At 40.6% G+C, this 219,585-nt stretch overlaps 2 protein-coding genes across 2 annotated transcripts; both read right to left on the bottom strand.

The window, feature by feature from the left end:
* Positions 1-18,828: 18,828 nt before the first annotated feature.
* MAP1LC3C (microtubule associated protein 1 light chain 3 gamma) lies at positions 18,829-24,677 on the bottom strand. The gene is made up of 4 exons (XM_063125640.1): positions 24,620-24,677; positions 23,949-24,004; positions 23,602-23,708; positions 18,829-19,039 (listed from the first exon to the last, which is right to left on the bottom strand). Exons 1-4 carry the CDS (start codon positions 24,675-24,677, stop codon positions 18,829-18,831), a joined length of 432 nt encoding a protein of 143 aa, XP_062981710.1.
* A 58,062-nt stretch (positions 24,678-82,739) lies between these two features.
* Positions 82,740-209,759, bottom strand: PLD5 (phospholipase D family member 5). Its single transcript, XM_063125639.1, has 10 exons — positions 209,476-209,759; positions 148,623-148,759; positions 132,752-132,920; positions 126,304-126,418; positions 105,032-105,159; positions 95,816-96,013; positions 90,466-90,605; positions 88,387-88,552; positions 85,249-85,363; positions 82,740-82,972 (listed from the first exon to the last, which is right to left on the bottom strand). Exons 1-10 carry the CDS (start codon positions 209,662-209,664, stop codon positions 82,740-82,742), a joined length of 1,590 nt encoding a protein of 529 aa, XP_062981709.1. The 5' UTR covers positions 209,665-209,759.
* Between the last annotated feature and the right edge of the window lie 9,826 nt (positions 209,760-219,585).

Here is a 219,585-nt window from a genome sequence, read left to right as displayed (position 1 = left end):
CTGAGTCTCCTTTCAACCTCCCAAAAGCCCCATGGCAACTTACATTTAAAACTTTAAAGGCACAATCCTATCTAGGCTTAGACAGAAGAAAGTCCTACAACTCCCAGCATTCCCCAGCCAACAGGGGTAGTTGTAGTTTTCTGTCTAAGCCTCCATAAGATTACACCTTAAAACAATTTAGAAATGTCCACTCCCATCCCCCTTTTTAAAGGAGCATTCGTTTTACTGGGTTAAAACAATTAGGTATGGGGGATGTGCTTCCGGGTGAACGGGTAGCAGCGGAATCTGTAAGCTCCGGTCTCAAATAAACTTTGGAAAGCTATTAATCTCACCCAAAGCAAGATAAAGTGAGTACAAAGAGGGATTCTTGTATCGGAAAGCCTACAGCAGCTGAAAGTTGAGAAAAAACTGACTACTGATAAACAATTCAGTTATAATAAGTTACTTTCACTTTCCGAGCTCCGGGAGTTGTTGGGTAAATGCCAGGGAAGGGTGGAAAAAAACAACAAACTCCCTGCTTGGATAAGAGGCAAACACCAAGATAAACCCTCTGATTGTACAGTAGCCAGACTTGGCAGGATTGACTCAGAGATGAAAAGTGGAAATGCTAAAAATAATAATACCAAGGACTCACAAACAACTGGAAAGGGAAAAGAAGGTGGGGCTAGCCTGCCTGGAACAGCAAATAGATCTAAAAAGCAAGAGGAGGGAATGCAGATGGAGCAGATGCTGGTGAGCATCAAGGAAATGATGCAAGATAATAATGAGATTCTTAAAAAACAAATTATGTCTGAGATATCGATTGAAATGAAAAGAACCATCTCTGAACTTCAAAAACAGTTGAAAGAAGTGAGTGGTAAAGTGGGAGAGATGGAAAAAAGTATATCAGCAAATGAAAAATCTATTCAGGATCAAAATCTTGTTCCAGCAATGGGAACTAAAGCTGATTGATTTGGAAGACCGAGGTAGACGATCAAATGTACGATTTCGTGCCTTTGCAGAAACCTCTGGCGAGAATCCTAAAATATTGAGACCAAATTATGCAATGGATTGCAGTTATAGCACCAGATGCCACATGGGAGGATTCGGATATAGAGAAAGACTGCATAGGATTGGCCCTAAAAGAGGAGTGATGCCCAGAGACATTTTTATTAAATTTGCAAATTACTATAAAAAAGAACTCTTGATGAAGGCAGCTAGACAAATTTCGGGTCAACGGATCTACCAATCCAACCCAGTACAAATATATAATGATTTTTGCCCTGAGACAATTAACTGGAGGAAAAGTGTGAAACCGTGTGTGGTGGTTTTGATGAAGAATGAAGTGAAATATACTTGGGGATACCCAGTTTTTCTAAAATTTCAGTGGAAGAGTCAACAAACACAGAATTACATCACTGGAACAAGGAATACAACTATTACGAAAGCTGAGATTACTGGAACCGGAGGAAGAAGTACAGGGAGCAGACGGAGGAAATAAGGAGTAGAAGACATATTAAAGACAATAATTTTAGGGGATGAGAGATATATTGACCGGGAGAAGAAGATCGGCTGCTGCTGGGGATTCCGGAGGAGCTTCTCTCCCCCCCCCCCCCCCCCCGTGTGGATCTGACTGATCTATGAGCGAGGCTAACCACCTCGGGGAGGAGAGAGGGGGAGAGGAGTACGGATTGTATGGGGGGGAGGTGGGGGAAGGGGGACAGGAAGAGGGAGGAGGGGATATAGGACACTATTTGGGACCAACAAATACTATTAAGTTTTATCAACAAAAATATGGAGAGTAGATTAAGAGTTACATCATTGAATGTTAAAGGGCTAGGGACAACAATTAAACGGCAAAGAATAGAAACACTACTGAATAGAGATAAGGCTGATATTGTATTCCTGCAAGAAGCACATCAAATTAGAGAAGGGGTTAATGAGCTTAAGTTAAGGTGGGCGAATGTTTATGAGAAAGCATACGGAATGTCAAAGTCTAGAGGGGTAGCTGTTATAATATCAAAGAAATGTGGTCTTAATGTTATAGAGATAAAAAAAGATGAAAAGGGAAGATTTATAATTATACGGGGGAAGATAGCAGATGAATATTATACATTGGTGAATGTTTATGCCCCAAATGAAAACCAAGTAACCTTTTATTATAGAGTGTTTAAAGAAATGGAGAATATACAAAAGGGTCATATAATAATGGCGGGGGATTTTAACATGGTAATGGATAAAAATAAGGATAAATCGAACCCCACCATAGAAGAAAGGGGTAAAAATATAACAAATTTGAATAAATGGATGAAAAGAAAAGAAATGGTGGATGTTTGGAGAGAGATCAAGGGGGAGGAAAGAAGATACACATTTTACTCATCGGTACGTAAGACCTACTCTAGGATAGACTACCTTTTTATATCAAAGAGCTTATTATCAAAAGTAATAGATACAGAGATAGGGGTCATTAAAGTGACGGATCATGCATTGATTAATATGGATATAAAAATTTTAAAAAGAGTATAAAGTAGTTAAAAGATGGAGATTAGATACTAGGATTTTTAAATCTAAGCAAACAATAGGGAAAATTGAGAAAGAAATGCAAGACATATGGGAAATTAATATTAAAGGGCAATCGACCCATGCAATAGTTTGGGACACTATGAAGGCGGTGATGAGAGCGATCGGTATCAGGGAGTCATCTAAATTAAAAAGACAACAGGAAGAGGCTAGGAAAATTTTAGAGGTGAATATTATAGAGTTAGAAGGAAAATATATAAAAAAAGGATAAATATATTGGAGCACAGTTACAGGCAAAAAAGAAGGAATTGGAGAGTATAGAAATAGGGAAAGTGCAGAGGAATCTGATTTATTTAAAAAGAGAATATTTTGAATACAGTAATAATTCTAAAATGTTGGCCAGATCCACACAATCAAAAAAAATTAAGACCCAAATTGGGGCAATAAAAGACAATACAGGTAAAATGCATAATTTAATGAGAGAGAAATTACAAGTCTTCCAAAATTTTTATCAAAAGTTATATTTTATCAAAAGTTCTTCTCTCTGGCCTTCCTTCTTCTCACATCAGTCCGTTGGTTTCTGTTCACCACTCTGCCGCAAAGATCATCTTCTTGGCTTGCCGCTCTGACCATGTTACTCCGCTTCTGAAATCTGTTCATTGGCTTCCAATTCACTTCAGAATCCAATATAAACTTCTCCTGTTGACCTTCAAAGCTTTTCACGGTCTAGCTCCTTCCTATCTCTCCTCTCTCATCTCACACTATTGCCCCGCTCGTGCTCTTCGCTCCTCTGATGCCATGCTTCTTGCCTGCCCAAGGGCCTCTACTTCCCTTGCTCGGCTTCGTCCATTTTCGTCTGCTGCCCCTTACGCCTGGAACGCTCTTCCAGAACATTTGAGAACTACAAGTTCAACCGCAGCTTTTAAAGCTCAACTAAAAACTTTTCTTTTTCCTAAAGCTTTTAAAACTTGATGTTGTGCAGACTTCTACTGTTACTTTCTACTGTTAGTTTTACCCTACCCTGTGCCTGCTTACCCTACCCTGTACCTGTTGGCATTCTCTTCCCCTCCTTATTGTTTTACTATGGTTTTTATTAGATTGTAAGCCTATGCGGCAGGGTCTTGCTATTTACTGTTTTACTCTGTACAGCACCATGTACATTGATGGTGCTATATAAATAAATAAATAAATAAATAAATAATAATAATAATATACATCAAATAAGAGACCTTTAAAGGAGATCAAAGATTATATTGAGAAAAACTGGAAAATAAAGGTACAGGATACAGATAGAGAGGTTATGGAACAGCCAGTTACAGAAAATGAAATAGAGGGAATAATTGATGATTTAAAAGTGGTTACTAACACCAGTTAAACTAAATCAAATCGAGAAGAAATATTCAATAGAATGTTGGAGAGGATGTCAGGAGGTGGGCATATGTGGTGGGCATGTAAATGTGTACAAAAATCCTGGCAATCGGTGTATAAAGAGATAAAAGAGATAACTGGAATAAGTTATCCCAAGCGTAGCACTACCCAGTGCCTGTTTACACTTCCCTGTGCCTGTTTGCATTCTCTTTCCCTCCTTATTGTTTACTACAACTTTATTAGATTGTAAGCCTATGCGGCAGGGTCTTGCTATTCACTGTGTAATCTGTACAGCACCATGTACATTGATGGTACTATATAAATAAATAATAATAATAATAATAATAATAATAATATACAATGGGGTGAACTGCATACAACCTATTAAGGATTTGATTACGAACTTATTAGCAGCAGCAAGATTAATAATAGCTAGGAAATGGAAGATACAAAGTGAATATCAGATTGAGGAATGGTATAAAGAATTATGGGATATAGCTATCAATGATAAATTAACATGTAATATTAAAATAGAAAAAGGAAGGTGCAATTATAATAATTTGAGATTATAAGAAACCATTTTTGAAATTTGTTTTGTTAAGAGGGAAAGGATGTTCACCTGTACAAGAAATATTACAATTTTGGGGAAAAGAATGAAGGTGTAGTTGGTCCTGGTGATGGGTGCACTGTTGTTTTATTTAATGTAATGTAACTAATAATAATAATAATAATAATAATAATAATAAATGTTAAAAAAACAATTAGGTATGTTTACTCAGAAGTAAATTGTGTTCAATAGGGCTTACTCTCAGAGAAGTGTACATGAGACTACAGCCTTAAGTCAGCAAAATTAACATTTTGGCATTGAATATAAAAACCTTTAATAGCTTATTGATGGTTTGCACAGGAAGCATCCTGCATTTTCCTATAAAATTGAGAGCTAATGGTCTAATCCTTGTGTAGGGTAAAGTGCAGTAAATTAGAGATTAATGTCACATGATTTTCAGATACATCAGTCTGGCTAGTCCTTTTTCTACGCAGAAGTTATCTCCATGGGAAGGTTTGGATATAATCGTAAACTATAGCTTAGTGCTAGACGAATAAGTGTTGAGCTTTCTCCTCCTTTGCCACAGCTGCTAGGGGATGGAAAGCCTCCCATTTTAAACTAAGCACAGTTTACCATTTCATACAAACTTGAACAAACTATGATTACTTTAAACTATGATTAGAACAAGTCAAAATTAAACCGGAGTTTCTGATTCTGCTTTGTTTGCAAAAACCATGGTTAATGCGTTATGCCCAAATCAGGTGCATATCGGAATAATGGCCTATATAAGGTGACCATATGAAAAGGAGGACATGCATGCAGCACTTGGTGAAACTCCCTCTTCATAACAACAGTTAAAGCTTCAGGAGCTATATTAGAGTGACCAGATACAAAAAAGGGCAAGGCTCCTGCAGCTTTAACTGTTGAGATGAGTGAATTTCAGGTGCTGCATGCATATAGGAGCCCTGTCCTTTTCATATGGTCACCTTATATAGGACATCATTCTACACCTGGTCATACAAATGATACCTGCTGAAATTCCCTTTTCTATTCAATTGTTAAAGACACAGGAACCCTGTCCTTTCCACATGTTCCCCCTAGTCCTATGAAACAGCTATCTCATGAAATTTGCTTTTCATAGTTTTTGTGAAAACATTTCCTGAACATTTATATAAAGTTGTATTACTATCTTAAGCATCAGCATGCTAATCCATGAATAGCCATATTATAAGACCTGATTCACATGTTATCTTTATCAGTGAAAGTATTATTTATTTATTTAAAACATTTATATCCCACCCTATATCAATAAGATCTCAGGGCGGCGTACAGATATGGAATGAAGCTCACTACAGCTTTTGGCTGCTGGAAGTAAGAGTAGTCTTGGTTTTTCCAGCAGAAAAAGAATAGGAAGCATTCATTAGGGGAATTCATGCCAGGTCCCCCCTTATCCAGGTGGCTAGGATATATTCGCTCTTTGCCAGGGGCATTGCTAGGCATTTAAAGAATCGGAGGCCTACACTCGGGGGAAAATACAAAAATTTGCATATGCTAATTTATTTATGCATATGCTAATTTAGAAATAACTAGTATTATTTATATAAAATTCACAGAAAGCAAAGCCAGCCAATTAATTTCTCATGCAAATCACTTTAAATAATATAAATTCTTCAATTAATTTGCACCTTGCCCCGGATCATCCCAAATCAATAGTTCCTCTTCAATTACAGTTCATTTGCAATGGTGTGAATAAGAGTGGTTGTTTTTATGAGCAATTCACACATACACACCTAAAAATGGCAACATCTGCACCGACATGGAATTTCAAAATCCAAAACACTCTCTGTGGGGGTGGGGTGCAGCACATGAGCAGGGCTAAAACCCAGCAGCTGCAATCCCTCTTGAAAATCACCGCCAGATGGCAATGAAGCTAAGAAAAATACATTGGCACCAATAAACACTCAGCACTAGGGAATATATCTGGGGCCCCGCCTAGCAACTCCTGCTGTTTGCATAAAGAGGCTTTCTCCACTGGCCAATGCAGGAAGCACCCACTCATTTCAAGGTAATAACGTTTTGCTCTTAGTATTCACATGAGTGGGACCTGCAACCGAAAGTTGCAGTGTATCTTCACTTTCTAACAAGAATGCTCCTGTTCAAAACCCCAGGCAGCCAGTCATGCTCTGCAATAAGATACTCCACTCCCTTCAACCTCTCTCTTTTTCAAGTTTTTCTTTTCCAGCTGACATGCCATGCCATGGCTACTAAGAGTGCTCAATCCTTGTTCAGCTGTTTATTTGGGACATTGCCCCTTAAATTGTTTTTAACATCTGCAAACCTTGAAGTTCCCTCAAGCATGTGGATACTTCCCTCTCATTTCTAAGAGGGCTTTGGTTCCAATCCAATCCAATTTGGTATTAGAGCGAGTGATGTTGTGGAGACTCAAAACTTAGTTTTAAACTATCATTATGTTCCCTACTTATTCTTCCTATTCAGAACCGTTTGAGTATTCTAATTATGCCTTCATGCAAAGGGTGATAGAAGTCTTGTAATGGTTAACAGTTTGGATTGAAGCCCATCTTGTTTCTGGTCCAACCTATTCAGGAGCCAGACGTTTTATTCTCATCCTCCCTGTCTGGATTGCATGATTTTACTACTGTTTTTTCCTCTATGTGCAAAGCATCGCTCTGCACAACTTCATGTTTATACAGCTGGAGACAAGACAGACCCTTTGCATTTCTACAAGTGTTTTGCTGAATGCAGTTATTTACAGGAAACATTGCTATATAGGCAAAAAATGAAGTGTGCATTTGAATTGCCAATTTCCCCCTACTCCATCAGATGAGTGTTTTATTGCACGTTCATTACTGGACAGTCATGGATTTCCAGGGGTCCCTCTCACAATGTCATCTGCCTCACGCAAGCCTCCTACCCCTTCTAGCCTTCTTCGTGCCACAAAAAAAAAAAAAACCCACTAAGTCCAACTTATTTTAAAAGACAGAAGTTGCCACTATCTCCTGCTATGTGCAGTAGAAGTAGTGTGATCAAAACAGCCCACTGAATGGGCCACGTGAAGGTTGTTTACTTCCCCTTTCAAAAGAAGTAATGAGGGACAAACGCACGGGCAGAGAAGCAAACCCGATTTTCCCCTGTGTGATGACGCTCATAGAAGGACCAAAGAAAAAAGAAAAAAAGCCCTTAGTTCCAATGGCAGCTATTCTTTCTCAGTACACAGAAGTTTGGGGAGGGGAAAATTTTCTTCAGGATCACAGAGAGTGCCCCAGACCCAATCCTTATCAGCCCTCCTCCCCTATGCCTGCTCTGTCTTTAAAAATAACAATGAAAGACCGGTGAAAAGCAATTGTGTGTTTCTTGCACCATCTAGTTTGTCCCTGAAAGCGAGTTTACTTGTGTTTTTATTGATCTTGTGTCCAAGGTGGAAGATGTAGCTAGAAACATTTATTAAAGTGTGCTGTGCTCTGGTGTACGGCTAGAACTGAAAAGGGCAACTACTCTGGAGAGTAGTCAGTCAAGGAAACCTCCTAATTGGAAGTGCTCAGCTTCATTCTTCTCTGCAGTCCCCTTGCCCCTTGTTTGTACACATGCCCACAGCTTTCTATGTTCCAGGAACTGGATTGTCTCATTTATTGCTAGGCTGAAGCTCTGACTGGAACAGGCATAGCCAACTGGCACCACATGGGACAAATTTGCCCCCAGAGCAGTTGCATCCATCTACTAGGTACCCTACCAGATCATAAAGATAGCATGGTGTAATCTTTCAAGGGGAAGAAATCAGATTATGTGTGTGTGTTTCATATAAACGTTATTCAGGGCTGGCCCAAGGCATTTTTGCTGCTTGAGACAAAGGACAAGACGACTCTCCCTCCCGTTCCATGCACAAAAGCCAACTGGACTAGCAGTTGAATCTTTCTTCAACACTGGTGATGGGACAGTGCCTTCCACTACACCTGAAGGCAGAAGTCTAGTTTACGGGTCACAAAGCAGGCTGCATGACACACAGCTCTCCTCTCCACCAGCTGCCTGCTGCCTGAGGAGGTGACTGCCTCACTGCCTAATTATTGTTATTGTGTTTTGATATCTCAGGGACATTCTGAAAAGCAAATGATGGAGCACTTCTCCTCTGCCTCTTGCGATTATCAAGGCTTAACTGGCCTTAGTTCTGGAATGCCAAAGTTCAAGCCTTGGCTTAAATATACAAAGGTACATTCAAAGTAAGTTAGAGGGCACCTGACCATATGCAGAGTGCATTCCTTTCCTTACTGAAGAGCACTAAAGAATCTTCACACAATGGGAATTGGAGGGAAGGGGCTTCTAGAGTAGAGGGTGACCATTCTAGATTGACTGGAGCCCGACCAGCTCTTTTTCTGGGGAAAAAGCACGTTGGCAAAAATATGTCAGGAAGCACTTTTGTTCCTTCCTCCTTATATGATGGTATAATACCATCCAAATACTACCAGTGAAGTACTTGGGTAGTAATGACTTTCCTGGCCTGTAGAGTAGCCTCTAGGGAGCAGGACGGCCCTGAGAATCCAAGCATTTGCCACTCCACCCCAGAGAGTATTTGCACTGCAGTTTGGGTTACTTTCAGTAAGATTATATATATTACAAGTGGGATCTGAAATGAAATATTGCAGTGTGGAGTGCTCCTGTTCAGCATTCCAGCCAGCCATGCCCCTTTGAGCATACTCCATTTCATTCCATCTCCCCCAGTTTTCAGTTTTCTTCCTTTAACAGGCACTCAACATTTTGTTGCTGCTGAACCTGCTCAGTCCTCATTGGGCTGCTTGTGGGGTGGGTGGCCCCTTTTAGTTTTAATCACACCCCTGAACTAACTTTTTTTAAAAAAAAACCACCACCACCATGGGATTCCCTGGATTATTCCAATACCTCCTCTTGTTTCTTAGTGGCCCAATTTTGGCTACAGTCTTGTTGGCACTCAGTCTAAGCTACCTCACAGAGTTGTTATGAGGATAAGAAGCTAGGAGTGGGTGGGGTGGGAACAATATAATCTACATTGAGCTCCCTGGAGAAAGGGCAGGATAAAAAATGCAAAACAACTACTACTACTACTACTACTTCTTTCCGGGAACTGTTATTTCTTCTTCACAGATGAGGATAATTTTATTTGGTGTTGCCTTTTCAAAATATCTAATTAGTGTTGCATGATATGCTTCTGCTTGCATTTATGAACTCTTTAACCTGCCAGCTTTACGCAAAACAAAAATAAAGTTCCCTCAGCATGGGCAGATTTCCTACAATTTCTATAGTCAAAACGACAAAGTCTGAGGTAAATTTACAGCAAACCTGGCACCCTTTCAGAATGACCACTTTCAAAAGATTGTTGAGGTTGCTAGGCAACCTACATATTGGGTAATGGGCCCAAACCTTAATCACATCTCAGCTGGAGTGTGTTGTGTCTAGTACCATGTGGGATGTTCAAGACTTCAAAATACAAAATTAATATTTGTGTTGGATTAGAAAGCCAGTTCCGAGAGGTCAGCTGCAACGAACACATCCATCTTTCCATGTAACTATGTTCATAATATAATTTCAAGGGATGCTGTGGTTCATTGCTGAATTGCTGTTGGTTTCCTGTGTCTGACATATGGTTTACCAATAATATGCTTCTTCCAATAGAGGGATGACACAGAACTACATTATTGTCTGAGGAATGGAGGAAAATGTGTACAGAAGGTAAGAATTGGCCTTAATTGCTGCCTTCGTTCATTGGAGAATTAAAATTATTTCTTACGAATTGGGAACATTTTAACAACAAGCATGGGTGAAATACCCATTTTGATGACACTAGTAAAGAAAATGGGCATAGCTGTTGAGCACATGTTAAGACTTCAGTTGGAGAGCTAAGTCATATGTGTACACATATCTACTGTTGGTTTCATTTCAAGATCTCGGTGTTCAAGGGAGATACAGCATTATGGAAGGCTTAACATTTCTGTGGCACCCTTGAAAATGGCTGTGGGTATTGAACTGCAATTTGAAATTGCAATGTAAAATTACATCATAGATGGTCACCAGCTTTCATTCTAATATTTTGAGGCAGCTATCACATTACAACACATTTTCTTCCCTATGGAAAAAAGTACATATGTGTGAAGCTGATATTTGAACTTGCAACTTAGAATTGTGTCCTAAACATGTGTATCAAATTCATTTCTGATCGTGCAATATTCAGTTGAGATAATGGGCTCATCTACACCTGCAGCCCTTTCGCAATGGAAGAGGTGTGCTCCCAAAGGTTCCCTGCTTCTGCTATCACCCCTCACAGGGCACACGTGACCGATCTGTACTGCAATTAGAGGAATGTTGTTGCGGGAGCATGTGTGTATCAGTACAAGTGGGCAGGACTAGGCAGATGGCTACGGAGCACAGTATATTACTCGTGAGGGATGCGCAGGTATGCAAACACTTAGCAACACATGGGGGGATAGGAACTCCATCAAATATGTGCTCATGCGCAGAGATAAGTTTGTATTAAAAAAACACCACTCAGTGGTAAAACACGCCGATACCCATGCACACGGCCCTCATAGCTAATTGGCTGTTCAATGAGACTGGAACTCATGGCGAACAGCAACAACCTAGCAAACGGGGTGGGGTGGGGGCACACTGCAAGCGTTTTTCGCAACAGAAGCGAGAGAGCCCCCCCCCCTCAAAAAAGTGACAAAAGCAGTCAGGGATATTCCGGTAAAAGTGAGAGGTGGACCCAAGATCACTGCAGGAGCAGCTGTGCGTTATGTACCCTGTTAGTGACGACTATGATACAATCCTGCAATAAATGCCTGGTGTACACAACATGTTACAAACCCACATAGAATGCTGAACAGATGAATGAAACAGGTATATATTGTTCCATGCAGCAATGACCTATCCAATTTTAAAGACTTCCCTACCTTACACCAGTGCAAATTTCCCTCTCCACCCCACCGGCCACAAAAAAGGCCTCGTGAGCTTGCAGTGTTAAGAGCTTCATCTCTTGCCTCATGGCAAGGTGAAGCCTCTTAACCAGCTGTAATATGAACAGCGGCAACCACCATTTAAAGCAGCCTTTATGTACCCTCTTGTTTGTCTGCATTGGCCCTCCTTTCCTATGTACATAAGAAGCTGCCTTAGACCAAGTCAGACTACTGGTCTATCTAGCTCAGTATTTTCTACTGTGACTGGAAATGGTCCTCACGGTATCCAACTGGGTCACTCCACTAGCACAAATTGACGTGGTGCTCGGAGAAACAAACTAGTTCAAAATTATGTGCAAGAGAAGAATCCAACTAAAGTTACATTCTGCAAACAAATGGTTTTACATCGAGAAGTAAAGAAATTATGTCATGTTATCTGTTTGCTGAATACTACACTGTTAATAACACGCCATTAAAGCAATTTTTTAAAATTTAGATTTTATAGAAAAGACTTTGAAAAAAAATTAAAATGTAGAGGCACTTTTAAAAGAGATATCAGATAAGTGTTGATGGGTTTGTGCTAATACTTAAAACATGTTGCCAAGTTGTTCAGATGGTATTACAAATATCAGTCCAATACACTTTAAACAGTGGAATAGTACTGGACAAGTTTTTAAATAGTTAGTTAAGAAGAGATTAGATATCTGTATGTGTTGCTCATAAACCTGCTATATAAGCAGTTGCCATGTAAAATATTAACTGCTTCATCTAACGCAGCAAGATTACCTTGCTCCTTGCTTTGTATATATATAGTTCTTTTTAATCAATTTCATTGAATTTATGCAATTGTTAAGGTCAATGAGATGGACTAGGTGAAGAACTCTGCAATAAGAAATTCAATAAGTATCAGAGCAGAAACTTTGATGCAAATCAAAATGGAATCTCCATGTCTAATTGCAAAAGCTAACTCTTTCTGCAGTGACAGACAAAATTGGCTTAGGAGGAACTTCCTCCAAAATCAGTAAGATTTACTTTGAGTAAATGGGTTGGATCTAGAGTTTTTATTCCACTAGCAAGAACATTCCTTACCGGAGTATCACGCAGAACACTCCCACAGGAGGTTGGCAGGAATAAGTCCTCATAGAGATGTTGGTTTTTAAGTAGTTGTGGTAACTGCAACATATAGAACAGACCTTCTGTGAGAATAGACCTTCTGTAAAACCCCTACAAACAGCCTAATATTTACCGTATTTGTATGGAATAGGACTATGAGGAATGCAGTGGATTGAGGTGAAGACTTTCCCAAAACTAATTCAAAACTCCAAGGCTGAAAGTCCAGGAAATCCAATACCACTTCTGTTATAGGGGGAATCTACACAGCGTACTGAAGGCGCACACAAGTGCGCCCCGAAAACGCCTGGGTAGATCCTGCCTTCCGAGGCGCAGGAAGAGGCGGAGGAGGTGGCGGCTGGGGAACCGGCCGCGTCCTTGCCGCTGCCACCGCCTCCCCGCTGGCCTCCTGCTGCCGGGGTAAAAGCCACCCGGGTTGGAGAGCTCCGCTTCCGCTGAGCTCTCCGACCTGGGTGGCTCTTACCCCCCGGCAGCAGGAGGCTGGCGGGGAGGCGGCGGTGGCGGCGGCAAGGACGCGGCCGGTTCCCCAGCCTCCTCCTCCTCCGCCTCTTCCTGCGCCTCGGAAGGCAGGATCTACCCAGGCGTTTTCGGGGCGCACTGAAGGCGCTTGCGTGCGCCTTCAGTACGTTGTGTAGATTCCTTCCAGGTGTTGCTTTAAGGCTTAAAGATACTGAACTAACAAATGGCCTGTTCAGACAACACACTAAGCCATGGTTAGGTTGCTAACCCTTTTGCAGCAAATGATTAGTGAGCATGTTTAAAACATGGTTACATAGCCCCATGGGTAGGAATGGGTTACACAACATGCTAAGTCATGGTTCACACTACATGCTAAGCAGTGGTGGCACCAGAAAAAAAATTTGGGGGGGGCACAGAAGGGGCAAAGCATATTTCTAGGTGCGTGGGCTATGTCCCACAGAAAGGCAAAGCTCAGCTGCTCACTGCCAGAGCCTCAACCTGTAAGAGGAACCACCCCTAATGCTGAAGGCTGCTGCAGTGCCCAATCAGGCTTGGCTGGGACTAAACTCACTCCCTGGGAAGGGGAGCAGGCAAGGGAAAGCAAGTGCTAAAAGGCGCAGCTTGAAGATGTGTCAGCAACAGCATGTCCCGGTTCGCTATGCCCTTCCTCTCCAGCCCTCCTAACCCAGGCCTGAAATCCTTGAGAAGGAGCACTTTCTTTTTTCCTTCCCTCCCCTCCCCTTTTCAGGCAACAGTTCCATCCTATATTATTTAAGGGTGTCTGGTTAGCTGGCTAACCTGCCTCTTTCCAGGCTCCTCCATCCCTGCCCAGAGGAACTGGGCTCCACGGGCTTGACAAAGCTGAGAGGGGATGGGCCCCACAAGGCTGAAGCCGCTTGGAGCGCTGTCCTCCCCAAAGCAGCAGACTTTCCTGGCCCATGTGGCTTGACTCAGGCCCACACGCTGGCTCCTCCAGCTTGGAGGGAGAGAACGGCAAGACTGACTGTAACCCTTGTTGTGCCGAAGTGAACCCTCCCTCCTTGCCAAGCTGAGGCTGCCTTGTCAGGCAGGCCCTCCTGTCACAGAGGTGCGAGGGAGGAGTGGCACGATTCTGCTCTTCCCACTCCACCGCCTCATGTGAGAGCTTCTTCCGGCTTCAAAATAAAGCCCACTCTGGGGGCATGCATGCTCTGCTAGCAACTGGGGTGGCAAGCTCTTGTTGGGGGGGGGCACTTGCCTCCCCCCTGCCCTCCCTTGGTGCCGGCACTGATGCTAAGCCATAATGTTTAAGTCAAAATGCATAACCACTGTAGCTTAGCATGTCATTTGAACAGGCTCAAAGAGAAGTTTGGAAACCAAAAGCAATAACAAAAATATTCTAGGGAGCATCATGTCCTTTGCTGAGACATTCACAATGAAGAGGTTGTTCATCATGCGGAATTCTTGGGTTTTGTACTTTAGTTTCCCTTTATTTATTGGCTGAATATACCAATGATGTGCGAACTAACACCTAGTACAGAGTAAAAGGGATTAGAGCAAAGCCTCTGCATTTTGTGTGTTAAACTCAGAAAAAGCAGAGTTGTTTAACTAGAGATTAGCTAGAGATTTTGGGTGTCATCGGATGAGTATTTCTCCTTTGCAAACCCTGTTGAACTGCACAGGGGCAGTATTGAGTGGCGTATGTGTGTGATGTGATTTAAATGACAATGAGAAAGACCATCTTCTGGAAACAATATCAGGAGACATAAAAGAAATTTCACACTGACCAATCTTATGTAAAATTTCATGTGTCTGGAGATTATAATGTTTTCAGAATCCCCCCATCCCCTTTTAAAAACCTGTTAGGAAGATCTCTTGTTATTGCGCCATATATAAATATTGAAAATAAACAAAATTGAAAATATACGGTCTTTTTTGACTTCTTACACATTAACCCTCCTCCTTGTGCAGACTTCCCCAACACATCAGTTTGGAAAGGCTGTTCTAGTGAGAAAGAAGGTTCTGGGATGATGCAATACAGTGATGTAATCAAAGTTCAGGAGAAATGTTCCTTGCTTAATTGGGTAGAACCATGAACTGGATTTGTAGACCCATAAAATATTCTAGCTAGACACTTGAAGGGGGAGGCTTTAAAATATGGCTGAATCACTTCAGTCAGGGAGCAGAGCACTTAGGGCAGTGGGTGGGGAAATCTATGTTTAATTTCATCTCTGCCTCTCTGACTAATCCTTATTATTGTTTGGGAACAAACTATACTATTTCCTGAAATTACTCAGGACAGGCTGTAAATAATTTTAAGCCAAATCAGTAATATTTATAAAATGGTGGTAGAGCAGGAATTCTGTGCAGAAAGAATTGGTAGATGGTGACAGCATTGTGCATTCCCATTCCCACTTTGAATGTCGCCTCTACTATGTACTCATTTGACAGACTACGCTCTCTCTCTCTCTCTCCCAGCCTTAGTTCCCCCGACTTTAATCATCCCCCCAACTGTAATAATCTGCCTATGGGGGATTCCCCCCTCCCGTCACCGCTGTTGTATCAAAAGGGTGATCAGAAAGGATTTTTGACACCTTTAGAATTAGCATCATAGAGGTATGGCATGACTCCCCTATAGTATATTAGTTACCACCATTTCATCAAGATGGCTAATAAAAGTGACAAAAAAGGTTTGATTCAATGATTTTGAAAAATGGCATTATAGACCCTATAATGCTAATTAATGATCTGTCTAGTCACTTACTAAAATGATGGCTGGATGAGGAATTCTGGGAGTTGTAGACTTTTTTTCTGTCTAAACATGCATAGGATTGTACCGTTAAAAGAACTAGACACTGCATATGAATAAAGAGTTAGGCTGCTTTTAGACAATTTTATTGTGGAATTGCCATGGCTCATTCACTCATATTTTATTGGATGTCCACACAATATCATGGCTGGATTAGGAATGCTCGGAGTTGTAGATCATTTTTCTGTATGAACATGCATAGGTTTTCACCCTAATGAGTTTTTACTTTGTTTTTTTAGTACCTCCAGTTGAAGCTGACCGTTTTCCCAACATTAACAATACAAGGCAATCACCAGTTTGGCTCTATAGAGCAGTGGATGTCAGCTTCCTATCCTCAACAATACAATTGTCCCAAGGAACTTTTGTTTATTGCAAATTATACCAAAAAAGATACTTTAGGGTGAACTCAGAGTTTATACAGAGCCTTTATTGAAGTCATCAGATTTTGCTGTTGCTGCAAAATCTGAGAGTGAGAACATACTAACCCTCTCCTGTGACCATGCATTGCAGAGGAAAGACTGGTGGAGCTGTCTTTAAAGAAGCCCATTCACTATTGCTAATTTTCTAATTGATGAACCCAAGTTTCCTTAGCACAGTGGCTTTCATACTGTTCTGGTGCCTAGCATGAAAAGAGCAATGCAGTTATTCCTGTGCTGGTTATTTGCTTGGCACACATTGGGTTGGATCCAGATTTAGTCATGCTTAAAGTAGACCTATTGAAATCAAACGACAAGTTAGTCAGGACTAACTGAAGTTTCATGGATTTCAACAGATCTACTCCAAGCATGACTAAGTCTGGATCCAACCTATTGACTTGCAATAATATACCAAAAGCTGTTCATCATTTATAGAAAACCAGAAACTTAATAGATTAGAGACTAGAGACATATGATTATATTACTTTAATTTTCCTTCAGTCCATCCTTTCCATAGAGACACCCCAATGTAGATAAGCAAGGGTGAACACTTGAGAAACCTGAGTCTCTCATACAGAAAACAGAGAAAAACAAAAAGCAGACAGCTGCAAGTGAGACATCCCTTGTAGGGGGACGACTATATTTCAGCTACTCTGAGTTGTTATCTTCTGCACACATTCTTATGGCTCTTCCAATGTCCTGCATATTACTCTTGCCAAACAGGTGTCCTCTTAGGCTCCACGATGGCTAAAACTCACTTAAATAGAAACTTTCTCCCAACTCAACAAAAAGGCATTCAATAAAATTCATATGACAGAAGCATACACACGCACCAGCTGCAGGCAGTCATTAATGTAGACTAGACAGCGTTAACACTTGCCAAGGTTTTCTTTTTAAGCAAGAATGCATGTCAGTTTGTAGGACAGCACAAAGGCTTCTTAAAATATGGAGAAAGCACATGTTGCACATTACAAAAAAAAATGATTTAAGATGGGTTGTGGTTCTAGTTCTCTTCAACAAATGTTCACTATATTCACTTTGCAAAAAAAAAAAAGCCTCAGATACGCTACAATAGGATCCTTACCTTAGTTACATCAGATCAGCCTTCCCCAATCTGGGTTGCTCCAGATTTTTTAACTTCCAATTCCATCACCCCCAGCTGATGGCCAGGGAGGATAGGTGTTGCTTTCCAAACTACATGTAGGGACTAAGGTTAGGAAAAGCTGCATTAGATTGGCCATGGTAATTCAATATTACTTAACATAGGGTCAAATTTCCACAAGTGTTCTGCCTTGTACTGTTTTTTGAAGTTAGCAGTCCATTAAGTCAAGCTCTATTTCATACCAAGGTGAAGCTTGTCTCCACATCACAGTGGTGACTATTGAAAATACTCTTTCAGCTATGAAGCTCTACTTCCAAAGCAACCTCCCACCTCAGTAATCTGAGGAGAAGTTGAGAACAGTCAAATCAGAGACCCATTGAGGCTGTAATCCTATACCCAATTACCTGAGAGCAACCCCTGAAACCAATTACTTTTGAGTAGACCTGTACAAGACTGCACTGTAAGTCAGCTACATTCCACTGAAATATAGCCATCTTAAGCGCTGCATTGGTACAAGGGTTTCACAAGGTTAATTTTATCAGCAGAGTTTAGGCTAAGTGACTTCTAATCCCCTTGCACTTTGTGAGCTACAACAGGGAGAAATAGGGGGCTTATTTTTGGGACAAGCTTCGTCCCTATACAGTCATCTTATCTTCTACTGAAATTCAGTCAAAGCTCAGAACAGAGTTCAGAAGGCAGGGACACAGCCGCACGATAAAAGTACTGTCAGAGCTTCGAGAATTGCTGCCTCAGCACTAAGGTTAGTTAACTCTCCTCCTTCTGCCCATCCCCAATTCAAACAGTTGCAAGATGTCATATAAGTATTTGCATTCTTGACCAAATCTCCGTGTAAGGAGCTAGGCTCCTGAACTCCCTACCTGACCTCCACTCCATATACCAATTTTTATACGCACCATGCAGTGGAATCCATGTGCAACAGCATAGTCAGCCCCCTTCATTAAAAACTAACTTCCATGTGGGTTTCACCATTTGAGGGAGGTAAGCAACATCCTGTTTGTTAAAAGTTATCCTTTAACGTTTACAGTGTAACCCTGCTCTTAGACAGTATTCCTCTTGGAGGCTTTAACAAAAGCAGGTACATAGAAAAGCCAACAATGGCTCTATTTTGCAGTGTTCAACAAAGCAATTTAGAAACAAGGAGTGCTATAGTAACTACGAAAGAGTATGTTAAGTCTCTAGTGCATACATAATTCTTAGCTGCTAAATGGACAATTCCTGCCCAGGTTGTTTCACCTGGCCTTAAAATCTCTTACTTGCTTTTCACTGGTTTCTAGTTTTGATAACATCTTTAAAAGCAGTTACATAATTTAAATTTGTTTTTAACACTGACACATGTTCCTATTACATTTCTTTTGGCAGACAAGCACCAAATACAAAATATGCGTCCATGTAATTTCTCTGGGATAGTTTATTCCACCACTTGGTTCTTTGGTTGGGTCCTGCCAACACCTGGGCCATTAATCCTTCAGTAGAGCCCACATTGGACAGAGCACCTTCTATCTTCAAGTAACTTTGTAAATCACAGCTAAACTATCCAGCCACAGCTGTCACTGAGAAAACACTTATGTTTTTAGGAGACATTCCTTATATTGTGCTTTGACAATGGATAAGAAGCCTCCAAACATCTCCTGGGAAGCATAAGTCATGTATACAAAGCCATCTTCATCTTTGTAATCCCGGTATACTTCGGCCAGGGTGAGAGACATACTGGCTAAACTCTTGTTGTTTACCAGCAGGTAGAAGGCTTGAGTAGCACTCAGTGCCATTCTGCTTCTGGATAACATAGAAAACACAGTTAAAATGTGCAGGTTCTTTTATCATATACCCCAAAATATTCCAGTCCAAGACTTTGCTCCTTGCTCATAGCAAGTTAGGCAGACTTATTTACTATGGGCAGACATGTTTGCCACTCCTAAACTACAGAGTCATTTAATGTAAGGGGTTTTTTTTTGGACTTGGAAAGAAGAAATACTCAAGTTTTAAGTGGTAAAATTCACACCTGCTGCCATTAATTGTAAATGGTTCATGCACCCTTAACTGGGTCTGTTGCGGTACAGGGTGGTTGGTAAGGTCACATGCATTGCTGATCTCAGTTATAAAAACTGGTAGCCAATTGCTTTTTTATAAGCAGCCACAAAATACTGAATGATAGAACAAAGTAAGTCCATTTCTTAAAGGAGATTTTCTCTCTCATAACATATTGTAGTTTGGAAAACTTTTATCCAACATCTGGAGTTGGATCCAGATTTAGACACATGCAACTGAGCTGGTGGAAGCAGACTTCACTGTGCCCTTCTCCCCTTGGTAGCTCCTCCAGCCCTCTAAAATGCTACACACAGGGTCACGGGACCCTGTTGAATGAGTTGCAGAGGGATCACCAAATATCAGACAGAGCCACCTTCCACAAGCAGAGCTCTTCCAGCCACAGAAGGCAGATCATGAATCTAACCCCATGTCTTTACAGTTCTGTGCAGCAGGTTAGCCTGAGCGTTTTCTTCCACATAGTGTTAGTGCAAGGTACAACACATGATTAAATACATCTGCGACCCATCCTTCCTCCAAGAAGGTCAGAGTGGTGCTTTAGGCTGTAACCCTAAGTACATGTACCTCTGAGTATGCTCCATTGAACAACACAGCAAGACTTTCTTCTGAGTAAACAATAGATCACTCTATTAGCTCCACATGTTAGGCTGAGAAATGGCAGCTCATGCAAGGTCAATATGTCTTCATATATGATTTAGATGTTAAGTGTGAATGCATCAAATATGTATTGCATTTGCACAGATTTATGTGAATGCATTTGCCAGAGACTATGACCTTCAGTAGCTCTCGAGAGTCCACTTTATGGCAACTTTCCCCAACCTGGTGCCCTCCAGATAATTTGGACTACAATTCCTTCCATGACCCTGGGAGTTACAGTCCAACACATCTGGAAGGTACTATGTTGGGGGAGGCTGCTCTATGCCAAACTCTGGTTAGCCCCTATTTGATGGCCCAGTCAAAACCATAACTATCTCAGTCTGATGTTGTGCATATGTGTTCTCTCATCCTCCTTTCTCTCTTGCACCAGAGTTATAAGATTTCTTGTTTGGTTAAATTCTGTTTTCATATGTATATCCAAACTGGATCAGACTACAAATCAGGTTATGATCCTGGTTTGTAGCCTAAAATTAAGTCTCAGTTTCCCAGTTTGAATGTAATTGGAAACCATGGTTTAACAAACCACAGAAGTCTTTAATTGAAATGCAGGAGGAGAAGGAGAGGAGGATGTTGTACAGGCACAAAGCTGGTCTAATAAGCCATGGTTTATTAGAGCAAGATAATTACATTCTATTTGCAAACTGGCTCCAAGACTCATAATTTAGCAATAATCTAAACCTGGATGTTCCTGGCCTTTTTGGGGTCAGGACACTTAAGAGGCTCCCTACCCAAAAACCTATACAGATCAGATCCCATGTCCTACATTCACATAGCTAGAACAACAATGGAAAGTTTTAGGGAGCAATGGAAAATCTAACCAGCAGGAGAAGTTGTGACCATCCCTATTTTCTCCCCAGAGGGAAACATACAGAATGTCATCACATGAGGGAAAATCGCATTTCCTTACCGGTGCTTCTCCGCTTCCGCATTTGTTGCTCATTACTTTCTCTTTCAAAAGAGGAAGTAAACAATGTGCACATGGCTCATTCAGTGGGCCAGTTCGATCGCACTGCTTCTCCTGCACACAGCAGGAGATAATAGCAAGTTCCATCTCAAAAAATAAGTTGAACTTAATGGGGTGGGTTTTTTGTCACCTGAAGAAGGCTAGAAGGAGTGGGAGGCACGCGGGATGCAGATGACATCATGAGAGGGACCCACGAAAATCCGTAAGTGCCCAGCAATGAGAGTGCAATAAAATGCTTGTCCGATGACGCCCACAAAAGTGAGAGATAAGAAAAGTTTCTGGGGATAGCAGAACAGTGCAAGGCTACCCTTTCTTCCTTATCCTAGTGAAGGAAACAAGTGGCTATTGCTGCAAATACACACATTCTGCCTTTGGAAAAACATGTGTTGTTGTTTTTAAAGTAGAAGAACAACAGCAAATGACTGCCAGAATGTGTACCATTGTTTTGTTGACAGAGACAAAAGAATAGCACTGTTGGAAAGGTCAATGTAATTCTCCAAACTTTCTCAAAGAATCCTGGCAGGTGGAGTGTTTACTGGAGCAAGACAGTGGATATGGGCAGAGCTAGGGCAAAAAAAAAAACTAGAAATCTGTCCTGTGTTTCCCTCCTCCATGAAAAGGCTATGAACTGAAAAGGCAAACAGTGTATGAGTCAGAGAGAGAGAGAGATCGTTTGCTAAGGATCAAGGGCAGATGGCTGAAGCACAGCACATTTTCTGCGTCCAACTCAGGGTCACTGTGACACTACTTTTCTCTACTTGCATTCTGAATGTACATGTTGATGAGAGGTGGCCAGAAAATGACTATACCTTTGTCAGTTCGTGCAGGTGGCCAGAAACCATGGCATAACCTTGTATCACAAAGAAAAAATCCTTAAGAAAAATGCCAAAATACATATTAGTGAAAAGCTAGCATGGCGTAGTGGTTAGAGATTCAGGTTTTAATCCCCACTTGGCCATGAACCTCATTGGGTAACTTTGGGCCAGTCACTGACTCTCAGCCTAACCTCCCTCACAGGGTTGTTGTGGGATAAAAAGAAGAGTAGAGGACCATGTAATCCATCTTGGAGGGGAAAAAAGGCAGGATACTAATGCAATAATAAATAATACCTTTACTGGGCCAACCAAAATATCACAAAAATGTGCAAACTTACAAGATCTCCAGATCACTTCATTAGGCAAGTTATTACAAAAACAGGTTTTGGAAGGGATAAAGGGAGGAGAAAGGTGACCTGATGGTGAAGTTACAGTGTCTGCATATTCAAGAGTCCCAAAGTGAAGGGGGGAGAAGATGTCTGCAGGTCATATGATGGTTACAGGCTGGACCTGCAGCTGCCCCCAGGATTGCTGGAAACCAGAAATTTTATATTTGGAAATATAAAATCCTACTGTTATTCAGATATGTTCCCACTAATATGAATTTTGCAATAATTTTATATGTTTCTCTTCCTTAAAAATGTACACACCTCTTTCTAGCTGAAGCTCTTAAAGAACCTCTAAAACCTCAAGGGGTCATCACACATTTCACACTCTTGTAAGGCAGAGGGTGCTTCTAACAAAGTTTTTATTGCACCACTGCCTTGCCTTATTAACAGAATTTTATGGGGTAGATGGGTCCAAACATCATCATCTTCCACATGTAACCCTCCCATACTTTCCCATCACTACTTCTGTCTTTTTTCTTACTGCGGAAAATCGGCTAAGAAAAGATGGAATACCTGTACAATGCCTTCTGATTGCTAACATTTGGACGTTGCCATTTGGAAACATCCTGTATAAAAGCATCGGATGTGAAATGTTCTGGGGTCAAACCATAGCATCTCCAGTGAAATTATCTTGCCTGGCAAGAATTGGGTTGGAGTACTATTGTCAATCAGAATTAAATAATTCTGGACTTTGACTTCATAATATAAGTCCGTATATCTCCTGGATATTAGGTGAGTTACATCCACCAGTTGGTCGCAGGACCCTAGTGAAATATTTGGAACAGTAGTGCTGGGATTTTTTAAAAAAAAAAACTGTTCCAGGGGTCTTTGGATCTATGCTTCTTGAGTAGCCTCCCACCCCTATTCACGGCCAGAAGTTTTTGAACCTGAGGGGAAGATTTAAAAGCCGCTTGCAATATAGCACGAGGAATCAATTTTTGCAAATAAAATAAAGCCTAGCAGAAACAAATCTGTAACTTACTAAAAACACACACACCAAAAACACACAACAACACATTTTTCCTTCCAGGTCTGAGTTTAGAATACAGGTGGATCCAAAGTCTTTCTAAGATTTTCCTTACTTTAAACACCACTTGTTTATATGTTTTGCAAAAGGCTGTTAAGGCTAATGTATCCTTGAAACTAGGCTTAAGAAAAGACTTCTTTAAATCGAGGTGGTGGGAATGGGTGGGAATATATTAATCTAGCATAGATTTCTCACCACAACCTTGTGCAAATAAGGAGGAATAATTTGCAAGAAGACTCAAAATGATTGAGACTCATCAAAGCGTCAGCGAGAGAAGGAGGAAAGAGTAACAGAAAGGTGCTGGGTAACATCGTCCACATTATCACATGGTTCCCAAGTTTTTCAGAAGTCCTGAAGCAAAAATAGACTACAGGCAAGAGCGTGCACAGAAGCACGAAGACTCAACAAACTGAACAGGCTATCAAGGGCTTGAATCTTACCTAATGATGGTTATAAACTGCGTCATGGTCAGCTCTTGAGGTACAAGAAACTTTGTTTTGTCTAGCAGAGGAAGATATTTTTCTTTCTGATATCTTTCAACAATTACCTGTTTTATCAAACAAGAAAACAAACAGGTTTTAGAACAAAGTAATAAGAAAAGTGGACGTCATTCAGGAACTAAGACAGCAATCCTAAGCACACTTATGTAGCACGAACCAATAATATCAGTGGTACTTGCTACTGAGTAAACATGCATATAATCAGCTAGAGTTAAAGAAATACATAATGCAAGTATCAGGAAACAGAATAGAGAGAGAGAGAGAGTGTGTGTGAGAGAGATACTTACTGGAACTTTTGTTGGAAATTTCCCTCGAATGCCTGCAACTTCTTCCACTCTGGTTGCTGTGCAAAAGAAAGGCAAGAATCAATTACCTGCGTACCTGACAGTGCAATCCCATACATGTCAGCTTGGAGTAAAACCCAGCAAATGATGGGACTTACTTCTGAGTAGACATAGACTCCTTGGTAAGCATATTTGGGATTGCAGGGTTGGGCATCAAGGCTGAAGTCCTACGCACACTTACCTGGCAGTAAATCCCAGCAAACAGTGGGATTTACTTCTGAGTAAAGTGTGCATAGGATTTCAGCCTTGATGCTCAGCCCTATAATCCCAAAAATGCTTATTGAAGAGCCTATTCCATTGAAATCAGTGGGGCTTCTTTCTCCCCATCTGCAGCTTCATCCAAAACAGTGACTGAAGTACCATTGGCTTGAATAGATCTAGACTGCACCTTAAAATGAAACCTCTGGCTTTATCTCCACTCTCACCCCCCCCCCCCCAAAATTACTTTAAGGAACTGTGCTATACATATTTACTCGGAAGTAACTCCATCGAGTTCAACGGGACCATGTCTCTATACTATAGTGTATACGACTACAACCTTATTGCCAAACAAACCCACAAACCGATTGGAGTAAGGTTTTTAAATAAAACGCTCCACTTCTCCAATAACTTACCAAAACTCTTTCTTTGTTTAAACGGCCTGACATGCTGGCAGCTATGTAAAGGCTGCATTTTCCCCCTTTCCAAAGGCAGGCTGTTGCCTGCAATAAATAATCACCACTCCTGCACCGCAGGTAGCTGCCGTCAAACTGCAGCCTTGCTAAAAAGCGTCCCCTTTATAAAGACCCTGCCGCTGACATCAGCGTGGCCCCTCGCCCTCCCTCCTCGGTCGAGCCCTCGCTTCTCTCCTGCCCAAGCCCCAGGGGGTGGGGCCAGGCCGGCTGAAGCAAGGCTGCGAAAGGCAGTCGCGCTGCTCCTCGCAGCAGCGCTAATGCACCCCCTGTCCCGTGCGCATTTCACAACTTATATTACGCGCGGTGGCCCGGGAAATCTTCGGAGATACTGTCTGGCAACAGAACACACGGAGGGGATCACTTTTAATTCTAATTTTCTTTAGGATGGTGGCAGCCTGCATAATTCATAATTCCTCTACCTCACAGGGTTGTTGTGAGGATGGAGAGGAGGAGAACCGTGCGAGCCTGCTCATGTGTTTCATAGGGTGCATTCCTATGCATATTTAGAAAGAAAAAGCCCTACAAATCCTAGTTGGCATGAATGGCGGGGAAATGGATTGTGCCCCTAAAGCCCTAAGAGATTGAGGCTGCAGTCGACTGCCACCTTATTCAGGAGGAAATATCCTCCTAGTGGGGCATACTCCGAGGCACACATGGAGAGATCAGGCTGCATGACTGATAGATCTCCCTGTCCACTACTATGCTGAACATGATTTAACAGCAGCTATTTAAACCAGATGGTGTAAAAGCCTGAAAGGCCCCTTTATTGTAAGAAACGTACCTAACGCTATGGCATGTTTTAGAGCCACCCAAGAACAAAAATTTAAGGCAGAAAACCTTGGAAAAAATATACTGTTAACCCCACACCCAGAACAGAATGGAATGAACGGTCACTTCCAAATGAGCCAAATCAACCAAACCCACCAGTCACATATAACTACATAGGATGGATACAATACTCCACAAAACGTCCACAGAAACCACAATCATGTACCTGCAAGAGTCCATATTCTTGAAAACTGGCACAGAACAGCCATTTCCAAAAGAGAAATCCACCAAATTCAACAGTCAAACTGCATGGATGAATGCAATAAGCCTAAAAATATTCGGAGAAACCACATTTGGATACTTGTTCTTGGCAGAAGACTGTATTATAGAAAATGGCCCAGAATGGCCACTTCCAAGTGAGCTGAATCAATCAAATTCACTTTCTCCATATAACTGAATGGGAGGGACACAATGAGCTGCAGAACTACCACAAAACCCACGTTCTGATATCTGTTCCGAGCATTAGTTGACATTCTTGAAAAGTGGCCCAATACAGCAACTTCACATGAGCCAAATCAACTAAATTCACCAGTGAGACATTCTATTATTATTATTATTATTATTATTATTATTATTATTATTATTATTACATTTATATCCCACCTTTTTTCCTCCAAGGAACCCAAGGTGGCGTACGTAATCCTCCTCCCCTCCATTTTATCCTCACAACAACAACCCTGTGAGGTAGGTTGGGCTGAGAGTCTGTGACTGGCCCAAAGTCACCCAGTGGGTTTCCATGGCTGAGTGGGGACTAGAACCTGGATCTCCTGACTCCCAGTCCAACACTTTAGCCACCATACCACACTGGTTCTCATGGAATGAATGCAATAAGCCACAAAACTTCCAGAGAAACCATGTTCTAGGCAATAGTCCATATTCTGGGAAATGGCCCAGAGTCAAATCAACCAAATCCACCAGTCATACCTGATTATATGGGAGTGATGTAATAAGCTATAAAATGTCACAAAGCCATGTACTTGTGCCTGTTTCAGGTAATAGTCCGTATTTTATTATGTGGCCCGGAACGTCAAAGTGAGACAAATCAAACAAAATCTCCTGTCACACGTACATTGGATGGATGCAATAAACTACAGATCTTCCACAGAAACCATGTTCCAGTATACACTTTAGGTAATAGTCCATATTCTGAAAAATGGCCCAGAAGGACAACTTCAAACCAAATCAACCCAATTCACCTGCCACTGATAACTGGATAGGAGTGATGCAGTAAGCCACAAAACTTCTGCAAAAACTTTTTAAAAAGTGTACAATGTTCCAATACCAGACGTCCAGTCTAGTTTTTGTTTGTTTGTTTTACTTTTGAGGGGGATTTGTGCAGATGTGGACTTGTACAAGTGTGCATGCATGCAAGTGTACCTAATGTGCTTTTGTAAACAAATTAAATTATTGTTAAAAAGGTCCAATTCTGGTAATTAGTGAATAACAAAACAAAGGATGCCTGACAATCCACAAAACATATAGAATGGATTTAAGAAATTCATATATTCCTACCCATGCCTTCCATTTACATTGTCAATAAGGCATGCAGTTGCAATGTAAATTGCAGGCATAGGGCATGTCTACACCATGCCTTATCCTGGGGATCATCCCAGGATCATGATGCACAGGGGATCCCGGGGGCAGGGAGGGATGATCCCTCCATTTTCCTGGGATAATCGGGATGGCTTTTAGCCTGATTTTCCCTGCAGTCTTGCGATCGTCCCGAGACCGGGGGAGGTGTGAGCGGCTGTCCCACACCTCCTCGCAAATAAATGTGAGGAGGCGGGAACTGGCATGGGACACGGAGCTCTTCAGGCGCTCCGTGCCCATCTGGGGTGGGAGGGAGGGAAGCCAGTGTGGTATAGTGGCTAAAGTGTTGGACTGGGAGTCAGGAGACCTGGGTTCTAGTCCCCACTCAGCCATGGAAACCCACTGGGTGACTTTGGGTGAGTCACACACTCTCACCCCAACCTACCTCACAGGGTTGTTGCTGTGAGGATAAAATGGAGAGGAGGATTATGTACGCCACCTTGGGTTCCTTGAAGGGAAAAAGGCAAGATATAAATGCAATTATATATCAATCAATCAATCTTTCAGGAAATTGAAGACAGATTTTGGCACAGTGTTAGCTCCACCCTTTCCCTGGAGATGAATGCAACACCACCCTTCTCCTCACACCTGCTACAGGTCTTCCAGAGGAGTGGTGTTGTCAGCAACTGCATTAGAGGCAAGATGTATCCACAATCACACACACCTCATTAATGTAGTATTTGTAGTATTTGGAAGACCCTAGAAAAGGTGCTGAACCCTGTAAACTGCCCAGAGAGCTTTCGCTGTGGGGCGCTATAGAAATGTAAATACTGATAACACAACAACAGAAGTGTACCAAAATTCCTTAGAATACATGTTTCTCAGAAAATTGAGATTTTCCTTTTCTTACCCCCTTAGAAATGAAAGGACAATTTGCAGAATTTTCTCCAAGTTTTCTTCATCATTTTCTCTTCCCCACCACTGCCAGGCCCTAGAACGATGCTAGATATATGGGATATTGTGGAGGATGAAAATAGGGGCCAGGCTGCCAACACAGTTGATGCTGTTGCCGCTTGCAGTGGCAGTGCAGAAAAACCAAAAACCCATAGGGAAAAAAGAAAGAAGCTGTTCTACAACTGTGACTGCCAATGGGGATACATAGTAAACCCCCCACACACACACACCCTATTTCTCTGCCCTCAAATATGGTGAAGAATTTCAAGAGTCCATTTGTGCACAGCTCTAGTTGGGTCACCTCGAAGTTTCTGTCCCAGGCCATGTTTTTTACTATTGCCTGGTATCCAAATGAGGTTTCTGTGGAAATTTTGTGGCTTGTATGGCATCCCTCCCATGCAATGATGTATAATTGGTGAATTTGGTTTATTTGGCTCACCTGGAAGTGGCCAGTCTGGGGCATTTTATAACAACAATCCTGTGAGATAGTTAGTGACTGGCCCAATGTCACCCAGTGAGCTTCATGCCCGAGTGGGATCTTCTGAGACCAGAACCAGAATCTTCCAAGACCCAGTTCGTCCAACGCTCTAATCACTGCACCACACCAGTTCTTGTTTTTGTTTTGTATACTCATAGTGGAACCAAGTCTCGGGAAATGCATATAGTAAGGGAAGGCAGAAACAAGTCCCAAGTCACCTTATTTGCCCCAACCATCACTTGTTTGTCACCTTCATTTATCCAGCAGACAGCAGGCTCATGGAAGCCTCTTCAGGCAAACACAAAATGTTACTGAAGCTGCAGTCCTATACATGTTTAGCTGGAAGGAAGCTCCATTGAACTCAGTAGGACTTCTGAGATTTCACTGTAAAGGTGGAATCCTATGCATGTTTAGACAGAGGAAAGTCTTACAATTTCCAGCATTACCCAGCCAGCCATGTCAGCTTGGCAATGCTGGGAGTTGTAGGACTTTTCTATGTCTAAACATGCGTAGGAATGGACCCTAAGTGCAATCCTATTGCAATCCTACTTAGTAACCCTGTTTATAATGTATAAGTTTTTCTCCACAGTCACTATGGCTGGAAACTTTCATTTTGATCAAATAAGAAATGCTGATTTCCCGTGACCTAAAGCACTCTAAGGAAACAACAGCAAATTGCTTCTCTGCTATTTGTTTTTAATAACGGTGGCTTCATTCGCTCTGTAAGGTTAGTGTGGGATTTCCAGAATTGATGCAGAGTGAATGGAGGCTGAAGTTGGTTCCTGTTCCATGTTAAATTTATTGGGATTGACATAACATGACCTAATACTGGGGGAACTTTCCATGATATAGCCATTTCCTGGGTTAAATCCACTGTAAAGTGCCCTTGAAAATGCAGCCGTTCTAATAGTGGCAGGTGCTATTCTTTGTGGGGATTTTTTTTTTCGCAGGCTCAGTCAGGCAGCTTTACAATGAATTAAGTTGAGGTGTTAACTGTGTCTTAAACTATGAAAAATATTTTATTGAGCTGTATCTGGCAAAGGTTCATAATAATCTGTACTCCATGTCAGAATTTACAGAGCGTTTGCCCAAGAGCCGTTACACTGTACAATATTAAACAATGGCAAAGGGAAGAAACCCTCTTTTGCAACTGGAGAAAATCTGACTCAAATATACACTTCTTAATATAATTTTAAGACAAACCATTAGTTGCCCTGCATTCAAACCCTAAAAAAAACTTGACACACATACTATATGGGGATCTCAGGATTATTTGGTTTTCAAACTCATTAAGGGCACAATCCTATGCTTAAGCAGAAAAAATCCCACAACTCTCAACATTCCCCAGTGAGCCATGCTGGCTGAAGAATGCTGTGGATTGTAGAATTTTATTTATATAAAATAAAAGAGCCTATTATTTTATTTATTTATTTATTTATTTATTTATATATTTATTTATTTATAAAGCCCCATAAATTTTCATGGCACTGTACAGAACAAAACAAGACAATCTGCCATATGGCTTACAATCTAAAAGCACAGTAACAGACAGGGGAGGGAAGTGAAAAACCAACCAGGGTAGGGGGCATTAAAACTAAAATATAGACTACCAGTGTGGTGTAGTGGCTAAGGTGTTGGACTGGGAGTCGGGAGATCCAGGTTCTAGTCCCCACTCGGCCATTGAAACCCACTGGGTGACTTTGGGCCAGTCACAGAGAAAAGGCCCAACCTACCTCACAGGGTTGTTGTTGTGAGGATAACATTGGGGGGGGGGAGGATTATGTATGCTGCCTTGGGTTCCTTGGAGGAAAAAAGTATCTAAATAAATAATTGCAATATATTGGATATAAATGTAATAAATAAATAATTATATATACATACATACAAAGGATTGCACGCTAATTAATTTAAAATAATTTAGATGTGTCTGACTGTATTTGAAGCCTGCAGTTCCATCTTCAGTCACTAGGTGGTAGACTTCCCTAGCTTTGCAGTCCAGACTGTTTGAAGCCAGGAGGGAGTAAGTAGTCTGAGGGACAGTTATATGGCTGCTCACTCCCTCAGGAAATGGACTAGGCAGGCCCCTCCCTCAGGTGGCTATTGGGATGCACTATGGCATGGTCCGTGCCCAGAGGTGCCAGGTAACATGGCTGTACTCAGACAGGACAGGTGCAATGTGCTCAATTGTGACAGGTGGGTAGCATTGATTGAAGGCTTTGTTGTCTAAAACTAGGGGCTATTACAATCTGTGAGAAGCTGGGTCCATTTATAGTCTCGGGCAAAGATAAATCATAAATAGATTTAATCATAAATAAAAATCTGATCTTTTATGTCCCTGGCTATACAGATATTAATTGGTAGCATTATAAATCCAGAAATTAATTCTATTACCCACCCACACAAACTCATATGCATGTTTACTCTATTCAATAGGACTTATTCCCTGATAAGTAAACCCTTTTGAGCATAGTGGGACTTAAATCTGAGTAAATATGCAGAGGATTGCATAGTTAAGTGCTTATAACATTCAAGGCACAATCTTACGCATGTTTAGAAGGGGGGGGAGTCCTACAATCCCAGCATATTTTCCTTCACGGATAGAATTGCCCCCTTAATTATTTTATTGAATGCCTATGTAAATGGTATTACCAACTGAAGATCAATATTACTACACATAATTTAAAAAAGATCTATCTTTCAGCATGTAATGTATGGAATGTTAGTTTTCTTTCTTTTTGGGGGTACCTATGTAGACATTTGCTAAATGCACACAAATTGTACCCTTATATTCACCTGCATTGGTCATCACTTTTCTGCATGCAAAAGACAGCAATGGGGTGACACCTTTTCAGGGACATGTGGTTTGCCCTCATTTTACTTATCAGGGCTTGGTTTGGTCTTGAATTACATGCTCTAATAACTTCGCAATGTGCCTATTGCATGGACATGGACTGCTGAACAAAATGTTCCAAGGATATATCATGGAAATCTGAATTTCAGTTATGTTTCAGTTAAGAGTATTGTGAGGTTATTCCTTGTATGACTAACATGGGGAATTGCCTTATACCAGGTCAGACCATTGGTCCAGATATGTTATTTGCCAACTAAGGATTTCAGAGGAATCCATTTGCGGGGGTGGAGCTTGATAACTTTTTTTTGCCTTGGTTCCCCAGATTCTGTTCCAAGATCCACCAGCTGGCTCAACTTGGTCCTCAAGGAGTTGGGTAGATGCTAAAAAGAGAAATCAACTCTGGTGCTTGATAAAGTATTAAAAACTATTTTATGCTCAAAATCCAAAAATGCTCTATTTTAAGAATAAAATAGTTTTTAATACGTTTATCAAGCACCAGAGTTGATTTCTCTTTTTAGCATCTACACTTATTGGTGCGTTTCCTTCCCCTACATTGGCATACCTCAAGGAGTTGGGCTAGCTGGCAGATTTTCCATCTGTGTGGCAGCGAATATGGTAACATGGTGGGAGGGTTGTGCCATGGCGGCGTGTGCACGCAATAGTGCTGCTGTCCCTTCCCCACAGCAGTACTCCACCTGCCGTGTCATCCAATTGTGGAACTGTTCTTAAGAAGTGTGTCTATTTCAGTAAAAGCTGAGCACTCTCAGCTCATTCAAAATTGGGTGTGTGCAGTGGAGGCTGGTGGCTCCTATTTCAGTGTGGCTCTGAATCCACTCTGGGTTTCAGTAAGAACTGAACCCAATTCCAAGTAGGTGCCAGTGATAGACACAGAAGTGCACGTACACAGCTCTGTCAAAATCTTACATCACACCATGCACTGGTAGCTTGTAGCACTATAATTTTGGTCAGAAGTCACACTTACAAATGTTGTTAAAGGGCTTTGCTCTTGTCTTGATTATTACCCAGGATGATCTATAGAAAACCACCTTAATGTAGAGCAATGTATTGTTTTGAATTTGGCCCTCTGATTGATTAGTAGGGATGATGGGCTTATCAATATGGCTTTGTCTAAAGTGTCAACTGATGGGTGTCAAGGATCTGACAAATGACTCCTAATATTCTTTTAATGGCTGTGAATGTTTCTTAAATGAGCAATTCAGATGCAGGGGTAGGATTTCCAACGTGTGTGTGTGTGTGTGTGTGTGTGTGTGTGTGTGTGTGTGTGTGAGAGAGAGAGAGAGAGAGAGAGAGAGAGAGAGAGAGAGAGAGAGATTTTGCAGCTGAAAGAACAGAGACCAGTGGAGAACATGTGGCCCTCCAGATGTTATTGGACTGCAACTCCCATCAGGCCTAAAAATGACCAGAAGGTAGTAAATCATAGCATTCAACTTGTGAGGTTGGATTCAGAAAAAAGAATTACTATGCAAAAATGTGTGAGTGGGAAAGTGAGAAGTCACACTGCAATGATGGCTAAAGTCAATGCATTTACCAAAAATGTAAAAAATGAACAAGAGTTTATTGGCCTTTGAATAAGCACTTGTGTCATCAAGCTGCTATCTAAAGCATTTAGCTATCAGATTCAGGGGATTTCCCAAGAGTTAAATTAGGCTGAGGCCATAAACTAAAGAATTGCCAACTTTATTTGAGATGGAACCTACAGTTATTTGTTAAGTCTTGAACTCAGGTTTAATTTTTAACTCCTCCAGGCTTTCTGCCCAGAAGCCTCCTAGCTTCCATCCTTATTTCTATACAGTCTTTTTATTTTCTAAGCTTTCATTTCTCCTTCTTTGAGATAAAATGTTACCATTCTCTTTGATTGGCCAATGCCATAGCTTGTACAACACATGTCTTTAAATCATGTTCAGACCAATCTGTGCTGTGAGCTAGAAGCAAATATTTCTGACGTGTTGCTTCTATGACATAGAAGCCAATGGAAAAACAAACATGTCTCGGCTAAACAGTTATGCACACTGCCTGTATTTGAACAGAAAAGTTACGAGTCAGTAATTGGAATCCGGCTGTGGCACCATTTGGGGATGGTGAGGCAGGAGGAACCATGGTTCTCTCTTTATGTTCTGCACATCATCCCAATTCAGAAAACCTTCTAACTGTGATCTGCAGGATCAGAAACAAGCCACAGCTAACACTCTCTCTCCACCCAGACAGCCACTTCTCTCTTCTGCACAGCTTTTCTTTCAGTTTTCTTTTTAGTGCTAACTGTAATTTGCTGTAATGTCCAGGTCAGCAAACTATGGTTAGTGCTTGCCCTTCAAATCAGAATCAGAAACCTGCTTCAAACCGTGTTTTGTGATCCTGGTTCGGAGGGCAAGCACTAATTATAATTATAAAGAGAAGATGGAAAGGGAATCTGCAGGCAAGGAGGTGAGAAGTGCCTGTGGCCTGTTTCTGATTCTTCAAACCATTGTTTGACGATTGCGAGGTGTGTATGCCAATGACAAATCCCTTTGCTTTAAGAAAAAGAAAAGGCCCCGATCTGTGAAAATGTTATTGGTTTGTGGTAATGTGATAGTAAATATTTGCTATCATGAAATATATAAAAAATAAATAATGTTAACAAGTACTCTTAGCAAGCCTGCCTGCCTGCCTGCCTGCCTGCCTGCCTGCCTTTCTTTCTTTCTTTCTTTCTTTCTTTCTTTCTTTCTTTCTTTCTTTCTTTCTTTCTTCCTTCCTTCCTTCCTTCCTTCCTTCCTTCCTTCCTTCCTTCTTTTCAATTTAATCTCAAATATATCTGACAGCTGGTCTTTAAATCTTTCTGAGAAGCTCGGCATTTGAGCTCCCCTCACTGCCCCCCACCACTTATGCAGTTTTGCCTCTGAGTCAGGAGTTGGCAGGTTCAGAGGGTTGGGGAATGGCATTGTACTCCCTGGAGCCTTCTCAAGGACTGAATACCTCCCGTGCAACTGCTACAACCAGAAGTGGCCACAAAACAACCGGAAGCTGCTGTGTGTGTGTGACTCCATTCCTGTGGGCTAAGGAGAGTAAAATTTGGTGGGCTGGTGCAGCAAAATTCTGCTTGGAAACAAGCATGCTCCTTGCACATCTTCTTTCTTAGCAGGATTGTCAGGAATCCAGTGGTGCGGCTGTGCCATGGAGGTGGGGTTTGGGGTGTCAAAGTCCTCCTGGGGACCACATGTGGCCCGCATGTTGCCCACACCTACTCTGTTCACTGATCGTCGACTACAGAATTCACTGTCTCAGGCTGAACATGAAGTGACAACTTAAACAGCAGCTAAAATAGTGTTTGCAAGTAACTTCTGTGTCAAAGAAAAGCTGCCGATATTGAGAACATGAATAGATGCCTGCTCTGATCAAAACACTTCCATTTCCTGTTTCCCACAGTGGCCAACTATAACCTTCTCCTGCTGTTGTTTCCCAGCAACCATGCAGCACAACCCCAAGGTCCCTTTTCCAGCTCAGAACCCATCAGTAGATATGCAAAGGGATTTTTTCCCTGCATTGTTCATCACTTTACGCTTACTTACACTGAACCGGGTTTGCTATTTTATTGCCCATTTTCCCATTTTGGAGAGCTCCTTTTCAAGCTCTTTGCAATCTGTTTTTTTGTTTTGTTTTTATTACCCTAAATAATTGAGCACCTAGGAGTAAATAAAGCTCCAGCACTCTTGGAGAATAATTCTTCTAGATTTGTTTCTGTTGCTTTCTTACCTGTGTATGTATACACATATAGTTCTAAAGCTTATTGAAAAAAAATATGAGTGTAATAGTTCAGTGAATGAAGAGCTGCAGGAGACTTGGATTCTAATCCTGCTTTATCTGTAGGCTCCAGTAATCTCAGCAAGTCACTGACCCGATTGGCACATCATGGGCAATTGTGTGAGAAGGGAGTTCCAGGGGTATTCCTGGGAAACTCATGGGGCGTTCCTGGATTGTTGATTGAAGGCAGAAGCAGGTGAGTGAGCAGCAACCAGTATGCTTGCTTGCTCTTGTGTGCTCACAATCCATAGAATGTTTGATCATGCAAACCAGGTCACTGTCTTTAACTCTCAGCTAGAATAACTGTCCGCTACAAATAATAACGACATGCTATATAAGTAGGATTGCCATCTTTTCAGCTAGCCACTGTAGCTATCCCTTTAACAGCAAATCAATGTTAGCAGATGATCATATTCATCTCCATGCCATGAAAAGTTTTTGCAGCCAATTTCTGCACATTAAGTTACTGTTAAAGGCACAAGAACATACCAGGCAGTTTTCTTCCTGATCAAATGGTAATCCCATTCATATGATGACTATGAGAACATATGAAAATGTTAAAACTTCAAAACAATATGCTATAAGCAAATTAAAAGAGCAGGATAACCCTCGTTCACACAAAGAGCAGAGTTAATTAATTTAAAAACATGCAGAGGTTGAGCAGAACAGGGAAGTTTTAATGGTGTGCCTAAAAGTAAAAGGTGGGCCCAAGCAAAGATCAATCTAAATCAAGTGTGGCCCTTATTGTACTTGAACTGGTGGCCCTTATTGTAATTACCATAGCCAATAGTGAGGGCTGATGGGAACTGCAGTCCAACAACACTTGGAGGGCCACACATTCCCCATCCCTGATCTAAACAAAGATCTAACCTCCCTAGCGAAGAGGGATTCCATTGCTGTGGGGCTGCCATACTATGAGCTTCATCAGACGGGGGGAAATTACGCTTTCCTACCGTTGCTTCTCCGCCCCTGCCTTTGTTGCTTGCTACTTCCTCTTTCAAAAGAGTAAGTAAACAACATGCACATGGCCCATTCAGTGGGCTGTTCTGATTGCGCTGCTTCTCCTGCGCACAGCAGGAGATAGCAGCAACTTCTGTTTTAAAAAATATATCAGACTTTCTGGGTGTTTTTTTGTGGCACAAGGAAGCCCAGAAAGGGCAAGAGGCACGAAGGAGGCAGGCAATGTTGTGAGAGGGACCCATGAAAATCTGTGAGTGCCCAGCAATGAGCATGCAATCAAATGCTTGTCTGATGGAGCTCTCTGGCTCCTCAGAAGGTTCTTATTCCATGATTTAACAAGCACATAGGCTATATGGGATTCTGGGCTATATATATGAGCAGTTTAGAGGGAAGTGCCAAGCATCTCCTATTGTACACTCTGTCCTACCACACAAAAGGTGGCTGCATTCCTGTACATGGATAGGGAAGGCATATAATGCATCACATAGACTTTTGGTTTAGACCAGAGGAGTACTTTGAATTTCAACTTCCCTTATCAACTCCAGTATTATTGCTGTATTTATGGGCTTTTCTAAAGTCCTAGGTTTGTTCTTGCGTAACTGAGTTCCGATAGCTCTATGTGCCCACGTAAGCAGTTGAAGCCCCAATCCCCAACTGTGATTGCACGATATAGATGAGCTTTTTGGCAGACTTAATATGCTGTTGCCTCAAAGCAGCATTTTCTTGTCTCATTCTACTCCCCCATGAGATACAGATTGTTCTCATCTTAACTGCTGAGTGACAGAAGTGGGAAAAGCTCGACTAGCTCAGGGGGAACTTTGGTAGAGCTAATATTTCAACCTGGTATCCCAGTTCCAGCCCCAAGACTCTCTCCATTACGCCACTCATTATATGTCATCAAATGTGGAGTTACCTTAGTCAATAGGAGTTACCTTAGTCATGATACTAGTCCCTGTTTTCAATGGGGCTTCATGACAATTAACATTTTCCTAGTCTCTTCCCGTTGTGCTCATTTACTACTTGCAAGGAGTAAGTAGTAGTTAAAAACAAACACCCATGGGAAAATATGCAATATGTGATCCCCTATTGTAGCCTGACGTGGCTCCAGCTCTGCCATTTTTTTTAATGCCCACCTGACATTCTTATTTAACTTGCTGCAGCTGAGAGGCTGAACTGTGCCTGTTAAAATCTGTGATGGGAAAAGGTGGGTGGAAGAAACATATTTTAAGGACTAAGAACATTTGTCACCTAGAATTTGAAAGATGTAACTAACCTGGGGTTCCAGGATCCACAAGAGTCAATTAGTCCTGGACTGTACCTTTCAGTGTCTCTTGGTGCAAACCTCTCAGAAATCTGCAATTAAAGTACTGTATTTGGGCAAAGGGTCTCTCAAGTCAGTTTTGCACTATTATAGAAGCACGGTTGGACACTTACCTTGGCATGCTTGAGGAGCTATGAAAAAATGCAGCCTGAATCCTTAATATGAATCCCACCTTTTGTAAACCTACAGCCCTCTCCCAAATGATATCCTGTGCAATGCAAAAAAGGATGAAGTGATCTGCTGTAGTGTACCATCAGGGTGTTGCATCAGTGGAGAAAAACTCTGTGGTGACTACAGCACCATTAGCTCAGGATAGTGCAATTTCTCTATATGAGTCAGATGTCAGATATGGTCTGAAGCAATATGAAGCAACAACCTTGTTGAAGTTAAACAGATCTGGTCAATGGGTGCATAGGTGACCACTTGGGAACCCCATGTAAGCCATCTTGAGTTTCATCATGGAAGAAAGGGTTAGAAATAATAAACTTGTGAGCAGAGTAGGATGAGGAATGCCATAATTATTAAGGATAATCTTAGCTATCAGCCCACTGCTTCCTCCACCCTCATCCCCATCAATGTCATATTAAGACTGCAAATCATGAGTATTAACTATTTATTTTTAAATTCAAAAGCTCTTAGCCAAAACAGATCACATGATGCTGACTGTCTTAAACCATTGCAACCTCATTTCAGTTAAAGCTCCTGTGCCTTTAACAGTTTCCAGGCAAAACATTTCCAAGAGTGATGGCTAGGTGGGACAGTTTCAACTGCTGCCTTTTTGGTTATTCCGCAACTGTAGAAGACATGACAGCCCTACCAGACAGTGAACACATATGGTTGTAAATTAGGATAGTACTGAAATGCCCACCAGTCCTTACATGACACTTTCACACAATGCACTAATTCCTCATTACTATCTTTTGCACTTTGCATTTGTCATCTTTAACTGGAAGGTGGTTAGTACCACTTTTAAATAAGGGTTGTAGTGATTACAGTAGTAGCTAGGGGGTTGCAGAGATGAAATGATAGAGGCAGGTTGATCTGCAGTCCTCTGTTATCCCCCTTCTCTCCATTTCCCCATCGCTACAAAACACTTTAAATTAGTGTAGAACCTAGTAATAATCTTGCTTTCCAGTCATATTTACTTCACCAAATGTGTTTGAAAAATTTCACAACATCTCAACAGTTCTTGCTGCATTCTATTTGTGCAAAAATAGGCGTAAACTGAACAACACCATTGTTTGGTGATAGCAGGATCTCTGCAAATTATAAGAGAATCTGATTAGTGCAGCTAAATATTTAACTGGGTCTTTGTTTTCAGGTGGACATCAGCCAGAGTTAACGCCAACGCACGATAACCAAAAACGTTCTTTTTCTGCCTGATTACATTGTTGTTTGAAGGCATAAGATTATCCAGTTGTGAATCCAAGGTGGCAATCTTGAAATTATTTGTTTTAAGGTTATGTGAGCTAAAACGGTTTCTTTTATGTGCAATGATTCATTAGTATTAATTGGCCAAGGCTGTATAAAATCTGATGCTTCAAATTGCCTTGTAATGCTTCTTACATGATAGCAGGTTATGAACCAGCTATTTATTAATCATTACCAATCCTTTCAAGGTGGAATCTTAACATGTGATCTTGATCCAGATCTGGATTCCATACTTAGTCAGTTTCATGATGTTCAAACGATTAATATTGGAGGTGTTCAGTTAGTTGTCCATCAACATGAAACGTGCCCTCACATTGTCTAAACAACCTTTGGGTACCTACAGATCCATTAGGGCTCTGAATGATCTAACTGCACCACGGGTTTCTGACAATTTTAAAACTGCTCCCTAACACCATGATTTTGGAGGAAGTCTATCAGACACCCGGATTTTCAGTACGGAGCGCACAACCCTAGTGAGCAGCATCAGCCACAGTGGTCCCCACATGCTCATGGTGGTAGCCCATGTGCTGACACTGGGCCTGTTTGCTGCAGCCCCATCATCAGGGCATCCAGAGGCTTGCATTCCGGGTGACTCTATGGGCCCTTTGGGGGGGATGGATGGGGGGCCCAGGGCTCCAGGCCCTGAGGTCCGAGTTGCACCATTGCTTTCAGCTGCAACTGCTCCTACAGTCCGTATCTTCTATTTCCACTCCACTTTGCTCTTGGCTAATTGTTGCTGTCTTTAATAGCGATCACCATCAATGGTTAGAAGCAAGTTGTGGCCTGGTGGTTCAAAATTCATGTGCACTTTAGACACAGCAGCAGCAGCAGCCTCAACAACAATAATATCCATTTGTAGTAACTGCTCCTTTACAATCAGCAAACACAGTGGGTTTAATCTGGATGAGAAAGCTTTGAGTTAGCTTTTTAAAAAGCCATATTTCATTAAATCCATTTCTATTTTAAAGGCTTGGGGGTAAATTGATCAGAAAACATGCTTCTAGAATACTCATAAGCAAAACACAGATAAAACATTCATATTAAAATCCTAAAGATTATGCCGATTGCCATAAATGCTGCGATTCTCCAGTTTCTGCATTAATAAAATCCTCAGTTCAGCCAGGTGAAGGTGATACAGAATAGTAGCAACAGCATATGCTTGATGTTGGGTACTTGTCAAGTAGTTGTTCTCAATATCAGCCCTGTCATCATTTTGAATAGAGATGTGTGCAAATGCCCCTTGAAATTCTCCACCCGGGTTTTGGTGTAGTTCCCCCTCCCACATTGTAAAAGGCTGAAATGAAATCAAGATGAAGTGCTTCTCCTAGATCCTGGCAGTAGGAGCTTTAGGCTACAATACACAATATGTATTTTGGCCCACCTCTTTTATCTACTGCTCTGCCCAGCACTGCAATGCATCTCCCCAAGTGCTTCTCGGAACTTGAATTTGGTGCATGGGCTGAAGGAGGTTCCTCGCCTCTGTTTCAGAGTTTTTGAGCCTATGAGAAGAAGGCACTCAGGTGATTTTAGCCCCCTTGTGGTTGCTATTGGAAGTGCTCAGGACCTCCAGCTGGCTCACTTCTAGGTTGGGATGACATGAAAGCTTCAATTGCAGCCCCTATTTTAAGCCACTGCTATAGCACAAGGCACAGTAGCATCCATGGGCCTGTCTGCCAGGGTCTCAGCCAGGGTCTGTCTGTGATCTTGGCTGAGCAAGGTGCTTGGCAGTGGCTTCAGCCCAGATATGTGACACCCACATTAACTAAAGAAGACTGTTATCTAACCTGAACACTTACTTTTAGCATTTTGTACATTGATTGAAATATTTCCTTTTTGTATAATTTTGTTCCAACTTATAAATAACATTTCAGCACATATTCAGATTTTCTTCTCATAGAATTGTGAACGCCCTTGATTGGCCATCTATCAGATTTAACCAAATATTATGTTGAAAAAAGTCTAAAATATTCTTTTAAAAAGGCTTTAAACTTCCATATATTTCTAAATGAAGTTACAATTATTTTTTACATTAGCCAGCATACCTTTATGCTATAGTTTGTCAGACATAATAACATGCACAACTTCCTAATTAGTTATTAAACACCCTTTAAAATTATTTACTGGTTATGATTGAAGTGATTATATTTTAGCTTCAGGATTAGAGTGTATACCTTTCCATATACTTCTCACTTTATTGTAATCACCAATTCATTGTGAATAGAACTGCTGAGGACTTAACAGGCTCACACAAAATGTACATTTCTCAAGTGGCCTAGAATCCAATCTATATATACTAGTAAGCTATATCCATGCAAGATTTATGTCATGTTATTACACTGTTAAATGCTCAGTAAAGAGAGGTGAGAAAATGCTGAGGGCTGTACTAAAAATATAATTTAGCTTCTTGTTTTCAGAATGGGTGTTTACTTCTGTTTGGATTTCATAAATCTCTATAATTTGTGTTATTTACTTGCATAGCAGAGATTGCAATCAAGGGCACTTCTTTAAAGCACAGAATGCAGAAACCTTGCAAGGGAAGAGCATAGGTTGTTTCCTTCTTATTCCTAGTAAGAATTTGGTGATTATATCCATTGGTGCTCTATTCTAAATTAATTTACAGGGAAACAGAGGAATGTTCTCTGCAAAAGTGGACCACCCTACCAAAATGTCTCAGAATCACAGGGCAGCTAGGTCTACGCTACTGCTTTATAACAGTTTTGAAGTGCACTAATAACTGTTGAGGCACAATCCACATTTCATATACCACTTTCATAGTGTTATTTCCTGCTTTTTATTCTACATTCGTAATCATTTGACAAAAGGTGTAGTTTTGGCCCTAGTGTGAGCCAAAGTATAAACATACATTTGTGTACGGAGCCTGTCTTTGCCTTGCCATGTTTGCCACCATAAGGAATGGTCCTAAGTGGGATGCTCATACTGGCTATGGGTGGATCTTCCAATCCACACTAAACATTCTATGTGCAGTAAATGGGAAAGGGAATGATCTCGAGGCTCATTTCCTCAGGGTAGCCCATGTGCCCTCCTTTACAGAGAACAGGGCTTCCAGAAGACAGCCCTCTGTTTGAAGGCATCCTCTATTCATGTGAATGGCTATCCGGTCCAAGTCTGGTTTAAAGTTCAAGAACCCTAAGAAAGGAGACCAGGGGCTTTGAAGTTGCCCATCAGCTGTTAGTACCTGGACAGCAGACTTAGCAGGCACATGAGACACCTAGGGTGCTTCCAGATGAGGCTTTTCTTGTACCATGACCCTGCATCATTCACAGAATTTTGCAGGGGTTCCAGACAACATCACCTTCCTCTTGTACCCCTCTTGGGTTTTCCCACTGCCTCTTTCATCGTTTTTCTTACTGTGGAAAATCCATTGAAGAAACAAGATGGAATAGTTGCACAATGCCTTCTGACTCTTACTGCTTGCACCCCTCCATCTGGAGGGGTCTTCCTCATGCTAGTAAGTTGCATTGTATTTCTATTTAAATTATAGAAAGAGAATTACATTTGTGTTGAAATTGCATCTCTCTCTCTCTCTCTCTCTCTCTCTCTCTCTCTCTCTCATGCCCTCTTTTATCTTGTTCTTTAGTGATGTTCTCCCTCTTGGCAATGTTCCAAGAACAATGTTCCAATGTTCTTGCCATTTTCCCCATTGTGGCACTGTGAGTAGAACAGGCCACAATGGGGAAAAGACCACTTTTCCCCATCCTCATGTGTTGGGAAGAGGCACCAGGGCTTTCCCATACTCCTCACTGCCACCATGTGGTGACTCACCTGTAATGTGCTCTTCCTGAGGGAAAATATGGGGGGAACTTTCCAGGTGGAAAATGTTGGTGGAATGAAAATGGCCTCCCCTATGGACCCCCAGCATACTTCCACAATAATATTGTTTATTTACAAACTAGAGCTCATACCTGATCCAAAACATTCTAAAATCAATGGATGACTTCCCCTGACACTTACAAATAGTATCCTTATCACTAACAAGACACAATATCCATTAAAATATAAAATGTTATGTTCCAAAGTGAATTATCAACATAACAGAGCTGTGTCCAATCAGACCAAATGCCCAACTAGTCTGGCACTAAAAACAAAACAAAACCCTTTATCTGCTTAAATCCATCCATTAATAGTCAGATAAAATAAGAAGGCCTTTCTAGAAGGTTTCCAGAAAATGTTCAGGCTTGGGCTTCACCAATTCTTCAGAGGAAGAATCAGTGGTTATAGGATGGTGGGGTAGGGCAGGTGTGTGTGGTTCCAACTCATGTCAGCACTAGACAACATACGCAATTATGAGCATCATGGGAGTTGCAGTCCAGCAATGTCTGGAGGACTACATGTTCTGTTGAGGATTTTGCCTCCATTAAGGGCACAGTCCTATGCATGTTTAGAGAGAGTGAAAAGTCCTACAGCTCTCAGCATTCTCCAGCCAGCCATGCTGCCTGGGGCATGCTGGGAGTTGTAGGACCTTTTCTGGCTAAACATGCAAAGGATTGCACCCTAAGAGCTACGGAGTGATAGTCCTGTATATAGGAAGCCCTTTGCTGCTAGTTAACTATGTACAGTATACTAAGTTAAACACTTTAGACACAGAGTACACCACAAATTGCTGAACGTTGGGTTCAATCTTGATATTGTACTAACAAAATCAGTAAGGGAAAAAATCTTTAAATCCTCCCCCCAATGCTTATTAATTAACATATATTCTCAATAAAACGTGATATCAAAAAACAGTAGTTTTAAGAAATGCAGAAGGTTCCAAGATCTTACTAGTTTAAGATTTTAAGAAAAGATCTCTCTAAGGCCCTCTTACCAAGCTTTGAATAGGCTGTCCAGCCAAAAGATAGATACACATGCTTGGTGATTTTTTGGATGCTAAGAAGCTGATATGCCGAAAACATCAGAGCCTATTTATACACTTCCTACAACATTATTTCATTGTTTACTATCTCATGTATTTGAGCTAAGTTGCATCTCCTCATATATATTTTTTTATAAGATTAAAACATAAAAAAGGCTTAAGGTTAACATATATCTTTCAGGCTAGACAAGATGGATTCTAAATCCTAAGTTTGAAAAAAAACCACCAATTCCCACCTTAGCATTTACTATTTAAAAACTTAGTCTCCCCTTCCAATTCCACCTGTCCAAACAGCTGATCGGCCTGCTTTTTGGTTGTATAAAGGGACTACCTGCATACAGCCTTGGCTTCTTGGTGCACATGCATTTGGATCCACACCAAGAGATAAATGTAAAAGATTGTACCAGCACTAGCTTCCTCATGATATGAGTCAATGTACCATAGGAATGCGATTCATAATCTTCAGCACTAGATGGCACAACAAAGCTTTGTTTTAGCAATTAACATCCAGAATATATGTGTCTTCCCACCCCTCCCCCAGAGTTCTGGTGTCTAGGGAAAGGTTGTGCTCTTTTTTTAAAAAAAACCCAAAACATTTCCCCCTTTGCAAACATTGACAGGAGGTGTGTTGCACGAGTAGGCAAGGTAGCTCTTGCCTATACAGCTGTATGCTGTCCCCATGGGACAGCACACCCACCAGCTGGCTGTTGGAAAAATATTTTCCAGAGGAAAATGCACATGTACAGATGCTACCTACCCATTTTTATATACTGACTCATTTTCATTAGTGGGAGGGGGGATTTTGTTTGGAGAGGTTGGGGACAACTGTTTACTTGGAAAAAGGAGATGAAGTAATTGGCCTGTGCCACAGCAGACTAAATTTAGACGGAGCTATAAGGGTGGTGGTAGCCACCACCCCCCAACGTCCCTAACAGTATGATTATCTGAGCAATAAGAACACTTTATCCTGGACCATCTCTGCCACTGAAGGTTTCTGCAACATCAGGCAAAGAGACTTCAGCAGCATCAGCCAGGAATTCTTTAGCTTCAGGACTTGTTGCCTCAGTTGCCAGGGAGTGTGAGTGTGTGTGTGTGTGTGTGTGTGTGTGTGTGTGTGTGTGTGTGATGATACCTGACAGAAGCCCGAGACATTTTTTGGGGGCTGATCAATGCAGGCATATCTGTCCCTTAATTTCTCAGCATTTGAGTACTGAAGTGGCCAGTTGGCCTCTGAACTGTCTCTGTTGAAGCACCTTGCCTTTTAAGCGATGCAAAGTGATACAACACAGCTATCCATGTTTGATTTATGTTCAGACAATAGATGCAAGGCACACATGATGCTGAAGTCATCGTGTGATGAATGAGCTGTGAACCAGCTTTACAGTACAATCCAATACGCCCTTACCTTGGAGCAAACACCATTGAACTCAGGGGGACTTACTTTTGAATAAGCACATATAGGATTCTGCTCTTAGTCATTCCTTCTGTTTATGATGTTCAGGTGCAAGTGCTGTTGGTTTTATTGTTGAGCACCACCACCCATGCACCAGAACAAGCTTGCAGAAATCCCAAGGATTGCCAAACTACAAAAATGTTTTTGGGGAGAACCTAAGGGCAGGGAACACCCAAAAACAGTCCTGTGGCCCAGAATACTGACTGGCAGGCAAATAATTGGAAAACCCATTCCCCACTGCAGCTCCCATATGTAGCTTGAGTTCCTCAATGCTCCATCTCTTACTATGCCATTATGCCACATCCACAATGTTTTGCAAATTAGAAACCAAGCAAGAGATTATTCAAAATGTAAGTACAAAAGCTACATCTGCACCCAGTATGTAATTAAGAACATAAGAAGAGTCATGCTGGATCAGACCAAGGGTCCATCTAGTCCAGCATTCTGTTCACACAGTGGCCAACTATGGAAAACCCACAAGCAAGATATGAATGCAACAGCACACTCCAGTCATGTTCCCCAGTAACTGGTGTACATGGGCATACTGCCTCTGATACTGAAGGTAGCATATAGCCATCAGGACTAGTAGCCATTGATAGCCTTATCCTTCAAGAATTTGTCCAATATCCTTTTAAAGCCATCCAAACTGCTGGCCAACACTACATCTTGTGGAAGAGGATTTCATAGTTTAACTGTGCGCTGTGTGAAGAGGTACTTATTTGTCCTGAATTAATATATAGAACTCACCAGCTCAAGATGTGATGATGACCACTAGCTAGTGTATGGACATTCCCAGTTCAGAGGCAGCATGCATTTTAATACCAGTTGCTCAGGGCCAACTGAGAGGACTCTTCTCTTCACGGCCTGCTCAAGGGCTTCCCAGAGACATCTGGTTAGCCAGTGTGGGAACACGATGCTGGACTCAATAGGGCCTTTGGTGTGATCCCCCAGAACTGCTCTAAACATAATATAAAAAAGAATATATCACTGAGCATGAAGAGAACTGAAATACAAGTCTACTTTGCTTAACTAAAATGCTGATATACCTTCCAAACAAATGGAGGTATGGCACAGGATGATAACAGCTTCTTCAGTCAAACTGGCCCACAGGATGCTGATAATGCAATCAAAGTAGGGATTTTTGTGGGGGTGGGGGTGGGGGAATATAAAGTAAGTAGCAGCCATTTTATATCATTGTCCAATTTGCACAGTGCTCAAGGTAAGTTCCTCGTTGTACAATTCGGTCTCCCATGGGCATCATTTATAGAGTGTGAAACAGCTGATATTACACGCAGCATGCTCTAGCGATTGCCCTTGGCTGAAATCTGGTTTGTTTGGCTTGGTGCCACCTTGCAGTCACTGTGGGAATTCCTGGAAGCCGCTTCTTCATCAACAACATTTTATTCCTGGATTGCCCCAGGAAAAGGCAGCTGGGCAGACAGAGTATAAATGGACACTGGTTTACATTTCCTTTGGCATACTGCCCTCTGATGGGAGAAAAGAATAACCCGAGGAAGCAAATGAAAAGTCAAAATGCCTCTTACTCTTTCTAAAAATGATATTAAAACTCAGTGAGAGAAATGTTTCCTACCGTAAAATGTTTGAAGAGAAGAGTCACGTTTGATTGGTCATCTGGCACTTGCAAGTGTGTACTGAAATAATGTGTACTGAAGCATTAATTGTTTAAGTGCATTTAATAAATGAGCCACAACTTGGTGAAACACGAAATGTGGCAGGCTTGGTATTGAAAATCACTCTTTGCCTGAAAATAGATTCAGTAGAAGAATGATTTCCACAGAAGTAGCCATGTTAGTCTGTTGCAGCAAAAGCAACAAAGAGTCTGGGATAAGTCCATTAGTAACTGACATAATGTGATGATTTATAAGTAGGAGTAAACCCCATAGAAAGGAAGGGAACACATTTGCAGTTGTCATTGCATTTTGTCTGCTTTGTTCTAAGGGAGAAACACGGGGGACAAAGACACCCATGTTTTCATGATTTCATTCCCCCACCCCAAGGGGGATCCCCTTAGAACTTTGCCCAGGCTTTGGCAGTGGCCAGGGGGGTGTTTACACAGCTGAGGTTAGTGCAACAACTGCACCTGTTCCTGAAGATGTCTGATGTGACCACGTGCCTTAGGCCTTTGCTAGACCTAAGTGAAAATCCGGGGAAGAGGAGGGGAGACCTCGTGTTATAAATAACGCAAGATCTCACTCTCGTTTACACGCGAGGCGCAACGAGCTCAAGAAGAGAGCCGTCGCACCCACCATTTTTTTTATTCTTAAAGAGGCAGGAGCGGTCCATCGATCCTGCGCAAAGGTAAGGTTTTTTAAATTTTTTTACCAACTTTCCCTGCTCCCCCCCTAGCCCCGATGGGCGCAGCGCTCTTCCCAGCTCCACGCGAGAAAAGCTGCAGAAACGGGCCACATGCTCATGGTCTTGGACCCAGCCTGAGACTGCAAGAAAAAGTGGGCCCAAAGTGCAGGGCTTTATCCCAGGGCCAGGGAGGGATGATCCCTCCCCGAGCCCGGGATGCCCTGTGAGGCACAGAGGCGATCCCGGGTATCAGCCCGGGATGACCCCTGGTCTAGCAAAGACCATAGTTACATCCTGTTTAGACTACTGTGGTGTGCTCTACAGAACTTTCAGAAACTCCAGCTGATCCAGAATGCTGTGGCCAGACTGGTTGAGTGGCCCTGGCTGCAGGAAGCACATGACTCCCTCAATACAACGGCTTCACTGGTCTGTTTCCAGGCACGATTCAAAATGTTGGCTATGACCTATAAAACCCTGTTTGACTTGGGACCAGACCAGCTGAAAGACTGCTTTCTCCCATACGAGGCTGCCTGGGTTTTAAGAACTTCCGGGGAGTCCCTTCTGTCAGTCCTGCCACCATCGGAGGCACATTTGGTGGGGATGCAAGAAAGGACCTTCTTGGTAGCCACACCCAGGCTCTGGAACTCCCTGCTGAGGGAGGCTGGGTTGGTCTGCTCTCTGTTCTCCTTCCACCAGCAGGCAAAGATGTTTCTATTGAGACTGGCCTTTGGCATATAAACCACTCTGTTGCTGAAGGGTTTTTTTAATTGGTTGGGTGATCTCTCTTCTTCCATTATGTTTTTATGTCACAATGGTTCTGTTTTTATGTTATGTTATAATTAAGATTTTGTTTTTAATCCTTATTTTATTATTAGCCACCTTGAGCTCCATTTTTGGCCATACAGGCAGGATATAAATAAAGTAAAATAAATAATAGTCGCCAGAACACCATCAGGCGGTGTTGTTGTGGATGCTTTCCCGCTTGTATAGCCTGAAGATATTGACAAGCTGCTTGGAGGATTGAGACCAACCTCCTCCTCTTTGGATTCTTGCCTTTCTTGGCTAATAATATGTGCCAGGGCTGAGCTGCATATTTGGCCTTCAGAGGTGATAAATGTTTCTCTGAGAAGCAATGTAGTTCCAGCCACTCCGAAGAAGGCAAAGGTTAAGCCAGTATCAAAGAAGCCAAATTTAGATCTATTGGCTCTGGAAAATTATTAATTTGCTATTCTTGAGCAAGGTCCTAGATTGAATGGTGGCTGCCAGTTCCAAACATTTAGAGCTTTATCACACCAGCGTTATACTGTGCAATCCCTGCGAATTGTGTGCAAAGGACTCTGAAGTTTTCCAGCTTATAATCTGCTTTGACTGTGAAGTACTCCCATGCATCCTGCTTTAATTGTGCTTCAAAGGCAAAAGACCTGACCTATTTTGGTACAACTTTTGGAGCAAGTCATTTGTTGTTTTCCAAGTGGCCACTGGGGGCGCAGGAGCAGGATTCGATAGGTTTAAAGATAAATTAAACAAATGCATAAGTTTTAAAGATAAAGACATCAAAATTGGCACAGTAATAGATATTAAAGAGAGCTTTAAGCATACCAAATTTGAATCAGATTGGGTCATCCGTTGAGTTTTTATGATTTTTTTACATTTTCCCCCTTAAACCCATTTCCTCGTATGCAAAGGATCTTAGGAGTGCTGCCTCCCGGGGTGTGATTCTAGCAACGACAACAACAACAGCAAAACGCTGTAGGGGATAATTCGAGGGAAACAGGTATGTGGGATGAAGCCATTAGATAGGACACCGACATTTAGATAGTGTCTTGCAAGACACTGATGATTTAGATCCTTATTTGATTTTTTTGTTTAGCCTGGGTTCAGTATGAAAATATCCTTGGTCACTCTGGTCGATGACTTATGCCAGGGAGTGGATGCGACTGGAGTGCAAACCTGTTATTTCTCCCAGACCTCCCAGCAGTTTTGAATACAGTGGCATTCTTCTGGATCAGCTCTTTGACATGGGATTTGGAGGCAAAATGTTACAGTGGTTCTGATCCTTCTTAGTGGGATGGATCCAGAAGGTGGTGATGGGGCTTTTGGGGAGCATCAAGGTTCTGTTTTGTCCCCCATGTAAGACAGTAAACATACATAAAATGGAGCATAGTAACCCACTTATGCCCCCTTTAATCTGGCAATTGCCAAGATGTTAGCTTGCTAGAGCACTACCATAACTTGTGGTCAGCTCACTGTGGCTTATTTATTCATTTGCGGTGTTTATATTCCACTGTATATAATATTGAAGACTATTGCAATAACTAGGACTAGCTGAAGTACTTTCCCCCAAATTCACCATTGTTCATGTGAGTGTATCCAACTCTGACTCAAAGTGCAGTAATCATATTAGTGCTGCTCGTGTGGCGCAGAGCGGTAAAGCAGCAGTTTCTGAAGCTGAAACTCTCCCCACGGCCTGAGTTCGATCCCAGCGGAAGCTGGTTTCAGGCAGCCGGCTCAGGTCGACTCAGCCTTCCATCCTCCCGAGGTCGGTAAAATGAGTACCCAGTTAGCTGGGGGAAAGGTAATAATGGCCGGGGAAGGCAACGGCAAATCACCCCGCTATAAGGCCTGCCAAGAAAACGTCAGCGAAAGCTGGCGTCCCTCCAAGAGTCAGTAATGACTCAGTGCTTGCATGAGAGGTTCCTTTCCTTTCCTTGTATTAAATTCCCTCAATAACCACCTGTTGAAGAATTTAATGAGGAGTGTCTCTGAAAGTCAATACAGATAGGATAGGAAACAGCCATTTGACATGCAAATTATTGTCTCTGCCTTACTGGCAGTGATCTAGAGGTGTGTGTCTTCGTTCCAATGAATGAATCTGGTACCATTGCCAATGCAGCACATAAACCACCTAGATTCTAGGCTCTCCTCTGGGGGCATGAGCTTTGTCATAGTAAGAGATATCAGGTTGGGAAGAAGGGGTGGGAGTCATTATCAGGCAGTAGAGTGGGAGGAGTGGATAACTGCACACTCCCCACCCCACCCCAACCTACCTGGAGGACTTGCTGCCAATGGAGGTAGGGTAGGAGGGAGACAGATGCAGAGGACAGGGTGGGAGAGGAGGAAGAGAGATGTGGGAGAGAAGGAGGGAGTAAGAGAGCGGCTGGCAGTGGCACATGTGCTTTCCTGCATCAGTCCAGGTGGCAGCAGAGCTTGCACCATGGCTGGTCCTTGTGAGACACACACACATCCTTGTAGAAACACACAACATTCAAACAGCAGTTCTGTCCTCTTCTACAGTCCAATTCAGCATAGATAATCTGTGCTCTTTGCTGGCTGCCCACGTGCACAGTCAATAAGTGGGTGAGATCTGAATATCTATCCTATCCAAGATGCATCTCATTGGTAGGTATGTGCACGTGCAAGGAACCCTTTGTGCTGTGTGAACCCTTCTGGACCATAATCTGTACATAAAAAAGCAGTCAGGAGGAAATGTACTATAAATGTAAATCAAGTAAACCTGAGGTTAACTGATTCTGTTGAAATGCAAGTCAAAAGCTATGTAAAATCATCTGCCTTCTACATCTGCTGTCCACCTGAAGAAGCTGCAATCTTCTCTGGTTCTATGCCTTCCATTTTCCATTAGCGGCAGGTTTTCCTTTTATGATTCTTCTGTGTTGAACTGTAGAATATAATATTTCCTTTTGGAACAATTGGAGGCTGGGAAAATATGCTGTCTTTGGTTTGAATTTTCTGTGGGCTTCTTTTGAGAGTCTTGTATATCTACTCATCAAAATCTTCTGAGACTTTTATAAAGTGAATGTGCAGAAAAACTATACAAGGTGTAGCAATAACACAATAGTCTGAGAAACACACAAAGCTGGTTTTATATTAATACAAAGCTGCCAAGCTTTGAAGTCCTGATTAATTTGGTTCACATTGATCTTGAGAACATTCAAATCTGAGGCTTGTGGAGCATGAAAGGGAAGGTGTTTTATATGTAATTCCATTTTGTTGCTGCAGAGCATTATGGGAGACGTTTGGTGAAGCAGATTTCTACACTCAAGTGATATTTTTCTATATTGGAAAAATACACAATAGGACTGTAATGTAATAGATTTCCAAATGAACTTTGAAGCTTTTTTTGCCTTTATTATTGAGTTTCTTTGTGCATTTGTTTGCTTTCAGATGAAGGCTACAAGTTAACACAGAGTTAATTGCACTTAGGCTGATTGATTTTTAATTAATCCTAATCGATAAATTACTGGCAGCAGCAGCAGTGTCATTCATATGATGGAGGAATGTATTGGCCCCTTTCCCTCCACCATATGCTTCAGGGAACTGCCAGGTAAACCAACGCCGTCCATATCAATGCTTAATTCTCAACAGCACCTTGGCATGACTGAGCACTGGCATGGAGGCCCAAGCTTGCATGTTCTCTGAAGTACCTGGTGAAGGAGAGGGATGCCTGCCCAATATTCCATCATGTGTTAAGCGTGTTCAGTAGCATAGGAGCCAGCGCTTTGTTCCAGATGGTGGCCACAAGCTTCTATGCAGATTGTTAAAGGGTTGGATCCAACCCCCTTTCCATGGGTGGGAGTGTTCCCTGAGCAGAGTTCCACTCAGAATGAGCCTGCTGATGGGAACCCCCTCCCCCTTCCTCTCTACCCCTCAGTGCCACTTCTCCCAGTGTCCCAGAAGGTCTCCCAACCCGGAGATCCAGTGGGAGGATGGGACCAATGAAGATATCCCACCCCCATTCTGCTTGTGGGAATCTTCCAAGGGATCAGGTGCTTCTTATGGATGAAAGGAGTCCTGGAAAGATCCAATCCACAGAAAGAGTAAATTCTTGATCCTTCATGATGACTTCAAAACAAAGGAAAAGATATTTTTCCCACTGTGGAAAATCACCATTTCCCCACAGTGGGGAAAATATTTTTTTTCTTTGTTTTCAAGTCATCACAAAGGAACAAGAATTAACTTTTTCTGTGGATTGGATCTTTCCAGGATTGGATCTTTTCTTTTGATTGGATCTTTTCTTTGCTGGGACAAGAGTGAGATTAATCTCTTCCTCCTGCCAGCAATCCAGATGCAGAGATTGCAGGGGAGGGAAGCTTTAGCCTTACCCTCCTCCCAGTGATCTTCGTGCTGAAATAACACAGGGGAAAATCGCATTTGCTTACCATCGCTTCTCTGCCTGCTTCCACTTTTGAAAGAGGAAGTAAACAACATGCACATGGCCCATTCAGTGGGCTGTTTTGATCACGCTGCTGCTCCTGCACACAGCAGGAGAGAGCCGCAAAATAAGTCAGACTTACTGGGGTGTTTTTTGTGGCACGAAGAAGGCTAGAAGGGGTGAGAGGGACCCGCAAAAATCCATGAGTGCCCAGTAACAAGCATGCAATAAAACGCTCATCTGATGGAGCTCATTGTGATATGAAACACATATAACCCATCCCCTGATCTCAGCTGGCAGGAATGGAAGGTTTAAACCTCCCATCTTTGTGTGCTGAGCACTCTCTCTCTCTCTCTCTCTCTCTCTCTCTGGACATGTAGGTATGTGACTCCCACTTCACCAACCAACATTACATGCAGCCCTCAATGGGTAACATTTGTGATAACAAGAAGGGAAAGGCACAGAGTGCAGCAAATGAGCGAGGAATAAACATTTCTTAGAAATGCATACATTTATTAAGGTCCAGTAATTCGTTATACTAATACACCTAGGCACTTCTGGAAAATCTTTCTCTCCTGCTCATTTATAATATTTGTGATGGTTATTTGTCTTGCTCTACACACACAAATTATTGGGCCCAGGATGCTCAGTCTGGTTTCTTATTAACCAGGTTCGCATCATGAGTGCAGTCATCGTGGACTGTGGTGTGTGCTGCTGGCCACTTTGAATATTCAGCTTCCAATGGGGGATCACCTTGATTTGCTGTGTCACCCAAACCTGGGCAGCATGGCTTGTTGGAGGGGGAAACAGCCCTCCAATAACCCATGGCCTTGTTGCAGGCTACTGCGTGAATCAGCCCATTGTCTCCCACCAGACATAATTTTACACAGCCATTTTTCATAGTCAAGATGGAGGTTGAATGAATTTGTCCCCCCAAATGTTCCTCGGAATTCTCCTTTGCATATGTTGTTGATGAATATTTGCTGGTATTCTCTTAATATTCAAATATTTGCCATATACTCACTGAATATTTGATATCTATATTTGAGATATTTATGATGTTTGAATTTGAGATATATGACCATTGATATTTGACAGCATTTGGGAGGGGGGATTAGCTCAGTAGTACAGTAGCTGTTGTGCATGCAAAAGATTCCAGGTTCAATACTGGAATATGCAATTAAAAAGGGATCTCGGCAAAGCTGGAAGAGATCCTGGAAACTGGTGCCAGTCAAAGTATCTTAGATAGCAATGGACTTGTTAGGAAAATGCTCTGACTCAGAGCAATCTAAAATCAAAGTGACCAAGGAGTCCCAACAAATCAAAAGCACTTGCATGTCAAATTTTGTAGCAAAACTTAAAATTTAAATCCAAAATTTGATTTTTTGCTTATTTTTAAATATATGCAAACTTTCAGGTCTAGTTTGGGCCAAGGGAGAACAGCCTGTAGTGAACAATATTCAGTTCAACAAGTGATATCATGAAGTGTTTGCAGAGATGGGGGCCATTTCTACACCAGCCTGGTGTAGGGGGAGGAAGGGAGGGGGAGGATCTTGAGATATCCTGATCGTGAGATCCTCCCCTTAGTCCACATGTGGGCACGGCAACCTGGTAGGAAGGAGGGTGTCACATCCGCCATTTTTTTTTAAAAAAAGGAACTGAGTGCACGTGCGCTCCAACAAACAGTGAGTTAAAAATAGAAGCCCCAACCCCTCTCTCTCCCACCCCCGGTTCCTCCTGGCCCAGCTCCTTCATCTACTGCTCTCCACTACTCGTGGGGAGGAGGGAAGAAGCTGGGATGGGTGGCCACACCTCCTGTGGTCTCCGGATGATCCCAAGACCACAGGAAGAATCAGATTTTTCCAGGGATTTATCCCTGGGAAAACCCGCGCTCGTCCCCCCTGCCCTTGGGAGTCCCTGTGCGTCATTTGGATGCACAGGGACTCAGTTGTGACCAGCCCCTACTGTGTAGAAACAGTTGGGGACAGAATAAACATTGGACACTTTTCCTATGTAAGATAAGCAAATGCTGAACATCTTCAGAGCTCAGTAATTTCAGTGTACACACCAGTGTACATTCTTCAGAATGTAGCTATTTGTGCTCCCTAATCTCTCTTGAAGAGGAAATTACTTTCAGAAGAATGTGACAAACACATCTGCAGGATCTCAGTTATAAGGTTCAAGAATTTCATGCTTCCCCCACGTACACTGTCTGAGTCAAGGGCTTTCTCCCTTCATTCCCGCATTACTCTATTATCCGAAACAATACTAATGAGACAATGGCGTGCTAGCTTTTCTCAACAACATTCCATTTCTTTGTCCGAGTGAGAGTCATGTACAGGGTAAGCATGGTGAAATAACCTTCACCATGCACTTTCCCTAATGTAACAAACAAGCACATTTACATAACAAAGCCTTCCCAACTGTAATTGGTGGCTTTGCAGTCAGTGTTGTTGACTGAGTAAAACTAGAGTTCTGGGTAGAGTGGGATGGGGAGCACTTCCTGGTGGAACTATGAGTTGTTGTTTCTTTATTATAAGCCCTTCGGAGAAATAGCACTCAAATATACAAACTTTGCTAGCCACTCAGAAGAACAAAGTCCTTCCAAAAGCCACGTATTGTATCCACTCTAATTTTCCTGAGCTTCCCATGGTTTTGTTTCCCTTCAAATCCCAAATCTTCAGAAGTGCTCAGTTTTAGATTGAGTCTGCTTCATAGGAGCCCCTCCTGAATTCAGACATCTGCCCAATTCAGTTCAGGCTCAGCCGAATTTGAAGCATCTCCCACAGGAAAACTCTGGTCATAATCAGGTAATTCAGAAATTGGAGACATTGCAGAGTAACAAGATCATTTTGGAATTAATAGCATTTTTGAAAGCAATACAACGTGCTGTTTTGCCTTTGAAAAACTGTGTGAAGATACTTTATGTACATAATTTGCTAATGGTTTTGTAATAAATTGACTTGAAACTAGGGGTGTGATCCGCTTCTCCTCAGATCGGAGAAGCAGTAGCAGATCGGGATGATCCGCCTCCGCTACAGGTGGAGGAGAAGCGGATCAGGGGGATGGAGAAGCATGGCGAAGAGAAGCAACCATAAGTGGATCTCTCCTCTTTTCGCGGAGCGCTCTGCCTGCCATTTTGGATTTTTTCGCCCATAGGATTGCATTGTGGAAAAGATTAGTGGATAACCTTTTTGTTTTTCAAGCTATCTATTTGAAACTCGCTGTGCTTAGAGAGTCATGGGTGGGGGTCATTTTGAGCCTATTTTCAGCACTTTGCGTGCTGCGGTTTGCTTGCTATTTTTTTTAAAAAAATAGGGTAAAAAAAGCGGGAGAGGTACCTTTTTGAAGTGCTGAGAGGCAGATTCAACTCCCAGTCATGATCACCTGATGAAGCATCCTCCAATCCCAAAGTTGGAGGGGGAGGATAAGCAAAATGGGATACTTAGTAAATCGGGATACTGGGAAACTTTTCTTTCTTAGTCTCTGAACGGACTTTTCCCAGTGTATTTTTAAACAGTAGCCCCACCAAACGCACAAACACAACCTGAAATCATATACTAAGCAAATAAATAACAGATACGAAACACAGCACTGCTACCCACCCTAACCTTGGTGAACAACTGAATAGATGTGGTGCAAGGGGATGAGATACCCTAGGGCATGTGGACATACCCAGTGCACACACTCCTGTCCTTGGAGGGTCATCAGAACCCTCCAAAGATTAACCAGTGGAGAAGCTATGCCTGTCATGAGTTGAAGTGTCAGGTAGCTTCTTAAAGACTGGTACTTAGGGCCAGTCAAATTGGCACAGTTCCCCTTCCCCTGGTCACATCCACTTTTCTCTTACTGGTAAAAGACAGACATAGCCTTTAAAAAAAAATCTTCCTGTTGTTTATTCAGCAACACTGCTGCTTTTAATTCCACCCCTCCTTTGTTTATTTATTTATTTATTACACTTTATACACCCCATAGCCCAAGCTTTCTTGGCTTTTCCTCTTCAGTGAAGTAAGGCAGGCTTTCATTGTGGTTCAACTCCTTGTTGTTGTTGTTGTTGTTGTTATTGCTATTAATATTAATTAGTACTGCTATTATTAACGTTATTATTTTGTTGTTGTTTAATAATGGCTTTGATCACAATGCAGTCAATCAACTCTGAAGCAAGGATCACAAAGCTTTACTCTTATCCTCCTAGCCTCCTAGTTATGGGATGCAAAAGAAAAGGCATCTCTCTGTGCTGCTCCCGCCTCACAGGGATGGTTTGCATTACTAGCTTTGAAACAATCCTTGGCTCACTTCGTTGTACCCCCAGAAATGTCTGCTCCATGCCTGCCTTCCTGCCTCCGCCTGGGTGCTGTTGTTTTGGGGTATCTGCTGGGACTGACTTCCCCATAGATCTATGGCATATCTCTGCCTGCCTCTCTGCCCACCTGGTGCCTGGGAGCTGTACTACATGATGGGCTTTGTGGTTCAACCCCACAAGCCTCTGGCACGCTTGCTCCCAGTGCTGCCTGTCCTCCTCTGTGCCCGCCTTGCAGGGATGGTTTGTGTGTGTGTTGCTTTGACCCAGGGGATAAGTCTTTGCTGCGCTCACTTAGACTTTTTGAAGTTCCAAATAATTTTTTCAAAATGTGGAAGAAGATTCATATTTAGGTTTATCTACTCCCCAATTCATGGCATGTAGGGATTTCCTTTGAAAAGGCCATAAATAAAGAAAGCCCATTGAGCTGTCTGCAGCTTTAAAAATCCCTGAGATACTGGGGTGTCAGATTTTCAAAATTCCCCCCAAAATCAGGGGATATTTGGATTTACTTGAGGCTTGGCATGCATGTGTATACATGGATCAGCTGTCATGGTGCCTAATTTCTAATGTGAAAATTGACAGATATTGAAAGGGGTGTGAATTGGGGTTAGGGGTGATGCTTTAAAGGTTAAAACCCCTGCCAAAATCAGGGGATGATGGAATTTGCTTGAAACTTGCCATGAATGTGGTTCTAGATGGCCTCTGTGAGGGTGCCTGCTTCAAAGTTTTTATCTGTAAAAATGTCAGAGTAAATCCCATTTTTGAAAATGGGATGTCAGATTTTCAAAAATCCCCCCAAAATCAGGGGATGCTTGGATTTGCTTGAGGCTTGGCATGCATGTGTATACATGGATCAGCTGTCATGTTGCCTAACTTGAGGTTTCTAACATGAAAATTGATGGAGATATCGAAAGGGGTGTGAATTGGGGTTAGGGGTGATGCTTTAAAGGTTAAACCCCCCGCCAAAAATCAGGGGATGATGGGATTTGCTTGAAACTTGCCATGAATGTGGATCTAGATGGCATCTGTAAGGGTGCCTGCTTCAAAGTTTTTATCTTTAAAAATGTCGGAGTAAATCCCATTTCTGAAAATGGGGTGTCGGATTTTCAAAAATCCCCCCAAAATCAGGGGATGTTTGGATTTGCTTGAGGCTTGGCATGCATGTGTATACATGAATAAGCTATCATGGTGCCAAGTTTGAGGTTTCTAACATTAACAGAAAAAAAGTTGTAGGCGTTTTTGGATTTCAATGCAAGTCCATGGGGGGAAAAGTGGAGCTCTGATCCGGATCCGGAGCTCTGCAGCGAAGCAGAGTGGAGCAGACCATGGGCGGATTGGATCAGAGCAGAGTGGACCCAATCCAGAAGTTGCGAATCTGGAAGAGAAGCGGATTGGGGGGGCGGCGGTCTGTGCACAGCCCTACTTGAAACTGCATTGGTTTAACAGCTCAAACCTCTGTGAGAAAGGGACATAGGGCAATTGCTTTCTTGATGTGGTATCTATTTTTCTCCTATGTAAAGTTAAAATGTATTAATTAATTAATGTATTAAATTGCATCTGAGTCAACCTTTAGCTCAGAAATGCCCCTCTAGGCAACTAACAATTTAAGAGCACAACCTGATGCCTGTTTAGATCATGTCAATGCATAGTGCTGCTTTTCTGTTTCAAACCAATTTAAGATATCAGGGATCTTGAACCAGTAACTTTGGCATCAGGACGCAGGTGCTTTGCTCCTTGCATCCCTGTGGCGCTTTGCACGTCCAGGAAGCTGCTGGCCTGATCTTGGATTTGTTAAAGCACTAGCCTAGCAAATGGCTGGAGAGTTGTACTGCAGTCTTTAAATCAATAGAGATCGGGTGAGAAAAAGGTTCCATCCGGCCCTATCAAGCTGCTGATTCTGGCCTGATATGTGCCTGTGTATGTATGTTTATAAGGAAGAGTATGGAATAATAACAGGGATTTCTTACTGCATTAAAGAAAACAACAACCCTATAGTGCACTTAACCCCAAATTAGTAGTTAAAGGTACAGGTGGGCCCCAACCCATCTACATGCACATGTAGCAGTTTTGGAATGCCTGCACATATCCCAGATCAGATAATCTGTGACAGCACCACTCAGCTATTTGTGGAAGGAGGGAGCAGAAATAACTAAACCAAGGCCATTTCCCCTGGGGTTGTCCCGGGATCATCCCTGTGCATCCAAATGATACACAGGGGATCCCTGGAGCAGGCAGGGACGATCCCTCCATTTTCCTGGGGTAATTCTTAGGTGTAGAAAGGGCCCAAGACTCCCCTTCCTGGACAGCTACAATTGTGTTTCCCCCCCCCTTTGCTTTTTTAATTTTAATGTTGGAGGCTATGGGTATGTAACTGGCAATTGTATTAGGGGAGGAACCCCATGGGCCATGGGGTTCCTAAGCAAGTTAAAGAAGATGCCCACACAAGCTTGCTTCTATGCACATGAAGCCTGGCTGGATCTACGGTTGGAGGACTGGACAGACTTTAATATTACACCAAGGGTGCAATCCCTGGTATTCTCTAGGAACAAGCCCAATTGATTCAATGGGACTTACTTTTGAGTAGACAAAGTCAGTATTGTGCTGTAAATTGTGCATTTATTTATTTATAAATAAATTGTGCATTTAGGGTCCACTGATGCCAATAGACGTTAGCATCCCCCTATTTTTTCTGCAGTGTGCCCACTGAGTAAGGAGATCACTAAAACCACCAGTGGATGATAGAATATTTGACAGGAGCTGAAGCCTCTTGATTTATGTGCATCACTTCAGACATAGACACTACTAGCTCCATCAATGGCAACCCTACTGAAATACAAATAATCACAACTGGGAAACAATTCTTCAGGCAAGGCTGAGCTCCCTGCAAACCTGAGCTTTCAAGATTTGTAACACTCTGGAAAGGATCCCAGTAGCAATGCAGATGAGCAACACTTCCTGCGATCATTAATCTTTGCCAGCTAAGGTCTATCAGACTGATCTGTGAAAGACTGAAGTAATGGCTAATGAGCTCTTGTGCTTTTTTTTTTTTTTTTAAAAAAGAAAAAGCTCATTAAAATGCTGAAGCTGTTGTTTTTAACACCTTCTGCAAGTGAATGCCAGGAGTAACAGATACTGGAATTAAGAGCAGCTGAATAATTTCTGTTGCTTTTATGGCAATTTACATAGCATACACCTACCATATCTTCTAATGAGAAAAAAAATCTCTTGGCATTTTATGGACCTATATTCTAATTAGGGAGAGCAACAGCTAGTTTCAGATCTTTGCAGTTGCTGTGAGAGTGGCAGCACTATCTGGAGAAGACATATTATATTTTAATTGCAGAATTTTGTTCAAAGAGAACCAATTTGCGAAATGCATGGAACCCCTGTATTAAATACTAATGTGTGATGTTTGCACGAATATATTTCATTGCACGATTCACCCTACTAGCCATGGCTTCCCAACATGTGTGCAAAATATCCAAATATATTTAGAAGTTTAGTGTTTTTAATAGAACTTTAGTATTTTTCTGATATGTGCTCAAGGGTCCACAAATGCACTCCCCACTGGCAAGTACGCTTTTTGCTCTGGTGGGACCATGGCATTGGGAAAGACTCCTCTCCATCTTTTGAGCCTGGAGAAGTATGAGAAGCATGAAGACATTCCCTGATGCCAAACTGAGTTCAGAAGCACAGGACAATGGCAGGGGCTTCTCCCTGATGCTGCCCTGAAGTTTGGAGACCACTGGAAAACTTTGAGGCTTCATCTTGTGCTTTCTGAGAATCAGAGGCTTAGCACAATGGAAACAAGCCTCCATCTTTCCTCCTCTGAAGTTGAGCTGGGTTTTGAGCTCAGCAAAATGTTAGAAGACCCTGTCCTCCTCCTGGAAGGGACAAACTCATCATGAGAACAAATTTTGGCTGACTACCAAGACCAGTTAAGATTTGTTTTCCCCCTATGCTAAGCATCATACCGATGCTGGTTGTACGCACACATTATGCTTTTAAAGATACATTATATTACATATATTTAGGATTGGCATCGATTAGTGTGTAGGTACAAATCTGTGGTTTGTTTCAGACTACAAAAGAAAGCATTTACAATAATAAGGGCAGGGCAAGGCAAGGGATGAACGAATGGAATGGTTCAGGTCAGAGAGTGGGTTGATCGCTTGAATTTTAAAGAGACACTAGATTTGGACTCTGTTGACCTGCAGAATGTAGACAATAAGTGCCTTGTTTGGGCAATTCATAGCAAACATCCTCTCCCCCACCTCCGTCTTCTAGGATGTTCATTATGTGCCAGAGTCAGCATTGGCCATCTCCAGCATGGCAGCTAGTTTGCTTGAGGCTGTTTTTGTTTTTTGCAAGGGATTGGACATCACCCGGAAATAGGGAAAATTAAAACCCTCATTTCAACATGAAGGGGGTGGGGGTGATATCCCTCAAACAGATCTACAATGATGAGCAAAATTGCACAGCCCTGGAGTATATGTATTATTTGCTGGGGAAAACAAGCTACATTATGGTGTTTCCCTTTTAATTATTATTTTGTTTTCTCCTAAACATGCAGCTCACTGACTAGGCTCATTTGCTACTAGTGGTGGTGGTCAACAGGTTGAATTTCCCCTTAAAGGATCAGGTTTGCAGTCTGGAGGTTCTGGTGGATCTGAGCCTGTCTTTGGAGGATCAGGCAGCTTCCATTGAATGAAGCAACTTTAATGTGTTTTTGCAGCACGGTACTCACATGACATCAGCCCTGTCCTGTGCTCATCTCACCTCTTCCTCTCTGTTTTCTATCTTATTTTGGAGCGGGAAAAGTCTGGGTTTTCCCCCTCTATGCGTAATCAAGCAGTTCTTCTGCCTCTTGTATTGCTGTCCTTGTGCTATATCAGACCATCCTGTTTTTTGTTGGGGAGTGTGTGTCGAAGGGTGTTCTCACTGACAAAAGAGGAGGGTGGGATGGTTCTCTGCTCAACTGCTCAACCGTGAAGGGGGAATGAGAGAGGGTGCCTGAAAACCCCACGGAGAAGGCAAATGAGGCCACCACCGCACGTGCCCAGGACTCGGTCCCATTCAATTCTATAGTTCTTACTCCTGAGTAGGCATGTCTAGGTTTCCTGACCAGAACAATGTCAGCTTTGTGTTGCCATGCCAACATTGACCACAAACTTCTCCAAAAACTAATTGTAATACTTTCTCTTCACTTATATTGTTTAATATGGTTTTAGGGGAAAGCATAGTGTGTTGTTTTACCATAATTGTGCAGTTTCAGGCTTCCGTACTATTGTATTTACACGGAAATTACACAAGCTGAAATAGCGCAACAACTCACAGACATGAAAGTGCCCAGCACTAGACTTGCTAAGGAAATGGAGGGGGAAACCGGGGGGAAAAGTAGGTGCGATGGAGCTCATAGACACTGGAATTAAACATATGAACACAAATGTAAGTAAACTTGCTCACAGCAGCCTCATATTTCCTTGGTACTTTTCTGTGAATAATGCTCTTGAAATTGGCAACTGGGGAAATTTTCTTCTTTCCACAAAGACACCCCCCCCCCCCCCCGGTAGCAGTTCAGAAAGAAAATACACTACGGATACTCAAGCGTGCACACCCACTCAGGTAAAAATAATAGAAGCGTTGGGGCTTAAAATGGTGGCTTGTGCTTCAGTCTACTATTCACACTAATGCACATGCCAGAAACAACTAATTTCACACCCATGTGAATCTCTAATCATTAACAGCTATTACTTGAGTGAGTTTCATTAGCAAACAGCTTCTGTTTGAGCATTCCCCCCACAAGCTACATTCAGCATTCACAAGCAGACTTTTTCTTGAACTTCAGGTACTCTTGACATCTTCTGTTATACAAGCATGGCTGAAAAAGAGTTTAAGTGAAAATGTAGGATATCACCTTCCAGACTGCTGAAATATTATGCATAATTATGCTTCCAGATAGTGGATTTTTGAGTTTAACTAGCAGATGTGCTACTGACTATAGAATGGGGAATGTAGTATGATTTTACATAGTACGAGTTCACAAGAAAATAAATGACTAGGGCATGGATTCAGTATCTTTTTTGTATTGGTTTTATTGTGTTATTGCTCTTTTGATTTATTTTAAACTTAATATTGCACACTGCTTTAGGTTCGTATGTGGACAGGTAGGCTAACATGTTTTAAACAAAACATACATTATACAGAAATTGATTGACTGTAGTTTCAAGGCAAGTGATTTAGGCAGTGCTTCCTCACACAATGCATAATTAACTTCCAGAATGGATGGTGATGGACACCAGCTTTGCTAGTTTCAAAAAGAGTTAGCTAAATTGGTGAACAGAGATGAATACACACCCCTCTGCCCCGCCCAATGCCTTTCGCTAAGTGCTACACTTTGGGAGTCTGCTAAAAAATAAAAATGGATAGATGCAGAGCTCACCAAAACTCGATGCTTGTATCGTAATCTACCAGGATGTTTGTGTTCTAATCTAGTCATGAGTTAGGGATATTGTGTGTATGTCACAAACAATGAATCAAATGCTGGATTAAATTGTTGTTGTTGTTGTTGTTGTTGTTATTATTATTATTAATTTGCATTTGTATACGGCCCCATAGCAGAAGCTCTCTGGGCGGTTCACATAAGATACTTCAGCTGTGAGTTGCTCATCTGTTCATCTGATGTTCTTCAACTCACAGCAAATGGATACTGTTGTTTTATACTGTTGTTTTTATATTTTGATGGTTTTAAATTTTGTATACTTTTTAACGTTCACTGTTTTTAACTTTTGTAAGCCACCCAGAGAGCTTCAGCTATGGGGCGGTATATAAGTTTAATAAAATAAATAAATAAAGCATTAAAAACTGTACACTGTAACAAAATAGAATGGCATATTATCTCTCTCCCTTTCTCTCTCTCTCTCTTTTTCCTGGTCAGCTTTTCCTCACACTTTCTGTATCTGCCTGGAAATGTTTCAAATGCTTCCCCCCACACCCCCGCGAGTCAGCTTGTTGCTAAAAGTTCAGGAGTTGGATAGAAGAAAAAGCAGAAAGTTGGCAACTGTAGTCTGACAATGTGTTATGGTAACATCCAATATTAAAAGAATTAAGACTGCTATCCTGTGCACACTTACCTGACAGTAAGGCCCTTTCTACACCTAAGGGTTATCCCAGGCAAATGGAGGAATCGTCCCTGCCTGCTCCCGGGATCCCCCTGTGTGGCATTTGGATGCACAGGAACAATCCTGAGATGATCCCGGGATACAGGGCTGGTGTAGACATGCCCCAAGTCTCATTAACTTACTTCTGAATAGGGATGCCTAGGTTTGCAATATAAGAATGCAAACTCTGAGGTCCTGTTCTCCTGACTACTTCCTTACTAATGGATTGTCTTGGGATATTTGATTTGTTCCATTCCTCAGTGCAACAGGCCACTTGTACACATGGTTTTTAAAGGTCAAGCATATTACTTAAGGCTGATGTTCATGATGCAATTTTTAATGGGCTGCCCTTTTAATAAGCAAAAAGAAAGAAAAGCCTGTTGCATTAATTCTGGCTTTTTGTTGCCGATAGCATTAAGAATAAATGTTGAGGAAGTCAAGAAATGTGCGTTCTATCAACATGTAGGTGGGATTAATTAAAATTTAATCGTATGGAATGCATTGGCTACATTAAAGTAATTAATTTCTCTCCATTGTCTTTTTTGGGGAGAATGGGCTGTAAAGGGAAAATGTCCAGCGGATAATCTTGCAAAAGGTCAAAAAGAATGTTTTGTTGTGTTTTGCAGGAAATGTCCCACACTGTTTAAATTTAGGTTATGTTCGAAAGGTGCTTGTAACAGCAGCCTTTTAAATCTTCTCTCAATTGACAGCTCTACTAAGACCCTTCCCTTGTCTTCTTCTACCTTTCAGAATGCAAAAGTGGGGCTGAAGTTAGGCTAAAAGCTGCATATGGGTCTAGGTCTGCAGGTTGTGCATGCTCCTTTTTTGACTTGGTTTATGATGCTGATGAAAAAAAAAAGAGACACAGAACTTGTATGTTCATGGCAAATGCCTCCCTCCTTCAAGTTTTGTAAACAGGGGATTAAACTCACTCTTGTATTTACATGATTTATCAGGTAGAGTAGGTTATGCTCCTGTCATCTACGGTTAACCTTACTACAGACAGAAACGTCTGGTTGAAGCCAGTCTTCAATTTACCAAGTAAAACACTGAATTCTGAGTCAAGGTCACTCCATAAGAAATATGTAGCAAGCTTCTTCATCTTCAGCATAGTGTTTTCAGCCTCAATAGAGAGTTGTTGATTTCTGGACTGCAAAGTACAGAAGCACTTTTATCATGATATGTTATTTGTTTCAGCTCTATTAATAATTCTCTGAAAATGTTGACTTCCACCAATCCACTCACAATGCTAGCAACTTTATGTTGTAATTTAAAGAAATAGAGTATGTATGTTCATGAAAGAGAAAAAAAATATTTTTATGTGTGATAATCACCCAAAATAACTTGTAGTAAGTGAAATGTAATCACTTACAATTCTCTGACACAAGATGCTTTCTTCCTAAGTAGACATTACATGACAGACACATGTTAACAGTGACGTGAATTTTGTAAAAAACTTGAATTGTGAATGAAGCTCTATGTAGAGTCCAACTTAAGTTCTGGTTGCTTTGGCGGGAACCCAGCTTCACTTCAAGAAGCATTAGAAATAGGGCTGTGCTCCGCTCCAATTTGGATCCCTGATGCCATTTACACTGTAAATGTACAGTTTACAGTGTACATTTACACTCCGGACGCCATTTTGAGCATTTTCCCCCATTGATTTGTATTGGGAGAAAAAATACCTACAACTTCCTTATTTTTAAAGATAGAGCCCTGAAAATTACTGAGCTTAGAGATTGCTCATTGGGGGGTCATTTGTATAGATTTTTAGAAATATCCGTTCAGCGCTTGGGTTGCTATGAATTTTTTTAAAAGGGTAAGCGGGACAGGGAAATAAGCCTTTTTCAGCATTGATAGACAGCTTCATCTCCCAATCGTGCTTATAAGTTATCACCCCAAGTGAAGCATCCTCCAATCCCAATGTTGGAGGGGGGATTAAGCCAGAGGCATACAGACACTTTTCTTTCTCTGTCTTTGTGGGGTAGGGCTTCGGTCAGTGAGGAGTGAAATTTTCTGGAGCTGTGTTTGGAGGAGTTAGTTGGAAATATTTTAATTTTTTTCTCCCAAATCAGGGCATGATCTGATTTTCTTCAAAGTGGCCATGCCTAAGGTCCTATGTGGACGATATCATGGTGTCCAGTTACATGTGTGTATCTTGAAAAACGATGGAGATAACTGCATTTCTGTAAATGGGGGGGATCTTTTAAAAATTCCCTCAAAATCAGGGGATGATCCCATTTCCTTCAAAGTGGCCATGACTAAGGATCTATTTAGAAGCTATCATGGTGCCCATTTTCATGCTTCTAACTTGAAAACTAAAAAAGTTAAAGGCATTTTACATTTGCAATGCAAGTCTATGGGGGAAAACAGCGCTCCGGATCCAGATCCGCAGCGGAGCGGAGGCACATCAACCTGAAGCAGAGCGGACCTGATCCAAAAGGTGCAGATCGGGATCCAGAGTGGATCAGGGGTCCGTGCACAGCCCTAATTAGAAATAGCCCATAATGGCCCAATTCAGCTCAGACTTTGGCCGAATTTAATTTACCTCCCTATTTTAAACTGTTGGGTCTCAAACTCCCTCCCCACAAACACTTGAAAATTGCTTAGGGCCTTGACAGACTATTTAAAACCTTTTTTGATCTACAGATCAAAGCATATACATAACTTACTATTATTATTATTATTATTATTATTATTATTATTATTATTATTATTAATTGCATTTATAGACAGGCTTTTTTCCTCCAAAAAACCCAAGGCAGTGTACATAATCCTTCTTCTCCCCATTTTATCCTCACAACAACACTGTGAAGTGGTTGGGCTGGGAACCTGTGGCTGGCCCAAAGTCACCCAGTGAGCTTCCATGATTAAGTGGATTGTCTGACACCAGTCCAACCCTCTAACCACTACACTGCACTGGCTCTTGTGACTGTACATAGCTTGCATTTTGTCATGACTGTAAGCTTGCCTTTCTGTGGATAACCTGAATGAAGTTTATGGACCACAGTTTGGAAACCTCTGATTGAAACCACTTAGCACCAGATGTGTTTATAATATCAGGTAGCATTTTCTGAAGTGAGTCCATCAGACTACCAGGGGCTTTGTTCTTGTCCCTTCGGTTGCCTGGGACATGTGACAAAGTTAGCAGTATTATGATCAAGAGTCAATTGATAGTCAAATTGCGTTACAAAGGCTTAAAAACAATACATTATGCAGAGTTCCTTGATTCTTTCCTCCAAATTTTCTTAACCAAAAGCAGCTTAAGCTATGACTGAGTGAAGAAGGTAGGTGAAGAGAGAGTGCCTCCCTGCCCCTGGTAATTTTTAGCTTATCTTTACTCCTGGAAGAGAAAAAGAAGCTTCAGGAAGATGATTTTAAACAGAAACAAAGATCATATGTAAAATATTATCTAGTTTATTGTAGTAATGCTTGTGCTGCCCTTCAAGAAAAATCCCAAGGGTGGTTTACATAAAATGGAAAGGGTTGAGGAGTGTCTGTTCTCCCTCTGTTCAGACTTGCATACTGCTCAAATAATTTGGGTTAAAAAAGAAAGAAAATTAAACTTTGCTCACTGTGTAGTTTGAGCATCAGAATGTGGCTTTAGAGCAGGCTTCTTGAAGCTGCTCCATTTGTTTTGGGTTACAACTCCAAGCATTCCTGACCATTGGCCATGCTGACTAGGACTGATGGGAGCTGAAGTCCAAAACATCTGGATGGAGGTCACCAAGTTGGGAGAGGCTGCTTTAGAGGTTCTGTGAAGAGTTCAGCAAATACTAAACCAGAGCTCCAAATGGCAACTCAACTCGTATTTATTATTAGGGCCATTTTTGCCAAGTTTTATGGTGGCACAGTAAATGGGATTAAAGTGCAAGTTGGGCATTTGGTGAAATTACTTATTGATTTGCTTGTGAGTTAAAGAAATAGATTCATTAGAGGATTCATACCAAGTGATCCAAGGAAAGGAACTACATGACCCTCTCGGATTTACTGCTCATGTAAAATCAGATGCAAGACTGTTGGCATGGGAATAATCCCCCACATTCTTGACACTTTTAAGTAAACTTACTCTGGTGAGAATGTTTTGGTGAAACAAGATGTGGAAAAATTGGATACAGTCTGGAAGATAGTTTACTAGGCTGACTCAACATTTTTTAGTTAACTGTGTAAGCAGCGATTTGAGGTTAGTACATTTGGATTTGGGAAGCTCAGATCAGAAGAGAACAAGACAAAGGTTTATCCAGGAAGGGTACAACTTCTTTATCAGACTGTATGGGAGCCTTCCATCTGTAGAAAGTTACAGGAGCATATAATCCCTCTGATGTAAGAAGATACTTCTAAACAGTGGGTGAAGATAGAAGGAACAAGGTGGGAGGGAGTTCCTATCAGCATTTGGCCATATTTGAAACAGGTTTAGAGGAACTGAGCAAGCATAGAACCCATTGACATTAACTACATTGAACGTTTGGAAAGCTAGGATGGAAACATTATTACCAGGGCTTTCACCATTATTTCCAATGGTTCATCACCCAGCGTTTGAAGGTAGATTAACAACAAAGGAAATTGGTTAGGTGACAATCCGAAGGATTCTACCACCTTATGGATTTCCTTAAAAATGGGCAATTGATTAAGCAGGAACAATTGGCATAAAAATTAGATCAGGAGAGGGGACAGAGGATAAAAATCGCACAAGCACATGCCTTTCTCTCTCAGACAGAAATACAATCAGTGGCTACCAGGAACTTAATGGAGTTTGAATGAAAGGTTGTGGGATATGAATTGGCCTCCAATTTAAATAAGTGGATAACGGCTCAGGAAGCCGATATAAATGACTCACTTAGGATGGTTTGGGAAACGGCCCTGGGAATCTGAATTGAGGAAGAAGACTAGAATACTTTGTGGGACAGATGTCCATTTAAAACAATATCAAGTAAAACTAAGGAATTAATGTTAAAACTGACCCACAGATTGTATTTGACGCCTAGAAGAATATCAATGAAAGGCACATCCCCAGAATGTTGGAGGGGATGTACCGGAGTAGGGATGTATATACATATGCGGTGGTCATGCCCTAAGGCAAGTAGTTATTAGAAGAAAGCGTTCCAGGAGATTAGTTCAATAACTGGACATTGGGTTCAGCCATCCTCTCACCTAGCTCTGTTAAATTTATACATGGGATTGGATAGCAAGCTGTTAAATAAGGAATTAATAAGCCATTTACTATTGCCGGCTAGGTGGTTGATAGCCAAGCATTTGAAAGATGGCAAAGGACTCCATATTGATAATTGGTACCAAAGGCAGATTGCCCTTTTAGAAAAACTGACCCCCAAACTGAGGAAAGCGCAAGGACAAATAAGTGAAGACAAATTTGAGGGGGTATGGAAGAAATTTATTGACTCTGTGAACAAAGAAGAAGTATATCCATTGGTATATGCAGAGCTATGGAGAGCATAGGTGGATGAGTAGAGAGTCTAGTTTCCAGGGTACCCTAAATTAGTAAATGTTAAATAATATTAACCCAGGCGGGAACATGTATTTGTATTGACACTGAATGTACATATCTGATGTAATACTTCACCTATGTAACCAGAACCACAAATTATAAAAAGAAATAAAAGAAAGAAAGAAAGAAAGAAAGAAAGTTAGTTACAGGAGGAACTGTGGATCATAGACAGGCTGGAACATAGCTCTTTTGGGGCACAAAAATAACATCACAGACATACAAGTGAAAACCTCCGTCAGGCAAGCAAAAACAGCACCTCTGATTCCTTTAAGCCTGTGGGAGGTTCTTTAGAAGAGTAGTGAGAAAGCCAAAGTAGCAGCCCATAGCAGTTTCTAGTTTCTTCTAAGCATTTTCATTGGGATTTTATTTAAAGACAATTTAATGCACTTCTATTCCTTGCAGCATTAGTAAACATATATTAACTGTAAAATCTCATAAATAGGGCTCACGCCACACATCAATTCAATGGGACATACTTCTGAGTAAACACGCAGAGGATTGCACTGTTAACCTGTTGTCATATATTTATTATTACTAATTTTGAGAGTAAGAACAGGAAGGTCTTAGCTATCAAACCATTCAGTCTTATGACTTGGAAGTAAGGCTAATGAAAGGAATAATTTTGGACGATGTATGTTCAGATGTAAGCACTTGGTTCTGAAGAGATTTTGTCTTGTGTTGTTGTTGTTGTTTTTGTTCCCTTCCAGTTTTTCTAACAAAGGCCTTAAAATGACACCATATTTATAAGTGAAACGAAAGAACACTGTATACAAATTTACCATGTGGCGTTAAGTTATCAGCTACCACAAGCCTTATACTGCTGGCATTGGATCTGGGATCCAACTCATTGTCAATGTGGACAACCAAATAATACATTTTACAACTTGACAACTATGATCCAGTAGCAGAGGCAGTAAGCCTATGTACACCAGTTGCTGGGGAACATAGGTGAGAGGCTGCTATTTCACTTGTGTCCTGCTTGTGGGTTTCCAGTTCACAGCTGGTTGGCCACTATGTGAACAAAATGATGGACTAGATGGACTCTTGGCCTGATCCATTTCGTCTGGTGGATGGTACCATTCCTCTACCATGCAGATATCAAGAGTGAACTAGGCACTTAACTGAAACATAAGAGCATAAGAAGAGCCAGCCATGCTGGATCATACCGAGGTCTATTGAGCCCAGCATTTTGTTCACACCATGGCCAACCAGCTGCCTGTGGGAAACCCGTAAGTAACATATGAGTGCAATGGCACCCTCCTGGTTGTTTTCCTAGCAACTGGTGCACATAGGTATACTGGCTCTAACACTGGAGGTAGTCAAGAGCCATCAGGAGTAGTAGCCATTGATAGCCTTATCCTCCATGATTTTGTCCAAATTGGTGGCCATCACTACATCTTGTGGTAGCGACCTCTGTAGGTTAAGTATTCCATTCAATACATCCAATTTTATGGAAGCCCAGATCGTGTAATTTTGGTGGGGGCAGAATCACAAATTGCGCTAGATGTTATCTGCCCAGAGGAGGGGCTTGCATTGCACCTCCACCATGCAATTTGAGCACTGGCCTAAGGGAATGTATATACCTTTTTAATCAGTATGATGATAACTGCAATGCCAGTTGGTGAGATTTTCATCCATCCATTCTCAATTTTGTTGCAACACAGACTGAACTATCCCTTTATATCCACACTAAGACTATCACTACAACGTTAACGCAGCAGATCTACACCAAGCAGGATATGTCACTTTGAAAACGTTCTGAAAACTTTACAGGGAGTGTGTCCTGGGCTCCAGCAGTTGTCACCATTGTTAGAAACTGTTGAAAGCAGTAGTGTAGATCCTGCCCATGTCAGGGGATTAGCTGTAAGACAGCAAGAATTTTGCGCTGAAATGAAAAGGCATCATAATCTACTGAAAGATGTTTCTTTTATTTCTGTGAAGTAATAACAAAATTATTCTGCTTGGCATGAAAACTTGCATTTGGAAAAAACCAAAAACAAACGAACATAACAAAACAGAGGACCAAGCCAAATGCTGTATGAAATACATTCTGTGTAATATCAGGAATTCTTGGATATCAAAGCCACGGGGAAAAAGTCAAGCATTAAAATGCAATATTAAAATAATATTGCAAATGCAAGCATTAAAATAAATATTTACATAGCTTTACATCAATACAATACAGAATATTTTTTGATTTAGTGTTATCTCATTGGTCATTTAGTTTGCAGCAGTATAAATATATTACCAATCCTCTTTCCAAATTTAACACCAATTTTCTGGCCATCTTAGTCTGACAGACTGATTTTTCAGATATGAAAGCTACAATACAGTAAAAAGACATTTCTATATCAATCCATCCCTTTGGTATTCCCATTTTTGTTCAAACAAGTGGTCAAGTATATTGATCTTTGGTTACATTTAGTAACACTGTAAACAACAGGCCCAGTTCACAACCAGTCACCGCCAATATGACTTCAGTGGAATCATGATTGCATCCACTGGCCCTGATTCAAGGCATCAGGAGTGCAGAATGGGACTTCATGTCTTTTACTCTGACAGTGGTGTTTACCTTTTAGACACACAGGAGTGGGAAACAGAAAACAGATGAGGCCCATAGCCTATTTCTGCCTCCCCTCTGTCTGACTGGCACAGCGGAAGAGCCTTGTATGTGTGTCTGACTTCTGCATGTTTCCCCCTGATGATAAAGAACATCACTGAAGAGAAACCTGTTTGTGCATACAGATCTTTTGAATTCTATCAGGGTAAATATATGAAAGAAAAGGAAGTGTGGCCAGGTTCCAAAGAAGCGTAACACCAGTTCTGAGACCAAGGGGGCTTTAAACACACACCTTCTTAATTTCAAAAAGCAGCCCACATGTTGCATGTTAAATTGCTTTTGAAACTTCCCTGTGATATGGAATGGGAGTCTCGTATTGAAAGTTGGTGGAAAGGGTCTAAAATATCACTGAATATGAACCTCAGCATCTATTTGGATCTGAAAGAATAATTAAATGCCTCACATCTTCAAGTGTATTATGCCAAATAAAATGCATCTTTTGCAAAATAATGAACTACAATAATTTTAATAGTGCAACTTAGGAACTTGCCCTGTGCTGAGTCAGACAGTTGGTCCACCTAAGCCCGGTATTGTACACACTGACGAGCAGCTGCTCTCCTACCTGGAGATGCTGGGGACTGAGAACCCGGAACCTTCTGCCTGCAAGGCATGTGCTCTGCCACTGAGCTACAGCCTGTATTTGTACTCCATATGCTCCTCACACTATTATGTACACTTACGTCAGGAAAAGTAGGCATTGCATGGGGCAATGCCTATGGCAACAAAAAGGGTATGGCTTATACCAGGGGTAGATGAACTGGTGCCCTCCAGACGTTTTGGAGTGCAACACCTATCCGTTCCAGCCAGCATAATCAATGGTCAAGGATTATGAGAGTTGTAGTCCAAAACCCTGGGAAAGCACAGGGTTGGCTACCTGTGGCTTATACTATCTGCCTCCTAGATCAGACAACTGATATTGCACCAGCATAGCTGACATGCAGGACTATACTGTATTTGGCGTTATTCAACAGATCCCACATTCTTGCAGATTTCCCTTCTGCAAACAGAAATTCTTGTACAGCCCTACTGAATTATGCAAGTGTCTCCAGGATCTGATAAGGCCTCTAGTCCCATTTATACAAAATCACTGATGTTACAAACACATGGATCACTGACTCATGTATTGCTGTGAACCAAGCCCACTGTTTGTAGGAAGCACATTTCCGGCCGTGTTTTTTTTAATGTCTTGGTGCAAACATGTCTTGAAATGGATTGAAGTTAACAACTGTAAATAGTATGTTATTAATACCACATGTTCCTTTTTTGAACTTTATGTGGACAAGAGAACAGTGATGGAATCATGCAATAAATATAGCATAATTACAAAAAAGGAAATATAAAACATTCAATATTCTGGTATTAAAGCATTTATAATGCATAGGCATTCATTAAAGTTATATCATAATAAAACTAATGAGTTATATAGGCATGCAGCAATTGCCCTGTGTTTAATTTTTGGAGATCACCACACACTGATTGCTCAAGTATGAATTAAGTAAAATACTTTGCAACAAATCCCTTGCACTGGTAAATTCAGTTCTCATGAGCACTAGAAAACAAATCTGTATATCAGGCCTAAGCAATGCAAGGAAATCCTGCTTGGAAACTTTGCAAGACTTGCCTCAAACAAATAAAAATATTTAAGCACATTTACTGTGTTTTTCTTAAGTCTAGTTTAGACAAAAGGAAGCAGAATTTAGAGTCAGAGACTAAATTGCAGAATCATGCATAATTCTAATGTCTCTTCCCCTTTCTCATGAATTATCACCCTCTCTAGGTGTTTCTGTGTTCTTACTGTTGCCAGACCATCCTGAAAGGAAACCAGTTATGCTCCTGCTTACTATCCCTGAACTCTAATTCTACTTATGTCCAAACTAAGTCTTAGGGAAGACCAGTGTAGCTGTTCACATCTAATTACTGCATACACTAGCCATGCAGTTTTCAAACAGAGTTTGGCATCTGTTTAGACAGCTCTGCTCTTTGACATCAGAAGAATAGATAAAGAAATACATAGATTATATGTTTCTGTACAAAACATTACTGCCCCTCATAAACTCTATGGACAATTCCTGCGATTTTAAGATAGTGATTCCAACAAACAAAAGCAGCATTACATTTATCTAAAAGGGGTGCTGTGATTCATTTATTACGTTTCCTAACTCTGTTGGGTTACAAAATTCAAATCTGTACTAGAGGAAAACTTTCCTAGTTTAGTAACCAAAGATTTACAGCCCATCAAAAGCATGATGGTATCAAAATGCATCACTCATTGCATGTCTTTAGAAAATTCAGCTCCACGTGGGATCCCTTATGGATTCTTATGCTGAGACTGCAAGAATGATATAAATCTTCTTGCGCCTTAAAAATGAGAAAATAAAATAAATAAAATAAAATGAGTAAGCATTCTTTATGCACTGAGGTAGCATATAGATTAGGCAAATATTTTATGGTAGCCATAACAGCAACAAAACAAAGTAATTCTAGATAGATCTGGATAGTCCACAGACATTGCATTTTTTGTATTTCTGCCCATGTGTGAGTTCGTATGTTTTTTGTTTGAAGGAGCAGAATTGATAAGGAAAGACAATATTAAAAGAAGAGACAATGCAACTAGGGAAAAACCCATTTTTAAACTCTCAATTAAAAAAAAAAACATGGTCTAGGCTTTAAAGGAACGTAGAGGTCATGTGATCATGAAATATCAAGAATTAGAAACTTCTTATTAAATATTGTTAGAAAATTCAGAAAAGTGGCATTTATAAAAATATGATATCCACAGTAAGGTTTGCTGAAGATGAGAAGGGGAGAAGGATGAAATAGAAAGTTCTTACATTCTTAGTTCAGATGGAATATTCAATTAACGTGTGCCCTTTAAAATTTAAGGTGGATAATTATCGTCACATAAATTTCAGATTAAGGAATGCATTTCATAGGTCCAGTACTATGTAATCAGCCATATAATTAGCCAAGGAGGTATCAAAGTGGTGTTATTCAGCTTAAAATATGGTGTTGATTGAAATGTCCTTACATTTTAATTTACTGGAATGGCCCTAAAATGTGTGTCTGAGAAATATAATAAACAAAACAAATCCTAGCTTTGGTCCTATAGATGCTCACAATTGCCTCTCAGCCAAAACTACATCATAAATTTGAGTTGTTTTTAATGCAATCTCTTATATATGGACATGTATAGTTCCTTACTATATCCTGACTGCCAAAACTAATGTAATTTTTTATTCTAAATCCAAAGAACATTTATATATTCACTATATATTTCTTTGGATGGTCTTACTTTGGGGCAACAACAGAATACTCTGAAGATACCATGTCAATTTACAACATGAAGTTCTATAATAATCTGGTACCTAAAAGCAGCTTTTCACAATCTAGTGCCCTCCAGAGGTTTTGGACTACAACTCCCATCATGCACAGCCAGCATGCCTAATGGTCAGTCATTTTGGGAGATGTAGTTTACAACATCTGGATAACATTAGGTTGGAGAAGGCTACCTTATAGCAAAATAAACGCTACAACAGTGCCTCTGAAACCAAATTCTACTTTAAAAGCCATTATCTGGGCTAGAATGAATTGGCCATCATTCTAAAGAAGAATAGTTTCTGCTGCTGCTGTGGTTTTTTAAAAAGAAAAAACTCACAATGTCCAATTTATAAATGATGGGGCAATCTGGAGTAATGGTAGTAGGAAGAGGAGAAATCAAATGCTTATATTATATAATGATGAAAATTGCAATTGATTCCCATGATAATTCATAAAATTAGAGCCTTTTTCATGCACAGAGGTATATCAGAAGATCAAAGTGCATAATATTATGGACACTAAAATAAGTTAATTAGCAAAGCTGCTGAACACAGCAATAGGTACACATTTGGAATCTATATATGGCTCCAACATCTGAAAAGGGAAATTTGAGTGAGAGGCAGAGACATCACAGAATATGCTCTATCTCTTACAACAGAATGCTGTTCAGACTGTGCAAAAACAACAACAAAAACTCCCTAACTCTAATCCATAATAGATCATTGGCATGGTATTAAAATTTCCTGCACTAGGGTTTTAACTGTGTTTAAAAATGGCATTTTAGTTTTTTTAACAGATTGTAATCCACCCAGAGAACGTTAGTTATTGGGTGGGTTAGAAATGTACTAAATAAATACTTTTTTTAAAAAAAAGGTTAAAATGTACAGACAGCTGTGCTTGTCTTGTGTCACAACTCATTGTGCTCTGTTGGCATTGCAGGTATTACTGTGGCAGGTGAATACTTGTGGTTTTTCACAGCTTGGCAGCTCACTGGTAAGTGGGAATCCCTGAGCTTGTCTGACACAGCAGGCACCAAGTCAGGCAAGCATGGCAGTCCACGGAGAAGTGTCCAGCGGACCAAGCTGGCGATAATTCGCTGAGCTCGAGCCCCAACCCAGATTCCTCCAACATCCCTAACCTGCCTATTAGATTTTGAGCCATGTTCAAGGTTTTGTTCCTGAGATTCAACACCCTAAACAACTCAGGACAGGATATTGAACAAACTGTCTCCACCTATACACAACAAATTGACTCGAAATCTTCCAAGGAGGCCTTGTTGGTTGTCCCAAGATCAACAATGTGTTGTACAGTAATGGCACAAAAATGGTCCTTCCTGGGAGTGGCAGCCACCCTCTGGAATGTTCTCCCACTTATGGACTGAGAGGTGGAAACTGTAGTAGGGCTGTGCTGTTCTGGTTCCCCGAATCTGGAGCAGATCAGGCTGATCCGGACCCCCTAAATTTGGATCCAAATTGGGTCAGGGGAGGTCCAGATCAGTTTGAATCGGTTTGGGCCAATCCGGAGCTCCAGACGCAATTTTGGGTCCAACCTCAGTTTTTCCCCCATTGACTTGCATTGGAAAAGAAAAACGCCTATAACTTTTTTATGTTTCAAGGTACAGACATGGAACTAGGCACCATGATAGCTTCTAAATAGATCCTTATTCATGCCAATTTTGAAGTAAATCAAATCATCCCCTGGTTTTTAGGGAATTTTTAAAGCTTCCACCCCATTTACAAAACTGCATTTATCTCCGTCATTTTTCAAGATACACATATGTAACTAGGCACCATGATAGCTTCCACATAGGACCTTAGGCATGGCCACTTTGAAGGAAATCAGATCATATCCTGATTTTTAGCGATTTTTTAACGATTTAACCCTCAACCGTTTCTCGATTTACAAAACTGCATTCATCTCCGTCATTTTTCAAGATACAGACATGTAACTGGGCACCATGATAGGTTCTAAATAGATCCTTAGTCATGCCAATTTTGAAGCAAATCGGATCATCCCGATTTTTAGGAAATGTTTAAAGTTGCCACACTCAATTTCCCTACCATGAATCATATAAAACAACTGCAACCTATGTCTGTTTATTCAGAATTAAGTCCCACTGCATTCAATGGAGCTTACTCTTCAGTAGGTGTGTCTAAATAATCCTCTTGATATAACAGAAAGAACAAAATTAAGTAACCAATACAATGGAATTGCTCATCATTACGTTGAAAAGTCAAATATATTTAATTATATTTGATCAAATGTGTTTCTGCTTACTTTCTTCTTTCTAAAAACATAGGGATATTAACTATAACTGATGGTTCAGTTTCCAACAGGTATGCAATATTTTTTTTTCAACAGCCAATGCTACATTAAGTCAAAGATTCATGCTATTTTATGCTTTGAAATGCCATAGCTGTACATTGCAGGAGAGACCACACTTCCAAGGAGAGAGCTCAGGTTGTTAATTGGTAGATTTAGTAAAAAAAAAAAAAAAGGCACACTATTTACAGGTTAATCAATAACTACATGTTTGTTCTGGGAGCCAGTGTAGTACAGTGTAGCATGCCCCAACCTTGTGCCCTATAGATTTCAACTCTCATCTGTTCCAGTCAGCATGCTCAGTGGTCAGAAAAGATGAGAGTTACTATCCAAAATGTCTGAAGGGCTCCAGGCTAGGGAAAGCTCAGACATAAACGTCATTGGATAACCTTGGGTTACTCACCATCCAGTGGAGGCTGGTGGTTCTAATCTCAGTGGGATGGTGAATCCGCTCCAGTTTCGGTCAAAACCAAACAAAACTCTAAAGGAGCTATCCACACTGTAAAGCCTCCATTGTCACTATCTCTTAGTCTAACCTTTCTCACAGAGATGTTATTAGGGTAAAATGGTCATAGTTGGGGGCATGGATGTGTGGCATCCTTAGAGGAAGGTTGGAATAAAAACGTAGCAAGTACTTATTTATATTTTCCAGAGGTATTATCACATCAGAGACAAAAAGGCATTCCTAGCCTCCATGATTAAAGAAATAGTTTTTTCCTACTTTAAAAACAACCGCTTTATGTCCAGCAGTCTTTTATATAAGAAGCTCATAATCATAGCCATTGTTTACTCAAAAAGATTCTGAAGACATTGCTTAAAAATCTAGTTTTAGACCAGCTGCAATTTAAACACTCTAAACTAAAATAATTGCTGAGATGGTCTAGTTCAGATAACACATAACCAAATATTTTGGAGAATTCTGGCTTAATTTTGAGCAAGTGTGCTGGTGCACAAACTCTACTGCTCTGCTCCTCTTGCCAGCAGGAACAATTAACAAACCACGGACTCTCCATCCATCATTTGTTTATTATCACATCTGAACTGCGGATTGTGGCTTATCTCTTCCCAAACACAGTTTCTTGTTTCTTGTGACATGAAACTGGGCCATTGTTATCAGAAGGAAATCAGTTACAGAAAAAACATTACAGTGCAGTTCTATAAACACTTACATGGGAGTAATCCCCAGTGAACGTAATGGAGTTTATTCCTGACTATACATGAATAGAATTGCACTATTAGTCATAATGGATTTTTTATTTAGTTGGCAGTAACAATTCTGTGAAGCTACCGGAACACTTTGTTTTGTGACATTCTGCTGGTCCATCAATTGGGGTTTCCCTCAGAACTATTTTTTTTCCAGACTCAACAGAAAAAAAAAGTAAATGAAAGGAAGTAAATGATTTTTTTCCCTGTTTCAACTGAAGGCCCTTAAGAAGCAATTGTATATTGATTTCCAAATGTTTTTCTTTCTCACTTTATTTTTTTTTAAGAGAACTTTAAAAGCTCTATTTCAAGATAACCAAAGGATAGCTTTGAAACTATGGTGAGAGAATATATAAGTCAGAACTTTAAAACTTTTTAAATCTACAATTTCATTTAAATTTCAGGAAAATAATTAAATTTCCTGCAAAAGATTTAAAATGAGATTAATGGGTTTCCCCATAACCCCTTGTGGCACTCACTCTCCCTGTCACCTGCTCAAAATTCTTGAGACTGAGGGCCAATCTACGCTAGCAATTTAGTTCAGAGAGCTAGCAGTTTGAGGACCTTTGCAACACATGACATTGTTGCCAATTTGCAGCCAACCAGCACCTCCCCTTTATAAAAGCCTTTTAGTCTGTATTTTTCACTTAAAGCATTTCCTAGGTGGTTCCACTGCAGTGTGCTCCATCCCTTCGCATTAAATCCTGGGCATGCCTGTGTGACCTGGCTATAACCTGGCAGTGTCAAGGGGTGAGGCTGCCCCCTCCCCCCTCTCTCCATCCACTCTTTCTCCCCCATTGGCACTACTGTCGCCAGTCAGAGTAACTAGCCTGCCTTTCCAATTTGTAAAATCACTACAGCACCATTCCTGCCCTCCACCTCTGCACAGTTGTAGCTCTGCCCAAGGAGATTATCCAGCCCCCATTTCTCATTCATTAAAGCGTTACAACACTATTCCTAGCCTCCACAGCTGTGCAGTTGTACATTTTCCCAAGGAGATTATCTAGCCTGCTTTTTTCATTCATAAAGCCTCCAAAACTGAGAAATAGTTGCTTTCCCAGTGATTATCTAGCCTGCAGTTCCCATTCACAGGAATTCAGGGGGAGCCTGGGCAGAAGCGGGAAATAAGCCTTTCCCATTTGCTGAGTGGCACCCTGAAGTTTCTAGTCCTGTGTACTCTGCATTTCTTGCTTTGTGTGCTGCTGACAGAACAAATCGATTTAATGAAAATCTGGATATAAACAGGAAGCGCTTCTGATTCCGTTGTCATGTAGATTACCCCCAGTTTGCCTGCAATGTTTAGGAGCTGTTGCGACTGTTCCAAGCAGTTACATCAGCCTGAGTGGATGTCTGTTGATGTAATCAATGCAGAATCATGTAGCACTGTCCCAGAACTATGGAAAAAGGAAGTTATGTGTCCCTTGGACTTGTTCACACTCTGACAGTTGATGGTTCCGTTACATAGATCACTGTCTTGTTTATTATCTTTGCAAACTGCTCTGGGAGACTTTTTCTTGTCAAAGGATGGGATAAAATGCTATAAAGGGCTAAGCAGAAGCCTACACGTGGGAACAGTGGCCCACCACACCTCATCCCCATGCTGTTTGCCAGGATGGGAATAACCACTGTCTTTAATCTGAGATCGGGAATAGTAGGAGTTTTGCCCCCTGGAGGAACCCCAAGAGGCTACGTGGGCCAGATTGGGGTTCCATGCAAGCTGTCTTAGGCCCGTGGGCTGGAGGTTTGGCACCTCCGCTCTAAACAAACAAATAAAATAGGTTGCTTTTGGACCTATTCTTGAAGTGAGATTCCACTGAGAAATTATTTTAAAATGAATATCATAGGCCAGCATCTGCAATGTGAATAATTTCAGTCTGGATAAGTATTTTTTACTGTTTATTGCTTGCAGGTTTTGTTTTGCTTATACTTCATCAAGTCCCTAGCCCCGCCCATGAAATTAAACCATAGTCTTAAAATCAGAAACAAAAGTTCTATTGGTCAGATTGTGACAATATTTACTGATGGTACCTTCAATAGCACTAGATTTTAGAAAATAATTCTGTTGTTGTCTGAGGAGAAATACAGAATTCAATTTATTCTTGTTGCATAAATTGTAAGAAAAGTCATTAAACTAAGCAAATTTCATGTTTAAAAATGTGAGCCTAAGAACACTTAGCTGGAAGAAAGTTTAACTGAAATCAAAGGGATTTCTTTCCAAGTAAACTGAATTGTAAGAAGAGAACTTCCTAAACAGTGGAACATCTTACTACAGTGGAGTCACTGTTTTATGGATGAATCCAGAGCCCTTCTCTGCTAATATAATCTGGTGTTCCTTCAATGACTCTATGCAAAATCATCTTTATTTGCAAATGAATATTGACAATATCCCAATAAAAGCTTTGAAAAGTTTAGCATTTAAGTTGTGTATCAAATCATCATTGGCACAATCCATTTGCACAATCCATTTGTGCCTACATGCAGGGGGATTCTGATAGGGCACAATAGAGCCCCGTTTTGCTCTTCCACCTACCTATATGTGCACATAGGCATATAGGAATGTTAAGGGGAATTGGAAACCTGTATATGCTTTCCATATCCCCATCAAGCCCTCTATCTCCTTGTGTTACAAATTACACGCTCTGAACACAAGACATTTGAATTGGGCAGAGAATGAAGGGATGAGTGGGGATATGGGAGGCACACATAAACCTCATTCACCCTAATGTTCTATTGTGCTCTCTCTCTCTCTCTCTCTCTGTGTGTGTGTGTGTGTGTGTGTGTGTGAAAGAGAGAGAGAGAGAGGGAAGAAGGGAGAGGAACTGAGCTTCCTTGCATGGGCTCTGTGCCTGTAGTGTAGTGAATTATGCCCCATTTAATTAACTAAAAACAAATGGCAATTTCCCCCCAAATTGGCAGATAAGTTACTTTGAAGGATAATAAAGTTGCTTACAAGCTATCGCTGACCCGTGTAAAAAGAAATGAGAAAAATATTTTAAATTTTTTCTTACAAGTAACAAAGCAAAATATTTATAATACAATTTCAGAAATCAGAGTTAATTGGATTAGTGTATTATTGGCATAAAAGTTAAATTTGATTCAATAATCATGATTTGATCAGAAGAAGAAAATAATAATAGATGATTAGACACATTTAGACTTGACACAATATGATAAATGCAGGCATATGTATTAAAATTATATGCTTAAAGAAAAAATGTTCAGATGATTGTATACTGGGAATTATTTATATATAAATAGCTTCCTTATACCTGTGACTTTTGTTTGGATAAAATCTGCAGTTTGCTATAAACCGATTTAAGAATTTTATTCAGTAATCAAATTTGCCTTGTTTAATGTTTCATTTATACTAATCAGAAAAGAGAGGTAGGAATAGCCCTAAAACTGAAGAGTCAAAGCATGCTTTTAAATTTAAATGTGATACCTCTAAACCAACAATAAAGCAGAAATGACATTCAGTGTCAGCAGTAACAAATCTAACATTTGTAAATAATACAGTATAGAGAATATAGTTTAAAGAACATTTTATATAAGTGTGCTTTTTTCTATAAATTTATTTTGCTTTTTTAAAAAGTCTATTGTCTGTAAATATGAAAGGGAAGTTCAGCATCAGTCCCATACTATTTTTCCATTAGTACTGAACAGTAAGACAGGCTTCAGTTTACATTGCTTATGGAAGTCTTATTGGTTGCTGCTTTGTTGTGTTTGAAGCTTGAACAGTTCAGAATTTTTGTTGTTGAACTTTTAGCATAATGTGAGTACCAATCCCTTTCAAACACAGCTTTAAGTTGCTTGATTATGCTTGTTTTGTTCCCTGTGCCTGCTTGGTTGATGACAAGACCAGCGCCAGCATTTTGATTAAAATAGGTCCCAACCCAGTCAAAATTACCTATAATAAAAGAAAGCACATAAAATAATATATTAACATTGAAAGTAACTCTTCTTGAGAACAACCCTTCGTCATAATCTGTATTTGACTACACTAAAAGTAGTCCCTGCCTCTCTGTCTGCTAATAACTTTGCCTCTTTTTTCAATGCTAAAATCCAAACTATCCGCTCTGATCTGGCCAGCTCTGCTCCTCTTCCAGTTCCTGTTCCTCATCTGTCAGCTCCTCCTGCAAATTTCTCTGCGTTTCCTTCGGTCTCTGCGGATGAACTGTCTACAATACTGCGCTCTTCGAAGCCTTCCACTTGTTCTCGTGATCCGATTCCTTCTCGCGTCTTTATTAATCTTATTCCTGCTATCCTCCCTTCCTTGCTACATATTATTAATCTTTCTCTGTCCTCTGGTTCATTTCCTTCTGCTTTTAAACATGCTACAGTCTCTCCCATTCTCAAGAAACCTACTCTTGATAGGCTATCTCTGTCTAACTACCGACCTGTCTCTTTGTTGCCGTTTGTTTCAAAGATCCTGGAGCGTGCGGTCTACTCTCGCTGTCTTGACTTTCTTTCTAGTAACTCTGCTTTGGATCCATTTCAATCTGGATTCCGTCCTCTGCATTCCACCGAAACAGCCCTTACTAAGATCACCAATGATCTCCTTACTGCCAAGTCTAAAGGCCATTATTCCGTTCTTATTCTCCTTGATCTAACTGCAGCCTTTGACACGGTGGATCATGATCTTCTCTTAGATTCCCTTCATGACCTTGGATTTTGTGGCTCTGTCTATAACTGGTTTGCCTCCTATCTAGCGGGTCGCTCTTTCAGCGTGTTGACTAATGGCAGCTCGTCTTCCTCCTTTCCCCTTTCAGTAGGGGTTCCGCAAGGCTCGGTGCTTGGCCCGTTGTTGTTTTCCTTATACATGTTGCCCTTGGGCAAGCTTATTCAATCTCATGGCCTCCAATATCATCTGTACGCCGATGATACACAACTATATCTGTCATCTCCGGAACTTTCTCCTGATGTTCACGATCGTATCTCGGCATGTCTTTCAGATATCTCAGCTTGGCTGCTTCATCGTCGCTTGAAGCTTAACATGGCAAAGACTGAATTGCTTGTTTTTCCTCCTAAACCTTCTCCTCATCTCTCATTCTCTCTTACTGTCAATGATGTTACGCTTACTCCGGTCAAGGAAGCTCGTAGCCTTGGCTTTATCTTCGACTCCTCGCTCTCCTTTATTCCTCATATTGAGGCAGTAGCTAAATCTTGTCGATTTTTCCTGTATAATATTGTTAGGATTCGATCATTTTTGTCTGTCTCTTCTGCCAAGACGCTTGTTCATGCACTGGTTATTTCACGGTTGGACTACTGCAACCTTCTTCTCTCTGGCCTTCCTTCTTCTCACATCAGTCCCTTGGTTTCTGTTCACCACTCTGCCGCAAAGATCATCTTCTTAGCTCGCCGCTCCGACCATGTTACTCCGCTTCTGAAATCTCTTCATTGGCTTCCAATTCACTTCAGAATCCAATATAAACTTCTCCTGTTAACCTTCAAAGCTTTTCACGGTCTAGCTCCTTCCTATCTCTCCTCTCTCATCTCACACTATTGCCCCGCTCGTGCTCTTCGCTCCTCTGATGCCATGTTTCTCGCCTGCCCAAGGGCCTCTACTTCCCTTGCTCGGCTTCGTCCATTTTCGTCTGCTGCCCCTTACGCCTGGAACGCTCTTCCAGAACATTTGAGAACTACAAGTTCAACCGCAGCTTTTAAAGCTCAACTAAAAACTTTTCTTTTTCCTAAAGCTTTTAAAACTTGATGTTGTGCAGACTTCTACTGTTACTTTCTACTGTTAGTTTTTCCCTACCCTGTGCCTGCTTACCCTACCCTGTACCTGTTTGCATTCTCTTCCCCTCCTTATTGTTTTACTATGATTTTATTAGATTGTAAGCCTATGCGGCAGGGTCTTGCTATTTACTGTTTTACTCTGTACAGCACCATGTACATTGATGGTGCTATATAAATAAATAATAATAATAATAATAATAATAATAATAATAATAATAATTGTGCTAATTTTCTGTTTGTTAGTCTCAGCTGCAACATGGGTTAGTGGGTGATGGAACATGCCATATATTTCTAACTTTTCACAAGTAACATTTACTAAGAAGCAATAGTTTTATCTAAATCATTTCTTCAAATTCTTTATTGAATAATGATTACTTCAGATTTGGAGCTACAATCAACATGTATTAACCAGTCTGCAACTGGATTATGCAATGGTTTACTTACCAAAATAAGCAGCTCTGTCAGTTACCACATATTTGTTGCGATTTACCTTGAGTACAGAAGAGTTCTTCTGTTCCTTAAAAAAACAAGCACTTTCTTCTTCAAGATCAAAGAATTTCTGCATTAAAGAGAGACCTAGTTAGTGAAAACTATCCTCTTGACAGCACTGCAGAAGGAAAACATAAAGAGGATGGCCTATCACATTTGAAAAAGTGAATATAAAGACTACAAAAAGATCATGAAGAAATCGCAATTTATGAAGATTTTATGGGAAATGCCATATTCTAGACCCCTTTGTCAGTGTTGATTGCGTTCTAGAAGATTTCCGAAGAAATGGACATGTTGATTTTCAAAAGCCTGGTGTCTAATTGCCAGTTATGCAAACAGAATTATCAGTCATGAAACTGCAGTGATTACATTCAGCAGTGGCTTACAAGGCGGCAAGGTAGGTAGAAAGAGGCTGCTGCAATTAAGCAAGCAAAAACCTAAGGGGAGGGAATTTCTGCCCTTATGAGGAAGCATCCAAAAGCAACAGCAGAGGAAAACAGCAATCAGCATTCTGCAGCTGATTGAAGTAAGCACAGTGCCAATACCTGCCTGCATGGCTCTAATGCATGTCTCCCCACCCAACCCTGAAATGAACCAGGCCATTATGAATATAGATTTACAAGAAGAAAAAACATACACAGGTAAATGTTGTTTAAAAAAAGTTAGTGCAATTGTCTCTGCAGACACTTGGAAATTTCTGTTCAATCAAGGATCCTTATTCTCTGTAGGCCTAACCTGTACAGAAAACTGTTCTAAGATGGCTACACACTGCGGCATAGGTTGCCTTGGAAAATATGTAAGGTGTAAGCTGTCAGGAAAAAAGGGAGATTTTGAAAAAACTCTTAAGGTGGAACTGTTGGAAGGCTCAACGTTTTTGAAGAGTAGTATTGGAAACAATATATGAGATGTTTGGTTTATCAGCACCAAAACAACTATTTTATGTTTGCTGAATGATGTTAGAAACTACATTAGCTCTCAGGAATCTTTACTATATAGTTCAGAATTATACAAACTCAGAGCATATTCTGGTACCCGTTAGTTAAGAAAAAAAGGTGGTAACAAAATCTAAGCTAATTATCCTGTTTTAAGAACTAGGAACATGTTGAATGGAAAAGGAGGGCAGACAGGCGTCTGAAGCTGCCTTACCCAACATCTGTTAAGACAATACAGCCTACAACCACTCTCTTGCCAAAAGCTACCTCTGAGGAAAGCTACTTGTCCACTATGTGATGATGAGTGAAGGGATGTCAGAGGAATCCAGTTGGGGGTTAGAGCTTGATGAGTTTTCGTCAGCTTGGTCCCTGGAACTCCATTCCATCTTCCACCAGTTGGTCTGACTCAGTCAGCTTGCACAATTTCTTTATATTATTTTTTGCATTAAAAAAGTTGTACAAATAATGTTTGCAAATTGCACCAATTTGCATAATTTGTGCAAATTCTGGTTGCAAAAATGCACAAATTTGCAAATATTCAAATTTGCACATTTTACAGTTGAAATGTGTGTGAATTAAGCAAATTACAATTGCAGTTTACACAAATGGCACTTGTTGGCACCACATTGTTAAAAGGCATAGGAATTTTGTAACTATATGCTATACCTGCATTTTTATGCAAGAAATTGTGAACAAACCCTTTTACCTTTTCTTTACGAAAAGAAGGGTGAGGGTTTTTTTCTTTTCTTTTTTTAGCCTTTTGTGCATGTGGGACTGGTGCTCATTCTGTTCTGCCTTTCCACCCACCCCCCACTTAAACTGCCTTTCTAAACAGATCTACCATTACCAAATAATTCCCATTACTTTCTAGATCTAACACTTGCCTATTCTGTTCAATGGTGAAAAATTCCACCTATCTACCTTGGGTCAACTGTTTGGAAAGTAAGCCCCCAAGTGTTTCCCTGCTAAACTCCAGGGACTGTTAGGGGAATAAGCAAGTTAAACTAACTGCTCAAGTAGCGAAGTCGTCTAGTTTCAGTGGTGCAGCTTTATATAAATCCAAAACTATTTGTGAATAGGAGTCTAATCTTTGAGTGACAATCATGATACAGAACTTCTGGATTAAACAAAAAATAAAATGCACAAATCTAATAAAACCATGATACATTTCACAAATGTGTTGGGGTGTGTTGTTGTTGTTGTTACATCCAGCAAGGATATACAAACAATTTCTTAAAGAAAAGATAAGGGGGTTATATTGTAGAGTATGACATTTTTTTTGCTATATTTATGGTAGTATTCTATTATTGTATCTTACTGTGTTTGGATAGTTAGTGAAAAAGCAATTTAGAAATATTAAAAAGAAACATTCTTCACATAACTTTGCTGATCAGCCTTAAAATTCTACTTAAGGTAAGTAACATAGGTCCATGGCTTAATCTCTCCCATGAAATCAGTGGGTCTTAAAGATGCTTAAATTGAGGTTGGCAAGATGGGGACTTTTGCCAAATCCTAATCCCTTCCAGCAGGCAACATGAGGGGTTAGGAGCTTCTGATCTCCTCTTTGCAGAGAAGGAGAGGAGAGAGAGTGGGGAGCCAGAGTGTTCCAGATGCTTTTGTGTAACACTAAACCATTATTATTTATTTAGAGTATTTGAATACATTACATTTGAATGAGGCCTGTGTGTATTATGGAGAATGGAACCTAGATTCTAAGGCAGCTTTTCCATTCATGCAATCGTGGAAAACTGTACAAGTTGCAACAAATGCTCCTCTTTCAGCTATACAGACCTTTTCCTGAGAATTTATATTATCAGCATCAAGTAAAGAGGCACATATCACAGAATATGCTGAACTGACGCATTCACACAGAATGTGCTGAACTGACAAAATGAAAACCAAATGCAATCTAAGCGGGGAAGATGAATTGAGTGGGTGGGGTAGAAAACTACATGGGTAAGCTAAGATATTTGGCACTAGGTTGCCATGATTATCTTGAGTTAACAGGAAAGAAGATTTTGTGTTATATTTAGCAATGAGGGTTAAAGTGTGATTCAGTTATTTATTTGAAGTCAATTGTGGTGTCTTCATAAGAAATTTACTTGGAATATATCTATATCTATATATAGATTGATAGAAAAATATCATGAGGAATACTTACAACTTTTAAACTACAGCCAGAAACTTCAGTGCAAATTGCTTTAAGAGATGAAACAAAGCTAAATGTGAGTGGATTTGTTTCTTTTGAGAAACTTATGAGGAGTTGTACTTTAATATTGCGTAAAATCAGTGCTTCTCTTATCTTTCCATCCAAATATGGCCAGTACCTATGGAGAGAGCATCCAGTGTTACTTTGTTATTTATTTATTTATTTTTTCTTTTCTTTTTTTGTTAGAAAAACCCAGGATTTCCTAGCTCAAAAAAATTAAATAAAACAAGATCCTCATCTACAGATGTCTGCTATTAGCAGAGCAGGGGAGGGATTGTTCTTCTTAAAACTCCATTTGAGGAACTGTCCATCAGTAGTAGAATGAAGGGTCCAAGTGACTCCTGAGTCATATGAATGGCTAAAGGAGTGGAACTCCAGAGAATGATAGAAGTTGAGAACTTATCTCCAACTGCATGAGACAGGACCATTTTTAGGATTTTCTAGGAGGTGTTCTAACTGCAACTGAAAAATTGGTATGAGACCTTTCTTCTGGTCAGACCAGTAATGAGATATGGTCACCTTCCATGCATTGACAACTACAATGGTGTTGGCGAGCCCAGGAGCTCAAACCTAGTACATAATCCCATATTGATTGAGGATTTTTAGGGATTTTTAAGAACATGTGTATAAATGTAAGAAGAAAAATGAGTACTGAAATCATAGAATCATGGAATCATAGAATAGTAGAGTTGGAAGGGGTCTATAAGGGCATCGAGTCCAACCCCCTGCTCAATGCAGGAATCCACCAAAAGTGGAACTTCATAGGGCTCCACCACCAGTTCACAGCACCTACGGAAGGCAGATGGCCCTAATGTTAGGACTTCATATCCAATGTCAGAAAATAATTCCTTCTTCCCCATGCAGTCATTGTTAATTGGAAGATGTTCATATGTTCCACCTTGAGTGAGTGGCATGTTAAGTATAAACACTTAATTGAGAACTTAAGTTTAAGAAAATAAGCAGCATGTCAAATGGCATGTTATCCATTTCTGGTCACAAAGAGAAATGGAATATGCTAGTTTCAGAACACTTAAGTCAATGTTGTCTCCTAAACAAAAAGAAAGCATATTTGCATGCCTTCTGCTGTTGAATGTCAGAGGTGCCCAATCTTCTAGTGTTCTAAAGAAGGGGTGGGCAACCTCTCCTGTTCTGGGCCCCCGACTGCTCACCCCCAGACCAAGCCAGCATGTTGGATGTCAAAGCCCCAAAGCTCCTTCACTCCTGTGACATCATATGGCACAGCCTTGCATCCCAATTGGGGCATAAGCAGTGCACAAGCCATGTGGAAGGGAATCCCCTTGTTATCTCTGATTCCCCTTCACACTATTTGCCCTTTCTTAGGGAGGGTGAGAGACATGCAGAGGAAATTCCCTTATTATCTCTGGTCAGAAATAACATGGGAATTCCTCTCCCCGGCCTCCTCCCCAAATCTCCAGGCCAAGGATGGGAGGTGGCAGGGCCCATGGAGCTGGATTGGAAATCCTTCCCCCTTCTAAAGATTCCCATATCCAATAAATGAAGGTGCCTTTCACAAATGAGATGGCATTCAAGCATTTTGTACATGAAAATGGACATGATTTGTATCAACTTCGTTCATAGAATCCACTGGTCTGGATCCCACATTTTAAATCTTGTTGATCTCCAAGGGAAGAGCTAGGCTGCTGAACTTTCCCCCTAGGAAATCTCATAATATTAATAATAATAATAATAATAATAATAATAATAATAATAATAATAATATCTTACCCGCCTCTCCATTCTGATCGAGGCGGGGAACAACAGTAAATATAAAATACATAAAACTGAATTAAAACATAATATACATTGTTAAACCTCCTAAAATCATTTTAAAAACATCCTAAAATGATTTTAAAACATCCTAAAATTACACTGGATAGGCCTGCCGGAAGAGATCAGTCTTAATAGCTTTCTTAAATGTTGATAGACTGTTAAGAACACTGCTTTCAGAAGCAACAGTGTATTCCTCTTAATAAAGTCACATGCAAATATATATTTCTGGCATTCACTAACCTTGTCTCATTTGTGACATTGATAATAGGCAAATAGTCCATAACAGCAATATAGACAAATTGTTTAGCATCATCAATAATGCTATAGATAGCATCAATATCTAAAACTCTCTCTTTAGGGCACAGTAGCTTGGGAGAATTCTGTGAAGATAAAAAGGGTAAAGCTTACATTAAAAGTTGCACAGAGGATATTATTTACCCTTTCACCCTTCTCCAGTGCAAAATGAATACATATAAGTATCAAATATGTAAAGCGTAGGAGTTACATTCAAATTAGCTTGAGGAAGTTATTATATGATGAGCCAATATTTTCAAACACTTAATGCAGAATTGTTTGGATCTGGCAGATGTGTAGAGATTTTCTGTTACCTGTGACCTGATTTGCACATAATGCTAATCCATGTTTTATTTAACCCATGGTTAACCCATTGTTATTGCCCTTCCTAGGTTTTGTCTAGCAGACAATCAAACAAACCAAGGTTTGTTTTCTCAATTCTTTGGTTATTTGTTTCCCTCTTCCATCGCCTGCTCCCTCCCTGCATCCTAAAAGCCTTTGCAGTGCTGTAGTACTGCATGTAGAGCATATGGAGTTTTTTTAAGACTCTTGCCTGCTACCTCTATGGCCTGGCATAATTACACATAATAACAACCCACGGTTTTTTGACAATCCAAAATCCAACGACCCATTGCCTAAATAAATCATGAGTTAGCATTATATGTGAACTAGGTTAATAAGTATAAGACCACCACAAGGTATCAGTATTTCTGCACCAATTCTTGAAGGTTAGAAACAAATAATTAGATGTTAGTTCCTGGCATTCCTACATAGGAGCTATTGAAATCACAAAATTGTCAAGATCCATCATTTTTCAAATCAGTTGTCATGACCTCTCCATCATATCTGCAGCAAGGATATGTTCTGCAAGATAATTAGCTGGTTTGCATGACCAGAGCAAGGGAAAGAAGCCATGGTGGCTAATTTCCATAATGTGCCAATCACATGGTAGTTGGTTTTCCCTAATTACCCTCTCTGGCCCGCTTGCCATGTCATCCGAACCAGGGCAGCATGGTTGTTTGGAGAGTGAGGTGGGAGCCAGCAGTGCTCAAATAAGCCAACAACAGCACATAGCTTATTTGAGGGTTGCTGCCCTCAAACAAACCATGCCAACTGTGTTTGGATGACACAGTAAGCCGTGCCAGCAGGAGTAATTAGGAAAATCCGGTTGCTATATAACTAGCATGTGTGGCAGACTTAACAAGCCGCTGTGGCTTGTTAACCACACTGCGGTCATACAAACCAGAAAAGGACAGTTGCTGTTGCTGTCAGCTGTTATTTTATGACACATGTATTTCCCATGTGTTTATTATGCCAGTGGCAAGCCAAGTCTGCAACATTCTGTGTGACGGGGTCAGTTACAGGAAGCATGCGACTCTCTTGTTACAACAGCTTCACTGGCTACTTGTCTATTTCCGGGCAGAATTCAAAGTGCAGGTAAGGACCTGATTAAAGTTTAAAGGCTTGAGACCGGGCTACCTGAAAGACTTTCTCCCATATGAGACTAACACGGGTTTTAAGTTCCTCAGGGGAGGCCTTTCTTCAAAGGAATGTTTGGTGGTGGTGCAAGAGAGTTCCTTCTTGGTGGCTGCTCCCAAGGCAGGACAGTGTTGTCCTTCTACTGGCAGGCAAAGATGTTTGGCACGTAAGCTGGTCTGTTGGGTTGGGTGCAGTTTTATATTATTATTATTATTATTATTATTATTATTATTATTATTATTATTATTATTATTATTATATTATTATTATTATTTACATAGCACCATCAATTCTGTTAGTGTTGTGCTTTTTAAACTGTGTTTTTAATGTATTTGTTTTATTATTTTTTAACCAGTTTTAATTAACTGCCTTAAGCACCACTTTCTTGGTAAAAATGTGAAGTAAAAATCAAATCAATAATTTTCTTTTAGTTTTAATCATTTTTATGATTTTATATTGTATTTTAATGTTGATTTAGTTGCTTTGTGAGCCGCCCAGAGAATGTGTGTTATCATACAATCATAGAATAGTAGAGTGGGAAGGGGCCTATAAGGCCATCAAGGTCCACCCCCTGCTCAATGCAAGAATCCACCTTAAAGCATGCCTGACAGATGGTTGTCCAGCTGCCCCTTGAATGCCTCTAGTATGGGAGAGCGCACGGCCTCCCTAGGTAATCGGTTCCATTGTTGTACTGCTCTAACAGTCAGGAAGTTTTCCTGCTGTCTAGCCAGAATCTGGCTTCCTGTAACATTATTCCTCTGTGTGACAACCTTTCAAGTACTTGTTTGCTATCATGTCTCCCCTAAATTTTCTCTTCTCAAGGCTAAACATGCCAAGTTCTTTCAGACTCTCTTCATGGGGCTTTGTTTCCAGATCCCTGATCATCCTCATTGCCCTCCTCCGACCCACCTCCAACTTGTCTGCATTCTTCTTGAAGTGTGGTGCCCAGAACTGGATGCAGTACTCAAGATGAGGCCTAACCTGTACTGAATAGAGAGGAACCAATACCTCGCGTGATTTGGAAACTATGCTTCTATTAATACACCCCAAAATAGCATTTGCTTTTTTTGCAGTCACAACACACTGTTGGCTCATATGTAGCTTGTGATCTACAACAATTTTAAGACATTTCTTGCTTGCAGTATTGCTGAGACAAATATCCCCCATCTTGTAATGGTGCATTTGGTTTCTTTTTCCTAGGTGTAGAATTTGGCATTTGTCCCTATTCAATTTCATTCTGTAGTTTTCAGCCCAGCGCTCCAGCCTATAAGATCACTTTGAAGTTCGTTACTCATGGATGCAGTTCATCAGGGCCCTTCAGCTTGTACTTCACTTTTACCAGGGGGGTCATAGACCGACTTTTAGGAGCAGACTGAGCCAAATTATGAATAGAGCACTTCTGCATTTTCTTTGTCATTTGTTATCAATTTGTCATCCTCATTGAGTAGTTGAACCACCATTTCTTTCCTCTGTCTTTTACTATGCACATACTTGAAGAAAGCTTTTTTGTTGCTTTTAGCATCTCTCACTAGCCTCAGCTCATTCTCAGCTTTAGACTTCCTGATGCCATTCCTGCACTTCTGTGATACCTGTCTGTACTCTTCTTTGGGGTGGCGATAGACATAACAGCAACATTCCCCCCCCCCCATTTTTTACTTTCTCTTTCTAGTCCCTATTCCATTTCCTTTCCTCCTTGTCTGCAAAAATTATACCAGGCTGGCATGTAGTGTGTGTCATAGTTATATCACTGTCACACCATGGCTATGTTTGTGAGTGATAATAATGCAATAATAAATAATTCAAACAATAGTAAAGTCATTAATACTGAAAGACAGTCAGCAGCTTCCATGACCTTACATAGAACGTGCATGTTCTTTTGTGTTTATCAGCCATACAGGGAAACGATTTTCTGTTGCTTAGCAACTGTACCATAATGGTTGCTAAAGGGAGAGAATCCTGATTTAATATCATGTGGACAAGGCATAAAACAAGGAAGAGGTATTCAAGACATTATTTTCCCTTTGCTAGCTTTCATTATCACATGATAATGAATGTATAATTTGATTTTTATCCAGAAAAAATGTATTTAGGATTTCTTGCTATAAGTTATAAAAACTAACAGCGAATTCATTGTCTGAATGTGGCTCATGTAGCTAAAACAGTACCATCCACAAAGAAGCTGGAGGTATCAGCAGGCTTGGGGAACCCAATAGAAAAATCTTTAGGGGGGAGCCCTAAGGGAGAATCTCCCCCCCCCCCACACACACATCTCTTAAAAGCCCAGAGTAAACTGAACATGATTGACTTCTTGAAGAGGAATAGAAAATGGAATGGAGTGTTTTTGAAACAAGTATGGATGGCTAGCAAGAACCCTGCATAGGAGTACTCCATGTTGCAACATTTTGTTCCAAGGCCCACTTCTTTAATAACTAACATACAGTAGGGTCAAGGTTCTTTATATGTCACTTACTGCTTTGTTCAAAAGCATTTTGAGTATAAGCTAAGGCTGAAATTCTTGGTTCGTGAAGCTGATGACATTTAAGCGGAGTCAACTGGTGAATAGGTGTGCTCCATTTTGAACTGGCCCCAGATCCCTTTGAGACTGAAGCTTACTTGAAAAGGGGTTTGGTCCAAGATGGATAAAATTTGGTAATTTAAAAAAATTGTAAATACTAAGTTTTTAAAAATTTGGGTGGGACCCGTGGCTCTCCAGATGTCCTTGGACTCCAGGTCTCATCAACCCCAGCCAGCATAGATAATGATCAGGAATGATGAGAGTTGTACTCCAACAACATCTAAAAGAACACAGGTTCCTGCCTAAAATAATAACTAGATTGATATTAAATAATCCATACATAAGCATGGTAATTTCTAAACTGAATCAATGCCTCTACCAGATACACTGAGTTAAAGGAGGGTTTTCTATGTAAAAGAAGAACCAAACTGATAATTTCTCAGATATGAATGTTTACACTCTACCTACCAAACACAGGCATTTCATTTTCATCGGATGAAAATAAACTGCTCTAGTCTGCTCAGTAACTATCAGATCTTACTTCAACCTAACAGTCATGGGCTTTTCATTTTCTTTACCACCTTGTTTATGCAAGGGAAGGACTTGGCAAGGCAAAGTGAAGCAGAACAGAAGAAGAGAATTCAAATTGTCCAATGCACAGGTCTCTATATTCATATCCTTAACATCACAAATGGTCATGATTGCTTCTCATAATGCTGATGCTATATGGTAATATTTTAAAAACATTCCCTCTACTAGCCCTACCCGGTATTCCCCACCCCTTCGTAAGCAAAAATAAGCATTTAGCTTTGCAAAGGGGTAGCCAGTGGAAAGGGAATGTTTTTCAATTATTCCTGTAGATGCTTGACTCAAATTAAATCATTATGATTAGTGGCATATTTTCTTGTATGGGTTATGGGGCTTGTAGTTGTCTCTGAAGAATTCCAAAGCAACATTAAAAACTGAAATGGCTTTTGATGCAACCCAGATACCATTGTGTGTCACAGATCTGTGCACCACAGATTTGGCTTGTTCTTAAGTACTTTTTTCATGGCAGTTATAGAAATTGTGGTAATCTTATCATTAATAAAACAAGAGGCCAATCAGAGATCAGTTCTAAGGCAATGACACAGGAACCACTTAGACCATTTAAGAGAACACGTGAGTTATTTTATGTAAATATGAATTCAGTCTATATTGACATGTATAGTTTCAAAGCCTGATAAAGAATATTCCTCACCCTGCATAAAAAGAAACAAACAGCAAATATTCTCCAAATCATCAAACCCAACAAAGACTCACCGAGACAAAGACTTCTGACTTGGTTTCGTTCAACTGGAGGGTCAGCTTATTTTCAGTGTTATACACTGCATACAGTCTCTTAGACCAAACAGGTGGGATTTTGCTCTTGGATTTTAATGAGCTGTACAAGGCAAATGTCCGTTGTAAGTCTAACACCAAACAGCTGCAGTTATACATGATGACACCAAGCTCCTTCATCTGTGAAGCCAAAGTGCAAATCAGTAAGAGCACATTGTCTAGCTCAAGTATCTCAACCAATCGATGCAATTCTTTCAGAAGTGCTTTGTTTAAGATGATAAATGCATGAGACTGCTTCCCCAGTGTGAAATAAATGCATAAAGCTGGCACTTTAGTCTAAGACATAATGCAACTTCTTTTGTCTGCCTTCACATGTATGTGTTGATGGCAGATAAAATATACTAAATACCTTAGTATTAGCAACAAGAAGGCTAAACAACAGCAAGATGAAAGGTACTTTAATTTTATAAATATTATTTGTAAGTGGCTAACATGTTCTATGTTAAAAACATAGTAAAGAAGGAGGACATATAGATTTAATTTTCCTGAAGTTAAATTTCTGTCCAGGAAATAGAACACAGTGATTAAATACACATAAATAAAAATAACTCATTGCATGTTGCTTATTTTCCAGTTCTTTCAGTCATTAGAACAACAACTCTTTTGAATTTACTTCTTTACAAGAATCACCTTGGTTCACAGCTGGATGTCAAGAAATCATGCTGTTCTACTAACATCAGATTCTGGAGTACAGTTTACTCGGTTCCCTGGGGGAAGTACTTTTCTTAGCACACATCTACTGAAAATATCCTTATCGACATATGAATGCATTTTTTTTAATGGAGTACCCAGGATAGTTAAATATAATAGTGCAGTCCTATAATGTTTAGTCAGAAAAAACTCCTACAACTCCCAGCATTCCCCAGCCAGCATAGGTTTACACCCTAATATTATTTCACTGAATGTTTCAATTATGTTCAACTTCATAGTTTATTACTTTAATATAAGCACTAATAAATATGTATTGTGTTCCCCACTTAGCAACTAATTTGCAGTTTCAGTCCTTTTGTTGGATTTACTATATGTTTCTGCTATACTTTTTTCATTGCTGAGCTGTATTTTCCATTCCACTTTTAACAAATACCTCCAAAATTATTGGGTTGGATTTATACTTAGGCACATCTAACAGGAAAGGTGGAAGCAGTCACTCATGCCACCTCCTCCATATAGCTGCCCCTCCAGCCCCCTGAAAATGCTACACAGAGGGGTGGGGGATCCTGCAGAATGGTGTAGGCTGTCATGCAGGGGGCTGAAGGGGAGCAAGAGGAAAGTTGGGCAGAGGCACCTTCCATGAGTATCAGGAGTAGATTTATTGATGGTGCATAGCAAGATACGCACACACATTTCCCCTTCAGGTTGCCAGGTCCACACTGGAAGATGTTTCCTGTGCTTTTACCAGTATCACAGAAAAGAACCTTTCAGAATAACCAACATGTCCCATCAGTGTGTAGTGCTGCAATGACAGAATCTTTCTTTTATCCAGCTCATAAATGTATGGGATGTGGTTTTTCTCAACCTGGCCGCCTACATGTTTTTGCATGGAAGTGGGAAGAACTAGAGACTGCTGAAGAAATAAAGTCATCCCATAGACCATAAGGTATTTTCATAATAAGGACTTTTCCAACTTGCTTTTGGATATGCAAAGAGATAAGGAATGTGAACTGCAAGACAACCATATAAGCTGGTATCTGAGGTGTGGAATATTTTCTATTCAAATATTTCATGGAAAAGAATAATTAACTAAATATTTAAAACAATTGTAGGATCTCCAATGCACTTGTCATGGTTATACTCTCATAATTTATGAAGTGGATATCTCCTCTTTAGTTTGTAGACTTACAGTGTAAATGTACGCATGTCTACTCAATATTTATTTATATTTTATTTATTACATATTTATACTGACCAACAGCCAAGGCTCTCTGGGCAGTTTACAATTAAAACCATAATATATAAAAACAGGATTTTTAAAATGTCATATAAAATCAGAATAAGTCATACTCCAAGGGAAAGCTTGTCTAAAAAGACATGTTTTCAGGAGGTGTTTGAAGGATGTTACATTTTCCACCTCCTGAACCACACAAGGAAGGGTTTTACAGAGGGCGGGTGCCACTACAGAGAAGGCCCACCATCGAGGTTCTTTGTGACGACAGTCTGTTCATCTTGGAATGATGAACAGGACCGCCTCTGATTATCGTAAATGTCTTCTGGGTGTATATAGTTTAATGGGGCTTACTTCCACACGTGTGTGTACAAGATGATATCCTTAGTGAGTCAGTTCTTTATTTACTAATATTCTTGTACATTTTCTTTTCTCTCTCCATTTAAAGTATCTGTTATAAATAAATGTTGTCTTAAAGCTGTTCTTCAAATTGATTCATTACCATCTATTGAAAATTGTTTATTTGGGAGACTGAAAGAAGAATCCTCGCAAAGTTAGATACACACACACACACACACACACACACACACACACACACACACACAGAGGCTTAAAGATAATACATAATAAAGAGCAACAGAACAGGGGCCAGTTTATACCAGTTCTGTATTGCCAGTTGCTGTATCTAAGCAAGTGTGAGGGTGCTTCTAGATGAGTCTTTTATGGCTCCATCGCCTTACCTTATTCATGGAAGTTTACTGGGGAGGGGGGTACACAGGTCACCATCTTTTGTGAACCGCCCAGAGAGCTTCGGCTATTGGGCGGTATAAAAATGTAATAAATAAATAAATAAATAAATAAATAAATAAATAAATAAATTCTATTCATGATTCTCCTGTGTTTTCTTACAGCTACTTTCATCTTTTCCCCTTAGCATAAAATCCATCAAGGATAAAATGATAGAACAGCTGCACAATACCTTCTGATTACTAGTGCGAATAGCCCTCTATCTAAGCACCCTGAATCTGGGCACTGCCCTGAACTCTGTATGCCTGCTTTGACTTCGACTGAAGAAGCATGGGATATAAATGTAATAAATTAATATACTGACACATTTTAGAAGCTCTAACATAATGGTAAAGAGACGATCTCATTGCCAAGCTAAACCTAGTTATTATTTGCCAGTACAAATTGCAGCAGAAAAGCTAATATCTCATTAATCATTTGAATTTCAATTTCAGAACTGGAATGGAGCCATGTTGAGAAGGACATACATAATGCCTACGTTAATTTAAAAATTAAGCAATGTCTAATTATAGTTATTAATAATGCTGTATTAAGGATAATGCTCAAAAGCATTTATGCAGTATTGAGGATAATGTCCACAATTATTTATTTGTGCAGTCAACTTGTATATGACGAGTTGGATCCAGACTAAGTTAAGTTCCATTGATTTCAATGCATACCAAGTTCAACTAATTTAACTTCGATCCAACCCAATGAGTTCATTAACTCATTTGAACAATTCCCAGTCAACACTGAATATGTTGTACTAGAAAACAAGGGGTAGGAGAGCTGTAATATAGCAATTCCTAATGGTTGGAGAACAATGTGGTGTTTGATCCTCTGAGATATGCAGCCTAAACAGATACTTACACTGAAGAGAGTCGTGTTAGGCAGCATATCTCAGAGACTACAGAATGTCATGTAATATGAGGGAAAGCAATGAATGGTTTTTGGAAGATTTGATATTGTAGTCCTAAACAAAGAAACTAAAACTAACATTCATTTGAAGGGTTTTATTTTCTTTTAAACTGGTTCTCATTTAGCATTCTTGTCCTGTAAGTTATATATTACCATATTATATAGTTGGTCAGCACAGGTGGGGAAAATTATTTGTAAGGTTCCTTAGCTACAAGGTACATATTGTGTCTTGACTCTCCAAAACTCAGGAAGGAACTTGGCACTGAAGTGTAACAAGGTCATGGGCATATCATAGGCCCTTATGATATGCCCATGACATATCATAAAACTCCAGTGTATCAAATTCCAGTGTAACATTATCCTAAGTACGAACGTAAGAAAACAGTTTATCTCTATCCAAGTTTTATTTGATGTAAAGTAAAAGAACTAAATGTCACAAATGCCTTATCTTAAAAGAGCCAGATGGGCCTTTCCATAACTTTAGGAAACTCATTAGCTTCAAAACAGTAAGAGACTGATATGGTGTTCTTTTCACTATATACAGTTCTGTAATGAGGAGATGCAGCTGTCTTTTGCAGAAATGCAAATGAAGAGATTCTGCTTCAGCTAACAAATCTTACTGTAAACTCTGGCTTTGAAATATTACAGAGAAGTTAATTATTTTATACATAAGAAGAACCATGCTGGATCAGTTCAAGGGTTCATGTAGTCCAGCATTCTGTTCACACTGTGGCCAACCAGCTGCCCATGGGAAACCCTCAAGCAAGATATGAATGCAACAGCATCCTCCCGCCCATGTTCCCCAGCAACTGATGTACATAGGCATACTTCTTCTGATACTGGAGGCAGCATATATTCATTAGGAGTAGTAGCCACTGACAGCCTTCTCATCCATTAATTTATTTAACCCCCCTTTAAAGCCATCCAAATTGGTGATCATCACCATATTTACATAGGAAGCTGCCTTATACTGAGAGCATCATCACACAGGGGAAAATCACGTTTTCTTACCGTCACTTCTCCGCCCCCCACTTCTGTCCTTCATTACTTCCTCTTTCCTCCTGGAGAGGAAAGAGGAAATAAACAAAGAGCAAGTGGCCCATTCAAGGGGCATTTTTATCATGTTACTTTTCTTGCACACAGCATGAGATCGTGACACATTCCGTGTTTGCTTGTTTTTTTAAAAACCACGGATTAAAAGGGGTCTATTTTGCGACAAAAAAACAAGTGGAAGGAGCGGGAGGTGTGCTGGATGTGGATGACATCATCTAAAGGATGCAAGAACATCAGTAAGTGGGCAGTAGTGAGCATGTGATAAAATGCTTGTCTGATGACACCCTGAGTCAGACGCTTGGTCCATCTAGCCCAGTAATGTTGATGCTGACTGGCAGCAGCTTCCCAGGTTTCAGGCAGGAGTTTTTCCTGCCCTACCTGGAGATAGCAGGGATTGAACCTGGGACTTTCTGCATGCAAAGTAGATGCTCTACCATAGATCTACAGCCCCTCCCCTTACCACCTGCTGCAACCAAAAGCTTTTCTTAGTTACATATGTGGCTTCATGCTGCAGATGGACTGAAGTAATTATTTGTAGAAGTAAAGCTTATTTGATCTGTTGATTTGGGGCATATAGGGAAGCTCAGAGTAAGGAAATGTGCAAAGTCCAGCTCATTTCCTGAGTTTACAGTGTTACCAAACAACATAACTGGAGGAAACATTTAGGATCCTTCTATTAGAAGACATCAAAGTTCTGTGATTTCTATAGTATAGCGGACATTTTTATCAAGACATAAACAGGCTGTTTATGTCTTGATAAAGCCAAGCCAAGACAATTCTCAAAATATAGAATAGTTGCAAGAGCTCAGAGACCTGGGCAGGATCTACACTACTGATTTTAAATGGTTTATGACAGTATTGACAACTGTTCGGGCCCAGGGCACACTCCATATACATTTTTCAAAACGTTTTCAAAGTGTTCTATCCTGCTTGGTGTAGATTTGGCTATTTGTTGACAAACCAAAGAAAACTAAGTCTCTAAGCGTGATAGCAAAAAGAGAGCCTTGCATCATATACAATAATAACCTACATCCACACTTCTGCTCACATTGTAAAGAAAACCATCAAAGGGAGGCACTGCACTTTAATCTCAAGGCAGTAAGGTAGTGCAAAAGACTGGAGGTATATAATTATGAGGCACTACAACAATGTGCTGTGAGAATTCTTTCTCCCACCCACAGCCCCTTAAAATCATACTTAGAGGTCCACAAATATTGGCCTGACATCTTAACAAGCCTCCATTTATGCTTGCTGCCATTGCTTTCCCTTTCCCGAAGCCCCCTAAGCATGTCCAGAGGGCAATGAGGAGAGGCTGGAATTTCTTTTACAATGTGGTATGGAGAAGGAAAGAAATAACAAAACCCTTTCTCACTGTTTTCATCTTCTACAACCTAAAACTTATATTTAAGCACTTTGCATTTGCCAGAAAGCCTAGAAATAGTTAGCGTCTCCTCTCATTTGCACTGCAGTTTGTAAAAAAACCCACCAAGAGTCTCTTCCTTTGTTTCTTACCTCCGCCAAACAACATTTTATTAAAATTTGCATCTCCTTCAAGCCCTTCCTCATGTACGCAGAGAACCTGAATGAGAGGCAATATTATCCCAGCTATGCTAAAGTTTGGAGAAGACAAGAAACAGAGGGAGAGACCTCTGCTATATTTTACTTTCTCCAAATGTCAGTGCAAATGAGAACTTGGAGGAATGTGAAGGGGAACTGTTGGGCATCCTTATCAATAGATGGTCGGGGCACTTACCCCTGTTAAGTGCATTTGTGGACATCAGCTCTTACTACCCTGAAGTAGCCAGAGGAGTCCTTCTGTATTGCCAGAACCTTGTGATGACTTATAATTCTGCTGTCCACTGTCCCCCTCTAGTTTCGTCCGTCAGCATTGAGAGCTAGGGTGCTGCATTGGTTAGAGTGTTGGACTGGGACTCAAGAGACTTGAGTTCTACATGGCCATGAAACTCACTGGGTGACTTTGGGCACTCACTTACTCTTAGCCAAACCTACTTCACAGGCTATAGTGAAAATAAAATGGAGAGGAGGATCATGTACATTGCCTTGGGTTCCTTGCAGGAAAGGTACAATGTAAATATAACAAACAAACAAATAAATACATAAATAATCAGCATACCTCCCTACATGGATGTACTGTATGTGTGGAACAAATGGCTGTCTCTAGGATAGCCCCTATTGGAGAATCAAGTTTTATTCCATTTCATACTAAAAATGCTATGTATCTTGTGAAATGCATTTTAAATTACTTTTAGTCATCTTTGATACCCAAAGGAACCAGAATGCTCAATTATCTAATTCTTTCATTTTGCTAGACTGTTACATGCACAGCTAATGAACAGACCGAAAGACAGATTTATAAATAGAGATAAGATTCACTTCTGCTACAAGACATTTCCAAGAGACAGCTAGATGAAAGTTTGACATTCCAGCAGCATGGAAGGAGACAGGCTATTAGCTTTCATACAATGAGAAATGTCATATTTTATTATCAGTCTATAGAGTTTCCCTCAAATTTGCAAATACTTTATATTTAAAACGATCACTTGAGATTATAGGAATTTCAAAAGGAAATTGGCTGAAATATATTGTTTCAGATGCAAATGTTGCTCCCATGCAAAGATGATTTGATAAAAAACTCTTATTATCAAGAAGGTCAAAGAGCATTTTTCAACTTGTTAATATAAGCATAACAGAAAACGGGTTCACATGAATACATCTGGAAACACAATTGCTGATAAAAGAGAATGCTTACACTGATGGATTTTGAGGTACTGAAAATATAAGTTCAGTTTTCCATCACAATAGAATCTTGATTATGATGTCAGGAAGAAAGCAATGGTAGATAGCTGTTGCCAATGGGATCTCTCTTCTCATTGAGAATAGTTAGCACATGCGTCTAGTTTGGTCCTGAGTTAAGCTCGAGTAGTTAACTATAAAGTTAGTGCATCAGTGCAGAGTTCTGTGTGCAGTCTGATGTGTAGAACTCCTTTGTCACTTGCTAAATTATTAAGTACAGCATATTTAAGATGATATGAAAGTTGCAAACTCTGTGTGTGCACAGGGACTCCTGCATTTGTGGTGACATAGGAAATACTAGCAAAAAGGTAAGATGCAGATAATGATTCATGCAGCTCATCTTCACCTACTGGCTTTCTGGGACAGGGGTGGGAGGGAGGATCCTGGGCGTTCCCACTACCGGGATGGTACAGCGTGCATGTGCACACTTGCAGCATGCACATACCAGCGCGACATCCCAAAAGTCAGGAGGGACAGTCCAGTGTGATGGGGTTTTTTTTGAAGCAGGAGCCAGTCGCGCAATTGTGCAGCCCAAATCCTGCGAAAAATGTGAGTAAAAAAGAAAAGAAAAACTTGACGCTGAAAAGCTCTAGCAGCCATCCTGGGGATGATGAAACTGCTGCCCCCCCCACCCCTGATGGGCACGGAGCCCCCCCTGCACCACTCTGTGCCTGTTAGTGCCCTCTGCTTGTGAGGAGGAGGGAGCCCTGGGAGCCCTCACCATACCACTCGCAGTCCTTGGGGTTGTCCTGGGTGTGCAGGAAAAACCGGGACAAAACACGGTTGCATTTATCCTATGAAAAGTGAGCGGTTGTCCCTGGTTGACCCTGGGATCCCCTGTGTGTCATTTGGATGCACAGGGAACGACCTCAAGCTGACCCTGGGATAAATGGATGGTGTAGATATGGTCTCTGTGTTAGGTGTTATTTGAATACTGAAGTGAGATGGTTCTTTTCCCAGTCAAAGAGTCCAAATATGTAAAAGTGAAGGGAGAGGATAGGATAGGAGCTTATGAAGTTGGATGTAGGTTAAGGAAGGATACACTGGAAGCGGAAATGCAGTAAAAGAAGGGATAAATGATCCAGGACAAGCTTGGAAGAGTTGGGTGATAATTTTTATTTTAAAGAATTAATCTGTCTTTTAATGTGTAATTGTATGATTTTTTTTATAATGGATGTGGGGGGGGGGGTTTGTGTGTGTGTGTGTGTTTTTATGTTATGTACACCACCCTGGGATCCCTTGTGGATGAAGGGCAGTTTATAAATTTTAGATTTTTAAATAGACTCCCCAAGGTGACTTATAATTAAAACTTAAAGCATTCATCAACAGAAGAAGAGGAGAGAATCTTAAAACTAAGAATCTTAAAACTAGAGTGTGGAGCTAAAACATTTAGGATGCATTCCCATTGTGCTTACTTTGATGCAAAGGATACTATATGACCTCACATTTTAAAACCGTCATTAATATAGGGCTTTCTTTGTGGCAGCACCCCAGTTGTAGAACTGTTTCCCAGTTTTAGGCAGGTTGATAAACTCTTTTTTGTTCCATGTGACTTTTCAGTATTTTAAGGATGCAATCCTATGCATGTTAAGGCAGTAAAAAGTCCTGCAACTCCAAACATTTCCCAGCCAGTGAAGATATCCATTGTGTTCTTTTAAATACTTCTGATTGTGCAGTTTAACTACCTGTGTCAGTGATGTCCACTGTAAACTGGCACTTCCAAGGTATACATGTTGTTTATCTACAATCCAGAATGAGGACTGCAAATGTCCATCATTGTAAGCCGTCAAGTTAATATACATCACTTCTGCACCTAAGGAGGATAAGAACACAACAGTTACAATTGTGCAAAAGTATATTACCTGCTAAGTATTTTTGGAAATGCAGCATTTGGATTCTATCATATAAACGTGTATCAGGAAATAAGCCCCATTGAGCTTAATGGGACTGACTTCTCAATTAACCTCCATAGTACTGCACCATTAGTAACTGAAATCTTCTCATTATACAAGCCAAAAATGACATATTTTGCCATGTTTAATGTGCTTCTCCCCCACCCCACCCCACTTAGGCATTTAAAAAGTCTAATTGCTGCATGGGGTGGGGATCATTGCTGGAGAGGGAAAGGCTAACCTCCCACTCCTTAATGCTGCAACCCCCTCAAAAACAAAAAAATAAAAAAATACCCCTAAACAGAGGATGTGCGATTGCTTCAATGTGTCTAGCCATAATGGAACTTCAATCTAATTTGAATAAAGCTGGTGGACTGAATGAAGTTCAGGCAGGAGTTGCCATATGTTAGGGTGACCATATGAAAAGGAGGAAAGGGCTCCTATATCTTTAACAGTTGTATTGAAAAAGAAATTTTAGCAGGTGTCATTTGTATATATGGGGAACCTGGGGAAATTCCCTCTTCATCACCACAGTTAAAGGTGCAGGAGCTATACTAGAGTGACCAGATTTAAAAGAGGGCAGGGCACCTGCAGCTTTAGCTGTTGTGATGAAGAGGGAATTTCACCAGGTCCTCCATATATATAAATGACACCTGCTGAAATTTCCTTTTCAATATGACTGTTAATGATACAGGAGCCCTGTCCTCCTTTTCATATGGTCACCCTACCATATTTATTCTTGACAATGACAGGTGAAATCATGCTTTAATGAGTCCCAACCATAACAATGTTTATTAAACGAAGACAAAGCATTCCTTGTCAGGTCAGTAATGCATCAACTTGAGCAGCAGCAGTACAAAGCTCAGGGCTATGTTTTTCAAACTTTTTATTTTGAGGGAATACTTTTCACAGTGACTGTCTGTTAAGACCAGATTTACAGTCCCCAAAATATTTTAACTGCTCGGCCTTGATTTTAAAAATGGCTGTTGAAATGAAATACAGTGAATAAGCAGATTTGATTTATTGCTGACCCCCTACTGAGTTTTGTATGGCATTTCATTACAATATTGTGATTTGGGGTTTGTGTTTATGGTCCACTATATTGTGTCTTTGTATTGTTTTTATTATTACTGTTAGCAACCCTGGAGATTATACACTAGAAGACAGATTAAAAAATGAATTTAATAAAATAAATGCATGAAAATTACAACTTCACTGGCAACTCCAAACTTTCTGTTTTCTCCTTCATTCACCATTTTCTATGAACCAAATTTTTTAGTTTTAAAAATAGACCATCTGTTACAAGTGTGAGATTTGAAACTACCCAGCTATAAACACACACACACACACACACAAATATGACACATGCACACAACATAAAGCCAATAGCTAGAAGTGAGAATGGTAAATGGTTCTTCAAATGTTTCATTCATTCCTGTTGGGAAGGTTGCTTTGAGGCATTGATTGAGTTCCCCACGATGAGGAGAAACAAAGATAAGGTAAACTGGCAGTACAGTATGAAGAGAACAGTCTCTTCATACATTAACACCAGGTGGTTAAATGGGAAAACATACAGCATACCCAGAACCTTGGAAAATAAAAACGAAAGCAGTTCAGACTGAAATGATTTTACTATAGCCAGATGTAAATTGGGGGGGGGGGGAGAGACACAGTGTAAATACTTCCTGCTCTCTGCTAACTTAATGGAGATAATGCAATTTACTTCCTTAATGGCGATAATGCAATTTACAGAATACAAAAAGGAAGGCATTTCAAGCAGCTTTCAATGAGAATCTTTTTGACAAGCACGTGCCCTTATTGTTGTTAGAGCATGGGTTGTATTCAGTTTTCAGTGCACCCTACTTGGCTGGCAGAAGCAGACCTCCTTGCTCCTCAACCAGCTCCCTGAAAAAGCTACACAGAGGGTTGAGGGACCCTGCTCAATAGGGTTTTCTTTTGGGAATTTTTAAATCCATAATGGCTTTGCTCAAAACAATTCACTCTGATAACCAATGGTCTGCAATAGGGGTTGTTTAATCCATTGTGGGTCATTGCGTTGTCTGTCAGGCACAATGGGTTATTTTGCTCACCTACAAAATTGTGCAGCAAGAGCAGTTCAGATCGTTGCTGCTCTGTTCCTCACAGGTATTCTCTGTGTAATAATAACAGGTTGCACAGGCTATTCCAGCAGTGTCTATGGGAAAAAATGTGCAATATGGAACATGCCAGCAACGGCTATGGGGGAAATGCGCAATTGCAGGTCTTCAGGGTGTGTTGAAAGCCTCCCTACAAGAGGCATCTCTGTGTGTGATTTTGTCCTATTCCTATAAATCACCAAGGGTTTATTTGCCATCCCCTTTTTGGTGCACATGGGTTTTTGCTCCTTTGTGTGTATTGTGCAGGGTTTTGATGGTGCATCAGGTGCCTCCCAACTAGAGGAGACTGTACCTGTGTATGGACAACACAATAGTCAATGGTGGGTTAATAGTCAACTCCACCACTGATTATCAAGAGAGTTCTCCCCATATGACATGATTATAATCAACGGTTGTGTGGATTAAGGCAAGTGTCAGGTTGATTATTAATCAACAGTGTGTTTGATTGACACATCTACTGCCATCTCTCCCCTCCCCCCACTCAATTCTTCTGCTGGTATACCATCAGCCATTGTGAGTTCTGCTGGCTGGATTAGAGTGGCATCTGCCATTTTGGTTGCTCTTGCCAGGGGACTCTGTAGTCGCTGAAAATAACTAATTGTGTGCAATGAAATAGTCAACAGTGCCAGACAATCAACCAACCGTGATGTGACAGACAACACAATAATTATTTATTTATTTATTTATTTATTTATTACATTTTTATACCGCCCAATAGCCGAAGCTCTCTGGGCGGTTCACAAAAATTAAAATCATCATAAAACAACCAACAAGTTAAAAATACAAATACAAAATACAATATAAAAAGCACAACCAGGATAAAACCACGCAGCAAAATTGATATAAGGTTAAAATACAGAGTTAAAACAGTATAATTTAAATTTAAGTTAAAATTAAGTGTTAAAATACTGAGTGAATAAAAAGGTCTTCAGCTGGCGACGAAAGGAGTACAGTGTAGGCGCCAGGCGGACCTCTCTGGGGAGCTCATTCCACAACCGGGGTGCCACAGCGGAGAAAGCCCTCCTCCTAGTAGCCACCTGCCTCACTTCCTTTGGCAGGGGCTCACGGAGAAGGGCCCCTGTAGATGATCTTAAGGTCCGGGTAGGTACATATGGGAGGAGGCGTTCCTTCAAATAACCTGGCCCCAAACCGTTTAGGGCTTTAAATGTCAATACCAGCACTTTGAATCGGGCCCGGACCAACCATTGATTATTTAACCCACCATTGGTTATTATGTTGTCCAAACCCAGTCTAAGTCTCAGTTCTGTCCCAATCCTGCAAACTTCCAGCACTTTAGAGCCACCATCCCCTTGCCAAGCTGATCCTGGAAGTGCTGAATGAAGCCCCTATACTTTACCCCACACCTCTCCCCTCTCCCTAGGATATTGCAGAAGGTTAAAACAGGCTTCTGCAATGCTGTCAATCGGTGAAACAGCACCACTGTTTGGGTGTGAGGAGTGCAGCAGGGCAAGGGCTGGAGGTGAATCAGATTATGCACAGTAGCTTAATAAACTATGTACAAAAGTTTATTTGTCTGATTGTGTAGGACATAATAGTAGCTTTATTTCAAAATAAGCTACTGTGCGTGGCTCATTAACCCATCATGGTTTAAAGTGATGTCCAAACCCAACCACTGTTGTTTTTAAATAAACAGAGAAGCAATGGTTTAAAATTTAATTGGGAGAAGTTATCTGCTTCAGAGCTTGGAGGACCCATAGGAGAGAGAAAACAAGGGAATTCCCCTACGCAAGTGGGAATGTTGTATATAACCCATTATAATGAATTTTTATACTCTTGGTATAACAAGGCCTGATCCAGATCATAAATGCAACAGGAGCAAAGGTTTAAATTACCAATCCAGTTGGAGACCATGTGCTTATTTTACATAAAAAAGAAACAAAGACATAGCTAACATAAATAATTTCAGAGTACCATGTAGTTTGAGTCTAAAACAATTTGGAAAAATGTGATAAATACAGTATCACTGATGGTACAATTGACTATACCTTTAGATCCTCTGATGATCCTTTTAGGACATTTAGAACAATTTGGTTCAGATAAAAGAAAACTAATATATTTATTAACTGCTGCTAAAATTTTGGTAACTCAAAAATGGAGATGTGTCTTCCATGCCCTCATTTACAGAATTGCTAGTGATTGTTTCAAAAATGCTTAAATAAAAATAAAACAAAATAGCAGGTTACAGAGTAGAAATGATTGAGAGAAGGAAAAACAAATTAGAAAATGTAATAATACTTGGCCTTCTATTATCTCTTTTAAGAAATTCAGGAATGTTTTTGTTATTGATAAAACAGATTATTTTCCTATATAAGATTATTTTCTCATATAAGACAGTACAGGTATTATAAAGATACCAATTATTGAATATCTCCATTATTTTCAAAAGAAAATATAAAGTCGTAACATTTAATTGTCCTACCTCTGTCAGTGTACACTACTGCAACATTATACGCTTATATGATAATGTTTCTTTCCAGCAAACTTTGAGAACATTTATTTGAAAGGACACTGTTTTGACCTCTAATTGCAACTGTATGTCTTGGTACTTTCAAGCCAAAACTGTTTCGAAGGTTTGATACCAGAATTAGCTCCCTGTTTTGCTGAGTTCTTGCATCATCTGATTATTCTGCCTAGATGCATTAAAATCAGCATTTGCTGAGTGTGCAAAATCAAGGAAAGAGACACATTTAAATGTGGTTTTGAATGGCTACAGTATCATTGACAAACATTAACAATAATTAACTAAACTCAACAAGGTTATTTAGGATAGACAGCCATTATCTGTCCCCACAGGGGCAGAAAATATATAGATCTCCAGATATTTTGGCTTGCATAGCTAATGGTGAGGGATCATCGGAGTTGTAGGACCCAGATTGTCTGTTTCTGCTTTAAAAGGACCTACCAAGAGGAGGATTGAAATAGATTGACCAGCCAATATATTTTCATATTTAAAGCACTAGCCTGCCAACACTCCCAAACGGCTTTTTTTCCTTTCTTTTTTTTGCTGAAAGAATCAGGTAAAAGTGAGACTGGGGCCTTAGCTAGACCTAAGGTTTTTCCTGGGATCGTCCCGGGGTCATCCCTGCCTGCTCCTGGGATATCCTGTGTGTCATTTACATGAACAGGGATGATCCTGGGATAAACCTTAGGTCTAGCTAAGGCCAGGGTCTCTTTTGGAACCACAGAAAACCCTTGTTGATTGTTCTGCTCTTCCACCTAGGAAAGACGTTTCCTGTGCAAACCATCCCAGCCTTACAAAAATGCTATGTTGACCATAAGAAAAATTCCAAAATCCATGTATATTTTATTTATTAATTTACATTTGTATACTGCTACACATCTAAAACAGATTCCGGAGTGGTAAACATAATAAAAAGATTACTGGAAGTAATATCTGTGTTAGGCTGACCAAAAGATCACAGAAAACTGTGCAAGCTTTCAAGATCCCCATATTTTTCTTCAGGCAAGATGTTAAAAGGATAGAGAGGGGTGGGGTGGGGGTGGGGCAAAAGGTAGGCATCTTTTCACACACCCCTTCCCTCTCCCACCTGCCTTTTTAACATTTTTCCTGAAGAAAAGATCTGACCCTCTTGAAAGCTTGCATAACTCTTTTGGGTGATATTTTGGTAGGTCTTCAGCACCCTGCGTTGCTAAGGTCTTGCCACTCTCCATGCTGTAAGTAGATTCCCTGCCTTATCCAGTTCACATGGTAGATGGCTTTTTGCCCCTATATTTCCCTGTATGCAGTCAGTTTAAGTTGTGATAAAAGTAACTTGAGAATTAAATCATAATGAAATTATTAAGAGGCTCGCAAAGTGAATCTTGCCTTGCTTTTAATGTAGTATTGTTAGGGGGGAAATTTCTCAGCGCAAACGAAAATAAATCAGTACTGGGAATTGCATATGCTTCATACTGTGCAATTCAAAATATTTACTTGGATTTACACATCACTTATTTCAATGGCACTAGAAAGACAGTGAGCTGTTTTATTAGAAATGAGAACTTTCATTATTGGGTAGTTTAAAATGCAACAAATAAATAAAAGCGGCAATTCTTAGAGAAGTGCAGTGTTGCATTTTTTTAAAAAATGTCTTTGGGTGAAACGGAGCCATTTCATATTGGACATTTTCCAGAGGCATAGAGGTAAAGGATCACATCTCCTGACATTTTCAGCTTCCCTCTTAGCTTTTTGTCAAAAGCCTGGAGGTGTTCCAGAAGTTCCATTAGTGCAAACCCTCTGCAATCAAATGAGGGTAAGTGTAAAAACAGAGGAATGCACAACTCAACAACTTGAGGCAATTTTATTGCACATCTGACTCAAATGTTTAGACAGGATTTTGTGTTATTCAGGGATACAATATTTAAAATATAGTTTTGCATCCTAGCAAGAATTAATTCCAGCACAAGAAAAATCTAAGTCTGCTTCATAAGAATGCGAAACCACAGAAATCCATTGCAAGCTCGCCTATATTACATCCCAATCTTACCATAATAGAACTTGTATAAACAAGCAGTTTGTGAGCATAAAGCCATGTTATGCGCTATTTCTTTGTCACCTTGATTCCAAAAGTCAGCATTTGACTGAACAAGTGAGCTACCTCTTTCCATTTGTTTACTGGGCCAGCAGCCCTCTCTTGAAATGGCACTTATGAGAGGGAGCTTCTTTCTTTTCCTTATCTTCTTTTTCTATTTTTGTACTGATTTTTGTGAGGGCTCCAAAAGAACCTGTGGCTTGACAGTGTCCATTTTCATTTCCCCCATCAAAGCCTGCTTTCCAGACATTTCCATGCCATGTTGGCCTCAAGGAACAGCCCAAGGCCTTGACAGTGACCATGTTCTCCCATCACTCTCTTTTTTCTGCATGTGCTGTAGATTTGCAGCTTGTACTCTAATCTAGGATGTCCGAGTTCATGGTAGAGTGCAAAAAATAGCACATACAACCCCCAATATCAAAGAATGACATCCTGGTTTATAGCACATTCTTTTAGGAAGAGTCCCTCCATTCTCCCTTCACCATCGAAGAGAATATCCTCATTCTAATTCTAAGAAGTAAATACCTTTTTGTTTTCTCAGCCAGTTTTGTCTTTCCATTTCTGTTGTTGTTAAATCTGTTCCTGGATTTAAAAAAAATTAAACTGGTGGTTGTTTTTTCTTTGTTTTGTTTTTTTACAACAAAGCACCTCTGAACCCATCTAGCTGACCTACCATTTCTATCCAACTACCAGCAAAGTTCATCCATCAGAACAAAGATGGCAGCTTCTTTGCTAAAATCAGGCCTAAAGCCCAACTGGAATGGATCCTGATTCTGGAGCTCTGCAGCAACCATCTGCCCAAGCACCATTGTTAATGACTGGCTGATAGTTACTGATGTCTTCTGGGTCCAAGGAGGGTTTCTTTCCAGGATTGGTCTCACAACTGTCTCCTTCAGAGCATTTGGGGCCACTCACACTTTCAAAGAGGGAATTCCACTTCTTGCCTCAAACAGTCAGACCCTCTCTGCTCTATGTTATTAGCCCCAAAGGGTAAGGGTTATGCATACTGGTGGTAGACCAAATACTTCACAGTTGTTTGTTTAGGCTCCCATCAATAGAAGGAACAATCCTAGTTTACATTGGTAATATACTCTACTATAAAATCTCATATGATTTATTATTAGTTATTACCATCTTGCTGCCATTTGGCGCTCCCCGCTACATTGGGGTGCATGACCTGGGGGCTGCATGTTGTAATTTTGCATTGCTGCTGTTTTTATCTGGTTGAGCTTTTATATTGTATTTTATATTATGGTTTTATACTGTTGTTTTATACTTTGAATGGTTTTAACTTTTGTGAACCGCCCAGAGAGCCCTGGCTATTGGACGGTATAGAAATGTAATAAATAATAAATAAATAATAAAATAATAAAGTATTAAGACAAATTTATATTTTCTAATATTTAACACATCACACACCCCTGCACGTTCAGCCATTGCTACTGTATCACGAGACATTCTGAAGATGATAGCACTCTTGAATCTATTCCTTCAATAATATTTATAACCATCTTATAAATATTTATGCTCCAAGAATGATGCGCTGTTTCCTACTTAAAAATGGATATTGGAGAAAGGTGTATCATCATCTCATGTTTTATCCTTTAACTTACTCTCTCTCTGCCCCAGTCCCCAAATACATATACACATCAATTCAGACTTAACATTTTGTCTACTGTTTCCCCCCTTATAGCCTAAATTTTTATTTTTGGTTTTCTTTTTCTCTTTTGTGATGGTCCCTTACCTCTAACCAGCTGTTTAATCCTTATTTTATTTCTGCCTCTTCAAGTTTTTCTCTCTCCAAAAATATTGTTCACATTTACATAGCCCCATCATTCTGATCTATAACTACTTGACATGCAAAGTTATGACAATAGAAGGGGGTGTTACAAAACATCACTTCTTTCCAAATTGCACTTTCCAGAAGAAACTATATCAACTGATTCTTTCTTTTGTGAAATGTCACTTAAACAATTACAGTTATAATAGGGATGCTTTTGATGGATTTGTCAATTATGTTTAGTAGAAAATGATGTTCTAAGGAACTGACTATATTTGTTGTGTATCTATTTTAGGCAGCAAAGATATTAATCTGCCTAAAAAATCTTGCAAAAATATCAGTGTTTTTTGTGTTTCCATGTTTTATTGTGTCTTTGATTACAGAAAACAGAAAAGTTTTTTGGGGGAAACAAACTAAAATGGCACCCAAACATACAACTATCCCCCTTTTCAATTTGGTATCAGAAGATCTTACTTTACACTTTTACCCTATGGAGTGAAGAATTAAGAGGCTTTCTCCCATAGATTAGAAAGGGGAAATGCATTTTTATATTAAATTCTTTATTTAAAAAAATAACAACAGGAGACACATGTTTAAATGCATTTTCAGTATGGGGATTGTGTCCTTTCATCACTGTGGATTGTTACACCCCATTTATGAGACATTTAATTTTGACTCCATAGCTACCATAGCCCTTAAAATAAAAGTTGCAAAGAGGCAGAGGAAACTAAATCAGGTGCTCTGAGCATGAGAAACCATGCAAGCTTACATGCATGCACATTATGTAAATGAATAAAAACTTGCCACCTAAGATTATTAATCCGTGAAACAATACAGTTCAAAAATATGTATCTAGGATAGCATATAACATACATTTCAGCTGGGGTTCTCATTATTAGCCACATCACAGAGTACAATACTGGTTGCTGGAGCGGATTATAATGGGCCTGTGCAGACAACTCAGTAAGCTATGGTTAGGCCAATATTTATTTATTTTATTTTATTTTATTTATTTTATTACATTTATATACCGCCCCCCAGCCGAAGCTCTCTGGGTGGTTTACATAAGATTAAAACAATTAAAAACAATATACAAAATTTAAAACCACAAAAACATACAATATTCACAGAAACATATATCAAAATACAATTATAAGCAACTTTATAAACATCTATAAAAACAGATCCAGGATTGATGAAACTCATCACATATTTCTAAATGGCTGGGAAAAGAGAAAAAAATTAACATGGCACTGAAAAGACAGTAATGTTGACGCCAGCAATAGGGGTAGTGTGAGCATGTTTAAAGCATGGTTATGGAGCCACCATGGTTAGGAATGGTCCAGATGACACATTAAGCCATAATATTTAGCTCAAAATGTTTAACCACCAAGGATTAGAGTGCTTTCTGAACATGTAATTCTTTCATTAAAATATGGGTTGTTTTGTATTTAAAATTATTATTTCTGTATGGTGTTAGCTGCTTTTGCCTTACTTCAGGAGGGAAATATAGAATACAAATAACCATGATGATGATGAATATGATGGTGATGATTTTGCATAATAATTGAGGCTGCAATCCTAATCCCTTTACATGGAAGTAAATTCCATTGAAATCAATGAGATTTATTTACAAATATATATTTTTTACACTCTATGTGTAGTGACACACTGAACTCTAGCTTTCCAGGATTTACAATAGAAATAAGAGTACAAAAATATAGGCTGAAAGCTATAATTTGCCCTCCTATTCTGAACACAAAGGGGCCAGACAGGATGATACTGTTCTCCCAACATGTTTTCAGGAGTGAATCTATCTCTACCCAGCATGCTTGCTCTGCTTTCACTAGTCCTGCACATCCATGCAAAGATGGAGCATATGAATGCCACTCATATTGTATACAGATAGGAAGTATTTACATATTCAGTCCCCACATAGACATGTGGGGTTGATGGAGACAGGTAGGCAGAAAGAGATGGTGTGCATGCATGTATGCATAAGAATCTCCATGCAATGGGAAAGCAGAATCACCCAAATCATCCCTATGACTTGAATCATACTGACTAATACAAAGAAAGCTGCCTTATCATTGATCCATCTAGCTCAGCTGCCTTACCATTGATCCATCTAGTTCAGCCTTGTTGATAGTACTAGCAGTCAGGTTTTCAGAAAGAAGTCTTTCCCAGCCCTACCTGGAGATGCCAGGGAATGAACATGTGGAACAGAAGGTGGTGGGCTCCTTCATAGAGGTTTTTAAGCAGAAGCTGGACTAGATAGACAAATAGTCTGACCTAGTATAGGGCAGCTTCTTATGTCCCTTTGGTTGTAGAGCTCTGTCTCTGGAATACTGCCCCCAGTGCAGTTTGTCTGGTGTCTTTTTGGCAGCAGCCAAAGTTCTAATTTTTAAAGACATTAGCCCCCCCCCCCCCGCCGCCCCACTAATTTGAATGGTTTTACTCTGCTTAATGCCTACATGGTTTGTGTAGGTTTATTGGTTGTTATTGTTTGAACTATTTGTTATTCTTTTGTTAGCTGTCCTGAGAGTATAAGGAATGAATATAACTATATTTAAAACATAAAACTTAATGAATAAGTTCACCCCAGTATAGGGGCGAGACCATGGCAGACCTCGGTGGCAGGCTGAGCTGCTTCTCAGCCCAGTTGCTTGTAATCTTTAAACTGGAGGTAGGGTTAGGGACCTTAGACCTCACACTTTCAAAGTGTGACCCCTTCTGTTCAGTTACTGCACTGTGACTGAGTAATGACACCAGGATTTTACATTTAATTGTTCTGAAGAGAATACTGAAGCAGACCATGAAAGCATATTAGTAAATAATGTTAGAATATTGCTTAGAAGGTGAGGGTGTTTTTTTCAGACAGATATAACATGTATTTGATAAGCACAAATGGAAGTCTGAACTTCTATATATCAGTAAAATACAAAAAGCCTAGCAGACTGCCACAGACATTACTAAAACAAGGATTGTATGGTGCGTTACAAAGACGGCTGCCAACTGACCTTCCTGCTCTTCTGCCTTTAACAACCAATTTCATCAAGAAGTGAAATTTGTCATGGCATGGAGATACACATCAGTGATTAATGCCTACAAATCAAGCTGCTGAGGCTGGTGGCTCCAATATCGGTGGGGCTGTGAATCCATTCTGGGTTTCAGTCAGAACCAGCCAGAACTCTAAAAGAGCTACCCAAGGTGCTGCCTTAAACCCTAATTCTGACTGAAACCCAGAATGGATTCACCGCCCCACCGAAATCAGAGCCACCAGTCTCTAACACTTGAGCAGAGGCAGATATTGTAGATTTAAGAGCTTTTATTGTATACCAAATGATACCAAGTATTTCATAGTATTTCATAAGTATTTTATGAAAATGTAAAAGTCTGTCTTATAGCACAACATATTCCATGTCATTTCCATGTGTTTTTATGATTTTTTAGGAAGGGAGAGACTCCTCTCTCTCCCTTCCCCTTTGCATACACATTGCTACACTGAATTGGTTGCTACATCTCACTAGTAGTAATTGTGGAGGTCACTTGAAATGGAATCTGCAGATCCTATGCAGCTCACAATTTGAGTGCAGAGTCTCACCATGTGGATCCACTGCTCGGAAATATTCCTCAGAATAAACTATATAGCAGTGTCCAATCCACGTAATGAACTGCTGCACGCACACAAACAGCTTGCTATGTGGAATTAGCTACCATGTTAATTAAGTTTCAAGTGGCCTCCATGCTGCTTGTTCATTTGAATGGGACTTTGCCCTTCATTAACTGAGGTTGGCAGACTAACAGTCTCCAGATCAGCAACTAAGGAACAGCTGGGACTAAAGCCAAAGTCCACCATGTTTAAGTGCAAATGCAATTCAGTGGATCCCAAAGGATCCCAGAGTGTCAACATTCAAATATGGAAGCTCTATGGGAACATTTCTTTTTCCAAGTTTTCCTTTTTAAAACCAAACCAAACCACCGCCCGTTTTATTTTATGTTTAGCTAACTTTCCACATTATTTCCTCATTCCAGGGTGACTTACCCTCATTCTCTTGGCCATCTCAGCACAGGATCTGGTTTCACACTTCCCTGCAAAGTGAATGAGAAAATGAGCTGAGCCTGATTTTGATGCTGCTGGTGAATTACAAATAAGATCTAAAGTGGGAGTTTTCATTACATTTCACCTCCCACCTCCCAACCCCCCGCCCCAATGCATCTAATCCTGGCCTTGAGAATAATTTAAAGAGTAAAAGCACTGAAAGTGAGAATGCTGCTCTCTAACATTTGGCTAGCAGTGGAACTTTGTGGCAAGAAGCTTACATTCCCATAGAGCATCTCACATATTGAATGTTGACACTGTAGTGGTTTAAAGCCTCACTGAGCTGAATAGATATTGCTGAGCATGTAAGTTCACTACACAACACAATAGACACTTCCAATACATGCAAAATTAGACATAAAGATGAAATATGAATAGGAGTTACACAAAATCAAAGGGAAAAACAGGCTAATAAAAGACAGCCATGATTCTATCCTCATGATAATTGCTGCATTTCTACCAACAATTAACAGTCAAAATACGTACAGTATGCAGAATTTTGTAAGCATAATATATGGGAGGGGGTGATTGGAGTATATGACTTTTAGCCCTTTAATGCACCTATTATTCTATAATTTTTCATGCTTACATATCAAATCATCATGACTATTTGTCTTTTTGGGAAAACTGAAAAGAAACCAGGTTCTGGCTAGTATTGAATGTACAAGGGTGCAAGGCAGGTGAGCATCCAAGATGATCAAAAAATGGGAGAGAAGTCTCAGGATGCTATAGAAAAGTTTATTGTCACCATTACAAGACAATTTGTTGTTAATAATTTCTGTAGACATTATAACAACCCCCTGAAGAAGGCCTCAAAAAAAATAGGAGGCCGAAACACGTCAGACTTTTGTACAATAAACTTTTCTACAGCATCCTGAGACTTCTCTCCCTTTTTGTGTTAATATTGAATGTACAAAATGTTGCACAAACAAACAACAAGCAATGATGATTCTATAGGATAATAAAACTGCTCTTCAAATACCTCAAAGTCTGATGCATAGAAGAGGGCAAGACTAGGAGCCAAACTACACATTACACTAATTGTGTGGTAGGTAACTAAGGCCTCTCTCTCTCTCTCTCTCTCTCTAATTATTATTCTAGTGTAAGTGTGCATAGCTTTGGATTGGGACCACTACACTGCAGCAGGAGAAGATTAAACCTTCCCCACCCACCTGCACCCCATTTGCTTTTTGAACACCCCCCTCCCACAGGGGCAGGGGTTAACAAAAGAACAGTAGTTTCTATTTATATCATTGGAGGGTTTCCTTCTCCCCTTTTAACTCTATCATAGGGGATGAGTGGAGAAGCAAACAGTGAAAAGGAGACAGTTCAATCCTCCCCTTCTTGAGTGCAGTAGTCCTGATCCAATCCAGGGCTATTCGAGCTTATACTACAAGAAAACATTATTATTCTAGTTATTGTTATAAGCATCAGTTACATATATACAATTAGTGTAACATATCATTTGGGTCTAAAACTAGTGGACTTCAGTTACAGGAGAGTAGATTCTGGCTGAACCTTAGGAGAAAGCTCTTGACAGAGCAGTTTGACAATTGAACCAATTACTTACAGCATGTGACCCTCCAGATAATGGATTGCAACTCACATCATCTGTCATCATTGGGAATGCTGGCTAACACTGATGGGAGTTGTAGTCCACCAATATCTGCAGAGCCACATGTTCTCTACCCATGTGCTAGACTATGCCTTTGTATTCCAGTTACTGGGGATCATGAGCGAAAGGTTGCTGTTGCACTCATTATTTACTTGGGCACCTGGTTGGCTATTGTGCAAACAGAATTCTGGACTAGATAGACTTTTGGTCTGAGCCAGTAGGTCTTTTCTTACGTTCTTATGATGGACTCTGCACAGCTGAAAGTCTTCAAGAAAAGTCTGGGCAGCCATCTGTGGGGAATGCTCTAGCTCTGGATTTCCCGCATTAAGCAGAGAGTTGGAGTAGATAACCTCATTATATAGCTCCAGTTCTCCTCTCCCAAGTATCATTATTCAGAATTCTGAAGAGTAGTGCCCTTTCATGAACCTATTTATACATTTTGATGGGTTTTCAAAGTACTTTCATTAAGAGTCATTTCCTCCCTAGAATGTGGCTTCGAAGAAGCTAGTGTTTGGTGAATTGGAGCTGGAATCCAAATAGTTTAGCTCTGTCAGTAAGAAACAATTAGAACAGAGAAGGCAATCTAATAAGACAAAGTATGTTGAAACCTAACCCTTATCAGGTTACCCCTTTCTGCACCTTTTCCAGCTCTACAATATCCTCTTTGAGGTGTAGCAATCAGAACTGTACACAGTATTCCAAGTGTGCATAAGATTTGTATAAAGTCAGTATGATATTTTCTGTTGTTGTTGTTGTTGTTGTTGTTGTTGTTGTTGTTGTTATTTATTTATTACATTTCTATACCTCCCTATAGCCAAAGCTCTCTTTTCTAATAATTCCTAAAATGGAATTCGCCTTCTTTACATTGGATCAAAGTTTTGATTGAGCTATCCACCATGACCCCAATATCTCTTTCCTGGTTAGTAATCACCACCAGTTCAGATTCCATCAGTATTTCTAGCAGCACCTGCAGGGATACACAGTTTCCATCCCTGAATTAATTTTCCCTGCACCATTCTTTTTTAACATAATTGATGATGAGATGGTACTCTAATGGGCATGGTAGTTAACAACTCAATCAGTGCATAAATAATTGAGCATTAACCTTGAATTCCTAATTAATTGTTTTGTTTTAATAATTTGTCTCTGCTTTGTCCAGTGTTAATGTAGAATAAACTGAAAATAATGTGGAATAAACTGAAAATTATAGCCAATTACAGAAAAACACAGCTGAAGTCCAAATTTAAAAAATGTTGTCCTATTTTGCCAACTTGTTTTTGTGTCTTATTAGATATGATAAAATTATAATTAACATGGGGTTTAAAACTCCACATGAACAAAGAACATATAGCTCCTACTATGTGGAAATATCTCACATAGCGGACAAGCAAAAAGTAAACATAAATTACACACAAGGAGTGGGAGGACTTCTAAAGGAGAAATGTTTTAAACCTAATAGGAACATCACCTCAGCCAATACCTGCCCCCCACCCCACCATCAACATGTATGCTTGTTCTCTATATTAAGTTTGGCCTGGTACCTCACCAAAATGCAGTCATGTCTTTTTTTAATCCAAAACCATTTTGATAATGTTCTTCAAGAACTGACTGTGTGGAGAAATAGTCTGCTTTAGACACAGAAATATGCTAGATTGTGATTACTCAAAATAACTGTATCCATCATGGTTATACATTTCTATTGAAGAATATAAGAACATAAGAAGAGCCAGTTGGATCAGAGCACGGGTCCATCTAATCCAGCACTCTGTTCACACAGTGGCCAACCAGCTGCCCATGGGAAACCCACAAGCAGGACATGAGTACCACAGCATCCTCTCACCCACATTCCCCAGCAACTGGTGTACATAGGCATATTGTATCTGATAGTGGAGGTATCACATAGCTATCAGGACTAGTAGCTATTGATAGGCTTCTCCTCCAGGAAGGAAGAATGTCGTTCATATTTAGAAACTGGAAATATCATGTCCATCTTTCACTTTAATGTTCCACATATTTCATATTCATTGTCATATTTATTTTATAAACTCAACATTCTCCAGAAGACAGTGTGAGCACACTGCTAAGTGAGCAGTGGCATTTTTTTTTATCAAGCTGGCCTCCGACATATCATTAGAACTGAGTCAGAGCTCTAAACAGTCTAATCTGAGAAGTAACTAAATCTACCTAATGGCCAAATTGCACATTATGTTAATCTCATGGTTTGCTCTTCACTGCAAGAGTTTTATTTCACAAACAGCCCATGCTGAGGGACCAATCCAGAATGCAGCAGAGAGCAAATGGTAAAACAACAACAACAACAACAACAACAACAACCTTACTACACAGGATTGCTCGTGATTATTTGCGAAAGATAAAAGTTGCACTCTGGGTCATACCATATAGTTAACATGTAGTTTGGTCCTAACAGACTGAATTAATTGAAGATATGGTTTTCCTTAGGGGTAGAATTACAGAATAGCAGAGTTGGAAGGGGCCTACAAGGCCATCGAGTCCAACCCTCTGCTCAATGCAGGGTACATCAACTTGGTGTTTCCAATGTGCTAACGCAGTGAGACTGAGGAGTTATTTTGTTTTCTTGCTGACAGAATAACAGATTTCATGAAGTGAAATACTTTTTTTCTTTGACTGTTAGCTAAGAATTGGAGTCTGTTCCATACCTTCATTATCTAAATTCTTAGATAGTGCATTAGTTAGCATGTTGTTTTTGTTTATCTTTGATTCCTGTTTTGACAATTCACTTTTAAGAAATCATGATGCTAGTGAATGTTCCTGCAGTAGGACCTAAATTTGCACAGAGCTGAACACTGATTACTGGATGGGCAGAAGGGGGTGACAATCTGTGTCAATTTCCTGTTTTACCACAATAAACCACCGTTGACTCTAGAAGGATGGAGGACCCTGTGGAACAGCATGAGAGGTGGTGCTTGGGGAAGGGGGAAATGATGAAGATCACTTCCAACTTTTCTGCAGAAAGATCTGAGTCACTTATACAAATGGTAGGAGCCCTTCGATCCACAGAACAGCAGATCTGGAGTGCTTCTCTCATAAGATGGGCATTTGTTATCACAACATTCCCATTGAACATTGTTGTTTTTATACTGTTGTTTTTATGTTTCTGATGGTTTTTTAAATTTTGTATACTTTTTAATGTTTACCATTTTTAACTGTTGTAAGCCACCTAGAGAGCTTCAGCTGTGGGGCGGTATATATAAATGTAATAAATAAATAAGTAAAATTGAAGTAGATTTTAATCATTCGTTACTTGTGTAATAGACAACACATATCTCATTAACAGGCAACTAATTTTTAAAACAGTCTGGTAAACTTGAGTGAGACACAAAGGAAATTAAATTTAATGCAACCGTATAATTTTTATCCTTAAGGAAGCTTTGTAGCCTGTTAAAACTACGAGTTTGATTATAGTTATGGTTTAAATACCTCCCCTTTTTGCTAAGAGGAAACCACCCCAAAAATTCTGAATGACAAAATAAATTCTTGCATATGCTAGCATCTGTGTCATTCAGAATTTTTGAGGTGGTTTCCTCTTGTTTTAATTGTAATCACAACACACATAGATAGAAAGTAATTGATTTAAAGAATAAATCAATTTTTGTGAACCGCCCAGAGAGCTTTGGCTATTGAGCAGTATAAAAATGTAATAAATAAAATAATAAAATAAATAATAATAAATTTGGGGATTATTTTCCCCCTGTATATAACAACTAGATTACAAGAAAATACTTGTTTGTATCAACCATCCTTAGGAAGGCTAATAGATGAAGTTTGTTAGTTTAGGGAAAAGAGTGCTTCTAAATTATAGTTCCGTAAGAATGATATGTAGTGCTTCTACAGGATTCTTATAGTTTGATGACTCTCAAGTGAATAAGGGGCACTCAACATACTCTGGATATTTAGGTATGGGAAATGCATATGTATCAAAGAGCATCTTCTGCATCAAAGATCTTCTATCTTTGAGGACATTTTTTTGTTTCAGTGTGCTATTAGCATGTGATTTTATTCTGCCAATCGAAGGCAGTATGTTAATACAGTCAAGTTATAATGCTATTGCTGATTGATACAAATATTTTATTTATTAGAAATAGATAAATGGTATTGTAAACTGTGACTATTCTGTTTGCTTCTTTCTCACTTAGCACCAGAAAACTTCAACACATGACAGAAATGAAGATACAAATAAATACAGCAATACACTAAATCACATAGCAACAAATACATGTTGAATAGTGCATTATCCAAGATGGATCGAGTGTGAGTCATGTACACATATGTGCACCTGTGTCTGTGTTTATAAACTATGTAAAGAAATGGATTGCTATATTATATTCAAATAGTTGAAAAGATGCTTTTTTAAAATCTCCAAATGACTTTTTCTGTAATTATGACATATTTTCGACAGCTGTATTTTAGAGTAGAAAAATACGCATTTATTCTCACAATCACAAGGAGATGTTGCAATATACAATGTTTCAGAGGTCTTCATTCTCAACCGTTTATTACTTTTAATGCAAATGTCTATTGTGGGTGGAACGAGGGGGGAAATAAAGAGGCGAGACCAATATGTATGGTATCAAATTTGGGCCACATTTATTAAAATATCTGCAAAGGGAAACTGGGCAGGCCCTAATCTACGCCAGCAACTAGCTAGACATTATATCGGGTAAAGCATTCTATGTCTGGAGTGTGGTGTCAGACGATCGCCACACCCAGGCCATACCCATTTTGGGGAGGATAGACCCACCCATGCCACTCCCCACTCTGGGCCACAAAACACTGGGTGGAGTGACGAGTCACCCTAACAGATAACCCTTATCCCCCCCACTGGGGCTGCAAAACCCTCAGTGGAAGACCTCAGGCATCACCTGTCACCAAACAACAGTGCCACAGAATGATCACCATCCATTTCCTTTAAGTGTGTCTGCCCCTACCAGCCTAAGCCAAATGTGACCAAATTAAACTGAATTAAAATATATTGCAACTCCTAAGTCACTCTCTTCCCAATTACAGTGTGAAGTAGGCAAAAAGACACATAGCCCCTGACAATCTGGCTATGAGCCAAAAATTCCTACTTGGCCCCCAATAGGACGATCAGATAAATCCACACTGCATACAGGCATTGTGGGAGGGAGCCACAATGAGAAAAGGCTGAGAGGCTGGTGTGCATCTGTCTTTTGTAAACTCAGCCGCCCCACCCCTGACCAATAGCCCAACCTGATCGCTCCAATAGTGATCAGGCACATCTCTTTCTCCCCCTCCACCTGAAACAGCCTCCCCGCGGCCAGGCAAGCCGGACACAGGGGAAGGGCACTTATGACTGCATAAAAACTGAAGTCTCAAAAACAGTGTACAGCAGCAGTGTACTCAGTTGTTAACATTATCAGGATTTACAATTACATAACACAGGGCCTTCCTAGACGAGGCCTTAGCGCGCTTTGAGACCCGGTTTCCCTGCTGTGCGTCCAGATGACCCACAGGGGAATCCGGGCCTAGGCCGCACTGAGGCCTCCTCTAACGCGCCATAAGCGAAGTCGCTTATGGCGCGCCTTTTTCACAGCCCCGGCCTCAGGACAGGGCTGCGAAATGTCTAGGAAGGTCCGTGGCTTTTTGCAACTACTTGCTTACTCGCGAGTAGCCGCAAAAAGCCACTGACCTGGCACAGCGCTCATATGAGCGCTGTGCCCATCGGCCCGGGGTGGGGGGAAGAGAGGGGCAGGGGGAAGGCCAGACCCAGCAGGACGGGGGGGAGAGCAGACATTGGGGATGGCAAGGGGGGAGGGCGGGGGAGAGAGAGAGCGCTGGGCGCCGCCGCCTGAGCAAGCAGGCGAGCGGCGCTGCCAGGGCAAGGCCTGGCATGGGGGGGTTTGCCCAGGCAAGCGCCGGGCGCCGCCGCCCAAACAATCAGGCGAGCGGCGCTGCCAGGGCAAGGCCGGGGACAGGGAGGGGAGGCTTCGGTTTTTTTTAAAAAAACGGACTTACCTTCTCCGCAGTCTTCAGGCCGCACGTGGCCCCTTTAAACTTAAAAAAAATGGCGGACGCTGCAGGGATCCCGACGTCCCTGCGCATCCCGCGTCTGGAAGCCCGGGCAGCGTGCGCTAACATCAGCGCACCGTCGCCCCGCCTCCCTGCCGGCTTATCCCGGCAGGTCTAGCAAAGCCCACAAAGAAACAGCTTTCAGTTCCACCACCATGAAACATATAATCACTATTATTTGGAAAAGAAAGATACAGTGGCCCCAGTTAGGGAACCTGGAGTACTGCAGACAGCCTATGACTGCACTTCTAAGGGTCGATTCTATGCATGTTTAGACAGAACAAAATCCTACAACTACCAGCATGGCTGTTTGGGAAATGCTGGTAGTTGTAGGGCTCTTTTCTGTCTAAACATGCATAGGATTACACCCCAAGTGTCTTGCTGATTATTAGCATAGTGCTGAAGACTTCTAATCCTAACAATACCGCTTCCTCATTTTATATAAATCGGTAAGATCTGGCCAAAGTTAAATAATTCTAAGTCCCATTTATTTAAATGAAAAATAAATAAATATGTACTGTGACTATCCTGCTTGCTTCTTTTCTCACTTAACACCACAAAACTTCAACACATGATAGATATGAAGGTACAAATAGAAACCAATTCCCACAGAAACTGGTTTCCTAGAGAAACCAATTGAAATTAAAAATGCTTAACTTTATAGGGTGCAATACAGCCACTGCTTTCGCACATTTGATTTCTACTTTTATCAACATCCCACATTTTAAGAAGCAGCAGATACAACTTTGATTTTATTAATGTTTGCGTAAGGCAAAAAACTTAGTCTTACCTTTTTTTCTCAAGTCATTTAATAACTTGGAATCCTTGTGAAGAATATCACTTACTAATTTGATCTCAATATTTTGAGACAATAGATCTTGCAACTTCTCAAAAAGATGCTTTCCCTGCAGGGAAAAAAAAAAAAAAAACAGCAGAGAAAACGTATTTGGGATTGATTGTTAAATCAAACTATATCGTATATGTGTGTGTATGTATATGCATACATACATACATACATGTATGTATTTTGAATTTTTTTAATAATAATAATAATAATAATAATAATAATAATAATAATAATAATAGTAAAGGAAGTCAGGGTCCACCTGAGAACCCCGCAGGGTAGGCTCCTGGACCAAACTTCCTGAACTCCCAAGTTGCCCACCTCCCTGCCCTGTCCACAACCGGGATGAGCCAGATGTTCGCAGGAATAAACCACAGACACACAGTTAGGGACCAAAGCAACTTTATTGCAATCACTAAAACTAACACGTGAGGCCTTGGTCATAAAACAGCCCCTTAAAAGAATAGAAAGGGGAAGAATAAAGAAAGGGGGAGGGAAAAGGGATATGGACAAGGAAGAGTGAGGAGAGAAGGTGAGGAAAAGCTCTAATACTTAGCCATTACCCCAAGAAGCATTCATACGACCCCACACCCAGCCAACAGCCTTCTCCAGAACACCCACACATGTTAAAACATAAAAAAACCTTTCTAACTCCGGGCAACTGGCATAGTTGCCACGGACCTGATCTTCCCACTTGACATACACACGCACCACCAAGGAAGATGGAGGAACTTTTTCATAAAGCTTTTTATCTCTTTTTGGGACCCCAGGTCCCATGACCTGAATAAACCAACCCGTGCCCTTCCCGGGCTATCGCCCACCCTCCTCCCAGAGGGGCCAAGCCACCTCTTTTTCCCATAGCTGAATCCTGTTTAGTGTGTCCAACACCCTGACAATCTCCAGGTGCCAGTGGGAGTTGGACTGGCTCAGGACAGGAATGACCTTGGCTGGCGGCCACGAAAGCCTGGCACAGCCAGTTTGAACAATAGACCATAGATCCTACCTAGGGCAGATCTTACACCCTCATAGCAACAACAGGTTAAAGGTACAGACTTGTACCCCTATCCTTCACATGCCCCCTTTTGAAAGATGAGGCTTGGAGGCGATTCCCCCAAGCCCTTCATCCATCCCCCCATCCTGCATTTCAAAAGGATGCACACACCGTTTTTTGGTCCTAATCAGCTAGAAAATGGACCTGGGACAGCCCATCCTCCAAAACATTATCCCATCCTCAAATGTGTGAAATTTCAAAGTCATAATTCTGCAAAGCCAGGCTCCACAACAGTTTGCTGTTAGAGCCTTTCATGCGGGACAGCCAGCATAAGGGGGAGTGATCCATTTGAAGCTGAAAGCGTCACCCCCACAGGTAGGGTAGCAGTTTCCCCACTGCCCACACAATCGCCAAACATTCCTTCTCAATGGTTGACAGGGCCTTTTCCTGGAGCAATAACTTCTTGCTCAGACAGGCAACAGGGTGAAGATGTTGGTGCCCCCCCTCTTGCAACAGCACCGCCCCCAACCCGGTCTCCGAAGCATCAGTCTGTAGCACAAACTGCCGCCCAAAGTCTGGGGCTTGCGGAATAGGGGCAGCCATTAGGCGAGTCTTTAACAAATCAAAAGCCTGCTGACATATGGCCATCCACTGCACCTGCAAAGGCTTCCGTTTCTGGCACAGGTCCATAAGGGGGGCAGCCGCAGCACTGAAGTGGGGTACAAAGCATCGATAATAGCCTGCCAGGCCCAGGAACGACTGCACTTGCTTTTTAGTCTTGGGCACCAGCCAGTCTCGAATAGTCTTGATCTTTGCCTCTAATGGGTTGATGTTTCCTCCCCCCTCTCGATGCCCCAAATACACTACTTCCCCTAGGCCAAACTCACATTTTGATGCTTTTATGGTCAACCCTGCCGCCTGGACCTGATCAAACACCTGGCGCACATGGGACAGATGCTGCTCTTACGTTTGAGACTAAATGGCCAAATCGTCCAAATAAGCACAGGCAAAGTCCCCCAGCCCATCCAGAAGCCCATCCATTAACCTCATGAATGTGGCTGGACCATTTTTAACCCCGAAGGGCAACACAGTAAACTCAAAGAGTCCTTTATGAGTCACAAAAGCAGATTTCCGGGCAGCCTCCTCGTCCAGGGGCACCTGCCAATAACCCTTAGTTAAATTTAAGGTGGTAATAAACCCCAGCTGCTCAATCAGCTGATCCGAACAAGGCATTAGATACAGATCTGATTGGGTCAAAGCATTGACCCATCTAAAGTCCACGCAGAAACGGACTCCCCCCGCCTTGGGGCTTAGCCACGAGCACCACCAGTGAGGACCAGGGACTATGGGAAGGCTTACCCGCCTCTCCCTTTGGATCAAGGCGGGGAACAGCATTACTACAACAATGCAATATAAACCAAATGCATACAACTAATTAAAAGAACATATAAAACCAATAAAATATTAAAATAACAATCAGGGCATCTTAAAATTCTTAGGTTTAAAATTCATCTGGGTAGGCCTGCTGGAAGAGACTAGTTGTTATAGCTATCTTAAACTCAGGAAGAGTGAAGTTGATGAATCTCCTCTGGCAGGCCATTCCACAGTCTGGGGGGGGGGTGACAGAAGAAAAGGTCCTCTGGACAACAGTTGTCAGCTTAGTTTTGGGTGACTGAAGTAAATTCTCCCCAGAGGATCTGAGTATGTGGGGCAGATTGTATGGGGGAAGGCGATCCTGTACATAACCTGGACCCAAAGGCTTTAAAGATAATGGCCAACACTTTGTACTTTGCCCAGTAACTATAACTGGCAGCCAGTGGAGTGATTTTAATAATATACTTCAATGGAACTTGACACTGTTTTCTGGAAGAAGCATTTAAAGTTGCTAGAATCATGAAGTAGATAACAGGCATGATAACATGTTGTATTTCCCTTAAATATCAGCATTTTGTGAGATATGCAACTCCCTATTCAACCATGAAAGTCAATAAGGAGCCTTAAAATACTTACTATATCTAAACCTAGCCTATTTAACACAGAGGTCGTTTCTACACCTGCCTTTTTCCTGGGATCATTCCGGGATCTTCCCTGTACATCCAAATGACACACAGGGGATCCTGGGAGCAGGCAGGGACATCCCTCCATTTTCCCGAGTTAATCTTTAGGTGTAGAAAGGGCCAGAGTTGCTGTAAGAGAAAAATGAGATGATGGAATATTGCAATATTCTATGAACTCTTGGGATAAGGTAATGCTGAAATTTAAATAAATAATTCCTCTCATATATTTGTCACTGTATAGTCTGAACTCTCAGAAGATGTTCAGATCCTCATGTAGCTGGAGTTTAACCCTGGATTATTATTGTTATTATTTTGCTGTAAGATTTCCATTGTTACAATGCAGTCATAGCAATGATATAAAAGTCAGCCCTATTTCCAAGTACAAATGAATGTCTTCAAAAATAAATGAAATGGTGGCAGCCACATTCATTGCTCATTTATTGTACACTGCTCTGGAATCTGTTTAAATGTTAAACAGTATATAAATGTTGTAAATCAATCAATCAAATGGCATCTTTTGTCACTCTCAGTAAATGTAACATGAAAACCACAAATCAAATGAACACAAGTATACCTTTGCAAGCTCTGACTGTCCTAAATGGAGTCACCCTGATCCAGAGGATTCTTGTATGTGCCAGAGCTGTGCTGTGCATATGTAGTTTCTGCATGAGCAAAGGTTTTACATTCACTTGACACTGGAAAAGGTGCATGTTTGCACCCCCATCACTTAGTAACATGTAGTTTTTGCTTAGTTCAGGTTTATTTGAACTGGAGTTCTAAACCCTTTCACAACTTCCACAGTAGCCGTTTCACCAATAACACCAATGCCAGCATTCTAACATTCTGGCCTTATCTACACCAAGTAGGATATTTCACTATGAAAGTGTTATATAAAAGGCAGGCGCCATACTACTGCTTTATAGTAGCGTTGAAGTGCACTGTTGGGGCCCATTGACACATACCATCTACCGCTTTCATACCGCTATATCCTGCTTGGTGTAGATTAGGCCACTGATGTCAATAGAACAGGTGCTGATCTACTGAACAGCTACTCCCCCCCCCATATATAACCCTTGTCTTATGTTTTAAACTCATCCAATTCAGAAATAAATGACACATTAAACATCTTTATGTGAACATTTCTATCTAAAAATGTAAGCATTTACACAAAACTAACTTGCAAGGCTTTTTTTTGGTTGGTGTTGCTTCAGTTCTTTTGTTTGAATGAAAGTATATAGGAGTGGATTTTTTCAAGGAAGTCATTTAAAAATACAGGTGTGGATTATTAATTTTATTGTTGAGTTGAGGACTATTCTGGGAGAATGGAAACTTGCTAAACTTTATCTTCAGCTTCAAGGCATCCTCTGTGGCAAAAACCCAGAGTTCTTGACTAAGGGCTCATCTACACCTGCAGCCCTTTGGGGAGCGGGGAGGGACAATCACGGAGTTTTCCATTTCTGGGATCGTCCCTCTGGGGCCACACGCCAGCAAGTTGTCCCAGAAGTAAAGAGGGGTGTTCCAGGGTGCCATTTTATTTATTTTTAAAGAGAAGACATTTGCACAATTGTGTAGGCACAAACCTGCTCAAAGGAATGATTTTTTAAAACACACACAGGCCGTTTCTACACCTGCCTTTCCCCCCCCCCCCGGGATTGTCCCGGGATCATCCCTGTACATCCAAATGACACACAGGGGATCCTGAGAGCAGGCAGTGATGATCCCTCCATTTGCCTGGGATAATCCTTAGGTGTAGAAAGCCCCCATGCATACAACAAATTTGGCCCTGAAAGATGGCAAAATTGCTCTCCCCCTCATCCCCGATGCCCCTGAACTGCCCCCCCTTACAGAGCTCCATGCCCATTTCATGAGCCCTGCTACTCGTGGGGAAGAAGGAGGACCCTGAGAGAGAGAGCCACACCTGAGTAGCTCAGGATGTTTCCAAGACTGCAGAAAAAATGGGGAAAAAGCAGTCCCAGCTATCCCAGAAGAACTGAGTGCTCATCCCTGGTTCACCTCGTGACCTCCCAGGGATAAATGGCAGGAGTAGTCAAGACCTAAATTTAAAGGATGTAGGTGCTATTGTTTTGTTTGAATTATGTAGTAGTAAACAAATTTTGTAAGTAGTCACAGCAAACAAGTGACAAAGATTGATAGCAGTGTAGTCCTAATATATCCTCCAACTGATTCCATGTCACTTCATTGTACTGATCTGTATATGATGTATTACAGTTGGAAAAAAATAAAACTGAAAACTTACTGCAGCCATTTATCTATCCCAAAATGACTGCTTCAGTTTTAAATAATAATATTATTTTTGCCAAATGTTTGTAGTGCTTCGAAATTAGACATGGAAGAGTTGAAAAGAGCTTTCAACAAAGAGCTAGGGATTTCATACCTTCTTTCTGTGGAAATAATTATATCCTTTTGGATTCAGCCTTATAATTACATCCATACAGATCAGACACAGTGCACGGAGCTGCACTCAGGGGAATTAGGGGGAAGCTGTGGGAATCCACAAAAGCACCTGTGCAGACCAGCAGGGCTCCTTGGATCTTGTCCAACGTGTTAAACTGTAACTCCAAATGTCATTACAATAGATGTTATACAAAACCCATAAGAATAAACAGGTTTACCAGTTAATCAAATTACTGGCATTTTGGTAGACTTGGATTTTAGGGTTGTTGAATAATTAGACAGACATGTTCCTCTCTCACTCACTTCACTTATTTTGAGTTTGCAGGTAGCAGCAAAAATAGCTTTTGCCTGATATTGGAAATGAGCTTCTGTTCTGTTTTTAAAACTCTTGTGAAATCGCTGAGATAATTTGACAGATTATCTGAAGACATGGAATACACTGATTGATTTTATTGTCTGAAATTGATTGATTTTATTGTCTGAAATTGACATCAATTATTGCCTACTGGAATACAGCCACTATTTTTAAAACAAAACTTCAGATAGGCTAAATATTTTTCTCAATCCTTTCCTTTATTTTTAAATAAATATGAAAATTATGAAAAAAAATGAAAAATATGGGGAAAACATTACAACTAGAATATATATTTCATGGGCAAATTAGGGAGGCTCTTTTTAAAATCGGTTTCCACCATTCCCTCCATTTCAGCATTAAACTTTTCATGTGAATTGAAATGCTGCTTTTACTTACAGTTGGAGAAATATTATGTAGGCAATTGGTTATTACAATACAGAAGTATCATGATGAGAGCAAGGATAAGAGATATTCTTATCTAAAATATACCTCAAGGTTCCAGATACAGAAGAGAATAAACAGTAAAATGTAAACAATGCTGATGATCAAAACATGAAAGTTTAAAATAAAGCATACTTGGTGTGCTGATGGATGTCTGTGATTGAGGTCCCACTGGGAAGATACTATTTCAACAGATTTTTTAGCCATATTAAGTAAATTCATCCAGCCTTGAAAAAGGGACAAATGGGATGGTGCACTGTCTGAATAGTTTATACCTTCAGGAATATTTTCCACAAGAGCAATCCTGAGAAGACACAAAGAAAACAAGACAGTTTACAAAACTACTTGATATAAATTGTTCCTATTTCACAAGGATATTGTTATCATAAGTTTTTTGTTTCTTAAAATCTCTTTTTCATGCTTGAGAGGCACTTAGTATTGCTTTTCTATTTTTAAAGACATGTTGTTTTTATACTGTTGTTTTTATGTTTCTGATGGTTTTTAAATTTTGTATACTTTTTAATGTTTACTGTTTTAACTTTTGTGAACCACCCAGAGAGCTTCGGCTGTGGGGCGGTATATAAATGTAATAAATAAATAAATAAATAAATAAATAAATAAATAAATAATATAAATACTATAAATAAAGAGCATCATGCTCAAGCATTTGCTTTCCTCCCTGACAAACAACTTTGAGGAACTTTACCTATAATAATGAAAACTTTATCTGGTTCCTGTAGCAGAGGTAGAGGTTAAAAATAACTTGCTTTAGTGGTATTTAAAATTCCTTCAATCTACTCATTTAAGTTATCAGGATAATTGTGGAATTGATACTAAAATATTAGCTTGGAAATAGAAGGGAATTAAAACTCAAATCCCACCCTTTTTTTCATTCCATCCCGGAAGTACTACTTTCTTATTATGGCAAATGATTATGTCCTTTCATGATCTTCTTCTCGTACAATTATTTTATCAAGAATTCTTCCTAAACATGTTTCCCCCCGAAATGAAATAGGTTCAATTGGGAAGGGATCTTGTTTCTGTCCCTTTCCCGTTTTCACTATGATTCTAGAAAGCATCTTGAAATGATTTCCTATAATTTGCCAACACCCTATTATAAATAGTTAAACATATCCAAGGGTGCAGAATTCATTCTAGAAATTACTCAAAGTACTCCCCTCTTTGTAAGGGAAGAGGTGATTCATTCATCCTACAGATACACTGTTTAACGTGTCATGACTGGGAAAAAGTTAGATTGGTATATGGAGTGTTCTGTTCCATAGCACTCCATACAGTATGAACGTACTTTTTTGGAGTATTCCTCCACCAACTCCACTTTGAATCACATAGAAGCTATTTCTACTTGAGGCATTTATTATTAACTTGTGGAAGTTCATGGGTCCTTTTTATGACGTTGTCAAACTTTCATGCCTCTCCCATCGTTTTTAAGCTTCATTCCACCATTTTATAAATCACCGGAAATGCAGGAATATAAATCGCCATCAAAGAGGCAGTGTACTTCCGGAACAGTGCAATATTGCAGTGCCATCTACTGGCCATATAAATGAAACATATGGAACTTGCCCGCAAAGGAAACGGAAAAAAGGGGTGAGCACGTGTACTGTGCTGATAGTAATCCCACAAAGATTCTGGAAGACAAAGCCCCGGGAAAGGTGCAGGATTTTTACTTAATGTAGAGAAGCCCACAGAAGAAAGAAACTCTCATAGCCATTATCATGAGATCTCTTGCTCTAAAAATAAATAACATCTTGGTTCCCAACAATTTAGTAAAAAGCATTAACTTCTAGATATAATGATTATATTTAATTCCTCAAATTGATATAATTCATATGGTTTCTCTCCCTACCCCACCCCTGCCACACACTTCCTATGGCTGTATCTCGGTGAAATCCCTGCTGTCTTTCCCCCCCACATATGCACACTAGGGTCCCTCTACCACCCATAGTTAACCACCCATTGCCCTCCATAACCTCTGGTGAGCATTGCCTCCCCTGCTATGCCATTTCCTCAGCCTCTGTTGCTCCATGCAGCCTGTACCTTTGTGGATTGGGTTTTCTTCTTACTGTAAAGACCCAGCCTGTTGGTTAATTCTTGCTTTGTCTACCTATACTGTTTCCCCTACTTCTGCTAAAATTGACTTTCCAGAGCCTGATCACTGTGCACACCTCATGACTCCTGATTGCAGGCCATGGGCAGTGAGAGGAGAGAAGAGACAAAGGAGCAACATGAGAATGTTCTGTTAATCAGATCAGCTCTCTTGACAGTAGTTTTTTTTTTTTTACCCCTGCAGCAGCTTAAATCAAAATAGAATTGATACTTTTAATTTCTCCAGAACGTGTTTTTTTTTTTTTTTAAGAAAAAGCATTTCTAGTAGGAATCTATTAAGATGACATTTCAAAAACAATGGTAGCATTCTGCCTTGAGGTGGAATATGAACATTTTAAATAAATATTATAATTAGCTCGTAGGGTTGCTGTGAGGGTAAATGAGTTAAGAATGCAAAAGCATGTTTTTTGTTCTTACATTACCATTTGTCATGTTTACTTTAATGATGGGTTCTGATCTATGAAGTCACATTCAAATTCCAGATCATCTATGGATGCACTAAAGTAGAGTTATGAAACTGTCATTTAACCTTCTGTAAAATGGTGATAAAATTAGTGTGTCTCTTAAGACTTGTTTCAGAGAGAAACATGCTAAAATTATAAATCATTTCACATGTAAAAACTGCTGTAATAGTTAGGTGATACTGCCAACTCCTTCTGCAATGGTGAACCAGTAAATTATCCATTCCACCCCCTCCCATGTCACTACAGGTTGCTGGGATGTGTATGAAGTGTAAAAGCAGAAAGATCCCATAGGAACAGATCAGTCTCATCAGCCGTATAACCACAACTAATCTTAACAAAAGCCCATTGTAAAAAGAAAGAAAAATACCGTAAGTCTGCTCTACATTCCCCTCTTTTCCAAGCAGAACACTTTTAACAAGATGAAGCCTTTAAATATTTAACAAATATCTTATTCATTTTTCCAGTACAAGTTTCATTGATACATTATCTACTTAAACCCTCAGAACATTCTTGTGCCGAAAATAGTAGACAAGAATGCTCATCCTCACATAATAGATTAGGAAATGGAACAGAAAGGCTGACCTAGAATTTGCACTTCTGTTCCAGGATAAAAATATAGTCCTTTTATCTCTACCAACCTTATTGAAAGACTAATGAAGTAACTGGACTAGGTCTCATTAGGAATAATATTTGGCCTCTACAAGAATACTAATGAGTACATAGAATGTGCTTTTTGTGGATTGAGTACTTAAAATGTGGTTTTGCTCCACTCAAAATAGCAGTGGGTTAAAGAAAATGAAATCTGTGCTTAAATAGTTTCTAGGATAGGGTGCCCATGTGTCCTACTTTTACAGAGGACACTCCTCTATTTGTAGGTGCCATCTATTTTAAGGGCTATTCAGTCCAAGAGCTCCATCAGATGAGTGTTTTATTGCACACTCGTTACTGGGCACTCATGGATTTTTGTGGGTCCCTCTCATGACATTGTCTGCCTCCCGCCCCTTCTTGCCTTCTTTGTGCCACAAAAAACACCCCAGTAAGTCCAACTTAAAATAAAGACAGAAGTTGCCGGTATCTCCTGCTGTGCGCAAGAGAAGCAGTGCAATCAAAACAGCCCACTGAATGGGCCACGTGCACATTGTTTACTTCTTCTTTCAAAAGAATAAATAATAAGGGACAAATACCCAGGCAGAGAAGCGACGGTAAGCAAATGCAATTTCCCCGTGTGATGATGCTCCAAGTGTGATTTAAAGATAAAGAACATTAAGAAGGGAGAGTCCAAGGGCCTTGAAATTGACCATCAACAGTTAGCATCTGGACAGCAGACTGAGCAGTCATATGATGGTGAGCTATATTGTATTACTATTTAAATTACAGCAACGATTTCTAAATTTGTATCTATACATATAAATCACCACATATAAATTTTATGTAAATCTGCATCCTCTTTCATCCTCTTTTTTTCGTGATGCATAAATAACGAACTTATAGCCCTGTTCAGGTGTTTGGCTGAATTTGTAAGAGCTTAAAGTGGGTAGAGGGTCAGGGACATGCATGCTGGCACCACCCGCTACATCTCTAGGTACACTGGCTCAACCCCCTCTGTTCAGACCTTGCAGTGTTGAATCAGCAAGGTCTGAAAGGGAGTACTACTCATGTTTGTTTGAATGTGAGTAGAACTCTGTAATTGTGTTTCCTACCTTATCAGGGTTCCTGATCACATGGAGAGTTCTACTTGTATTCAAATGAACACAAGTAGAATTCGCTTTCAGACCTTGCTGATTCAACACCACAAGGTTTGAACTGAATTGGTCAGGGCCTGCATGCCTGGAAATGTAGGAGTGGGGTGAGCATGCACAGCCCCAACCTTATACCCACTTTAAGCATCCAGGCATTCAGGTAAATGCCTGAATAGGGCTCATCTGGGGCCTTGATCTGATGCCAGAAAAGGGATGTTAGAGAAATCCATTTGGGGCAGAATTGGATGTGTTTTCCTAGGCTTGACTCCCCCAACTTTCAGGCAGCAGAATTTGGGTGTGTTGTAAAAGATAGCAAATTGTTAGTTACTTTGTTATTATTGTATTTCTATGGCCAGGGATGGGAGAGGTGCTTATGGGATTTTCTGACAAATACCATAAGCACCAAAATAACTACCGGCATTCGCTGCATTGCCTTGGGCCAGCCCTGCAAATTCCTCTGTCCTTTCACCCTTTTGCCCTTTCTTCTTATGTCAAGAATACCTGTAATACAGAATCTCACATAGAATCATAGACTAGTAGAGTTGGAAGGGGCCTATAAGGCCATCGAGTCCAACCCCGTGCTCAATGCAGGAATCCACCCTAAAGCATACTTGACAGATGGTTGTCCAGCTGCCTCTTGGATGCCTCTAGTGTGGGAGAGCCCATAACCTCCTCAGGTAACTGGTTCCATTGTCGTACTGCTCTAACAGTCAAGAAGTTTTTCCTGATGTCCAGCTGGAATCTGGCTTCCTTTAACTTGAGCCCGTTATTCCGTGTCTTGCACTCTGGGAGGATCGAGAAGAGATCCTGGCCCTCCTCTGTGTGACAACCTTTTAAGTATTTGAAGAGTGCTATCATGTCTCCCTTCAATCTTCTCTTCTCCAGGCTAAACATGCCCAGTTCTTTCAGTCTCTCTTCATAGGGCTTTGTTTCCAGACCCCTGATCATCCTGGTTGCCCTCCTCTGAACACGCTCCAGCTTGTCTGCATCCTTCTTAAATTGTGGAGCCCAGAATTGGATGCAATACTCTAGATGAGGCCTAACCAGGGCTGAATTTTTGTGAACCGCCCAGAGAGCTCCGGCTATTGGGCGGTATAGAAATGTAATAAATAAATAAATAAAATAAATAAATAAAAGAGAGGAACCAGTACCTCATGCAATTTGGAAGCTATACTTCTATTAATGCAACCCAAAATAGCATTTGCCTTTCTTGCAGCCATATTGCACTGTTGGCTCATATTCAGCTTGTGATCTACAACAATTCCAAGATCCTTCTCGTTTGTAGCATTGCTGAGCCGAGTATCCCCCATCTTGTAACTGTACATTTGGTTTCTATTTCCTAAATGTAGAACTTGGCATTTATCCCTATTAAATTTCATTCTGTTGTTTTCAGCTCAGCACTCCAGCCTGTCAAGATCACTTTGAAGTTAGTTTCTGTCTTCCAGGGTATTAGCTATCCCACCCAATTTTGTGTCATCTGCAAATTTGATAAGCGTTCCCTGCACCTCCTCGTCCAAATCATTAATAAAAATGTTGAAGAGCACTGGGCCCAGGACTGAGCTCTGCAGTACCCCACATGTTACCTCCCCTCAGTTTGAGAAGGTTCCGTTGATAAGTACTCTTTGAGTCCGATTCTGTAGCCAACTGTGAATCCACCTAATAGTTGTTCCATCTAGCCACTTTTAGCTAGTTTGTTAATCAAAATATCATGGGGCACTTTGTCAAAAGCTTTGCTGAAGTCAAGATATATTATATCTGCAGTATTCCCACAGTCCACAAGGGAGGTTACCCGATCAAAAAATGAGATCAAATTAGTCTGACAGGATTTGTTCCTGACAAATCCATGCTGGCTTCTAATAATCACTGCATTGATTTCAAGGTGTTTACAGATTAACTTCTTTATAATCTGCTCCAGAATTTTCCCAAGGATGGATGTCAGAATGACTGGTCTGTAGTTCCCAGGTTCCTCCTTTTTGCCCTTTTTGAAGATAGGGACAACGTTAGCCCTCCTCCAGTCATCCGGCACCTCATCCATCTTCCATGAGTATCCCCCATATCATGTTCAAAACTACACTCAAATTGGGGTGCACCATAGCCCTCAGTTCTATCTATGCTCCAGTTTTTCTTACATTGATTTATACCAAGGGTGGAAAACCTTTTCCTCATGAGTAATCTGTCAGAGGCTACATGTCGGCAGTGGGCCAAAGCCAGTGGTGACTAGGGTCAGAGTAAGAGGTGGGTTTCTCACCCCTTTTCTCTTTTCTGCCACTCCCTATAAGGCCTTTCTATCACTCATTTATTTCTTCTTCTTTTCCACCTGGTAGGCTGCTAGGGAAAGGACAGATTGTTCCTGCCAGAGGTCACATGCAGAAAGCAGTAGAAATTAGCAGATGAATTCCTGCATTGAGCAGGGGGTTGGACTCGATGGCCTTATAGGCCCCTTCCAACTCTACTAGTTTATGATTCTATGAAATTAGGCCAAGGGACCATAGCTTTCCCACCCCAGATTAAGATCATTGACTAAAGTTAAATATATGTAACAGTCAAGCTGTTCTTTCAGTGATGCCAAAAGGTGAAGGTCAAGCTATCTCCACAAACTTCTTGCAATGTGTTTAAAAAAAATGGCAGTTTGGAATTTAAATGCTCTATGACACAACTACAGTAGCTATTTAATTTGTCATAATTTTGTCAGACATTAACTTTATAATGAATGTCACCTACTTTCTGTACATTCTGTCCCATTACACGAAACAGTGATAAATTGTTCTCACTGAATAAGAATATTTATTACAAAAGAAATTAGACGTATGCGCCAGCTGACTGCTACAATCAGTATTCAATCTAAAATGAGCTGGAGCATGTCACACACAAAAAGCTTCAGAGGAAAAAGGTTAAATGGTGTTACCAATAATCTGTACTCATAGCTGTCTTTGTAAGGAAGATATACGAGCCTTGAGGACCTGGGTGAAATCTATTTAATGGACAGTATTAAGGATGTTTCTGGCCTATAATTATTTGTTTTGTGCCCCAGCTACAAGATTATGCAATAAATGAATAAATACATAACATTCCAAAGTGCTCAGAATATTTATTTAGTAAGCACAATATATTAAACAATACAGCCTCTTTCTTCAATGATGTTTCAACGTGGGGAGGGGTTATACAAAGACTAAAGCAACATCCATTTAACCTAAGATCCTACCAAGCTTAAGACCACCATAGGCATTCTCAGGACATAGTAGCAGTAAATGATATAATATTTACAAATATTGATGCTTTGTATTAAAAATGGATTTGTATTTAACACACAGGAAAAAAGTGGAGATTGGATTAAAAATCATTTTGCAATATTTTGTATCTGAAGGCAACCATCCTGATTAAAAGCCCAATCCTATCAGGCATGGTAGAGGAATGAAGAATTCCAACACAATCATTCCGGCTCTCTCAAGTCTAATAAAAATGCAGCAGCAAATATAAAATATCTCAGATTTTATTTGTGTATTTGTGGCTTGCTCAGTTCTACTTCTAACCCTCTGCATCAGCTGTCATGTTTACATTGCTATAAATACAGGTTGTCGTGGTGCTGGAGCTTGAGCACCTCAAGGATGCCATGAGCTAAACCGTGAAGGGACACCCAAGACGGGAAGGTCATGGTAGAGAGGTCAGACTAAATATGATCCCTGGGGAAGGTAATGGCAACCCACCCCAGTATTCTTGCCGTGAAAACTAAATGGATCAGTACAACCAGAGATATGTCGATATACCATCGGAAGATGGGACCCCCAGGTCGGAAGATGGTCAAAATGCTACTGGGGAGGAACAGAGGATAAGTTCAACTAGCCCCAGATGTGATGACGCAGCTAGCTCAAAGCCGAAAGGACGGCTAGCGGCCGATGGTGCTGGTGGGGAACGACGAATCCGATGTTCTAAAGATAAACACCCCATAGGAACCTAGAATGTAAGATCTATGAGCCAGGGCAAATTGGATGTGGTTATTGGTGAGATGTCAAGATTAAATATAGATATATTGGGTATCAGTGAACTGAAATGGACTGGAATGGGACACTTCACATCAGATCACCACCAGATCTACTACTGCGGGCAAGAGGATCACAGAAGAAATGGAGTAGCCAACATCACAGTGATCCAAATATATGCCCCAACCACAGATGCTGAAGAAACAGAAGTAGATCAGTTCTATGAGGATCTGCAGCACCTACTGGATAATACACCAAAAAGAGATGTTATTTTTGTTACAGGAGACCGGAACACCAAGGTGGGTAGTAAAATGACATCTGGAATTACAGGTAAGCATGGTCTAGGAGAACAAAATGAAGCGGGACATAGGCTGATAGAATTTTGCCAGGACAACTCACTGTGCATAACAAACACTCGCTTCCAACAACCTAAAAGACAGCTTTATACATGGACTTCACCAGATGACCGACACCAAAATCAGATTGACTACATCCTTTGCAGCCAAAGGTGGCGGACATCTATACAGACAGTAAAAACAAGACCTGGAGCTGACTGTAGTTCAGATCATGAACTTCTTATTGCACAATTTAGAATCAAACTAAAGAGAATAGGGAAGACCCACAGATCAGTTAGATATGAGCTCACTAATATTCCTAATGAATATGCAGTGGAAGTGAAGAATAGATTTAAGGGACTAGATTTAGTAGATAGGGTCCCGGAAGAACTATGGGCAGAAGTTCGCAACATTGTCCAAGAGGTGGCAACAAAAAACATCCCAAAGAAAAAGAAAACCAAGAAGGCAAGATGGCTGTCTGCTGAGACACTGGAAGTAGCCCAAGAAAGAAGGAAAGCAAAAGGCAACAGTGATAGGGGGAGATATGCCCAATTAAATGCAAAATTCCAGAGGTTAGCCAGAAGAGATAAGGAATTATTTTTAAACAAGCAATGCGCGGAAGTGGAAGAAGACAATAGAATAGGAAGGACAAGAGACCTCTTCCAGAAAATCAGAAACATTGGAGGTAAATTCCAGGCAAAAATGGGTATGATCAAAAACAAAGATGGCAAGGACCTAACAGAAACAGAAGAGATCAAGAAAAGGTGGCAAGAATATACGGAAGAACTGTATAGGAAGGATAATAATATTGGGGATAGCTCAGACGTTGTGGTCAGTGAGTTAGAGCCAGACATCCTGAAGAGTGAGGTTGAATGGGGCTTAAGAAGCATTGCTAATAACAAGGCAGCAGGAGACGACGGTATCCCAGCTGAACTGTTTAAAATATTGCAAGATGATGCTGTCAAGGTGATGCATGCCATATGCCAGCAAATTTGGAAAACACAAGAATGGCCATCAGACTGGAAAAAATCAACTTATATCCCCATACCAAAAAAGGGAAACACTAAAGAATGTTCCATCTATCGTACAGTGGCACTTATTTCACATGCCAGCAAGGTAATGCTCAAGATCCTGCAAGGTAGACTCCAGCAATTCATGGAGCGAGAATTGCCAGATGTACAAGCTGGGTTTAGAAAAGGCAGAGGAACTAGAGACCAAATTGGCAATATCCGCTGGATAATGGAGAAAGCCAGGGAGTTCCAGAAAAACATCTATTTCTGTTTTATCGACTATTCTAAAGCCTTTGACTGTGTGGATCATAACAAACTGTGGCAAGTTCTTGGTGGTATGGGGATACCAAGTCATCTTGTCTGCCTCCTGAGGAATCTGTATAACAAACAAGTAGCAACGGTAAGAACAGACCATGGAACAACGGACTGGTTTAAGATTGGGAAAGGAGTACAGCAGGGTTGTATACTCTCACCTTACCTATTCAACTTGTATGCAGAACACATCAAGCGACGTGCTGGGCTTGACAAATCCAAGGCTGGAGTTAAAATCGCAGGAAGAAACATTAACAATCTCAGATATGCAGATGACACCACATTGATGGCTGAAAGCGAGGAGGAGCTGAGGAGCCTTATGACAAAGGTGAAAGAAGAAAGTGCAAAAGCTGGGTTGCAGTTAAACCTCAAAAAAACCAAGATTATGGCAACCAGCTTGATTGATAACTGGCAAATAGAGGGAGAAAACGTGGAGACAGTGACAGACTTTGTATTTCTGGGCGCAAAAATTACTGCAGACGCTGACTGCAGCCAGGAAATCAGAAGACGTTTACTTCTTGGAAGGAGAGCAATGACAAATCTTGATAAAATAGCTAAGAGCAGAGACACCACACTGATAACAAAGGTCCGCATAGTTAAAGCAATGGTATTCCCCGTAGTAACCTATGGCTGCGAGAGCTGGACCATAAGGAAAGCTGAGCGAAGGAAGATAGATGCTTTTGAACTGTGGTGTTGGAGGAAAATTCTGAGAGTGCCTTGGACTGCAAGAAGATCAAACCAGTCCATACTCCAGGAAATAAAGCCAGACTGCTCACTTGAGGGAATGGTATTAAAGGCAAAACTGAAGTAGTTTGGCCACATAATGAGAAGACAGGATACCCTGGAGAAGAGGCTGATGCTAGGGAAAGTGGAAGGCAAAAGGAAGAGGGGCCGACCAAGGGCAAGATGGATGGATGATATTCTGGAGGGGACAGACTTGACCTTGGGGGAGCTAGGGGTGGCGACAGCCAACAGAAAGCTCTGGCGTGGGCTGGTCCATGAAGTCACGGGGAGTCGGAAGCGACTGAACGAATAAACAACAACAAAACTGTCCCACCACACCCTACTTCTTAAAAGCAATCATAGAATCATAGAATAGCAGAGTTGGAAGGGTCCTACAAAGCCATCTAGTCCAACCCCCTGCTCAATGCAGGAATCCACCCTAAAGCATCCCTGACAGATGGTTGTATTGCAATGTATTGCAGCATTTAGTCTGGGCAGATTAATGTTTGTAATTCATGCAGAGAATGTTAGTTATTGGGCGGCTTAGAAATGTAATAAATAATACATAATAAATTAAATAATTACCAGTGAAAGATTATGCTGATATTAAACATTGAGGACACACATAAGGGCAGGGGGGAGTTTAAAATGGCTTCAATAAACCAACGGAAGCCTTGTACCAAATCTGTACCAGTTGAGGCCTTAGCTAGACCTAAGGTTTATCCTGGGATCGTCCCAGGGTCATCCCAGTTCATGTAAATGACACACAGGATATCCTGGGAGCAGGCAGGGACGACCCCGGGACAATCCTGGGATAAACCTTAGGTCTAGCTAAGGCCTGAGTCCCTGGCTTGGGGCAAAGTGTGCTATGCAAAACAACTCAGCAATGTGCACTCTTCCCAGTATTGGCTGAATCCCTGGTTTGCACAGCACACACTGCACATAGCCACTCAGCTGGAGTGGCAGAGGACTCCACCCAGTGTTAGCTGAGTCCCCACCCACCCATATCCCCACTATTATGCCCACTGTTACCTCCAATTGCAGATCGGAGATAACAGTGGGGATTCCTCCAGAGGGCGAGGCTGGAAGGTGTGTGTGCGTATCTATCTAACTATATCTATCTATTGCACACACAAATACACACATATGTATATACACACACTTCTATGTGCAATACATCATTATATCTTTGCCTCACCCATGTCTTTCTATTTTGCTTGGATGCCTTTTGGTCTCAAACTAACACTGCAATCCTAATTACATGTTCTTCTGATTATTTGGTATGTTAGTTAAGTTATATAAGGATCTGAGTTAGTCTCTGAGCAGAACAGTCAGTCTAGGCTAGCACTGTCTGCCTTAACTGGTGGTGTCTCCCAAGGCCTCAGGCAAATATTTTTTTTACAGCTCTGCTACTGAGACACTTTTTATTGAAGCCAGGGGCTGAATTTGTGACATTATACAAGTGTTCTGCCTTAACCTGTGAAAATATTCAAGGAAATTGTAGCCAACGTTTCTGCCTAAGCAAGGAACATGCGTATTCCATAACCTGACCATGAAGAAAAAGAACAAGAGCATTTCTACGGTGTTAGGTCGATGGAATCCGTTCTATGGAACACAATAAAATACGAAAGCAGGTCATTTAATTTTAAATCCTCTACAATTTCACCTTGAACTAGAGAACTGTGCTGAAAGAAATTCTGAAAAAAGGAACTGGCTTACTAGGTGTGCAAAAGCCAGGTGAGGGGAGGAAAAATAAAAGAGATTCGAAACATCGTGCCTAGCAAGTGATCAGCTGTCTCCTAAACACTGATCTGGGGCTGAGGGGATGGAAGTGGGAACACCACACCTGAACTGAGTCTGGGCAAAATCTTCCCACTACAGTTCACTAAATTTATTTATTTATTAATTTATTTATTAATTACATTTCTATACTGCCCAAGCCATGTAAGAACTGACTGAAGCCATCAATGTCCAGCTGGGCAGTAGAAAATGGTATCATTTGAATCTGAAGCAGCAACCAAGAGTCTAAAGGGACAGAAGATGGCAATGTGACCAAAAAAGGCCAATGGTCAGGTTATGGAGCAATCTGCTGTGGGTACTTGGTGGGATGAACTGCTTAGACTGAGGAACCATGCCTGGGAGCAGTTGGTTCCTAGGATTACCTGGTCCACCTTGGCTGGAAAAAAAAGCAATACCATCTCTGTCCTTATGGGTTAGATTGCAAAATTCACTGCACAGCAGAAATCAGGCCAGTAACTCCCCCATCCTGAGACCTTCCCAGAGGTTTGCTCCTGGAGCTTCTGGTTCAAGACTCCCAGTTCTTTACAGTGCCAGAGCTTCTGCTATCCTATACTACTTGCCCTATCAGGTGTACTATCTAGGCATCTTGCTTCACCTAGTTTTCCTTGTAGATAATCAGATGTCTGGAATCTAGTAACCATCATTCATGCCTTTGCCAGATCTGAATTAACTATCATCCTTTTGCCCTGTAAGAACATTGTGAAGCTTGGACAGAACACATACTAAGATGGCTGAAGCTCATGCATGAGTATTCATACAAGGATACTAACTATCGATCAGCTTTCAGATGTTATTTAAGGTGCAGGTGTTTTAAACCCTAATGATGTATGTCCTGCATAATTTAGGGGGCAACTGTCTCCATATGATCTATCCTACGCCCATCAATTGTGATATAAAAATGAACAGAATTTAGAGAAAGTTCTTTCAAAATGACAAACAATTCACTGGTAGTTATTTTATTGCTGATTGTCACGTTTTATGGTTTTTCTGAAGTATTTTGAAATTTTTATTGTATTTCTAGAACTTGATATTCACTGTCCAGAAACCATCTACCAAAGGGCATGATACAATTTTAAACAGTATTGTTGGAGTTCTGAGTCTCTACATTTTCTTCTGCTATGGCAATATAGGTTTGTTTATCCATTTATTTGTTTGACTTACATGCTCTTACTGCCTTCAGGGGATTTTATTTTTTTTATAAGCAACCACATCTCAAAGAAGTAGCAAACACTGAAGTAGAGCTTAATACAGTTTGGGAAATGCCCCCATCAACACCAGTCTTCTAGACAACTCTTTGCTTCCTTGCTTATCTGGAATACTTTTGGTAAACATACATAGCTATGGTTATGACACATGGGATTTCTTAGAACCCACATATTATCATACTGTCATAGTCACACACACCCCCTTTTTTTTTTTGGACAGGACTTGTAACATCAGTAGTAGGCTGTTATGAATATATGTGTTAGTACACAGTTGTGAGCCAGGATCTGAACTTCTACTATCTGTTATTTGACCTGAGGAAAGACACTAATCCAACCTTCCCCAACCTGATGCCCTCCAACTGTTTTGGACAAATGAGTTTTAGGATGCAATCCTACGCGAGTTTAGAGAAAGAAAAAGTCCTACAGCTCCCAGCATGTTTGTGTTTAAATATGCAAAGGATTGAGCCTTTACTCAGCCATCTTAAAAGCAGGAAGAAAGTGCACAAAACCATCTCTGGTTACAAAACAACACACACACACACACACCAGCTTCACCTGAGCCAGAGAAGAACATTATAGGTGCAGAAGAATTAACACCAAGGTTATTACTGTTTGTATACCACTGACAGTAATCAGAGGCAATCTCTGTTATTTGAAATAATAGTAGGGGTCATAGGGTGACCATATGATAAGGAGGACAGGGCTCCTGTATCTTTAACAGTTGCATAGAAAAGGGAATTTCAGCAGGTGCCATTTGTATATATGGAGAACCTGGTGAAATTCCCTTTTCATCACAACAGTTAAAGTACAGGAGCTATACTAGAGTGACCAGATTTAAAAGGGGGTAGGGCACCTGCAGCTTTAACTGGTGTGATGAAGAGGAAATTTCACCAGGTTCTCCATATATACAAATGACACCTACTGAAATTCCCTTTTCAATACAACTGTTAAAGATACAAGAGCCCCCCTTATCATATGGTCACCCTATGTAACACCAGTTGTATATATAGTGCTAGTTCCTTAACCATTAATTTTGTATACATTCCTTATACTTTTTCCTATCATTTTGTATATCCTGCCGAGCAAATAATGCAAAGCTATTTGGGGAGTCCCTCTCCATCTGCTGTGAGAAGGGTGATGGTCACTCTTGGCAAAGAGGGAGTAGCAGAAAACGGTGCTGCACTCTCTACTACTGTCAATTAAGCCTGCTTTAATTAAGAACGTGGGGTGGAGGTGCTCAAAGGGCAAACTTGTCCCACACTAATGTGTCTGCAAGCTAAGCATGTTGGTATTTGGCCATACCTAGTACTCATTTTTTAGCAAACTGATATATGGTAGAATTCTATAAAATTGGTAATACCCATGTAAAGCCAGTGTGGTGTAGTGGCTAGAGTGTTGGACTGGGAGTCGGGAGATCTAGGTTCTAGTCCACACTCAGCCATGGAAGCTCACTGGGTGACTTTGGGCTAGTCACAGCCTCTCAGCCCAACCTACCTCACAGGGTTGTTGTTGTGAGGTTAGAAATGGAGAGAAGGATTATGTATGCTGCCTTGGGCCCCTTGGAGGAAAAAAGGCAGATTATAAATGTAATAAATAAATATCAAATTTCTTTAAAAATTCACTTTCCCATCCACATTGTGCTTCTGGAGCTTTCCCCAATAATGAAGTCTGAATATGTGGGTGCTCCTAAGCCACTGCACTTGGTGCCTTAGTTAGGAAGACAGACGTTAAAGAAGTTTGTATGGGAGAGGTGTAAACTATGAACTTCTTTTGTGCTATTTATGTAAATGTGAGGCTGATACTAATGTAGGAGAGATGAATTTGTAATATCAATGTTCAATCTGCTCAATGCAGGCAACATATGACAATTTTAAAGAAGAATGTTCGCATTTTAAAACAGTCTCTATCAACATAAAAGGAAATTTGAGTTAAATGGCTTATACTGTCTGATGAGGATTAGACAAGGCTATCAATGGCTACTAGTCCTGATGGCTATATGCTACCTCCAGTATCAGAAGCAATATACCAGTTGCTGGGGAACATGGGTGGATGGGTGCTATTATACTCATGTCCTGCTTGTGGGTTTTCCATGGGCAGAGATATTTTGTAAGTGAGGTTCTGGTATCCTGCCTGTTACGCTGTCTTTATGGATACAATACAATACAATACAATTCACCTTGCATCTTTGTTTCTGTGAATATAACCAGAGAATTTTGTTATCCCAGTTATATAACAGGTTATGGTGCTAAGTTTTTTCCCTTGCATATTGATAGTCACCCACTCCAAAAGAGAAGTTTTGTTTGTTACCTCTTACCGACACTTATTTTGACAGTTCTTTTCTGAGAGTCCGTCCTCATCTTCTCCCACAATATCCACAGCCGAAAATATCAGTGCAACCAGAATTGCAAAGCAGCAAACCAATGCAAAGATCACAATGCATTTTTGCTGGGACTGAAAGAGATTAAAGAGATTAAAATGGAGATGACAAAAATGCTAGGAAATGATTGATGAAAGAACCTCAGGTACCTTTGAATATATTGTCATAAATGTTAGGATAGGGTTTTCTTTTAATACCTATTTGGCTTGATCGTTAAGTTATACAAGTTTCATTATACAAAAAGGTACTGCCATAACCCTGATGAAACATCAATCTGTTTTTTCAATATTTTTGTCACAATGGAAATTCATATTAAAATAATTTCTACATATATTGATTTTTTTTTATTAAGCATCACACAACCTGTGATATGGAACAAAGATCATTTTATTAGAGCATGCCAATCATCCCAACTTAGAGATGAAAGTGGAATCACCGTCATACTTTGAAATGGAAAGAAGAGTCCTATGCCAACAAATGCTGTTGATAAGAATAGCTATAGTATGCAAGAAGAATCAGCCATAGGATAAAAATTGCCCCTTCCCCATGCCCCAAGGGAAGTGCATCTGCTCGTGCACATGGAACACATCCTTATGCTGTGTTACTCTGGAGACACACCCCCTTACCTTGGGAGGGGGCATGGGGGGATGCCACTTGAAGGAAGAGCTTAAAAACTTCCTGCAGATGAGCTGGTCTGGATTCCGGAGGAAAGAATCTGCATTTTCCTCCTTCTTAACATTTCTTGAAAGCTGATCTGTATATGCATTGGTGGTTGCTGGATGAAGGAACTAATGGATTTAATTTATGCACAGCAAAATGTGGTTGCTACATAGTGGTGATCTATTCTATTTGTTTAAAGCAAATTAATTCAGTTTGATGTGCTTTGAACAAGTGACAATTTACATATAGTACAGTGAAAAGTGTATACTTCTTTGCAAAAGGAAAACTGGGGCTACCAATAATTATCACCCTAATACAGCTGGTTCAGGACAAAAATGGGACATGCATCAAAGTGTGCATCAATATGCATATCTGAATGTGGATGCTGTCTATCTACTCTGTGCTGCTATTAATAAACTTCCCTATCCACATTCAGGAACAACTGGTCCTGTATTTCTAAAGTGCAGTTAGGGCTGATTAGGGAATTTGTCTATACATGAACAAAATCTTCAAGTTTCATAGATTCACAGCATCTACAGCTTCAAATAGACAATTTTCATATTTTAATATTCATGTTTTATTTACTATTCTGATTGCAAATATAGAAACTTGGTATGAAAAATGCTTCTGCCATTTTTGTAAAATGATTAAATTTGGATGGCTTTGTGCTGCCAATTCTGGTCATGAACTGAAAGCACATTTATTTCAATGATGGCTAGAGGACAAATTTATTCTGTGGAATTTTAAAACAGCTGCATTGTAGCATGGTAAAATGCAATATAGTAGTGGAATAGAAATCTGGTTTTAAAATTGCTAAGTTCTGGCCTCATGGTCTCACCATAAGAGTTGCTGTTATACAGAAATGCATGTCAAGTCCAAATACCAATACAAGAGCAGAATTCTCTATAGCCCAATGAAAAAAAGCCATTGTGGTCCCATTGCTTTATTCTTGGTTCTTCCCATTTAAAAAAATATATGGTAGTTATGGAACCGGCAAACACTAACAATGGATAGATGAGCAGGGGAAAGGAAGACAGGTTTTTTGTTTTTGTTTTTTGCATGCATGGACAAAAACCATTCTCTCACATGTTTTCACACACAGTGCACACAAGTGCAGAACATTTATTCAGTCAGGTGCTTGCATTCACAGACATATATTCACAAGCTGCATACACACATGCACATCTTAAAGGCACATACATCCCCACTTACAAGCACATATACACCCACTCATATACTTTAATACTCACATATCCCATCTTACATGTGCACACCTCCCTCCATATGCATGCATCCCTGCTCGTAACCATATATGAGTATCAAAACTTCTCATGCTGCATGCACAAAAAACAACAACACAGGTCCATGCAGTGCACAGAAAATGGCAAAGGTGTTGAAAGAGTGCCCCCCATTACTTCCCTATTGGACTCCTTGGAAGAAAGGCAAGATATAAATGCAATATAAATAATTCTACAAATAAGAATTTGTAGAAACTATACCTTCATCTCCATTTCTCATATTTCTCTCTGCCCCTCAGTTCCAAATGTGTTCCCATTCATGGCCCCAACTCTGCACCTGCCCATACTGTCAGACAAACAAATCCTTTGAGCTATTTTGAAATCCCCTAAAAATTGTTTGCAAATTGTCAATTCAATAAAACTGTTCAAATACACAGCTTTATTGCATTGGATTTATTCAAAAATGTATTTTAAAATGAAGTTTCAGAACATGGCTGATAGGGCAATGCTAGGAGCTGTATGACTTGTTTCTGTCTAAACACGAACAGGGTTGCACCCTACATGTCTGAACTCATTATTCTTCATATTTAAACTACCTTATGGCTATATGAATTTTATTTACAAAACCCTACAACAGGTTAATAATTCAAAAATAAATTGAACAACTAATTTTTAGCTAGCACTGGAACCCCCATTATTCCCAAGGATGTTGCTAAAGCTATTTTTCGGGCATAAGAAGCTGAGGAAATATAATTCCCCAGATGTATGCTCAGAATAACATGCTAAGTACCAGGATTCCTGATAAATGTAGCAGCATTCTAGGATTCCTCCTTATTATGCATGAGTCATGATCCTAGTGTGACTGCCAGGTACATTTGGGGGGAGAAGAAGGCGGCTGGGGGGCTCATGCAGGGGGAGCAGGATTCAGGAATAGCAGAGGACACAGCTGCTGTGAAGAATATAGGGTAGGGAATTATCCTATTGCAAGTAGATACAACACAGTGTACTTTTCCTAAGTGATTAAGCAGTATTGTTAGGATTAGAAGTCTTCAGCACTATGCTAATAATCAGCAATCCACTTGCGGTCTAATCCTATGCGTGTTTAGACAGAAAAGAGTCCTACAATTCCCAGCATTCCCCCGGCAGCATGGCTGGCTGGGACATACTGGAAGTTGAAGGACCTACTTCTAGCCAAACATGCATAGATTGTGCACTTCAAACGTCACAACATTCCTAACAATGTCACGAGGCAAGTCATCATTATTATAACGATCCCCAAATTGCAGGCGGATGGCTGACGATTAAAAAATGGTGCCACAGCAAATGTTTTAAAGTTGGTGAGCTGCACGCCACAGAGTCTGCCTTCCAAACAAGCTCAAAATAAAATATAAACTGGAACTTTACATATAATCTTTCAGGAGTGCAGGTCTCTTAATGACATCTTTCAGCTGCTATCCTTTATTCTGCTTCCCTGTACACTTGGGGTGTGCCCTTGCTGCGGTCTCTTCATCTGCAGCCGTCTCCCCTGGAATATCTTTGCGTGTGTCTCTGCCCTGGACAGCACATGGTAAGGATTCCTACTTGTCTCATCCGACTGGAGCTTCTGCTGGTTACATGGCATCACTCAGTTCTTCAGCTGTTTTCCTTAGATGTTTTCTCTTACATCTCAGTATTTGTCCCCTGTCCATCAGTACCTTATATAATTATGGGTTATCATGTTGAATTATGGCTGCCTTGTGCCAGACTGTCTCCTGCTTTAAGAAGGGTTAGACTCTTACTGTGTCTCCTGGCTCTAGGCGTGGAAGATTTCTGGCTGATCAGTTGTAATACAGGACCTGTCTCTGTTGCTGCTGTATCCTCAGTTCATTAAGGGATGCTCCTGTAACTCCTGGCTCTAATAGTCTCCAATTCAATCATTAACTTTTGTGATGGGCTTGAGTTTAGACCTTGGGATAGAGTATTAGAAGTGCTAGATAATATGGGTCTGCCCCTGCTGCTTTTGCTTTTCTCAAGAATTTCTTAGCTGTTTTTTTACTGCAGATTCTACTTTGCCATTACTTTGAGAATACCCAGGTGTGTTAAAAATACCTGAATTTCTGGAATTTAGAAGCAACAAACTGGGGTGGTGGGTGGTAGCATTTTCTGAATGCACAGTGTGTGGAATTCCAGATCATGGAAAGTGTGCTTTTAGCTAATGTATGAATGTTCTGGCACTGATAAGGAGTCAATGTGTTTTCTGCCTCAGGGTCTCACATTTCTCTGAGAGGTGTTTACAAAACCTAGCTAAATAGTTGGCCAATTCCAGAAATCTCTGGACTCCCTTGACAGCTTAGGGTCATGGCATGTCTTGAACAGGTCACTAATTGACCAATATATGGTACTTCAGTTTGAATTTGTACCTATTCAATTTGATATTGCTCTCTCTGCATCTTTTTAGAAATGCTTCTAGTTTACATTCATGGTCCAGCTGTGCTTGTTATAGGTCATCTCCCTCTTCCACTATCAGCACATCATTGGCTACTGGCCAAATTTCTTCCAGAGTCTCTAAGGCTTGTGTCAACCTGCTTTGAAATACCTCAGGGGTAGAACTGATGCCCATTGGCATTCTCAGTCAGCAAATGTTGTCAAACAACTGGATTCTTCATTCAGCTCAGTATGCCAGAATCCATTTTTGACATCACAGATGGAGAATAGTCTTACTTTTGACAGATCTGGCTGATATACCAACTGCACCCTTATCTGGACAGAGATAGCCTAGCTGCAGTTATCCATGCTCTGATAACCTCTCGTTTGGATTACTGCAATGCGTTATACATGGGGCTGCCTTTGAAAACGGTCCAGAAACTTCAACTGGTGCAAAACAGGGCAACGGTTACTAACAGGGACTGGCCGACGAGACCACATCACGCCAGTCCTTTTCCAGCTTCATTGACTGCCAGTCCAGGTCCGGGCCCAATTCAAAGTGCTGGTACTAACATTTAAAGCCCTAAACGGCTTGGGGCCAGGCTATCTGAAGGAACGCCTCCTCCCGTATGTACCTGCCCGGACCCTAAGGTCATCTTCTGGGGTCCTTCTCTGCGAGCCCCTGCCAAAGGAAGTGAGGCAGGTGGCTACCAGGAGGAGGGCCTTCTCTGCTGTGGCACCCCGGCTGTGGAATGAGCTCCCTAAGGAGGTTCGCTTGGCACCTACATTATATGCTTTTAGATGCCAGGTGAAGACCTTTTTATTTTCCCAGTATTTTAACAGTCTATAAATAAATTTTAACTCTGTGTTTTAAATTTGTAATTTTGCATTGCTGCTGTTTTTATCTGGTTGAGCTTTTATATTGTATTTTATATTATGGTTTTATACTGTTGTTTTATACTTTGAATGTTTTTAATTTTTGTGAACCGCCCAGAGAGCTCCGGCTATTGGGTGGTATAGAAATGTAATAAATAAATAAATAAATAAATAAATAAATAAATAAATAAATCTTCAATAGTGGGCAATGAAAAATGACTTATTCTCAGTGCTTTGTTTAAGAGCTTTGGATCTATGCTTATTCTGAGTTTCCCTAATGGTTTTCAGATCACCAACAGACTGCCTATCCAGTCTGTACTTTTCTCTACTGGTTGAATAATTCCCTGCCATTGTAGACTTCACAACTCTTCTTTCAGTAGCCAATCTGTTCTGGAATTATACCTTTTATCAGTTTCATAGCCTGACCTACCTTAAGGCATAACAGCGGTACTGCACTCTGGTGATTTACAACCATAAACTCCAGCCTGCATTTCTTGTTGTTCTTTAGTTAGAAGTTTAGAGTTTGCATTTCCCCATTGGTTTTGATGTAGTGCATTTATAGATTCAAAGCTGATTGGGCTTTTCCAATGGAATACTGGGGTTCACTAGGTGGATGGGGATAATTTTGCAACTGGTACATGGTTGAATTGAAATGCCAATGCCTTTATCCTCCAGGCACATAGCTGCATATAATTGTTTATAATGGTTTGTTGACTTTTCCTGCAACATGTTTTCACTCGATCTGTTACCCATAGAATGCCTTCACTTTCACTGTCACTTTCCATATTTATGGCGTGCACTCTAGCTCTGGGCTCTTTCTGTTTTGACAGACACTTGGATGCATAGGGTTGCATTTGTCACAGTTGTGGCATTTCTTCCCATAAGCTGGGGAACTTTGTTTTTGTCTTGCACGCTTTCCCCCACAGTACTTGCATTGTTCTTTGGTGTTCAACGTTGCCTAACCCTATAGCACCCACATAACTCCATGCCATGCAAGGAGAAAAACACAAAGGCAGGGACAAGAGGGCCTTGGGCTCTGCAATTGAGCCTGCTCTCAGAGATGCTGTATTGGAAAAGCCAGGTGCTGAAATATGGGGGAAGAGGGAAGGAGGTGGCCTTGAAGCCTGAGGGAAAGAAGTGAATGTTGTTTAGTAGCAATGGGTGTGAGGAAGAAACAGCCAAATGACCTCACTTGCGTTGAAGGAAATTAACATTCACACTGCTTCTGGAGGACTGACATAGTGGGAGTCAACAATCAGTATGTTTCACCCTCAGACTACTACCCTGGCGACATGGGCTTTACACTTGTAGATGAAAAAGCTACGTATTTGTCAAACTAGAGCCTATTTTTTCTACTTTTCTCAGAAACTTTCTGAGCCACCTTTCTTGAAGGGTTGCCAGGTGGCCCAGTTGGTTGTGTGTGTGTGTGTGTGTGTGTGTGTGTGTGTGTATGTGCGTGTGTGTTTATTACAGTGATGCCAGAAATGTTTTGGTGAAATCCATTTACCTTTACCCCTGAATGTTTTTCTAAAGCTGGACAGATATTATTATCATCATCATCATCATCATCATCATCATCATCATCATCATCATCATTTCAGTATATGCACTTATTTACTGTACTTTTGGCAGGAGCAATTGGGTGGAGATATTTGGACAGGGGTCTCTATTACACAACTCTTTTCTCTTGGTTTGGAGCATAATAGGCAGTATCTTAAACTCCCCCCACGCAACAGGAACTAGTGGTTCCTGAAACAACTGGAAATGAGCGGCAACAGCATTTCTAGAACAGGGCAGGAGGTCTGCTGACCTGTCCCATTCTGAAAATGAGTGTTTCCATTCATTTGCAGGGTTATTTGAGGAACCGCTAGCACCTTGTGCTAGCAGTCCATTCCATCTGGGCAACAGAACTAGCAGAGGTGCAGCAGCAGTATAGGATACTGCCCAATGTATTTAATTCCCTCCCCCTATGTTTGTGACTGAAGTAAATCTTTTAAGTCAATGATTGTAGGAACATTACAATAATCAGGGGAATTCTAGTGCTTAACAAAAACCATTGTGTTAAAAACCGTCTGGTATCCAGGGCAACCTCAAAAGATGGAAACACCAGACACGTACATTATGACAATGGGTCTAGCTCACTCACTGTGTTTTTGAGATGATGAAAGCAGCACTGACTACTGCCTGGAAGCAATGTGTCTATTACTCAATCCTAGTGCTTCAAAACCTCTGTAAGGCTGCTTGGAGCCAGTAGTGTTGACATGAAGCCTTCTGCCATAAAGCACTACGGATATTTTAAAAGGCTGTAGTAAAAAGCAACATCCTTATCTAGCAAGTTTTCCTCTTATTTTTGTTTAAATGGAAACTCCTGCTGCTTTCTCTGGTAAAGATTTTATTATTATTATTAATAAGGACTGAGAGAATACATTATCATGTGGATGTTGATCTGGATACTTATCATTAATAATTCTTCCCTACCTGCCCTCCATGCAAAGCATTGGGCAAAAGGCGATATAATAATAATAATAATAATAATAATAATAATAATAATAATAATAATGCAAAGCATCACTGTAACTGAAGACATTTTTTTGTGGGAAGGGCAATGCCATCCATGAGCATGACCTTGCCTCACAAGTTATGTTCAAGATTCTCACGCAGGCATCAACTCATTTTACAGATGAATTGAGAATTAAATTCCTATAATGGCCTTGAGATTATCTGGAATGTGTGAAATAAGCAGAGATTCTGCTTGAGGTGCACTTCATTGTGATGCAAGAGCCAATGACTATGGTGTTTTCTAAAGTCCTTAAGAACTGTGAGCATATATTTAGTAACAGGTCCAGGCTTTTAATTAGAACATACATTTCCAAGAGCCTACTTAAAGTCCCACCCATCGAACCTGCTTTAGTCAGTATAACAAACAACAACTAACATTTCACACTGTTTTAAATGTTATTGATGTAGAGACACACCACATAAACAGAAGTTTTAAATGCTTAGGGCCAATGACATTGTGACGCTCTGTAGTATTAAAATAGTTACAGTGCTATGGTTCACTGAAATTAAATGAGAACAACAAAGACCCTTAAAACATGTGGAAGGGTGGCTCCAGCATAACAATTCTAGCATTAACTCTGCAGTGACAGAAACAGCATCCATTTAACTCTTCAACCTGTCAAAAAGTTAAACTGATATATTTAACTTGAATCATGTTCACTCATTCACAAGAAGCTAGGGTCTTAAAAAATAGCATAGGTTATTGTGACATGAGACCCAGGCCAAAAATTCTTTCATCCATACACTTAGGATTTCTTTGGGACATATTCCACAGCCAATGGCCTGGTTACCTGCAGCAAATAAGAATTATTTCCAGACAATCAGGCAGGGCAATTTTATAGACATTTTTTTAAAAAAATGACTCTATCTGCAATATCTATAAATCTGCATTCATCAGTCACTTTTATGCCTTTGTAACCTATACATTAGGCAGACACAACCCTCAAAGCTATAAGCATTTTATCTATATATCACATATAAGCAAAGCAAAAATACTGTGTTTCCTCTGTTAGATTTCATATTTTCAAAAATGGGAGGATCAACTACTCTTTCCTTCTTCCTTGTTCCCAGTGGTCCTAGCGGCAATTCCAGGTGAAATCTGAAAACATTACATCAGATTTCATCTAAACCCTTTCCCAAAGCTGCATTTTGTAATGTCTTGCCTCATTAAAAGATCTGGAGATATTGAAAGCCTGCACATCTTTGTGACAATGGAATTGACATAATAAAGGTATTAAACTAATACTAGCTGTACCCAGCGTAACATACGCCATTGTAGCATATCTTAAAGTTTATTAATTAAATATCATCGCGGGGGCGGGGGCTGCTTGGAGGCCGCCGATACAGCGCCGTCTGGCAGACCTGGGGGGAAGGGAGGGAGGAGAAGGGGGAGCAGGTGTCCCCCTCTCCCTGGGGTTCCTGTCAGCCTTAGGCCGCCCGCCCAGTTCCCATGAGATTAGGCTGGGGTCTGGGCTCGCAGCAGGAGAGTGGCCTCCCACTCGGCCACCAAGGGCCCCAGCCGTACCTCGCTCATGCTCTAGACCATGGCGCTGCCTCCTTCATGGAGGGGGGGAGCAAAAAGGCAGAAAGGGGGGTAGGATTACCTTGGAAAGCCCGGAGGAGTCGGGCGAGGGGCTTAGGAACCTGTATCAGCTGATGTTACACATTGTTACTGTTGCTTAGCAACCTGTATCAGCTGAAACCTGTACGGAAACATACCTAGGCGTTTTATATAGAGATATGGGTCTTGCAATGTCAGATAGTTACTTCAAAACAGGAGATAAATTAGGAGGCAGCAATCCTATCACATGTTTTCTATCATTTACATTGACTGTATAAACACAGTCTAAAAACCTTTGCATCCAAAAACTTGATCTTAACTTTTGGTCACAAAAGTGGCACCCTTGTTAGTCTTCCAAAAGGAATAGAATGTAAAAGCAAAGCAGGTAGGGTGAAGTTGCAATTGACAAAGATATTTGCATAAGTATAGAACACAAGTATAGAACATAAAACTAATAAGATGAAGATGATGTAGTCAGCCTCCACAGACTACAAATCTACAATCCAACTTCAAAAAACACTTTCATATGGGTGGCATTAAAGCAAATACACTAAGTATGAATATTTTACAACCCTTGAATAATAATAGCCACGACAATATTGTTTCCAAGTAAATGTAATCTCTCCAAGTCCTATGAAAGAGTGTTCAGTCTAACATTAACATTTTCAAAAGGCTGAACAAAAAAGCTATTTACAACAAATCCCAATTTTAAACATCACCAAATGAAAATATGATCTTCCTGAGTTAAGGTATCTTTGCTAGTTGATTTTCATTATTTTACAACCGGTAAAAATTCCTGTCAGATTTACTATGTCACTGTGATATCTAAATCTATGTTCAGACTGATAGTTTGTGTGAACTACTACAAGTATTATGCCAGCATAGCCTGCACCATGTTCCATTACCTATAATTCCACTCCATCGCAGTGGTTGTGGTTGTGGTACATTTTTTGCTTCATGAAATTTCTACTTGAGGGGCCTGTCTTGATGATGATGCATTGGCTCCACAACCTCCCCCAGATCCCACACTTTCGCTCATCTGAGGTTATCCCCATGTCAAGGAGTGAGCGTGGGGTTTGCATCCATTGGAGGAGGAGTGGCTGCGCTGTGTGCCACCACTGCCCTGTGCCGCTGCTGCACCGCCCATCCCTCCCTGTCTCCCCCCTCTACTTACCTTCACTTCTCCCCATGCCAGTGGAAGCATGGGGCTCCAGCGACCATTCAGCTGCCAGCCAGCCCCCTCCCCCTGCCAGGGCAGACGGTGACCAATCAGGAGCTTCGGGGGAAAGCCCCACGATGGCTCCTCTGTGGCTCCTGCATCATATAAGTGCCACAGCGCCACCTCACAGCCCACATATAGATAGCCCTCAAGTTTTCAGTTATTTGCCAAGCCTGAAATACCACCAGGTTTTCTTTCTTGCTACTACCCTCCACTTTCACTATAGGAACGTGGATTTGTATTTGATTTTTGCGATGAATTTGTACTATTGTTACCTGTGCACCATACAACTTACAAAGCTTGCTGTTCCCTTCTATTATATTTTTTAAAATTGTGTATTCTGGAAGATAAAGGCATATAGGAAGCATATGAAAATTTGTACCAAGGGAATAAGGAACAAAACTAAAATGAACTTGCTCAACATCTGCTAGGCAAAGAGAATAATTATGAATTCATAACTCATACAAGCTTTCTTTTCCAGTGAACTCCCTTCTCATATGCATTTACATTTGAGACTTATGAGTGACTAAATATATTTCAAGATCACAGCACAGGTCACACTTGGAGGGACTGATAATTTTAAGTACTGAACTATCTTCAGTACCAGCATATATATGGACATATGATGAAATAGTGGGGCAAAATTGTTTAAAGCTGCATGCTGCAGAAATTTGAAGAAAGTACATTTAAGACAATCTCTTTTGTTCCTGGCAAATCCACTTTATTATTTATAAACATTTGTGGTCAATTCACTATTATTAAAATCTTCCCTCTTTTCTGCTTACTTTTACATATCAGCACTAGTAGCAAACATAAATATTTTAAAGACACTTGCAGTAGAGATTAAAGGAATTGTTTTCCTTGCATGTCAACCATGTGAAAACAAAACAAAACTGTACACTATGACAGCTGGGCATCATAAAAAGGCTTTGCTACTCTGAATCCCCCCCCCCATTTCAGCAGCAAATATGCCAATTACATTTTTCCAAAGCACATGAATGAGACATCTGGAAGTCCAGTTACTATAGTTTTTAATCTCTGCATTTCTATACTAGCTCTGGCATCTACATGTACATGCTGAGAAGGATAGAGGAGGGTTGGAAAATCATAATTTCACATTGTTTGCAATAAAAAATTGAAAGATTTCTTTCTATATGAGCTATGCAGCAATGCCAACCAATGAAGTGGCTCCATGGACTGTATTGCAAGTCTGTTATTTATTTATTTATTTATTTATTTATTTATTTATTTATTTTTGCATTTATATCCTGCCTTTTTGCCTCTTGCAAGGAACCCAAGATTAGTTACATGGTCCTCCTCTTCTCCATTTTATCCTCATAACAAGCCTGTAAAATAGGTTAAGCTGAAAGTCAATGACTGGCCCAAAGTCACCCAGTGAACAAAAATTTATCCATGGAAAACAAACCAGCCAAGGAAGGAATACCATTCCAAACACAGCATGCAGCATATACCTAAACACCTATGAGCTTGAGAATTGTTACAATACCATGGATGCCATACAGATATCTTTGTGGGGCAATTTGTATCTTTCAATGGAGAGGGTAAAGTGTCACTTGGATGAAGTCAAAAGGGAGTTGTCTGTGAAATGGCTTGTAAATCAGGGAAAAAAGATTTCCTGTGGTGACATCCAGCTGTGGAACTCTCCCAGTATGGTGTAATGGTTAGAGTGTCGGACTGAGATTTGGGAGATCCAAGTTCTAGTCCCCATTCAGCCATGAAGCTCACTGGTTGACTCTGGCCCAGTCACTGACTCTCAGCCTAACCTACTTCACAGATTTATTGTGAGGATAAAATGGAGAGGAAGAGGACCAGGTAAGCCACCTTAGGTTCCTTGGATGAAAAAGGTGGGATATAAATGTAATAAATAAATCCCCCCACCCTAAAGAGGTTGGCCTGGCACTGAGTTTGTTGTCTTTCTGACATGAGATGATTTGGCCCCTTCTCCCAGGCCCATTGGTGATTTTATTGTAATTCTTCATTTACTGATTATGCTGTTTGCCATGTTTCACAATTTGTTATTTTGTTTAGTGATTTGTTGTGCTTTTTTATCCCTATTTTAAGCAGCTCTGCAAAACTTTGTATTCAAGTGTGGTATATCAAGTGTGTAAAATAAATAAATAAATAACCCCATGCCAGGCATTGCCCGGGCTCGGGCGGCGCGATCGCACCCGCCCTCCCCCCGTGCCACCCACCCTGGCACCCACCCTCCCAGCCTTCGCCCCCCCCCTCCGATGGGCACAGCGCTCCTATGAGTGCTGTGCCAGGTCCGCGGCTTTTCATGGCTCCTCGCGAGTAAGCGAGGAGCTGCGAAAAGCTGCGGAAGTCCCTAGACACAGAAGTTGGTATACACAGTTTTCCCTACACATTATCTGTAGAAAAAAAATTGCTGTCTGCGCAGTAAAATGAATCTTACAGGATAGATTCATTTCTCCCAAATTCAATTTCCCCAGTCTTTCTACTTCTATAAGAGATGCCTTAAACAACTAACAGTATAATCCTATAGATGTCTACTCAGAAGTAAGTCCCATTAATTTTAATGGAGCTTACTCTCAGATATGTGAATACAGGATTGAAGTTTTATAGATTCTTTTTTTTCTGTTCATAGTCATAATTTTCCTAAATTATATTCATTACAATTGACTGTAAATGGAAGCAGTATAAATTAGTAGGGTTTTTGAAAGAGATCACAGCATGTCATAAAATTACTCTTTATCAACAATAAAGATGATCCACTGAAAATGCAGAAGTTCCATTAGCTTACAGTGAGACAGTCTGTGCAGTTGCCATAAATAGTATTACTGTTAGGCTCATTCCACATTGCATCCATTAGCAATCTTTTTAACCTTTAGTCACCCTTCCATTTCTATGTTATTTTAAGAACATCAACTGGCATACCAAGTTTGACCAGTGTTCCTTTTAACTACAGGTCCTCTCCCAGAGTGATCAATATCATTTGCTTTGACAGACTACCCGAAAGGTATCATGAGGCAGTTAGAGTAATTTATTAAAAATATTGGAGAGCTTTTTCATCACAATAATGCCACAGATCATTAGCAGGGAACATAGAGTGTATGTTTGTACATTATATGTAGCTCCAGGTTTGATCCTGGTGGTAATCACTGTTTAAGGGGAAAGTAGTGCTGCTGGGGAAAGCCTCTCTCTTAACCTCCCAAATAGCTGGCTTCAAGACCTGCTGCTAACCTCAGAAGGTTTGGCACCAATGGTTGGCATGGTTGGGCACCTGCCAGGGGCACACATCCCAGCAGGGGCCCACTGACATGAGCTTCTTGGAGGTGCTCCTCCTCTTCACCATTGCAACCTGCTTATTCACCTACCTTTTTCTCTGGCCCAGACAAAATGGTGGTGTGAAGCAGGGGCAGTAGATGCTACTGCTTACTTGCTCCCTGGCTCTCTGCCTGTCAAACAAGCAAGTGGCAGTGATGAGCAAGAGGAATAGGAATAATAGCAGATGCTGACAATGGTGGTGAGAAAATTTAGAGCCAGCACTTCCCATCAGGATTGAAATCTGATGCATAGACTATTGGTCTGGACTCAGGATAAGGGACTTCCTTATTACTTTAAGTAGTCATACACATCATATCTCCAAATCAAACCTGTATGTTTATAAATACAGACTCCTAGCAACAGTCTGAATGTTACATGCTCTTTAATACATGAAAATGTTTTCTGTGTTTTGTGAAAATCTTTATACCAAGCAACTATTTAAAAATAGTGCCAACATTGTGTTCTGGCATGTACTCTTCAACAGAGAAACAGAAGTCTCGGCCCAATGAAACCATATCAATTTAAAGCCAAATCATTAGTTATAACTGGAATAGAAATCAAGAACCGTATTTTTCTCAGAACTCACAGATTTGGTCTACAGCTTAGAATTTAGTATGTCAAATTATACATCAAGGAAACCTCTCAGTGGGTTTCTTTTCATACCATTGACCATGGTATCTCTTTTGAGCTGAAGGAAAGGGAGCAAGGAATGCTTTTGTTGTGGTTTTGCTCCTTCCTGGTGGATAGGTTTCTGAAGATGGAACTGGAAAACTCTTGATCTGCCCATGCTAACTGTTCTGTGGGGTGCTGGAACACTACTGTTGCACACTTACATGAAACCGCTGGTAGAGTTTGGGTTGAGGATTTAGGGCCTTGCTAGATAAGGCTTTATCGTGCGATACATTGTTAGAGGGCCACATGACGTTCACCACCATCCGTGCTCACTGTGAGCTGAAACCTCTGTTGTGGCGGTTTTTCCAAAACCCCTTTAAGCCCGGTATTTCCTACCGGCGTGCACTAATGTTGATGCGGACGGTGGAGATGTGTCAAGATATGAGGTCAGTGTGGTTCCCCATGAGGTCAGCGGTTAGGCAGAAGGCGTGCCAAGGGGAGTGGCCAGTGGTTTCAGCTAGAGCTACTCCGCCATTAGCACCCCGTCCGCAGCATGGCGCCGGCTCTTTTTTTAAAAAAAAAATCAACCGCACCGCTTTGCGCACGAACGGATGAATGGAAAAGTGTGTGGCCACTGCCAACCCACCGTGAATTGTGATCTTTTGCACTTGTGCAAATTGCACTGAGGAAGAAAAAAAAATCCTGGAAATGTGGTTGGTGTTGTGCCGCGTCCTGTGCTCGTGCAGACAGCGCCACACCCGCACCAACCTCCCGCACCAACCCCCTTCTGGAGCCAGGATGGGCCCCAGGACGTGTGGACCATGAGGGGTGGTGCCTCTGCAGGATAGCCCGCTTTTACCCCTCCTCCAGCACGAATTCCCAGGTAGGTCTAGCAAGGCCCTTAGAGTCCAAAGTATGCTGGCAGTGCTCAGTTATTTCTCTCCTTATGTACAAATCCTAGTGAAACAGGAATCCCTGGACATGTCAGCCTAGAGTCAGTAAAAGGATGGGGGAAAGGACCAATTCACTGAAGTTCAATCCAAAGGGTAGATGAATCACTTGAATGTCTACTCTAGATTGGGGGTGGGGATCATATTCTTCTTAAAAGAACAGGTTTGGGGCCTGGGAGAATTCCTGAATCAGCTTTGTTGCTTGAGTCTCAGATAGCAGCTATGGCTTGGTGAATCTTCATTTGGTGTATCAGCTGTCCCTCTTGCTGACAATGGAGAACTTGCCTCCATGATCTATGCCTTGATAAGTTCTAGAGTAGACTATTAAAAGTGGAGGCCCACAACCAGAAGTTGCAGTGTTTCCCTTAGCTAGGGTGACCATATGAAAAGGAGGGCAGGGCTCTTGTATCTTTTAATGGTTGTATTGGAAAGGGAATTTCAGCAGGTGTTATTTGTATATATGGAGAACCTGGTGAAATTTCCTCTTCATCACAACAGTTAAAGCTGCAGGTGCCCTGCCCTCTTTTAAATCTGGTCCTTCTAGTATAGCTCCTGCTTTTGATACTGTATTTTGTATTTGTGTTTTTAACCTGTTGGTAGTTTTTTTTATGGTTTTAATTTTTTGTGAACTGCCCAGAGAACTTCAGCTATTGGGCAGTATAAAAATATAATAAATAAATAAATAAATAAATAAGGAGGACAGGGTTCTTTAACAGTTGTATTGAAAAGGAAATTTCAGCAGATGTCATTTGTATATATGGAGAACCTGGTGAAATTTCCTCTTCATCACAACAGTTAAAGCTGCAGGAGCTATACTAGAGGGACAGATTTAAAAGAGGGCATGGCACCTGCAGCTTTAACTGTTGTGATGAAGTGGAAATTTCACCAGGTTCCCCATATATACAAATGACACCTGCTGAAATTTCCTTTTTAATACAACTGTGGCCTACAGGCTTTCAGGCCTGCAAATCATGGCTGTCCACAGAGGTTTATGAGTGAATGGCTGCTTCTACTTCTAAGATATGAAACTGTTATTTTCTGTATTAGTCTGCAACATTCCTCTGTCCATGGGAAGATGAGTCAAAGCAAGGTTCTCATGGAGCGTACTAACGAGCTTACATTCCAACGTGGTTCAGTCGAAAACCTGGACATAACACCCTTGGAAACCCAATTAGTAGATCTTATCCATGCCAAAGAGATGTCAAGAAGTGCCTTATTAGTAGTAAGGTTCATTATTACCAGTGCTTTTCTATGCTGAGAATGTAATACTTTGTTAGTAAACCTAGTAATCAATCACTTGCTTAACTTGGCAGCAGTGCCAAGTCCAAGTTATGCTATTCTTGCAACCCAGGGGTGGTGGTCCAGATTTTGCCGAAGGGTCTTTTGTGAAGGAAGCCTTCGAAGTATGGTCCACCTTTATTGGGATATGCCTGATGTGCTGTGAACTATTCCAGTAAAGACTGTCTCCTTGTAAATAAACCATGGATCTGGCTCATTTGTTCCCTTGGTAACCCTGAAAAAACCTGAAAGCCCATGGCTGGGGCACACAATGAGTCAAGGGGGAAATCTTCCCAGGAACTTATCAGACAGGAGACCTGGGTTCAGAGATCCTCCTCCTCCTCACCCCTGTGAACTCAGTCTTTGTCAGAGGGGGAGGGAACATCGGAATTGACAGATCCCACAGTCCACCACAGGATCAAGCAGGCAGAGTTGAGAGGAGGTGGGAGGCGGTCTGCTAGATTAGCCACTTGCAGAGGTTACAACTTAAAGACCCTCCCTGAAGGAGAGGTTCAGTAAAAGCCTGTCAGGTACAGAAGGGAAACTGACCATTTAGTTGATAGGCAACTGGCTTGCTTTGTTAGGCTAATTAAGGGTAGAGAATAGCTCCTAGCATTTGCACTCCCTTCAGGTGTGAAGAGATGTCTATTTACTGAATAAAGCTTTGTGGATTGCATGGCAGGCCTCTTTATTGTCTCACATCTCGGCGGGAGGGCTTGGAATCATGACAGTGCTGAACTAAATGTGTAGTACTACCACAGGACAGTTAATTTAAATTTATCTCCTAAGAGAAGGAGAATGATACAAAACTAAAATTAGATAAATGAATCAAAACTCACGCAACTACCAGCAAATTTGTTTATAATCTCACTGTGTAATCTTGCAACATTTCCCACACCTGTGCAAAGTTACCTGTTATAATTGAGAAATGCATTTTGGCCCTTATAATATTTAGATTCCCAAACATGCCTTTTCCTGACCCTGCACTAATTATGTCTCAGAGATGCTAAAAAGAGTTTGATGAAACTCTAATCACTTTTTATAATCTGATTTGTCTGTTAGTTGGTGCTTTATATTTAATGGTTTTGAAATACTGAAATATTTAGTGAATTAAATCACTCTCTTGATATTTGCCCTTGAACTCTTGGTCTATTTACAGCTACCAATTAACTTCTGTTCTGGCCTCCCCCTCCATGCTATTAGAATTGTGTGAGGGAGCTGGACTGTGTTGGTTGATTTGCACTCCCCCTCGTGTAACTCTAATTGCAGTGGGGTAGGGAGGCCTGAACAGGGCTTTTAGCTACCTTTCCATTCTGCCTGATAAAGAACGTTGTGTAACTTGAAAGCTTGGATAGACCTATACCTGCTTTTTCATGTTTACTTTGTTTCATTTTCCAGGACCTACACAGCAACAACTTACAGCCTATGTACTGAATAAGATATTTGCTATTAAACACACACACACACACACACACACACACCTATAAAAATGTATATCACATTATTCAGAAATGTGACTTATGACAGAGGATGACGTTTTACCTCAAGTCTTGAATATTTTTTTATAATTTGACTACTTTTTGTTTCTTCTGTGGGCTTAAAAGTTTTAAAAATCAAATTGTCTCTTTTTAAAGAGGAATTTACTAATAGCAACAATGAGGAGGCACCACATTCCAGTACACTATTTAAATAATTTGTTAAATGGGTATTGTTAGTAGTTAAAACAATGCTGCAACATAAGATGAGCCCTGCTAGATCAAATCAAGGGCTTTTCTAGTCCAGCATCCTGTTTCACATAGTGGCCAACCAGATGTCTCTGGGAAGCTCATTGGTTGGAACAGCAGTATGAAATAGTATAAGATATACATAAATTAAGAAGTGTCCATATGTTCTCTCTCAATGTTAGCATTTCCACCTTAAGCCTATATATTTAATGTTATCTATGCAACTATACCCAAAGCCTGTCCTTGAGATTACTGTGTCACTCTCAGTGACTCAAGAATAATGCTTTTATCTGTTAGATCTTGCACTTCTTCGTCCCAGTCTCTGTTCCTTTTCTTCACCTGCCCGCCCATCAGAACAGAGTTAAGAGGATCCCCTTCTAGGCTATGAGTCTGTTTCCATAGTAACTCCCTATATTCTGAGGCTTCAGAATACCATAGTACTAGTTTGGTTCCTGCAGGAACTCTAGGAAGGCAATAAAAATGAATCTGAAATTGAGGCAACTGACGTTGAACTAACAAACATTATAGGAGAACTGGTATTTAAAGAAATGCCTCTTTTTATAACACAGTCCCAAAACATAAAAGTAACATATTCTGTTCCAGAAAAGCAGTTTTATTGAACCCCATAGAACAGCTACCAGAGTTTCATATGCTGAGATTTTATACCTGAAAAACATGTCTGGTGTCAGATAGCGAGTGTAATAACAACTCTGGAGAATGTCTCATATGCTATTGCTAAATTACTTAAGAAACCTAAGAATGTGATAAATGTGCCATTTTTCTAAGACAAACACTTCACCAAAAATAAATTTCATGTACCGTATATATGAAAATGCATAACTTACATTTTGATTTATTTATAGCACTTTAGTCTGCTCCAAGCATACTACTAATAGTAATAACTACTACTAATACTACTAACAACAACAACAAACTTGCCAAATTTATACTTAAAAACTCATTCCCATTTAAATGAAACATTTATCAAATTATCCCTTAGCCCTAAAATTGCACCCAAATACAAAAGGAATTTAATCATTCCCAAAGTCATGTTTTCTCCCCTGCAAATACACATATACAGGAAGACGGGAATCACATCCTATGATGCCATCCCATACTACTGAGGAGTGTGTCTAAATATTGCCATCACATGACAGGGGCAATCTCATGGATCTTTCCTATCCAGTTCCACAAAAGCTAATAGAAAGAACAGGACATCATTGGGCCTTTCACTATAAACACTTGCTGGATGCCACTTTGGAAAAGCAATGGCAGCCATTTGATTTAGTTTAAGGTTTTTAAAAAAAGGTACTGTTTCATTTTGAATATTTTCACACAAACATAATTATCTATTAAAGTGTAAGAAGTCAACCAAATATACTACATACTGCAAATGCTAACTATGTTATAGCCTATGTGTCAACTGCCATCTAGTTTTTGCTTCTCTAAATATGCTTTTGGAATTAGCCTTGTCAAAGCAAATGTGAAAATGTCTTCATGGATGAACTTGTATGTCTTAGGTATAATTCCCTCAGGGCAGAATCTAATGAAGTACTCCTGCCTCCACTGATTCCCTTCTGCCTCATCCATTTCCTTCCGCAAGCAATGGGTCCTGCCAATTCTGTTTCAGAAGTGGGACCCACCACTTTACGGAAAGGAGATTTAGTGCTTCATAGAGGAAGCCTCAAAATAATGATGATGATGATGATGATGATGATGATGATGATGATGATCTTACCCGCCTCTCCCTTTGGATCGAGGTGGGGAACAACAATAGTACAACAATACAATATAAATCAAATACATAAAATTAATTAAAAAGCATATAAAACCAATACAATATAAAAAACACACCAAGACATCTTAAAATTCTTGGTTTAAAATTCATCTGGGTAGGCCTGCCAGAAGAAACTACTCTTTACAGTTGTCTTAAACTCTGAGAGAGAGAATTAAGTTGACGAATCTTCTCCGACAGGCCATTCCACAGTCTGGGGGTGGCTGAATAAAAGGTCCTCTGGTTAACAGTTGTCAGCCTAGTTTCGGCTGACTGAAGTAAGTTCTTCCCAGAGGACCTGAGTGTGCAGGGCGGATTGTACGGGAGAAGGCGATCCCACAGGTAACCTGGACCCAAGCCATATAGGGCTTTAAAGGTATGTGAGCATTGTCAACCTGCCTAATTTCAAAAACTGGAAGTGCTAAATGCCCCTTGCATAAGTGGTCTGAGCTGCTTGTTGGAGGGAGTCTGTTGGATGCAAGCAGGGGCGTAAGCACGTCATTAGATACTGCCCCCGGAGATCCCCATTGTCCTGGATAACAAAGCTATCATTCTACCTTCTCTGGTTATATACTTCCTGCAGCATAGCCAGTGCCTCTTTGCTATACAACAGTGCAACTCATTCCTAACATTGTCACTCCATACACTGTAATATCCAGAATAGATTGTGTCTCTATTTCTTACCCTCTTGTTTAACACACTTTTAAAGTTAAACTTTCCAAATATGATATGATAATCAGCAAATGTATGATTTGCAAATAATGATAGTTTAACATAATTTGGGGTTTCTTCGCTATATAAAATACCATGACAAAATGTTAGAGATCAGATAGATTGTGTTGATTTCATGTCTGCATTTTTATCATTATATTTTGATAGGAACGATATCCAGGTACTCTTGATATATTAGCATGGTACACTATATTTTCTGTGACACCCATATCCTGGCAAAACCTACCCAATGAGTGTTGTTCTTTCAATGCTGCTCATGTCCTAGGTTCCCTGCTCATGTCCATTTCACATAACAGTTCACCTTTCCTTTGCATAAAAAGAAATACATTTCACTTGAACATTTTATGTTATGTAGCACTATTTGTTGAGTTTGCACAACACTTAGAATAAAGACTAAATACAATATTGCAGGCGAAATATCTAGTCCCACTGTGATTGGATCTGCTATGGAAATCTGAACAAAAACTAAATCCTTCATGATGTTAGAGTTATTGAACATTCAACGTAGGCGTTGTTTACGTGAAATAAATAATGTGAAGGGCTGAATGTCTGCCAAAATATCATGCTGGAGTACCACCAGCCTTTTTGTTATCTATTTTTCTACTTGTACTACTTGCTACAAGCCTGATTCTTGAACCCAATCATACTGTGGCATATATCAGCTGATTTCTTTGGTCATCACACAACTGGGTTTTATTAAATATTTGAAAGTATGTGTGCTGAGGTGTGTGCAATGTGATTGCATTCAGAAACATTTCTTAAAATATGATTTGCATGACACATCCTGCTCAATTAAAAAAACACCACTGCCTCAGATTTTCTTCTTTCATTTAAATTACAAATTATTTCATTTAAATTATCCTGTCAGTTGTCAAATAAGCATATGTTAGGTCTTGCTGCTTCCTACTGAATGTTTACTTAATGTTTTGTGTTTCTTTTGCCTTGCTGCTCTCGTTATTTCATTAACGTTTTATTTTATTCTGATAAATGATTAAAATGATTAAGCTTTCCTACAGGAGATTGGTTTCATTGCATATTCAACTAAGAATTCCTGTGTTTTCTTTTTCCAGTTAGGGTGGATCCAAGTGCTTACGGTGAAGGCTGTTCAACCTTTCTCCTGCCCCTAGTAATCATTTAAAACCTAAGAATCTGAAGCGTAAAAAAAAAAAAAAAGAGAGAGAGAGAGAGAGAGAGAGAGACAGAGACAAAATATTTCTTGCAGTGTGAAAGACACTTATTGTTCTCTGGTTTTGCTGACTTCTTATATTTTTAGATCCTATGCTGTGTTTTTCTACTATATACACATATAGGGCAAGCATATATAACACACCCACTCAAAGTTGTATATAAGGTAGCAATAAATAGATACTATTGAGCCTTAGAAGTAAATCTAAATCAGCATTGCTCTTGGAACACTTTTTAAATATACATCTGAATGTTTAAAACTATACCTATGTTACAGAAAACACATGTCCTTCTGCATCAAGACTCCTTTTCAACAGCAATCCTTTAATTAAAAAGGCTTTTGTTAAATTGTACATCAACAGTGCCTGAGATAATTTGTCACCAACTTGCCTTTCTCTTCCAACAAAATATTGATAGTACTATTGTTAGCCACTTGAAGCCTGCTTTAAATAATCACACTCTACTGTTTGCACTTCTAGGTTCTGCTACACATTGCTTTCAATTCCAAGCAGCAATTTTTATTTTTTTTTATTAATCTGGTAAAATCCAAAGAGCTTCTTACCATTCTGATTCCGTAGAGTCCAGCAGTACCAAATGAGCTGTGCCTGTAGTACTGCTTAAATAAGCCACTGGAGGCTTTAGAGGCACAGGGATGTGTGGAAAATGTATCACCACCACTTACATTTCAGTCACTCAGTTGCTAGCCTTGATGTTTTGAAAATCATCAGCCAATCCGGGGATGAAAAAGAAGAGCTTGCAATAAGAAATCTTGGAATGCTCACATAGCATAGTTTTACACGGTTGCTTGCTGTTGTTTTTAAGATATATGTGTCTTACTTACATTGTTTCACTATGTGGTTGAAAATAACTCACCTCCTTATTCAAAACGGATTTACAAATAGTTTGAAGCTTCTTTTGCAGATTGAATAAAAGCAAGAATGTGGTGAAGTGTCCATCTGCACAAAGGTCTGCCAAGCTTTCCAAATCTTGACTTGAAAATATCCTGTAGTTTCAAACATGGGTTTCTCCCAAGTCTCCGGTGCCTCTAACTAAGCCAGAAAATGGAATGGTTTGTGCTATCGGCAAAAAATGTGCATCTACATGATAGCAGGAGATAATTCTCTTTTCTTGCACTGTGCTTCTTTTTAAAATAAAATAAAAATTCCCAGGACAAATACAAGCAATTAGATGACTCAGAAACATAACAGAATAATAAATGATCTGAATACCAAATAACGTTGAGATATAATTCCCTGCTTTTGCTATGAGACAGGGAACTAGCTGGACAAAAGCCAAATGGCTTTGTGACCTTAAAACATGTTTCTCCTTTGGAAATCTCAGAGTCATTTGGGTTCCAGGCGCCGCCTGTTCAAATACAGGAGAAGTCTGGAAGGAAAACAACACCCTTATGCAATAAGAAAGTATGAAGAATGAATGGATTTAATAAAATGAATAAACTCCACAGAAGTCAAAACAGGTTTTGGCACAGAAATAGCCTTGGTCACCCTGACCTATGTTCAGAGATGAACAGGAGAATGTAACCCTATTGATTCTTCTTGATCTCTTGGTAGTTTTTGATATTATCAAACATGGTATACTTCTGGGGCAATTGTCTCAGGGCCTTGCTAGACCTACCTTTGAATCCGGCCTTCAGGCGCGGCGAGCCTGTGCTACAATTAGCACGGGCTGTCGCACCTATCCAGACATCAGATGCGATGGGGAAAGGAAAGCCCTGTCGCGTCACCCATTTTTAAAAAATCTTAAAGGGGCCATGTGTGCAGGAACGCACCAATGAAAAGGTGTTTTTTAAAAATAATAATAATAAAGGGTTCCCCGCTCCCCCTGCCCTCGATTTCCCCCCACAATGTCTGAAGCCCCCTGCTTGCCAGTCTGCCCCCCGCTCGCCAGACCGCCCCCCTCCCACTCGCTCGCTTGCTCTCCTCGCCTGCTTGCTCACCCCCTCCACCCCCCCAGCTGCGATCTCCCCACCCTGGCTCCACTCTTCCCTCCATCTCTCCTGCCAGGTCCACTCTTTCCCCCCTGGCCCCCATCACTCTCCCCCCCCGCGATTCCCTTGCCCCCAGCCCGATGGAGCGCTGTGCCCAGTGTGTTGTGCCCAGTGCGTGGCTTCTCCTGGCTACTCGTGAGTAAGCAAGCAGCCGGGAAAAGCCGCGGAACCTGCTAGACTTTCCGCAGCCCCGTTCTCAGCCCGGGGCTGCGGAAAAACCGGCCCCAAAGTGGTGCTGGTTATCCCGGGCCAAGGGAGGGTTTAGCCCGGCATGACCTTGGGATCCCCTGTGCGTCATCTGAACGCACAGCAGGGAGCCTGGGCCTCGCACCGGGCTAAACCCTCGTCTAGGAAGGCCCTCAATTGAGAGTGGGAGGAACTGCATTGTATGCTTTTAGGATGCTTTTAGGATGCTTTTAGGATGTTTTAACAATGTATACTATGTTTTTTAATCAGTATTTTATGTATTTTATACCTACTGTTGTTCCCCACCTCAAACCAAACAGATATTATTATTATTATTATTATTATTATTATTATTATTATTGCTGCTGCTGCTGCGGCGGCAGCGGTTTGGTTTTACTCCAATTTAAATGGTCAGCTTGTGGGATATTGCTCAGCCCTGTAGATCCTCCAGTATAGGGTTCCAGAGAGGTTGGTTTTGTCCCCCATGCTATTTAACACCCACATATAACTGTTGAGGCATAAATAGGTCTTAAATGAAATTATCTTTATTAAGAACTTGGTATCTTACATGGAACCACTGCAGAAAATATCTACATGGAACCACTGCAGAAAATAATCTGGGGATATTGGGTAAGGTGCCATCTACATCTAAATGACATCTAGTTCTGCTTCTCTTTTTCGTTCAGATTCAGGTTAGGTAGTTGCTTCCATGAACATATGTGTGAAATCTGATTGAGACTGAATAAGCCTAAAATCAATCTAGGCAAGAGAACGGTGATGATAACAATGGGTGTATTTTTGCTGGGCAGCTTGGAAAATGCCTGTTTTTGATAGAACTGCACAGTCTCTTAAGGGAAAGTTTGTAACTTAGGGATAGTCCTGGACCCTCAGGTGATGGCTGTAACCCAGAGTGGTCTTTACCAACTCAGGTTGGTTCACTGGCTGGGCCCACTACAGAAAGTTACATACCCCATTTATTTATTATTTGATTTATACCTCACCTTTCCACCCAAGAAATGGTGTTCAAAGCAGCTAACAATAATAAGAACCAAAACTAAAATAAAAACTTAGTTAAAACAGTTATAAAACAAACACAATAAAAATCCAATAAAATAATAAAAACAGCACCCAACCCATTAAAAAGACTCCCAATTAAAGAGGACTTGTTTTATTAGTGACCACTGATGGTAACTCAAACCCGCCTGATGAAGTTGTAGCCAAGAAGGCTTCCTGTTATTTTGAATTACACAGCTATTACCTACCCCTCTGCTGAGGAATTGGGAATCACACTTTGTTTTTCCTCTTGCAGTATTATTAAAAGTTGAGCACCACTGGTTTCAGTAACTAGAAAGGCTATGTGCACTGTGATTTGGGAGCTTAGCAAAGCCCCATAGAGTTGCCATCATAAGAACTGGCATAAATTTATTTCATGCTCTGAACCTTCTCATGATCTGATCCCAATGGAGCCTACTATGCATTGTAGTATCTCATGGAGATTGTCCTTTTCTGTGGAGGCCCTGTAAAATGTGCACCACACCTCCACCGCAAAACTATGTAAGGTCCCTCTTCAAAGGCAGAAAATACATTTTTATTCTCACAGACATTTAAGAATAAGGGCCTAACTAGATATGATACTAAATGTGTCTGCACTCAATGTGCATAATTTTCAAAACTGCAAATAGCACTGGGGGTGGGTGGGTGGTAATATTTATCAGTATTGCAGAAGACAGGTAGGGGTGTCTATGGTGTTTTGCTGTATTATGCCTATTTAGTTAGTGTAAGTATTTGAAATGTTTTAGGAATGTCTATTGCTTTAAAGAATGTTAAATGATTATAAATGTACTCACTGTGTTTATGTTGCAGGTACCAGAATGTGAGAGTGAGTGCTGATTTGCTGATAGTTGGAATGGCTGGATTGATAGATAGCAAGGAATGGGAGGAGTTAGCTGTGTGTGTGTGTGGATTTATTGAAGTGCTGTGGAGTGAGAGAGGGTGTTGCAGTTTACGACTGCCAGGGTAGTTTGAAGAAGGAGCAACGTGGTTTATTATTTTGGTGGATTAGATTAAGGGAGGAGTGCTAGAGTAGACTAGAGAGGAGAGAGTAGTCAGGGTAACAAAGTTATATTAGGAACAGTAACTGAAACCATTACGCTTTGTGCCTATTGTAACCTTTATGCTTTTACTAAGGCCACAGCTAGACCTAAAGTTTATCCTGGGATCATGTAGGGTTTGCCCCTGCCTGAGCACTGGATCCCCTGTGTGTCACCTAGATGAATAGGTTTGACCCCTGGATGATCCAGGGATAAACCTTAGGCCTAGCTATGGCCTGAGGAAACCAATACACTTTTACAAATGAAACTTACTCATTGTTAATAAACATTTATTTCAATTCACTCTGGTGTAGTTTATGAGGTACCTGGGTGGGGTACAGGTTCAATTGATGGCAGCGGAAGGCAAGGCAAAGGTTTAGGGTGCTGAGCTGGGTTGCTGTGGGGCCTGAAGAGAGGGCATATCACAGGGACAGTATGGACTAGCATCCACACCCCTTTTTGATATACCCTCTGGAGCTGGGACCTTGGATTCAAGTAAAAGAATAAAGTAGCAGGAAGGGTATATACCACCACAGTGTCTTTCTCCCCTGCTGCAGTCCTGATAAACAATGCACTCTGAATTTGGGAGGAAAACACTGAATGCTCTCCCAGTGCAAATAACAGTTTTAAAGGAGCAGGGCATTTTGTCAGGTCCACAACAGAGGAGGAAAGGAAACTCCCCTCCCCACTGCTTTCTGCAATCTTGATAAATATCATTTCCCCTCCCCCACCCCACCGACTGTTATTTGTGTTTTTTTAAAATGTGCATGTTAAGTGCAAACATGCATTTAATGTAGGGTGACCATATGAAAAGGAGGACAGGGCTCCTGTACCTTTAACAGTTACATAGAAAAGGGAATGTCAGCAGGTGTCATTTGTATGCATATTGCACCTGGTGAAATTTCCTCTTCATCACAACAGTTAAAGCTGCAGGAGCTATACTGAAGCTGTACTGTGACCAGATTTAAAAGAGGGCAGGGAACCTGCAGCTTTAACTGCTGTGATGAAGACGAAATTTCACCAGGTTCCCCATATATACAAATGACACCTGCTGAAATTCCCTTTTCAATGCAACTGTTAAAGATACAGGAGCCCTGTCTTCTTTTTCATATGGTCACCCTATTTAATGTCATGTCTAATTTGGCTTCCAGTTGGAGATTTTTTATTGTTTATTTATAAACTTACAGAAGAAAATACATTAAAAAAATATCAATCCGAACAACTGGAGAAGCAGTTTAATATGAGATTGTTAGCCATTACAGTCCCCAGTGCCATTCCTCTGATCAGGGATCAGGAGCTGAGGCATGGCAGCACTGACACAATATACGTCACATCTATGTGTAGGTGAAGCTTGCTCTATTTAAGACAGCCCTGCCCAGATACAGTAGGGTGACCGTATTTTGGAAACCAAAAAGGAGGACAACATGGTCGGCCCCCAAGGGGGTGTGTCCAGCACCAAGGGGGCGTGCCCACCCGAACATAGCCTTGGTCATATGTCTGATTTTATAGCACACATTTATGACAAATATGTTCTACATAACATCTTAATGTTAAAATCATTGAAATAAAGAACAAGTGAGACATTCAATGTATCTGAAATTAACTTCACTCACTCCTACTTTTGTAGGTTTTGCTGTACTTTGAAGCTTTTGCTATACTTTATGTGATACATTCTCCCCTTCCATCAAATATCTTTTCTGACTGTATCCTCACTCGTTGCAAGCTGCTGCTGTTGTTAACAGGGTTTGCTACTGGCCAGTCAGATGGCTAGCTTTTTTATTTTTAAATTTCATTTTTTTTAAAAAAAAACACTTGTGTATGATTCTCACAAGTTTCTCTACTCTAACATTAGGGTAGGTGTTGTGGTGGTGAACACTGCCTTGCCCATTCACACTTCTCACTTATATACATTAGCTTCTCAAGGCTTGTGCATTGGCACCACTTCGCACATCCAGACTTTGAACTCCTGTCTACTTCCTACACAAACACGCAACTCTGAGATCCTCTTCCTAATGCCCTGCGTTTCATGCCAGCACCATGGGGCTAAGTTACAATAGATGACTCTGGGTTGTCTGTGCAGCCTCTGTTGTCTCTCACTCTAAGTCATTGCAGACAAACCAAAGTCTCCAGCATCAAACAATCTCTCTCTCTCTCTCTCTCTCTGCCAAAGTCTCCCAATGGTCCAGCTAGGCTGTGCACTTGTGGCTTGGGATATTGCTTATTGCTTGGTCATATCTGGTGACTCTTACATCATTATTATTAATGCTCCCACCTTTTGCTCAATACTTTAAAAATCTCTGCCACCAGCCAGCTCCACCTTCTCTCCTCCTGCACACCGCTCAACTCTGATGCACTCTTAAAACCAGCCTCAGGGCCAAGCTACAGGTGCATCTGGGTTGCCTTCAGCCTCTCTCTGCCTTATGCCAGCCTGCCAACATATCCAACCTCAAATAATCCCCCCCTCTCTCTGCCAAAGTCTCCCAACGGTCCAGCCAGGCTGTGCACTTGTACCCTGTGGCTGGGGGTAGGGCAACAGCTTATAGCTTGGTCGCATCTGGTGACTCTTGTTTTTTAAAAAACTCCACCGCCAGCTGCCTCTGCACGCACCAACACTGGACTCTGAGACGATCTTAAAAAGGCTCTGTGTGGCACAGCAGCCTCTCAGGGCTCAGCTACAGCCATCTCTGAGTTGTGTCTTCAGTCTAACTCTGTCTCTAAGAGATATGCCAGCCAGCCAGCCAAAGCCACAAATCTATCTATTTTTCTCCGACATGCACTTCAAATGTTCTTCATTGCATCCCAGCAGTGCAGAAAGAGCCTAGCTCACAAGTGTACAAAGTGAAGTGGAAGGGAAGCGGTAGTGAAACAAAGCAATGATATGCCAGGTTCTGAAATCCGCAGCAACAGGGCATCCACAAAGAAGAGAGCCTCTCTCTCGACTGGCACCTCACTGTTTGCTGTGAGAGTTTTTCTCTAAGGAAGACCCTTCATCGCCCATGTTGTGGAACTTTAAGAAAAAGGTCTCTGGCCCATTCTGTTTTGCCTTGTGGGCTGCTTTGACTGACCTCTCCTTTTGCACATTTTGATTTGTGGACGCCTTGCCTCTGCTGAGCTCCAGGTACCCGACTGCCCACCAAATCTGCAATAGGAAAGGCACCCTGCTTGCCCAGCACTTCTTACCTAAAGACTGGAGATCCCCTTGATGCCAAGGGCTGAAACTGCTCAATGTGCAAGACCCCAAAAAGGAGGTTTGACAACCTGAGTTTGAAGGATATGGCTCCAGCAGTTTTAAAACACAATAATTTTAAAACTTTGAACTTTTTTTAAAAAATCCTAAAAAATCAACAGATACACAGATCTGATTCAAACGTGGCATGGCTAAATCTCTCCTTAAAAGCTATCATGGTGCCTACTTTCAGCTCTTTATCTTTAAAAATAACATTTTTTAAAAAAATTAATTTTAAAACCTCAAATTTTAAAAAAAATCCTAAAAATCAATGGATGAACAGATCTGTTTCAGGCTGTTTGGCAAGGCTAAATCCCTGCCTAAAAGCTATCATGGTGCCAAGTTTTATCTCTTTATCTTTAAAAATGATGGTTTTAAAAATAATTTTAAAGCTAGTTTCCAAATCTTAAGGTGATAAATTGACACAACATAGCAGGTTAGCAAGAGGAGAAATAACATCAGACACATTTGTGGAAAACTGGTTGGACTTTTTCACATTTATTAATATGAATCCTGGCGAACCTAGACCCCCAATGACTCAGGAATCCTTTTGGTCAGAGGTTCTAACTTAACCTGCATCTTTTTCTGTACCAAGTGCTTATTGAAGGAATGAACACCCATGCTTTTTTATAGTGGTGCTGTGGGAACATTTATATTGTTGTTGAGTGTTTTCTGTTACTCTGTGTGTTTATTGTATTTGTCCTTACTTGAAAATCAATAAAAAATAGTATTTAAAAATAATAATTTTAAAACCTCAAATGTTTAAAAAAATCATAAAAATCGACGGATGAATGGATCTGTTTCAAGTTTGGTATGACTAAAGCTCTACCTAAGAGCTACCAACATGCCAAGATTCATGTCTTTATCTTTAAAAATGACAGTGTTATAAGCATTTTTGTTAATTCCCATTAAATTTTGTAATTCCCCCCCCTTCCCGGATTTGTTACCAAAAATCCTGACGAATCTGGGGTTTTCCTGTCATATGGTCACCCTAGATACAGCCCTCATTCCACTCCAGCAGCCCCTCTCCTACCTAACCTATTTTTCATGCATAATTTGCTGGGTTTTTTTTTTAACTTACCAGCAAATTCCCCTGGCCTGGTGGGAGGGTTTACTTACTGTGCATGAACCAGCATGGGTTGTTTTACTTTGTTAGTGAATTGTCTTTGCTAGGCATGGTATGGATGGATAACCTATTTCTTATGCTTGCAATGGTGGAACCCCAGGAGGGGATCATGCAGGTGGCCACCCTTCTCACATGAGGAGGTGTGACCTTAGGCCATGGCTAGACCAGGCCTATATCCTGGAATTGTCCCGGGATCATCCCTGTGCATCCAAATGACACACAGGGGATCCCGGGAGCAGGCAGGGATGACCCCTCCATTTGCCTGGGATAATCCTTAGGTCTAGCTAAGGCCTTAGAGACAAATTGGGAATCAATTCCCATCCCTCATTCTATGTAGGATTTGGCTTGCCTGAATAGATCTCAAGGTAGTGGCCTGTATTATTCAGGCCAAGTACACTACACATTTAATGTCCTCAGGAGATCCTAAAGTCAGTTAAGATCTAAATAAATGTAGTCCTTGTTCAACCCATCATATGTGTCTTGCTTCTTTCTTTCCGGCTCCATCTGCAAAATAATCCACCAAAAAAGAACCAAGACTCCTAAGTCCAAAACTTTATCCCACTACTGGGAATCAGCATTCATGAGACTCTGCATATGCCTAGGCTACAAACAGGTCTTACTCCCCACCACTCTAATTGCTAGACAAGTTTAAATTGTATTCTTGTAAATCACCTTGTGAAAATTGTTGAAAGGAGGGTCCAGGGCACCCTTGACTGGTCTTCCCATGCTGTGCTGTTACCCAACTCAGGTGAAAAGAAGCAAACCCCCAATGAGGCAGTGGGAGATGGTTGCTGTATGTGCACTTAAATAGAACTCTTATTTTAGGCTTGAATTGTGGCATACTTGCCAAAATGTTTGGCCAGCATAAAGCCTATGGCACCTCACAGGTTTATTAAAAGACTGTGTGGCCTTGTAGCACTTTACAGATCAGACTGAAGATATTTTATCATTTTGCTGCCTACACTGATATTATGAAATAACATTTAGGGTGACCATATGACCGGATTTGCCCGGTTGTTGATGACAAATCCGGGAGGGGGAGGGGAAATCTGGATTCCCCCCCCCCCAAAGAGCAGCTCTAATGGGAATTAACAAAAATGCTTATAACTCTGTCATTTTTTAAGATAAAGACATGTAACTTGGCATGATGGTAGCTCTTAGGAAGGGCTTTAGTCATACCTAATTTGAAACAGATCCGTTCATCCATTGATTTTTTTAGGATTTTTTTAAAAATTGAGGTTTTTAAATTATTATTTTTTAAATCACCATTTTTAAAGATAAAGAGATGAAACTTCGCACCATGATAGGACTTAGGTAGAGCTTTAGTCACACCAAATTTGAAACAGATCCATTCATCAATTGATTTTTTAGGATTTTTTTTAAAATTGAGGTTTTTAAATTTTTATTTTTTAAACTGTCATTTTTAAAGATAAAGAGCTGAAAGTTGGCACCATGATAGCTTTTAGGTAGAGCTTTAGCCATACCAAATTTGAAACAGATCTGTTCATCCATTGATTTTTAGGAATTTTTTAAAATTTGAGGATTTAATTTTTTAAATATATATATTATTTTTAAAGATAAAGAGATGAAACTTGGCACCATGATTGCTCTTAACAAGGACTCTAACTATGCCAAGTTTGAAACAGATCTGTCCATCCATTGAGTTTTATGATTTTTTTAAAAAGTTTGAGGTTTTAAAATTATTTTTTAAAAATGACATTTTTAAAAGATAAAGGGCTGAAAGTTGGCACCATGATAGCTCTTAAGGAAAGATTTAGCTGTGCCAGGTTTGAATCAGATCTGTTCATCCATTGTTTTTTTTAGGATTTTTTAAAAAGTTCAAAGTTTTAAAATTATTGTGTTTTAAAACTGCTGGAGCCATATCCTTCAAACTCAGGTTGTCAAACCTCCTCTTTGGGGTTTTGCATATTGAGCAGTTTCAGCCCTTGGCATTAAGGGGATCTCCAGTCTTTAGGTAAACTGCCACAACACCCACCCTAATGTTAGAGTAGAGAAACTTGTGACAATTATACACAAGCTTTTTTAAAAAATTGAAATTTAAAAAAGCCAGCCATCTGGCCGGCCAGTAACAAACCTTCTTAACAACAACAGCAGCTTGCAATGAGTGAAGATACAGTCAGAAAAAATATTTGGGGGAAGAGGAGACTGTATCACACAAAGCATAGCAAAAGCTTCAAAGTACAGCAAAACCTACAAAAATAGGAGTGAATGAAGTTAATTTCAGATACATTGAATCTCTCACTTGTTCTTTATTTCAGTGGTTTTAACATTAAGATGCTATGTAGAACAGATTTGACTTAAATGTGTGCTATAAAATCAGACATGTGACCAAGGCTATGTTCGGGTGGGCACGCCCCCTTGGTGCTGGACACACCCCCTTGGGGGACGACCATGTTGTCCTCCTTTTTGGTTTCCAAAATATGGTCACCCTAAATAACATCCTGGCCAGGTTGTCATGTCTTGATGTTTGTTTGTTTGTTTTATTTACAATGTTTATATACTGCTCCCCATTCAAAATTTCGGAGCGGTGTACAAGATAAAATAAAATAAAAACATATTATGATGAATGGCTAACAAAACTACATGTCCTCCAGCACTCAGAGATTCCAGATATTGATATTCTCTCTCTTTTCAAACAGTAAGGTACAGCAAAAAGTGAACAAACACCATTAATATTTCTTAATCTAGGATATTGTTGTCTTTCATGAAGTATCCTCTTTCTTTTTGGCCACTAGAGAGAGCTCCAGTGCTGCATAAGCTCTTAACTGAAGTTGCAAAGTAAATGTATCAAGTATTAGCCTTTTTATATTCCTTTTCATATTTTTATGCAGGTATTGCACACAATTAAAAAAAAACCCTAAAGGTTGTTGTTGCATTCTTGTTATAAAATCTGGCTGTTTTTCTTTAAAATTATGTGAAGGGAAAGTATTTTCGTATCAATTACAAGTTAAACCATTAACTCTGATATTCTGAATGCATTAATATGCATGTTTTCATCTAACTATCCCTTCATGAGAAGTACAAATATAATTTCAATTGTCTAACATGATAATTTATTATAGAAAATACTACTTTTTTCAGTGATCCAAAATATTGTTTTTCAGAACTTAAGGCTGTAATTCTGTACACATTTACCTATGAGTAAGTCCTACTGCACACAATGGGGCTCACTTCTGAGTAGCAATGTTTATGATTGTAATGTTAATGTTGTATAATGACTAGTTTAATGACCAGCTAACTGATCATATATATTAGTGGATTACTTTTAAGGGCTTAAATTAGAGAGATCAAAATAATTTTACTGTGGCCTTCCCATGATGTGCATTGTTATTGCTGATATTGTTGTTATTGCTACTATTGTTCTTCCTGCTGGTTTTATTGTTTTAATTGCTGTTTTATTGCAATCATGTTTTTATTGCTTTTAATATTTTTAATATTTTATTGCTGTTAATATTTTATGTATTTTATTTATGGAAGCCACCTTGTGAGGGTCTCTGCCCTGAAAGGAATCCAATAAATGTTTTAAATAACTAAATAAACGATTTCTTGAGAAGAACATAAGAAGCGCCCTGATGCTGGATCAGACCAAGAGTCCATCGAGTCCAGCACTCTGTTCACACAATAGCCAGCCAGCCATCAGTCAGGGATGAATAAGCAGGACATGGTGCAACATCACCCACCCACCTATGTTCCCCAGCAACTGGTGCACACAGGCTTACTGCCTCGAATACTGGAGATAGCACACAGATACAAGTTCTATTAACGTGTAAGAGTGCAGTACCATTTTTAACTCCTTTTAAAAGAGCAGAAAATGATAATGATAATTGTGTGGAGAAATTGCAACTGACAAAAAAAACCCTCAAGGATTTGATTTGGTATTTTTTATTACAGAATATAAAAGACAAAGGGCATGTCTAGACAATGGGATATCCCGGGAGCAGGGAGGGATGATTCGTCCCTTGCCCCGGGCTTAACTGGGATGGCTTTAATCCCGGTTTTTCCTGCGGTATCAGGATCATCCCGAGACTGCGAGAGGTGTGGGGCGCTGTCCCAGTTTTGTCCTCAATTCTCGCAAGTAACTGCAAGGAGCCGGGAACCAGGCATGGAGCTCCTCAGAAGCTCCGTGCCCACTGAGGGTGGGGTGGGGTGAGCGGGAGGTTTTTGGGGGAGCGCTCCTGTGCTCATTTTCAGTAAAAATGAAAATAAAAATGGCAGGCGCAATGTCCCCTTCCTTCCAGGACATGGTGCTGCATGTAGACTGAGGGGGGTGATCTCATGATCAGCATATCGTGAGATCCTCCCCATCCAACCCCCTGGTGTAGATATGCCCCTAGTTACATTTTAGAGATCTATTTACTACAGTATGAAGTTATATGGGCACTTGTGTCTATCCTGTTTGATTATATATGTTAATGGGGAGTGACAAAGGGGATGTGCACACCAGTAGAAACAAAAATAGCCCTCTTTGATCTGGATAGAAACTTGATCTGGATATCACACTATTTGATTAACAATGAAAAAAAAGCACATCTCAAAAACAAAATCATATTCTTTTCAGACTGTTCCAGATTGTATAGGGGCTTGTTCTGAGATCTCAGAAAGCATTATTTCTAGATCATTAAATTATGTATTTTGTAGTACAATATCTTGAAATGGGTAGCTTACCTAATTAAATTCAAAGTAATCTTTTTACGTCTTATTTTATGCTCTATTGCTGATGACTGAAGTAGGAGACAGTTACTGACATCATGTTAGGATGCAATGTTAGCTGCCCTCTAGTCATCAACCCACCCATTGTAAATGCTTTATTAAAAAGCTAAATTTTAGTATTCTTACATTTATATTTTCATTTTCTGACCAAGTGGTTATAATAGAGAGTTTGGTTAGATATGCCACATTGGTGACACACTATGGGTAAATGCTACCATAGTAGTATATAGCTGGGCAAATCAGGTTAATGACATAAATAGACGTTCTTTGTTTTGCTATTCTCAGAGAAAACTGAAGTTTTAAGCCACAAGATGCCAAAATTGCTCAATTCATATTCCGGCAGTTCCTTGCTGGAAACTGCTTTCTTAGGAAGATTCTGTGGCAACTTTCTTATTTAGTGCTGCCTAAGGGCCAAGCTACATGTTATATGCAGTTGTGTGCTTCTTTCCTTGAACTTTTTCTTTTAAATTCAAAAGCAGAGGTGGCCATCATTTTGGAGGAGTGTGTGTGTGTGTGTGCTTAACTCTTTCCTTTTCTGCTGTTCTTCCACACCCAGCTTGGGAAGAGAATTGTTTCTCACAAGCTGCACCCTTTGGAAAAAAGGGGAAAAATACAACTGCATGAAATGATGAGGAGGGGGAGGAGCATGTTAAATCAGCGGAATCCTGTTACTTGGTGCTTGATGAGGGGAATGGCTGTGGCTCATGGAGGAAAGATTCACATCCTGAAAGGAGTCGGGGCTTTTTCCCATTGGGAATGGAACATACAGCATCACAGTCCCACTAGGGATCTTGGAACTTGTAGTTGTAGCCTTCAGAGGGAAAGATGGTCTACCAGGTCTGAGAGGGCCTGAGTTTCATCCTCCTTCCTTTTCTTTTCCTGCCCAAAGGTAAATTTCTTCACCTTTACACAAGGAAAGCAGAGATGGTGGCAAATACAGGTACTTCTCAAGCATTTCCAAGACTTTGAAACATTTGCTTGGAACTCATGCAAAAAGTTATGAATGGGATGAATCCCTATTGGGTCTGTGCTCACTTTTCATGAGGTGTTCTTGGATTGGGGGTATGCAAATCAGTAAAAATCAAGCTCACCAAAGTTTTCCAAATTCCATCTTGTCCCAACTTGAGTTCGTATCAGACTGTGAACATGTTTTTTTCTTTTTACATGAAAATCTCCATATTTCTGTGCATGTATTTCCAAAGGTATGCATCAACTGTGTGCATCTTTGAAGTGAATATATTCTTTTCCTACTGATAAAAGCATTTTTGTGCACATTTGTGCATTTTCCCATGCATATTTTTCAAATGTGCACATGTTATAAAACACTTGCATTGACACTTACGACATGATGAGTAGCTGGCTATAGTAATATATACCAGCTTTCACTCAAGTCTTTCTAACCATTTCTTGTCTAGTATCTTGTTGTTTCCTTCAAGATATCTAATTTGTCACATCTGTGACCAAATTTTAAGAGATCACCCCCCACACACATACTCCAGTGATGTAATTTGTTCAATATCATAGTATCAATCCATGTGGTTAAAATGTTAAGGCAAATAATTCTGGAGGCAGTTCTGTGGTGGAAGGCAGATAGCGTTAATCAAACCTTAAACCCCACCCACCAAAATGTTTCAATGCTTCTAGCATAAAACAGAAAATATTCCAAAAAATATAATATTAGCACTGGCTCTGACAACATTGCCTGTGTTCCCAGAAATGTACACATGTAGCTTGGTAGATCTGGAACAATATTATATCATTGAAAATACCATTTATATTCACATGAAGAAATTCGAAATGTTTTGTGAAACCTCAGAACTACAAAACAGTTTCATTTAAATCCTTGAAATGATTAACACTTCCGATATTATTTCTCGGCTACCTGGATGAGATCTCACAAGTTATATGGATCGTCACCTCCAACAAGCTCATATTTGGAAGCTCTAGATCTATTCCATCAATTTAAGTGGTGTGGAAATGCAACATAGTAATTGGAATTAGGACAGGTTATTTGACTGCCCAACAATAGTCTAATGAGTATGTTAGGATTTATTCTTTTTATGAATAGCTGTCTTGAGTTACTGGACATTAGGAGTTTCCTCAGGAGAGCCAGTGTGGTATAGTGGTTAGAGTGCTGGACTGGGAGTCAGGAGATCTGGGTTCTAATCCCCACTTGGCCATGAAGCTCCCTGGGTGACTTTGGGCTGGTCACAGACTCTCAGCCCAACCTACCTCACAATATTGTTGTTTTAAGGAGAAAGTGAAGTGGAGGAGGATTATGTACACCACCTTTGGTTCCTTAAGGAGGAAAAATACCAGGATATAATGTAATAAATAAATAAATAATAAATTACTAGTTCATGAACTAGTAATGTGGTTTACAAGTTCATGGTTTAACCTTTGTAGATTGCTTTGGATGTTGGGTGGTATAGATATGCAATAAATAAATAAAATGAAGCTTGTTAGTTGAATTTAAGTGTAATCTTTAATTGTCTTTGAGGAATGAAACATTGTTTAATTGCAGAGTCAAATAAACCAATATCACATCATATTGGTTAAGGGAAGACATAGCAGCTATAAGGTGACATTTTCGAAAGTGTTTAAAATATTCAAGGATCTGGTCTCATTGTTAACAGGTATTTAGATGTCTCAATCCTTTTGACCTTTAATGAAAGAAAACCCATCATCCATCTTAAAAAGTAGATTCACAGTAGCAAAAATGTCCGGAGCCTGAGCACCACTGATTTCCAGTGGAATTCAGGTATTTAGCACCCTGAAGTCTCAATTTTAAGATGTTTTTAGAATATTTTTAGGATGTTTTTAACAATGTATATTATGTTTTAATTCAGTTTTATGTATTTTATCATTTATTGTTGTTCCCCGCCTTGATCAAAATGGAGAGGCGGGTAAGAAGGAAATAATAATAATAATAATAATAATAATAATAATAATAATAATAATAATAATAATTCTGAAGATTAATCTTTGATTATAAATCCTTGCCCACAGTAATAGTGATGGGGGTGGTCTGATCATCATATCACACAGTATGAAATTTGTCTTTCTCCTGCTGCTTTTAGCCCTGTAAAACAGCAACTCTGGAAAGATTGCAATCATAGCTTAGCAGTGTACCCTGCATCAAATGTAACAGATCAGCACAAAATGTTAAAAACACTAAACCAGCAGAACACCCTGGAGCAATTAATCAGAAAGACCTAAGAGCACAGAAGCTGAGGCAGATGAAAGTTGAGTTAGTTAATTGGCTGGAAACTCCCAAAGATATTAGTTTCACTCAGAATTCTTAAAATGTCCAGTTCTCTAGAGAGCTCACTGTATGCTGAAGTTAAGAATTAGTTCCTTCTCCACATTGTACAATAGTACATGGGAGGTTGTAATGACAGCTGTGTGGCTGCTATTGACAAATCTTCTCATTGGCTATGCAAGAGTGGATGGTAAGGATATATAGTCAACTTGGTCAATAAAAACTTAATGTAGCATATATTACTGAGGGCAATCCTGAATTAGGTGGTTGTAGAAAGCATTTAAAAGAAAGGGAACAAAGGTGAAAATGATAGACTATAGCTAAAAGGGAAAGGTCATGACTAAAGCTGAACAAAAAATATATATTATTTTTTAAAAAAAAGATGTAGTTGGAGGGAAATAATGAGAAGGCCAAGTCTAATGTTTAGAGGTGAGTGGAAGTAGACAGGAAAACTGACAAGAGGAAAGGGCGTACTTAATGTCAATGGGGAAAATCTCTCCATTAAAGAAAGCATCCCATTATTTAACAGAGTGTTATTGGAGAAGAAAGCATGAATGCTGTTGAACTTCTGACAACCTACATGTTTTGTTTTTTTTACTTAAAGGAAACTAGAAACCTGCAACCACAATTTTTTCTAGTTAATTTTAATGAAATACGAATTTAAATTATCCTTTTTCACCTACATAATTAGTTGCTGTTAATGTGCACCTCAACTGTGTTACTAATTTGATTAATTTGAGAGAGAAAGAGAGAGAGAGAGAGAGAGAGAGAGAGAGAGAGAGAGAGAGAGAGAGAGAGAGGATTGTATCCAACAGAGACCTCTAGCAGGTCAAATCCCACTTCCCTGCTGCCGTCTTCCCTGTCCGTCCGTCCCCAAATCTGCGGTGGAGGATGGGAGGGGAAACCTGCATTGTACAAGCAAACTTCAGCTCATGCAATGTTGAATTTAGCTCTATATTTGTATACTGCCTTTCAGCCAAAAAGCTTCCAGAGCAATTCACAATAAGATCTTTGTACCAAATGCAAAAATAGGTTAACTATGCATTCCACCAGTGACAGATGAGTAATTTGGAGTGTTTTCCCACATACATGCTGAAGTTTAGGGCTGAAGCAGATCCAGGATTTCATGATGCAGATTATGGAAGAATTCATAACTTTTTAGTCACTGCAACATGCATTTATGATCAATGTGAACTTTTTAAATGAATGCTGAAATGGGCTACTTGACTGGCTGCCAACTGAAAAGAAGATAGATCCTAAAGTCCTTGTTAGAGAATTTCTATACCATTGTTAATGTACTGCACATTTCACCCATAAGGACTTCATTAGCATTTTTATGCTCCATACATTTTCACTATATTTATGATGGTTTATTTTTTGCAATTAGGAGCCTTTTCATATTTTTGCCCTGCAAAATATTAGTCTCAAAACAATTCCTTATCCTTCAGTGCAGCACTTCTTCCAAAACAATGTGAAATCATTTGCATCTCCAGTCTAAGCAGTTCAAACAGGTTGCTGCATTACTGATTATGAAATGGATCATTTGAGGCTATACCTTTAAATAACACAATCAAAATACCAGTCTCAGGTCAATGAATTATTATGCTAGCTCTTTCCCTTATGATGCTTAAGTCTTCCACTCAGAAAGAATTACTATGAATATGACACAAATAATTGATGACCAACGGAATAGATAAATTAAATGTAGCCCTACTACTCAATAGGATATGATCACATTAATAACATAATATTGAAAACTTCTTTATTATATTGATCATGCTTTTTTAAAAACTAGTTTTGGTATCCTTTCTTGGGCAAGTCGCTTTGAGACTGCTTTTGCAGTGAGAAGTGATGCATACATTTAATACACAATGAATGAATCAATACTTGTTGTTTTTTAATGAATTTTAATTTACTCAAATATACTCTATTTATAATTATAGTAATTCTTTAAACAAAGTTATATCTTTACCTTTTTTATTCCATTAAGAACAATACACCAAAGATGCAATTTTTGGAGGAAGATTTATAGGACTGGATCCAATAATAGATGAGTGAAACTCTGCTTGTGCAATGGAGTTTTTCTAGCTCCTTCCCTCAATAGCCCCTTGTGCCCTCAAAAGCTGCTCCTGAGGGTCAAGGGGCCATCTGGAATGGCATGTGATGGGGTACAGAGGGGCTGCAGTTAGATGGAGAAATTGTGAGAATTCAGCAGAATTGCCAGATTCTCTGTCCCCCATGAATATAATAAATGCCATTAGATTCAATAGGTAGAAATTAAAATCCTGTGGGAGCAAAAATGGAGGTGAGAGGAAGCTCATTCTTGTGGAAGACCTTCTGATTGGGTTGGAAGATAAACCAAGTTAAAACTCAATTCCAAGTCAATCTGAGGGGAACAGAGGCAAATTCACCCATAACTCTCAAAGCTTAGTTTAATTCTGTGAGTCAAGGGCACCATCTAGGGGGCTGTCTTCATGGCACAGGGATGGCGCCAGGATGGCACTGCCTCCCTCAACCCCACACTTTACCTCTCCTGGGGTGACGATGTGTAATCCCGCGACTGAGGAGGAAGTGTGGGATTTCTGAGTGTCCATTCGGGTCCCGGAGCTGCTCCTGCTCTCCTCCAGGTGGAAGGCAACAAATCACCTTCCACCAGGCTCCACCCCAGCTTGTCTCCGGATTGGCCATGGAGTGACATTACATGGTAGAAGTACCGTATTGGCGTTGCTCCCTTTGAAAAAATCAGGGTAAATCCCCAACTTTTTCAAATTGGAGCATTGCGGGGGAAGCCCCATAAAGCCATGTCTGTGTCATCTAACTGACTGGGCACAGATCCACAGCCACTGCAGGCCTTTCTCCACATGTAGACAGCCCCTAGGTTGCATTACCAGGCTACATAAACACAGGCCAATTTTTGTTCAACAAGAACAATGAATCCCTGGCCTAAGAGCTTGCACCTTACTCCGAGAAACTCATGTTGAGGGTGAGGGGCTCTGCTGAAACTACTTCTTCCTTTTCCTTTCTGCTATTCCAAATTCTGACCCCTGCCTGACTTGACCTTGTGCTTGTTATGACCCTTGGATGTGCCTTTTGGCACTTGACCTTCCACCACTTCTAACTATTACAGTGCCTTTTGCTCCTTGAACCTTGATCTGCCTTCTCTAGAACCTGACTTCAGTTGATTTGGACCATCTGTTTACATCTGTGCTCCCACCCCCAAGTTCTGACATCTGTGTTCCCTACATTTCAACACTCACAAACAGATCCTTCTGGGACCTGAAACATTTGTATGTTACAGGCTTTGTGCAAATAGTTGGATGACTAGTGGAGATGGGCACAAGAGGAGCATGATTTGCTTCCGAGCAGGAGAAGAAGACTTTACAAAAAAGATCCATTCTAGCATTTGGTGGTGTTGGTGTTGGGGAGAGAAGTTGTCAGGGAATTGGCTCCTCCAGCCCCAGCATAGTTTCTTTAGGGTGCAACCCTATGCGTATTTAGATAGTAAATGAAATTGTGGTCCAAATTGCCTCTCCTACCAAGCTGCTATTTTTCCTCTGGGGGAAACTAAAAAAATGCCCATGTAGGACATGTAAATTCCCCCAAGGACCAATAGCAGGAGGGGCAAATCAAGGCAGGAAAATGCCTCCATTAAAATATCCCTTCCCCAACACCACAACCTTACTCTAAATGGGGAAGGAGGCACCTCCAGCTACATTTATCATTTTAAAAATGTAGGAAAATATGATCACAGATATCCTGAAGTCACATATAGTTTGGACCCAAGGCAGACTTCTGGCTCTGGCTTTCTTGCCTCATACTGATTGCTGCAATTGTGAGCCTCTGCTTATACCACACTCCTGGAAAGGGCATGTCATGTCATGTCATACCACTGCTGTTGCAGCTTTTCCTTATTACTGTGTATTCCGTCACTGACTTTTCCCCTTTAGGGTATTAACTACATGAAAACAATAGAAACTGAACTGCAGAAACTCTGTATTTTAGATCACTCACTAAAAAGCATATCTGTTTAGTCACACACACACACCTATATTTTTCACTTGCTCACATAATTTATTCATCCCGGGAGGAAACAGTGCATCTGCTATTTGTTTGTGACTGGTAGCTTAAATAATATAGGAGCAGGTGCTCATTTCCAATTAAAAGAGAATAAAACATGAAAACCAAGGAAATTTGCCGTCTCTGTACAGTGTAGATGCTTCCATTTATTCCTTTGGCAGTATAAAGACAATCCTTCTGTCCACTTTTTTATTGAAAAGTTAAACCGGTACAGCAGAGAGAGAGAGAGAGATGTAATGAAGTGCCTTTATAGGTAAATATTTACCATAATATTTTAATGTAACTATTTATTTTTTAAAATTAATGACAGTACAGAAGAAATACAATTCCTATTTGGACATCAAGACAAATGCCCCCAGCCCCTCCTAGTTCCTCAATTTTAACAGTACCTTTCTTTCCATTCCTTCACTCTGCCAGTCTCCTGTGCATGACCTGGACATGATAAACTCCTCTTAATCTTAATATTAAACAATTGTTACATTTTTTAGTCATCACAATGGATTATGAGCCAAATATACCACTTGTCATGGTTGCTACTGTGGAGAGGCCAGAGACTGAACTTGCAGAACAGTCAACAATTAAACTTGTTTTTTCCTTCTCTGTCAATAATAGATCATTTGGGATTTACAATCTCCTCGATTGCTTCAGCTTGTCTTTCATTGCTAATTACTGATCCTAGTCCTTGTAATAAACTCTCAGTTTGATAAAAACATTTGATACACCCTGCCTTCCTGTGGAGCCTTTCCAAAACACAATCTATACATTATCAGTAGTAGCAATCACATGGTTACCTGCATGACATAATTATTTTCCACACCAGCTTTGTATCACTGCACATGCAGGAAGTAATCACATGATTCAACACACATGACTTATGCTTTTATCCATTTCCAATGAGACTCAGGAACCTGGCCAGCCATGGAAACAATTTTCTGAAGGCTGTCATACCAAAGAGATAGAAAAGCCTCAGAAACTAGATGATATCTTGAACATAACAGTTCCAAAATCTCTTGCGTTTCCAGTGTTCTTCCAGAAAAGCATTTGAGTCAAACATTTAATATCAGATCCACTCCATTATACAGAACAGAAATTGCAACATGTTTTTCCAAAGTAGATTAATCTTGCATGGGGACAAGTAGACTCTTTGGAAGCTGGTAAAGATTCAGCATTTTCAAAATCATCCAGTGATACTCTGTTCTATTTGTGGATTTGTTAATCACATTAAAACATTATTTGTTGTGGGCATGTTGCTGGCTTTCCTGATCCTTATTGTACCAGATACATGGGGTACAGTCTTAGTACACTATGAATGTCTCTGTGCCATGCCAAAAAACTACACCCCATGTAGCAGCCTGTGATGTGGGGAGTACTGGAAACTCCAAGGAGGGCCTTCTCCTTGATGAAATTGTGTAGCACCAGTTTCTTGTTTTTGATTGCCTACCACCTGGTCCTCAACTATGCATGTACAAATATTTTCCCAGCTCTTTGTCTTGCAAACCATAGTCCAGAATTGGCACTAAAACCTGTTGGGTGCTACACCTGTACTGCTCCACTGAGAGATGGCTCCACAGTGCACCTTGTGTGGTTGGGATGGGGGAAGGGGCATCTCATGGGGGCTTGACCTCTGGGAGATCCCACATAATTATCTTGTATCAGCTCATGTGGATGTGTGAAAAGCTATCTGCAGTCAATTCTTTGATTGTAGACTTGCCGCCTGTCAACATTTCTATCCAAACTTATTGTTGTTAGCAGGATTGCCAAAAAGTAAGCTTTACATTGTGGAAATCTTCTCAAATCCATTTTATTTTATTAATTACATTTATATCCCACCCTTCCTCCAAGGTGCTCAGGCAACATATTTGTGATTCTCCCTCTTCACTTCATCCCCACAACAACCATTTGAGGTGGATTAGGCTAAAAAATAATAATGATTGGACTAAGGTCCCTAACAAATATCATAGCTGAGTGAAGATTCAAACTTGGGCTTCCCGGTCTTAGTACGACACTATAAACACTTGCTGGTTTTTATTATCTCCCTGTCCCCACTACCTTGCTCCTTCCCATGAAAGAGCCCCTGTGAAGCTCATGGTGCTGTCTCCTGTAGTGAGCACTCTTCTGTTTGCTTATGCTCCGTATCAATCTCCCTTACAAAAAGTTTGTTCCACTCACACAGAACTTTTGTTTATTTATTTAAAGATGTTTGTATACTGCTCTTCATCACCTGGTCTTAGTATGGTTGACAACATATCAAAACAATAAAGAACAATAAGTAACATTGTACAGAACAAATGTAATGTTCCAAATATTTTCCCTACTGGCACCCTAGTAGGACCCAAACCCTTATCCTAGGAAACACCTAGGTTCTAAATACAAACCTGGGGGCTGTCTTCATGGTGCTGGATTAGTGCTGCCTCCCTCTCAAACTCCATGCTTTCCCTCCTACCAGGGCAGTGTCAGGTAATCCTGATGCCAAGGGAGGAACATGGGCTTTCTGGTCATCAGTCCCCCCCCCACCCTCTTCCTGCACTTTCCCCAAAGATATCAGGGAGGGAAGGGAGTTGAGAGCCACCACAGAGCAGTGCCCACCACCCTTATTCACCACACATCTGACCCCAGAGAGAGGAAGAAGAGGTGATTTATGAAAGCTCTGAGCACCAGGACACAAAGGCTGCCACCATTGACACCAGCTCCGCCACCTTCTGGAAAAAAGGAAGAAGGCAGAGAGGGAGGGAGCCAGGCTCGTTACTGCTCATTCAAGGGCTCTTATGGCAGCCTCTCTTTCTACCACCCTCTTCCTGGTGGAAAATAACCAATCGCTAGTTGCCTTCCACCAGGCTCTTCCCCCGGGTTGACCCTGGATTGGCCATGGAGTGACACTACATGGCAGTAGTGCCGTGTTGATGTTGCTCCCTTTGAAAAAGTTGGGGTAAATCCCCAACTTCTTCAAATTGCAACATTGCAGGGAAGACCCATGGTGGCTGCGAACCTGTGCCTGCATCGTCTAACCAATGGGGCACAGATCTACAGCCACTGCAGGGCTTTCCCTGAATGAAGACAGCCCCTTGCTGACTGATGGTTCATAGGAAGCCGGTGGGGAAGTCACTGTTTCCTATTATTGCAAGCATGCCTGTGTATTGTGTGTGGAGGGTGTGTGTACTGGGTAGGGGGATGTCATCATTCATTGCCACTGTCATCTTGTGCTGATTGTTGCCTTTCATGCATGGCTAAATTGGAGATGTCATTGGAATACATTGGGATTAGTGGGTGGTGAGTGACTTTCTAGGAATGCAAAGCAAATGTTTATTGACGTTGCTGATTTAACTTTTGCTACTACCATTATTCTTGTGCTTTGTATTTTTGTGATGGGATTGCACAGAATTCACAGACTGTAATCAGCAAGTGCCCTTTCATTTATGTATTACGTATGTATTTATTTAGGAAATATATTACCCATTTTTCAATATAAAATACTCCTAGAGTAGGGTACAATGAATAAAATGCAATAAAAATCTACCTCAACCAAAAAGCAATCAAACAGGCGAGAACAGTAACACAGATAAATAACAGTTTGCATGATATAACATAACAAATTCAATCAAAAGCCTGGGTGAACAACTAGGTCTTTAGCTGGCACCAAAAACTTGTAAGACTTGGCACAGATGGTATATGAGGAGCATTTTAGTGATACTTAACGTCCTTAATTACCTTGTTATATTGTTAAGCAATGTTCTTTTTGTTGCCTTTATTTCAAAAGAAAATTGAATATTCAAAGAAGAAGGATCTTAGCTACATTTTATTTCCCTTAGTGCTGGTGTAGCAGCCATCTATTATGCTCTTCATGGTTTTAATTTTTGTGAACCGCCCAGAGAACTTCGGCTATTGGGCGGTATAGAAATGAAATGAAATGAAATGAAACGAAATAAATAAATAAATAAATAAATAAATAAAATCTATTAAAGTGGGACCATAAGGTCAGCCTGTTATCATCTCTGCTTCTTTATTTTTTTAAAAAAAAATGTAATAAGGTGTGTGAAACTTATGGATGATTCACAACATAAGCCTTTGCAGTTCAGTGGCCTATGAAACAAGTGACCCCTCACATTAGTTTCATATTCCTTTGTGCACATAAATCTAGACCAGGAATGGGGTATGCCTGGCCCTCCAGATATTGTTGGATTGCAATTCCCATCAGCCCTAGGCAGCATAGCCAATGGTGAAGGTTGATGAAAGTTGCAGTCCAACAACATCTGGCAATCAATTTGTTCCCCATCTCTGAGGTAGATCCTCTGCTGAAGTGAAGTGAAGTGTGGATACAGAGTCATTTTTCTCCCATAATACTAGAACTCGGGATCATCCGATGAAGTTGATTGGTGGGAGATTCAGGACAGATAAAAGGAAGTACTTCTTCATATAGCACATAGTCAAACTATGGAATTCGCTACCACAAGATGTAGTGATGGCCACCAATTTGGATAGCTTTAAAAGGATTTTGGATAAATTCCTGGAGGAGAAGGCTATTAATGGTTACCAGTCCTGATGGCTATGTGCTACCTCCAGTATCAGAGGCAGTAAGCCTATTTACATCAGTTACTGGGGAACATGAGTGGGAGGGTGCTTTTGCACCATGTCCTGCTTGTGGATCCTTGATTGACAGCTGATTGGCCACAGTATGAACAGAGTGCTCAACTAGATGGACTCTTGGTCTGATCCAGCATGGCTCTTCTTATGAATCATGAAAGCCCACATGAGAAGGAATACTTGGTGTGTACTTTAGTATTTCTGAACCATAAGAAACAGTTTAATAACAGGAATGATCTCACATTTATCAGAATAATACAATATCACTAAGTTACCATTAAGTTTCTGACAAGAGATATATTAGCTGTCCTTTTCTTCTTCTTCTTTTATAACTACAGCGTTGATTTTAACCATTACTATCAACTCAATAAGAATTTATAGCAATGTATTAAGCTATATTAACTTGAAAAGCTTCCCTACTGTTTTTACTGTTTTAGAAAACCTCATGGAATTAGAACCTTTTGAAAAGGATGGTAATAATAATAAACCAAGCTGAACCAGACCAACCAAGTATCAAACATCATCATACGTTTAAATAAACTTCTAATGTAGTTTTTAAAAACCAGAAATATCATAATCTGCAAATGTAGATACATATTAAAATGTACTATTCACTACATTACAATATTTAACTTCAGTTCATTCAAAGAAATTATAGAATGACCACTTAAGGCAGGAATGGGCAAGTTCTAGCCCTCCAGATATTTTGGCCTACAACTGCCATCAGCCCTAGCCAGAACAACTAATGGTGAGGGATTATGGGAGTTGTAGGCCAAAACATTTGAGCTAAGGATTCAGTCCTGATCTATCACAACACAGTCTTATTATTATTATTATTATTATTATTATTATTATTTATTTATATAGCACCATCAATGTACATGGTGCTGTACAGAGTAAAACAGTAAATAGCAAGACCCTGCCGCATAGGCTTACAATCTAATAAAATCATAGTAAAACAATAAGGAGGGGAAGAGAATGCAAACAGGTACAGGGTAGGGTAAGCAGGCACTGGGTAGGGAAAAACTAACAGTAGAAAGTAACAGTAGAAGTCTGCACAACATCAAGTTTTAAAAGCTTTAGGAAAAAGAAAAGTTTTTAGTTGTGCTTTAAAAGCTGTGGTTGAACTTGTAGTTCTCAAATGTTCTGGAAGAGCGTTCCAGGCGTAAGGGGCAGCAGACGAAAATGGACGAAGCCGAGCAAGGGAAGTAGAGGCCCTTGGGCAGGCGAGAAACATGGCATCAGAGGAGCGAAGAGCACGAGCGGGGCAATAGTGTGAGATGAGAGAGGAGAGATAGGAAGGAGCTAGACCGTGAAAAGCTTTGAAGGTTAACAGGAGAAGTTTATATTGGATTCTGAAGTGAATTGGAAGCCAATGAAGAGATTTCAGAAGCGGAGTAACATGGTCAGAGCGGCGAGCCAAGAAGATGATCTTTGCGGCAGAGTGGTGAACAGAAACCAACGGACTGATGTGAGAAGAAGGAAGGCCAGAGAGAAGAAGGTTGCAGTAGTCCAACCGTGAAATAACCAGTGCATGAACAAGCGTCTTGGCAGAAGAGACAGACAAAAATGATCGAATCCTGGCAATATTATACAGGAAAAATCGACAAGATTTAGCTACTGCCTCAATATGAGGAATAAAGGAGAGCGAGGAGTCGAAGATAAAGCCAAGGCTACGAGCTTCCTTGACCGGAGTAAGCGTAACATCATTGACAGTAAGAGAGAATGAGAGATGAGGAGAAGGTTTAGGAGGAAAAACAAGCAATTCAGTCTTTGCCATGTTAAGTTTCAAGCGACGATGAAGCAGCCAAGCTGAGATATCTGAAAGACATGCCGAGATACGATCGTGAACATCAGGAGAAAGTTCCGGAGATGACAGATATAGTTGTGTATCATCGGCGTACAGATGATATTGGAGGCCATGAGATTGAATAAGCTTGCCCAAGGGCAACATGTATAAGGAAAACAACAACGGGCCAAGCACCGAGCCTTGCGGAACCCCTACTGAAAGGGGAAAGGAGGAAGATGAGCTGCCATTAGCCAACACGCTGAAAGAGCGACCCGCTAGATAGGAGGCAAACCAGTTATAGACAGAGCCACAAAATCCAAGGTCATGAAGGGAATCTAAGAGAAGATCATGATCAACCGTGTCAAAGGCTGCAGTTAGATCAAGGAGAATAAGAACGGAATAATGGCCTTTAGACTTGGCAGTAAGGAGATCATTGGTGATCTTAGTAAGGGCTGTTTCGGTGGAATGCAGAGGACGGAATCCAGATTGAAATGGATCCAAAGCAGAGTTACTAGAAAGAAAGTCAAGACAGCGAGAGTAGACCGCACGCTCCAGGATCTTTGAAACAAACGGCAACAAAGAGACAGGTCGGTAGTTAGATAGAGATAGCCTATCAAGAGTAGGTTTCTTGAGAATGGGAGAGACTGTAGCATGTTTAAAAGCAGAAGGAAATGAACCAGAGGACAGAGAAAGATTAATAATATGTAGCAAGGAAGGGAGGATAGCAGGAAGCCCTGTCTTAAACATGTTTACTCAGAAGTAGATGTACATTTTCCATTAGATTTTACTTATTGGATTAAATCCAGAGCAAATTAAAATGTGCTTAAATACCACTTAAATCAATGGAATTAATTTATTTTAATGATTCCAAAGTATACTAGAACTTGTTTGAATTGCATCAGTACTGCGGTGAATATTCATGTTCATCAGAGTAAATGTTTTTAAACTGTGGTTACAGATGCAAGTAGCTGTCAGGTATAGGTTTCAGCAAGTTGTAGTTAAATTTATTAGAACTAGTTTGGAATGTCTGTGCAAGCTTATCTCTCAGGATTCTCAGGAAAAGAGAAAAAAGAGAGTAGATTCACCCCCACTTGGCCTTGAGACTGTAAAGTTTCCCTGGGAACTTGAGAATGTTAGAAAGGGGGGGGCTTGTTGAAGGAGTCATTTAGATTGTAGCATCATCTTGGTGGGCTGAGCAGTTCCGCCCTGTTTGGACATAGGTATGGCTTATGGGCCAGAGCCCTGTCTGTTGGGTGGTTTGAGGCAGGCCTATGCCTCCCTTTTTAAGCTGGAACAAAGGTGAGGAGCCTTTGCTAGGATCATCTTTGGACTCATGGCCTAAAACCCCTCCCTGTTTGGATCCATCACTGTTTGGGGCTTTGAAAGCACTCTGCACATGGACTCTCTTCTATTTGGACTTTGGATTACTAAGGATTGTGTGAGGCTTTTCATAGACTTGAACTCGAATTTGCTGTTGATTGTGTGTTTGTGGTCAGTTCTGCTGACTCAGGTAGCGGGGAATTCCATGAGCTGAAGTACAAGCATGGGACTCCTTGTGCCTGAGGTTTTACCTTCCCTGTGATTGTGTGTATTATCAACTGCTCAGTGTAAGGGTAGACTGGGGTTGATTTTTATTGTTGAACTTTTTCTCTGTAGACTCAGCTGGCAGGGAATTCCTGGTGCTAAAGTACTTACACCGGAGTTCTTGTGCCTGAGATGTTTACCTTCCCTGTGATCTTGTTTAGGCTGTGGCCATGTTCCCTGAGTTACCAACGTATGGTTTCGTTTGGACTAGCTCCCCTGGGATGGTATATTAAGCCCAGTATTGAGCAAAAGGCAGGATATAAATAAATATAATCATCATCATCATCATCATCATCATCATCATTATCATCCTTTCCAGAATGTCCTGTTGTGATTGCCTGATGGAACAGACCAGGAATCATTTCCCTGCCTTGCTTGGGTTTGGAACCCGTTTTTGGAACCATTGAGATGGCGACTGGGAAACCAGGTTGTTATTTTAGTCAGTAGCATTTTGACTGTACATTATCTTGGAGCCTAAAGCTTTCTGACCATCTATCAGCTTTAAGTATTTCTGAAGTGTGTAACCATTAAGCTTTTACCATGGGATTTCCTCCAACAAAAGAAGTCTCACTGATTGGGTGCCCTGTGTCAGTTTGCCAGCACATGTGGAGGGAATGGGAAACACAACAATAGCAACCCTAACTCTGCTAAATGTCCACATGTTCAAAGCTATACTAAAGGCATAAGAAGAGCAGGAATGAGAATTGCAGGCACTGGGTGAACTTTGCTGACCCCATGCAATGGGATCCCCATAGAAACTGGCACTAAAGGGAAACATGACATGATAGATTAGATTTTGACTGCTCCATGGCCAATTGAAACTCATTACAAAATGGGAAGAAAGAAAAGTAGTTGGAGTACATTCTGGTCAGGCTGGCCTAGGCCTGGCAAGAGAGCAAGAAAGTGCTAGATGCACTCTGAAGGCCGATACAGATGGGAAGGGATTTCTATATATGTGGTCCTTCAAGGTAACCTAATATGCACAATTTGAAGAAATATATTACAATTAAGCCATAATTAAGTCCTCCTCAGACCTTAAGAATCATATTGCACTAGCTAATGTAATATCTAATGTTCTTTGTTGTAGTACTGGGCAGAATCCAAGTGGGCTGTCCTGATCCAGAAATGAATGTTACTGTTACTAAAGGAAATTTTAAAAATCCTCTGTTGAACAAGCAGTGGGTGTTGCTTGAGATGGAATTGGTAGAGGCCCACTTGGACACTTCTCACTGTTTATTTTCTGCCTTATTTATAGGTTCCCTTTAAGAAAAATATAAGGGCTGAAAAATTAATTTTTATTCAACTTAAAAGTTTTCTTGCTCAATTTGACTCACAAATAATTCCAGTCATGACTTCACAGCAGAAAACTTGCTGGAGAAGATTTAATGATGTACTGCATTTCACTGATCGAAGATCCTTTATCATTTTATTTTATTTCCTTTTGTGAGACCTTCAAATTGTCAACCCCATCAGCCATGGAGCACTTTTGACCTGCTTCCACTCAATTGTTTCGTTATGGTTTTGGCTTGACAGAGTTTATATTACAAGCAGACAGCAACCTTAACGCAACATTGCAATGGGATCACTCAAGCAGTCAGATACAGCTACAGGGGCCATGAATTCCAAACTCCCCTTACTGTACTATGAGCACATCAGAAGCTGCATAAATGAAATCAAGGTCCCATTAAGGTACACTGGAGTCAAATGGATTACAGAAGACATGGTCTCGGTTGTGCTGAAATCTCAATACATTATAATTGCAAGGCTTGCAATGACCTCTTTTATGTAGCATATAGACCCTCGCAAACCATCAAGTGGTGTAACAACACCAATGAAAAATTATATTGCCCCTAAAGCACGGATGGGGAACATGTGGCCTTCCAAATATTGCTAGACTAAAACTCCCAGTATTCCCTGCTATTGGCTATGTTGACTAGGGCTGATGGGAGCTGCAGTCCAACAACATCTGGAGAGCCACACATTCCACACCCCTACACCAAAGAAATAAAGGTATCACTTATAAATGATCCTTCTAGCCTATTAGATGTAAAACAGATTTCCAAGCACTGTGTTGCTTAATTTGGAAAATATAGCATTACTGGTCTTTAAAGTGTAACTAGTTGTTATCTCCAAAATCAACAATTACACAAGCTTAAAGTGTTTATATTTGAATACTTTCTGTCCAAATGAATTGATGACAATCCTTCAGCAGATGTACAGGAGAAGCTGTAGAGGTAACAAGCCAAGAAGAAGAATCCTTCCTCACACACACACACATACTGAGCTGTTTATTCCATGTACTAGTTACAAGAATGGAATGAAACAATTATTCTATTATTTCAGTAACTCTATATAAGCATTTATAAATAACTTGCACCACCACACATTCTCAAGAGATGTGAAGAAAGCTCTTGTTTCCCACAAACCCTGCCAGCACTCCTGCTTCAGCCTCGTACACTACGGGTACCCAATGCAGTGCAGCTACTGAACATTGCCAAACCATATGTTTAAAATAAGTGTTAACTGTATTGCAGCACCAGCAATTGGCCAAATTAGACAATCCCTTATTAAAGAAACATTGCAGTGTCCAACAGACACAGAACAAAACAGAAATTGCTCAATAAGATGGAACCTAAAATCCAGGCAGACATTAAAATGGCAATCTACTGATTAGGCATTGTGTGGTGGTGCCAACAGCAGTTTCTCCAATGTGCCCATGGGTTCCCAAGGTTGGGGACACCTGTCCTACACTGCTAGTCATGATTGCTATATACCTATCCAGTGTTCACATCCTGAGCTGCCAAACTGATCTCCAAAGCAAGACATTTTCCATTTCTCTTCCACCAGTCTGCTGGCCACCAGCACTCTGTGACCCTTTTGTTCCAAGACAGAAGTGAGCTCCGCTCACGCTTCTATCAGGCAGGGTTATTAAAAGCAAATTTTTCCAACTGTACAAATGCCCTGTCAGACACACACACACCCCACCCAAGCCAAACACATTATTTCTCTTCCACAACTGGACAGATTATCACCAACACTAGTAGCACCTTAAACTTAAGCACAGATTGACAGGGCCATACGGATACCCAGGAAGGATGACAGACCAAGAGAAGTACACACCACTGGTTGTTGCCTACAGCCCCCAACTGAAACCACTGCAATGGATCACCACTGCAATGGATCACTTCTCTCTCACACAAGCCTTGGGAGGCAGATCAGTCCTGGCCTACAGACAATCTTCCAACCTGAAGCAGTTGCTAACCAGCAATAGTACACAGGACAGAGACACAGACAGAGGGACCAGACCATGCAATAGACCTAAGTGCGAAATCTGCCCTCACATCTTTTCAGGCAACCCTGTCACAGGACCCAACAACATCAGTCACACTGTCAAGGGCTCTTCCCCCTGCATCCTTATATAATTTGTGTTACATGCTATCCCTGACTTTGTCTATTGTTAAGTTCTTAATAAACACATACACATAACATGTGTCTTATTTTTCTTTCACCACTTTTTTCAACTGCACATTATCAGATTTCCAACTGCACATTTCCCCCTTTAACTGCACATTTCGTGTCCAACTGCACACTAAAAAAAAAAACCTTCTATCAGGCTTGTCTTATGGCCAAAACAGACATTACTAACTCTGTGTCTAGCAGCTATGCCTTTTTTTAAAAAAATACTCCAGAGTAGGTGCAGGGCCACCAATTTGGACCAGGGCGCTAGCATAGAGGGAAGAGGGGCTTTTATATTTCTGATTGGGTGTTCTGCATTTACTCTAATGTACAAATGAAAAAGCTGTGAAGGCTAGACACAGATTAAAAGTTATGTTTGTTTTCCCCCTTTGCTTTCAGGAGAACTGTATCTCAGTGACTTCCCTATTCCGTGAATCCCTTATGATGCATAAGAAGAATTAGATAAAGCATTTGCATTTTCAAAAAGACAGAATTCCTAAAGTTAACTCATTTTCTCTTTCCCTATCCATTAGCACCAAAATCTTCGGTGTCCAATTATATCTAGCCAAATAAGACTTTCCTATGAGTTGGACAAGTACATAGGAAAAGGGATGCACAGAAAAATGAAATGTAAATGCAATTGTAATTTATCATTGATTCCTGGACAAGGAATCTTTGTTTGCTCAGTTTTAAAACAACAGTCTAACTGCAGACTGGCAGTCACATATAGTGACCTGCCAGGGTCTTGATTAGTTCCTTGTTTTTCTGCCTGACTGGGGCTGAAAATCAGGGGAGTTGATAAGTACTTGGCAGGCCAAGATGTATGCCTGGTGGACTGTGTTCAAGTTGGTGGTTCACACATTGTACTGTGCTGATTTAAGCGCAAGCCACCTGGCCACTCGCTCTTGTATTTGGTAAACAGGGTTTCAATGTATAATACTAGAGTCCAACTACAGTGTTCTATTTGAAAGGCAGTCCAGTCCAAGCCCAGTTTAAATATAAAATGCCATAAGAAAAGAGAGGATGTTGTTCATCAACGGTTAGCACCTGGGCAGCAGACTGAGAAAGCACCTGGTCACATTCTTCCCCACTATGTATTTCTGTTTAAATTATAGTAATTATTTCTAAGTTTGCATCTATACATATTAGTTAACATACATAAATTCTATGCAAATCCATGTCCTCTTTTGCTCTCTTTTGGGAATGTGTTAAGTGGCTGTCATATTGGTAAAATGATCTCCTTTTTCCTTACAGGGAAATTTCCATTGCAAAACCTGTCCAGTATTGTGCTAGCATCTGCTCCTTGCTATGGACAAATGGGCATGTTAGCCTTCTTGCTAAGTGAAGAAATTGACTTGCCCTATTCAGTTAAAGGCAAAGCTGAGGGGGAATTCTCAGGTAAGGGAGAAAATAAATAACCAAGCCATTAGAATCTGAGGTAATATTTGTGCAATCACATCTTTGGGGTGACAGGGACATGTGCAGCTGCCGGGGAAAAAAGCATCACACATATACTCTGTTATACTTAGGTAATGTGTACATTATTTTATCTAGTCCCCCTTTCAGGAACTTTCCTACTATATTTAACTCTGCAGGCTGAACATCTCATGTGCAGAGTTCTGCTCACATGATGAGTCTGTCTCCCCCCCCCTTTAGCCCCTGCAACCCTCCAGATGTGCTCTAGCGACTTCTATAACCTTCAGAGCAGATTTTGAGGGTATAGTGCAAAGGAAGGCTGTAAAGGGGATGAGTTTACAGGATTCCAACCAAGGTTTCTGCAATATTTCTCTAAGACCTTTGCCATCACCACCCATTGTTCCCGAAGAGCCATACTTGTGGTCCTACTGCTTATTCTATTCCTTCTTTTCATCCATTTTGCTTCCATGTCCCTCACCTCTCAAATCCCCTTTCCTCTTGAGCCCTGGTCTCATTTTGCTTTCCAGATAACCCTGAATCTCTCTAGCTGACTGCTTTTCACAGAGCTATTAGAATGTTTATGAGGTTGCAGCACCTCATCCAATGCTTTGGTGAAGATTGATGGCAAACAGGCAGTCTTAGTCCTCAGTTCTGCAATATGTCCCTGGAGTTTATTTCTTTGTTCTAAGTTATTAACATTATTTATCTGAAAAGTGAGATAGATAAACAAATAAATAAATGAACATGGAAGGCCAACATTGCATAAAAGTGAAAGGATTTAGTTCTTCTATCAAGTGTCATCACTGCAATGAGTTATATAAAGGTACAAAATCTAATGTTCTTTTACGGAGTATTAACTTCATTTCGTTATTATTTAGTAACAAATCTGTCTTGAAATCTAAGGGCAGTACAAGAAAAATCTGAATAATATAATGAACAAAAGTGTACATAGTTACAATTTTCAGATTTATTGGAGTTACAACTACTTCTCACTGAATTATATCTATATCTATATTCAACAGTATATAGTGTAAATTACATACTGACCAAGCAAAAACCTTTGAAGTTAGTAAATCATCCCAATAATTTCATGCTCTGCCCTACGATTTACAGATTTTCATAAGTAGAATATAGTTGACCAACTTGTCTCAAGTATAATTCCAGTTATATCAGTTAAAGATTTTTATTTTGCTGAACTTAAATAAGATTTTGAGATATCTGAAATATAGCAATATACTTGTTTCACTGCCTGAACCTTCATACCAGATATAGGCACATAAATTGAATGTTTGTAAGAACCATGATGATACCCCTTATTGACCGGAGGGCTTCACCACTATGGTGATTTAATTCTAATGCTAGTACATGGGATATGGCAAAAGAAGGGCATGGAATTAGGGATGTTCTATGATATATTAATCCCTTGCTTCCTCTCAATCCAAACTAAAGCACTGCAAACAAATTGGTGGATTCAGTATGATCCTCTCAGACCTTTCCCCAAGTAAAATAGGTGCCAGCATTAGGCTGACTGTGCTTATTACATGCATAGCTGGCTATATAGCTTATATTTACAGGCATCAAGTATATATCAAGGTGCCTGCATTTATTATAAGTCATACCTTGTACATACATGCAAGTAAAAAGTGATTATCACAGTTTGAAGACTGCAAAACACAACTATATTAGAAAGTTCTGTCATTGTTCTTGAAAATAATAATGATTAACTCCTTCAAATCCAACAAGCTCCATGGCTATTATCCATGTAGCAATGGCCCAGTTGAAGTTTCACAACAAACACAAGAATACTGTGGTCAATGTTATCACTGGGACAGAAGATTACCTCTAAGCCCTACAGGAAAAGGAGGCAAAAGAAAAAAGAAATGACCTAAACCCACAATGGTGCATAATGTAGTTTGTTCCAGCCAAACTTCGGCATTCTTTATCATATCACTAAAAAGACTGGGGTATGGACATCCTCAGCCCATGCCTCAGGTATTCCAGGATATCTCACCTCTCCCATTTCTGCTGTGGGGAGGTTCTGTTCAGCTGATATTTCCTCTGCTGCTGCCATAGATTAATGAATGGATTAATAGATGACAGGCTGCACTTGGCTCTGTTCCTCATTTTCTGGTGTCTTCATTCAAGTGAAGGGAAGAAAGTCACTTATGTAAGGAGCTAGCCCTACCCGCAATCTAGACTGTCTAATCAGAGCTCAGGGGTGGGCCTTTTAAAAAGACTTCACTGCCAGTCCTGCTAGGTCCAATGACAAACTCATTGCCTATTGCCTGCTATGGATAGAGTCATCAATCACAACACATTACATGCACTACTAGAAAATGCATTACATTACAGTGCATTCATAACTAGGTTCACACTAGCTATATATAAACACATATTCTGACTAAACTTGCTCATATTAGTGTTGATGTAAAGTTATTGGATCATCACAGAATTATCACAGTTCAATTCCAAAAAATATTACACAATCTGAAACAGGTTACCGGAAACTTTTTCACATCATTGCTGTGTAAACAACAGTATTCCACAAATCCAGAATATATGGAATTAAGCTATGGCTTCAGTCCTTTGCGTGCATACCTGGGAGTAAGTCCCACTGAATAAGTTAAATGTACCTATGATGAGGCTGTAATTTAGTGCCATTGGTCATTATGCAAAGTGCACTGGTCTGTTAGTCATCAAGCATGATCACCATTAATAGTCAAAACCTATGCATATTTCCACACATTAAATTCAGTGAGACACTCCTAGGTAAATGTGTATACTTTTAACGAGTAGCGTTCAGCCAAAACCCAAGACTGGACATCTCTCAGATACATTGCAAGACCTTGTCATTTGGTCTGACATTCTGTACATGCTTATATACACTTCATAGTTCTGTTCCACTGAATTTGGCAGTATCCAGTGCTTCCTGTACACTAGCAGTGCTAGCACAATGAGAAGTTAGTGGTTCCTGAAGAAGCCAGAATGAGCAGAAATAGGGCAGGTCAGTGGAGCTCACAGAAGGGAGGTCTGCTGACCTGTGCCGTTCTAAGCATTTCTGCTCATTGCCTTAAAAAGAGCTGGTATCTGTTCTGCTAGTGTAACCTCTATAGACTAGATGGTTTAATCCTTTAAGTGGAGTCCTCACTCAGAGGGAGGGCTAAGGGAAGAAACAACAAAAAGAGTCAGTTTGTGCTGTTGGGAAACTGAATGATAGAGAACTGATTTATGATTATGGAATCTTATCACCTTGTATAAGGTAAATTAAACTGGTATTTGTGTACAGCAGAATTGCAAGGAGATGGGGAATCATTTTTATATCTTTGATATTTGTCATAATTATATTATTATCGCAGGGCTAATACCTTGAGTTGCAATATATAAGCTACAAATTGGGTTAGGGGATGTGTCACATTAAGATATACAAATTATAATCAGTACAGAGGTGCTTCAAAATAAAAGTCAGTGTTCAGGAAACTAATATTTCTATATTCCAACCCTGAGGCCTACTAAAGCAAAGCCTGTGGCCTTTCCTTTTGGTTTACTAGCCATTGATGGGAAGCCTTGTTGAATCAACATAGACATATGTCATACTAAGACAGCTCAGAACTAGCACTTCTATAATAATATACCAAGAGCTTCACTTCCCACAGTGATCAATTATTGTCATGAGGTTTATTACTACAACACATTTGGTCACGAACACCTAACATATTTTACTGAACATTCACTCCTTTCCTTTAGTAGCCTTTCCTAAATAAATAGTATTTTATGGTATTGTACATAAAGAATGTAATACTTCCTGCCTGTCAGTTATTGTACTGCTGTGTCTATGTGTTTTAGACTACATTTTTGGCACCAATTCATTTTCTAGCAATATGTCATTAATATGTATGCAAAATACACTATATTTTGATACAGTGATTTCCTTCAAGGAACTTACTTTTATTTCTTCAATGGCACAAAGTCAGTTTTGAACTGTATGTAGCTATATTCTTAAGTAAGTCTGCTGCATTATAACAACCAATAATATTCTTGTTTCCCCATAAGCATGCAGCAAACTTCATATTTGGAACAAGAGCAAAAGTGTATAATTATGAGCCATCTAATAGCCTATTCAAAATATGCTGACCTAAGATGCCATTATTCATCCAGTTCCTTAAAAAAATTACGTAAGAACACAGTCTATTGTTGTGAAACCTCTGACCACAGGAATACCTCCAAGCACCTTAACAGTTCTCCCCCCCCCCCCCCGCCTTAAAATATTCATTGCAGTCAGCCACCGCTTCAGTAACTCCCCGGTCCCAAAACCACTTACTTAACCTGTACTGCTGCTGCAGAAATTGATGCTGGAAAGAAATTCACTTTGCATTCATTCCCACATAGGGTATGGGAAGGAAAAACATGCTAAAGTACAGAATGTTTCCATTTCCATTTAAGGAATATGGAATGCAAAATCAAAACACACATATGCTCATAGTCACAATATTCCAACACACATGCATTTGGAGGGGAATTCCACAAAATCACAAAAGATACCACAACTTCCTGGCTATGAGATGAATTTGACCCATCCATGTACATGTCTTTGGGGGGTGAGGGGTGGAGATATGAAATTGGTCTGCAGCAGACATTAGTCCAGAAAACAGGGGGTCAAACATACACATTTATGTAACACTAGGAAACATAAAACATGTTCAGAATTCAGTAGGATTGAGTTACTGCTACTGGAAGTTATGTTATGCTATTGCTAGAGAGGCTAACCTTGTTCTGTTATATTTAGAGATCAATCCTATACATTTCCCCTCGAAGTTAACCCCATAGAGTTCAATGGGGACTTCCTCCCAAGTCAGTGTACTTAGGGTTGTAGCCTTAGGGGCACCTTCCAGGACCATCACAAGTTCTTACTCCTTTTTAGGTACTCTGGGGTGAAGCTTTGGGTTGGGAGAGCCTATGCTGAGAAACAATGTTGGTGTATCACATCTGCTCTGTGCCCCTTTGGAGTCCCGTGTACAAACCCTTCCTCAGCTAAGAACTCTTCGAGCCGGTCAAAAGTTCTCACTCTACCTCACCTGTAAAATGGGGGCAATGAATGGCCTGCCTGGCAGGGCTGTTGTGAGGAGGAATGAGATGAACGACGGCCAGTCAAGTGCCTGAGGCGATAGCAAAAGAAAGGGGGCTTACATGCTCCAATTTGTCTTTCCTCCTCAGCCAGACGCTGGCACTGTAGTCCTGCTGTTTGACGGAGCTGTAGAAGTTGGAGCCCACTCTGGTCAGGCTGGGCGAGGGCTCGCGGGGTCGGCTCTTCAGCTTCATCTGCTCGAAGCCCTCATGGCGGGACGAGGAGGCGAGCCAGTCGCTCCTGCCTTCCATCTTGACATGACAAGGCAAAGTCCAGGCAGAACCGGCGGGAAGCGAGAAGAACGCCCCGGGAGGAAGAGGTGCCCCGAGGAAGGCGAGCGACACCGAAGAAGGTGGGGCTGTGGTGGTGAGGAACAAAGAAGAAGCCGCAGCAGCAGCGGCGAGAAGAACGGGTGGAAGCCCGCCGCCTGAGGGAAGCTCAGGCGCAACGAGGCTTCGTCAAAGTGCGGCTAGAGGAGAAGGCAGAACTAGAAGCAGCCGCTTGTTGCCCCCGCCGAGCAGCACTCCGTAGCGAGGGCAGCGCAAAGAGGCTTCTTGTAGCACTGACTGGAAGCAGCAGCGGGGACCCCAGAAAGAAAGCGAGGCAGGCAGGCAGGCGAGCGGCAGCAGCCACACATTCGCGCGCGCAGCCAGGGACGGAGGGAGGGGCGCACGCGGCGGCGGCAGCAGCAGCTGGAAGCGAGGGGCGCGCGCCCTCTCCCACTCGCTGGATTCCGCCAACCCGCAGGTTGGTGCAGTGGAAGGGCTGCGTCCCCCGCACTCGTTCCGCGCCTCCCCTCCTCAGCTGCCGCTGCCGCCACCGCCGGGTAAAAGTTCTATCGCCGCCCAGAACAGGTCCCCTCCTTCGCAAGCTTCGCTCGGCTGGCAGAGGCTTCCCGAGAGAACTTATGGTTTATTCTGCGCAGCCACAGGCTGAGGGGGAGAGAAGAAGCTATAGTAGAGAAAAGGGAGGCTCGTGCTTGGAGTAGCCCTCGCTCACGTCATCACCGCCGCCAACGCCACCTTCACTCGAAACGTCCCTTTCTTCCTACATTTCAAACAAACGCCGTTCGTCTGCGGCACCCTGAGAGTGCCGCTCTGTCCCTGTCCTTGGTCCTGAAAAGTTAAATGCCCTGACTTTGGCCGTCTTGCTCCCTTGGGCAACTTAGGGTTAACAAAAGAATCCCGCAGGGCCAGCGTATGTGTGCTTACTCAGCAGTAAGACCCCTTGAGATTAATAGGGCTTACTCCCAGGTAAGGGTGCATAGGATTCAGTGGAAGCTGTGGCTACGTTTTTGGTGAGGCTGTGAATCCATTCTGGGTTTCAGTCAGAACCAGCCAGAAGCTGTCCATAGTGCTGAACCTAATTGAGGATAGGGATGCTTTAGAGTTCTGGCTGGTTCTGACTGAAACCCAGAATGAATTCACAGCCCCACTGAAATTGGAGCCACCAGCCTCCACTGATAGAATTAAAATTTACACCTTACCTGCAAGTAATTGACATTGAATTCATTACATCTTATTTCTGAGTAGATATATACAGGCTTGGATGGCACATGTTCTTAATGGGGAGAATTTCCTGAAATCTTCAGCCTTCTAATAGGACAGATCTAAGATGAATCTATGTGGACCTTCAGCCTCTCACAACATTCCTCTGTTCATATGAACATGTGCATCGATGGACATCAGGATTGGTGCGATTTCCCTCTCCCCACCTCCATGCACCCAACATAACCTTTGAAAAGTGCTAGTTTTGAATGGAAAGAGGCAAGCCAGGTGAGGAGATTGTAGCTGGAGTTTGCTAAACTGGGGGTGCAGTGGGAGAGGGGCCAAACGAATGGCTGTCTAGGAATCTGATGCAGGGCCACCCATTTTAGCACCTTTTTAAGGTGTCTGCAGCTAGTGTTCAATTGGTCCTCCTTGTATATTTATAATTAAATCAAATATTTCACAGGCACCCCATGTCTCATGCTAGTATTATTTATTTATTTATTTATTTATTACATTTATATACCGCCCCATAGCTGAAGCTCTCTGGGCGGTTTACAAAAGTTAAAAACTGAATATTAAAAAGTATACAAAATTTAAAACCATCAAAAACATAATAACAGTATAAAAACAATGATATCCATTTAAAAACAACAGTACATATGAGGAGAGGTATGCTGTAACAGGGTACTGTAATATCCTTCTATTTCCATGACATACAGTATATGGAAAGCCCAGAAAGCCCAGCAACAATAAAAATTTCTGCCTGGCCCATGGACTTTCACTACTGAGGGAAGTGGGGAGCCCATAACAATACATTCTCCAGAAAGAGAGTGGTTGTACATATCCTTTTCTGTTACAAGTATATTTCCCTCGAGGTTTGCAATGACATTTGCTGCAGCTCCTCCTGCTGTAATTTCACTTCCCTCTGTCTGGTTTTCTCATCCATCTGGGAATGCCCGTCATTAAAGATGTGATGAAATTGTGTCAGTATTCCCCAAGGGCAGGCTTTTTCTATCAGTCAGAAGATGACTGAAGTCTGACAGGAGCCACCTGCCCTGCCCTCAGAGACTCCTGAAAGAAGCTCTGTGAACGTGAGGGAGGGCACAGAGTGCCAAAAACTATCAGAGGGACTATGGAGAAATGCAGAAGTTGTGGACCAAAAAGCAGTTTTCTGCAGGACTAAATTGGTGCATTTGAGAATGTGGGTCAAGTAGATCCTCACAGAAGCTGGCACAGTGTGAAATGGCCGTATAGTTACAAACTGTCCCAAGCTGCCACAATTATCATTATGCATTGCTTTTATCATTCTTGTGTCCTGTCCTCCTTCTCAAAAGAGCCCAGGGTGGGTAACAATTTCAATTAAAAAAAAACAATCCTAAAAATACAAATAAAATCAATCAACCACAAATGCAATAATATCAACTAGCGGCAGAATGAAATAACTCTTGTCAATTTTCACTGTGCTCCAAAAGTCTACAAAAACAAAAGCCTATTCAAAACAAGTACATCTTTAACTGATGCCGAAATTCATATAACGTGGGGGCCAATTGAATCTATATGGGGAGGCAGTTCCATACCTAGGAGTTGCCAACAACAAAAAGGCCCTACTTCACATGTTAGCCACAAAAGCCATGCCCCCTAGTGGGAACCATTATCATCATCATCATCATCATCATCATCATCATCATCATCATCATTTATATACTACCCCATAGCCGAAGCTCTCTGGATGGTTTACAAAAGTTAAAAACAGTGAACATTAAAAACAAATAGACAAAATTTTAAACCACCAAAAGCATAAAATACAAACAAAACAGACAATATTATTATTATTATTATTATTATTATTATTATTATTATTATTATTCTCCTGTTAACCTTCAAAGCTTTTCACGGTCTAGCTCTTTCCTATCTCTCCTCTCTCATCTCACACTATTGCCCCGCTCGTGCTCTTCGCTCCTCTGATGCCATGTTTCTCGCCTGCCCAAGGGCCTCTACTTCCCTTGCTCGGCTCCGTCCATTTTCTTCTGCTGCCCCTTACGCCTGGAACGCTCTTCCAGAACATTTGAGAACTACAAGTTCAATCGCAGCTTTTAAAGCTCAACTAAAAACTTTTCTTTTTCCTAAAGCTTTTAAAACTTGATGTTGTGCAGACTTTATACTGTTAGCTTTACCCTACCCTGTGCCTGCTTACCCTACCCTGTGCCTGTTTGCCTTCTCTTCCCCTCCTTATTGTTTTACTATGATTTTATTAGATTGTAAGCCTATGCGGCAGAGTCTTGCTATTTACTGTTTTACTCTGTACAGCACCATGTACATTGATGGTGCTATATAAATAATAATAATAATAATAATAATAATAATAATAATATAGCGCCATCAATGTACATGGTGCTGTACAGAGTAAAACAATAAAATAGCAAGACCCTGCCGCATAGGCTTACATTTAAAACAACTATTCTGGGGTTAGTTAAAAAAAACACCTCAGCATATGGTGTTAAATGCCTGGGAGAAGAGAAAAGTCTTGACCTGGTGCCGAAAACAACAATGTTGGTGCCAGGTGAGCCTCATCAGGGAGATCATTCCATAATTGAGGGGCCACCACTGAAAAGGCCCTCTCCCTTGTTGCCATTCTCCGAGCTTCCCTTGAAGTAGGCACACGGAAGAAGACCTTAAATGTCGAGTGTAGTGTATGTGTAGGTTCATGTCAGGAGAGGCATTCTGTCAGGTATTGTGGTCCCAAGGTGTGGAAAGCTTTATTGTTAAAACCAGCACCTTGAATTAGGCTTGGAAATGTATAGACACCCAATGCAAGCGGTCCAGAGTCGGCCTTATATGCTCGAAACTTCTGGTTCCAGTTATCAGTCTGGCCGCTGCATTTTGCACAAGCTGCAGCTTCTGAAATATCTTCAAAGGCAGCCCCACATAGAGCACATTGCAGTAATCTAATTTGGAGGTTACAAGAGCACAGACAACTGAAGCTAGTTTATCCCTGTCCAGATAGGGGTGTAGCTGAGCCACCAACCGAAGCTGGTAGAAGGCACTCCGTGCCACTGAAGCCACCTGAGCCTCAAGTGACAGAGATGGTTCTAGGAGAACCCCCCAGCTATGAACCTGCTCCTTCAGGAGGAGTGCAATCCCATCCAGATCAGGTTGAACACCCACTATCCAGTCAGAAGAACCACCCACTAACAGCATCTCAATCTTGCTGGGATTGAGTTTCAGTTTATTAGCCTTCATCCAGTCCATTGTTCAGCACATCCATAGTCTCACCTGTTGGAGATGAAAAGGCAAAATAGAGTTGTGTGTCATCAGTATACTAATGACAACACACTCCAAAACTCCGGATGACCGCACCCAATGGTTTCATGTAAATGTTAAACAGCATGGGGGACAATACTGACCCCTGCAGAACCCCATACTGGAGAATTCACAGAGCTGAGCAACGTTCCCCCAGTACCACCTTCTCGTGCTGATTAGCCAGGTAGGAGCGGAACCTCTGTAATGCAGTACCTCCCACTCCTAACTCAGCCAGTCGCTCCAGAAGGATACCATGAATGATGGTATCGAAAGTCACTGAGAGATCAAGGAGAATCAACAGAGTCATACTCCCTCCATCTTTCTCCCGACATAGGTCATCATACAGGGTCACCAAGGCTGTTTCTATGCCAAAACCAAGCCTGAAACCTGAATGAAATGGTTCCAGATAATAAGTCTCATCCAAGAGTGTCTGGAGCTGGTCCGCAACCACCCACTCAAGGACCTTGTCCAGGAATGGAACATTTGCCACCAGCCTGTAGTTATTAAGATTTTCCAGGTCCAGGGAACCTAGGTCCAGGGAACCTAGCAGAGCCTATCCTGCTGAATTTAAAATGTGTTTGGTTAGTGTTGGGAAAGCTGATCCACAAAATAGGAGTCCTGTTCATGATTTCTTCTCCGTACATTCAACCCACTCAACTGCTTCACTCCTTACCAAACTCCACATTGATCAGCCCACTTCATATTCTCAACATGTCAACTGAGCCCTTCTGAACTGGTTAATACAGAATGAATATTTATTTATTAGGAATATTTTACACCAATAAATATAATAAAATCTTTAATAATAAAATATGGATATGTGATGTAGTAGGGTTGCCAATTTTTTTTCTGACAAGGATCCTGTGCTGAGTAGACATGCATAAAATTGCAATGTATCCGGGCTAGCCAGCCCAACTGCTTACACTACAACTTGGTTCAGATGACACAATGGTCAACAGTTAATTAAATAGTCAACAGTTGACTATTTAATTAAACAGTTGACTAATAGTCACCATTGACTATTATGTCATCTGTTGAGCATTTTCCACACAACAGTTGGTTATTTCGTTGAAATAACCAATGCAAATAATTAACGGTGTGCAGAGTTTACTATCACAACCATTGAATATTGAGTCATATGGTAGACTCCATTGACTATTTCATATGCCTACAGAGTTGTGAGGTAACAGGAGCAGAAATCCCTGCCGCTCTTGCCCAGTGGTGCTCTACAGACATCTGTCAGCCATCCCAAGAAGGGCATGGTGAGCTGCTGATTGGCAGCTCCCCATGTGCTTCCCGGGACATGCACATGCCGTCCCTGGATGGGGCACTGTGATCAGTGGTGCTCCATGTGTTCCCAGGGACATAGACATCCCTTCACCCCTGCCCGTGATGCATGTTGAAATCAGCTTGAGAGGATGGAAGGAACTCCTTCCATCCCATTAAGCCAATATCCAAATGGATCACAGGGTGAGGTGAAGGATGTCTCCTATGGCTTGATGTGTAATGTCAAACCTCAGGAGATGTCCTTCCGCCAATATCAGGGTGGGGTGCTCAAGCATCTCCTCCTGCTGTCAAGTGGTAGGAGATCCTTGATACCCTGCCCCCATTCACCTCAAAGTGGTGGTGAATGGAGACAGGGACAGGGGACACTATGAACTCCTGCCATTTGAGAGCAGCAGGAGATCATAGCATCTGTATTCCCATCTGTATTCGCCACCACTTTGAGGTGAACAAGGGCACGGCGGAGGACAACACTCTCCTGACAACCACAGGAGGAGCATCCTACTCTGCCCCACCCTCGTTTGCCATTTGTGGATATGGAGTGCGCGGAGGAGGACACTGTCAGCATCCACCCCCATATGCTCCATCTCCACAAATAGCAAACGAGTGTATGTTGGAAGAATATTATCCCCTCTGACACACCCTCGTTCACCATATGAGGCATGCAGAGAGCAACACTGTCAGAAGAGCTCTTCTGACAATGTCCTCCCCGTGCTCTCCATATCTACAAATGGTGAATTATTATTATTATTATTATTATTATTATTATTATTATTATTATTATTTGCATTTTTATACCGCCCAACAGCCGAAGCTCCCTGGGCGGTTCACAAATGAGTGCATGGCAGAGGAATATGATTCCAACATTTGTGGCATCCCCTGTCCCCATTAGCCACACTTTCCCACCCTTGTTCCCCATCTCCCACTACTTTAAGGAGAACGAGGGTGGGTCACCAGGTATCTCCTGCTGAGAAAGATGCAGGAGAGCCACCAGAAAAGGGTTGGGTGGCAACAAAAGCAGCTTGGCAGCAGTTCTGCTGTGTCTTCCTCCCCCCCTCTGCCTTCCCCACTGAATGGCGGTGCTGGTTCCCACTTTCCATATCAGGACGCTGTGAAGATATGGAAAGCGGGAACTAGCACTGCCATTTAGTGGGGACGGTGGAGGGGGGGGGGGAAAACGAAACTCAACCATGTGTTAATAGTCAATTATCTTCCCCAATGAAACATAATTTCTGTAGATGTCAACAAGAGCCTTGGTGTCCTGAAGGAAGATGAATTGATGAAAGAATTTGTTCTTGGTTTCAGTCATGGAAAGTGAAGATGAATTAGACTGAAAGTTTGTTTTCTGTCGGATTTAGAAAATCTTACTCTTCAATCAGTTCCTCTCAGGTTTTTCATCAACAACCAGAAGATAAGGTTTGTGTCACTTTTTACTGTAATAAAACACATTTAATTTAGTTTAATAAAACATGTTTATAGGGTGTCTTGCCAGGATGAGGAAAGGACTCTTAAATTTAATCTAAACTTGCTATCGGAACATTATTTAGACTGCACATGTTTGCCTTGCTTTAGCTGTGTGTTCTCATATAAAATGGATATCTTCAAGTTATCTGTTGGCTTTCATGTAGGTTCTGCTAGTCTAGTCACTAGGCATATCAGTCTCTCAGGTTCCACTTTGAACCCCAGACACCATTTTGCAAGTCATATGCAGCTGGATTCTAAAGCATGCAGCTATGACTCACCCTCTTGAATTGGCTGTGTTTACACAGAAGAACCTTTATCGAACCATGACTTCTCCCAGGTGCTAACCATCAAAGCCCTCTCAACTGATGATGCCATTAAAGAGCTCCTTCTCTGTCCCAAACCACCCTGTACTATCCATGATCATAATTCAAGCAAAGATGTAACTGTTTGCTATTATATAATATTATGTTGCACCTTAGCTCCAGTAAAATCTGAGGTAACTTTTATTTATTTCTGTTAAAGGATTTATACTCTCCAAGACAGCTTACAAACATTTCAAACAATACGGCTCAAGGCACCTTTAGAAGATGGTAGAACTCAAGGAATTTAGCCATCTCTTCAAGGTAGAAAGCCCCCCTCTTAAGCAATCAGGGGGTCCACATTCTCCTAGAAGATGGTACAACTCAAAGAGCACCTACAGTTCCTTCTGCAACCTTGGGTAGCACCCTTTATGCTTTACTAGAACCAAGCACTCTACTTGATCCACAGTGCAGATAATTAACTGATAACTGCGTTGAAACCACAATGTCTCTTCCTGCCTTATTTCCATAGGCTCCTAATCTCCCTGTGCTCTTGACTGATTACCAAGGACTACATAATCATATGTCCTTTTGAAAAATCTACCAGCATGTACTAGTGGCACCATATATTTATTTCTTTATTAATTAGTTGCTTCTTCCCACATAATTTAACCTGTTGCGTAAATGCCCAACCAACATGATTTTATCTATTGCAATGCTCACTCATTGTCAATATTCCTAAAAGTGAGCTCTATGCCTTCTCAAGGGCATGTAGGCAGTATTTTTCCTATATTTCTTGCCTTTTATGTATATCCATCATATGCATTTTTTTTCTTGGAGGTGAGGATGAAATACATTGTCTGACAGGAATATGTTATTATCTACAGTGTATAGGAATACATTTTAAATAATAAAAAAGAAATGCTAGAAGTTCCTCCACCATCTCTGTAAATTCAGGCTCCAGCCACATGTTTTGTTCATATTATTATCTGTAATTCTGAAGGAGTTTACTAGTGTACAGGTAAAATGTATTATGGTTCTTGTTTCATTTGTATTCACAAATAGGCTTCTAAAGTATGTTAGGATGAGAGGTGGTATGTCTCCTCATGCTACCCTGAATTTCATTGCAGAGTGGAAATTTGAACTATGTTCTCGCACATCCAAATCTGACATTCTTCAATTCACTTCCAAAAAAGAAAAGAAGCACCCCAATGTTTCCACTTTAATCCAACGCCAACACTCTGAGGTCACCAGCAGCAAGGAAATACTGTCATATTACAAAACGTTCAGACTTGGTTTTCTTGAAAAGATGAGCACTGACTATGATAAAGTTTATGAAGCTCTTGTTTTATTGACTTCTGCTAGAATAATTACCCTGTCACTGATACTTTCTGGGCAACAATGAGGCCATAATATCAAAAGACAATTTTACTTGCTCTTATTTGACTGCACTGATGATTTCATGAACATTCTTAAGAAGGGCTGCAGTAGTCTTCATTTTATTTTCTCAAAGTATATGCTGTGCTGAGAGTGAGCCAGATCATGCATACAAAATATCTCAGCCTGGGTTGAGAGCCTATCCAATTCCCATGAAAATCAATCAGTTCAACAGTAGGTCACTCTTACCTACTCTTTGTAAAATTAGATTAAATTGTTGCCACTTCTTTTGCACACCAATTCTCAGTAAGATTACATAGCTGTGCTCATCAGGATTTCCTTGAATTCTGCCCTGTTGATTATAGCAACACATTCTCCATGGCACTTAACACCATTAATATGGTTTAAATGACATACATCAGAATATAATTTATTTGACTGTAGAGGTGTAATCACTCTAATTTATCCTATATCATTGCATCACCCTAAAACAAAGCCTCATTCCATTTTATGACTGCAATGCAAGAATATTTCTTTCTGTGATCAGCATCAATTAATTCAGCCCAGGTCAAAAAGCCAAACTTTTCATAAAGGCTGAAGACCTGGTTCTCACAACACAACAACCCACCCTGGGTGATCAGCCATGGTAGGTTGTCATTATGTCCAAACCCAGTGAGTTGGGGACTGGATGCTCTCCAGATCAGTCCATCACATCTGGACAGTGCCCAGCTGGGGAAGACTGCTTTATGATGCTGTGCATGGGTAGCCGAAGGAGTATTGTGCAAGATTGCTTGTCTTTCCCAGGTGGCCTGTTACACAAATTGACTCCTCCCTGCTACCTGCTCTACCTTCGGAACCCCTCCCTTCCTCCAATTCTGCATCAACCATCTTTCTGATAAGTGAGTGTGCAGAGATCTTGTGAACAGCAATGTGCATTAAACTCTGGGTTGTGATCCTA

This window comes from Elgaria multicarinata, chromosome 4, assembly GCF_023053635.1.
Source record: "Elgaria multicarinata webbii isolate HBS135686 ecotype San Diego chromosome 4, rElgMul1.1.pri, whole genome shotgun sequence".
NCBI classification, from domain to species: domain Eukaryota; kingdom Metazoa; phylum Chordata; class Lepidosauria; order Squamata; family Anguidae; genus Elgaria; species Elgaria multicarinata.
The sequence above is the reverse complement of the archived record's forward strand: the minus strand, read 5'-3'. Positions and strand labels throughout refer to the sequence as shown.

What these genes read in the sequence shown, in the direction of transcription:
- MAP1LC3C (XM_063125640.1), bottom strand. Translation starts at nt 24,677, where the DNA reads ATGCAGCCTTTACATAGCTGCCAGCATGTCAGGCCGTTTAAACAAAGA. An exon ending in TAAACAAAGAAAGAGTTTTG is followed by an intron (nt 24,005 to 24,619) that starts GTAAGTTATTGG and finishes TCTTTTGCACAG; the next exon opens with CAACCAGAGTGGAAGAAGTT. An exon ending in AATTTCCAACAAAAGTTCCA is followed by an intron (nt 23,709 to 23,948) that starts GTAAGTATCTCT and finishes TTGATAAAACAG; the next exon opens with GTAATTGTTGAAAGATATCA.
- PLD5 (XM_063125639.1), bottom strand. Translation starts at nt 209,664, where the DNA reads ATGGAAGGCAGGAGCGACTGGCTCGCCTCCTCGTCCCGCCATGAGGGC. An exon ending in GGAAAGACAAATTGGAGCAT is followed by an intron (nt 148,760 to 209,475) that starts GTAAGCCCCCTT and finishes AATCTCTTTCAG; the next exon opens with TCCCAGCAAAAATGCATTGT. An exon ending in AATGTCACAAATGAGACAAG is followed by an intron (nt 88,553 to 90,465) that starts GTTAGTGAATGC and finishes CTCTCTCCATAG; the next exon opens with GTACTGGCCATATTTGGATG.